At 46.8% G+C, this 281,163-nt stretch overlaps 7 protein-coding genes, 2 long non-coding RNA genes and 1 other non-coding gene across 31 annotated transcripts in view; 5 read left to right on the forward strand and 5 right to left on the reverse strand.

Moving 5' to 3' along the window:
* Positions 1-16,119: 16,119 nt before the first annotated feature.
* LOC123567726 (U6 spliceosomal RNA) lies at positions 16,120-16,223 on the reverse strand. Its single transcript, XR_006690833.1, has one exon. It is a non-coding gene; the product is annotated as a U6 spliceosomal RNA (small nuclear RNA).
* A 7,215-nt stretch (positions 16,224-23,438) lies between these two features.
* On the forward strand, positions 23,439-51,465 carry COPZ1 (COPI coat complex subunit zeta 1). Of its 2 annotated transcripts, none has more exons than XM_045365402.3 (9): positions 23,439-23,630; positions 39,611-39,679; positions 41,599-41,680; positions 42,638-42,729; positions 45,062-45,117; positions 47,398-47,475; positions 47,631-47,682; positions 49,244-49,282; positions 50,096-51,465. In XM_045365402.3, the coding sequence occupies exons 1-9, from the start codon at positions 23,457-23,459 to the stop codon at positions 50,141-50,143; spliced, it is 690 nt and encodes a 229-aa protein (XP_045221337.1). In that variant the 5' UTR covers positions 23,439-23,456; the 3' UTR covers positions 50,144-51,465. The 2 variants fall into 2 exon arrangements, with proteins under 2 accessions (XP_045221337.1, XP_045221338.1); XM_045365403.3 differs by having other exon boundaries at positions 23,485-23,535.
* Positions 51,466-62,248: 10,783 nt separating this feature from the next.
* On the reverse strand, positions 62,249-64,609 carry GPR84 (G protein-coupled receptor 84). 2 transcript variants are annotated; one of them, XM_074007054.1, is made up of 2 exons: positions 64,516-64,609; positions 62,249-63,162 (listed from the first exon to the last, which is right to left on the reverse strand). In XM_074007054.1, exon 2 carries the CDS (start codon positions 63,107-63,109, stop codon positions 62,465-62,467), a length of 645 nt encoding a protein of 214 aa, XP_073863155.1. In that variant the 5' UTR covers positions 63,110-63,162; positions 64,516-64,609; the 3' UTR covers positions 62,249-62,464. The 2 variants fall into 2 exon arrangements, with proteins under 2 accessions (XP_073863155.1, XP_005571138.2); XM_005571081.4 differs by having other exon boundaries at positions 62,249-63,663.
* A 6,113-nt stretch (positions 64,610-70,722) lies between these two features.
* ZNF385A (zinc finger protein 385A) lies at positions 70,723-94,069 on the reverse strand. Of its 9 annotated transcripts, none has more exons than XM_074007056.1 (9): positions 93,997-94,069; positions 86,901-87,037; positions 78,626-78,738; positions 77,491-77,601; positions 75,581-75,743; positions 73,057-73,299; positions 72,516-72,685; positions 72,215-72,310; positions 70,723-72,072 (listed from the first exon to the last, which is right to left on the reverse strand). In XM_074007056.1, exons 4-9 carry the CDS (start codon positions 77,599-77,601, stop codon positions 71,842-71,844), a joined length of 1,014 nt encoding a protein of 337 aa, XP_073863157.1. In that variant the 5' UTR covers positions 78,626-78,738; positions 86,901-87,037; positions 93,997-94,069; the 3' UTR covers positions 70,723-71,841. The 9 variants fall into 9 exon arrangements, with proteins under 9 accessions (XP_073863157.1, XP_073863158.1, XP_015286114.1 ...); XM_074007057.1 differs by lacking the exon at positions 93,997-94,069 and adding an exon at positions 88,438-88,544; XM_015430628.3 differs by lacking the exon at positions 78,626-78,738.
* Positions 94,070-94,218: 149 nt separating this feature from the next.
* On the forward strand, positions 94,219-102,099 carry LOC135966246 (uncharacterized). The gene is made up of 2 exons (XR_010579452.1): positions 94,219-94,306; positions 101,879-102,099. It is a non-coding gene; the product is annotated as an uncharacterized lncRNA (long non-coding RNA).
* On the reverse strand, positions 98,060-122,422 carry ITGA5 (integrin subunit alpha 5). 2 transcript variants are annotated; one of them, XR_012420324.1, is made up of 31 exons: positions 122,137-122,422; positions 114,983-115,113; positions 112,968-113,080; positions 112,716-112,836; positions 112,375-112,436; positions 112,238-112,283; positions 111,609-111,734; positions 111,331-111,375; positions 111,148-111,191; positions 108,727-108,783; positions 108,525-108,577; positions 108,028-108,236; positions 107,562-107,753; positions 107,289-107,334; positions 107,004-107,105; positions 106,769-106,824; positions 106,483-106,637; positions 106,045-106,182; positions 105,841-105,908; positions 105,037-105,187; positions 104,858-104,950; positions 104,633-104,712; positions 104,442-104,522; positions 104,230-104,335; positions 103,703-103,852; positions 102,712-102,807; positions 102,491-102,604; positions 102,196-102,413; positions 101,460-101,561; positions 100,134-100,256; positions 98,060-99,152 (listed from the first exon to the last, which is right to left on the reverse strand). XR_012420324.1 is itself a non-coding variant. In XM_005571087.4 (30 exons), the coding sequence occupies exons 1-30, from the start codon at positions 122,352-122,354 to the stop codon at positions 99,069-99,071; spliced, it is 3,162 nt and encodes a 1,053-aa protein (XP_005571144.3). In that variant the 5' UTR covers positions 122,355-122,422; the 3' UTR covers positions 98,060-99,068. The 2 variants fall into 2 exon arrangements, 1 of the variants encoding a protein (XP_005571144.3); XM_005571087.4 differs by lacking the exon at positions 102,196-102,413.
* Positions 122,423-122,687: 265 nt separating this feature from the next.
* LOC123567525 (uncharacterized) lies at positions 122,688-140,387 on the forward strand. Of its 2 annotated transcripts, XR_012420325.1 has the most exons (3): positions 122,688-122,767; positions 122,920-123,107; positions 140,107-140,387. It is a non-coding gene; the product is annotated as an uncharacterized lncRNA (long non-coding RNA). The 2 variants fall into 2 exon arrangements; XR_006690505.3 differs by lacking the exon at positions 122,688-122,767 and having other exon boundaries at positions 122,817-123,107.
* A 20,430-nt stretch (positions 140,388-160,817) lies between these two features.
* On the reverse strand, positions 160,818-178,813 carry GTSF1 (gametocyte specific factor 1). Of its 3 annotated transcripts, none has more exons than XM_015430655.3 (9): positions 178,773-178,813; positions 176,447-176,491; positions 170,015-170,115; positions 168,094-168,220; positions 167,569-167,652; positions 167,036-167,099; positions 164,941-165,035; positions 163,965-164,001; positions 160,818-161,024 (listed from the first exon to the last, which is right to left on the reverse strand). In XM_015430655.3, the coding sequence occupies exons 2-8, from the start codon at positions 176,460-176,462 to the stop codon at positions 163,985-163,987; spliced, it is 504 nt and encodes a 167-aa protein (XP_015286141.1). In that variant the 5' UTR covers positions 176,463-176,491; positions 178,773-178,813; the 3' UTR covers positions 160,818-161,024; positions 163,965-163,984. The 3 variants fall into 3 exon arrangements, with proteins under 3 accessions (XP_015286141.1, XP_045221340.1, XP_065380410.1); XM_045365405.2 differs by having other exon boundaries at positions 178,757-178,813; XM_065524338.1 differs by having other exon boundaries at positions 177,120-178,813.
* A 22,128-nt stretch (positions 178,814-200,941) lies between these two features.
* Positions 200,942-250,039, forward strand: NCKAP1L (NCK associated protein 1 like). 4 transcript variants are annotated; one of them, XM_005571091.5, is made up of 31 exons: positions 200,942-201,107; positions 202,588-202,698; positions 204,089-204,181; positions 211,865-211,921; positions 212,717-212,859; positions 213,960-214,050; positions 214,139-214,276; positions 216,083-216,131; positions 216,229-216,385; positions 221,047-221,103; positions 221,709-221,805; positions 222,349-222,458; positions 222,622-222,754; positions 223,168-223,249; positions 223,431-223,489; positions 223,703-223,848; positions 225,488-225,620; positions 225,924-226,043; positions 228,201-228,346; positions 228,631-228,762; positions 231,636-231,854; positions 233,673-233,803; positions 237,966-238,063; positions 238,193-238,286; positions 238,443-238,525; positions 238,863-238,943; positions 241,785-241,878; positions 242,789-242,905; positions 243,909-244,018; positions 245,843-245,932; positions 249,514-250,039. In XM_005571091.5, the coding sequence occupies exons 1-31, from the start codon at positions 201,006-201,008 to the stop codon at positions 249,643-249,645; spliced, it is 3,405 nt and encodes a 1,134-aa protein (XP_005571148.2). In that variant the 5' UTR covers positions 200,942-201,005; the 3' UTR covers positions 249,646-250,039. The 4 variants fall into 4 exon arrangements, with proteins under 4 accessions (XP_005571148.2, XP_045221341.1, XP_073863161.1 ...); XM_045365406.3 differs by lacking the exon at positions 221,047-221,103; XM_074007060.1 differs by lacking the exons at positions 200,942-201,107; positions 202,588-202,698; positions 204,089-204,181; ... (2 more) ...; positions 213,960-214,050; positions 214,139-214,276 and adding an exon at positions 214,650-214,767.
* Positions 250,040-256,569: 6,530 nt separating this feature from the next.
* PDE1B (phosphodiesterase 1B) overlaps positions 256,570-281,163 on the forward strand; it is a 29,653-nt gene continuing 5,059 nt past the window's right edge. The window contains exons 1-10 of one of the 5 annotated variants that reach the window (XM_045365408.3): positions 256,570-256,744; positions 256,832-256,957; positions 273,886-273,999; positions 276,144-276,326; positions 276,506-276,572; positions 277,196-277,312; positions 279,565-279,705; positions 280,113-280,213; positions 280,321-280,446; positions 280,574-280,675. In XM_045365408.3, coding sequence (XP_045221343.1) covers positions 256,845-256,957; positions 273,886-273,999; positions 276,144-276,326; positions 276,506-276,572; positions 277,196-277,312; positions 279,565-279,705; positions 280,113-280,213; positions 280,321-280,446; positions 280,574-280,675 — 1,064 coding nt within the window. In that variant the 5' untranslated portion in view covers positions 256,570-256,744; positions 256,832-256,844. Of the gene's footprint in view, positions 256,745-256,831; positions 256,958-257,021; positions 257,369-268,434; positions 268,608-273,885; positions 274,000-276,143; positions 276,327-276,505; positions 276,573-277,195; positions 277,313-279,564; positions 279,706-280,112; positions 280,214-280,320; positions 280,447-280,573; positions 280,676-281,163 lie in introns of those variants that run through there. The other 4 variants (XM_065524339.2, XM_005571095.5, XM_074007063.1 and 1 more) reach the window with 4 other exon arrangements.

Genomic DNA, 281,163 nt, shown 5'->3' on the forward strand with positions numbered 1-281,163 from the left:
ATGGGTTGGATAGTGCCTATGACTTGTTAAAGCAGGGATGTCTAAGGTTTTCCTATCAAGACTCTCCCACTTCATCAAAGGTAGCAGAGATGGAATACGATATGGAGAAAACCATGGCCACATATCTTTACTATTTTATCATTCTCCACGTATACTGCTAACTAACTCCCTAAAAGATTGACTTCTTGTCACACCTGGTCAACCCACCCCTACCCTCACCCTCATAACGTGTGTGTACACCACCAGCAGCAGCAGGTCAAGCCACAAGCAATGTTGCCAAACACCCCACTGAGTTATGCAACCAGCTTCCCGAGAAGGGCGGGGTGTGTAGAGGTGGAACCAGGGGAGGGCCATGGGTCCCAGAGGGAGCTGGCTGCCTTGCCTGCTTGCCTGCTGGTCTGACCGCAGTGGCCCCAGAGGGCGGGGGCAGGGCTGGCCCTTTATCAGTGCCCTGCAGGGTTGCACCCACCACCCCCTGGCTTCCTCTCTCAACAGACGGAAAGGGGAGGCAGCCACAGGGGGCAAGGGGAGGGCTGGGCGTTATCCTAGGCAGCAGAGCCGGGCGGTTACCCCAATGGTTGGGGGAGGTGGTGGAGGGGTCTGGGACCAAGGGAATAGTGAGGCCCCTCTTACTAAAGTAGTGGAGGGCCCTGTTATACACCGAGGCTCAGATGGTGGACTAGATTTCCTAAAGCATCTAACTCATTGTTCCTTGTGTTCCAGTTTGGGTAAGGATAGGATTTTTAAAAGTCTTTGAGGAGGTTTCTTTCCTCAGATAAGAATTTTTAGACGACTGACTCAGGAATTAAGGGGAGACTGAAGCCCATTCTCAGGACAAAAGGGTTTGGGGCTTTCAAGGGAGTTGGATGTGACTGAGGTTCCCATACCCAGGCATCTAAGAGTTATGCCCTTTAGCAGAGCCTAGTACTAACACCAAAATGGATGAAGGCTGATAGATAAGCCTAGCATAGTCCAGAAGAAATAATCCCTGGGGCTTCATTCTACTTTATTTATTATTATTATCATTATTATTATTATTTTGAGATGGAGTCTCACTCTGTCACCCAGGCTGAAGTGCAATGGCGCGATCTCGGCTCACTACAGCCTCTGTCTCCCGGTTTCAAGCGATTCTCCTGCCTCAGCTTCCCAAGTAGCTGGGATTACAGGCACCTGCCACCACGCCCAGCTAATTTTTGTATTTTTAGTAGAGACGGGGTTTCACCATGTTGGCCTGGGGCTTAATTCTAAATCTAGAAAGAGAAGTAGTTTTGTGGTACATAATAGATCTTGAGTCTTAACACATGGGCTTGAGGCTGGGCACGGTGGCTCACACCTCTAATCCCAGCAGTTTGGGAGGCTGAGGCAGGAGAATCACTTGAGCCTAGGAGTTTGAGACTAGCCTGGGCAACATAGTGGGACCTTGGTTCTACAAAAAATTTTAAAAAATTAGCCGGCCTGTAGTCCCAGCTACTCGGGAGGCTGAGGCAGGAGAATGGCATGATCCCGGGAGGTGGAGCTTGCAGTGAGCTGAGATAGTGCCACTGCACTCCAGCCAGGGGGACAGAACAAGACTCCGTCTCAAAAAAAAAAAAAAAAAAATTAGCCGGGCATGATGGCGTGCACCTGTACTCCTAGCTACTCAGGAGGCTGAGGTGAAAGGATGGCTTGAGCCCGGGAGGTTGAGGCTGCAGTGAGCTGTGATTGTGCCAGTGCACTCCAGCCTGGGTGATGGAGCAAAACCTCGTCTCAAAAAAATAAAATAGGCTGGGTGTGTTGGCTCACACCTGTAATCCCAGCACTTTGGGAGGCTGAGGTGAGCGGATCACTTGAGGTCAGGAGTTTGAGACCAGCCTGGCCAACATGGTGAAACCCCATCTCTACTAAAAATACAAAAATTAGCCGGGTGTAGTGGCACGCACCTGTAATACCAGCTACTCAGAAGGCTGAGGCAGAATAGCTTCAACCAGGAAGACAGAGGTTGCAGTGACCTGAGATCGTGCCACTGCACTCCAGCCTGGGTGACAGAGCAATAATTCATTTCATAAATAAATAAATAAATAAATAAAATGAAATAAAAAGGCCGGGCGCAGTGGCTCATGCCTGTAATCCCAGCATTTTGGGAGGCCGAGGTGGGCAGATCATGAGGTCAGGAGATCGAGACCATCCTGGCTAACATGGTGGAACCCTGTCTCTATTAAAAATACAAAAAAATAGCCGGGCATAGTGGCGGGCACCTGTAGTCCCAGCTACTGAGGAGACTGAGGCAGGAGAATGGCGTGAACCCGGAAGGGGGAGCTTGCAGTGAGCTGAGATCGTGCCACTGCACTCCAGCCTGGGAGACAGAGCGAGACTCCGCCTCAAGAAAAAAAAAAAAAAAGAAAAGAAATAAAAAGACTTGGGGGCTGGGCATGGTGGCTCATGCCTGTAATCTCAGCACTTTGGGAGGCCGAGGCAGGTGGATAACTTGAGGTCAGGAGTTTGAGACCAACCTGGCCAACATGGCAAAACCCTGTCTCTAATAAAAATACAAAAATTGGCTGGGGTCGGGCGCGGTGGCTCAAGCCTGTAATCCCAGCACTTTGGGAGGCCGAGACGGGCGGATCACGAGGTCAGGAGATCGAGACCATCCTGGTTAACACGGTGAAACCCCGTCTCTACTGAAAAATACAAAAATCTAGCCGGGCGAGGTGGCAAGCGCCTGTAGTCCCAGCTACTCAGGAGGCTGAGGCAGGAGAATGGCATAGACCTGGGAGGCGGAGCTTGCAGTGAGCTGAGATCCAGCCACTGCAGTCTAGCCTGGGCAACACAGCGAGACTCCGTCTCAAAAAAAAAAAAAAAAAAAATTGGCTGGATGTGGTGGTGGGCACCTGTGGTCCCAGCTACTTGGGAGGCTGAGGCAGGAGAATTGCTTGAACCCAAGAGATGGAGGTTGCAGTGAGCTGAGATAGTGCGACTGCACTCCAACCTGGGCAACAGAGCAAGACTCTGTCTCAAAAACAAAACAAAAAACAAAACAAAACAAAAAAAAGGCTTGGGCTTCGTGTGGAGTGTGGTGGCTTGAACCTGTAGTGCCAGGTACTCAGGAGGCTGAGCCAGGAGGATCACTTGAGCCCAGGAGTTTGAGGTTACAGTGAACTGTACTCCAACCACTGTACTCCAGCCTAGGTGACAGAGCAAGACCCTATCTCTAAACAAACAAACAAACAAACAAACAAACTTGGGCTTGGGTCCTGGCATTTACTGGCTGTATAGACTTGGGTAACCCAATCTTTCTGGGGTTTTTTTGTTTGTTTGTTTTGTTTTTTTTTAGACAGAGTTTTGCTCTTGCTGCCAGGCTGGAGTGCAATGGCACGATCTCAGCTCACTGCAACCTCCACCTCCTGGGTTCAAGCGATTCTCCTGCCTCAGCCTCCTGAGTAGCTGGGATTACAGGTGCGCACCAACATGCCCAAATAATTTTCTGTATTTTTTTTAATAGAGATGCGGTTTTATATTGATCAGGCTGGTCTCTAACACCTGACCTCAGGTGAGCCACCTGCCTCAGCCTCCCAAAGTGCAGGGATTACAGGTGTGGGCCACCAAGTCCGGCCAACCCAAAGCTTCTGAGCTTTATTTCCTCACTTGGAAAATGGAGACAATGATGAGAATGCCAACTTAGTGAAGTTGTTAGGAAGATAAAATGGGATAAATACAAAAATTAGTCTGTTACTTATTAGATGAAAGCTTAGATACCTGGAGGCCAGAGTGACCCAAGGGCTTGAGGAACTTCGAATGCCCTATCTGGAGGTCCGACTCTGGTAGAGAGATGCTTGGGACAAACTGAAGCCAGTGAAGAGCCTGATTGTGGGGGAGAGCAAGAGCTAGGCTGCACCAGTGTTGGTGGGGAGGAACGGGGGCTAGACTTCCAAGAACTAGCCTGCAGGCCATGGCTCTCCCATCCCAGCACTACTGGGCGGGGCTAGTTCCAGCCACACCATGGGCGCAGTGCCAGGCTTATGGGCTTCAGTCACCTTCCAGGAACCCCAGAACCTCCGCCCCACCTCACACTGTTGCAACCCTTTAAAGTGGGTGGAACTGCCTAGGAAGTCCCACCCTTTGCTCCTCCTTAGAGGATGGAAGGCCAGATCCCTGGCCGTTTACTAACTTCTTTTCACAGGCATCCTTCTCATTCCAGACCTCCATCTTTGCCCCTGCTGCTCCCCTCTACCTGGAATGCCTTCCTTGGCCCTTTCTACCAATCTAAGGCAGTATGGAGTAGACGAGAGATCTAGGTTTGAGTCTCAGCTCAGCACCTAGCAGCGTGGACCTGGGCAAATTATCTAACCTCCTTTGAACCTCAGTTTCCCCTTGGTAATGAGGGAGAACAGAGTTTCCATCACAGGTTGTGAAAGGGATCAGATGAAGCAATGCACATACAGTGCTTATACAGGAAATACATTAATGTTGGTTCCTTTCTTATAATCTACTCTCCAAGGAGAGTTCATTTCAAGCTCTAGGTCTACAACACTCTTTCTGGCTACTTTCGCACATACACATAGTCCTCTTTAATTTCTTTCTCTCTCTCTCTCTCTTTTTTTTTTTTTTTTTGAGACAGAGTATCACTCTTGTCGTCCAGGCTGGAGTGCAGTGGTGCAATCTCAGCTCACTGCAACCTCCGCCTCCTGGGTTCAAGCAATTCTCTGCCTCAGCCGCCTGAGTAGCTGGGATTACAGGCACCCACCACCATGCCTGGCTAATTTTTTGTATTTTTAGTAGAGACGGGGTTTCACCATCTTGGCCAGGCTGGTCTTGAACTCCTGACCTTGTGATTCACCTGCCTCGGCCTCCCAAAGTGCTGGGATTACAGGAGTGAGCCACCGTGCCCGACCAATTTTTGTAGAGATGGGGTTTCACCACGTTGGCCAGGCTGGTCTCAAACTCCTGACCTCAGGTGATCTACCTGCCTTGGCCTCCCAAAGTGCTGGGATTACAGGCGTGAGCCACCACACCTGGCCATATTCCTCTTTTCTAAGTTATTTTGCAATTATATGTACCAGAGAATTAATAGCCTCATTTAAATATTTTTCTATTTGGACCACATGATTTTGTGTTTCATTATACCATCCTATAATAGTATAACGGTAAAACGGTAAATTTTTTTTTTTTTTTACTCAAAAAAATAAAATAGGCCAGGCACGTTGGCTCACACCTGTAATCCCAGCACTTTGGGAGGCTGAGGCGAGTGGATCACTTGAGGTCAGGAGTTTGAGACCAGCCTGGCCAACATGGTGAAACCCTGTCTCTACTAAAAATACAAAAATTAGCCGGGTGTAGTGGCACGCACCTGTAATACCAGCTACTCAGGAGGCTGAGGCAGGAGAATCGCTTGAACCGGGAAGAGAGAGGTTGCAGTGAGCTGAGATCATGCCACTGGTAAAAACGATATTGAACAAAATTTGTCTCAGGCACCATAGTACAATGGCTAAGAGCATGAGTTTCAGAGTCAGAAATGCCGGCACTCAAATCTTGGCTCTGAAGATGGGAACAACGGATACTCAGGACCACTGATGGCAGGGAGGGCTGAAAAACTACCTATTGGGTACTATCCTTATTACCTGGGTGACAGGATCATTCATACCCCAAACTTCAGTGTCATGCCATATACCCATATGACAAACCTGTACCCTCTGAATTTAAATAAAAGTTGAGGCCAGGTAGGGTGGCTCATGCCTGTAATCCCAGCACTTTGAGAGGTCAAGGCAGGAGGATCTCTTGAGCTCAGTAGTTGAGACCAGCCTGTGAAATATCGTGGGACCCTTCTACAAAAGGGTTCTTCTACAAAAAAAAAAAAAAAATTCTTTTTAATTAGCTAGGTGTGGCTGCATGCAACTGTTGTCCCAGCTACTCAGAAGGCTGCAGTGGGAGGATTGTTTGAGCCTAGGAGGTCAAGGTTGTAGTAAGCTGTGATCATGCCACTGCACTCCAGACTAGGCAACAGAGAGAGACCCTGTATAAAAAAATAAATAAATTATTATTATTATTTTATTATTATTATTATTATTATTATTATTATTTGAGACAGAGTCTCACTCTGTCCCCCAGGCTGGAGTGCGGTAGTGTGATCTCGGCTTACTGAAAGGTCCGCCTCCCGGGTTCACGCCATTCTCCTGCCTCAGCCTCCAGAGTAGCTGGGACTACAGGCACCCGCCACCACGCCCAGCTAAATTTTTGTATTTTTAGTAGAGACGGTGTTTCACCGTGTTAGCCAGGATGGTCTCGATCTCCTGACCTCGTATGATCTGCCCTCCTCGGTTTCCCAAAGTGCTGGGATTACAGGTGTGAGCCACCGCGCCCAGCCTATTTTTATTATATTTTGAGATGGAGTTTCACTCTTGTTGCCCAGTCTCGAGTACAATGGCATGATCTTGGCTCACCGCAACCTCCGTCTCCTGGGTTCAAGCGATTCTCCTGCCTCAGCCTCCCGAGTAGTTGGGATTACAGGCGCCCCTCACCATGCCTGGCTAATTTTTCTCTATTTTTAGTAGAGATGGGGTTTTACCATGTTGGCCAGGCTAGTCTCAAACTCCCGACCTCAGGTGATGCTCCTGCCTCAGCCTCCCAAAGTGCTGGGATTACAGGTGTGAGCCACCGAGCTTGGCCCTAGTTTTTTTATTTTTTTTAGAGTCTGGGTTTGACTCCTAGGCTGGAATGTAGTAGTGCTATCATAGCTCACTACAACCTCAAACTCTTGGGCTCAAGTGATCTTCCCACCCCAGCCTCCCAAGTAGCTGAGACTACAAGTGCGTGCCACCACACCAGGCTTCACTATGATGCCCAGGCTGGCCTCAGACTCCCAGACTCAAGCAATCCCCCAACCCTGGCCTTCCAAAATGTTGGGATTACAGGTGTGAGTCACTGTGCCTGGCCTTTTATTTTTTAAATAATCCACTCACTCCCCTTCACATCCAGAACTATAAACTTGCAGACATTGTTAACTTCTTTGTCCCTCTTGCCCTCCATAGAACTTCTGGAAAAAAATCCAATTCTAGTTAAATCCAACAATTCAGCTTCTCCATATATATACCTAGGTAGCTGAATATTGAAGGAGAAAATCTCAGAATCTGGCTAACTAGCATCACTTTAAATTTAAAGGGTGCCGTGGCTCATGCCTGTAATCCCAGCACTTTGGGAGGCCGAGACGGGCGGATCACGAGGTCAGGAGATCGAGACCATCCTGGCTGACATGGTGAAACCCCGTCTCTACTTTAAAAATACAAAAAACTAGCCGGGCGAGGTGGCGGGCGCCTATAGTCCCAGCTACTCGGGAGGCTGAGGCAGGAGAATGGCGTGAACCCGGGAGGCGGAGCTTGCAGTGAGCTGAGATCCGGCCACTGCACTCCAGCCTGGGCGGCAGAGCGAGACTCTGTCTCAACAAAAAAAAAAAAAAAAAAGAGACCAGCCTGGACAACATGGTGAAACCCTGTCTCTACTAAAAATACAAAAATTAGCTGGGCGTGGTGGCGCATGCCCATAATCCCAGCTATTTGGGAGGCTGAGGCAGGATAATAGTGTGAACCTGGGAAGCAGAGGACGCAGTGAGCCGAGATTGTGCCACTGCACTCCAGTCTGGGCGACAGAGCAAGACTCTGTCTCGGCCGGGCGCGGTGGCTCAAGCCTGTAATCCCAGCACTTTGGGAGGCCGAGGCGGGTGGATCACGAGGTCAGGAGATCGAGACTATCCTGGCTAACATGGTGAAACCCCGTCTCTACTAAAAATACAAAAAAAAAAAAAAAAACTAGCCGGGCGTGGTGGCGGGCACCTGTAGTCTCAGCTACTTGGGAGGCTGAGGCGGGAGAATGGCGTGAACCCGGGAGGCGGAGCTTGCAGTGAGCCGAGATCACGCCACTGCACTCCAGCCTGGGAGACACAGCGAGACTCCGTCTCAAAAAAAAAAAAAAAAAAAAAAAAGACTCTGTCTCAAAAATAAATAAATAAATAAATAAATAATAAAAAATAATACCCCTAAAACTCAACACTCCCAAATAATTCTATATTTCCCTGGTAAATTCTCTTTTCTACCCTGCATAATGATTGTTTCACACCTTCTGTCTTCTAACATCTCCAATACCACCTCCACTTCACTCTCAGCAGATGATCTTGCTTCGTGTTTCATTGATAAAATAGATGCAATTAGATGAAACTGCCTCATTTTTTAGAATACCAAATCCACCAGTTTACTTGTATCTATTCCCACATGTGTGGTCTTCTACCTTATCAAGGTGAAAGAAGGCAGCCGGGCACAGTGGCTCACGTCTGTAATCCCAGCACTTTGAGAGGCCTAGGCGGGTGGATCACCTGAGGTCAAGAGTTCGACACCAGCCTGGCCAACATGGTGAAACCCTGTGTCTACTAAAAATACAAAAATTAGCCAGGCGTGGTGGTGTACGCCTGTAATCCCAGCTACTCAGGAGTCTGAAGCAGGAGAATCACTTGAACTCGGGAGGCAGATATTGCAGTGAGCTGAGATCTTGCCACCGCACTCCAGCCTGGGCGACAGAATGAGACCCTCTCTCAAAAAAAAAAAAAAAAAAAAAAGAAAGAAAGAAAGAAATATCCCTCTTCCTAAGGAAAGTCATCCTCTCACAGCTTTGTGAAGGGATGAAAAAAATTGGATTCCTCTGAGTGCATAGCTAACATTCAATTCTGCCCCCAGCAATGTTCTCTATGCAGGTTACTATGTTTGATGTAGTCCTGAGGAAGGCTGATAAAGTAATTAAGAGGTAGGGGTGGATCTTTAGGTGGCAGTCTAAATAGTTCATCCAGGTAGCACTCCAACCTACTGGATGAAGGTTGCAACTACATAACCCTAGGAATCTTCCTTTTTGTGGTCTTAATTTTCATCATAGTCATATGTTGGGGAGATACCTCCTACACCTCAGAGACAAAACCAGACCGTTGTTAAGTTAGATGCCACGACTGGGTGTGGTGGCTTACGCCTGTAATCCTAGCACTTTGGGAGGCTGAGGCAAAAGAATTGCTTGAGGCCAAGAGTTTGAGACCAACTTGGGAAACATAGTGAGACCTTGTCTCTACAAAAAAATTTAAAAATTAGCCATCTGTGGTGGCGCACACCTATAGTCCCAGCTACTTGGAGGCTGAGGTGCGAGGATCACTTGAGCCCAGGAGGTTGAGGCTGCACTCCGGCCTAGACAACAGAGGTGTTTTTGTCTTAGAAAAAAAAAAAAAAAAAAAGATGCTGGGCACGGTGGCTTACACCTGTAATCCCAGCACTTTGGGAGGCCAAGGTGGGTGATCACCTGAGATTGGGAGTTCGAGACCAGCCTGACCAACATGGAGAAACCCCGTCTCTACTAAAAATACAAAATTAGCCTGGCATGGTGGCACATGCCTGTAATCCCAGCTACTCGGGAGGTTGAGGCAGGAGAATCACTTGAACCCAGGAGGCAGTGGTTGCAGTGAGCCGAGATTGCATCATTGCACTTGAGCCTGAGCAACAAGAGCAAAACTCAGTCTCAAAAAAAAAAACAAAAAAAAACCCAGAAAACGATGTCACCCTTCTATTGTCTCCCCAAGACCTGATTTTGTGGAGAAGATTCGCCCACATCTCCAGGTCAACAGCTGTAGTTGCCCCAACTCTGCTGTGATGACCACTGTGCTATTTCCTATTACGCAGTGGCTGGAGTAGAAGCAATCTATGATTGCTATAGTAGGAGCCAAAGCAAGCCCTGGGTTGGGAGTTAGTGTCTAGAGCCTTATCTAATTGAATTGTGTGGCCCTAGGCAATTTGCATTGCTTTTCTGAGTCTGCTTCCACTGCAGAATGGAAAAACCAAAAAATTCCTCTCACTGTCTCTTCTGAGCATATGAAACAAGGTTCCTTCCACACCTGGGTTGATTACACTATCAAGGATAGAAACATTGCTAACTTTAGGCCAGGCGCGGTGGCTTATGCCTGTAATCCCAGCACTTTTGGAGGTCAAGGCGGGTGGATCATGAGGTCAGGAGATTGAGACCATCCTGGCTAACATCATGAAACCCTGTCTCTACTAAAAATATGAAAAAATTAGCCGGGCGTGGTGGCGGGCGTCTGTAGTCCCAGCTACTTAGGAGGCTGAGGCAGGAGAATGGTGCGAACCTGGGAGGCAGAGTTTGCACTGAGCCGAGATCGTGCCACTGCACTCCAGCCTGGGTGACAGAGCAAGACTCTGTCTCAAAAAAAAAAAAGAAAAAAGAAACATTGCTAAGGTTTTTTTTTTCTAAGAACATTCAGGCTGGGCACGCTGGCTTACGCCTGTAATCCCAGCACTTTGGGAGGCCGAGGTGGATGGATCACCTGAGATCAGGACTTTGAGATCAACCTGGCCAACATGGTGAAACCCCATCTCTACCAAAAAATACAAAAATTGGCCAGATGTGGTGGTGTGTGTCTATAGTCCTAGCTACTAGGGAGGCTGAGGTGGGAGAATCCCTTGAACCAAGGCGGTCGAGGTTGCAGTGAGCTGAGATCGCATCACTGCACGCCAGCCTGGGCAACAGAGTAAAACCCTGTCTCAAAAAAAAAAAAAAGAAAGAAAGAAAGAAAAGAAAACATTCAAGCTTTGGCTTGAATGCCCATGTCAATTTTGGTCAATTAATTCATCTTGGAAGAACTCACTTATGCTGACCAAACTTAGAAGAGTGTAACATATAAGCCACATGGTTAATTTACATATTTCTACATAAAACTTCCAGTGGCCTGGCTGGGCACGGTGGCTCGGGCCTGTAATAACAGCACTTTGGGAGGCCAAGGCAGGTGGATCACTTGAGGCCGGGAGTTTGAGACCAGTCCAGGCAACATGGTGAAACTCTGTCTCTACTAAAAATACAAAAATTAGCTGTGCATGGTGGTGCACACCTGTAGTCTTAGCTACTTAGGAAATATTTATCTATTTTCAAACTGAAAATCACTTGAACCTGGGAGGTTGAGGTTGCAGTGAGCCGTGATTGCACCACTGCACTCCAGTCTGGGTGACAGACAGCGAGAGACTGTCTCAAAAAGAGAGAGGGTGGGGCAGAGAGAGAGAGAAAGAAAGAGAGGAAGGAAGGAAAGAAAGAAAAAGAAAGGGAGGGAGGAAAGAAAGAAAGAAAGAAGGAAACGAAGGAAGGAAGGAAAGAAAGAAAAAGAAAGAAAGAAAGAAAGAAAAAGAAAGAAAGAAAGAAAGAAAAGAAGAGAAAGAAAGAAGAACCAAACAACCTCTCTATACCACTTTTTTTTCTTTTTTTGAGATGGAGTCTCGCTCTGTTGCCCAGGCTGGAGTGCAGTGGCGTGATCTCAGCTCACTGTTACCTCCACCTCCCGGGTTCAAGAGATTCTCCTGCCTCAGCCTCCTGAGTAGCTGGGATTACAAGCACATGCCACCACACCCAGCTAATTTTTTGTATTTTTAGTAGAGACGGGATTTCACCGTGTTAGCCAGGATGATCTCGATCTCCTGACCTCATGGTCCACTTGCCTTGGCCTCCCAAAGTGCTGGGATTACAGGCATGAGCCACCACACCCGGCCGTCTGTACCACTTTTAAATTTTGTTATTAAGAAATAGAGAAAAAAAACTTCCAGTGGCCTAGACAATCTTATTGGCTAATCAAAATGGTTGACTATTTTGGAAGCAAGTTTGATCTTAGAAGGTTGCTTAGTGAACAAGTGGAATTAGTTGGATTATTTTATTTTATTTTATTTTATTTTATTTTTATTTATTTATTTATTTATTTTTGAGAGGGAGTCTCGCGCTGTCGCCTGGGCTGGAGTGCAGTGGCCGGATCTCAGCTCACTGCAAGCTCCGCCTCCCAGGTTTACGCCATTCTCCTGCCTCAGCCTCCCGAGTAGCTGGGACTACAGGCGCCCGCCACCTCGCCCGGCTATTTTTTGTATTTTTTAGTAGAGACGGGGTTTCACTGCGTTAGCCAGGATGGTCTCGATCTCCTGACCTCGTGATCCGCCCGTCTCGGCCTCCCAAAGTGCTGGGATTACAGGCTTGAGCCACCGCGCCCGGCCTATTTTATTTTTTTGAGATGGAGTTTTGCGGTCACCCAGGCTGGAGTGCAGTGGTGCGATCTTGGTTCACTGCAACCTCCACTTCTCAGGTTCAAGCGATTCTCCTGCCTCAGCCTTCCAAGTAGCTGGGATTATAGGCACCTGCCACCACTCTTGGTTAATTTTTGTATTTTTAGTAGAGACAAGGTTTTGCCATGTTGGCCAGGCTGGTCTCGAACTCCTGACCTCAGGTAATCCACCCTCCTCGGCCTCCCAAAGTGCTAGGATTACAGGCATGAGCCACTGAGCTCACCCTAGTTGGATAATTTTAATGACTAATAAAGCATACATCTTCTTTATACAGATATAAGACATTCATTTGTGTTGGACAAATGGGTAATCTTCTTTCCTAAATGTCACTGGAGAAATAATGACAATTTTAGGGGTGGGAATTCTTTGCAGAGTACTTCCTTACTCCCCTTTCTATGAAGACAAGGTACAATTCAATTGATTGGGTTTCAGCTCTAGCCAACTTAATATAATTGATTCTGTTTATATTCCCTTCAGCCATGTTATTATAATTGATTCGGTTAGAATTTGATTGTGTTAGGCCTCCAGCCATTTTACTTTGAGTGATTAGGTTGCTAGAACTTTAGATATGTTGATAGAATTATGCTTTCCTGAAACTACACCAGATTATTTGCTACTTCTACAAATGACTGATACCATCTGTTATACTTTGAGTTTTCCTAATTTTTTTTTTTTTTTTTTTTTTTGAGATAGGGCCTCATTCTGTTGCCCAGGCTGCAGTGCAGTGTCGTGATCATGGCTCACTGAAGACTTTAACTCCCAGGCTCAAGGGGTCCTTCGACTTCAGCCTCCCAAGAAACTGGGACTGCAGGTACATACCACAATGCTCAGCTGACTTTTCCTAATTTCACTTGCGTACAATCTTTGGGGGACGTTTTCTTTTTTTTTTTTTTGAGGCGGAGTCTTCACTCTGTCGCCCAGGCTGGAGTGCAGTGGCACCATCTCGGCTCACTGCAACCTCTGCCTCCCGGGTTCGCGCCATTCTCCTGCCTCAGCCTCCAGAGTAGCTGGGACTACAGGCGCCCGCCACTGCGCCCGGCTAATTTTTTGTATTTTAGTAGAGACGGGGTTTCACCGTGTTAGCCAGGATGGTCTCGATCTCCTGACCTCGTGATCCGCCCGCCTCGGCCTCCCAAAGTGCAGGGATTACAGGCGTGAGCCACCGCGCCCGGCACGTTTTCTTACTGTTACTGTTTTGTGTCCATTGTAACCTGAAGAACTGCAATGAATTCCTAGTTGGTCTTTCTGCTTTCTGTCTCTTCAAATCCTTTCTGCACACACAGCTGTCAAATTAATCATTTAAAAATTGCTTCCATAAACCTACAGAATAGAAGAAAATAATTGCAATTTTTGTACCTGATAAGGATCCAGTATCCAGAATATACAAAGAACTCTTAAAACTACAATAATCTACTTAAAAGTGAATAAAGGACTTGAATAGACATTTCTCAAAAAAAGATATACAAGGCTGGGCGTGGTGGCTCACGCCTATAATCCCAGCACTTTGGGAGGCCAATGCGGGCAGATCACAAGGTCAAGAGATCGAGACTATCCTGGCCAACAAGGTGAAATCCCGTCTCTACTAAAATACAAAAGTTAGCTGGGCGTGGTGGCACGTGCCTGTAATCCGAGCTACTGGAGAGGCTGAGGCAGGAGAATTGCTTGAACCAGGGAGTCGGAGGTTGCAGTGAGCTGAGATTGTGCCACTGTACTCCAGCCTGGCAACAGGGTGAGAATCTGTCTCAAAAAAAAAAAAAAAAAAAAGCCCGGGCGCGGTGGCCCATGCCTGTAATCCCAGCACTTTGGGAGGCCGAGGTGGGCAGATCACCTGAGGTCAGGAGTTCGAGACCAGCCTTACCAACATGGTGAAACTTCACCTCTACTAAAAATACAAAATTAGCCAGGCATAGTGGTACATGCCTGTAATCCTAGCTACTCGGGAGGCTGAGGCAGGGGAATTGCTTGAATCTGGGAGGCGGAGGTTGCCGTGAGCCGAGATTGCACCATTGCACTCCAGCCTGGGCAACAAGAACAAAACTCTGTCGCAAAAAAAAAAAAAAAAAAAAAAGATATGCAAATAGGCAAACATATGAAAAGATGTGCAAATCATTAGTCATTAGGGAGCTGGGCGCGGTGGCTCACACCTGTAATCGCAGCACTTTGGGAGGCCGAGGTGAGTGGGTCACGAGGTCAGGAGATCAAGACCATCCTGGCTAACACGGTGAAACCCCATCTCTACTAAAAATACAAAAAATTAGCCAGGAGTGGTGGCGGGCACCTGCAGTCCCAGCTACTCGGGAGGCTGAAGCAGGAGAATGGCGTGAACCCGGGAGGCAGAGCTTGCAGTGGGCCGAGATCATGCCACTGCCCTCCAGCCTGGGGGACAGAGCGGAAAAAAAAAATCATTAGTCCTTAGGGAAATGCACATCAAAACCATGAGACACCATGGTTTACAAACACCACTAGGATGGTCGTAAAGAAAATACAAAACCAAAAAACTCAGAAAATACCATGTGTTGGTGAGGATGTGGAGAGGAGAAATCAGAATCCTCAAACATTGTTGTTGGGAATGTAAAATGGTGCAGCCACTGTGGAAAATAATTTGGTAGTTCCTCAAGAAGTTAAACACAGGGCCTGGTGCAGTGGCTCACGCCTGTGATCCCAGTGCTTGGAAGCCCAAGGCAGGAGGATCGCTTGAGATCAGGATTTCAAGATCATCCTGGGCAACAAAGCAAGAGTCCATCTCTACAAAGAAATTTTATTTTATTTTATTTTATTTTATTTTATTTTATTTTATTTTCTGAGACAGAGTCTCACTCTGTTGCCCAGGCTAGAGTGCAATGGAGTGATCTTGGCTCACTGCAACCTCTGCCTCCCAGGTTCAAGTGGTTCTCCTACCTCAGCCTCCCAAGTAGCCGGGATTATAGGCACCCACCATCATGACCCACTAATTTTTGTATTTTTATAGATATGGAGTTTCTCCATGTTGGCCAGGCTGGTCTTGAACCTCAGGTGATCTGCCTGCCTTGGCCTCCCAAAAGTGCTGGGATTACAGGCGTGAGCCATTGCGCTGGCCTACAAAAAATAATTTTATAAAAAATTAGCCAAGTGTGCTAGTGCACACCTGTGGTCCCAGGTACATGGGAGGCTGAGGCTGAAGGATTGCTTGAGACCAGGAGGTTGAGGCTGAAGGATTGCTTGAGACCAGGAGGTTGAGGCTGAAGGATTGCTTGAGACCAGGAGGTTGAGGCTGCAGTGAGCCGTCTCTTTGCCACTGCACTCCAGCCTGGAAAACAAAAACAAAAAAGCAAAAAAACAAAACAAAGCAAAAACAAAAAACAAAGTCCCAAAAAGAAGTAAAACAGGCCGGGAGTGGTGGTTCACACCTGTAATCCCAGAACTTTGGGAGGCCGAGGGGGGCGGATCACCTGAGTTCAGGAGTTCCAGACCAGCCTGGCCAACATGGTGAAACCCTGTCTCTGCTAAAAACACAAAAGTTAGCCGGGAGTGGTGGCATGCGCCTGTAATCCCAGCTATTCAGGAGGCTGAGGCAGGAGAACCCTGGAGGCAGAGGTTGCAAAGAGCCAAGATCCCACCACTGGACTCCCACCTGGGCGACAGAGTGAGACTCTATCTCAAAAAAAAAAAAGGAAAACATAGTTACCATGTGACCCAGCAATTCCACTCCTAGGTACATACCCATAATAATTGAAAATACCTGTGGCCGGGAGGAGTGGCTCATGCCTGTAATCCCAGAATTTTGGGAGGTTGAGGTGGGTGGATCACTTGAGGTCAGGAGTTCCAGACCAGCCTGACCAAAATGGTGAAATCCTGTCTCTACTACAAATTAAAAAAAAAAAAAAAAGCCTGATGTGGTGGCACACACCTGTAATCCCAGCTACTGCAGAGGCTGAGGCAGTAGAATCGCTTGAACCCAGGAGGCAGAGGTTGCAGCGAGCTGAGATCTCACCACTGCACTCCAGTATGGGTGATAGAGCAGGACTCCATCTCAAAAAAAAAAAAAAAGGAAGGATTCGTGAATTTGCATGTCATCCTTGCACAGGGACCATGCTAATCTCCGCATCATTCCAATTTTAGTGTATGTGCTGCTGAAGCCAGCACTATATATATATGTTTTTGAGGCGTAGTCTTGCTCTGTCACCCAGGCTGGAGTGCAGTGGCATGATCTTGGCTCACTGCAACTTCTGTCTCCTGGGTTCAAACCATTCTCCTGCCTCAACCTCCTTACAGGCGCACACCACCACGCCCAGCTAATTTTTGTATTTTTAGTAGAGATGGGTTTTACCATTTTGGCCACGCTGGTCTCGAACTCCTGACCTTGTGATCTGCTTATCTTGGCCTCCCAAAATGCTGGGATTACAGGTGTGAGCCATCACACCTGGCCTCTTTCTGTTACTTCTTTGGGGTGTCTCAATGAAATGTCCCCTTCTGAATAAGGTATTCCATGACCACCCTATTTAACTCTTCTTCCTTGTTTCTCTCTTCTCCCTAACATAAATGTACCATTTCAAATTGTGCAACGCATAGCCCAGCACCCATGGCATGAGCCTGTAGTCCCAGCAATTCAGGAGACTGAGGTGGGAGGATCCCTTGAGCCCAGGAATTGAAGTCCAGCCTAGACAACAGAGTAAAACCTCATCTCTAAAAAAGAATATATATCTAGGCCGGGCGCGGTGGCTCAAGCCTGTAATCCCAGCACTTTGGGAGGCCGAGGCGGGCGGATCACAAGGTCAGGAGATCGAGACCACAGTGAAACCCCGTCTCTACTAAAAATACAAAAAATTAGCCGGGCGCGGTGGCGGGCGCCTGTAGTCCTAGCTACTCAGGAGGCTGAGGCAGGAGAATGGCGTGAACCCAGGAGGCGGAGCTTGCAGTGAGCCGAGATCGCGCCACTGCACTCCAGCCTGGGCAACAGCGTGAGACTCCGTCTCAAAAAAAAAAAAAAAAAAAGAATATATATCTTAAACATATATGTAAAAGAATATATATATTCTTTTATATATATTCTTATATATATATTTTATATTCTTTTTTAGAAATATTTTCTTATATCTAAATATATATATACACATATATATAATAAATTATTCAACAAAGTGGAATTGTCCACTAACCTCTTTTTCCATTTTGTTGTTCTCCATAATACTTATCACCTAACCTACTCTATAGTTTTGTTTTTTTTTTTTTTTTGAGATGGAGTCTCGCTCTGTCGCCCAGGCTGGAGTGCAGTGGCGCGATCTCGGCTCACTGCAAGCTCCGCCTCCCGGGTTCACGCCATTCTCCTGCCTCAGCCTCCCGAGTAGCTGGGACTACAGGCGCCCACAACCGCGCCCGGCTAATTTTTTGTATTTTTAGTAGAGACGGGGTTTCACCGTGGTCTCGATCTCCTGACCTTGTGATCCGCCTGCCTCGGCCTCCCAAAGTGCTGGGATTACAGGCGTGAGCCACCGCGCCCGGCCTATAGTTTACTTTTTTTTTTTTTTAAGTGGGGTCTCACTCTGTCACCCACGCTGGAGTGCAGTGGCGAGATCATGCAGCTCACTGCAGTCTTGACCTCCTGGGCTCAATTGATCCTTCAGCCTCAGCTCCTGGAGTAGCTGGGAATACAGGCGCATGCCACCGAGCCCAGCTAATTTTTTATCTCTTTAGAGATGAAGTCTTGCTATGTTGCCCAGGCTGGTCTCAAACTCCTGGCTTCAAGCAATCCTCCTGCCTCTGCCTTCCAAAATGTTGGGATTACTGGTGTAAGCCACCCCTCACTGGCCTCAGTTTACTTATTTTTTTGGTTTATTGTCTGCTTCTGCACATTACCCCACCCCTCCAGCTAGAATGCAAGTTACATGAGGGTAAACATACTTGTCTGTTCTGTTCACTGCATTATCCCCAGTGCTTACAGTAAGTGCCTGGCCCACAATTGGCATTCAATAAATATTAATAGAATAGAATATAAACATTTACAGACATAATTATTCATAATTATAGTCTTTTGTGTGTGTTTTTGAGATGGAGTTTTTGCTCTTGTAGCCCAGGCTAGAGTGCAATGGCACGATCTCGGCTCATTGCAACCTCCTTCTTCCAGGTTCAAGTGATTCTCCTGCCTCAGCCTCCCGCGTAGCTATGATTACAGGCATGCACCAACATGCGTGGCTAATTTTTGTATTTTTAGTAAAGATAGGGTTTCACCATGTTGGCCAGGCTGGTCTGGAACTCCTGACCTCAGGTAATCCATCTGCCTCAGCCTCCCAAAGTGCTAGAATTTCAGGGGTGAGTCACCACGCCTCACCTATAGTCTTATTTTTTTTTAATAAAAAAATGAAATAATGACATATAAATTACTCTGCAACTTACTTTTGTCATTTAACATGCCATTGTTATTTCTCCAGGTGAATGTATGTAGATCTAACATTCTTTTTTTTTTTTGAGACGGAGTTTTGCTCTTGTCTCCCAGGCTGGAGTACAATGGTGTGATCTTGGCTCATGGCAACCTCCTCCTCCTGGGTTCAAGCGATTCTCCTGCCTCAGCCTCCCAAGTAACTGGGATTACAGGTGCCCACCACCATGCCCAGCTAATTTTTGTATTTTTAGTAGAGACGGCAATTCACCATGTTGGCCAGGCTGGTCTCGAACTCCTGACCTCAGGTGATCTGCCTGCTTCGGTCTCCCAAAGTACTGGGATTACAAGTGTGAGCCACTGCGCTCAGCCTAGTTGCATATTATTCCACAGTCTAGATGTACAATAATGTATTAACTCATTCCCCTATTGACAGATGTTATTTCTGGCCATTGTAAACAATTCTGTAATAAGCATTCTTAAATATGTATCATTAGGTATTGGACTGTGTTTTTATTTCTCTAGGAGAGGGTATATCCATGTTTAGTTTTACAGGATATTGCCAGAATACTTTCCAAAAGACTGTAACAATTCCAACTTCCACAACATCTAGTCCCTCTATGGCAGCTACCTAGGTTTGTTTTCAAGGTGTTTCACAACCTGGACACAAAATACCTTTCCGATTTTATCTCTATTCTCTTCCATATTTCTTTCTTTGAATTCTGTTTCATGAAATCGATCCCTCAAAGATTTCCTATGTAATCTTTAAGACATTCTGCTAAGTGAAATAAGCTAGATGCAAACAGAAAAATATTGTATGATTCCATTTTATGAGGTACTAGAATAGTCAATTCATAGAGACAGAAAGTAGAGTAGTGGGCCGGGCGCGGTGGCTCACGCCTGTAATCCCAGCGCTTTGGGAGGCCGAGGTGGGCGGATCACAAGGTCAGGAGATCGAGACCACGGTGAAACCCCGTCTCTACTAAAAATACAAAAAAAATTAGCTGGGCGCGGTTGTGGGCGCCTGTAGTCCCAGCTACTCGGGAGGCTGAGGCAGGAGAATGGCGTGAACCCGGGAGGCGGAGCTTGCAGTGAGCCGAGATCGCGCCACTGCACTCCAGCCTGGGCTACAGAGCGAGACTCCGTCTCAAAAAAAAAAAAAAAAAAAAAAAAAGAAAGTAGAGTAGTGGTTACCAGCTGCTGGGCACAGGAAATAATAGAGGTTATTGGTTTTTAAATTTATTTTAATTTAATGAATGAATGAATTAATTAATTTTTGGTCTCGAACTTCTGGCCTCAAGCCATCCACCCGTCTTGGCCTTCCAAGTCCTGTGATTATAGTCATGAGCCACAGCACCTGGTCAATCATAGAATTTTAATGTTAGGTAGGGCCCAGCCGGGCGTGGTGGCTCATGCCTGTAATTCCAGCACTTTGGGAGGCCGAGGCAGTCAGATCACCTGAGGTCGGGAGTTCGAGACCAACCTGACCAACATGGAGAAACCCTGTCTCTACTAAAAAAAATACAAAATTAGCCAGGCCTGGTGGCGCATGCCTGTAATCCCAGCTACTCGGGAGGCTGAGGCAGGAGAATCGCTTGAACCCGGGAAGCGGAGGTTGCAGTGAGCCAACAGCGTGCCATTGCACTCCAGCCTGGGCAACAAGAGCGAGACTCCATCTCAAAAAAGAAAAAAAAAAAAAAAAGGTAGGGCCCTAGAAAGCTCTGGTCTGAACCTCTCCCCTTTCCAGAAGTGACAACTATAGCCCATCCAGAGAGGGTACAGAGACTTGCAGAGTTATTTCACTGATTAAAGCAAAGTCACAACAATAACTAATGTCTCTAATTCAGTCAACTGTCTTCCCCACACAGCACAATTACCCCAACAGGCTGGAGAACTAAGAATAAAGAGATCTTCTGGAACAATATCTGACTTAACATTTGTCAGTTACTCCACAGAAAAAAGAGCCAACCATCCCCATGAACCAATCATACCACAGTTTTCCTCCCTATGGTCTTTGTAGAATATCTGGCACCGATGTAGAGTCCTTGAGGTAGGACTGGGATGCAAGAGAGGCAGTACAACAAATTAGAGGAGTGGACTTTGTATAAAAACGTGGTTTAGAGTCTCCTGTGCTCAAACATATGGCGCTAAAATAGTTCTATAGCCTTAAGCAAATTATTTGCTCTAAGCTCCACATTGCTCATCTGTAAAATGGGTTTAATAATCTACCTCGTAAGGATTTTTTTTTTTTTTTTTTTTTTTTGAGACGGAGTCTCACTGTCACCCAGGCTGGAATGCAGTGTGCAGTCTCGGCTCACTGCAACCTCTGCCCTCCGAGTTCAAGAGATTCTCCTGCCTCAGCTTCCCAAGTAGGTGGGATTATAGGTGCCTGCCACTGTGCCCAGCTAATTTTTTGTATTTTTAATAGAGACGGGGTTTCACCATCTTGGCCATGCTGGTCTTGAACTCCTGACCTCATGATTCACCCGCCTCGGCCTCCCAAAGTGCTGAGATTACAGGTGTGAGCCACCGCTCCCAGCCAGGATTTTTTTTTTCCGAGATGGAGTTTCGCTCTTGTTGCTGAGGCTGAAGTGCAATGGCAGGATCTCAGCTCATTGCAACCTCCGCCTCCTGGGTTCAAGCGATTCTCCTGCCTTAGCCTCCAGAGTAGCTGGGATTACAGGTGCCTGCCACCACACCCAGCTAATTTTTGTATTTTTAATAGAGATGGGGTTTCACCGTGTTGGCTAATCTGGTCTTGAACTTCTGACCTCAGGTGATCTGCCCGCCTCGGCCTCCCAAAGTGCTGGGATTACAGGCGTGAGCCACCACGCCCAGCTACTTCATAAGGATTTAAAAAAATGTATTAAATAATGTATTTAAAGATTTAGCGCCGTGCCTGGCACATAATAAGTGGTCAGTAAATGTTAGTATTATCATTAAACTGCCAAGCCAATGACAACCCACTGACTGTGATGCCAGGCACAGTAAATGTTTGAACAACTCTCCTTGAGGAATAAAAGGACAAGCCTTCAGCCTTCACTTCTTCCAGATATAAGGCTTAACACCTGGGATTCCACCAGAAATTCACCTTCCTTCATAGTACACTGTAGCTCTATAATTTGCATTGTATTATTTTTTATTTTATCTTATTTTTATATATAGACTGGGTCTCACTGTGTTGTCCAGGCTGGAATGCAGTGGCTATTCACAGGCACAATCACTGTGTGCTACAGCCTCAAACTCCTGGGCTCAAGCATCCTCCTGCCTCAGCCCCTGGGGTAACTGGTACTACAGGCACATGCCACTGGGCCCTTGTATTGTATTGTTTTATATGTTTCTTTGATTCTGCTCCGACTATTAGAAAAATTCCTGGGTGGCTGGGCGTGGTGGCTTATGCCTGTAATCCCAGCACTTTGGGAGGCCAAGGTGGGTGGATCATCTGAGATCCGGAGTTGGAGACCAGCCTGGCCAATATGGCAAAACTCCGTCTCTACTAAAAGTACAAAAATTAGCCAGGGGTGGTGGGCGCCTGTAATCCCAGCTACACCGGAGGCTGAGGCGGCAGGGAGAATCGCTTGAAACTGGGAGGCAGAGGTTACAGTGAGCCAAGATCACACCACTGCACTCCAGCCTGGGAGACAGAGAGAGACTCCATCTCAAAAAAAAAAAAAAAAAAAGAAAAAGAAAGAAAAAGAAAAATTCCTGGATAAGTCTGGAATCTCTTCTTGGAGAGCTCCTAAGGACATAATTTTCAGAGATGAGGGAAAAAAATCCCTGAGGGATAATTAAGGCAATAGGTATCCCTGCCCTAAGAGGAGTCAGGGATCAGGAAACCAAGAGATAGGGGAAAGCCAAGCTTCATCAAAACCATTCCCTATTGTGAAATCGTTGCATTCAGTAAACTTCTCTTTTCTCATTTTGCAACGGCTCGTTTCTTTCCTTTTCTTTTTCTTTCTTTTTTTTTTTTTTTTTTTTGAGATGGAGTTTTGCTCTTGTTGCCCAGGCTGGAGTGCAATGACGTGATCTTGGCTCACCGCAACCTCGGCCTCCTGGGTTCAAGAGAGTTTCCTGGCTCAGCCTCCCGAGTAGCTGGGATTATAGGCATGCTCTACCACGCCCGGCTAATTTTGTATTTTTTTTTTTTTAGTAGATACGGGGTTTCTCCATGTTGGTCAGGTTGGTCTCGAACTCCCGACCTCCGATGATTTGCTCACCTCGGCCTCCCAAAGTGCTGAGATTACAGGCTTGAGCCACCGCGCCCAGCCACAACGGCTTGTTTCTATTGGAAAACCCCAGACCTTACTCCCTATAACCCTCCCTTATTCTAATCCCTTTCCCCGTTTGTCCCCCCAACTCCATCTCCAAAGACGATTGAGCCAAAGTTAGCTTTTACAAACTCTGACTTCTCATGTTCCTCAGGCCCAGCAAAGCCTGGAACTCCACCTTAGGGAGATTGTTACTGCGACTATCATCTTCTGGCAGTCTTGGTTTATGTAGTTAACATGTTGGGCCTTTCTTGGCTCTACTCTATGGTTGTGCAGACTTTCTGTGAGGATGCTAAAGTGACCCGAGCGAGCCTGAGGGAAGGGCTAGCCACAGAGATCATGGACCTAGGGGGCGCTGAAAATAGGGATTATTAGGGGAGGATCCCTGTTAGGAAGCGTCAGCGTTAAAGGCTAAGGAGACACAGCGCCCCCTAAAGAGAGTGCGGTTTAAAATCGCTAAATCAGGCCGACAATATCACGTGTCCCTGGCCCTACCAATTGAAAATTAACAATCGCTTCCTCCGTTCCCCATGGAAACAACCCCGCCCCACCGACCCTCCCGCCCTAATAAGTCGTGAGGTTTTGGCGTTTTATTGAGTATTCAAACTGACAATCAAACACCTGTGCCTTCTGGTTGGATACTCTGCTTCCGGTAAGCAAGTTAGTACAATAATTGGTCAACAGAGCAAGTCTTACCCAATGATCCTTATCCTAGGCAGGGCCTAATGGGGACGTATGGCCAATCAGCGGTGGCGTTACTTTTGCGGCTCCACGTCGGCACCAGCTGCGGGGCAAGATGGAAGCGCTGATTTTGGTAGGAGCTGGAGGGGCAGCAGAGATGCTGTGCTGTCCACAGGGGCCGGGAGTCAGGGTGCAGCCCGAGTGGGAGACGGGGAAGGAGAGTTCCGGGTAATTCTTGGGGACTGACGGTTCTGCCGACCCTTGGAATAAGTGTGTGGCCTAGTGTAGGAGCTAAAGCCTTGGTTTAGAGTAGGAAGCCCTGCCGGGGAGAGGGCATAGAGTCGATGGAAAGTTAAAGGTAGCACATGGACTCCTTAGGATACACAGACCTGTAAGCGTACTGGATTAGGACTCTTCAGGTTTCCCCTTATTTTTAGCATTGTGGATGATATCCTGATTTTAATTTACCAAAACCACCAAACTAGCCCCATATTATGAGAAAAGAATACAGATGTTTTGTCGTTACAGGCTCCTCCTGGTGGTTTCCCAAGTTTGACTCTCCATTGCTGATTCCCTGCCACATTCTTTCAGGAAACTGTTTTCTCTTGGGTTTCCTATTAATCCCTATTAAATAGGTTTATCATGATAAAGAATCAGTGTTTCATCAAAGTTCTGGGATACCTGATAAAGTTAGCATGGATTGTGGAATATTTTTTCCAGACTCCTTATTCTGTTCTCCTTTTCTCTACCCATTGGACCTTAGGAATTCTTTTTTTTTTTTTTTTTGAGACCGAGCCTTGCTCTGTCGCCTACGCTGGAGTGCACACGTGGCACGATCTTGGCTCACTGCAATCTCCGCCTCCCGGGTTCGAGCTATTCTCCTGCCTCAGTCTCTTGAATAGTTGGGACTATAGGCGCGTGCCACCATGCCCGGCTAATTTTTTTTTGTATTTTTAGTAGAGACGTGGTTTTACCATGTTGGCCAGGCTGGTTTCGAACTCCTGACCTCAAGTGATCCGCCGGCCTCGGCCTTCCAAAGTGCTGGGATTACAGGCGTGAGCCATCGCGCCTGGCCAGGAATTATTTTATTTTATTTATTTATTTATTTATGAGACGGAGCCTCGCTCTGTCGCCTAGCCTGGAGTGCAGTGGCGCGATCTCGGCTCATTGCAATCGCCGCCTCCCTGGTTCACGCCATTCTCCTGCCTCAGCTTCCCGAGTAGCTGGGACTACAGGCGCCTGCCACCATGCCTGGCTAATTTTTTGTATTTTTCTTTTTTTTTTTTTTTGAGACGGAGTCTCGCTCTGTCGCCCAGGCTGGAGCGCAGTGGCCGGATCTCAGCTCACTGCAAGCTCCGCCTCCCGGGTTTACGCCATTCTCCTGCCTCAGCCTCCCGAGTAGCTGGGACTACAGGCTCCCACCACCTCGCCCGGCTAGTTTTTTGTATTTTTTTTTAGTAGAGATGGGGTTTCACCGTGTTAGCCAGGATGGTCTCGATCTCTTGACCCCGTGATCCGCCCGTCTCGGCCTCCCAAAGTGCTGGGATTACAGGCGTGAGCCACCGCGCCTGGCCAGGGATTCTCATTGTATGATCTAGGATGCTAATTTCTCCCTTTCTGGTTACATGAGAATTGTGGTCGCTACAAGGAGTGTATTAGCCCTCTTGTCCATATGATGCTTTATGCTTGTTCTAACAAATAAAATACCTGTTACCCCTTATTTAGAACTGAACCAGATAATTTCTCTCAAAAGTGCCCTATTTTGCGATTTGGAGGGGTGTGTGTGTGTGTATGTGTGTGTGTGTGTAGGTAGGTAGGTAGGTAGTTAATGTAGGAATTTAACTCCCAGCCTCCTTCGTTAATTGGCTCGAACTCCAGGCCTCTTTCCAAAGAAGCTTGTCTTTTATTTTCCTTTAGATCTCCTATGCATACATATTCAGATCCTCGTCAGATAAAAGAATAACAGTTTTTAATTCCTCTCTTTCAGCATGTTAAAGACAGATAATTCCGACCATCCTGGCTAACACGGTGAAACCCCGTCTCTACTAAAAAATACAAAAAACTAGCCGGGCGAGGTGGCGGGCGCCTGTGGTCCCAGCTACTCCGGAAGCTGAGGCAGGAGAATGGCGTAAACCCGGGAGGCGGAGCTTGCAGTGAGCTGAGATCCGGCCACTGCACTCCAGCCTGGGCCACAGAGCCAGACTCAGTCTCAAAAAAAAAAAAAAAAAAGAGACAGATAATTCCTTATGTCAGTTGGTCAAATATAGGTAAAAAGCTTAAAATCTGAGTAGTTTTAAATATTTTCTGTACCAGGCAGTTAACAAATATTCTTTTTTTTTTTTTGAGATAGAGTCTGGCTGTGTTACTCAGGCTGGAGTGCAGTGGTACTATCTTGGCTCACTGCAACCTCCGTCTCCCAGAATCAAGCAATTCTCGTGCTTCAGCCTCCCGCGTAGCTGGAATTACAGGCACGTGCCACCATGCCCAGCTAATTTTTGTATTTTCAGTAGAGACGGTTTCACCATGTTTGCCAGGCTGGTCTGGTCTTGAACTCCTGACCTCAAGTGATCTGCTGCCTTGGCCTCCCAAAGTGCTGGGATTACAGGTGTGAGCCACTGCACCTGCCCAGTTAGCAAGTATTTTTTTTTTTGTTTTTGTTTTTGTTTTGGAGACAGAGTCTCACTGTGTCATCCAGCCTGGAGTACAGTGCTGTGATCTCAGCTCACTGCAACCTCTGCCTCCCGGGTTGAAGCAATTTCTCCTGCCTGAGCCTCCCGAGTAGCTGGGACTACAGGCACACACTGCCACGCCTGGCTAATTTTTTTGTATTTTAGTAGAGACGGTTTCACTGTGTTGCCCAGGCTGGTCTTGAACTCTTGAGCTCAGGCAGTCTGCCTGCCTCAGCCCCCTAAAATGCTAGGATTACAGGAGTGAGCCACTGTGCCCAGCAGCAAGTATTCTTTTTTTTTTTTTTTTTTTTTGAGACAGAGTCTCACTCTGTCGCCCAGGCTGAAGTGCAGTGGCGTGATCTCAGCTCACTGCAAGCTTCGCCTCCCAGGTTCATGCCATTCTCCTGCCTCAGCCTCCCGAGTAGCTGGGACTACAGGCGCCCACCACCACACCCAGCTAATTTTTTGTAGTTTTAGTAGAGATGGGGTTTCACCATGCTAGCCAGGATGGTCTCGATTTCCTGACCTCGTGATCCGCCTGCCTCAGCCTCCCACAGTGCTGGGATTACAGATGTGAGCCACCGTGCCTGGCCACTGGCAGCAGATATTCTTAAGTAAGAGATTGAATTCAGTGGCTCACGCCTGTAATCCCAGCACTATGAGAGGCTGAGGCAGGAGGATCTCTTGAGCCCAGAAGTTTGAGGCTGCAGTGAGCTATGATTGTGCCACTGCACTCCAGCCTGGGTGACAAAGCCAGACCCAGTCTCTTAAAAAAATAAGAATAAAAAACTTGCCCCCAAACCCAATTAACAGACTAGGATAGATTCTAGGGAATTGGTTTCTTTGGAAGTTTTTATTTATTTATTTATTTATTTATTTATTTATTTATTTATTTTTTGAGACGGAGTCTCGCTCTGTTGCCCAGGCTGGAGTGCAGTGGCCGGATCTCAGCTCACTGCAAGCTCCGCCTCCCAGGTTCACGCCATTCTCCTGCCTCAGCCTCCCAAGTAGCTGGGACTACAGGCACCTGCCACCTTGCCCAGCTAGTTTTTTGTATTTTTTAGTAGAGACGGGGTTTCACCGTGTTAACCAGGATGGTCTTGATCTCCTGACCTCATGATCCACCCGCCTCGGCCTCCCAAAGTGCTGGGATTACAGGGTTGAGCCACTGCGCCCGGCCTCTTTGGAAATTTTTAGACTTACCTATGTATATTTAGAAGGGAGCCTGTTTAAAGGTAAAGGAATGAGGAAGATAATACTTGGGGAGCCCTTTTAACAATGGGCCTGTGTGTAATGGGTAAGTTGGGGGAGTTATATGTGAAAGTATCTCTGTCAGGCGCAGTGCAGTGGTTCACGCCTGTAATCCCAGCACTTTGGGAGGCCGAGGCAGGTGGATCACGAGGTCAAGAGATGGAGACCATCCTGGCCAACATAGTGAAACCCTGTCTCTACTAAAAATACAAAAATTAACTGGGCATGGTGGTGTGTGCCTGTAGTCCCAGCTACCTGGGAGACTGAGGCAGGAGAATCGCTTGAACCAGGGAGGCAGAGGTTGCAGTGAGCTGAGATGGTGCCACTGCACTCCAGCCCGGGCGACAGTGTGATACTCCATCTCAAAAAAAAAAAAAGACCAGGCACGGTGGCTCACGCCTGTAATCCCAGCACTTTGGGAGGCCGAGGTGGGTGGATCACGAGGTCAGGAGTTCGAGACCAGCCTGACCAACATGGTGAAACCTGGTCTCTACTAAAAATACAAAATTTAGCCGGGCGTAGTGGCAGACGCCTGTAATCCCAGCTACTCAGGAAGCTGAGGCAAGAGAATCACTTAAACCTGGGAGGCAGAGGTTGCAGTGAACCGAGATTGTGTCACTGCACTCCAGCCTGGGCGCCAGAGCAAGACTCCGTCTCAAAAAAAAAAAAAAAAAGAAGAAGAAAAAGTCTCTCTGTCACATTTCTCTTCCCTTAGTTCTCTGTCTCTGCCTCCTCAGTGAAGTCTGTTTCAGCCTGCTTCTACCTTATTCTTCTGCTTTAATCTATGCCTAATAGGCTGCATTGACAGATCGCTGCTAACTTGGTCAGGTAACCCTGGACTTTGCTTTTAAAACCACACTGATTCTTTGTTATGGCAAACCTATGTAGTGCTGTTAGGGACAATCTGATCAAAGCATATTCTTTTGTCCTTACCTCTACAAGGTACATACATAGCTGCAGGATGTTGAGAAAAAGGGACGGGTAAGATACAGGGGGTCAAGAAGAACTGTTGATCAAAGTTGCATTGATTGTGGAATTTCTAAATAACAATAGTCTCCCTTCGTTTAGGTACTTTACAATGGGTCACATTTCTTTCTTGAATTAAGTAATCCAGCTATAGCTTTCAAGCAGATTTGTCGAATCTCTCTTGGGTTTCCTTAGGCTCTAAGGAAAGAGACCCTTTCGTCTCTTTTAGTTCCCAGTACTTAATAATAGTGATCTCAGCCTACATCTTTGGACTTGGCTTCTTCTCTCTTGCTGTTTCTGCTGGGGCTCCCTTTTTGAGTTGCAAATGGAGAGGATCTCTGCAGGTCACCATTCTCCATTAATAACCTATGGAATCTTAAAGATAAGGATTTCCCCTTCCTCCTTCCCTCTTTACTTTTTTTCTTTAAAGCTGAATTACTGGGCTGGGCTTGGTGGCTCACGCCTGTAATCCCAAGGTGAGTGGATCACCTGAGGTCAGGAGTTCAAGACCAACCTGACCAACGTGGTGAAACCCCGTCTCTACTAAAAATACAAAAATTAGCTGGGCCTGGTGGCATGCGCCTGTAATCCCAGCTACACGAGAGGCTGAGGCAGGAGATTCGCTTGAACCTGGGAGGCGGAGGTTGCAGTGAGCCGAGGGGCCATTGCCTGGGCAAAAAGTGAAACTCTGTCTCAAAAAACAAACAAACAAAAAAACTGAATTCTGTATCGGTTTAGATCTTTAAATCTTTGTTCATAGGTTTTATTTTTCCTAATCCTCTCTGGATTCACTTTCAGAGTGCTTCTCCAGTGCTTTACAGACTAGACTTCTAATTCTGTAATTTCTCTTACCTTAATATTTTAAAACCATGACCAAATCCCAAATTCTAAGCCTCATGCAAAAATCAGGCCATCCAAAGTGCACAAGGATATGAGTATATATGGAGGAGGAAACTATGCGGAATACGTCAATGACTTTAAAGGTTGATATTGCTCCTTGGCCTTCGCTTCCTGAATCATCTTAATGGGGCTTTTGTTAAATTCCTTTGGCACTAACAGTAGAGGTACTTGGCCTAAATGCCCCCCTCCCCCTGCTCTGGGCAAAGGTATCAATTACATTAAGCCCCTAAAGCACTCCCATCTCGTTCCTGGCAGTCCCTTGTGCCCCTCTCCCAGCTGCGTCCTTGCTGGTGCCTGGCCCCTCCATTTCGTTAGGAGAAGCAATCTCCTCGTTCCTGCGCTGTGGAGATATATTTCTCAGCTAGGGCGCGAGCTGTGCCAGCACTGCCCCCGGTGAGGTCCCTGGCAGCAATAAAAATTTTTATTGTGATTATGTTGGTGTCGGGGTGTCCATCTGGGTTATTGCACACCTAGTTTAATTGATTGAAGTTTAATTTATTGACACTTCAAATTAAATGATCAGAATAAACTGTGCTGTTACTCTGGCCGGCTTGTTTTAATGGTTGATTGCTGGAAGCAGACCTCGGCTTGAACTAAAACCCCCAAAGAGCAATTGATGCTGCTTCTAACTCTCCCCATGTCTTGCCCTCCAAGAAGACCTTGTTATAGATTTCCGACGTATTTATATATATTTTTCCCTCTCCTTCACAGTGGTGGGAAAGAGTTGGTCCCTGGCAAGGTATAAATTATATCAAAGATCTAGGGGAGCTGTCACATGGTCAGAAGAGGAGGGGGCCTCCATGTGAAGAAAACCAGACCCTTGAGAAGCTAGGTCAGCCTTGGGAGGCAGAGGATGAATGCAATTATCCAGGTATTTGAGGGAGCCTAGTGGCAGGTTTAGGGTCTTTTTTATGTAGATACTTGCTGCTGTTTCTTACTTTACTCCATTGACATGACTTGGTTAGAGTCTGGATGTTGACAAGAAAACAGGTTGTGGAAAGGGAAACTAGAGGAGCAAATTAGATGGAGCAGGGATAAAGAATCAGTACCTATGTACCCACTTGTGCTGGAGTAATTAGGAAGAGGAAAGGCAGAGTGCCCAGGGGACAGCTGATGAAGATGGATTGGGAGAATGAGTCCATGCACTTGTAAGATGCTTGTGCTTACAAGGGCCCTCTCACATTCTGTCCTTCCTGTTTCTGGGCAGAATAGGTTTCCTTACATCAGATTATTAGGGGGATCTCTCCTGGCCTTACATTCCCTAGCCTGTGTCACCTCTTCTGGTGTTTGACCACACCCATCTCTTCAGGAAGTCCTTCCTGTTGTGTAATCTAAGTTATATATGCTGCAGATGAAGCCTGCTTTTTTATTCGGCTTTTTATTTTCTCACTCTCTTTTTTTTTTTTTTTTTTTGAGACAGAGTCTTGCTGTCATTGCCCGGGCTGGAATGTAATGGCACGATCTTGGCTCACCACAACCTCCACCTTCCAGGTTCAAGCAATTCTCCTTCCTCCGCCTCCCGAGTAGCTGGGATTACAGGCGCCCGCCACCATGCCTGGCTGATTTTTTTTTTTTTTTTTTTAGTAGAGACGGGGTTTCGCCATGTTGGCCAAGCTGGCCTCGAACTTCTGACCTTGTGATCCACCCATCTCGGCCTCCCAAAGTGCTGGGATTACAGGCGTGAGCCACTGCGCCCAGCCTATTTTCTCACTCTCAATGCAGATATCCCATCCATAGCCAATTGCGCTGGATAGCTCGGTCAACTAATTTTCTGCAACTCCTTTTCTGTTGTGTAATTTTAGAGGGGGACTAAAACCAGAGGAGAATAGGGCAGTTTTCCTTTAGGGGTTGATTTGGGGGCATAAATAGACTGAAAGATAACACAGAGGCTGTCAATTCAGTCTTTCAGAGACTAGCTTTTTGTTTTCAGGAGCAAAAGCAGGGGGCTGTGGGGGGATAAATCATGATACAAATCGTGACCGAGGACTCATCAGGAATGGATCTAGCCCCGTTTGAGTTTTTTCCTTTTCTGAGTGATATTTAAGTGAGGGCCCCTGGATTACCAAACTGAGAAGGCAAAATGTTCTAATGGTGCTCTCAGGCCTCAGGTCTGGAGTTCAGTCTGATTTCTCCTTATTCAGTTCATCTCTCTTCCCAGCAGTACTGCTTTGTCCCTCATTTCTGTGATTCTTTCACTTCCATGATAGTTGAAGAATTAGGGACTATGTGACCCCTGGGTAAAAAATTCTCCAGCAAGTCCGGGCATGGTGGTTCATGTCTGTAATCCCAGCACTTTGGGAGGCCGAGGTGGGCGGATCATGAGGTCGGGAGTTGGAGACCAGCCTGACCAACATGGTGAAACCCTGTCTCTACCAAAAATACAAAAATTGGCCGGGCGTGGTGGCGTGCGCCTGTAATCCCAGCTACTCAGGAGGTTGAGGCAGGAGAATGGCGTGAACCTGGGAGACAGGTTGCAGTGAGCCACTGCACTCCAGCTTGGGCGACAGAGTGAGACTCCATCTCAAAAAAAAAAAAGATTCTCCAACAGACAGGCTTTCTGAGTTTTGAGAAAGAACCTGAGACTTTGCATTCCTAAAAAGCTTAGGGTTTGGTTATCTTTGTCCTGCCCATTTCACAGTCACCAAATTCAGCCATTGAAAGCTGGAGGTGGCCGGGCATGGAGGCTCATGCATGTAATCCCGGCACTTTGGGAGGCTGAGGTGGGTAGATCACCTGAGGTCAGGAGTTCGAGACCAGCCTTACCAACATGGCAAAACCTTGTCTACTAAAAATACAAAATTAGCCAGGTGTGGTAGTGGGTGCCTGTAATGCCAGCTATTTGAGAGACTGAGGCAGGAGAATTGCTTGAACCTGGGAGGTGGAGGTTGCAGTGAGCCGAGATTGCGCCATTGCCCTCCTGCCTGGGCAACAAGAATGAAACTCGGTCTTAAAATAAAAAAAAAGTAGGGAAAAAAAAAAGAAAGCTGGAGGGGGTGTGGTTGCTGACCTTTATTCCCCCTGCTGGCTGTTAGTTTTCTCAATCATATTTATTAATTTATGAAGGCCACACACACATTTATTGAAGTCATTACTGGGTGCCAGGTAGAGTAGAGGGGGTGATTTACAAAAGTATTACTCATTTCCCCTCTTTTTCCTGCTCCCTCCACACCATCTTATTATATTCAGAGAGAATCTCACTTAATTCTAAACTCGACTCTATGAACTCTTTGAAATCATAAAAAAATTGTTTATATATATATGTATATATATATTTTTTGAGACAGTCTCGCTCTGTCATCCAGGCTGGAGTGCAGTGGTGCGATGATCTTGGCTCACTGCAACCTCCATCTCCGGGGTTTAAGCAATTCTCATGCCTCAGCCTCCTGAATAGCTGGGATTACAGGCATGCATCACCATGCCCAGCTAATTTTTTGTATTTTTAGTAGAGACAGAGTTTCACCATGTTGCCCAGGCTGGTCTCGAACTCCTGAGCTCAAGCGATTTGCCCCCGCATTGGCCTCCCAAAGTGCTGGGATTACAGGTGGGAACCATCATGCCTAGCCATGAAATAAAAAAAAAATTGTGAATGTATTTTGCTGGGAATAAGGGCCATAGATTTAATTGGTTTATCAAAGGGGTCTGCTGTAACTCAAAAAAGGCATTAACCTTAACTGATCTAGATCAAGCCTCTCTCTCATTCTCTGATGAAGAAGCCGAATCTCAGAGAATGGGAAAACTTGAGTTAATGACTGATTCTGATTATAACACAAGTATTGTAGCCAGACGTGGTGGTGCATGCCTGTAGTCCTAGCTATTTGGAAGGCTGAGGCGGGACACCTTGAGCCCAGGAGTTCAGGTCCAGCTTGGGCAACATAGCAAGACCCTGTCCCTATGAGATGGATTGTAGGAGTTTAGAGACATTTTCTCCTGTAATATCAAAACTCTTGTTGACTGTGCTTTACATGTTTTGGGTCTGTGTCAGATAGGAAGATTGTAGGTGTCTCTTCCTCCAGTCAGTTCTTCCTGAGTCATGTGTTGAGTTTTTTCTTTATAACCAATATTTGGTATCATGTCAGCTGGGTAATATTCTGTGGTACCAGCGGCTCCCACTCTTTCCTGAGCTGTGCTTTTTGAATCTAATCTTGTTTGTATCCAGAAATAATTAGCAGGGTGTGGTGGCATGTACCTGAGTCCCAGCTACTTGGGAGGCTGAAGGGAGAGGATTGCTTAAGCCTGGGAGGTTGAGGCTGCAGTCACCTGTGATGGCACCACTGCAGTCCAGCCTGGGCAACAAGAAATGATAATAATATTAATAAATCTGATATAGGCTGCGTGTGGTGGCTGATGCCTGTAAGCACTATGGGAGGTCGAGGCGGGCGGATCACCTGAGGTCAGGAGTTCAAGACCAGCCTGGCCAACATGGCAAAACCCCATCTCTACTAAAAATACAAAAATAAGCTAGGTGTGGTGGCAAGCACCTGTAATCCCAGCTGCCTGAGAGGCTGAGGCAGGAGAATTTCTGGAACCTGGGAGGCAGAGGCTGCAGTGAGCCGAGATCACACCACTGCACTTCAGCCTGGGCAACAGAGCAACACTCTGTCTCAAAAAAGAAAAAAAACATCTGATACCTAAAAACTGCTCTTCCCTGTCAAAGACTTTAGCTAATTCTTCTTTTCTTTTCATCTGAAGTCCATAGGATTGTGGCTGGCAAATTGGAGCCCTTAACCCCAGAGGAGCTTTTAATTTTAAAAAAGTTGGCACAGGCCCGGTGCAGTGGCTCACGCCTGTAATCCCAGCACTTTGGGAGGCCGAGGCAGGTGGATCACGAGGTCAGAAGATCTAGACCATCCTGGCTAATATGGTGAAACCTCATTTCTACTAAACAAAAATACAAAAAAATTAGCTGGTCGTAGTGGTGGGTGCCTGTAGTCCCAGCTACTGGGGAGGCTGAGGCAGGAGAATGGCGTGAACCTGGGAGGTGGAGCTTGCAGTGAGCTGAGATCGTGCCACTGCACTCCAACCCGGGCGACAAGGCGAGACTCCGTCTCAAAAAAAAAAAAAAAGTTGGCACAGAGGCCAGGTGCAGTGGATCACACCTGTAATACTAGCATGTTGGGAGGCCGAGACAGGCAGATTACCTGAGTTCAGGAGTTCGAGACTAGCCTGGGCAAGATGGTGAAACCCCATCTCTACTAAAATACAAAAAATCAGCCTGGCCTGATGGCAGTCACCTGTATCCCAGCTACTGAGGAGGCTGAGGCACAAGAATTGCTAGAACCCGGGAGACGGAGGTTGCAGTGAGCCAAAATGGTGCCACTGCACCCCAGCCTGGACAACAAAGTGAAACTCTGACAAAAAAAGGAATGTTGGCACAGAGTCAGGAAGTATACCTACTTAGCCATGTGGGGCTGGGAGTGGTATCTAGGAATTTCTCCTTCTAGTTTTTACCATCTTAGTTTTACTTTGTAAACAGGATTGAGAGGAGAGAATCTTGTTACAGTTTTTAATTCATCAAGACCCATTGCCACATCAGGGTAACCCCTTTTGGTATGGCCTTAAGGATTTTTTTTTTTGAGATGGAGTCTTGCTGTGTCGCCCAGGCTGGAGTGGAGTGGTGCGATCTCAGCTCACTGCATCCTCTGCCTCCCGGGTATAAGCGATTCTCCTGCCTCAGCCTCCTGAGTACCTGGGATTACAGGCGTCTGTTACCACGCCTGGCTAAGTTTTGTAATTTTGGTGGAGATGGGGTTTCATCATGTTGGCCAGGCTGGAAGGATTTATTTTTAAAGTAGACAATGAAGAACTTTTTGGTGATCTCAGTCAGCATCTTTTTTTTTGAGGCATTCTCACTGTTTTGTGTAGCTGGAGTGCAGTAGCACAATTGTAGCTCTCTACAACCTTGAACTCCCAGGCTCAAGCCATCCTCCTGCCTCAGCTTCCTGAGTAGCTGAGACTACAGGTGCATGCCACCATGCCTGGCTTTTTTTTTTTTTTTTTTTTTTTTAAAGTTCTCACAGAGACAGGGTCTCACTATGTTGCCCAGGTTGGTCTTGAACTCCTGGCTTTAGTGATCCTCCTTTCTAAGCTTCCGAAAGTGCTAGGATTACAGACATGAGTCACTGCGCCTGGCCTCCAGATTCTTATTTGTGCTCTTTCAGCTCTGTAGCTAGCATCCTGTAATTCCCTCCATAAAGGCTTCTTGGTTTTTTCCCCTAAATGAATCAAATAATTCATCATAGTTCCCAGGTATCCTCTATCGTCCCCAAACACTATTCCCCTAGTCTTCTGGTGGCTTACTAAGATCTTACCCCAAAGGGTTCTCTTACTATATACATTGTGAACAGACTTAATTCAGTTATTTTTCAGGGCCCATCTCTACTAGTTTGTCCTACAAGACACACAAATAGCTTTTATCCAGAGCTGCCTTTGAAAAATATTTTTGCTAATGACTATAATCCTGTGGAAGCTGCAGGTCACCAAGAAGGCCCACAGGGGGCAGCACTGGGAATGACTCTTCCCCTCTAGTCCTCTATGTGCTAGGGGAGAGGGTTCTTGGAGATGTTGATACTTTTCACCAGGCTTTAGAAGCTCCTGACTGAGGCCCAGCACGGGGGCTCATGCCTGTAATCCCAGCAGTTTGGGAGGCCAAGGCAGGCAGATCATGAGGTCAGCAGTTCGAGACCAGCCTGGCCAATTTGGTGAAACACCGTCTCTACTAAAAATACAAAAATTTGCTGGGCGTGGTGGTGTGCACCTGTAGTCCCAGCTACTCGGGAGGCTGAGGCATGAGAATCGCTTGAACCTGGGAGGCGGAGGTTGTAGTGAGCCCAGTTTGCTCCACTGCACTCCAGCCTGGGCGACAGACTGAGACTCCGTCTCAAAAAAAAAAAAAAAGAAGCCCCTGAGATCAAAGATTCATTTGCAGCAGCCTAGTTGCTTGTTCTGTGGTGTTTCACCTGTCTTGAGGACAGCATTCTTGTTTTCTTGATAATAAAAACATAAATACATGAAAATCTGCCTAAGTCACCCAACCTCCCACAAAAACAATCTGCCTATACCTCATTTCCAAGCACGATTAGCATTTGAGGTGAAGTTCTGTTATACACTCAGGCTGTGGCTCTCTGAAAGTCAGTGCATCACAGAACTTTGTCTCGAAAGCTTTCTAGCAGCTACCCATTTTGGGAGTGGGAGGGAAGAATAGACCTTTTTAAATTCTTTCAATGTGGCCCTAAGCTGATAAGGTCTTTCTCAACAGTCAGCATTTAATGTGTTACAAGGTCAAGCCTAGTCCATTGTCCTGGAAGCCCATTTCTCAGTAGCTGGGAGTTATTTATAAACTTGCCCTTTGCAAAAACTTAAAATGAAATTACATTATCAGTAATGACTTCTGGGGCCTTTAAACTGGCTAGTTTTATGGCATAGCCCTCCCCACTCCTGAGAGGTAAAAGCCCCAGGCTGAAGTGGAACCAGCTGCAGTCAGGAGGTGGCAGGAGAAGTAAAGAAGCTGCTGGCTCCAGCTGTAGCAGAATGGAGAATTGAAGCGGCATTTAAGCTCCTGCCTAAATTCTCAGCTTTATTTAGTATGCTTCCTCCTTTGGAAATTTGAAATGACCAGCCTTTTCTGTAATGCCTTCTTTCCCTTTTGAGAGCTCCAGTAAGCTCTGTGTCAAATCTAGTCTTCATCCTTGCCCTCCTTAGCCTGTCTTTTATTCTTCCCAGGAAGATCCAATGTTTCTATTTTTGGGGTTTCTTTGATAATGTCTTCTAGGAAGCCAGTGAAAAGAACCAGGAGCAGAACCCAGGGATATGTTCTCTCTTTGCCGGTGTGGCTGTCGTAGGCACTCACACCCTGTTGGCCACAAAGGACATTGACTGACTTTCCCAGTTGGCTGGTGGCCATTAGGGCTTTTCGTTTCTTTGGGTTCTAGGGATGCCAAACTCTATGGCTGCAAGAACCAGTTTCCTATGCCAGGTTAATGCCCAGCTTAAACTAATGGGCAGCTCTCTAAAGTTGCTATGAATGTGGATGGAGGAACAGGGCCAAAGAATTCCAGGAAAAGGTTGTGGGAAAAAATGATTTTGTCTAAATTTCCTTCCTTTTGGATTTCTTTTGTTCCATTAAGAAAACTCATTCCCATTGTTGTCTCCCTTTTGGAATTGAGGACCCAAGTTGTTACAGAACTGAGCCTGCTTTAAGGGAAGATCTTTCTGTGAGGAATTAGGAGTTAGGAGGGCTGCTTCTACTTGTGACCTTTTAAAACTAGACTCTAGAGGACTTCCCTCCACTAGGCAACAAAGTTCTTTAATTTGAGAGAGGAGTTACTCATGCCTTGTTTATTCCAGAGTGTTTTGTATACAGGATGGGCATCTCTAAGGAGGGTTTATCAGAGGAGGAATAAAGTTGGTAGTAATATCACCCAAAGTGGCCACATCAGAAAATCCACTTATATGTGGAAGTCTAATTATAAGTAGTCCCCTAGATGCACACTGCATCAAGATATTTTAACTTTATTCTCAAACTTCCTTTATTCTCTCAACTGTTCACCAAATATTGAGAGTTTAGTATGTGTCAGGCATTGTTCTGGACAAATGCGATAAACCAGCAAACAAAACAAAAATTGCAGTCCTCAAGAATTCAAGTAGGGAAAACTTATGTTCCTCATCAGCTTGTTGTCAAAAGACTGGGTTCCTTTTACTCCCATTCTGAACTGCCTGCCCCCCTCTGCACCCACAAACAGGGTTGATTCTTTGCATGGAACCATAAACCTCCTGAAGCCTCATGAGACAATTTATGTTTGTAGAGGCTACAGTTTCTGGGTTCTTGGCAATGATTCTTTCCTCCCCACTCTTGGATCTCTGTCAAACACATACTTTTGTGTTTGGCTCCTGTGAGGACTGTGGGTTTCTTAAATAAGGCCAGGAAAGAGGTAGCAAAGCAACAGTCTTGTCTCATAGCACAAGGGATATCAATGGTAAGTAATGTTGATTAGAAGGTCAAAGAATGTAGGCTGGGCGCAGTGGCTCACACTTGTAATCCCAGCACTTTGGGAGGCCTAGGTGGGAGGATTGTTTGAGCCTAGGAGTTCGAGACCAGCCTGAGCAATATAGTGACACCTTTTCTCTTAAAAGAAAAAAGAAAAAAGAAAGTCAAGGAATGTGAGGCTGCAAATACCTCTCATGCACACATCACTGTCTCCCCCCACTTTTGGTTTTTCTCTTCAATCAGAGATGGGGTTTCACTCTGTCACCCAACCTGGAGTGCAGTGGCACAGTCATAGCTCGGTGTGGTCTTAAACTCCTGGGCTCAAGAGATCCTCTCAAAACAAACAAACAAACAAACGAAAAAGAGATCCTCTCACCTCAGCCTCCTGAGTAGCCAGGACTGTAGATGCACACCACCACACCTGGCTAATTTTTTTATTTTTGTAGAGATGGGGATCTCCGTATGTTTCCCAGGCTGGTCTTAAACTGGCCTTAAGCAATCCTGCCTCAGCCTCCTGCGATTTTTCTTCTCCTAGTTAGCTGGCTTCCTGGAAGTTGCAGGGGTAGAGGAGAGCACCAGACCACCACAGCTTTTGCAAGTGACATACTTACAGTTGAAGAACCATGAAGATTGAGGCTGTGATTCCTTATTTGATTCTTGGTAGTGGAAAAAAAAATTACCCCTCTTGCTCACTCACTCTAGGCCCCAGAGTGTTTCTCAGATCATTTTGTCACTGCTTCTTAACTCCCCCAAAATTCAGATTGGCTTTTGTCCTTGGAAGTTAATTGGTAGTGTTAGTTAAGGTATAGTAGAAGAATTGGAAGACATAGGAGAGTTTTTGGAAGATGGCTGTCTTACTAAGCTGCATTGAGAACTGGTGTGCCTGTGTGTGTGTGTGTGTGTGTGTGTGTGTGTGTGTGTGTAAACGCTCTTTTCCCTCTGCTCAGTGTGTGGGTGGTTTAGGGAAGACTTGCTTTATGTTTCTGCATTGCCACTGCATTCGGACTGCAGAAACTTCCAAGTATACTAGGACATTCAACCCTATTTTCAAATGGCCTTGTTCAGTGCCTTTTAATTAATCTGGTCACATTCTATAACCGCCTGTACATGGGAGAGCAGGAAGGGAGAGGGTAATTTGGAAAATAACTGTACCATAATATTTGGAAATAACAGCATGACTTCTCTTGATTAAGCCCCCTGTGCGTCAGAGAAACTGTTTCTCTGATGGTACTTTGGAATCCTTTGTTTAAATGCTTTCTCAGTTTACTTACCCTCGGTCTTTCTCAATGGGAAATATCAAAATCTGACCATGTTGAGGTAAGGGACTTACAGAGGTACCTCTGTATCCCCTTGCAGCCCCAATGGGACTAGGGGAAGGTATCTGGTTTACCAGTGGTGGTGGGAGCCTCAGGACTGAAGGTGTGTTCGTATCTCTTCAGGAACCTTCCCTGTATACTGTCAAAGCCATCCTGATTCTGGACAATGATGGAGATCGACTTTTTGCCAAGGTGAGATTCCCTTTTGAATTAGTTTAGGAACAACACAAAGGTTTATTCTGAGATTTGAATCTTGGGACTGATCCCCTATTAACTCATGTTGCTCAGTAGTATAATTTTGAGAACACTTCCATCTTTTTTTTTTTTTTTTGAGACAGAGTCTCGCTCTGTAGCCCAGGCTGGAGTGCAGTGGCGCGATCTTGACCTGGGCTCACTGCAAGCTCCGCCTCCCGGATTCACGCCATTCTCCTGCCTCAGCCTCCTGTGTAGCTGGGACTACAGGCGCCCACCACCGCGCCCGGCTAATTTTTTGTATTTTTAGTAGAGACGGGATTTCACCGTGGTCTCGATCTCCTGACCTCGTGATCTGCCCGCCTCGGCCTCCCCAAGTGCTGGGATTACAAGCGTGAGCCACCGCGCCCGGCCTTTTTTTTTTTTTTTTTTGAGATGGAGTTTCGCACTTGGCGCCCAGCCTGGAGTGCAGTGGCACAACCTTGGCTCACTGCAACCTCTGCCTCCTGGGTTCAAGCAATTCTCCTGCCTCAGCCTCCTGAGTAGCTGGGATTACAGGCACACACTACCACACCCGGCTAATTTTTTGTATCTTTAGTAGAGACAGGGTTTCGCCATGTTGGCCAGACTGGTCTTGAACTCCTGACCTCATGATCCGCCCGCCTCGGCCTCCCAAAGTGTTGGGATTACAGGTGTGAGCCACCATACTCAGCCTGAATTCTTCCATCTTATCTTGCCTACTCCAGATAAAACCTGTTTTCTTTTGTCCCTTTGTTGTACTGCTGCCCTGCTTACTGTCCTCAGACTTTGACCTCCTTTGTTGTCAGCATCAGATTAGGAAAAAGCTTTGATACCTTGGTTCCTAACAAAGCAGTATGTAGATGCTAAGAGGCAGTCTGCCCATGTCCATCATTCCTGTCCCCTTCTCTTCTACCATGTCACCCTGCCTGGGTTTTTCCAGAGAATTCTCTTGCAGTTCCAAGGTTCCATTCCTAGGTCTATAGTCACCATCAAGCTTGTTACCTCCTGACTTTCCCAGAGTGATGTTTTCAACTTTGGATCTGTTGGAAGAAAGAAGAAAGGACACCCCTCTCTCCCTCCATATTCTCCCCCTCCTGTAGAAATTTCTTCTGTCCCTGGTGTATTAACTCAGGGCGAGCATAGCATAAATCAATCAGCAGGTAGAGATTAGTTTAGAATTCACCAGCTGTTCCTCCCTGTAATTGGATGTAACTATGCAGGACACCTTTTGAAACAGTTATCCAGTTACTAAATGCCAGACCTGTCATAGGTCTTCAGCTGACTGCAACGGATTAGCCCCTAAAGAGCTAGCGATTTAGCAGCCTGCATCTCCGCCCCCTTGCCAGGGAGAGCCTGGGAATGGGCTCAGTGGTATGCTGGATGCTTCTTTCAGCTTGCAGAAAAGAAAGCTAAGATAGACTATAGGGCAGGGTTTGCCTTTCTTTGGAGGAGGTTTTTGTAGCCTTTCCCCATGCCTCAGCTTCATACAGTGAGTGAGGGTCTATGGAGGTGTTCTGTGCTTCTAGTGTTTTTTGTGTTCTCTGGCACTGTTTCCTGACATGGGGTAGCTCCTAGGAAACACTTGATGAGAATGGTTTAGGAGAGGTCTAGATTGCAGACAGGCACAGAGCCTCACCGTAGGGCTGGTAGGCTTCTGCCTTCAGACAGTCTTAGAAATGTGAGGTGGGGTTGCTTATGGCAGGATCTTTTATTTATTTTTCTTAGATTACTCACTGCCCATTCTCTGCCTCTACAGTCCTTCCTTTTCCATGTCAGTATTTCTCCCTTGCCCCATGCCTTGAAGGAGAGAAATCCAAGATCCCAGGGCAAAGCATAGTCACTAATCATTCTGGCTTCCAGCTGTAGTGACCCAACCCTGTCTCCTTCCCTCTGACCAGTACTATGACGACACCTACCCCAGTGTCAAGGAGCAAAAGGCCTTTGAGAAGAACATTTTCAACAAGACCCATCGGACTGACAGTAGGTCATTTTCCTTTCACTACTCCCCGTGTTGTGGGGAACCATGGTGGAAAGGGGGTGGTAGCAGGGCTGCGGAGAAAGGATAAAATGACTCTGCCTCCTTTTTTTTTTTTTCCTTCCTCCCCTTGTATAATAAACTCTTCAGAATGTAATGGGGAGGTGAGTGTACCTCACGCGGGAATACCATGCTGGAAGGTTGGCTGTTAGCTACCTGTCTAGTCCCTGGATTTATGAGCCTCACTTGACAAATTTAACTGCAGCTCTGCTTATTGTACCGCATCCATTAGGGCAGGTAAATGGAAGTCTGTAAAGGTGACCGCTCTGCATTTTCACCTCCGAAGGATCGACTAGTATCCTGTCTCATATGCAAGGAGGGAAATAGGTATAGTGGGCAGGAACAGAGGATGGTGGTTAGAGAAGATACATTTAGACTCCCCCAAGTTTATGCTTCTCTTCTGCCACCACCCAAGAAGTGCAGATCATCTTCTGGCTTTGGAGGTCATTACAGTTGGCCTCACCTTAGCCCAAAACAGCTGGATACTAGGAATTCACGGTAATAGCTTTTTTTTTTTCCTTTTTTTTTGAAATAGAGCCTTTCTCTGTCACCTAGGCTGGAGTGCAGTGGCACGATCTTGGCTCACTGCAGCCTCCGCCTCCCAGGTTCAAGTGGTTCTCCCATCTCAGCCTCCCGAGTAGCAGGGATTACAGGTGCACACCACCACGCCCGGCTAATTTTTGTATTTTTAGTAGAGATGGGGTTTCACCATGTTGACCAGGCTGGTCTTGAACTCCTGACCTTAGGTGATCCACGCGGCTCAGCTTCCCAAGGTACTGGGATTACAGGCGTGCAAGGTGCTGGGATTACAGGCGTGAGCCACTGCACCTGGCTGATAACTCCTTCTTTCCTACTTCCTCATCTCAGGCCACCCACTCTTTCTACTTTTTTTCCCCCACCAGGTGAAATTGCCCTCTTGGAAGGCCTGACAGTGGTATACAAAAGCAGTATAGATCTCTATTTCTATGTGATTGGCAGCTCCTATGAAAATGAGGTAAGAATCCCTACTACCCCTTTGCTATTTCTGATCCTACTTTCTAAACCACAGGCAGTACATAGCCACTGGTTTGGGGCCCTGATAGAGCCGTGTTCCTCTAGCTTCTGACCAAGTTAATGAAGTTGTCAGAGATCCCACCAGCCTCACAAACATGGCCCGGCAAATGAATCGCCTAGAAAGGAAGTTTTCCTAGATTGATCTTTTATATCCATTAGGAAACATCATATATGTTTTAATACCCTTCCCTGAGTAGTATTTTTTTTTTTTTTTTTTTTTTTTTTGAGACGGAGTCTTGCTCTGTCGCCCAGGCTGGAGTGCAGTGGCCGGATCTCAGCTCACTGCAAGCTCCGCCTCCCGGTTCTACGCCATTCTCCTGCCTCAGCCTCCTGAGTAGCTGGGACTACAGGCGCCCGCCACCTCACCTGGCTAGTTTTTTGTATTTTTTTAGTAGAGATGGGGTTTCACTGTGTTAGCCAGGCTGATCTCGATCTCCTGACCTCGTGATCCGCCCGTCTCGGCCTCCCAAAGTGCTGGGATTACAGGCTTGAGCCATCGCGCCCGGCCCGAGTAGTATTTTTTAAGATGGATTTCTGAGGTATGGTCAAGATTGCAGGGAGATACTTGCTCCTTCTATGAAGGGTCCATACCTGACTGAGTTTGAGCCAATTAGCTAACAACCTGGGTCGTGTTGAAACCATACATTCTGAATGGGTCACTTGAGAAGACCTTGGGTATAGTCCTAACCTGCTTCCTATATACAGAAAAAGCTATTTGCCTCAGGTAGCAAATTCTAGGAGAATAGATAAATAAAAATAAGCCCCCAGATAATTTGAGGCAAAAGTCAAAGTTTGAGAAAGTCAACTCTTACTGAGCTCTTATTATTGGTATAAGTGCTTTGTAAAGTACATTGTTATTTAAACCTTGCAGCACTTCCATGAGTTGTAGGCATTAGTGCCTTTGTTTTACAAATGAGGAAACCAAACCATGAAGAACCATAAGAAATTACTTGTGTGTGACCCTTGTGAAAACTACAAAAGTGGCAGTTTGATGTAGTTTAACCTAATAACTTTCTCAGGGTCACACATGTAGAAAATGGCTTAGCTTGGATTCAAACCCGTATCTGTCTGACTTAAAGTCCATGCTTTTTAAGAAATTTTGAGACATAGGCCGGGCGCAGTGGCTCATGCCTGTAATCCCAGCACTTTGGGAGGCCAAGGCGGGTGGATCACTTGGGGTCATGAGATCGAGACCATCCTGGCTAACACAGTGAAACTGCATGTCTACTAAAAATACAAAAAATTAGCTGGGTGTGGTGGCAGGCATCTGTAGTCCCAGCTACTCGGGAGGCTGAGGTAGGAGAATGGCGTGAACCCGGGAGGCGGAGGTTGCAGTAAGCTGAGATCGCGCCACTGCCCTCCAGCCTGGGCAACAGAGCGAAACTCCGTCTCAACAACAACAACAAAAATTAGTTGGGTGTGGTGGTGGACGCCTGTAATCCCAGCTACTTGGGAGGCTGAGGCAGGAGAATTGCTTGAACCTGGGAGGTGGAGGTTGCAGTGAGCTGAGATTGCGCCATTGCACTCCAGCCTGGGCGACAAGAGTGAGACTCTCAAAAAAAAAAAAAAAAAAAAAATTGAGACAGGGTTCTTGTTCTGTCTCCCAGGCTGGATTGCAGTGGTGCAGTCTTGGCTCACTGCAACCTCTGGCTCCCAGGCTCAAGTGATACTCCTGCCTTAGCCTCCCAAGTAGCTGGGACTGCAGGTGCCCACCACCATGCCGGCTAATTTTTTTTGTATTTTTTGTAGAGACGGGGTTTTGCCATGTTGCCCAGGCTGGTCTCAACTCCTGAGCTCAAGCAATCTGCCTGCCTCGGCCTCCGAAAGTGCTGGGATAGAGTCAGGGTCTAGACAGGGTCTAGATGTTACAGGTGTGAGCCACTGTGCCCAGCCAATTAAAGTCCATGCTTTTTACACTAACTCTACAGCCTTCCTGTCACCTCAGCTATTGCTTGGTTAATGATTTCTCTACCTAAGACATCAGGTAACACACATACAGTTGGTAAAGACATTGTAGAAGACTGTGACAAGAAAGTTCTGTTTATAAACTTTTGGCTAAAAGAGATGTTGAATTGTGGGATCATGTAGCAGAATTTATTTCTATGAGAAACCACAGGTCCTCTTCCTGTTGTGCTCTCACTTCCACCTTATGTTTTTGGTCCTTTGTGAAAGCCTGTGTCTTTTGATGTTTAATGAATTAGGAGGTTTTGTTTTTAGGTAGCAGCTTTCAGGGCCTTGAACCTTACCCTTCTGCCTCCTCTGTTTCCCAACAGCTGATGCTTATGGCAGTTCTGAACTGCCTCTTCGACTCATTGAGCCAGATGCTGAGGTGAGCAGGACATTCTTTTTTTTTCCCCCCAAGTTACGATGGAAACAGCAGGGCATTGTTGATTTCTGTTTGGGAGATAAAGTAACCATCTTCAGGCTCTGGGATTGTAGGAGATTGGCAAACGCTCCAGGGAGTTGATTTAGTTTAAGAAGTTGGGTTTTGCCAGGCGTGGTGACTCACGCCTGTAATCCCAGTACTTTGGGAGGCCAACGTGGGTGGATCACGAGGTCAGGTGAACCATCCTGGCTAACATGGGGAAACCCCGTCTCCACTAAAAATACAAAAAATTAGCTGGGCATGGTAGTGGGCGCCTGTAGTCCCAGCTACTCAGGAGGCTGAGGCAGGAGAATGGCGTGAACCTGGGAGGTGGAGCTTGCAGTGAGCCAAGATCACACCACTGCACTCCAAACTTGGCGACAGAGTGAGACTGTGTCTCAAGAAAAAAAAAAAAAAAGAAGGTCGGTTTTATTAATTCATAGTAATTCATGCTACTGGGGAGGACTGGATGGAGAGTATGTCCCTCCTATGGAATAATGATCTTACTAAGGAAGGGGACTGGGAGGGAGCCGAATCTTTACCTCTGTGTTTACTCTTGTAATCCCCTGTGGCCCTGTCAGATCTGAGCATCCTCAAGGTGCTTTCCTGGGCTTCATTCTTGACATTAGAAGTAGGGAAAGGGCAAGCATAAGGAAGTGTCCCAGATAGTATGTCATTCAGTACTTCGGGAATGGAAGCAACACTCCCAATTTTTTTTTTTTCATTCTTTTTTTTTTTTTTTGAGATGGAGTCTCACTCCGTCATACAGGCTAGAGTGCAGTAGCATGATCTCGGCTCACTGCAACCTCTGCCTCCCAGGTTCAAGCGATTCTCTTCCTCAGCCTCCTGAGTAGAGTACCTGGGATTACAGGCATGCGCCACCATGCCTGGCTAATTTTTGTATTTTTAGTAGAGATGGGGTTTTACCATGTTGGCCAGGCTGGTCTTGAACTCCTGACCTCAAATGATCCACCTACCTTGGCCTCCCAAAGTGCTGGGATTATAGGCATGAGCCACGTAGCCCAGTTTTTTTTTTTTTTTTTTTTTTTTTTTTTCCACTTCTAGTCCTTGTTTTTTGCCTTCTATAGAACAGGAAGCACCCAGGCAGGAGGATTGCATAAGTCGAGTTCAAGACAAGCCTGGGCAACATAGTGAGACCCTGTCTCTGCAAAAAATAAAAAAATTAGCCAGGTGTGGTGGTACATACCTGTAGTCTCAGCTACTCAGGATGCTGAGGTAGGAAGATTGCTTGAGCCCAGGAGGTTGAGGCTGCAGTGAGCTGTGATCATGCTGCTGCACTTCAGACTAGGCGACATAGCAAGACCCTGTCTCAAAAAACCAAAAAAAAAAAAAAAAAAAAAACCAGGAAGCTTCTGCCATTTACCCTCTCCTCCCTTTCCACTTCCCCACTAGCCCTCTGTTAACCGTGTAGATGGGTAATAGAAGAGAGGTAAGTTACTTTTTCTGAAAACATCCAGGGCTCTGAACTTCATTCCCCCAGCAGCTCTCAAGTGAACCCAGTACAGACAGCCATCCAGACCAGAACAGCAGGCACTCTCAGCCCTGCAAACTCAGCAGGGTGAATGGCTCAGATTTCCTCAGGAAGGGGATGATTTATTTCTTATCCAGGTGAATGAATAGACTTCATTTCGGGTAATCTAGTGAAAGCCTCAAACTGACGGATGTGACAGGCCACATGCACCAACCACCGGATCTGAGGCTAGTGTATGCAGACCCTGCCCCCTCTTTGGGCTTCTTTTCAGGGCCTGAGCAGAGCTGGTAAGGGATAGGGAGAAGAGGGAACAGAGAATGTCTCAGGAGGTTTGTTAGAGCTTGAGTGCAAATAAGGTTTGCATTCAACCCCTCGCACCTCCGGCCACCTCCAGATTGAGTCTTAGCTCTGTTTATATTTTTTTCCACCCACTGATGTCAGTGTTTATGAGCAATGTTATGAGCAGCAGCATGGCAGGTAGGAAAGAAACAATAGCTGTGGATAATCAACCCCTGAATAGTCAGAAATTAACTGTATTATTTGAATCTCTTTCCATACATTCCTTATTCAGCAACCAAGAGTAGAAAGGGGTTTTGAGTGAACTAGCTAAAAAGTTCTTCACCTTATTTACTTCTTTGTGTGGTTGGTGGAGATGTTTATTGGTCTAGTTTAGGTTCCTCAATTCAGACAAGGTCCTAGGATTTCTTTCACACACAATTTGGTTTTTTTCTTCTCTTCTCTTGGGGACTCAGGAAAAATGTAGAAAAGCGAGCACTGCTGGAGAACATGGAGGGGCTGTTCTTGGCTGTGGATGAAATTGTAGATGGAGGGTAAGTTCTCTGACCTGCCTTGATCTTGGGTGAGGTAGTGGGATAACTGCCCCTGTCCTAAGTCAAGCAGGCTCAGCGGCCAGAGGTCCTGTTCCCCCACAGTGAGTTGGGCATTCGGGACAGAGTGAACAGTGATCTCTTCTTTGTTTTTGCAGGGTGATCCTCGAGAGTGATCCCCAGCAGGTGGTACACCGGGTGGCATTAAGGGTAAGCAGGAATGTGTTTCTCTGCATCCCCGCATCTATTCACAAACACCCTCCACAGCCAGACCTGCTGGATGTGTCTAGTAGTTGGGGCTCATAGGATACATAGAACCTTCTCTTTTTCTTTCAAATACATTCAGCCTTTCTCTTTCCTTCCCTTCTTATTGTCCCAAAGAAAGAAGAAGAAAGAACTTATTTCTACCCCTAATAAGGTACCTAACATCTCATACAGTCTTTGCACAAAGTGGACATTTAATACATATTTATTTAATAAGTGATAAAATAAACTAATATTTATGGTTTTGAAATTATAAAGGAACTTGAAGTTGGCTTATTCCCTTCTTGGAGATGGATCCAATCATCTGAGGCAGAAGAGTGTCTTTTTTGTCTTTTAAAGTGTTATATAGGACTGGGTGTGGTGGCTCACACCTGTAATCTCAGCACTTTGGGAAGTGGAGGCCGGTAGATCACAAGGTCAGGAGATCGAGATCAGCCTGACCAACGTGGTGAAACCCTGTCTCTACTAAAAATACAAAAATTAGCTGGGCGTGGTGGTGCGTGCCTGTAATCCCAGCTACTCGAGAGGCTGAGGCAGGAGAATTGCTTGAGCCTGGGAGGTGGAGGTTGCAGTGAGCCAAGATTGCACCACTGCACTGCAGCCTGGGTGACAGAGTGAGACTCTGTCTCAAAAATAAATAAATAAATAAATAAATAAAGTGTTACATAACTGAGGATGGTGCCTCTCCATCAGGAAGTACGTATTTGCCAGAACCTCAGTCCTCTTTGGTGCTAGTGTATCAGAAAGGGGCCTCTGAGTTAACCATAGAAGGCCCCAGGTCAGCTGAGGAGATAATGGTGGATGCAGAGAGCCCACAAGCAAATTATACGGGTGCAGAGATGTCTGAGCAAAGCAAATTCTCCCCATTCACAGAATGTCCTGGCTCTGACCTCCACAGAGTGAAGGCTGACAGTGCTTGGTAATGGGAAATCTTCTCCCTTAACTGCTGTGGGCTCCATTTGCATAGTTTAATCTTCTCCTCTAACATATGTCTCTATGTGGCAAGAGAGATGGTCCCCCCACCAACTCCCCCCTTTCTCTTCTCAGGCTGCTGTTGCAGCAGTTTATTTCTCCAAATTAACATGCTGTCGTTACCCATCAGGCTTTGCGGGATCCATTAAACCACTCCTGGCTCCCCCTCATCCTTTCCCTAGCAATACTGATACTCAGAGAAGGCCTTTTCTGACTAGAGAATCAGGTCCTCCACCCCCAAGTTAAGGGAGTTGAGGATCAGATAACCTGCTGGTTACTCGGAATGGAGTTAAATCTTTTAAGAAGTCCTCCTGCCTTAAAATGGAAGCTGGATGAAATGACCCTTTTTTGTTCATAGTCCCTCTGGCCAAGTAAAACTGTAGCTGTCCTAGTCCCCAGAAGGGACTGAGAAGTTCAGCGCATCTGCCCTTTGTTTCAGTTTAAAGGATTACTTTTTTCTTCTCTAATACCAGACTCCAATCAGGTCTTACTCCAGCTTTCTCCCACACTAAATGCTTGTATCTCTGTGCCATAGGGTGAAGATGTCCCCCTTACGGAGCAGACCGTGTCTCAGGTATGACTTTCTCCCTTCTTCCTTTCCAGATGGACTGCATCACTAAAGAGGCTAGAACAGCATTCCACCCATACCTCCCAAGTCTGAGTGAGACTGGAGACTCAAGACACATCTTTCTTGGCTCCCTCTTATTCCAGAGAACTGGGACTTATACAGCCAGCTACTCCCTACCCCTACTTCCAACTCCTTTCTTAGTTTCCTGTGAACAGTGGCTGTCAACCTTGCTCTGTACCCTTCAAACCTTCCTTGCCTGATGCCTCATTCAGTGATTTATTCCCCAGCAGAGGCTTGCCTTAAGCAGATGGTCTGTGTGCATTTGTGCATACACTCTCTCTTTCTCTTATTATTCAAATGAGGGCTAAGCTGGAAATGCATATTCTAGAATATGCAGGTTTTGCAGATCCATCTTGCTACCTTGACTGCAGATAGATTGTCTACCTGATGTAGGGGGAAGGGAGGGGTTCTGTTTTCTACCCGCTTGGCATTCTCACCAAGAAGTCCATCTGGATTTGTTACCCGTCTCCCACCCACCGCCCCTTTTAATATGTGTCCAGTAACTCCCAGTTTTTTTTTTTTTTTCTTTTGTACCTCTTCTTTCTTCATCCCCCTCAGTGGATTTGTATTTTTTTGAAATTTTCCAAACAATCTGCTAGGGCCTTAGAGAGCTTCTTCCCATCTCTTTACCTTTGGGGATTTTCTATTCTCCATTCTTGTAAGGACAGGGAAGACAAGTGAGGGGAAGGAGATCCCCAGCCCTCATGCTTACCCTGCCCTGTCAGCAAGCTTTCCTCAACGCTGCTCTTATCTCTGCAGGTGCTGCAGTCAGCCAAAGAACAGATCAAGTGGTCACTCCTTCGGTGAAGATCCCACTGTTCCTGGCTCTTCATCCTCTTCAAAAAATTCGCATGTCTGCTGTGAATTTTCATCTAGTTCCCCAATCGATGCTCTCAGGGTCATCTCGGGGATCACAGGGATCCTTAAATCTCCATTCTGTTTGTGGTTGTCCCCCCAACCTCCCCTACACCCTCCCTATTATTTTTCATTCTTCTTGCAGTTCTGGGAGTAAAGCTCCCAGCATATTCAGATAATAGGGCAGGGGAAGCACCCTCTTTCTTTCTCGACTGGATTATGCTCACATGCTCCCCTGCCCTGACATTTTTGTAAATTCTGTGCCCTTTGTTGTAGCTACACTTCAGATTAAAGTAGGAGAAAGAATGTGCTGAATGTTTTCCTGCCTTTGCCTTTACCTGGACCTCATCCCGACACCCCAGCAAGGGGAGGGAAAAAGAGAATTCTTTACTATAGAACGAGTGGGGGTGGGGATGGGTAGGGATTTATCCAATCTATGCCCTAGCCCCACTTACTGACCTCAGTGTTTTCTTCCATTCCTTCTTACTGCCCTGTCCTCTGCCTTGGAAAAGGTATTGGGAATAGTTCATAGGGAAGGGACAACATGGAAGAAACAGTGATTTAAATTGTATTGAATAGGGCACATAAAATGCATTCTCTACCCCGATCTGGCATATAGCTTCAAAACTGCCGTGGTGAGTGCCTGTCTCTTAATTAGCTGCCTTAACTCCACCCTTACTACCTGTGGGATCTTTGCCTGGTTTGTCTTCTCTGTGTCCTGAAGCAAAGCCAGTTCCTAAAACTAAAACTCCATTCTAGTCTTGGGAAGAAAACTTTCTACTCAGAACTGGGGAAGGAGTAGAACTTATGACTTGGGCGTCTAGGCTGTCTCTGTCCCCTCAACTCCCCGACATGCATTTACTCCTCTGCCTTGGGTCTACAGTCGCTGCAGCCCACCCTCTCTCTGCTTCAGCCTTACACCCAAGCAGTGCGTCTGTGCTCTCCCTGTCTCTAGGTCGCTGAGAGAGGTGCTTTTCTTCATGAAACCTTTGGGATTTGGATTTCCCCAGGAAGATGGAGAATGGAATACTCACTCTTGGGTGTAATCTTTCCCCTAGACCCAGAACTTCCTCCCCACAAAAATGTCTTTAAAAACCTTCCTGAGACTTAAGCATTCTGCCCCACTTACTAACTGCCAGTTCTCCAACACTGAAGTGGGGCAGATAACTGGGCATATTTGAGGGGGCATCTTTGTGTAAAAGATGCATGGAGTCAGGAGATAGCCACCTTCATAAACTGCTCTGTGCAAAGAGGAATAAAACATTTTTTCAAAACTGCCTTTGTGTGATGTTTCTGTTTCTCTTCCTCTCTTTTTGGCAGCTACTCCTGTTCTTCCAGGCCCCCTCATTCCCCATCTTACAATATTTCTTCCCTCGTACCTCAGAGACTCTATAGCAGTGCCCCCCCATCCCTAATTTACGGGGCTGTTTGCCTCCTTGGCATCTCTCCGTCCCCTCGCCTGGAAATTGGCGCCAGGGGTGGGGTGGGGATGGTATTTTCTCAGTGGGAGTCCCAGGGAACTGAGTTCTTCCCCCACCACCCCCAAAGCCAGCTGCCTGCTCCCGCCTCAGCCATTAGTAACCCAGAGACGCGCACCTGCGTGGGGGCTCTCCTCCAGCCCTTGCTCCCTTCCTGCACCTCCCACTCCTGCTCTGAAACGGCGCTGAGCGGGTTATTTATCGGAGCCAGCGCTGCTCCAGAAGGTCAGGACGGTGGTGTAAATAACCTCTTCTCGCCATTTCCCCGTCCCTCCAGAGCCTGCTCCCCTCCCCCTCCTCCACCTTATTCGCACAAATGAATGCGGCTGGGCTGGCGCAGCGCCTGGCCCTGCATCTTAATGGGGCGGTGAGCTCACAAGATGGATTTAGCTGGGGGTTTTATGGTTGCCGCGGCGACAGAATGCTTTGGTTTTCTTTCCCCCTTCCTCTGCAGGATTTTTAAGGAAGGGGGAGTGTGGGGAGCCTCTTCTCCACTGCAGTTTGAAGGGTTTCCTCAGTCACCTCTGCCGCTCATAAAATGGACCTGCAATTCCAGGATTAAGCAAGGGAGACCAAATTAGTATCTCAGATGGGAAAGGATGAGGGAAGGAAGGTAACAGGAATGGGGGAGTCTCTCCAGCATCAGAACATGAAACCCAGAGTTTTCCAGTCTTGCCTGCTCTTCTATGAAAACCTGACAATTAAGCTCAACAACTATGGGGCACCTGTGCATGGGATACTCCTCAGCAGGTAGAAAAGAATAAAACCTGGGTGTACCACGTCTGCCTACAGTCCTGCATTGAAAGTTGGAATGCAAGAGTTTGGATAAAGACTAGGTACTTCTTTTGTCTTTGCCTGTGTGAGCTGGGAAAAAGCAATACTCAGCCTTACCATCCTAATCTTCCTACTCACCACACAGCATTGACCTGGGGGAGGGGCAGTGTCAGTACCAGAGCTGAGTGGTGGTGATGTGTGATGGTGTGGAGCATGGAGTTCTATCCTGTTCTCAAACTTGGAATTCTCTGAGCTTCAGTTTCCCCAGCTTAGCCTGGGTTAAACTCCTGCCTTCTGTTTTCCAGCATGAATGGAACTTTGGTGCCCTGGCCTGCGCAGTTTTTTGGCCAGCAGGTTTTTTTTCAGGGCTATGAGTAAACACATCCCCAAGCACTGACTGAAGCAGAGCCTGGGAGCGGGGTCTGATTATTTCTCTTCCTTGGTTTCTTTCTGTCTGTAAGCCTCTGTCTTTCTGTTTGTGAGCCTTTCCCTCTTTCCTAGGGGATGCTGGGAGGCCCCTCCTCCCCTCTCCCCCCTTCCTCCCCTTTGGCTGGGAAAGTGACTACAGCCTGAACAGTGCCAGACACCTGCCTGCCAGATGTGGCGATTCCCCATTCTTTCCCCCACCCCTCTATGTCTATTCTTTCCCTACCCCACTGAGCTCAGGCAGAGGGAGCCCCCCCACAGGGTGATTTACTGCTGCTGCCTCTCTTCCTCAAGTGCCCCCCTCCACTCCTCTCCCTCTCCCTCCCCCTAATGCCCATGCCCCCTCTTTTCCCACAATGTTCTGCAGCTACCTTCTTGGTACAGCCTCCTCCCACTCCTACTCCAGAGTGCTAGGCTATGTAAACTCTAGCTCCTGGACTAGAGAGTGAATGCATGGGGCAAAGGTGATTAGCCTTCTGTTTCACCCATGGGAGAGTACATCAGCAACTGGGCTGAGGACGGGCAGCCAGAGCTGATGTCATTCTCACTGGGGGAGGAAGGGAGGTGACAGAGTGGAGGAGGTGAATAGGGAGGGAACCAACACTCCAAGACTGTCTGGAGAGGAGAAAAAGGTCTCTGAAAACTTCCTTGGTAGGTGACAGAGAGTCCAGAATTGTGGCTGCCTGGTGGACATCACACCTTTCTGGCTGAGCCTCCAGACCTTGTCTTTGAACCTATATCGCAATATGACTTAGGAGATGCCCCTCAGCTCCTCCCCTTCACACTGACCCAAAACACACACTTAGAGAGAACTGCAAGTTTGCACCCTTCTCTTTTTAGTGTTTGTCCTTCTGTGTCTTTTCTTTTTTCTTTTTTTTTCTTTCTTTCTTTTTTTTTTTTTTGAGACAGGGTCTCACTCTGTCACCCAGGCTGGAGTGCAGTGGCATGATCAGAGCTCACTGCAGTCTCGACCTCCCTGGGCTCAGGTGATCCCCCCATCTCAGCCTTCTGAGTAACTGGGACTACAGGTGTGTGCCACCATGCCTGACTTTTTGTATTTTTTATAGAGATGTTTTGCCATATTGCCAGGCTAGTCTTGAACTCCTGGGCTCAAGTAATCCACCTGCCTTGGCCTCCCAAAGTGGTGGGATTACAGGCATGAGCCACTGCACCCAGCCTAGTGTCTTTTTTTTTTTTTTTTTTTTTTTTTCTGGAGATGGAGTCTTGTTCTGTCACCCAGGCTGGAGTGTAGTGGTGCAATCTCAGCTCACTGCAACCTCCACCTCCCGGGTTCAAGCAATTCTCCTGCCTCAGCCTCCCAAGTAGTTGGGATCACAGGCATGCGCCACCATGCCTAGCTTTTTTTTTTTTTTTGTATTTTTAGTAGAGACAGCATTTCACCATGTTGGCCAGGCTGGTCTCCAACTTCTGACCTCTGGAGATCTGCCCGCCTCGGCCTCCCAGAGTGCTGGGATTACAGGTGTGAGCCACCGTGCCTGGCCTATGCCTTTTCTTTATTAATCTCTTCTCTCTCATTTCACCCTACCTCCCTTAGTTGTGCTTCTCTTTCTGGTCACCTTCTGCCCACCCCACCCTTCCATGCCATATCATAACCCAATATGATTCCCAGACCTCCCACTAAAGCAGGGACTCATTAAGAGCCTCTTTTCTCCTTCCCATCTATTCTTGGAATCTAACTCCCAAAGGTCCCCTCTGGGCCAGAACAGGGTTCTGATGTGGGACTGAGGTAGGAGGACTGAGGTAGGATGGCTGGGCTGAAGAGTGGCAGAAGCAGGACAGATGGAACAGCATCCAGGAATTTGGGGAGAGGGGAGAGGGAGACAAGAAGATGGAAAGAAACAATATGAGAGAGAAAAAGTGATTGAGAGACCGAGGCAGAGGCTGAGAGACGGCGAGAATAACAAACTGGGAGAATGAGAGACACAAAGAAGGAAAGCAAGACTGGGAGCAGAGAAAAAGAATAGAGTTGGAAACAGGAAAGTCATAGCAAGAGAAGGCCACTAGGGAGGGGCCAGGCAAGGGGCAGCCTGGCTCTCCAGGGCTCCCTCATGCCGTGAGTCCTGTGTGTGTGAGTGTGTGTGTGTGTGGGTGGGTGCGTGCATGGCACATTTGCATAGGGATCTGCGGTATGGATAGGAGGATTTCCACAACATTTTTCCATTTCTTTCAGCAGTCTCTTTCCTTGAGGCACTCCACACTAGCCCCCCATCTCCCAGTATTCCGGATGCTCAAGGGACCATTCTGAAGGTATTTCCACAACTCAGCAATCCTGGCTTTCTCACTTGGAATGCAGGCCTGCTGGAATGTCCAGGATCTGTAGAATGAAGAGGCCCCATCCCCTCACTGCCCACCCCCCATGCCTGCCCACCAGCTGCTCCTGTCCATCTTCTCCTCCCATTCTCCTTGTATCTCCCCTTCCTCCACACTGACCCCTCCCCCAGCTCTGACCCCCAGCCTGCCTGGGGCCTGGGTCAGAAGGGAGACAAAGACAGGATTTATCACCAGTATTGAGAAGCAGCCAGAGACCAGGGCTGAGGGCAATGACTGACCTCCCTCGGATAGGAGGGAGCACTAGGCCGGATGCTGGGAGGCTGGAAGCCTGGGTTCCAGTGGCTGCTGCTCACAACCCCCAACTTTTCCCACTCCAGCTTTCCTCTCTCCCTTGTCTCTGAAAACTTAGAAAACAGAGAGGAGGCCGGGCGCGGTGGCTCACGCCTGTAATCCCAGCACTTTGGGAGGCCGAGGCGGGCGGATCACAAGGTCAGGAGATCGAGACCACGGTGAAACCCCGTCTCTACTAAAAATGCAAAAAATTAGCCGGGCGCGGTTGTGGGCGCCTGTAGTCCCAGCTACTCGGGAGGCTGAGGCAGGAGAATGGCGTGAACCCGGGAGGCGGAGCTTGCAGTGAGCCGAGATCGCGCCACTGCACTCCAGCCTGGGTGACAGAGCGAGACTCCGTCTCAAAAAAAAAAAAAAAAAAAAAGAAAACAGAGAAGAGTATGATCCTGAGGTGATTTTAGGCCTCTGAAGGAAAACCTGGGAGAAAGGAAGAGATGAGATTGATGTCTTAGGGTTATTATCTTATGGATATGGAAGAGGATTTGGAAACTAGAGGCAATCAGGCACCAACTGTTTCCAGGGCTGGGACAGAGTTCAGGCCTAATACTGCAACAGATGAGAGGGACTGTCCTCTAATATAGAGAGGGACTTCTCAAGAACAGGCCCTGGTTGCCAGTAGGAAAGGAAATAAGGGTGATTATGGGTCCTGAAAGGTGGGAGACACAGTCTCACCTGAAAGCGAAGAAAGAAATGAAATTTACCAACGGCTAATTCTAGCTCTAGACCCTCTGAAAAAGTCTTCTTCCCTAACATCCCCGACTCCCTCCCGAGAGGTACAAGGAGCAGCTGGTCCTTTACAGTAAATAGACTATTGGCCTGAAATTGTCTCTACTCAGCAGACAGGGTGTGTGCTTGAGAGGGAACGGTATGATCCAGGAGTTTCCGAGAAACCAGACTGTATATCTTTCAGTGGACAGCTCCCGCAGCTTCCCTAGCTGCCCTTGGAAGCCCACCACCAGCCCCTCTAGAATCTCAGTGTGTCAGAAGCCTCCACAAACCCAGCTCAGAAACTTTGGTGCTCTTCCAGTCCCTGGCACCCAACTTCCTGCTTCTTGCCTTTACCCTATTGTCCCGGAAGACGGCAGCTAGAGTTACCTCCAAGTGAGAAGAGGGTGGAAGGATGAGAAACTGAGGGAACTGGGAGTTACCAATCTACCAGTTTCTCACCACAATCCCACCAAGCATTCCCACCCGGGTCTGGTGAGGGAAAACTTGTGATCTCCTCTCTTAAACTCCTCTGTAAGCTGAAACCATTCTGTCAATTTCTGATGCAAAGCCAAAAATTGGAAATTTTAGTGGGAAGGGGTCGTAGATTACAAGAGAATGGGAGAGGACAAAAGAATTGGGTGGAGGGGGGCGGTGTGGGCACACCAAGTAAGGAAGAAACAGGAAAGGGGAGAAGAGAGCATGTCTTTTTTCCTCAGTCCCCCTTCCCCCAGTTGAAGAGGCAGATTTACAGCCTCGGTTTGGAGAGGGGGGTGAGCATAAGGAAGACAGATCTGCAGTTCTGCCCTCTGAGTGTCTGGGTACTTAGCTTTAACTCCCCCATTAGCATCAATCCCCATCTTGCTGCCCATCCGTCTTCTGACATCAGCTCCTTCCCCTCTATGTAGCCCAGGCTTTCTGACCCTAAGTGGCTCTTAAAGGGCCAGTCTAGGCCTTTCCCTCCCTCCTCCCACTCCAGGCAGCAGTCTGGTGTATGTACGCATGTGCATTGTGGCCATTCTTGCTAAGGCCATAGTGGTTGGAGGGCATGGGGGATGGGGGCGATGTGTGACTCTTCCCCAGCTCTGTTTTCCTTAGGGCTCCCTTATATTATGGACCTCCATCTTTGTTCACTTCCTACCCAAACCCAGAACAAGCCCTTTCACTGGAGGGTCACAGACACATGGCTCCTAGAGCTGAGGGCTGGAGAAGGTATGTGGATCCATAGGCAGATCCCCCACCCCTTCTCAATTTCCTGGAGACCCAGGGCAAGGGATGTCAAGAACTACTGACTGTTTTTAATTCTCAGCAGCAGTGGGGGTGGGCAGGTTGGAGGCCAAGACTCCTAGGAGATGCCCTGAGCCCCACATTCCTAGCCTCCTTTCCCAGGGATCCAGGCTGTGGTCTGTGGAGGTGGGGGATTTCAAATCTTCCTTTCCTGTGAGGATGGTGACAGGCCAGAGAAATCTGCCTTTGAATTTTCTGGCTTCTCTTTCCTATTCCTCAGCAACTGAGCTTAAGAGGACAGAGGGGAAATGGGCTTCTCCCCACCTTCTGAAAAAATGTAACAGCACACTAGGGGCTATACGAATGCCAGGATGCTTGGAAAGTTCCTCCCCTATCTGCCTTCAATCCTTTCTGCTGCAAAGCTCTGCAGTCCTCTGAGGGGCTCTACAGGATAGTCAACCCCTCTTCCTGATACCTGAAACCCATTCCTCACCTCCCTCTGTGCTTCCTTCTCTGGCTCAGGAGGAGAGGGAATGTGTGGGTGGGGGCCTTGGGAAAATGGCCATGTTAAAAATAGGAGCCCCCAGCTGCACCCCCCAGTGGACCCTTATTTATCACCTTCCAAACCTCACTCTCAAAGAAGCATAAATATTCCTAATTCCTGAAGGCCACCCTGGACTCATAAATTTAACTGGGGAGGTGGGCAAGGAGAGGAGTGAGGTGCATGGGATGGGGAGCTTACTGCAGCCTTGGGGAAGCGGAATCTCCTGGGGGAGGCGTCTGACTTGTCTGTCCCCTTGCAGACGCCAATGGGTCTTCATAGGGAGGAGGAGGAGGAGCCTTTCTGTCAATATTTCCTTTGGGGAGTAGTCTTCTCTCACTGCACTTTTCCTCCCACCCCTAAAAACAAACAAAAAACCAAAAACCCTACTTTCCTTCTGGTCTTCCCCATTAGTTCTCTGTCGCTCTCCCTCCCTCTTTTCTTTGCTATTACCTTCCAGTTGTCCTTTCCTGCTTCTCCCTCTCTCTCACCTCCCTATTGCGCCTTTCTCTGTCTTTGCTTCTCTAATGCTTTCCCTTTTCAGAGCCATTGTGTGAAAAGGAAATTTCCGTCTCTTATTCAGTCTGGATAGTGAGATTTGAAAAGTCCCTCTCTCGGTGCCCGGATCTCCCTGCTTCAGCCCGTGGGGACCCTCAAATGCGTCCTTTCTCTTCATGTCTCCTTTCTTCTCGGATCTTGGACAAATTACCCAAACCCCTACTTATCTCCTTAACCCTCTCTCTCTTCCCCTGCCTTCTTTCTCTCCTCAGCCTTCCTTTCTTCCTGTCATCCTTTTGCCCCCTCAGTTTCCCCTTCGTTCCTCAACTCGGAATCCTCATTCCCTGTTCAGTCTCCTCTGCTCTCCCTGTTGGCCCCCACCCGCACCCCTCAGACTCGACTCCTCCGCCTGTGTGTACCCCTCAGACCCCATCATCCCTTCAGTTCCCATCACCACCACACCCCAGTTTTCCCTCCCAGTGGACGAAAAAGAAGGGAGGATGGGGCTGAGGAACAGGTAGAGGGAGAGCCATTCCTTGAGGGGAGGGAAAGAGGAGAAAAAACAGGGGAGAGGAAGAGGGACGCGGCGACGAGGGGAGGGGTATCCTCACTCCCCAGCAGCGGCACCCCCCTCCCCGCGGCCGCTGAGCCATAAATCAGGGCCAAGGCGGTTTGGCCAATGGTAGAGTGACTCGTAAATCGGCCTGTCAAGCTCAGCCAATGAGAGGCGGCGTTAAATCAAGTTCTGTCAGCGCTTGGCCAATGAAAGGCCCTGAGCTGACCATAAATCTGCCTGTAAGAGACAGCGAAAGAGAGAGAGCGTGCGAACGAGCAAGAACAGCCGGGGCGGGAGACTGGGGAGGGGGCGGGGGGAGCGCGGGAACGGGGAATGGGGAGACGAGCTTAAGAGGAAAAAAAGGCGATAACAGAGGTACAGGCGATGAAGACGGCCTACAGGAGAGACGGACAGATGGAAAGAGACAAAGAGAGGCCGTGAGAGATAGCGTCAGAAAGTCAGCGATAGAGCTCGGACTCGGGCGGGAGACTGACAGAGATAAAGAGACAAAGAGAGATAGACGGTGACTCACACTCGTGAGCACACAGGGCCTCCAAACACACACACTTCCGGGGACACGCATGAGCGACGCACCACGAGGGACCCAGTAGGGCTCACGCGCCAAGCACAACCGCAAGAGAGAGAACGCCTCTAGAAAGCCTGGCTTTTCTTAAGTTTCTTTCCCCTCATTCAGCCCTTATTGAAATTAGGGGCGGGGGTGGCTGTGTGGGCCTTGGAGGGTGGCTGCTTTCTTACTGAGATCTGTCCTCTATGGTCTTAGACTCCAGGATTTCCTTCTGTGTCTCCTGAGTTAGTTAGTTTGTTTGTTTTTCCCCCCCAGCGACTGATAATTGGGAAGTCCCTTCTGAGGTCTAACTTCAATCCCTATTGCTTCACCTTTCTACTTGACACTATTGTGATTTGCCTTCTAAGAACATGTAAAGTAAATCCTTTTACAACCCTTCAGAGAGTTGTCAACTTTCAGAATCTCAGAAGGTCTGAATAGGAAGCATTGTTAGGGATCATCTGGGCATTCGATCCTAGTTTTAGAAAGGCAGTTTTGAGACTGCCCTCAAATCACGGTCTTGCAACATATTAGTCATTCGGCCTTGGACAAATTACTTAACCTATTTGTGCTTCAGTTTTCACATTTGTAAGAAAGAAATTATAATTTCATGTAAATGAAATAATGTATGTACAGGGAACTGCACGGGGCACTTGTTAAGAGTGTACCCCGCACCCCGCTTTGTACAGTTGATAAAATCTGAGCCCCAGAGTTGTCCAGAGATCTGCTCAAGTTCCCAGAGCTAATTATCAGAGAGCCTTGACTGAAACCTGTGTCTCTACACCCATACACTGTTGTTCTTCATTGGTCCAACAGTTTACCTGTCTGGACCCCTGCCTTAGTAGCCCCAGCTTGATTTGGTTTAGGTTCCTGTGACTTTCGTGGAAGGAGGACACCCAAAAGTGCATGTTCCATATTAGGAGTCAGAATTCCTGGACCCTAGAAGTGTATTGCATATGAGGGTATCAATCTGTCCACCCCAACTGTGATTCTTTCTGCCCTTAATATCTTCAGATTTTACTTTGTTCTGTCAAACCATGGACTTGGGGTAGGAAGGCGACAACATGCAGCCAGAGCATTAATGTCAGCATGACTCACATTTCATCCCCAGTGCCACCCCAGTGCCCACACTGCTACTCCCCCCAGCCCCACCCCAAGTAGACAGTAATATCTCATGAATAATAAATGTCTCATTCTTCACCTTTCTTCCTCAGCTTTGGGGGAAAGGGAGGGTGCAAATCCCTGGGTCTCTATTCCCTGGTCTCTGGATTCCCAGTCCTGCCTACTGTCCTCAACCGGGAAGCCAGAAAGGAAACGCAGAGAACCAGCGTCACCTGGTGGCCACAGGTGTTTTAAGGGTGTGTGTAAGCATACACATTGTGACAGGATTTGGTCATTCTGAAGGGAAGAAATGGTATGGTTTCCTAGCCTGGCTCCTGAGCCCTTTTAACTAGAGTCTTTGTTTTCCTGCTTTCTTTCGTTTTATTTTCTTTTCCTTTTTCTTTTTCTTTTTGGTTTGAGACAAAGTCTTGCTCAGCCACCCAGGCTAGAGTGCAGTGACGTGATCTCTCGGCTCACTGCTACCACTGTCTCCAGGGTTCAAGCGATTCTCCCGTCTCAGCCTCCCGAGTAGCTGGGATTACAGGCACCCGCCATCATGCCTGGTTAATTTTTGTATTTTATTTTATTTTATTTATTTATTTATTATTATTTTGAGACAGAGTTTCACTCTTGTTGCCCAGGCTGGAGTGCAATGGCGTGATCTTGGCTCTCTGCAACCGCCTCCTGGGTTCAAGCGATTCTCCTGCCTCAGCTTTCTGAGTAGCTGGGATTACAGGTATGCACCACCATGCCCGGCTAATTTTTGTATTTTTAGTAGAGACGGGGTTTCACCATGTTGGCCAGGCTGGTCTTGAACTCCTGACCTTAGGTGATCTGCCTGCCTCAGCCTCCCAAAGTGCTAGGATTACAGGCGTGAGCCACCCCACCAGGCCTGTTCTCCTGCTTTCATAAGTCCAGATGACAAATGCAAGGGAACTGAGGGCCTGGGACTCAGGTGAATTAGCCCTGTGAACAAGACCCTGCCAGGGCACCTGGAACCTTTTTCTGCCTTTGCCTCCGCTAAGCTCAGTTCCATTTCTACAGACCAAGGAGTCCCCCTCCATGACCATTCCCTTCACACAGGGCGAGGGCTGGGGGGCTGGATATAATCCCCAGCTGGATTATAAAACTTTTTTTGAGATGAATAAACTTGTTTGTAGGGATGGTGGATCCTGGCAGCAGTGGTTAGGGGCAGAGGTGATTTCTGGGAAGTTAAACAAAAAGACAATCACCTTTTCCTCTTATTTAAATCACCTAATCCTCTTAAATCACCTCACATGTTTTATTACCTAGAAACCCCTCTTTTAAAGGCTACGTCCCATGCCAGCTGCTTCCTGCTTCTGCTTTGACCTAGGTACCCCTGAATCCTTAGGTATTAGGTTCCAGCTCCTGGTGGCCACAGGTGCTTTAGGGATATGTGTGAGCATGCACATGGTGACAGGATTTGGTCATGCAGGAAGGATGGAATAGTATGGTCTCCTCCTAGCCTGGCCCCTGAGCCTAACCGTGACCTGTTTCCTTCTTCCCCAGAGACCACACCTGAGCATTAAAAGCACAGAATTCATTTATTAATAGTTAATAATACTCCTTGGGCAGTCTAGGGCTGAAACATTGATCAAGTGATGGAGAGACTTGATTTGGGAGGCTGGGGAGAGGTTGTTGTGAAAATGCCCGCACGTGTTATTTCACCTATTCTCCTATCAGCTGGCCACTTTGGTCCTAGAGGAGACGGTTCTGAATTCTGGTGACTAGGGTCACAGTTCTAATGGAGCCTACGGAAACTCCAGGGCCCTCTTTTGAAAACGGAGGCATATGCTTGGCGGAATTGGCGGTTCATGGCTGCATACAGCACAGGGTTGATGCAACCGTTGAGCCAGGTGAGGTTGGCGGCAAGCATGTGGACCACCCGGGGAGCCTGGACTCTCGCATCCAGAATGTTGAGCAGCAAGAAGGGGACGTAGCTCAGGGCAAAGCAGAGGAACACAGCAAAACACATTTGAGTCACCTTCCCAAATTCCGATGAAGAATCCGGAGCTCTTCGGGCTCCTTTAATTGGCTGGGCTTTGGCAGATGCTTCTGGAGGGCTTTTCTCTGCCATCTGCTCAGCTCTCTTGCTGTTGATCTGGTCTCCCACTTCTGATGAGTCCCCTTCCAGGGTCTGGGTGGTGGCAGCATTGACTGACTCAGATGAAATCCCCTCACTGGGTCCTCCTGATGCTAACCTGCTGTCCAGCTCCTGGAAACGACCAGGCATGGCCTCATCAGTCCCAACCACATGGTTGGAGTGGATGCTTGCCTGTCGCAACTTGTATTGGTCCAGTGCCTGTGCTGCTCGTTTGACCTGGCGGTGGATGAGGCAATAGAAGATGCCAACACTGCTGAGTCCAAGCACAAAGTAGATGCCCATGAGGATGGTGGTATAAGGCCGGCCTCGGATGCGGTCAAAGCTGCAGGTGCAGACTACAGGTACCAGGATATAAATAGGCCAGAGGGGGGCAAAGCTGGCCACACCCACAACCCAGGTGCTCACCAGTGCCAGCACTATCCCCTTGGCACTGAAAACTTTGGGAAAAAGCTTAGGGTGGGCAATGAGGAGGTAGCGTCCCAGTGCGATGAGGCAGAGGGTCAAGATGGAGACAGAATTGGAGGCAAAAAGGAGGAGCCCAAATGCCCTACAGAAGGTGGCACCGGTGCGCCAGTGCAGGTGGAGGTAGGTGTCCACAGAGAAGGGCTGAAGGACTGTGCAGTAGAGGAGATCAGCCAGTGTGAGGTTGGCTATGAGCAGGTTGAATCGGGTACGGAGCTTGCGCTGGATGACCAAGGCCAGTAGGGTGAGCACGTTGCCCACGGTGCCTGTCACAGCCACCACCACCCCCCAGCTAACTGCAACATAACGATAGCCCAGCACAGACTCATGGTAGCAGGAGAAGTTGGCGTCAGAGGTTTTCCACATGATAGAGGCTAAAGAGGCAGAGGGTGGAAGAGGAAGAGGGAATCAGAAGCTAGCATTCAACTTATATCTCTTTTTTTTTTTTTTTTTTTTTGAGACGGAGTCTCGCTCTGTCACCCAGGCTGGAGTACAGTGGCCGGATCTCAGCTCACTGCAAGCTCTGTCTCCCAGGTTTATGCCATTCTCCTGCCTCAGCCTCCCGAGTAGCTGGGACTACAGGCGCCCGCCACCTCGCCTGGCTAGTTTTTTTTGTATTTTGTAGTAGAGACGGGGTTTCACCGTGTTAGCCAGGATGGTCTCGATCTCCTGACCTCGTGATCCGCCCGTCTCGGCCTCCCAAAGTGCTGGGATTACAGGCTTGAGCCACCGCGCCCGGCCCAACTTATATCTCTTGAACAGCTCTGGCACTCTGGACATCTGAACTGCTCCTGGACCTCACTTTAATTCACTATCCTCCTGAACCATTCCCAGGCTTCTTCATCTCAAGATCCCTAACTCTCTCCTTAGGTTCTCTAGTCCTTTCCCATTCTCAAATATTTCCCCAAGTTTTAATCTAAATATCTCTTGCCTAAATACCTTAGTCTTATTCTGCTCCAAACCACAGTCCTCTTCTATATCTATCCCATTGCTCTCAGTAAACCCAGTGCCCTCCAACTTTTCTAATTCCTTCCTCATCTCCGAAGACCCTCAGGAGTCCCCTCTCTCTATTCAGCATCCTGTATTCAGGATCCTCTCTGTATTCAGTTCCCTCTGCTCCTTTCCACTACACACACATATATAGGCTTTAGTCATTTCTGTTTGTTACCACCTGGGAGATGAGGAGACCAAGAAGGTAAAAGTAAACCCACTACAAAAGTACTTACCTGAGTTTCTCAGCCTTCAATTCTTTCTCTGATGGAAGAAGTTCAGCTCACCCAAAGAGCAGTCCTTTCTGGTGGACAGTCAGGCTTCAAGCAGGAGGCATCCTGCTCTTATGTTCCTTATTATACTCCACTGAGAGAATAAGAAACTCCCCCGTTACCCAATTCCAGCCACTTCCTTCACCACCTCCGGTCCTACTCATTTTGCTTTGGCTAGTGAAATCTAGGCTTCTCTGTTGAAATTCCCTTGCTACTTACCTCAGAGTCGTTTCACTCTTTCGTTTCTCCTTCCTGAAACCCAAACTCTGTTTTCTTGCCCTCTATGCATGGCAGAAGTCATCTGTAAGATCATTGCTGAGAATTGCTAGGGCACGGAGTCAGAGCATCAGAACATTTGGGCCATTCCTCAAAGGGCCAAAAGATAAGACCAAGTTCCAGGAGCAACTTTAGGTACCCCCAGAAGCCTTGGGTTTGTTTCGGAGGAGCACTACCTTTCTTCTCTCCAGGGCTTGGACATGGTTCAAGTCAGAGGGGCCCATATAACACCCTAGCACATCTGAGAAACCGAGTCAGATGAAGAAAAGTGGGAATGAGGCCTCCAGGATTCTGGTTTCATTCCCCTCAAGGGATCAGGGTCCTGTTCAATCATTCATTTATCCATTCACCCAGCAACTTTGTCTTGAGTGCCTACTATACACCAGACTCTGATCTAGACACTGGGGATACAAGAACGTCTGATACATGGCCTTGTGCATAGTTTACTAGGGGAGACAAATACATAAATATGCAAATGCTTAATCGGTTCTCCAGAGCAAAGGTGAGTAAACTTCGCCCTATGGGCCAAATCTAGTCTGCTATCTGTTGTTGTATAGCCTGTGACCCAAGAATGTTTTTTTTCCATTTAATAATGGTTATATTTTAGGCCAGGTGCAGTGGCTCACACCCATAATCCTAGCACTTTGGGAGGCCAAGGAGGGCAGATCACTTGAGGTCAGGAGTTTGAGACCAGCTTGGCCAACATGGTGAAGCCCCGTCTCTACTAAAAATACAAAAATTAGCCAGGTGTGGTGGGTGTGCCTGTAATCCCAGCTACCAGGGAGGCTGAGGCAAGAGAATCACTTGAACTGGGGAGGTGGAGGTTGCTTTCAGTGAGCTGAGATCAGATCGTGCCACTACACTCCAGCCTGGATGACAGAGCAAGACTCAGTCCCCAAAAAATAAAATAATAAATAAATAAATAAGTAAATAACATAAAAATGGTTATATTTTAAATTGTTATATAAGTACCTGTGTAATATCCTCAGTTTTATCTCTTGATCAACACAGTTTAAAATATTTATAATCAGGCCCTTTGAGAAAAAGTTTGCTGAGGCTTGCTTTAAAATATATAGGCCTGGCTTGGAGGCTCATGCCTGTAATCCCAACATTTTGGGAGGCTGAGCTGGGAGGATGGCTTCAGGTCAGGAGTTTAAGACCAGCCTGGGCAACATAGTGAGACCCTGTCTTTACAATAAATAAATTAAAACAAAAATAGCCAGATGTGATGATGTGCACCTGTAGTCCCAGCTACTGGGGAGGCTGAGGTGGGAGGATCATTTGAATCTGGGAGGTCAAGACTGCAATGAGCTAAGATCATGCCACTATACTCCAGCCTAGGTGACACAGCAGGATGCTGTCTCTGAAAAATTAGAAAAACAAACTAATAGGCTGGGCGCAGTGGCTCACACCTGTAATCCCAGCACTTTGGGAGGCCAAGGCAGGTGGATCACGAGGTCAGGCGTTCAAGACCAGCCTGGCCAAGATACTGAAACCCCGTCTCTACTAAAAATACAAAAAATTGGCCAGGTGCGGTGGCTCAAGCCTGTAATCCCAGCACTTTGGGAGGCCGAGATGGGCGGATCACGAGGTCAGGAGATCGAGACCATCCTGGCTAACCCGGTGAAACCCCGTCTCTACTAAAAAATACAAAAAACTAGCCGGGCGAGGTGGCGGGCGCCTGTAGTCCCAGCTACTCGGGAGGCTGAGGCAGGAGAATGGCATAAACCTGGGAGACAGAGCTTGCAGTGAGCTGAGATCCGGCCATTGCACTCCAGCCTGGGTGACAGAGCGAGACTCCACCTCAAAAAAAAAAAAAAAGAAAAAGAAAAAAAAACCACCAAAAAATTAGCTGGGTGTGGTGGCAGGTGCCTGTAATCCCAGCTACTTGGGAGGCTGAGGCAGGAGAATCGCTTGAACCTAGTAGGTGGAGGTTGCAGTAAGCCGAGATCGCGCCACTGCACTCCAGCCTGGGTGACAGTGTGAGACTCCATCTCAAAAACAAACAAACAAACAAACAAAAAACAAGCAAAAAAACAAACCAAAAATACATGGCTGGGTGCAGTGGCTCACACCTGTAATCCCAGCACTTTGGGAGGCCAAGGCAGGTGGATCACTTGAGGTCAAGAGTTTGAGACCAGCCTGGCCAGTATGATGAAACTCCGTCTTTACTAAAAGTACAAAAATTAGTGGTGTGGTGGTGCGTGCCTGTAATCCCAGCTACTCGGGAGGCTGAGACAGGAGAATCTCTTGAACCTGGGAGGCGGAGGTTGCAGTGAGCCAAGATTGCACCACTGCACTCCAGCCTGGGCAACAGAGCAAAAACTCTTTCTCAAAAAACAAAACAAAACAAAACAACCCAGAACTATATATCAGAGGCTTAGAGAAAAGGAGCATACTATTAAGGAGGAGGTGAGAAAGGGTTCAGAGAGAGGTAACTGAGCTGCATTTTGAATGATGAACAGGAGAGTTTTTTGGGAGATAAGTAGAAGAACATTCTAGACAAAGAGAACAGTATGTGTAGAGGCGCAGAGGTTCAGGTAGAAGCCAACAAAGGGCATGAGGTAGAGAGCAACAGAGAAGAGCTTGGAGAGTTGAGCAGGCAGGGTCAAGGGGGACCTTGTGTATTGTGCTATGGAGCTGGTTTCATGCTGAAGGAGTTGGTGAGATTTGCACTGAGATTGCTGTTAGGAATGAAGGCATGCAGGCTGGGAGTGAGCGAAATGGTTAAAGAGGCACTAGTTCAGACAAGAGATAGAACGGGCCTAAGTTAGGGCCAGACCACCTGTATAATTGCATAGGGTCTTGCAGTTTGAAGGGACTGGTACTTGGTTCAATGCTTGTCAATCACTGTCTTTAAATTATTATTATTATTATTTTTTTTTTGAGACAGAGTCTCGCTTTGTCGCCCAGGCTGGAGTGCAGTGGCCGTATTTCAACTCCCTGCAAGCTCCGCTTCCTGGGTTTACGCCATTCTCCTGCCTCAGCTTCCCGAGTAGCTGGGACTACAGGCGCCCGCCACCTCGCCCGGCTAGTTTTTTTTTGTATTTTTTTAGTAGAGACGGGGTTTCACCGTGTTAGCCAGGATGGTCTCGATCTCCTGATCTTGTGATCTGCCTGTCTTGGCCTCCCAAAGTGCTGGGATTACAGGTTTGAGCCACCGCGCCCGGCTAAATTCTTAATACTATACTTTTTTTTTTTTTTGAGATGGAGTCTTGCTCTGTCCCCCAGGCTGGAGTGCAGTGGCGCCATCTCGGCTCACTGCAAGCTCCACCTCTCAGGTTCACGCCATTCTCCTGCATCAGCCTACTGAGTACATGGGACTACAGGCCCCCGCCACCGCGCCTGGCTAATTTTTTGTTTTTTTGTTTTTTTTTTTTTTGAGACAGAGTCTTGCTCAGTCGCCCAGCTTGGAGTGCGGTGGCGCCATCTCGGCTCACTGCAAGCTCCGCCTCCCGGGTTCTCGCCATTCTCCTGCCTCAGCCTCCCGAGTAGCTGGGACTACAGGCGCCCGCCACTACGCCCAGCTAGTTTTTTGTATTTTTAGTAGAGACGGGGTTTCACCGTGTTAGACAGGATGGTCTCGATCTCCTGACCTCGTGATCCGCCCGTCTCGGCCTCCCAAAGTGCTGGGATTACAGGCTTGAGCCACCACGCCCGGCCAATTTTTTGTATTTTTAGTAGAGACGGGGTTTCACCATGGTCTTGATCTTCTGACCTTGCGATCCCCCCTCCTCGGCTTCCCAAAGTGCTGGGATTACAGGCGTGAGCCACAGTGCCCGGCCAATACAATACTTTTTGAATAAGGGGCCCTGCTTTTTCATTTTGCACTGGGTTCCACAAATTATGGAGCCAGTCCTGGTTAGGGCAGTGGTTGTGGGAATGAAGAAATGATAAGGATCCGTATGTTGTTAGGAGGTCAAATAGGACTTATTTAGTGATCCATTGGATGAAGTGTTAGGAAGAAGGAGGAAGTAGGATAACTTTCTGCTTTCCAGAGGGATGATGGTGCTCTTAATAAGATAGGAAATGTGGTCGGGCATGGTGGCTCACGCCTGTAATCCCAGCACTTTGGGAGGCTGAAGTAGGCGGATCAGGAGGTCAGGAGATCGAGACCATCCTGGCTAACACGGTGGAACCTCATCTCTACTAAAAATACAAAAAATTAGCCAGGCATGGTAGCGGGCACCTGTAGTCCTAGCTACTTCGGAGGCTGAGGCAGGAGAATGGCGTGAACCCAGGAGATGGAGCTTGCAGTGAGCCAAGATCGTGCCACTGCACTCCAGCTTGGGCGACAGAGCGAGACTCTGCCTCAAAAAAAAAAAAAAAAAAAAAAAAAAAGAAATGTGGGAGGAGGAGCAGGCTTAGGGAAAGGGGTAAATAATGAATTCAGTTTTTGTTTTTGTTTTTGTTTTTGTTTTTTTTTTTTGAGACGGAGTCTCGCTGTGTCTCCCAGGCTGGAGTGCAGTGGCGTGATCTCGGCTCACTGCAAGCTCCGCCTCCCGGGTTCACGCCATTCTCCCGCCTCAGCCTCCCAAGTAGCTGAGACTACAGGCGCCCGCCACCACGCCCGGCTAGTTTGAATTCAGTTTTAAACTAGCAGACTTGAGGTACTTGTGGGGTATGCTAGTATCCCAGACTCTCTAATCCCAATTTCTTCCAGTCCCTATCTCCTTCTCCACATGTGACCCAGCCACTGCTTTTCTTTACCCACTCTTCTATAGGGCCTCTCTTGTTCCTCATCCTTCTGAATCCTCCCACCCCTTTTAAAGCTAGATTTACTTGAAAACAGACATGAAAACAAATACCAAAACACTCCTTACTGGGTTCCAATTCTGAACCCACAGTGAACACCCACCTTTCAACTTCACAGTTGACAAACCCAGGAGGCCCCCATTCCCCTCTTCTTCCTGTTTAACAGACATCATCCCAACTTCCCTCCTCCTTTCTTCTGCAAGACTGGAAAGTGGGTAGAGAGGGGGAAGTGAGCAGAGATGAAAGTCAGGAGGACCTCACATAGATTCTGGGTTTTGGTTTGGGCTTTTTGTTTGAACTTCCTGCCACTCAGTAGGGATAGAGGGGGTCAGGATTACTGGCTGCTCTTGAGAGTGTATGGTTGATCCAAATTTTGAGGATAACGGAGAGACCATTTTCCTCACACACCATGTGAGAGACAGCTGAACAGTGTTTCCTTGTCTCACAGACTATTTAAGGGGCCAGTTGAGAAGGTATTCTAGTATATCTGTAAATGGCACAGTGTCAGTTCTTCAGTCTTGGATACATGAGATCTTAATGAACCTTTAAAAGACTCAAGTCTCCTCATTTTGAAGACTGCGACACTGAGGTGCAGAGAGGGCAAGGACTGACTCAAGGTCACTATTTATGTGGGGCCAGAGCCTAGAGCTCAGACCCCCAGTCTCTGCCCCTCTTTCTTCCTGTGCCTTGAGTCTCGCTGGCGTGGGTTTCCCACCAGACACACAAAAGCCTGGATTCTTTTCTTTGTCTAAGACAGACTCGAGACCCATCTGCGTGGAATCTCGAGACACATTGCAGGAGCGGCTTAGCCTCGGGCTTAGACTCCTTTTCCGGGTCGTTGGCGCCGCCTTGTGGAGTTGTGGCAAATTCTCAACAGCTGCAGCTGCAGTCCCAGACTTGGACTCGAAATGATCCCCCAGGCCAAGTTTACACGAGCTGGACGAAAGTGGGGGTGGGTGGGATGGGGAGCCTCTGCTCACTTTGCACAAGCCTCATATTTTGCCTCCCCCCACCCCCGATTTCCTTTTTCCTCCTCCTTCTCGCGCCCTTTCCTCTCTCTGTGCCGGTCCCATACAGATACATTTCCCGATAGAATTGCTCCCCAAACAGCGGGCAAATACAGAGTCTGATCCAGGGGCGGAGGGCAGAACAAATTCAGACTTTATTGTCGGGGAGAGCAAAAAGGGGAGGACCGTGGGTGGGGGGCCGGGGTTGCTACATTGTCAAGCAGAAAGAGTTGATGGGAAGGGGAAGACCAGTGTAGGCCGGACCCCTCCCGGGTCGGCGGCTGAAGGGTTGACGATACGGAAACCACGGAGTCGGGGGCGGGGGCGGGGTGTCACACCCCCGCCCGGGTTGTGCAGTGGAGGTGACTGGTGGGAGGGGACAGCCATGAGGTCTAGGAACTGGAATCGGGGAGGCTACAGACTCGGCGAATTCTGCGGAAGGGGAGGGGCGGGGGCGAGGCTTCTATTGCTTTTTGCTCACAGTTTTGCGGAAGGCGAGGCGGGGGTGGGCTTGGACTGGACACCCCTTGCCCCCCTCGGTACCCCTTGGGCGATGGGTGCTGGTGAAAAGAATGGAACCCGGACTAGGGAGGAAGAAGGCGAGGGAAAGGTCTATGGTGGCATCTCCTTGGTCCCACCCAAGTGCCGGAGATGCCCCCAAGTGCTGCCCCCTGCGATGGGCCCTGCTAGACCTGGGGCTGGGGCATGGTGCGGGGCGGGCACAGTGAGGTTGCAGGCGGTAAAACCAAAGTGCTTATGAGGGACCCAGGATCCCGCCTGCTCCCCTCCCCCTACGGAGGACGGGGGTGTTCACGGAAGCGCTTCAGTTTGGGGTAGGGGGCCGGAGTCCCAGAGTCCGCTTATTGCCAAGAAAATCCATTTCTGTCCCCCCGGACCCCCACCATGGCTTGTGAACCCCGTTTTGTGCTAGGTTTGGGGGGGAAGGGCTGGATGGACATGGCTTTTGGGAGGGGGGGTGTCTCCAAGGGGGCTCGGGGGTGAGACGGCCCCCCCTTTTCTAGGGGAGAGGGAAAGGCAGGGGGCGGGGTTCCCTGAGATCTGGGGTGTTCCCCCCCTTCTGAAGCCCCCCTCCCCCGCTACCCCTCCCCTTTCCTGGAACCCCGTATCTCGGGGTGGGGGGGGGAAGGAGAGATCATTTAGGGAGTGCCGGGAGGAGAGGCGGGCTGGGAGCCCGGAGGCCTGGGTCCCGGCTGGAGGTGGGGAGTTGAATGGGAGGGGTTCAGGGTTGAGGTCAGTAGGGGGAGAAGAGGATGGGTCCGTGCGCAGTTCGGATGGGTCCGGGGGCCGGGTGAAGCAGAGGGTGAGTGATCGGCGGTCCCTGGAGAAGAGGTGCGGCTGGAGCCGGGCGCAGGGACAGCGGCGAGCCTGCTGCCGCTGCCATCACTGCAGCCACCGCCAGGGGGCTGGGGAGAAGGCCGCCCGCCAGGGACTTGGGCAGCTCCTTGGAGAAAGTCAGCGTGCCCTGAAGCGGGCGAAAGGTGGAGGAAGAGAGAAGTCACCCAGCGGTCCTGCAAACCACGCCTCTCCCTGGGCAAAGCCCGCGTCCCTCTCTCCTCCCCACCCGCGCCCTCCCATTGCCGAATTCCCCAGCATCCAGGCCTCACCGCCAGCTCCCCGGCGCCCCTAGACTTCTTGTGACGGCTCAGTAGTGGGTTGGGCTTCCCGGCCACTCCGTCTCGGTGCCGCCGGCTGGAGATGTGCTGCAGAGACCAGTGGGTAGGGGGCTGTGAGCTCCCGGAAAGGGGCAACAGCAAGGGGGTATAATCAAGCTCCAAGCACCGGGCCCCTCCCATCTGGCCCCCTGGGGAAAACCCTGAAGAAAGGCCTTTACTCAAGCTCCTTGCTCTCCTTCCCCACTTAGAGGGTGGAGCTTCCCAGAATTTCTGGGAAGGGCCTTAGACCCACCTGTTTCAGTTGGACCTCCGAGTTGACCTTGACATTGCAGATCTCACAGTGGAAAGTTCGGTCCTGGGCAGGAGCCTCTGGTTCCCCCGGGGTGGGAGGCCCCAGCCGAGGGTAAGCTTTGATGGGCCCCAGCCCACTTCGGGCCTCCAGAATTGTCTTGTGCTTAGTACCTGGAGCCCAGAGAGGGCAGGAGGTAAGGGGTGGAAGAAAAATTATCCAGGCCTACTGGGCCTCAAATCTGCACATTCCCAGTTACAATATGAGGGGGAAGGGGTGGGCGCAGTGTGGGTTCTTTCCAAGCTCCTTGGGACCCTCCCAAACAGGTGGATCAGGAGAGAGTCATAGGTAAGGAGTAAGGTGGAAGGGGGAGCTGAGGAAGTAAAGGGCTAAGGAACGGGGGAGAGGGCTGGAGAAGGAGATAGGCAGATAGGCTGATAGGTCTTAGATGGTCTAGGGATGTTGGAAGCCAGGAGCATTAGGATGTAGAGGCAGGGGTGGCCTGAGGACAGGAGAGTCTGGGTGGGGGCAGGGGAGTCCATACCTTTGTTATGTGCCTCAAGCTGGGACAGGGAGTTCACAGCCACCTTGCACAGAGCACAGTAGAGCAGCCGCTTGGCTTTCTCCTCCTCTTCCTTGCTACCCCCAGGCAAGGAAGCTGGGGCTGGAGTCCCCCCTTCACCCTTGGTTACACCCTGACCAGTCTCCGGAATGCTGGGAGGGGATGGGGAGCCAGGCTGTTTCTCTGGGGATCCTGGGGCTGGCCCCAGTCCATTCTCCATGGAAACTGTTGTTGGGGGAGAAACATGGGGATCACCCTAGATGGCTCTTGGAGAAGACTCTTCATGTGGAAGAGTCCCCCCTCCCCCGATTTCCTGGAGGGCAAGAGACCAGGAGTCCCCACCCTGTTACAACATGCATGCTCTCATGTCCTGGTCCAGAGCCAGATGTGGTCCAGCTGCCGCAGGCTGGGTGTGAAACTCCAATGCTCGGCTCATTCTCCATTAGCTGGGAATGGCCAAGGGGTCCAGCCTCACCAGCCTACCTTCAGGGTGAAGCTGGCAGCAAGCCCAGCCAGGGGGAGAGGCATGGAACAAGGATATAGCCCTCAGTGGCCTGTCAGCCAGTCTGGGCTTCCTGCCAGGACAGCCCCTTCCCGGAGTCTTGCCCAGCCCCCGGGAAGTACACGAAAGAGCCCTAGGAAGGGGCAGAGGCAGGGTGAGGAAAGGTCTGGAGAGAGAAACACAGGCATGGCAAAAGGGAAACAGAAACAGCAGAACCGGAGAGGGAAGAAACAGGGATGCAGGCTGCTCTATAATTCATGGCTTGATTAAAGATGCACAGGCCCTAGGCCTCAGTGCTGGGTTCTGGCCTCTGTACAGGGGAAACTCTAGCGCTCCCATTCTTGCTCCAGCAGCTGATCCAGTTTCCGGGTCATGGCGAGGCTGGCAGTGGGGGTGGGGAGCTTGTGGGAGGGGAACTCCTCACCCCTCCAGGTACCCATTTGCTTGTTCATTCTATGTCCTTCCCCTTATTTCTCTTACTTTTTTCTGACATTCTTCACCTCCATCCCAATCCAGATAGCACATCCACATCTCAGTCTGGACAGGACTTCATGGTTTATAAAGCAGGGCAGGTATAGTTATCCTGCCTATATCCTCAGATACTGTAGGAACTACATGAGATAATACGTGTGAAGTGCTGTTCAAGAAATGTTAGCGATCACCATCATCACCATCATCATCATCCTCTTCCTCTCTATTTTACAGAGGTGTTAACAAACTAACCCAAGATGATCAGGCTAAGAAGCAGCCAAAGAACAATTAGAACTCAGCTTCCCATGGCCGGGACGGTGGCTCACGCCTGTGATCCCAGCACTTTGGGGGGCGGAGGTGGGTGGATCTCTTGAGGTCAGGAGTTTGAGACCAGCCTGGGCAACATGGTGAAACCCTTTCTATACTAAAAATACAAAAATTACCCGGGCGAGGTGGCGGGTGTCTGTAATCCCAGCTACTCAGGAGGCTGAGGCAGGAGAATTGCTTGAGCCCAGGAGGTGGAGATTGCAGTGAGCTGAGATTGTGTCACTGCACTCCAGCCTGGAGACAGAGTGAGACTCTGTCTCAAAAAACAAACAAAAAACAAAAAACAGAACTCAGTTTCCCCACCTGCCCACCTGCCCACTCACTCTCTCTGTGCATCCCTGAGGGGTTTTTTTTTTTTGTGTGTGTGTGTGTGTGTGTTTATTGAGAATGGGGGCCTGGTTTCCAATCTGGTAGTACAGATGTTTGTTTCTCATTCTTCTTAGGGTGGGGCAGGAAGGCCAGGCAAGGATAAGGATGGAGATGTTAGGTCTCTCTGGAATTGGCCATGATTGACATCTGATGTGGTAATCCCAGGATGGGGGTGGCTCATATCTTCCTATCTCAATATTCCTGTTCCAGTTTCTTGGCTGGAAGTATGGCTGAGGATGGTCAGCAGCCATGAGGAAAAAGGAATCTTGTAAACTTGGAAAAGACCTCAAAGATCTTAGTCTCACTCCTCTATTTCCCAGAAACAAACAAACAAACAAACAAACAAACAAACACAAACACCTCTGACTAGGGAGGTCAAAAGATCTACTACCCAAAATCATCCAGGGAGTTTCCTAGGTTTCTTGCACTCTCTGTCTTCCCTGAGGGGAGCCCCAGTGGGGCAGGAACTCAGATATTCTGATTCCCTTCCCTGCCCCTCTCCCTAAGATGAAAAGGCCTCTCTCTGGATTTGATGGTTCTCTTTTTCTTGGGGATGTTTGCCAGGTGGCCTCACCCTAGCCCCTCTCTGAGTCACTGGGCTGTGGGGAGGACAGACAGTGGGGACTCTGTTGAGAGGAGCTGTGGTGGGGGTAAGGGTGACAGGATGGAAATTTTACATCACTGTGCTTGGCTCCAGGACTCACCTTGGGTGGGGGTGGGGGTGGGGGTATAGGGACTGAGGAAGAGAGAGATGGAAGCAGAGGAGAGTTCTGGGAAAGGGGGAGAGAAGAGAGAAGACAGAGATCAGTTGAAGAATATGGGGGGATTCAGACACACCTGGACGGGGTGCTACACCATCCCCATTTGTTGGGGTGCTGCCTGGGGGGGCTGGGTCTCCAGGTTCTCGGATGCCAGGCTCCCTGCCTCTGGTCTTGGCGGCCTCAATGCCTTTGACTCGTCGGGCGTGGCGGTTACCCTTGTAGTGTGCCTCAGCCTGGCTCTTTAGGGATGGAGGAAGAAAATGGAATCTGAGATCACCTTTCATCTGACGGATCTCCCCACAGAGCTCCCTCAAGTCCTGGGTGATCTCAGCAGGCTGCAGTTAATTTTTCCGTACACCAATGAGATATAAAGCCCCATGCCAATAAGTCCTGGTTATTCCTGGGGCTCAGACTAGCTTCTCAAGCTTGAGTCCCTGGGAATCTAGGCCCCCACCTAGTTCAGACTCCACCCTACCACCACACCCAGGGCCTGGCTGCTGACTCAGACCCCTCACCTAGTCCTGGTAGAGAGAGGGGGACCACAAACCTATGGAAGAGTTATAAATTGGGAGAGGCCTAGCAATCCAGTCAGTCAGCATCCTCTTAGATCCCAAGGCTATGTGCCCAAGTCCTCTGCCCCTAGGATCCAGCCTTTGCTGCTTTCACCCTGAGGCTGGAAGTCCCAGGATCCCTGATGCCTGGGCTCCGTCCTGACTACTCCACCCTTGGTCTCATTTTCCCTGAAGTCTCTGTGGACACCCTGGAGGACCCTGGCCCCAAGCCCAGCTCTGGGGACAGAAACAGCAGTGGAGACAGCTGTCAAAACAGAACCATTTGATGGGGGAGGGTAGGGTAGGGCAAAAAGAGGGAAGGGCTATCAGCTTTTGGCTCCCTGCCCCTCTAGTCTTCCACCATCCACCAGTGAGTGGAGCCAGGGTTGATAGACAGGATGCCTGGGGTCCAAGCTAAAGGAGAGGCCTAATGCTGGGTTAGTCCTGCCTTCCCCTCCCCACCCTGCTCCACTCCCATATATACCCCCGCTAAGAATGTACAATCCTGGAGGCACAGGGTCACCCAGACAAGGGCAGAAATAAAAGGTGTGGATAGGCAGGAAAAGAAGATTGACAGCCTAGAGGTAGGGTAGCGGTGTGCAGAGCCCAGTAGTATGGAGAGAGGGAGAGAGAGAGAGAGAGAGAGAGAGAGTGTGTGTGTGTGTGTGTGTGTGTGTGTGTCTGGGTACTGGGTAGAGAAACAGAACATGCTTTTATTTTCCCGTACTCAGCAGAATGAGGCTCTCTGTTTTTCTCCAAAAGCTCTCAGGACCTGCACCCCACAAAGTCCCCTCTAGACCCGCACACACTCCACAGAGTCCCAGTGGAGCCTCAGAGGGAGGAAATCTGGGAGGCTGGACGTTTGGGTTTTGGGTTTTGGGTAGCTTCTCCCCAGGGGAAAGCCCCATGGGATAAGAGTAGGGGCCAGGCCTTGTGTGTGATTTGGAGGGAGGAGAATGGAAATGGGGTGGAGAGAGAAGGAAGCCAGAAAGTTAGAGGGAAGTGGGTGGGCCAGGGAGGAGTTTAGCAGAGGCCAAAGAGGACAGAGGCTCTGTGGGGGAGCCAATGACCAAACTCTGCCCCGTGCCCAAGAACCAGTGGGCCAGAGGCCACACTCCTGCTCAGACACTGATGGCCACCTATGTTCCAAGAAGCTCTGAACCAGGGATGCCCAAGTCTCAAGGGAGGGAGGGATCAACGTTAGAGGACTGATCTACTTCATGTCAAAATACACAGCAATGTCTTGTCCCTCTCCAGTGCCTTCCACAAGACCCTGCCTCTCCTGCGGTATCCCTATTCCCTGCTCTTTGCCTACTATCCCTTAATCCCTGTCCCTCAGCCAGAGTAAGCCTTCTTACCCAGCCTCTGCCCTCCCTCAAGGTCCCCTGCTGCCCCTGCCCCACCCATTGGGTAGATGAGCAGCTTGGCTTCTTACCTGAGAATTGAAGCGGATTTGACAGACATTACAGGAAATGACGGGGCGCTTGGTCTTGAGCAAGGGTCCCCCAAAAGTGTGGGAGAGCACAGCCTTCTGTACAGGGTCCATCTGTGGAGGCAGACTAGGGTGAGCTGGGAACCCTAGCGCAAGCTCATGTCCAGCATTCCCCCAACACAGATATCTGTGTTGAACCAAGGTCCCCAGACCATTTCTATCCCTTAATATGCCTGAGGGCTCTGAGCCTCAGTCTTCTGTTTCTCTCTTAGCCCAATCTTCATAGCACTGAAAGGGACCTGATCGATAACTGGCCCAATGCTCCCATTTTACAGAACATAGAAGTGGTTTGCCCAACGTCACACCATGAGTTAATAGCAGATCTGGTATCTGAACCTGGACTCCTGCCTTGGTCCATCATACCATGAACATCCAACTCTGTCGCCTTGACTTATCTCCTACAGTGAAGCCAATCTACCAGAGGCCTCTGACATGAAGTCCCAAAGCACCCTAGATCCTAGGGCCTTCAGCTGAAGCCTCTGAACCCTTTGGGCCTCCACTCTGGGGTAAGACGATCACCAAGCCCAGCCTCTGGTCCCAGGAGACAGATGTTCCCAGCCTCCCATCTCTGGGCCCCTGGTCACCCTAACACATTCCCTCTCTGGACCTCTTAAAGGCAGCAACTTCTAGAGGGAGTAAAAGAACTCAGGAGAGAGTAGGAGCTCCTAGTGAATCATGGGGACTAAGTGGGGGGACCTAAGCACCTGGGCTGGCCCAAGGCAACCCAGGGATCTTCTGAACCTTCTCTCCCTGATCATGAGGGTTTCTAGGGCAGAGCTGTGGGGCTGGGCGGGATTAGGAACCATCCCTGTCCCCACCCTGGGTCAGCAGATGTCTTTGCAGTCTCCTGCCAAGAGTTCACATGAGGAAGGGAGAGGATGGGAGTTTCTCTGAGGCTTTCTACTATCAGGGGATGAAACCAGGGGCTCAGAGGCATGAAAACTGCCTCCCTCAACAGTTCTCCTCCCTTTTGGCCTCTAGGAAGCTAGGGAGAGGCAAGACTGGAGTGTAGCTGAGACTGAAGATTGGGGGATGGCTGGGCTTTCTCCTAAGAATAGGACAGAATTAGGACTGAAACCTTATCTTCCAGGTGGAGGGATCAAGTGAAAAATAGTTGCTGGAGACTTGGGATTTTTATCTCCTCAGCCGAGCCCGTCTCTGTGACAGGTCTTTAGGGTTTCCAATGAGACACTGGTGAGAGAACAAGAAGTGGGGGAAAGTGGTAAGAGTCAGAAAAGCCCTGCCCTCTGGACTCTCCTTTGCCTCTCCCCAGTAGTTTCACTGGCTGGGTGGGGTTAACGTCAGGAAATGGGCTTTAGTATCCCTGTGAAATAGATGGTGGCCTCATCCATTCTGCTCCATTTGGGTAGCGCTGAAGGCAGGGACCATGACTGGGTTCAGATAACTGGTCTGACTAACAAGGTCAATCTCTTGGCCTACTCTTGGTTGGAAAGAAGCCTCTCTAAGGGCTCACTTTTTTACCTCAGCTTCTCAGAAGCCCCAGTCACATCCAAGGAAAAGCCAAACAGGAGAACGGGTGTGTCTGTGTGTGTTAGGCAGGCTGTGATCAATCTGTGCATGGGTGGAGTGTGAATAAGTGTCATGTACTGTGTGTACATCATTTATATATCAACATTCTGCGTTGGGGGCTTTGGTGACACCATGAATGGTCAGGTGGTGTGATCTTCAGCTGTGTGTTTATCGGTGTGAATGTGTGATGTGTTTGGCAGAAAGACAGACAGACCAAATTGGAGACAGGCTTTCATCAGAAAGGGGAGACAGACGGCTGCTCTCAGCTCCCAGTCTCCAGGCCTTAGTCCTTCCGATTTAGAGACCCCCAACTCTGTTCCAGAGTTCTCCTCAGCCCTGGGCTTCCTCACAGGCTGGGTGGGGAATGGGAATTCAAACAGAAACTCAGTCTGGGCCAGGAAACCCAAGTTGGATGAAAACAGTAGGGAGAGAGGAGCGGGATGGAAGCGGAGAGCAGTCTCCTGGTTCCGTCTATGCTCTGTCTCATCATCCCAGCCTGCTTTCCAGAGGGGCTGAGGACACAGGACCCCGAGGATGACTTGTGGACTGGCCATCCCAGCATCCATACCCTGAGAATGGTTTCTGTCCTACCTGGGTCCTTCCTCCAGGGTGAGAACCTTAGCTCTTGCACAACCCCCTCCCCTGGTTTAAGTCCACAAACACCAACTAGGAGTGGGAGTGGGGAGTGGGGAAGAGGGCACCAGTGGAGTCAGGTGGGTGCTTCCCACCCTCCTCCAGCAACTAAGGAGACACCAGGCTGAAGGTGAGGACTCCTGGGCCCAATCCCTGCGCAGGTGGAATGTGAGCCACTGAAGTGCTGCTCCAGGCCAAGGTCAGGAGGCCCCGGTGACCTAGATGAGGGCTCCCTGGGGAGGGGTGAAGGCCAGCACCTCCCAGAGCCCATCTCACTCCAGAACCTCTTCCCTGGGATGCTGGCTTGGACACAGCCTGGAAAGGTCTATAAAACAGTCCCCTCCCACCTGCCCTCCAACAGTAGACATGAAGGGGAACCGCTCCCTGAAGCTGGGGCAAAATGAATCAGGAAGGGCAAGGGAGAGGGAGGGGGGAAACCAGATCAGGAACACGAGGGGTGCTATGATTATATTTCCTTCCATTGCCCTTTATCTGATGGAACCCGCTGCCCCTTGTGTGAGCACCCCACTTCCCCACCCACCACAATTAAGATGAAAAGGGAAAGGTGGTAGAATCTCAGGGATGGGAAGACCTGAGGAAGGACTGAGATAGGAAAGAGAAGGAGCTAGGGGGTATGTACAGAGCAGGTGGAAGCTGGTGGGGGAGGGATGCTGGGAAGGGGCCGGGGCTGGAGAGGAGGGATCTGATCAGTGTGGTCATTGGAGGGCAGGTGTAGGACCTGACAGGAAGTCTGAAGATTTGGGGGACTCCGAGAATGTGGGAAGCAGAGGTGAGGGTATCCAGTATGGTGGCAGTAGTCTGGGGGCATGAGCTGGGATCCCGAGATTGGTTAGGGCCGCGCCGGTGTGGGGGATGGGCCGGACAACCCGAGGACCAGGCAGAGGAAGAGGTAGCCAGCCCCGCAGGGGCGGGCGGGGACGGGGTGGGGGTGCGCTGCGGCAGCCGCGGGAGTCAGGGAGAGAGGAGGGGCCGGGTGGCTTACCCTGCGAGACCCTAGGGGCCGCGGCTCCATGGCCCGGGGTAGCGGACCCGGGCTGAGGGGCCGAGCCTGGCCGGGCCGGGCAGGCCAGGGACGCGGCGCTCGTTGCCCGGGCGGCTCGGGGCTGTGCGGCCCGGCCGGCGGGGAGAAGGGGAGGCGGCGCTGGCCCGGGCCGGAGCCCGCCCCAGAGGCGGGGCCGAGGACGGGGGCGGGGACAGGGACAGGGACAGGGAGCTGAAGAGGAATGAAAGGGGGCTAGGGCGGAAAGAGGGGGATGTCCATTATCCAGACACTCCTAGGAAAGAGCTTGTTCGGAAGAGAAGAGGCCACTTGGCCCCGCGGCAGGGGCATTGACCAGATGACCTCGTTGCTTCCACTGGGGCTCCTTCTTGGGTCCGGGGTCCCCACCAACTCAGACATTTCTCCTTTCTTTCACCCCTTTTGCCCCGACCTTCCCTAGATCCCCTGCTGATAGTCTGTCTTCAGAGTCCCCAGACGACCCTTCCCCGGCTTCCTCTGCAAAGGCGGCCCGTATGCTGCTACCCTTTTACAAGCCACTTCCCTCCCTAGGGATGGGAAACTGAGCCCAGGTACCCAGGTGTCAGGCATTGCTCTCTCAGAGACTCTTCCAAATTGTGGAGCTGAGGGCACCCAGGGCAAAAGCGACCTCAGACTGGGGATGTCGTTCCTAACTTCTTCCCACCTCCTACCCGCGCCCGCCACCTGCCGGAGAACCAGGCTCTCTGAAAGCCTACGCTTCATGCACCTGCTGCCCTCTGGCGGTTCAGTGGGGCCAGCATTGGGGGACCGAGGCTGTAGGGCCCAGCAGCCCCACTCCCCCAGACACCTCGTTCTGTCTAGACAGGTCCTGGGATTTCCAGTCTTTCATCTCTAGGTCTCATCTTCTCCCATTCCACCTAGGGCAGAGAGATTAGTGAAGCAGGGGACTGGATCTAGAGAGAGGGTGGCTTTGGGAAACAGTGAGGGATGTCCAAGGGCAGAGGGAAGCAGTGGAGTTAGTGGGAGGAGAATGAGGGGAGACAGTAATTCCAGAAGAGGTCTAAGGAGTACGAACTGCCCAAGTAGGAGAGAGTGCGGGAGGTGCCAGTCCCCTGGGAAGGAGAGACTCTGTCATGAATAATACCACTACCACCGGGCCGGGCGCGGTGGCTCATGCCTGTAATCCCAGCACTTTGGGAGGCCGAGGCGGGCGGATCACAAGGTCAGGAGATCGAGACCACGGTGAAACCCCGTCTCTACTAAAAATACAAAAAATTAGCCGGGCGCGGTGGCGGGCGCCTGTAGTCCCAGCTACTCAGGAGGCTGAGGCAGGAGAATGGCGTAAACCCAGGAGGCGGAGCTTGCAGTGAGCCGAGATCGCGCCACTGCACTCCAGCCTGGGCAACAGAGCGAGACTCCGTCTCAAAAAAAAAAAAAAAAAAAAAAAAAAATACCACTACCACCATCTAATGTTGATTGAGCCCTTGGAATGTGCCAGCTTCTGTACTGAGCTCTTTGCATGGATTATCTAATTTAATCTTCACAACCACTATTTGAAGTAAGTACTATTATTATCTTCATTTTATAGATGAGGGAACTGAGGTTTTGAGAGGTTAAATAATTTGCCCAAGGTCATAAGCTAGTAAGTGGCTGAACTGGGATTTGAATTTAAACCTGGGCAGTCTGACTCCAAAGCCACATACTTAGCTGCTGCACAGTACTTCCAAAGGTCTGTCTGCAGCTTTTCTGCAGTCCTCATTCCCCTGCAGAATTTGACAGTATTGATGCAGCCCGCCACACTCTCTCCCTTGGCTTTTCCAACTCTACAGGAACATATTTCCCTCCCCACCCCCTCCAGTGGCTTTTGCATTCCTTTGCTGAAGCCTCTTCCTGTTCCCACTGCCTAATTCTGCATGTTCCCAAAGGCTAAGGCCTTGACCATCCTATGTTTCTCTCTTTACTTCTCTCTTAAATAAAAACAATAGCAATAGCATAATAATCATAGTAGCTAACACTGATCGAGCACTTAGTTTGTGATAGGCATTATGATTATGTAATATGATCTCACAACCTTGTGAGTTGGTGTTAATACTATCCCATTCTCAGCCTGGGCAACATGGCAAAACTCCATCTCTACTAAAAATACAAAAATTGGCCAGGCGCGTTGGCTTACGCCTATAATCCCAACACTTTGGGAGGCTGAGGTGGGCAGATCACAAGGTCAAGAGATCGAGACCATCCTGGCCAACATGGTGAAGCCCTGTCTCTACTAAAAATACAAAAATTAGCTGGGCATGGTGGTGTGTGCCTGTAGCCCCAGCTCCTCAGGAGGCTGAGGCAGGCGAATTACTTGAACCCAGGAGGCTTAGGTTGCAGTGAGTGGAGATTGCACCACTGCACTCCAGCCTGGGGGACAGAGTAAGTCTCTGTCTTAAAAAAAGAAAAAAAAAAAAAAAGAAAGAAAGAAAGAAAGAAAGAAAGAAAGAAAGAAAAAACTATCCCATTCTACAGTTGGTAAAACTGAGGTTCAGAATGGTTAAATAACTTGCCTAAGGTCACACAGCCAGTACTTTGGAACATCAAGTTAAATTCTGCCAATCAGATGCAGGATGCAGTTCAACACCCTGCTGAACTCTTTAAGCTTATCCATGCTCATCGCTTTAAATACCTCTGCTAGAGGCAGTGGAGCATGAACTCTGCAGGAGTCGAAACCCTGGATTATCCAATCAACTAAGTAGCTTTGTGACCTTGGACAATTCACTTAACCTCTCTGCATCTGTGTTTCCTCATCTATACAATAGGGACACTGATGGGGTTGCTAAGATCTGAGGTCAAGTGTAAGTCAGGTGTTTAGATGGGGGGAAGTATTCTCCCCATCTTATGACCTATCACATCCAATCTTGCACTTTCTCAAATGCTCCTTTCTAGCCCTTGTTCATGCTACTTACTTCAGTCTGGAATGTTCCCTAAGGCTACTTTAAAACTCTTGCCAATAATTCTTCAAAGCCCAAATTATATGTCACCTGCTCCAGGTTAAATCCCTTTTTCCTCTGCTCTCTGTTTTTCTGCCTAGCTCTGGTTGGTCCCTTAGGACCCACCATATCCAGGAAGGTCTTTCTTGACACTTGGGCTTCCGTGCAAGCAAAATGCCTCTGACACAGCTCTTCTCACACTGCATAGGGTTAACTTGTTATCCTTCCTACTAAACTAGGAGCTCCCCAAGTGTGGTAACTGAGTCCTGTGTCCCTGACACCAGGCACAGTACTCAGCATATAGTAGGTACTCAAAAAAATTTTTTTTTTGTTAAATTGAAATTTTTTTTTTTTTTTTTTTTTTTTTTTTTGAGTTGCAGTCTTGCTCTGTTGCCCAGGCTGGAGTGCAGTGGCGTGATCTTGGCTCACTGCAAGCTCTGCCTCCTGGGTTCACTCTCCTGCCTCAGCCTCCCAAGTAGCTGGGACTACAGGTACCTGCCACCATGCCAGGCTATTTTTAAAAAATATATATTTTTAGTAGAGACGGGGTTTCACCATGTTAGCCAGGATGGTCTCGATTTCCTGACCTTGTGATCCATAAACTGAGTTTTTGTTAGGGTCTCTGCCACAATATTTATAACTTTCCCCTTGTTTTGCTACGTACTTGTCTATCTTTCTCCCCTGAATATAAGTTCTTTAATTTAGGACTGTCTCATATTTACCCTCATGTCTCCGTTGTGTCTAGAACAATGCCTTGCTTATAGTTAGTACTCAATTTTCTCAACTGTAAAATGAGGACAATAACAGCTACCCCACAAGGTTTCTTTGATGGTTGAGATATGAAAAAACAGTCTGAAAACTTAAAAGTGCAATGCAAATGTGTCTGGGTTCTTTGGGAAGAGTTTGGGGGGAGCAGCTGTGGTAGAATGATAACTCTATTTGAAGCCAGATGCAATGGGTTCAAATCATACCTTAGGCACATACTGTGTCAACTTATATAAATTACTAAACCCTCTGAGCCTTAGTTTTTGCTTTTTCGTTCGTTAAATGGAATAATAATGTCTACCTTGTTGGGTTGTTGTGAAGGTGAAATGAGATTGCAGATAGAAACATCTGCTACAGTGCCTGGCGTGTAGTCGATGCTCAATACATGTTTATGGCTAAATATGATTTGATGTGGATTATTTAAGTTGAATAAGGCTGACTTTCCCCAAACCTTTAGCTCTAGCCCACCTTCCAGGCTTCAAATTCTATCTGTAGGACATTTTGGGCTCAGTGTCCTACTGGTATGCCAAATCACCATATCCTTTTTTTAAAAAAAATTTATTATTATTATTTAAAACATACAGGCCAGGCACAGTGGCTCAAGCCTGTAATCCCAGCACTTTGGGAGGCTGAGGCGGGTGGATCACAAGGTCAGGAGTTCGAGACCAGCCTGGTCAAGATGGTGAAACCCTGTCTCTACTAAAAATATAAAAATTAACTGGGCGGCTGGGCGCGGTGGCTCAAGCCTGTAATCCTAGCACTTTGGGAGGCCGAGACGGGCGGATCACGAGGTCAGGAGATCGAGACCATCCTGGCTAACCCGGTGAAACCCCGTCTCTACTAAAAAATACAAAAAACTAGCCGGGCGAGGTGGTGGGCACCTGTAGTCCCAGCTACTCCGGAGGCTGAGGCAGGAGAATGGCGTAAACCCGGGAGGCGGAGCTTGCAGTGAGCTGAGATCCCGCCACTGCACTCCAGCCTGGGCGACAGAGCGAGACTCCGTCTCAAAAAAAAAAAAACAAAAAAAAAAATTAACTGGGCATGGTGGTACGTGCCTGTAATCCTAGCTACTGGGCAGGCTGAGGCAGGAGAATGGCTTGAACCCAGGAGGCAGAGGTTGCAGTGAGCCGAGATCATCATGCCACTGCACTCTAGCCTGAGAGACAGAGTAAGACTCCGTCTCAAAAAATAAAAATAAAATAAAAAAAAAAATAGATAAAGCTTTAGCTTTAGCACCACATGCTAAAGGGAATTCATCACCCTCACCGGAGACCAACTTCCTTTTCCAACCCTCTGCCTCTGTCAATGGTGACTTCCATCCAGTCACAAAGACCTGAATGCTGGAGTCATCCTTGACTCATGCCTTCTCTTCTCCCTCACCCTCAAACACCAGCTGGTCACCATGACCTGTCAATATTTCCTTGGAATTACCTCCCCCATTCTTCCTTTCTCTCCATTCATACTGCCACTGCCACCAGCCCAGTCTGGCTTTTGAGGCTTACCTTGGGCCTGCATTGCTAGGACAGCCTCCTAACTGTTCACCTTCCTCCTGCCTCTGTTCCCTTTCATCCAGTTGCCCCACTCACTTTCCTCAAATGCTGCTCTTACCAAGTCAGTCTCCTACTCAAAAATAGACAGTGGTGGCCGGGCATGGTGGCTCATGCCTGTAATCCCAGCACTTTGGGAGGCTGAGGCAGGCGGATCACCTGAGGTCAGGAGTTTGAGACCAGCCTGGCCAACAGGGTGAAAACCCATCTCTACTAAAAATATAAAAATTAGCCAGGTGTGGTGGCACATGCCTGTAATCCCAGCTACTTAGGAGGCTGAGGCAGGAGAATCAGTGAACTCGGGAGGCGGAGGTTGCAGTGAGCCGAGGTCGTGCCGCTGCACACCAGCCTCGGCAACAGAGTAAGACTCCGTCTCATAAAAACAAACAAACACACAAATAGACAGCACCTTCCTATTTCATACTGTATTAAATCTAGACCATCTTGCCAGTCCTCCAAGCCCTATCCCATTGATCCTACCCACCCAGCTGTGGACTCCAGAGAGGTGAAACTTACAAACAGACATGCTTATTTTCTTGCTTATTCCCTCTTTCTGGATTCAGCACCTACACCCCTCCTACCTCCCTACTGTTACTACCACCAATTTAAGTCTCATTACTTCTCTAGATGGTAGGGCGATTCACTGTAGGACTAAATGGGATAATTCATATAAAACACTTAGCACAGTGTCTGGCCCGTAGCAAGATCTCAGCAAATATTAGCTATTATTATTGTTGTTAACACTACACCAGATGGCCCACAGTACTCAAAATTAACTAGAATTAAGGAAGATGGGGTCATAAGAGGAGATAAAGAATTAGAAACAGGAGAAGAGGGCAGAGGTGGGTCTGAGAGGGAAAGATCGGGTCACAAGTGGATGGAGAAGGCAGGCAGGCTGCTACTTACGGTGCTGTAGTTGCTGAAGAGGCCAAGGGTAGGGGCCGGCTCGAGTGGGAAGGGCAGGATCTGCTTGAGGTCCAGCGGGGGCTGCATGATGGGGGGCTGCCGTAGCAGAGGCAGGGGCCCTGCCCGGCTCAGGCTGCCTGAAGGGCAGAGAAAACATTTTGTGGAGTAGGAAGATTAAAGCTTGGAAACCCCACCCAAACCTGCCAGTCCCACTCCCTAACCAGGGCCCCCACACTCAGAAGTGTCACCCCAGTGCACAGTGTACACACTTCCCCTGCTGGCTCCAGAGCAATGGAGCACAGTGCCCTGTGGGTCTGGGGGAGGATGTAGACTGGTCCTTCCCTTCTGGGTGGTTTTCACTTCCCCCTTTTCCAGCCTCCCTCCCCCAAAGTCTCTAGGCACATTACCCAGTAAGAGCCCATACCTTTTCTGCAGGCTGCCTGCTGAATCAGCAGGACTCCCAGCCTCAAGCCCCTGGCCACCCTCTTTTTCTGGTTTTGCTTTCCCCCAGGGGATCCTAAAGCTTGGTATCACCCCAGGAAGAAGACAGTCAAGTGGGTGATTCATCCCACTGACCAGAGGGCGATATTGGGACTTAGATTTGGAGGGGGCTGCTGAATCTCTCAGATGCCCTAGAATTAGATTTTGCTGTAATTATAATTCTTTTTTTTTTTTTTTTGAGACACAGCCTCACTCTGTTGCCGGGCTTGAGTGCAGTGGCGCGATCTCGGCTCACTGCAACCTCTGCCTCGTGGGTTCAAGCGATTCTCCTGCCTCAGCCTCCCGAGTAGCCGGGATTACAGGCACCCGCCACCACACCTGGCTAATTTTTTTTGTATTTTTCGTAGAGACGGGGTTTCACCATGTTGGCCAGGCTGGTTTCAAACTCCTGATCTTGTAATCCTCCCGCCTCGGCCTCCCAAAGTGCTGGATTACAGGCGTGAGCCACTGTGCCCGGCTTCTAATTATAATTCTTAATTAACTATTGACACCTGTGGGGGTAGGTAGCGGGTGGTTTTTGCTCTGGGAGGTGAACTACCGAGGCCATTCTCAGAGCCCCTTCTCCCAACCTTCCTCAGTCTTCCCCAAGGCCCTTTTGTCTCACCGGGAATGCTCAGCTACAGGTCCAGTTCTGCAGGAGGAACCTCAACCTGGCCTCTGGGTGGGGAATGCCTGGGTCTGACCCCAAGGGGAAATGAAAGTCCAGGCCAGCCATTCAACTACCCTTTCCTGAAACCTTTTCCTCCTCCTCTCAGAGTCATGGGAGGAACCCACCAAAGGGGCAGCCCAAAGGTCCTCAGAGCCCCTCTGGGCTTCCACCGGCCCAGCTCCCTTCTGCGACCCTGCTGTGCACCAGTTGGGGAGTTGTGGCCACCCTTCACTGCTCCAGTAACCCCCTGACAGCAACAGGGGTTCCCAGGAACAAAGGCAAACCGAGGAGGCTGCATGCTTGGCCCGTCCTCCCTTGACCTTACTAGGGCAGAAGGTCCCCAGGATCCCTTCCTGTTCCCTCCATAGAGACCACCCCCTTTCATACCTTTAGTTTCTTGTGCCTGCTGCCCCCAGGCAGTGGCCTGGCCCTGGCCCCCCAGGGGCCTGGGCCTGACAGCGTCCCCTTCCCTTGGTTCTGCCCTCTGCCCCCTCCCTTGCCAGCCCCCTCCCCCTCAGCCCAGTCAGTAGAATCAGCCAATCAGAATCCTGGAAAAGTGGGGCAGAGGGGAGGGCAGGGGAGCAGGGATTAGGGGAATCTGAGGCGAGAGGGAGGGGGTGGGGAGGGCTCAGGCACAGCTGGGGGCAGGGAGCTGGTCCAGAAAGGTCTGGAGGGGTCTGTCTCTTTCACCCCATGCCAGGGTGGGTGGTCAGGGTGACTGAGACAGAGGGGGTGTCAAGGCTACTGGGAGCTTGGGCTTCAGAATTCTCAGGGCTGAAGGACAGGGTAAGATCCTTGGTTTTGACCCTTAAGTAGCTGGTGGTCTGTATGCTTTGTGTCTATTCCCTCCTCTGTCACCTTCAAGGTTGGGATGGGGTAGAGAGAGGACACACACACACACACACACACACACACACACACTTGGGATGGGGTGGAGAGAGGACACATGCACACACACACACAGCGAGACCGACAGATGAAAGTGAGAGGATGGGAGAGTGGTAGCAGCAGGAATAGGTGACGGAGGAATGGGACGGTGACACTGAGAGATAAAAGGATAGAGAACAATGGAGAGATGTCAGAGAGTGAAATCAGACATACAAACAGAAAGACACTGCCGAAAAGCTGGACACAGGGCTACGGACTAGGACAGACAGACTGAAAGACACAGAACAGAGACAGCAAGAAAGATAAAAGAGAAGAGAGAGGGACAGACAGACCGACGGGGCAGCTTGACCATCTCCCCTTCCTGGTCTGTCCCCTCATAGCATCTCCCCTCTGTGCTCCACCCTCCCTTACTGCCTGTTACCCAAGGCCAGGGCAGCCTTAACGAGCCCCAGGCGGCATCAGGAATGGTGAGAGAAACCTGAGTGCTCCCAGAGTCCCCTGCACCCAGCATCCACCCCCAGCAGCTGGTTTTGGGCTGGCACTTGCCCTGCCCCAGAGCACCAGAGGCTGAAGCTTGGCTTGACCCTTTCCCAGGTTCTAGATTTCTCTAGGCTCCCACTTCTTGAAGCTATCTTAAGAGGAGACAGTAGAGTTCCAGAAAAAGCCACAGAAAAAAATTTGAGGCTACTATGTGCCAGGTAATGAATTCCAAGTATTATCACATTTAACCTCTGAAGTAGCTCAATGAAGTAGCCATGATTCAATGCAGTAGCTGATAATATTTTTTCTACTTGACTTATGAGGAAATGGAGACTCAGAGAGGTTAACAAACTTGGTTGATGTCACACAGCCTGTAAATATCAGAGCTGAGATATAGATCAAGATCTGTTGGACTCTATAGCAAATTCTTTCTCTGTGCTACCCTACTCCCAAAGGGCTTGAATTTAACTGAAGCAGAGATCTGAGCACAGGCTTCTTCCATCTTGTTCAAGGAGAGGAAGAGGAGAGCAAGTTCCATGCACTTCCTCAGGTTGGAGTCCTCATTTTTCCTCCAGAGGAGGGATAGAGGAAAACAGGTAGCAGCCACTCAGTTATCTATGGCTAGCAACTCATCTTTTCCACAGACATGAGCCCTGGGTGAGCGGGGGAGGGGAGGAGAGTGGGAGAGAGGGGTCAAATGAGGGTACAGTGAGGGAAAGAAGCAGGGCGGGCAACTGGAGACAAACTGTCTCCTTCCCAGATTCCTGGGTCCACTCCATTCTGAGGTGGCGAGAGAGACAGATGGCAGCTTTTGGGTCGGGTGGGCAGAAACAGGATTCTTGGTTTCAGGTAGCCCAGGCCTCAGGCCCCTCCCCTCTTTTTCTGAGGCTAACAATAGTTGCTGCTTTTTGAGGCTTTACTATAGGCCAGGCACTTTACATACACAATCTCCCAGTAGGTGGTCCCACCACTCACTAGCTGGGTGAGCAGCTAGGTTCTCTGACTCTCAGTCTCATTTCTCATCTGTCAAATGAAAACACTACTTGCCTCACCAAGTTGTTGAGAGGATTGAACAAATTCCATGTAAAATGCTGGTATGTTACAGTGAGAACTCAATAAATATTTGCTGAATAAATGAATCCTCGTCTTATAGATGATGACAGTCGGCTCAGAAGGGGAGTTATTTGGCCAAGGTCACAGTTAGTGAGTGATGTGAACCTGTCTGTCTGGTTCCAGAGACAGGGCTTTCAAGCACTCCACTTTTCTGGCTAGATCTGGAAAGGGATGGGGGGAAAGGCAGGAATATAGGAAAGGCTGGGGAGGCAGGAAATGAGTAGGAAATGCAGGGCTTTTGACTTCTAGCTAGGTAAAATCTCTAGGCAGGTTTGGCAGAAGAGGTGGAGAGCAAACTGAAGTGTGTGTAAGTGTGTGTGTGTGCGCGTGTGTGTGTGTGTGTGTGGCACCCATGTCAGGCAAGGCAGGGAGGAGCTGAGGCCTGGCTGGGGCAGGCCACTCTTGAGGGAAGCTTATTAGAGTAATTACCTCCAGCAGATAGAGCCCCACCCAGCTTCATCAGGAATTGCTAAATGCTTTATTAAAGAAAGCTCCCAACACGATTTAGAGGGGGTGAATTCCAGACCCTTGGATGGATGTCCATCTGTCCATTTTCACACCCTACTTAGCCCTGGGCACTTTGATCCTGCTCAAGTTGCCCTGTCAGCACTAACCCTCAACCAGGCCACATCTGGCTTCCTCTATTGGTTTTTTCCTTTCCCTCTTCCCCAGAAATTCGGGCCAGGTCTGGAGCCCCAGCCCCTTGGCTATTTTAGGTGGGGACCCATGCCTCAAGCCCTGTTGGTAAAGAATGCTTAGGGAGTGGCTGCATCTGGGTAGGAATAGGAGCCAGGAAAGGTGTTAGTACAGGGCTGTGGGTTAGTGTTGGTTGGAAGACTGGGCCAGAATGAGATTAAGATCAGAGAGAGATACTGGGGTTAAAGGTGCAAGTAGTTAGGGCCCAAGGTGGTAAAAAGCATAGGGTCAGTACTGGGTTAAAATGGGAATTAGACTTGGGCCAAAGGAGAAATTGCGATCTCTTCTCTGATTAATCTCTTTTTCCCTTCGGGCCCTTTGGCCTTGTCTCCCTCCCTAGAAGTGCCTAAAATTAAGGGCGGGGTGGGAGGAAAGCTTTGAACCCCTGGGTCTTTTTTACCAAGTGCCATATATATGCCCCCTTCTGCCTCAATTCCCCCAGCTTGGCAAGAGGCAGGCTGAGGACTGGGAAGGCTTTGAAGTCAAAGATGAAAGAGACAAGGGGGATGATTATGAACAACTACTCAAAACACCATGCCTAATAACCCCAGGGTGGATGTAGGTGGGGACTGGGCCTAGAGGGAGGAGTTGACTGGGAAGGGGAGAGCAGGGAGGCCCCTGGGAAATCTTTCCCAACTTGATTGGAAAGGGCCTCCTTCAATGCGCCCCTACCCTTACTGCACCAGGGACTCAGTTGGAAAGGATGGTATTGAAAGGCTTAGAACAGGGAACCTGAGCCCAGAACTGCCATCTTAAACCTGGGGCCCAGACTCTAGATCTTGAGCAGGCTGGCTGGGTGTCACATGCTGGGCAGGGAGGTTTTAGCGTCCCTCCAGGGCTACCATGCATACGGATTCAGAGAGTGTTCAGAACTGAAACCTTTGTAGGGTCCCTGGGGGTGGGGCCTGAGCCCTGGCTGGCAGCTTCCTCCCTCTCTCCTTCCTTCCTCAAAGAGGGCTAAGGTGTGTGGGCTTTGCCAGAGTTCCTGCCCTCCGTGAGCTTGGCATGAGGAGGGAATTAATTACAGTGTCCTCCAGGGGGATGTGAGGGTCCCACTCGTGGCTGTGGTCCAGTTTCAGAGAATGTGGACCCAGGAATTATTCCTGTGGCTGGGGTCTTGGTCAGGCTCCAGCAAGCAGGTCCACGATGTCCTTTTCAGGGCCTGCTGACCAGGGAAAGCACGGCTTATGCCAGCCTGTTCTGGGCAAGCACGATGCTGCCTCTCGGGCTATGCCCGGGGTGGAGCCAGGGTTCAGGGATCACACAGGTTGGAGGAATGTGGAGCCTGTGCTCTGGGGGACTGAGTGCAATGTGTGTTGGTGGGGGTCACTCTAGCGTCTGGGTGGTATTCATAGAAGAGTGGGTAATAACTTCCCCTGCTGGAGAGGCTCTTGAGAAGGAGGCAGGCAACCAGTCATTCATGCCTTCGTTCAGTCATCCATTCAATAGATAGGTGGAGTGCCAGGTGGAGGGGGTGAGACATACAGGAGAGAGAGACTGAGGACACACAGGAGGAGAGAAAAAGAGATGGAGGAAGGGCAGAAGGACAATAGGTAGTCAACAGGGATAGGCAGTGAAATGAAAGAAGGCAAGAAAGGAAGACAAATAGCAGAGGGACTCAGGAGAGGGATGAGTGCAGGAGCCAGTCAAGCCGTCTGGGTACCAGCATGGAGCCAGGTGTCCTCAGCTGGGGGCAGGGAGACCACAGGTGTCTGTGCCTGGTTGGGGGGCTCCCACCATAAACAGATCCCAGAAACCGGCCTAGCCAGGGTAGAGGGCAGAGGTCAGAGCAGGCCTGTGGACTATTGTGGAGGAAGGGTGGAGGGCAGGAGCCTGCAGCCGGTGCTGATGCAGAGTCCAGAGCACAGCTAGGCCCTTTCCTCCCCCACCCCTGGGGCTCCCTTCCTGATGTAGGTCATGAGGATGGGGTGGCTGTGGCTGACGGGCTGTCAGAGCCCAGCGGGAGTTCCCATCCCCCATCCTTACCCTCTCCATTGTCCCTCCCTCTCCTGCTGCCCCCGGCCCAAGGCAGGGGTGGAGGGAGAAGAAGGAAGTCAGGAAAGAGGGACTCAGGCAGCTAGAGCAGGGAGAGAGAGGGGCAGGTCTCGGCGTGTTGGGGCAGGATGGCTGTGGAGACAGGCTCTGAGCCGCAGGAGCCCTGGATGGACAGTTTCCCACCCCCTATCTTCCCCACCCCCTTTTCTCCCCAGCCCCTCTGCTCCCCAGTCCCTCTGCTCCCCAGCCCTCTTATCTCCAGCCCTCAGGTTCCCACCTCCCACCACACTCACCTCGAAGCTACACCCACCATCTTCTTCTTCCACCCCCCACTTCCTCCTTTCCCCCTTATCCTGGGCCCAGAAGGATGTCGGAGTGTCTAAGCTAAGGGTGGGGGAAGACGCTGGGGCGGGAGACGGGTCAGAACCTTTCCCCCAACTCCACCAAGCCAGGACCAGCCCCCTCCCCCAGCCTCTCGTAGACTGGTATATAATATTCATGAGCCTCATGAATACGCAATGTTCTAATTATGGGGCGGGGGTCTCACTCCGCTCTGCCTCCCGCTTTACCACTCCCTAGATTACCCGGAGCAGCGGCAGCCTGGGGAAGAGGGGAAGAGGGGACCCCAGATGTGGAGCCAGATGAAGGGGGAGGGGGAACCGGTCGCTGACGGGCGGCCGCAGTCACCGCGGTGCCGGGAGATGGGGGGGGCGGTGGGTGACCCACAGAGAGGAACCCAGGAGCCGGGAGCCTGGAGTCGCAGAGACCACTCACCGAGGATCATGCTGGGGACCCAGGCGCCCGGGGTTCCGCGTCGCTCTGTCCCGGGGGCCGTTCTGGCCGGGCTGGGGGTACGGGGGGAGGAGCCGGGGAGGAGCAGAGGCCGGCCGAGGCGGAGCGGGGGCGGGGCCCTCAGCAGGTGAAGACGGGAGGAGGGGACCCGGGCACTCAGGGCTCCGCGAGGGGGCGTCCTGGCCCCTCCCGCTTCCTCCCGCCCTTCTTCTTGCTGCCTGCTGGCCTCCTGGGTTTACGGTGTCACTGCGGCCAGGGCTGGGGGAACAGGACGTGTAGAAGACGGTGTGAGGTGATGGACGAAGCTGGAAACTAGGATGCCTGGGTTCCCGGGAAGGGCTGAGTCTGAGGGCGGGAAGTCCGGTTCTGGGCTGATATGGGGTGGGAAGGGGAGTCGGGGGGAGGCGGGCGGGGGTGCCTAAGTACTTTGGGAGGCGATGGGCCTTGGGTTGGGTGGGATACCTAGGTTCCCTCCAGAGTGATGGACTGAGCAGGGGGCAGGGGAAGTGCAGCAGAAATTGTGTGGGTCCTAATTTGTTGTTCTGGCTTTGGAGCAGGATGCCTGGGGGCTGGGCCTCTGAGGTGAAATGGGATGTTGAAGATGGATCCCAGGTTGAGTTCTGGCTGGGGTCTGAATGCCTGGGTCGTTAGGGAAGGTCTCAGCGAAGAGATTGCAATCAATGGACCTGAGGAGATGGAAATAGAAGCTTGTAACCGAGATCATTAGGGCAACTGGAAGATGACAGAAAATTGAGAACTGAGGCACCTTGTAGAGATGACCTGGATTGGGGTGGGGTGGCGTCGGGGAGCATCTATTCAGGGCCTAAATCTGGGGCATTCCCCACTAAGGCCAGCTTCGATTGAAGAGGACTGGTGCGGAGGCATGAGGGTATTTGGTGAGGTGGAGGGGAAGATGGAGGGTAGGACAAAATGTCTGAGCTGGGGAGAATGTCAGGAGGGAGAGGAAGTACATGCCACTCGGAGGTATTCTTTTCTTTTCTTTTTTTTTTTTTGAGACCCGAGTCTCGCTCTGTCGCCCAGGCTGGAGTACAGTGGTGTGATCTCAGCTCACTGCAACCTCTGCCTCCTGGGTTCAAGCAATTCTCCTACCTCAGCCTCCCGAGTAGCTGGGATTACAGGCGCCCGCCACCACACCTGGCTAATTTTTGTAGTTTTAGTAGAGACAGGGTTTCACTATGTTGGCCAGGCTGGTCTTGAACTCCTGACCTCAGGTGATCTGCCTTCCTCGGCCTCTCAAAGTGCTGGGATTATTGGTGTGAGCCACCATACCCAGTCCACTCAGAGGTATTCTTAAGGGACTCCAGTACAAGGCTGGAGTCTGGGACACTACAGATGTCTGGGGAATATGGAGCCTGAACTTGTCTGTACTTGTCTCAAGAGGGAGGGTGGCAGGCAGATTTCCCAGAATGCCACACAGTTAGCTTCAGGCCAACCCCAATCAGAGGAAAAGTGGGTGGGAACTGGAACGTTTGAGGTTTAGGCAGGTAGAAGTGGAGGGGAAGAAGTCGGTGAAAGGGTGGTGGGACTGAAGTTTTGGAACAGTTTAGGAAGGGGAAAGAGACTGACATTCCTGGGTTCTGGAGGGAAATTGGGAAGGTGCAGGAAGTTGGAGTTTCTGTTTCTGGGTGCCAGCAATCTCTTGCCCTCACCCCAGTAATCTGGTTTGAAGAAAAGACCTGTTTCTGTACCTGCCAAGACACTCCAGCTCAAGGGCAAGAGAATGCTGGGAGTGCCAATGCCTTAGTCTCCTTCTGATTCAGTGGGGCAGAGATCTCAGGTGATTGGCCTTGCTGCCCAAGTCTGGTGTTGGGAGAGGATATGGGGTTTCTGGGTCCATCAGAGGAGGTCCTCCTGCTCTGGGTCTGTCCTGCCACCATGCTGGTCAACTCTAGTATGAAAAACCTTGCTTCTCCTTAGACCCTGCCCCTCCTTTCCTCTTCCCATTCTTTCTCCTCCTGGGTGGACTCAGAGAGTAAACAAAAGTCATTATCAGGCATGGTCAATTGGTTTTAGAGACCCCTTTGCCCTCAGCTGTTGTCCACCCTGCCACACTGCCCCAGGGACTCTGGGTTAGGAAGACCTCAGAAGAGGGGTTGCTTAAGCTTACCAAGGGGCGGCAGCTGGCTAGAGGACGGGTGACCTTGCAGGCAGCTGGGGTGGGGGGAAGGTGTGTGGGGTGAATTCATTATTGATGAGCCCTGCACCCCGGGCTACTAATGAGCCCAGGCCGGCTGCTCTAATTGATGTCAAGAAACTTGAGACCCCCAGATCAGCTTCCCGCCTGCCAGCTGCCTCTCTTGAGCCCCCTCCCCCTCCCTGCACCCCCAGCTGCTCTGTTCACTTCCTAAGACCTCCTTTCCTTCTCCTTTTCATCTCTACCAACACAGCCAAGGATAGGGCTCAGGCCTTCCGGCCCCCTACACTTCTGGCCCCCCTACACTTAAGTCTCAAGGTGGGAGTCACACTTCCTTCGGAGGGTTGGGAGATTTGGGAGAAGAAACTTAGACCAGGAGTCTGAGAATTACAGCTCAGGGAAAGAGAGGCTCATACTAGATTACGTCTGTGGCATTTCTGAGCTCAAGGAATTTCTTCCTTGTATTGTGCATCCCGGGTAAGAACTTGTCACTGTCTCAAAAGTACAGGCCCTACACAGTGACACACCCATGACACCAGCCCAGTTTCCACAGCCCACTTCCCTTCCTTATTTCCTCCTCACGACAGTGGAAGACATTTTAGGTCTGGCGCCTGAAGTTTGGCTGCTTCTACCCCCAGCTCTCTCCCAAGAGGGGGACTCCTCTTAATATATCCAGTATGCGATTTCCTCCCTCTAGAATTTCTGGTGCCTTGTTATGCCATGGCTGCCATTCTTAGAAATGCTAGGGGGTTCTTTGTCTCATGCTGCCTCTTCTACCCCATCAGCTCCTTTTCGTTTATGGGTTCTGTGAAGACATTCCTGACTCGGAGCATTCTAAGAAGTCACAGACTGGAGCGTGGTCCAGGCTTGGTCTCCCAGGAGGGATATTTTATGCAGGCCCTGCTAGGCAGGAGCCTGAGTTAATGAGAATAGTCCTGGTGATGGGGGAAGAGGGTGAGGTGGACCGCATACCCTACCTTCCCAAATTTCCCATAAATTTGTGGCTATGCTGCCCTCTGGTGGCTGAATTTTAGTCTATCCTGACAGGGACATCTTTGTCTCCAACAACCCCAATGGCTCTCCCTCTTGCTGCATGTTGTGACAGGCCTTGAGGAGAAAAGAGGACCCTGAGGATCCCTCACTTTGCATGATTTATCTTCAAAGATCTGAACCCTGTGGCATGTTGGTTAAGAATTCGGACTTTCCCAGTCAGATAAGGCTGAGTTTCACTCTGTTCTGCCACTCACTGTGTGACTTTGCACAAGTTATGTAACCTCTCTGGGCCTCAGTTTCCCTTTGTGTAAATGGGATTAATAGTACCAACCTCACAGAACCCTGTGAGAAATTAAATGTATGCAAACTAACACCCCCTACCAGCACACAGTAGCAATGAAAACAAAGCAATACAAAAACCTAACTGGGCTTTCTTCTAATTTAGTTCTATGGCTTTTTCCTCTCATTTCATTATTCTGATTTAGGGAAGCCTGGGAAATTTTCTGAACCATCCTTCCCCACCTCCACCTTGGACCTCCCCCTTTGCTTTCTTCTCTAATCCTGAAACCCAAAGAGAAGAGATTCCTTTCGCTTCTCCCTTGGGAGTGTTGGGGACCAGATCTGATGGGGGATGAGGGAGGGGGAGAGGAGTCAAGCCCTGCTTTCTCTCCTTCCATCACGTCTTTCACCTAAGAAGGGAATCCAGAACTAGTTTCACAGTGTCTAGGGGGTCGTACTTCTGGCCCCGAGTGGAAAGAAGCCATGAGAGAAATAGGCATCTGCTTTCCACCAAGCCGCTTGGTTCCAGGATGGGTTTGGAAAGAGTGAGGTATGAGATCACAGATTCTAGTTCTGGTCAGTGGGGGCACTGGGTCAGATCACAGATTCTAGTTCTGGTCAGTGGGGGCACTGGGTCAGATTTATTGCACTTGCAACAGAGTTTAAATAAGTCCTGGGTGTCTGGTGCCAAGGTGAGGGAAGGGTTGGGCAGAGAGAGGAGGGGCAGCATCAGTGCAGCTGGCAGGCAGAACCCAAATTCTGCAGGTCCAGGACAGTGGGCTCCCCTTTCTCTGGGGAACAGGGAGGGCCTGTGTCTGGCCAGGCTGAGGTTCCAGATCTGTTGCCATTATGGCCCCTTCGGGGTCCTGGGAAATTCCTGGCTTCTCCTAAAGCAGGGTGAACTGGGCCTCCAGGATCAGGTCTGGAGCAGGCCCAAATATAGTCCCAGATCTGCCTGGATTAGGTGCCCATGTCTGAGTCTGGGTTCCAGATCAACTCTAGACCCCAGGCTGGATGTGGCCCCATTTGAGTTCTGATTCCCCTTCGAGCTGGGCTCTGGGCAGCATCTATCCTTGTGGCATCTGTCCTGAGCTGGTCCTGGGGCACCATCCATAGTTAGTGTTCCTTCTTGGCCCACCAGGGTGGGGCTGTCCAGAGCTGCCAGGTCTTACTCCCCAAGTTCCAAGTTCTTAGCTGGGGCCTTCTTTTGGATCTCTGGCAAGGCTGTGGACAGATCTTTGCAGGTTGGAGCTGGACAGGAAGTCCTTGTGGCATGTCTGGCCCAAAGAACTGTGAATGGATTTCCTAGTTATCTTTCCAAGTTGTTTCAGGAAACTCTCCAAAATGCAAAGGCTTCAGGGAGGCTGGGGCCTCTGTCCCTGGATCTGAGTTCCCCCATCCATGAAGAGGGTATGTGTAAACAAGGGTCCTTCACAGTGCGTGGGGGGGAGGGATCCCCAGCTCCTCACCCGCCTGGCTCTGGCCCTTCAAGTATGTCTCTGGGCTGGGGAGAGGAGCTTCTCCCTGGCCCTCAGCACCTTCAGGAAGTACCCAGACCCCTCCCTTTCAGTAGAATGAGGGTGGGGAGACTGGTTCTTCAGGATTGGGAGTCTGAAATTGGGAGGACTCAGGCATCAGAGGTGGCTGGAGGCTTGAGCTGAGCTTTTTCCATGGCGGTGCCATATGGGAGGGAGCGTTTGAAGAATCCGAGCTGATAAAGGGGAAAAGAGGGAGAGTTTAGGTACTATGGTTGCCTTTTCTCCACAGCTCTTATCCCAAGAAGTAATAAGGAGGACTCTAGTACCTCCAGCCTCTACATCCTGCAAAGTGGCCTCTGAATTCAGGCTAGGACTACCCCTCCAAGTTGTGCAATGGACCCAGGAGGACTAAACTTGGGGGTGGTTTTGTATGGTGGGTATCTTTTACCAGTGTCTTTAAAATTCCCCAGTTAAGCCAGAAATGGCAGATAGGTTTGAACTCAAGCGGCCAGTCTGATTGCTTAGTAGTGGCTGCTTTTGTTTGTTGGTTTTTGAGACAGGGTCTCACTCTGTTGACTAGCCTGGAGTGCAGTGGCATGATCATGGCTCACTGTAGCCTCAAACTCCTGCGCTCAAGCGATCCTCCCACCTCAGCCTCCAGAGTAGCTGGGACCATAGGCACGCACCATCAAACCTGGCTAATCTTTGTGGTTTTTTGTAGAGACAAGGTCCTAGTGTGCTACCCAGGCTGGTCTTGAATTCCCGGGCTCAAGCTGTCTTCCCACCCTGGCCTCCCAAAATGTTGGGATTACAGGGGTGAGCCACACACTTGGCCATGGCTACCTCTTGAGAGAGATTCTGAAGCCACTTCTAGGAGATGATCAGTAGCCATTTCTAGGTTAGTGATGACTGCCATGGATTTTTGGAGAAACTGACAGCACAAATGCCATGTATTTGTAATCTGTGGGTTCCACTGATTTTGCAAGTATAGGCAAACTTACCGTCTTGAGTCAAGAGGACCCTTTCTAAGCTAGGGGCTATAGAATGTAGGGAGGGATCCTATAGGAAGGGTTAGGATGGGATGCATGTAGCCAGGACAGAGGTGGGGGCACATGGCTAGTGAACTGGTCTAGAGGTAGATACTTGGGACTGTGCCAGGTCAAGGGCAGAGCCTGATGAGAGGGTAGCCAAGTCACAAGCAGGATGTGGCTGACCTTGTAGAGGATGTAGATGAGTAGACCTAGGAGCAGGAGGCCAAAAAGGATGGCTAGGATGATGATCCACAGTGGGACGCCATAGCTGCCTTCTGCCTTGGTCCATTGCACAGCTGTGGCCACCTGGGGAGCAAGTTGGGTGAAGTCAATGAAAGCTCAGAAGTTCTTTCCACCCTATACTTGGCCTCCACTTGTCATTGGATCTAGACCCACTTCCCACCTCTTATTTTGAACTAACAGCATTCTGAGCTTAAAAATTTAAGTTCCGGCCGGGCGCGGTGGCTCAAGCCTGTAATCCCAGCACTTTGGGAGGCCGAGACGGGCAGATCACGAGGTCACAAGATCAAGACCATCCTAGCTAACATGGTGAAACCCCGTCTCTACTAAAAAAATACAAAAAACTAGCCGGGCGAGGTGGCGGGCGCCTGTAGTCCCAGCTACTCCGGAGGCTGAGGCAGGAGAATGGCGTGAACCCGGGAGGCGGAGCTTGCAGTGAGCTGAGATCCGGCCACTGCACTCCAGCCTGGGTGCCAGAGCGAGACTCCGTCTCAAAAAAAAAAAAAAAAAAAAAAAAAATTTAAGTTCCTAAAATGTGCAATATTGTCTCTTACTTTCGGGCTTTCATATCATATCCATTTCTTTCTTTGACAGAGTCTCACTCTGTCACCCAGGCTGGAGGGCAGTGGTGCGATCTCGGTTCACTACAACCTCTGCCTCCTGGTCTCAAGCGATCCTCCTGCCTCAGCCTCCCGAGTAGCTGGGACCACAGATGTGCGACACCACATCTGGCTAATTTTTGTATTTTTTTTGTAGAGATAGGGTCTCACTGTGTTGCCCAGGTTGGTCTTAAACTTCTGAGCTCAAGAAATCCGCTTGCCTTGGCCTTCCAAAGTGCTGGGATTACAGTTGTGAGCCCCTGCGCTCGGACTCATATCTGTTATTCACCTCCCCAGGATATCCCTTTCCTGAATGACTAGCCTGGTTAGTTCCTATTTATTCTTCAGGTCTCAGCTTGAACATCACTTCTTCCAGGAAGCCTTCCCTGATCCAGTTAGACTGGGTTCAGGTGTTCCTATTATGTGTTTTCATAAATATCACCACACTTGGAACACTGTGTTGTTCCACGAGACTGTGAACTCCAGGAGCAAAGATACCATGTTGGTCTTGCTTACCACGCTGTCTCTGGCATCTGCACAGTGCTTGGCGCATATTAGATTCTCAACAGTTGTTAATAATACCAAGGCCAGCCCTCACCCATGTCCCAGCCCTAGTTCCAGCACTCTGAGCCCTGTATTCCCTCGTCCAGTCCTCTGGCCCTAGACTCACCTGACGCTCCTTTTGGGGCAGCTGCCGAGGCAGGATTCGGTAGGGCATCTTCAGGGCTTTGTACACAGCCTCACACTGCAGGCTAAATGGCTGGTGCTCCCGCTGTGGGTGGGAGAAAGTTGGTCAGCACATCCTCTCTTGGGATCCAGAGGACATAGGGTTCCCCATGGTCTGGCTGGGGTTGTGATCTTTCCCTATTTTGGACTCATTCTTCCTGAGTCTCTCTCTCTCTCTCTCTTTTTTTTGAGACAAAGTCTTACACTGTCGCCCAGGCTGGAGTGCAGTGGTGTGGTCTTAGGCCATTGCAACTTCCACCTCCTGGGCTCAAGCAATCCTCCTGCCTCAGCCTCCCAAGTAGCTGGGACTACAGGCATGTGCCATCGTGCCCACCTAATTTTTGTTTTGTTTTGTTTTTGTAGAAGTGGAGTTTTGCCATGTTGCCCAGGCTGGTCTCAAACTTCTGGGCTCAAGTGATCTGCCAACCTCGGCCTCCCAAAGTGCTGGGATTACTGGTGTGAGCCACTGTACCTGGCCCCTGAGCCTCTCTTGATGTTCCTTATATGGGATGACAAATGTGTAACTGAATAATTGTAATGATAATATATAATTAGATGACTACATGTTCAATAAAAACTTTTTTTTTGAATTATTAATGTGCTTTGACACCAGGACAGTGCCTGGCCTGCAGTGTGTGCTCAAGAAGTGACTGCTCTTTACTATTCCTACATGTGCTTACCTCTCCACTATGGATTCATCTTCCATCTCACTGTTTTTCTATCATTCTTTGCACACTGGTCTCCCTCCAGCCCTCCCCCCTCTGAATGGGCCGGGAAAGGGAAGCTGCTGCTCCCACTGTGGTCACTAGGTGGCGCCAAGGACATACAGCCTGGTCTAGACAAGGGCAAGGGAGGGAGCTGGAGTGCTGGATCCCATTCACCAAAGGAGGCGTGGCTACTGTAGTGGAGAAAGGGGTGGGTCAGTCTAAGCAGGCCCAAAGGTCAGGGGTCAGGGCTGAGGTAAGGCTCCCTCACCTGCAAGAAAGTCTTGGCCCAGACTCGGAAATGCAGCTGCAGACTTTGGCTCTCTTGTTGGTGCAGGGGCCCGAGCTCACAGCGCAGCCTCAAACACTCAGCCTCCGGGCATTTCTAGGAAGAAAGAAGCTTGAACCTGGTGTTCTGCCCTTGTGATGGCTGTGAGAACCCAAACAAGTACTCAACGCTTTCCTCCACACCTCATTCCCTGTCTGACTTACCAGGATCTGAGGTCCAGAGGAAGCAGAGCTGCGGCTTGGAGCTTCCCGTGGAGCTTCCCGTTTTTGCCGGTGGTGCAGGGAACCCTCGGGATCCAACTATAAGAGAAAGAGAGTATTGGGCCCCTTTCCCATCTCATTACAGCTTCTGAGTCAGCCGGCACCTGGGTTCCAGAGCAGCTTCAACCTATTCTTTCGTCTATCTCTTTATTGATCATCCAACTCTTCGCCTCCTATGTGCAAGGCACCGAGCTCGGGGTTAAAATATGGAAATGAAGAAAACTTGGTTCTTAGAGTTCACGCTAGAGGAGATGCTTAAATAAATAATTAGGTCCATGTTCCTGTTTTTGCACTGGCTGTTCCCTCGGTTTGGAATGCTCATCCCTGAGTCTTACAGATAGGTTCAACCTTATCTTTCAGGCCTCAATTCAACTGTGACGTCTTCAAGAGGTTTTCCGGTGATTCAGTTTAAATCGTATCCCCACAGCTTATTAACACTTCACTTCATCACTTTTCAATCCCTGTTAATTTTTCTCCTTCTCTTTCTATTTTCTATGTATATCACCCTTCACTAGAATGTAAGTTCCATGAACGTGGAGACCTTGTCAGTTTTGTTTGGTACAATATTTCCTGGGCCTAACAGTGTTCAGTACAGGCACTTATTTAATTAAATGTTAACGAGTAAATGAACTATAAAACAGGCATTGGGGCCCAGAGGAAAAGGTTTGAAGAAGGCTTCCTAGAGGAGGTGGCACATAACTGGGCCCTAGGGGTATGCCAGGAAACAAAGAAGGGATAGTTCAGGCAGAAAGAAACACAGTGGATGAAAGTCCTTTTTCCTCCAGAGGCTTTTGAGGTACCTCTGGGCCTTGTGACCCTCAGCCCTAGCTATAGGCACATCCTCATTGCCTCTTGCAGGCCCCCAGCAACCTTCCCCAATCCCCAGGTCCTCTGAACCTGCTCCTCTTCCCCATGCCAGTGTTCAGGCCCTTACCTCCAGGCCTTTTGGGTTAATGGGGTGATTGGTGGTGCAGTTGAGTCCCGTAACTCTGGTCACATATAGGAGCTGCTGACCTTCCAGAGCCTGGGGACAGCTGAGCTCCAGCACGCCCTGGCTGATGGAGCTGGGGCCTTGGTTGATGAGCTGAGGAGGGAAGAGCACAATCATCATGAGAAGGAAGGGAATGCTTCTGCCCCCTTGAGACCCTGGATCACCGTGGCTCCACTATACCTTGCTGTCGGGCTCCTATCTCAGAGATGAAGCAGGGAAGCAATGGGCAGAGGTGAAATCCTCTCTAGCCAACACTTTTGGAGGGGGCTCCATCTTTCTTTCCAAGCCACTCAACTGGCCTGTTTGTCTTCTGGCTGTTTCTCACAGGACTCTGCCTCATGCCTTTACATATCACTTACCCCTCCCTCCTCTCTTTCTCTCAGTACCTCACGTGGGTCTCAGCCATCTGTCACTCATACTACCTCTCCTTGCCCTTCATTCATTCTGGCCCTGCCCCTTTCCCTCCTTACCTCATAGACATGGTGCACAGCAGGTCCCACGTCCTCCTCCTTCTGAGGCTGGTCTCGGGGATGCCAGTCGCTTACTGGGAATAGCACTGCCTCAGGCTTGGAGACACTAAGGAGGAGGGTGGTTTAGGGGAGGGTGGAAAGAACCCCATATGCATCCTTCCCTAGAAGTCTGTCTCCCCTCTCAGAAAGACCCCATTCTGCCTGGCACTGACCCGTTCAGGGTGACCTGGGCCTGAGCCTCCACGGAGAGCCGGAAGGAAACCACGTCACTTTGCGAGTTGTTGAGATTCTTGCTGTGGGATGGAGGCAAGACTGAGGTGCTAGAGTGCAGCCAGTGAGAACTGTGCCCAGCCCTCCCTTCTGTCCCCAGCTCAGCCCCAGCCTAGACACACTCACTCCCTACCTGAGGATCTGGAAGTCAAACTGGATGGTTTTCTTAGTGTCCCGGAGATGAGGGACTGTAAACCGAAGGCCACCCCACAGCTGGGGACAGAACAAGAGGAAAAGAGGGCAGTTGGACTGTGTATTTCACTCTCCCTCCCTATGTCACAGCGGTGCTCTCGGCTGGCTGGTTACCGCCCTCAGGTCTGCTCTCCCTCTGTCCCATCCTCCTTCATCCCAGACTTACACTGGCTCCTGCCTTCATGGGGTTGCCCAGGTCACACACCAGCAGGCGGCTCTGGTTCACGGCAAAGTAGTCACAGCTCAGGCTGGAGAAGTTCTGGAGGTGGGGTGGGCACTGGTCAGGTTTTGGTGTCCTCTCTGGAGAGGTATCCTCCCAACTCCCACTGGAGAATCTCATCTCACCCCTGGATGTCTGACGAGTCCTGAGTACTCAGCCTCTGGAGGGGCGGTGACCCGAAGCTCAGCCTCATAGGCGCCACCCTCACCCACATTCTGGGCATGGAAAGTGAGGTTTAGGGCATTCTTGTCACCCAGGTACACATGGTTCTGCTCCCTGGAAGGGACACAGAGGGTAAGGGAAACTGGGGAATTAATCCTCAAACTAGGACAAAGGACAATTATAAGAGTAATAATACGAGGCCGGGCATAGTGGCTCACGCCTGTAATCCCAGCACTTTGGGAGGCTGAGGCGGGTGGATCACGAGGTCAGGAGTTCAAGACAAGTTAGGCCAAGATGGTGAAACCCCGTCTCTACTAAAGATAATAATAATAAAAAAATTAGCCGGGCATGGTGGTGGGCACCTGTAATCCCAGTTACTTGGGACGCTGAGGCAGAGAATTGCTTGAACCTGGGAGGTGGAGGTTGCAGTGAGCCGAGATTGTGCCACTGCACTCCAACCTGGGTGACAAGGGCATGACTCCGTCTCAAAAAAAAAAAAAAAGAGTAATAATACAGTAATAATAGATACTGTTTACTGGGTTCTAACTCTATGGCAGGCACTAGGCTAGATTTTTTATGTAGATTATTTCATTTAATCTTTCTAAAAACTCTGAGAAAGAAATGCTACTATTCCCACTATACAGACAAAAGAGTTAAAGCTCAGAGCAGCTGAGCAACTTCCCAAGGCGACACAGCTAGTATGTCCCTAGCTGACTCTTTCAGGTGCCGGGTGCACCTGCGCTCCCTAGCTAGTCAGCCCTACTTACCCGAACACTTCCAGCTGCAGGTCAGGCACGCAGATGTTGTCTTCTCCACAGTCCAGCAAGATCTGAGCCTGGGGAGCAGGGCAGCCTTGAGAGGGGAAGTTTAGACCCATTCCTGGGCTATGGGCTCTTTTCTTTCCGGGGCCCTGCCCCCACAGTACCCAGGCCTCTGTCCTCCCAGGTCCCTTCTCCCTGCCCTGTCCTCACCTTGTCCTCTATCCGGCTCTTGCTCTGGTAATGCAGGGCTGGCCTGAGGCCGTGGCTGTCCACTGGGGCTTGGGGGTCCAAGGAGAAGTCGAGAGCGATGTGAATTGGGGAGAGTTTGTCTCGAAATTCTGACTCATTCTGGGGACAGAGGAGAGAGTTCACAGAGTCAGGGGACTCTGGAGACTTGGTGGTCCTGCTCCTCAGCCTCTCTCATATCCCTTTGTCTGCTTAGGGCCCAATTCTGACCATTCTTATTGTTTCAGAGGCGCTGGCAGCCTGCTTCCCAGCTCCTCTGACAGAAAGTCTCCCTTTCTCAGTCCCCACAAGAGTCCCAAACCCTTCACTGGAATCCCCCAATCTTTTTCCCTTCAGGAGGTGCCCTCAGTTCTATGTGGCCACCCTCCCTGGCCAGTCCACACCCCGCCCTCTGGGCTATACCCTGAGGTAGATCTTCATCTCTCTGCAATCCTCTCGAGCCCCATTCTGGATGAGCAGGGTCTGGGTCAGGGTTGCCTGCCTGGAGGCCAGGAACAGTGCCCGCCGTACCCCTCCCTTCTGCTTCTGCCAGTCCAGCTGAAGTTCCACTGTGAAGCCTGCAGCCAGGGACATATAAGGGGAAACTGCTTGTCTCTCCTCATCTTTTCAGAGAGAAGAAATGTCCCCAGGTACCCAGTCCCTTCATTCCCTGTCCTAGGGCCTGAGAGATCCAGGCAGTCTCCCTCACCAATGGAGTCAGCAACATGTTTTCCAGAAGCATTGAGGCAGAAGCTAAGGTTGATGCTGGAGAAAGACCAAGAAGAAAGCTGGTGAATCCAACTGGAACAGACATCCTATCCTCTACCTATCTCCCAGCCAGACCCAGACTAGGACACCCCCATTTTTCCCCTTCTGAAGGCAGACTTGGTGCCCCTGCCCACTCCCAGGCTCAGGTCTCTGCAATTCCCTGGGCGCCAGCTCACCAGGCCACAGGGTTCCCCTCTAAGCTGCAGCTGCGCTCCTCTGGGTTGAACATGGCAGGGAAGATGGTGAGGGAGGCACTGGCAGACACGATGGGGCGGCCCCTGCCAAGAGTGGATGTGGGGTCAATAGAATTAGGACTCCTCTGTAACCTGGACACAGGAAACTGATGCCCAAGCCCCAGAGTGTGTGTCCTCTGCATTGATTTTCCCAACCTCAGCTCTGTTGAGAAATTTCCAGTTCCAGTTCCCCTACGTTGTCCCCTCAACTCCCCTTGGAGTTCATACCTGTATACCACAGCCTTGTCCACACCAAAGGACCCCACAATCAGATCTGTAAGAAGTCAAGAAATCACGTCTTACAGCAAGCCCCAAATCAGGATCCTTTCTTCCTAACCCCTCCTGGTTTCAACGCTCAGGGAGGCTGAAGTGAGAAGACAGCGCCCTCTGTTGGAATTAGCTAGAACTGCACCCAGGAACTTTAGGAAAGGTGAAGAAGAGAGGGTAGGGGTCAGTGACCAGTGAATTTTAAGGTGAAAAGGGGCCTCAGGCACAACTCACCAGGGTATCCGTTGCCATCCAGGTCTCGGCCTCCTCGAAGGGCAGAGCCAAAGAAGTCTGGGGTGTGGCTGGCTGCCCACAGGGGTTGCAGAATCTGGGAAGGCTTAGAGCCCAGCCCTCCGGGGCCCCCAGGGAATACAAACACTACTCCCTGCTGGGTCTCCCCACCAAAGGGAGCCCCAATGGCCACATCTGGAAGACACAGAACACACACTAGTCAGCAGGCCAGGAATCCAGGGGCCCAAATCTCTACTCCCAGACCCCAGGACCTAGGATCCTAGTTTTTTCCCATCTGTCAGTCCCTATATTCTAGTCTCTTGAAATCCCAAGACCCAGACAGTGGGATTTTAACCCCTTGGGAAGTCATGGAGGTCTGGGTATCTTAGCTGACAGACGCCCTCTCCCCAAATCCCTTCTGACTTGGGCCCCTGCCTCCCCTTTCACTCTCTGAGCCCATGGTACTCACCATTGTAGCCATCCTGGTCCAGGTCCCCCAGGGGGGTCAAGGAGCTGCCAAATCGGCCAAACTCATCATGGCCAGTGAGGGTAAGGGTGGGCGTGGGCTCTATGCCGGCTGGGTGCTGCAGGTAGACGTAGACCCTGCCCACCTCCTGAGGCCGCCCGTCAGGGGTCCGATCCATGAGCAGGGGTGCCCCTACCAGCAAGTCATCCAGCCTGAGGGGAAGGGCAAACCCAGGCATCTCGATACCCTATCTTGCCACCCCACCCCAATCCTAGTGCCAGAAACCCCAGGCACTCTGGATTCCATCGAGTCAGAAGACCTGAGGTCTCTGATCATTAGCTCTCAGCTTTCCTTGTCCCTGAGCAAGGGGAATGCAGGTATAAGTGAGAGTCTAGAGAAAAAGCCCTGGAGAAATTCTCCTTGCATTTTCTGTCCCATTCCCACTCTTCCCTCCTGGAGCTGGGAGAGGTATCACAGTGAGCTCATTTCCCACTGCTCACCCGTCCCCATTGATGTCTGTGGCAGCCACTGCATAGCCGAAGTAGGAGGCCATCTGGGGAGGACAAAGGGGCAGCGCTGGGTCAGAACTAGAAGGTTCAATACACAGGATCAAGAAGGGCTGGAAGTTGGGCTGACACAGGTCAGGGCTGGGGCTTCACTGGCAGAGGGCCAAGCTGGGGTGGGATTGAGGGGTATCCTTACCTGTTCCCCTGAGAAGTTGTAGAGGGATCGGATGTCTGAGCCATTAAGGATGGTGACCTGGGGGATGAAGAGATAGGCCCATTGGTCCTGGAATCCCAGAGTATCCCATGGTTAAAGAACAGATGTGTACAGGACACTCAGGGGCAGGTATCCCTTAGAGAGGCAGACCACTGTCCCTAGCTCCCTCATCAGCTTTGCCCTCATATTCCCACCTCTATGCCAGGTAGCTCCACCCTATGTCTGCTCCACTATTTTTCTGCATATCAATCACCAACTACTGACAGATTTGTATTTATCTGTTCCTTGTCCCTCTCTACCCACTAGAATGAAAGATCAATAGGGGCAGGAACTTGATTTTGTCCTTTGCTTTCTCCTCAGAGCCTAAAGTCATGCTTGGTGAGTAGTAGGCACTCAATAATAATTATGACTGAATGTGCGCCGGTGCCTCAAACCCATCATGTTCAAAACCTAAGTCATCCTCATCCTCCAGTACCCCGAACCACAAACACCATGACTCCCCGATGTTCCCTTAGTGACTGGCCCCACCAGGCCTCTTGAATCCTGGTATGAGCCCTTTCCCAGGACTGCTAGACAGATGTCTTGACAATGTCCCTGCCTCCAGCTCTCCCAGCAGATTTAGGAGGCTACCTCTGGCTTGGAAATCCAGTGGCTCCCTGCAGTCACTGCCCAAAGTCTCAACTTCTTGGCTGGTCCTCCAAAGCTCTGGAGAATGTGGCCCTAACCTATCTGTTTTTGCTCAACCTTTCCATATTCTACTCATCCTCAATCAGCTCATGAGTCTGCTAAGCTGGGCTGAAATTGTTTCCTTTTCTTCCACCTCGTTCATGCTCCTGCACAGGATGCCCTCCTGCCTCATCTCTGCTGAACCTTCATAGAACCTTCTCTGATCAGCCGGGCGCGGTGGCTCAAGCCTGTAATCCCAGCACTTTGGGAGGCCGAGACGGGCGGATCACGAGGTCAGGAGATCGAAACCATCCTGGCTAACACGGTGAAACCCCGTCTCTATTAAGAAATACAAAAAACTAGCCGGGCGAGGTGGCGGGCGCCTGTAGTCCCAGCTACTCGGGAGGCTGAGGCCGGAGAATGGCGTGAACCCGGGAGGCGGAGCTTGCAGTGAGCTGAGATCCGGCCACTGCACTCCAGCCTGGGCGACAGAGCGAGACTCCGTCTCAAAAAAAAAAAAAAAAAAAAGAACCTTCTCTGATCTGTCCTCTTCCTTTTTAAACATTTTAAATTTTTATTTCCTGACTCCCCAAACTTGTTATCATCCTTTTCCTAGAAAGGAGATTATTCCTTCCCCTAAACTGCTATGTCACTGTATCCACTTTTCTGAAGTTTAGCAAAGTGCAGAAAGAATGCTGATATTGGATTAAGAGAGACCTGATTTTTTTTTTTTTTTTTAATTTTGAGATGGAGTCTCGCTCTGTCACCCAGGCTGGAGTGCAGTGGCGTGATCTCGGTTCATTGCAAGCTCCGCCTCCCGGATTCATGCTGTTCTCCTGCCTCAGCCTCCCCAGTAGCTGGGACTACAGGCTCCCGCCACCACGCCCGGCTAATTTTTTGTATTTTTTTTTTTTTAGTAGAGACGGGGTTTCACCGTGTTAGCCAGGATGGTCTCAATCTCCTGACCTCGTGATCCGCCCGCCTTGGCCTCCCAAAGTGCTGGGATTATAGGCATGAGGCACCGCGCCTGGCCGAGAGACCTGATTTTAAACCTACTTACTAACTGGTTGATCTTAAGGAACTTACTTGGTCTCTTAGAACCTCAGTGTTCTCACATGTAAAATACAAATGATAATATCTACCCCATAGGCTTGTTGTGAAGAATAGAAATCATGAATAGATAGTGCCTGATGCACTGAGTAGAGAATGAATAGTTGCTCCACTTTAGATCATAATTGTATGAGTGTCTTATCTATCATACTTGATTAGAAGCATCTTATAAGATGGGGTATGATACCTTATTCATCTTCTTATCTCTTACCTTGCCTTAATAAATGTTGTTAATTGAATGAACTCCGCTGGCACTCTTATCTGTATCTTTTTAAAAGCACTTGTCCTCGTCTAATAATAACATCTGCCAGTTGTACATTGCCCAACAATTCACTGACTACTTTCACATGCATTTTCTCATTTCATCCTTGCCAGAGCCTTGTGAGGTCAGAACGATTGTTATCCCAGTATACAGAGAAGAAGGAGGCTCAGAGAGGTTCAGCAGGAAGCAGAGTATGAATAAAGAGCAGAATGATTCTGCCAGAGTAAGTGCCAGAACTTGAATGCCAGTCTGCCTCCAGAGCCCATGTTCTGATCCACCTTTTTGAGCCCTTGCAAACTGCCATGCATGGTTCTTTGTGATTAGGCAGGGGAGGAGAGGAAGTGAGGGGTCAGGCTGGGTCTTACATAGCCGTAAGTGAGGTTCCCTTTGGGCACACCAGCAACAAAGTCTGCAGAGAGAAGAGAAAGTTGTGACTTAAGGTCGGGGAAAGGGAAGTAGATAATGGTAAGTGGCCGAGTTCACGGGCTGTCTGACCCTGAGCCTCTAACCACCCCCCTCCCTTGGCCCCAGCCTGGGGACACACTCACCTTCTGTGTCATCACCACTGAATTCACCTACAGCCACAGAGTATCCTGGGGGACAGAGTGGGTGGATATTAGGATTCCTGCTTTGGGGACCCCTCTGCTCTGGCCTATCCCCCAATCCCTTCCCCACCCCTGCTGGGCCTTCATAGTCAGCAGGCACATGGCAAGTATGGCAGGGGTGCTGGGGATGCCCGTGTAGGAGAGGGGAGGCAAGGGGGTGAGTGGGGACAGGAGCACTTGAGGTTCTCCCTCTGCCATCCCTTCCCCACTTGCTTGCTCACCTAGGTAGCTGTCATCATAGATGGAACTGGCCTGGCGAGTCTGCAGCTGCCCCTGAACCAGGTTGATCAGGTACTCGGGGTAGTAAGATTCTGCAATCTGCTCCTGAGTGGCAGACAGGATCTGGCCTGGAGCGAGGATGAAGAGGGAGTAGATGGTGGGGAGGTGGCAGAGGGGGCTTGGGGCTCTGGGGGCTGACTGGGTAGTATTTCAGAAGTCTGGTTCAAGAAAGGGAAGCATGGGGAGGGTGGTGGCATGTAAGTTTCAGGAAAGGAAGAGGAGAATTGGGAGTAGGGTGGGAGGCTATGTGCCAGGTGACTTAAAGAATGGCAGAAACACGCTGGGCACGGTGGCTCACGCCTACAATCCCAGCACTTTGGGAGGCCAAGGCAGGTGGATCAGGAGTCTAAGACCAGCCTGGCCAAGACGGCGAAACCCCATCTCTACTAAAATTACAAAAATTAGCCAGGTGTGGTGGCAGGCGCCTGTAATCCCAGCTACTTGGGAGGCTGAGGCAGGAGAATCGCTTGAACCTGGGCAGCAGAAGTTGTGCCACTGCACTCCAGCCTGGGTGACAGAGTGAGACTTCGTCTCAAAAAAAAAAACAAAGAATGGCAGAGAGAGGACTTACCTTGCCAGAAATAGCTTCCTGGTCCACCTAAAACCACACGGCCAGTCTGTGGGTGAAAGGAGGGGAGTCCAACATCTGGTCTCGATCCCCCCGTGTCCACCACCCACGGCCCCTTCTCTCCCAGACCACACTCTCACCTTGGTGAACTCAGCACTGAAGCCTCCTTGGCAGTAACCCTGTCCTGCTGCCCAGCTGAAATCTGTGAGGGGAGAAGGTGGTGAGAATGAGCCCTGCATAGAGGGTCATCTAGGAAAGAAGAGAGGGCATAGGGAAGGGGGTGGGAGAGCGAACCAGAGAAAGGGCCTCCCTGGACCAGTCAGTAAGCATAAAGGCTAACTAACTGGGTTAACCTTTATCTTAAGCAACTTAGAATCTCATGGGGGTATGTGGTGGGGGGCGCGAGTCAGCCCTAAGTATATGAGACACTCCAAGTATATGAGAAGGCAGACATGGGGCACAGGCCCCCTCTTTCCCCTACCTGAGCGGCAAGGTGCATACTCCAGAATTTGGGTGAAGTTATTTGTGGAGAGGTAGCAGGTACCCACGGGGTCGCTCAGTGGCTCCTTCTCTGTGCGCCAGCTGTACAGTGGAGCGCACGCCTGGGAAGGCCCAGGAGGAGGGGCCTCAGATTCAGTCCAGTAAGGCCCTTCCTCCTTCCCTCCAGGCCCGGTGTTATCCAACCACTGCCCATCCCCTGGCCACCACACCACTGAGCCTGCTGACCGCTCACCAAGATGGAGGAGCCATGGGCTCGAACTGTTGCCCCGAACCACTGCAAGGACTTGTACTCCACAGGCTCCTCTCCCTCTGAGCTGGACAGTGAGGACTCCAGGAGCCGAGAGCCTTGTGGGAGTGAAAAGAGGGAGTCTTGCTGAGCCATGGACAGCTGAGCTCTAGGGCAGCCCCTACCCTCAGCCTGGGGATACCCAACAAACACTTCCAAGCCCTGAGATGCCATGACTCACTGGGAGTGCGGAGTTGGTAAGGAGCTTAATTCTGCTTTGTGTAGCCTGTTTGTGTAGCCTGACTCACCTCTCCACTACACACATACACATACCCACACACACATACACACACAAGCACATGCACACAGAACCTGGGCTTTCTAGAGTTGCCTCCCCATAGTTCCTGCTTTCTCACCCAACTGAGATAAGGATGCCTGCTGTGGAGTAGGGGCAGGAGGGTGGTGGGGAACAGTGGCTATTTCCCAAGAGAGTAACCCTTTGGCTGAACTTCTTTGTCTGTACTTGGGCTCGGTGTCTAACAGCATCTTGTTCCACCTCCTTTTTTTTTGAGATAGGGTCTCACTGTGTTGCCCAGGCTGGAGTGCAGTGGCGTGATTGCAGCTCACTGCAACCTTGACCTCCCAGGTGCAAGTGATCCTCCCACCTCAGCCCCCCAAGTGGGTGGAAACTATGCCCAGCTAATTTTTGTGTTTTTTGTACAGATGGGGTTTTGCCATGTTGCCCAGGTTTTTAAAATTTTTTATTTTTTAAACAGGGTCTTGCTCTGTCACTCAGGCTGCAGGGCAGTGGGGCAAGTACCACTCATTGCAGCCTTGGCCTCCCCACTCAAGTGATCCTCCCACCTCAGCCTCCCAAGTAGCTGGGACTACAAGTGCTCACCACTATGCCTGGCTCATTTTTTTTTTTTTTGAGACAGAGTCTTTCTCTGTAGCCCATGCTGGAGTACAGTGACGTGATTTCAGCTTACTGCAACCTCTGCCTCCTGGGCTCAAGTAATTCTTGTGCCTCAGCTTCCCAAGTAGCTGGGATTACAGGCAAGTGCCACCATGACTGGCTAGTTTTTGTATATTTAGTAGAGATGGGGTTTTGCCATGATGGCCAGTCTGGTCTCAAACTCTTGGCCTCAAGTGATCCACCTGCGTCAGCCTCCCAAAGTGCTGGGATTACAAGCATGAGCCACTGCGCCCGGCCCCGTCCAATGTTTTTGGTAGAGACAGGGTCTCACTATGTTGGCCAGGATGGTCTTGAACTCCTGGGACCAAGTGATCCTCCTGCCTCAGCCTCCCAAAGTGCTGGGATTATAGATGTGTGCCACTGTGCCCAGCCTCTCCGGTTTTTATTTCTGGAGACAGATGGCCCTAGTTCATAACCTCACTCCAATGTTTGCTAGCTGTATAACCTTGGATAAGCTACTTAACCTCTGTCTCCTCACTTAGAAAATGGGGATAATAATACCTTATACAGTTGTTGAAAGGATTAAGTGAACTAATACATGTAAAGTGTTCACAACTGGGCCTGGCACAGAGCAACTGATAGCTATTAGTCTCTGTCTTCCTCCCATCCATCTGTGTCTACTCAGACCTTGAGCTCATGAGGGCAGTGGCTTAGTCATGTTTCAATCCCTGCAGCACCAGCACAGTGCCTGTCATGCACTGTCACTTAGTCAGTACTTCGTTAAAGCAACTGAATAGCTTGTGCAACATTTCCCTGTCTTTGTCTGTGTTATGGCCCTGGCCTCCCAGAGTTGTGGGTGATTCAGGGGAAATGAGAGCCACATGTTTCTGAATCATGCCCGTCCTCCTTGGGCTGGGCTGGACGGGAGTGTGCAGTGAGTGCCATGGGGATCCACTGTAAGCAGTTGGAGCACCAGAGCTGGTGCTGAGCAGTCACGTGGCCGGGGGTTCCAGCAGGCTCCACCCCTCACCCCAGGCCCCACCCAGGCCTTGCCCCCAGGCTGCGGTCCCACTCCACAGTCCCTCTCTGAATTTCACTGGCCTACCTTTGCTGTCAAATTCAATGGGGGTGCACTGTGTGGGGCTGGCGCCCCAAGGACAGAGGTAGACAGCACCACCCTGCAGCACTCCTGGCTGGCTGGTGTTAGCCTTGGGTGCTCCCACTAGCACACTGACCCTGTGAAGGGGAAAACAGAGGCAGTTCAGGATGGCTCCTAGCTCTTCATCGGTGTCTGGAGGCAGGAAGGACCCAGGCCTCTAGGCTGGGGCTGGCTGGGGGTGGAGTAGATGCCCCCTGGGTTGTATTTATATCTCAGAAGATGCCACAGATGCCAGAGGCACAGACTGGAGTCAGGCGGTCCCCATGTGCCGCTGTCACTAACACAACCCTCTCCTCCTCCTGCCATTCTCTGTCCTCTCCTACCTTCCCCTGTTCATAAAGAGAAGAGGAACCAGAGTCAACTCCCAGAAGGGGAAGAGGGGCCAAAGCCTGTACCCCCGGCTTCTCCCTCTCCTCTGTGTACCTTCTGAGATTAGATGTGCAGCCTCTGGAACCCCAAGGTCCTGTGGAGCCTCAGGGTCTCTCATCTAGCCTATATACTCTCCTCCCAAGCTAAATCCCCTCCCTGGGCCAAGACCCAGGCATCCGGCTGCCCAGCCACCCGGCCTTGGGGCGTGTAGGAGGAAAATGTGAGTCTTGGAAATTAGGCAGCAGGAGTGGAGAGAGGAGCTGCAGGACAGTGAAAACAGATCGTTCCACTGGGCCTGGGCCTGCCCTCACCCCGGTCCTGGTGTGGACCTCCCCTTCCTGGCTGGGTCTCTGTCTCAGCCCTTGAACCCCTTTCCCATAGACCACCCCCAGCTGACTGAATTCAGAGTCTTCTCTACCGGGGTCCTAGTTCTGGACACAGTGCCTCCGTTCCCCCTGAGACGAGAAGTTTGCCTCTGTTGGAGGTCCTATGTAATGGGGTGGTCATAGCTAAGGGGCTGGGCAGTCCTCCTGCCGTCAGCTCTGCCTCATTCATCCCTCGGTCCCTTGCCTCCAAGACCTCCACACAGCTCTTGGCTCTCTTGGCTTTCTCCTAAGGGTCTCCCGCCAGGAGTTGTATCTGGCTGCCTGGGCAACTCGACCCAGCCTCTGGACCAGTGCCCCTGCCAGCCTTGGCCTCTGCTCTGCTCCGTGTCAGCCTTTGGCACTGCTTCTCAATCTCTCTGTCCCTCTGCCCCTATGACTGCTTGCTCTCTTGGTTTTGGTGTTTGGATCCTATCTCTCTATCTTAGATTTTACATTTCTCCATCTCTATTGGTTTCTGTCTACTTTCAGCTTTCAGCCCATCCAATACCTACCCCTTCCCTGATATTTGAATACCTTCCTCAGCTTTCTCACTAGGCAAGAAGGCCCAAAGTGAGGGAATATGGTAGAGGTTACAAGAGCTGGGGGTATTTTCCAAGAAGACCAGGTATACTGAGGCAGGGAGGAGTGGCCCAGGAGGTATAGGGGATGGAAGCAGCAGAGAGGACAGTTCTGAGGGGACGGAAGTGGGGAGAGAGGAGGGGTCTGTGAGGGCCAGTGGTGAGAATGGAGGGGAGAGAAGGCAGGGTCCAGAGGAATAGGAGGTGGGTAGGCTGAAGAGGGAGAGCTCCTGAAGTTAGGGGGTGGGGAGGGGAGGTGCCAGTCTCCGTTACTCTGGGGACAGGAAATGTTTACTGCCTGTGGCTTCCTGTCTGTTTCCAACCTCTCACTTCTCCGTTTGTCTCCCACACCCCCACCTCCCTGCCAGGCCCCACCCTTCTCACTCAGGCATGACATCCAACTGGGGGGTCTGGCTGCGCCGCCCCAGGGCTGGGTGAGGTGAGAGGAGTAGACCCCTCTCTCAGCAGGGGCAGCCCCCAGAGAACTTGGTTGCTGCCTTCAGGCTCTAGAAAGCAGAAAGGGCCACCAACCTGAACTAGACCAGAACAGTAGAGGTACAGGAAGCAGTGAAAGGAGCACTGGACCAGGAGCCAAGAGTTCTGGTTCAGGCACTAACTGTGAACTTGGGCAGTGCCCTCTCCCTCTTCCTCTGGGTGAAGAAGAGGTTATCTCAAAGTTTTCCTAGATCTCCGGGCTAAGGCCAAGGGACCCTGTTCCTGTTCCCAATTTCTCCAACACCCACTGCTCTTGGAGAGGAGCTGAGCCTGACACTTCTGGGGTGGCCTGAGGAAGTAGCCTGGAGTTTAGCAGGTTGCAAGACAGAGAGTTTACAAAGCTTGTAAAGCCGACAAGTCAGGGGCATATCCATTCCGGCTGTGTGATGGTTCAAGATACCTGGCATGCAGGCAAGTGACACAGACCCAGGCCTCCTTTCCTCCTGCCACACTACCCATGGCTTATACCTGGAGAGTCAGTGGCCCTTCCATCCCAGCAACCTTAAGTCAATCCAATAAATAGTGCCTCCCCTGCCAACAGGCCAAGTGAGGTGACTGGCGCCAGGGATGGCATGCAAGCTAGTTTGTCTTTGTTTTCCCACATCTTGTTCCTGCTTCCTAAATCCTGCAGCAGTTGGGCGCTTTTAGGGGTCTAAGAAGATAACAATGAAGGGTCCGTGGGCTATTTTCAAGATTTCAGAAAGGCTAACGGAAATCATGCATTTACCAGATAAGGTGGCCTAGGCTAATTAAAAGTGTATTTGCTTTTGGCTGGAATTATATCAACTTATGTGGGAACCTGGATATCTTATGCTGGTCAGAAACTCTGATTGGCAGCTATAGATGTTTTTGGTTAATAAAAAACGAGAAAAGCGTCAGATGCGGTGGCTCACGCCTGTAATCCCAGCACTTTGGGAGGCTGAGACGGGCGGATCACAAGGTCAGGAGATCGAGACCATCCTGGTTAACATGGTGAAACTCCGTCTCTACTAAAAATACAAAAAAATTAGCCAGGCATGGTGGTGGGCACCTGTAGTCCCAGCTACGCGGGAGGCTGAGGCAGGAGAATGCGTGAACCCAGGAGGCAGAGCTTGCAGTGAGCAGAGATTGCGCCACTGCACTCCAGCCAGGGGACAGAGCAAGACTCCATCTCAAAAACAAAACAAAACAAAACAAAACAAAACAACAGCCGGGCGCAGTGACTCACGCTTGTAATCCCAGCACTTTGGGAGGCCAAGCAGACGGATCACCTGAGGTCAGGAGTTTGAGACCAGCTTGACCAACATGGCGAAACCCTGTCTCTACTAAAAATACAAAATTAGCCGGGCGTGGTGGCGCATGCCTGTAATTCCAGCTACTCAGGAGGCTGAGGCAGGAGAATCTCTTGAACCCGGGAGGTGGGGGTTGCGGTGAGCCGAGATTGCGCCATTATATCCCAGACTGGGCAACAAGAGTGAAACTCCGTCTCAAAAAAATAAAAAATAAAAATAAAAAAAATGAGAAAAGGAATTCATTATTTCTTACTAAATGCAGTCTGGCAGGTACACTCTTCTGAAATAGAGTCTGAGAGAAGAAATAATTGCCATAATTTATTCTGAAGCCTCAGAAATGGAAGGGTTGATCCTTAGAGACACAGACTACCACAGCTAGAAGGCACTGTAGAGAGCATCCACTGGTTTTAAGACTTTACTGTAGGTGCCTCAGGCCACATGGCATAAAGGCAGGCTGGCCTGGTTCTGACACTCCTTAAGAAAAAGTTCAAAGCTGCTCACCTCGTCCCATGTTCTCATTCTGTAGATGGGAAAACTATCTCAGAGGAGTTAAGTAATGTGCTTAGGTCACTCAGAATCCCTCCCAGAATATGAAGCAGAAATCAGGAATCCTGATTTCTAGGACAGCATTCTGGTCTGCCCCATGGCCAACTTATTCCCTCCTCTCATATCTGCTGTCTCCCCAGCTTTTGATTAACCAAGTCCCAGTTCAATACTGGGTTACTGTTTGACTCTGTTGGACTGACAAGGTCAGGGGTGGAGAGCAGTAAGTGGACCAGTGCCCAGCTCCTACAGGTCCTACAGCAGCATGGGCCAGGCCAGAGGAAGACACCTGGTTTGGGGTCCCCCAGTGCATTCACAAGGGATATGTATGATTGGCTGGGGAAGAACAGCTGTCTCCACTTGTGGCAGTTGCAGAAGGAAACAAGGGGCTGAGCTGAAACTGGCCTGCCTTTCAAGCTTTCAAGTGTCCTGGGCCAAGTCACTGTCTCTCTTCAAGCTTTGGATTCTCTGGCATAAAATGATGGATTTCCCTTGAACGTTTCCTAAACTAACTTCTGGTTCAAAATTTATATGACTCCTGAAGCCTCAGTTGTTTTTATTTTTTGTTAGTTTGTTTGCTGTTTTTTTGGGATGGAGTCTCGCTCTGTCTCCCAGAGTACAGTGGTGTGATCTCAGCTCACTGAAATCTCGGCCTCCCAGGTTCAAGCGATTCTCCTGCCTCAGCTTCCCGAGTAGCTGGGATTACAGGTGCAGGCCAGCACACTTGACTAATTTTTTTATTTTTAGTAGTGACGGGGTTTCACCAGTTTGGCCAGGCTGGTCTCGAACTCCTGACCTCAGGTGATCTGCCCGCTTTGGCCTCCCAAAGTGCTGGCATTACAGGCGTGAGCCACTGCGCCTGGCTAGCCTCAGTTTTTATATATCTAAAAATGGGGCAATAATGCTTCCTTGGCTTTAACACAAGGATTTTTGTTACAATCCAATGGAAAAATCGATATGAAAGTGCTAAAGGAATATAAGAGACTATTGTTACTATCACCAGTATAAGCAAATACTCAAAGCAAGTAAGAAATGGGGGAGAACTTAAAGAACTAGGCGGTAGCCAGGAAGGAGAGAACCAGAAACAGAAACAGCTACCCCATAAAAACCATGCTGCCCATCTATTGATCACCCTCTGCAGACCAGGTTCCTTTTGTATATGTTTTCTCATTTAGTCCTCAGAACTCCATTAGTTAGGTGTCTGATTTTCACGGGAAGACCAGCCTCCAAGAGCTTAAGTACCTCACCCTAGGTACCAGGGTACCACACAAAAAACTAGTAAGTAGTGGGGACTCACACCTACCTCTGTCTGACTTAAAGCTTTGCCCTTTCCTGCTATCTAACTGCTTTGGTGTTCACCCTGTCCTTTAATGCGGTTTTGGTGTTCACCAAGAGAGGTGATGCAGGAAGAACAAGAACACTGAGGCTGTCCCTCTTTGGCAATGGCCGTAGGTGAGGGGCTATGTTTGTCTTGTGTTGTGGGGAGGTGGGTGAAGGCCTAGCTGTGGTGGGAGGAGGTCACTGGGAAGGTAGAATGTTCTACTCTAAGAGGGTATTGTAAATAGGAAATGAGAGGGAAGGAGTGCAAGCTGGACACCTGGGTTCTCTTGGGAGGGGAGATGAGCAGAAGGGGAGGGGAAGGGATGAGAGCTGGGTCCTGTTTTAGAAGAGGACTTTAGGGACTATAGGATCAGGCCAGGGGTCAGACAGACACCTAGGGGACCAGGAATGTGTGAAGCCCAGATGTTTTAGAGGAGTGTTTTAAAGGGAAATTTAGGGGAGGTGGGGAGTAAAGAGAAGGTTAAATGCCAGACAACTAGATGCTCTGATCTGCGGGAGGAGACCTCATCTCCTTCCTCCCTCCCTCTTTTTTACTCCATTAGGGCTGTGATAAGAAGTTTGAGAGAACCTGGGGGAGACCAGGCCTGGCAGAGGCTCCAGGCCAGGGTGATGCAATGGGGTTTGGGCAAAAGGCCAGGGGGGTAGGGTGGGGGTTGGGTGGGGACGTTGAATAGCCCAGAACCAACTGCCCAGGCCTAATCATTTTTCTTTTCTCCCATCCCCAAGTCCTCCAGACAAAGGAGAATTTGCCTTTCTCCCCAATTGTATTAGCTAGATTAACCCCTTTGCTCCAAAAACCACAGGGACTGAGTAGAGATCAGTTAACTGTCTCATGTGTAAAAACAGGTCACTTCTGAATTCCCCTCAAACTCTGAGATCTTGGGGGTGGGGTGGGGGTGAGCAGTAGGAAGCTCCCAGCTCAGAGATGTAGAAGAAAAAGGATTACACCAGTCATTGTGGAGGACCAGGAATCTGGCATCTGTGGCCTAGCCCAGGAGCAACCACCTACCTCTTTTGCTTCCCAATCTCCCCCATCCCACATTTAAACAGACACCCTTGGTTCTAATGTTGCTTCCACTCTAACTCCTGTTTCCTAAGCCTGTCAGCACCCCATTTTCTAGGCACTCGGGGTCCGGGTCTGCTTATCACTCTGCTGAGTTGGGAATAAGGATCCTCCTTTGAGACTTCCAGGGTCCTGAGTCCTTCATTCTGACGTTCTTGGCCCCACGGAGCCGGCGTCTCCCCAGCTTCCGACCCCAGCCCCAGAAGTCCCGGTCTCAGCACAGCTCCAGCCGACCAGCTACAGGAAACCAGCTCTTCTCTTCCTCCCAAGAGCTAGAGGAAGAGGGAAACCGCCCACCCCCCTTCAGGCGCGCACACACCCCTCCCGACACATCCCAGCACCCGCCCTTGGCTGAGTTCGCCCCCAGCCCCAGCGCCCCCATTGCCAGGGTCCCCGCACTCGCCCCCAGTTCTCGGATCCCCTCGCCTGAACAGAGAATGGGGGTGGAGGGAGGAGTAGGAGACAGAGGAGAAAGGAGAGGGAACCGCCGTTCCTCTCTCGGGTCTTCCCCAGCCTGAGTTGAGGGGGGAGGGGAGGATGAGGCTGGCCCCCATTTAACCTTCCGACCCCCTCAGTCTCTGACTTTCCTCCTACTACACGTAGTTCATTCGGCTTCTACCCGTTCTCTCCCCGCACAATGGCCCCTGCGGATCCCGAGGTCTCCTGGAGCCCCTCAAAAACCCTTCCCGGCCTCTGCACCCCCTCTGCGCCCCCACCCGCCTCAGGTCCCAGCAGCCCACAGACTTCAGCCAGAGACCCTCAGCTCTCCATTCACGCGCTCTCCTCTCTCTTGGCCCGGAGACCCCTGCCCAGACTTCTCCAGCTCCGTGTCCTCTCCCCACCCGACACATGTCTCCCCACTGATCGCAAACGCCAGGGCCCCTCCTCACCCGCCACGGTGCCCTCCCTACTCCAGCGCGGGCCCCCAACTTTAGCGCGGGCCCCCAACTGCAGCTCTAGTCCTTCCAAACTCCACCCTCAAACTCAAACTCTGGTCCCCTCCAGACCCCAGCCGCGCCCCCAGTCTCCAGGCGGCTACCCCACCCCCATCCCGTCGCCAGCCCTCCTCACTCACCCGTCTGTTCCCGGCCGGTAAAACTCCACTGAGAATCCAAAGAAGGAGCCTGGGGGCCCCGAGAGCACTGCTGGGGCCTCCGCGTCAAAGTTGAAGCCCCCGACCCTGGGTGGCGGCGGCAGCAGCAGTAGCAGCAGCGGCAGCAGCGGGGATCGGCGCCGGGGGCCCCAGCGCAGCTGCACGGCGTGGAGAGGGGACTCTGGCGTCCGGCTCCCCATAGCGCCCGCTCTTCCCTGTCCTGGGGCCACCGACCCGGAGCCGCTTCCTAAACCTCCCAGAGGCGAATGACTCAACGCGGGGAGGAGTTTGCCAAACTCCCGGCTGAGCCCTCCCCCCGCCTGCCGAGGGGGCTGGCGGGGGGGCATTCCTGGGTCCCTGGAACTCCGAGCCCGCGTCCCCCACCCCTAAGGGGCGTGGGGGGAGGCGCACCTCTCCAACCCCCTTTCTTTAGCCCCAGCTGGAAGCCGGTTGTCTGGACTGGGTTAGATTGGGCGGGTTTGGGTTCTTCCCCCTCCTCTCTGCTTCCCCCTCCTTCCTCCCCACTCCTTTCCAGATGTACAACGTAAACGCTCGGAAAACGAGTCGGAAAAGGGAGCGGAGAATTTCCTAATGAGGAAAGGAATCACTTCTGGTGGGTGGAGGAAGCCTGTATATGTGTGTGGGGTCTCCCTCAGTGCTTTAGGGAGGAGACTTTGGGGTCTAAAGCGACAGGAGACTCCTCTGGCATCCGGCCAACTGGGATTCCCCCTTGCCTTCCGGGGCCACCGGGTGCCTGGGTTCTAGCCAGCTGGATTTGGGACACAAGAGTTCAGGTACAGATACAGCGTTCGCAGTCAGCTTGCTAGAGGACCTACACCGGCTCCTCAAGTTCCGCTGCCTCCTCCTCCAAGCTGCTAGTATTGAAAACCCAGGAGTCTGGGGTCGTTCACCAGGAGGATTCTGCTCCAGTTTGTCCCCTTCTTGGTCCTACGGTATGTAAACCTCTGCTGAGCCCCTTCCTTGGATCTGACAGTTAACCAAAACCCTGCGAGTGGCTGGCCCCTCAGTACCTTCTTGATTAAACTCACCTGATTCCTACAAACCTGGAGAATTGTGAGGAGTGGTGGTGGCGGTGGGAAGTCTTGCAAAGGGACCCAACCTTCAGCTCCTAACGGCTGTAAACACTGGGAGCTCTGGCCAGGCACGGTGGCTCACACCTGTAATCCCAGCACTTTGGGATGCCCAGGTGGGCAGATCACCTGAGGCCAGGAGTTCAAGACCAGCCTGGCCAAAATGGCAAAACCCATCTCCACTAAAAATACAAAAATTAGCCGGATGTGGTGGTGTGCACCTGTAATCCCAGTTACTCGGGAACCTGAAGCAGGAGAATTACTTGAACCCAGGAGGCAGAGGCTGCAGTGAGCCAAGATTGCACCACTGCACTCTAGCCTGGGTGACAGAGCAAGGCTATCTCCAAAAAAAAAAAAAAAAAAAAAAAATCCAAAAACCAAAAACCAAAAAACACCAGCAGCTGAAACCCAGGACCCCATTCTTCCCAGATCCCCTGTGGAAGTAGAGGAAGGGACTCTAGTAAGGGAAGGCAGTGACCCCTGCCCCCCACCTCTTCCCCAAGCTCTGGCTCTGTGTGATGAGATCACTTTTCAGGATTCTAGCCTTTATCTTAGTCTGGGGGAGGGGGACTACGAGGCCTTTCAGTCCCTTTCCTCCAGGACTCCTCCCTTTCCAGAATATTACTCCTGAAGTCAACCCTGTCCCTTCTGTTCCCCAGTCCTCTGCCCCACTCTGGGCTGAAAGGCTCAGAATAAGAGTGCCCAGAGTCAATGTTGTTTTTCCTGCCATGACTCTCCCCCTCACTCTGCTACTCTACTTCCTGTCCCAAATCACCCATCTGCTTTTTTAAAAGCCCCTCTCCAGAGCCAGCTGCAGCCCAAGGGAGAGGCTGGCTGGCCAGACTGTGGGGCAATGCTGGCCCGTATCCCATCCTCACATCTGCAAGTCCTGACCCTTTCTTAGGTGAGGAACCCAAGGAATCTCTGGGTCAGGATCTTTAAGCCAAGCATTGCCAAAAAGGCAACCTTTAGGTGAAAGCTACTCAAGCCATGGGCTGGGAACCCCCTTTGGGAGGAGAAGGGCTGAGGCCTGATTGCTTTTTAGCCCAGCAAAGCACATGTGTATGAACCAAACACTCTCCTTTCTCAGTCTAGGCAAACTCTTTAGATTTTCCCAGGATTTGGGAGATTGGGGGTGGGGGTGGGGAGGGGTGCAGGGAAGGAGGTGCGTGACTCAGCTCCTCCCAGGAGCCTTGGTGGGGGACAGGGGACATAGCGTCCTGCCCGAGTCCTCCTCCCCACTCCACCCCCAGCCTTGGCCAACTCAAACAGGCCCCCTCCCTGTCCATTCCCTGCTCCTGTTTACACCGGGAGCCCCTTAGTCATTCTTTGGCTGGCCTTTCTACTCTCCCCAATATCCCTCCTCTCTTGGCTTTTTCTGCCCTTATAAGTCCTCTCCCAGTGGCCCCAACACCTCCTGCCTTTCCTCTCACCATGCCTGCCTTTGCCTGGTCCTCTCTTCCTCTGCTCAGGGTTCAGCCTGAACTTGGGGTCCCCTCCTAATTAGAGCTACTTCAGCACAGACCTCCAGGCCTGGAAGCTGACCTAGAAAGGACAGTGAGGAGGGGTAGAAGCCGTCAGTCCACTCTTCTTCAGAAGAGGAAATAGGTGTAGAGAGATGAAGTGATTTGTCCAGGGTCATATGGCTAGCCAGTTAGCGGTGAGTCTAGAACCTAAGTGTTTAGATTCCAAACCCACTGCCTTCTCCTCTGAGCCCACTGTCCCTCTAAATGCTCTATCTTCTCTCAGCTTTTTCTTTTCATCTTGTATATCTCTCAGCCTTTCTCTGGCCAAGGCTGTGTGTCTGCAAGTGCCTCTGTTTTTTCTCTGAAACCTGACCTCTTTGGTACCCTCTGTCTCTTCACTGCTCAGTAGGAATGATTTGCTGTGATGACTGACTGTTATGAATCACGGTCTGCTTGATGGAGAGGAAGAAGGTGAAGGGCAAGGCCAGGACACTCACCAGGCTCCTGTTGTCGCCAGCCTGCTTGCCTTGAAGGCTGGAGTTTTAGAACCAGAAGAGTGAACTTCCACAGAGGAGTTCAGGATACAGGTGCAAGTTCTAATGCCAGGAGTCATGCTGAATTTTAGTAGCGTGGAAGAAGGGTGGGGAGTACTGATAATGGTTTATTTAGCACATGCTGTATTCCTGGCCCTGGGCTTGACCTTTAATCTGCCTCTATCCCATTTATCCCAACTTATCCAGCACTGAAGGTATCATGATCCTCATTTTACTGTTAGGAAACTGAGGCCTGAAGGAGAGAAGTGACTAAGTGAAGGCCAACAGAAAGGGGCAGAGGTGAAATCCAAACCCAATCCCAGTAGATTTCTTTTTTTTTTTTGAGACGGAGTCTCGCTCTATCGCCCAGGCTGGAGTGCAGTGGCCGGATCTCAGCTCACTGCAAGCTCCGCCTCCCGGGTTCACGCCATTCTCCTGCCTCAGCCTCCCGAGTAGCTGGGACTACAGGCGCCTGCCACCTCGCCCGGCTAAGTTTTTGTATTTTTAGTAGAGACGGGGTTTCACTGTGTTACCCAGGATGGTCTCGATCTCCTGACCTCGTGATCCTCCCGTCTCGGCCTCCCAAAGTGCTGGGATTACAGGCTTGAGCCACCGCGCCCGGCCATCCCAGTAGATTTCAAAGCCATTGCTTTTCCCACTGCAATGTCAGCCCTGTAAACCAGGCTGGGTTTCTACAGGGGTATGGGGGAAGATCCTAGAGTAGGAATTATAACCTAGATCCATTGTCTTTGGGGTGGGGTGGGGAATATTGGGTATACAATCCATTAATCCTCTGAAACTGGATGGAAGTTTTTGTCCGTACGTATGTGATTTCTCTGGGGTGAGACTCAGTGGCTTCTTTAAGATTCTCAAATGCCTGGAAATTCTGAGAACACTGAGGCTGGATGCCTTGGTTTCAAGAAACAGACTCAGGTCTTGTTGGGCTGTAAAAAGCCTGGTTGGGTAGGGGTGGTGGAGGCTGAGGTGTCCATGAAATAAAACTTCCTAGGCCGGGCGCAGTGGCTCATGCCTATAATCCCAGCACTTTGGGAGGCCAAGGTGGGTGGATCACGAGGTCAGGAGTTCGAGATCAGCCTGGCCAACATGATGAAACCCTGTCTCTAGTAAAAATACAAAAATTAGCCAAGTGCGGTGGTGGGTGCCTGTAATCCCAGCTACTTGGGAAGCTGAGGCAGGAGAATTGCTTGAACCTGGGAGGCAGAGGTTGCAGTAAGCCGAGATTGCGCCATCACACTCCAGCCTGGGTGACAGAATGAGACTCCATCTCAAAAACAAAACAAAACAAAAACAAACAAGCAAATAAAGAAGTTGGATCTCACAGAGTGAAGGAAGGTGGGATATTTAGGAAAATTATGAAGCTGAAGGCGGGGATGGGGGGATTTCCAGAAGTAGAATAGGAGCCCAGTTATACCAGGATCCATTCTGTGTGTGTGTATGTGTATGTCTAATAGAGGGAAATTGGAAAGTACAGGAGTAGACCATCTGCACCCTCAGGCTCTGTTGCTGCTCTGACTCAGGTCTCTGCCTAGAGGAACTGAGGGCTCTGTCATCTGTGAGTCACCTCCACCATCCCCAACCCCTGTCTGACCCAGGAGAAACCCCTGCTCTGCATCCTATGCCTAAAATAAACCCAGACTCCTCTCCTTTTTCTATCCCCAGTTTGCACACAGCACAGGAGGGGTGGATGAAAGATGTTGACTAGGGTGACAAAAGCAGACATTAGCGATAAGATGCTTGGGTTCTTTTGTTGCTCCAGGACTCTGAACCCAGTGATTAAGACTGTGACTAGAGCCAGATGTGGTGGTTCACGCCTGTAATCTCAGCACTTTGGGAGGCTGAGGCGGGCAGATCATCTGAGGTCAGGAGTTTGAGACCAGCCTGGCTAACATGGTGAAACCCTGTCTCTACTAAAAATACAAAAAATTAGCTGGGTGTGGTGGCAGGAGCCTGTAATCCCAGCTACTCAGAAGTTTGAGGCAGGAAAATTGCTTGAACCCAGGAGGTGGCGGTGGCAGTGAGCTGAGATAGCACCACTGCACTCCAGCCTCGGCGACAGAGAGAGACTCAGACTCTTATGACTAGATACCTCTGTGGGGAAAAAACTGGGAGTTTTTCCAGGCGAGACTAGGTTGGGGAGGCACAGGGGGACAGGGACTAGGGGTGGGCACTGACAGGAGAGTGTCAGGAATCCAGATTAAGCAGATCAGTGGGAAGGAATTTCCCCCACTCTTGCTAATGTCTTCTCTTCCAAAAGTTCTTGAGTTTTTCTCAATTTATTTTTGGCATTTTTGGAGGCACCAGAATGCTACGACAAAATGTAACAACCCCAGATAGGAAGTTAAAAGGAAAACAAGATCCTCTGGGGTGTCCTAAACATTGACCTCATTTTATCTGCTCACTCAGGCCACCCCCATGTCTTTCCTTTCTCTCCCCTTTGCTGCCTTGTACCTACCTCTCGAGAGGAAAGGGGTGCCTGAAGCTTCTCAGCTCAAGGGCCTGGAAGTTAGAGGAGAGAACCATCCGGGGTGGGAGCTGTGGGTGGGAGTGTCAGCTTCCTGGGATGGCCTTCCCAGATGTAAGCACATCTGGAGCCCATCAGGAAGGGACCTGGAGCACCAGGATTCCCAGTGCACATCCGACTGGGGCTGTGAGGGGTTGAGGATGAGCCAGGCGTTTCCTCCCACCTCTACAAGTCCGACTGCCATTTCCAGCCCTCTCTTGGGAAGGATTATCAATCCCAGACAGAAAGGGCATCGGAAGAGGCTGGGGAGGAAGGCAGGAGGCCACAGATTGCACTCCAAACCCAGACATGCTATGTTACTAGCCTCAGCTCTTTCTGGCTTTATAGAGATAACAGCATCTCTGATCAGGTAGGAATCAGGGTGTGTGTGTGTGTGTAGAGCATAGTGTGCCATTAGTCCTTAACACAATGGCACAAAGTTGGGGATGGGGCCCAGCATGTCCCTCTCCTTGGTTTTCATAAGTCTTCCTCATGAGTTCTCTGGACCTCTAGCGCTCCTCATCTCTCTACCCCCAAACAAACACATACACTCCTTCCTTGGCTGCAAATTCCTCGCTGTCCATCATCACCTCACAATGAGCACATTTGTTTTCCAGGGATCATGTACAGGACTAAGAAGAATAGGTCCATCCCCTTGCCTTTCTCTTCAGGGAGAGCTAACCTGTTAGGGTGCTGAACTAGGGGATAAGTGGGGTTTACAGCAATTCCTGCAAAGGTTCCAGGTGTCCCCAGCAGCCAGTGCATAAAAGTAAAATGGAGAGTCTTGGGCTGATATTTATGAGCCCGGTGACACAGAACACTCCTGGGAAGCAGAGCCCCCTCCGTTTCTTCCAGAGCTATAACTTGAGGAGGCACAAAGCCTTAGAAGATTCTTAACCCCTGGACTCCAAGGTTGAGGCTTACTAAATTGAGATAATAGTATAAAAGAAGGTAATGTTGTATACAGTTTATACATTCACAATTCACAAGTGGTTACTTCTGGGTCTAATGTACAAAAATGTATTGAGCTTCCTGCTTTACCTGTAGTAAGTAAGAATACCCACACCCCCCACCTCTGGCCTCAGTCCTTGATTGGATTCAAAGCCCTAAGGGAGAAGCCAAGAGGAGGAGCTTTCTGACCCTTCGGTTTCTATTCCCTTCAACAGATGTCCAGCAGTTGGGATTTTGGATGCCTTCTTCCAGTCTCTAATCTACATGTGGCTAGAGGGTTCCAGATGATAGAATTGTGGAACTGGGAGGTAGGGTTAGGGCTTCCAGGTCTCTCAGATAGAAAAGGGGTGTGTGATGAGATTGACCTGGAAAGAAGAGAAGTTTGGGGTTTGATTAAAGAGCTGCGTGCCTAGGAACAGGAACAGTGGAATGGTACTCCAAGCTTTCACCTCTAGGGAGAGCGGCCCTCCCTTCAGGCCACACTCTTCCACCCAGTCGGCCACAGCTGGCCACACCCCCACAGCTGGCTGGGAAATCTCAACCCTACCCCTCTCTAGAAGCCGATTGCTTACAGATGTTCTAGGAAGGGGGGGTTGTTGAGAGGAGGAAGGGCAGGATAGGGGTAAAGGGAAGGAAAACTCAAGGAAGGAGGGAAGACTCACTGAAGGGAGAGAGGAAGTTGTGGTCAGGTGGGGAAGCCTGTCAGATGGTGAAGAAGTCAGAGAGAAAGAAACAGTTGAAGAAAGAACGAGAGAAAATGAAAAAAAAGGGTCTCATTTTCCCCTGAAATCCACCCTACTCTTTGCGGGCAAATTAATCTTCCTAACCTAAGGCTCTGATGATGTTACTTCTCAGATCAAAACCTTTCGTGTTGGCCAGGTGCGGTCGCGCAAGCCTGTAATCTCAGCACTCTGGGAGGCCGAGACGGGCCGATCACAAGGTCAGGAGATCGAGACCATCCTGGCTAACACCGTGAAACCCCGTCTCTACTAAAAAATACAAAAACTAGCTGGGCGAGGTGGTGGGTGCCTGTAGTCCCAGCTACTCGGGAGGCTGAGGCAGGAGAATGGCGTGAACCTGGGAGGCAGAGTTTGCAGTGAGCTGAGATCCTGCCACTGCACTCCAGCCCGGGCAAGAGAGCGAGACTCCGTCTCAAAAAAAAAAAAAAAAAACAAAAAAAAACCAAAACCTTTCGTGGCTCCAACATTTTAACTAATAAAGACCTCAGTCTGCTCTAAGTTCCTAGAATTGTGTAAGGGACATTAATTAATAAATGCCATTGATCTAAGTAGTATACATTTTGAATGCTTACTATGTATAAAGCTCTGTGGGTTATGCTGGGGAGAATAAGGAGGGAGAAGGAGGGGGAAATGGGTTAGGTTGGAGACATAAATAAGAGCAAAGACGTAGACAGAGAGGGTTTAGAGAGAGGAAAAGACAGAGTGGCTAGGGATTGGTGAAGGAGAAGTGGGTGGAGGAACCAGGAAGGAGGATCCTAGAAAGATGGTAGGTGAGAGGAAAGGAGACAGGAAGGGGGAAGCACACAACAGAGAGGAGGGATAGAGGGAAAGGAACGTGAGGAGAGGGAGGGCAGGGGTGCAGAGTCACGGAGAGTGGGAAATAGACTTTGGAAGACTGGATTAAGGGACTCATCCTTTCCTCCTGCCAGGTCAGGAGTTCTTCATTGGCCGATGAGAGGTAGTGTGGAACACCGGTCTGTTCCTTCCTCTGCCACCCCCAGCTTTCCATTTAGGACACAGCTTTCTATGTCTTTTGTCATTTTGGGGTCATTGAGTTGAATCTACTCTTTCTTGAGTTCCCCACCCTCCCCCTCCCACCCCTGGGAAGATGACTTTCTGAAGTGGCTTTCTGAAGTCATCTTCCCCCACTTCTTACACTGCAAGCTAGTCTCCCTTGTCTTTTTTGGTCTATCTTTGGATTTATTTCCCTGAAGTGGGTATGCAGGAATGAAGCAGACTAGAGGTGCTTCCAGATCTGTTCTGCCCTTCATCAGTGTCCACCCTTCCCCTCTGAACCAGTCCAAGACTGCGACATTTGTGTCAGAAGTCCCTTTGGCCCCTTTCCTGCTCCTGAATCCCTGGAGTGGTATTTGGAGGTGGGAGGAGGGGTAAGGTCCGAAGTGGAAAGTCTGACGCTGAGTCCAGGCCCCCAGCCCCACTCAGACTGGCTGAGCTCATCTCTCCAAGCAACCGCAGCTGGACATTTTCCATGTGATCACCTCAGGGAGGGGGGCTGGGTTCCAGAAACGCAGACAGAGCTGACTATCACAGCTTAGGAACAGAGCACCCTCAGGTGCCGCCTCTCCACCTTCTCCTGTGTTCTGCATGGGAAAGCCCTGGGAGAGTAGCAAGGAAAGGAGAAACAGGTCTGGAGAAGGGCCAAACCTGGAATATATTTTGGGTCCACGTTGGCCCAGGTTTCTACATCTTTCTCATGTTCACCATTTGTGCCGGCCAGGCTGGGAAAAGATCCTGTGTGATGTGAATGTGCCTGTGAGGTGAAAACCTCCCTCTGTGTGTGTGTATGGTCTGAAAATCTGAACGTGTTTGTGTTGGTGTATTTGCATGGGTGTACTTTATCCTGAGCTGTCAATCGGCTAAAGTTGGGGTGCGTGTGTGTGAGGTGTGATTGCCCCTGCTCTCATACTAGTGCAGTGGGAGGTGAGATAGCAGTTTGGGGAAGAGGGCTGCCTGTTCTTAAAACTCTCCCAACCCTCCCCACCACCACGTCCCTTCCCAAACTCATGGTGTTCTCTTTCAACTGCAGATACTGGAGGGCCAGAGAAAGCAAGCTTGAAACAGAGAGGAATGGGTCACTTTGGTGGAGGAAATTGGGGTAAGGGGGCTTCTGGAACTGGCTGACACGGGAGTGATCATCTAGCTATGATACAGGAGCTGCTTTGAGAATAGCCCTGGCCTCTGCCATGAAGGCTGCTGAGCTGGAAGCTTTAGAGGGCGTTTCGTGTGGGTCTCTGCTCTCCTTTCCCCACTCCCCCTGGGCCTGAGATGTCTGGACAGGCTGGAGGAGGTTGGTGGGGAGGCAGGGAAGGGGATGGGCAGGAAGCACTTGGCTGTTTGTTCCCTCTCTTTCCTGACTCCTTTGTGGCAGCAGGCTGGCTTCCTTCCTTCTCTCAGCATCTTGGCTCCCGGCTCATTTCCGCTCTTATGCCCTTAGTCTAGCTCTCAGTCTTGCACAGGGGAGTTTTTCCAAGCCGGGTCTTCTGGGCACAGGGACTCCTAGATAAGTGGGGTAGGGGCTGAGGAATGCAAATGAGATGTCAGTGTACCGTTCCCTCAGCCCATTCAAAGTCTGTAGCCCTGGATTGAATGAACTGGAGGAGAAGCTTATTTGCCAGGGGATGGGAAGCAGAAACCCAGGTGTTTGGTTACCTGGGGCCTGCCTCTCCTTCAGCCTGAGATGTGGAGAGAGCAGGGCTGGAAAGGCTCCCTACCCCCACCTCAGCCTCGCTTCCCTCTCTTCGTCCCTACTTGGCTGTCCTTGCTTCAGTCTGCCCCTGCCCCACCTCCCACCTCCAGCTACTGCCCTACAAGTCAAGGAATGTAAGTTTTATTTCTCACCCTCTCATTGATTAGTCATGGGCACCCCGATCCCCACGGGAACCGTTACTCACCCTTGGGCCCCCCCTCATCAGCAGTCTCCCCAGAACTGGCTGAATTCCTGTAGGAGGAGTTCACAGCCAGCCGTTGGACTTGGGGGGAGGTAGTGGGGGTTGTGGGTGGTGGGCAGTGTCCTAGAGACAGCCACTTTTGGAACAGTGGTTTGACCTTATTATGGCCCGGAAGCATGAGTCTCTCTCCTCCCAGCACACACATACATACACAGGGACGTGGCACTCCTGGTTCTAGCTACTTTAATCACCATGGGTATTTTGTCAGAAGAGGTGAGGCTGGGGTAGGGAAAGTGTCCTGTGACTGTCTGGAGAAGGGCCCAAAGCAACTGAATATTTAGTCTCTTCACTGGTGCTGGCTTTGGGGGCCAGGACTAGGGCCTGGGGCCTGCTCTTTGGACTTGGCTGAGTGCCCAGGCCTGGCCTCTGTCTCCCAGAATCAGACGGGGGCCTTTCCCAATAAGGAGCTTCCCAACTCTGGGTCCACTTCCCTGTTGCCCCCACCCCTTCTCCCCTCTAACAGCTCTTCTGCCCTAAAATGGCCACGTTTTTTCTTTCTTCTTCCCTCCCCTACACCCAGGTTTGGGCCCCAGGGGTAGAGCTGGGGGTTGGCTAAGGGTAAGACTGTACAAGGGCCAGATGGGCAGGTTTGGAGAAGGGTAATGAGATCCCAGGAAGAGAGAGGAACCATGCCACATGGCTCAAGTATGTATGGGGGGTGGAGGTGGAGGCACAGCTTCCTGGAGTTATTGTCTCTCCTATAATAATAATAGCTTATGCTTTATGCTACATAGTATGCATTCTAAGAGCTTTGTATGTATTAACTTGTTTAATTGGCACTGCCCCTCTATCAGGGAGGTACTATTGACCTATTCCATAAAATGAGGAAACTGAGGCACAAACTTGCCCAAGGTAAGCAGAAGAGCTGGGATTCAAACCCAAGCAATCTGGCTTTACTTTAGGAAAGACCAGTCCACTAGGTTTATCTTTGGAATGCTGGAGACTCACTGGCAAAGGCAAAAGGAATGCCTTTATGAGGCTTATGGGGTGGTCATGCTCACAGAAGCTGCTGGTCAAGTGTACCCCACTTTGGACCTAGGTGTTAGATTCAGACTAAACACTTTCAAAGAAAGCCATTGACCCATTCTTCTTTTCCTTTTTAAACTAATTCTTTGTTTGTTTGTAGGAACAGGGTCTCACTATGTTTGCCTAGGCTGGTCTCGAACTCCTCGGCTCAAGTGATCCTCCTGCCTTGGCCTCCTAAAGTGTTGGGATTACAGGAATGAGCCACTGTGCTCAGCAACAAATTCACTTTTTAAAAACAAATCTAGGCCGGGCGCGGTGGCTCACACCTGTAATCCCAGCACTTTGGGAGGCCAAGGCGGGTGGATTGCCTGAGTTCAGGAGTTTGAGACCAGCCTGGGCAACATGGTGAAACCTCGTCTCTACTAAAATACAAAAAATTAGCTGGGCATGGTGGCGCACGCCTGTAATCCCAGCTGCTTGAGGAGGCTGAGGCATGAGAATTGCTTGAAACTGGGAGGTGGAGGTTGCAGTGAGCCAAGATCATGCCACTGCACTCCAGCCTGGGCAAAAGAGTAAGACACTGTCTCAAAAAAACAACAAGGCTGGGTGCGGTGGCTCACACCTGTAATCCCAGCACTTTCGGAGGCTGAGGCGGGTGGATCACGAGGTCAGGAGATCGAGACCATTCTGGCTAACATGGTGAAACCCTGTCTCTACTAAAAATACAAAAAATTAGCTGGGTGTGGCGGCGGGCGCTTGTAGTCCCAGCTACTCGGGAGGCTGAGGCAGGAGAATGGCGTAAACCCGGGAGGCAGAGCTTGCAGTGAGCTGAGATTGTGCCACTGCACTCCAGCCTGGGAGACAGAGTGAGACTCCGTCTCAAAAAAACAAAACAAAACAAAAAAACAAACACAAAAAACCCCCCAAATCTATTGATCTATTGTTGATGTGCAAATGACATACACGTTAGCACAGAAGCCATCTAAGTGTGACTGGAGGTGGAGGAAGGGAAGAATGCAAGAAGGGGCAGATATAAGGATTAGAGAAGACCCGGGAAAATAAGGAAGAAGCCAGTAAGCTTGTATGTGGAGGGACTTACTTGAGCCTTTCTCCAGCTTTTGCTCATGTTTTAGGTAGTTAAAAATAGTGATTTATTCTACTCACTGAGAGAGAGAAATGAAGAAGGGGATGAGAATTCTTTTTCCCTTGAAAGCACACAGGGACTCCCTGGGCTGAATCCAGGTACTTGACTTGGAAGTTCCAACTTGAGCAAGTCTGCCCTTCTTTGGCTTTCAATTTTGTCTTTCCTAAATCAAAGAAATTGGGCTAGGTGAGCCTTGAGGTTCCATCTTACCCCAACACATTCAGATTCTCATACAGGAACTCCGGGGAAAACCAGGGTTGGGGCTGGAGTCCTTGTGTGGGGGCTAGGAATAAACAAATAATTGGTAACCAGGATGAGCTCAGTGATCTAGGGGAAAGGCTCTGTAGGGGGTGATGGGAAGGAAGCCAGGGAAGGAGAGGCCAGACCCCAGAAAACTGAATGGAGCATGGATTCATTCATTCATGCAACCATGTACTTTCAGAAACTAAAACCTAGGAATCTGAGCTTCCCATCCAACAAGGTTATAATAAGCCCATGGGCTCTAGATGCCTAGGAAGGGCAAACTCCCAGTTCCCTCCCCAATTTTTGAGATATTACAGGAGAAAACAGCTAATAGTTATCCAGTACCACGTATAGATCTAAGCATTTTACATATGTGACCTCATTTAACCTCAAAATAATCCTATGAAGCAGCATTTTGTATCTTTCAAATTGATTTCCTCATTTAATCCTCCTCAACTATTCTCTAAAGTTAACAAGGGCATTTGATTGATGAGGAATCTTTAAAAGTGAGAAAAGAAGAAACTAGATTTGTAGTAGGATTTTCTAAGTGGTAAAGGTGGGAGCCCCTGGAAGGAGTTAGAGGGCTCTCACTTCCTAGCAAGGTATTTTCTGACTCTAGGCTTCCCGATTGTGGGGGGTGGGAGAGTGCTTTCCAGCTCTTGACAAATGGCAGATAAAGATATGCATCAAGTTACTGATCAGGAGCAAGAAAATGGCACTCTGATGTCTTTGAGAATGTTTATAAGAAGTCTCTAGACATAGAAACAATCACAGGATTGAGGATTACCTTAAATCTGCAAAGAGAGCTTGAGAGGCCAGAGGTAGAATTCTGAGTGAGTTAGCTCCCCTTTGTTTCTACCAGCTACTGGTCAACAGCAGGAGAGAAGGAAATTAGATATATGGAGGGATTTACCTATTGTTTGGGGCTGATAGAATCCTGCCTCCTGTGGGTAATAGTGAAGTTAATTCTTCTATCACTGTAATCAGCAGGAGCTACAGGTGTGAGTGGTAGTGTTAGTGGAGAGGGGGGATGGTAGTGAGGATGGGATTGCCTGGAAGACCTCTGACCAGCTAGAAGAGCCTGAGATTTTGAGAGGGAGGAGAGAATTTGCCAGACGGGTACTTGCGGGGAGGGTCCAAGTGTTTGGGCTCCAGCCTGGGGTGAAGTCAGAGACATAAATCACACCTCCCAACTGCCTGTTTCCGCTTTGAGCTCAGTTCCCAGCCAAAAGCCCAGCTAGCCTGCCAGAGGAGTGAGCGCGTGGATGGGGGTGGGGCCAAAGAGCTGGAAGCTGGTGATTGGGAATGGGCGTCATCAGCTGGGAATCTGGTCTCATCAGGGTCATGAAATGGACTCAAAGCCAGGGCTGGTAGAGCAGGGAGCCCAGGGATTTCAACAGAACTGCTCTGTAGATGCCTCATGCCACGCGAGACACACCCACAACCACACCCTGTTTGCTGACTTCTCTCCCACACATAAAAACCACTGGGACATGCCTAGAGGCACAGACACCTACACAGACACACCCCCGCCCCCATCCAGCTGTTGCTCACTTGTGCCAGAAAACTCTACGTCTTCTGGATAAGTAGAACTAGGAGAAATGAGTGAGGGTTGAGAGATAAGGAGGATCCTGATCTTCGTTAAGATCTGGAAACACTTTTCTCTAGTAATCTTAAAGGCCTGCTCTGTGTTATCTTTTTGCCCTTCCCCACTGGGGATGGGTCTGGGTGATTTCCCTTCTCACTTTAGGAGAACCTCAGTGGTCTGTCGTCCTCTTGGTGGGTAGTGCCTCCTAATCACAGTGATGGCAGAACAGGAGGCAAGAGATTGAGTGTGCATGTTGGGCGGGGTAGGTGTTTGAGGGCAGGAAGTCCAGAAAGCCACTCAGACAATGGCCTTTTCCGCGCGCTTGGGTCCAGGCTGCTGGATCCTGTCTGACCCTAACAGCACCTCCTATTTTTCCCTCTGGTTAGCTTCCCACTCATACTCATTTCGGGGCATATAGGAGAGGCAGGATTCCTTTGGAGGAAAGGTGTCCTGTCCATCAGTCCTTTTCCAGGCGACTGTTCTGGGTTGACCACAAGGATTTGGGGGCATAAGTAACCTTATCAAGCCTGGGACCACCCCACCCATGCCTAGTGTCCTCTTAAATGTAGCATTTGTTATGGCCCCTACATGGTACAGCTGTAAGCACTTTGACATCTTAAGGGAATCATGAGGCTTTAATTTTGGGCTAAGTTTGTCCCATTTTGTTTTCTGAATTGTCTGTATCCTATCAGACTGAAAACTTGAATAAAGCAAAGATTGTGTCTGTCAATTGGTACAGCCCTGGACCAGCATTAGGAAAATAATATATGTCTTTTGATATTCAAGGTGACAATATGATTACACTGAAGAGAGAAGATGTTGGGAATGCTGGGATATATTTTTTCCTAGAAAAGTGAGGGTAGGTCACAGCTACCATGGCCACTTAAATGGGGGTAAACTGACCCTGAGGTCTCCAATCTCTCCATTCTCCTGACCTGTACTGGGGAGAACCAGAAAGCTTCTTTCAAATACACCTTCTACTTAAGTCATTTGGGTCTCAGTGTCTCAGCACTGTCTCACTAATATGCCCATTTTGTCTTCAGCTTTGCGCCTGTGATTTCAGTGTCTGGAATGCACTGTCCTCTGTATTGGTCATCAAGGCCCATCCAAGCAAGCCCTGCATAAGCTTCCCCATCTCATTCTTTATTTTATTTTAAAATATTTATTTATTTATTTGAGATGAAGTCTTGCTCTGTTACCCAGTCTGGAGTGCAGTGGCATGATCTTGGCTCACTGCAACCTCCGCCTCCTAGTGATTCTCCTGCCTCAGCCTCCTGAATATCTGGGATTACAGGCGCCCACCACCAGGTCTGGCCAATTTTTATATTTTCAGTAGAGACGGGGTTTTACCATGTTGGCCAGGCTGGTCTTGAACTCCTGACCTCAAGTGATCTGCCTGCCTTGGCCTTCCAAAGTGCTGGGATGACAGGCGTGAGCCACTGAGCCCGGCCTTCCCCAGCTCATTCTAAATCTCGGCAATGTGCCACTCTTCTGAAGTCCTAGGCTTATAGTCTGGAGTACATGGTCTAGCACTTAATTATCCAGGGTATTAATGAAGTCCTTGGATAATTTAGAAATTGAATACATTTGGATGCACCTATGATAGAAGCAACTCTAAATATTTTATGAAAGCATATTCCATAGAATTTTTTTTTTTTTTTAGACTGAGTCTTGCTGTGTTGTCCAGGCTGGAGTGCAATGGCGTGATCTTGGCTCACTGCAACCACTGCCTGCCAGGTTCAAGCGATTCTTCTGCCTCAGTCTCCTGAGTAGCTGGGATTACAGGCATGCGCCACCACCCCCAGCTAATTTTTGTATTTTTAGTAGAGACGGGGTTCCACCATGTTGGTCAGGTTGGTCTCGAACTCCTGACCTTGTGATCTGCCTGGGTCAGCCTCCCAAAGTGCTGGGATTACAGACATGAGCCACTGCGCCTGGCCAGAATTTTTAATGATAATGTTTGCTTTTTGTTAATGTGCTTTTATTTTGCACAGGGAAGTCATCTGAAAAGACTTGAGTTTGAATGTTGCCTTCCTTACTTAATAGATATGTAACCTTGGCAAGTTACTTAACCTCCTTGGGTCTCAATATCTTAATCTGTAAAATGGTAGTAATATCTTTCTCATAGATTTGTTGGGATAATGAAACTAATATGCTATATGTATGGTTACAGTACTTGGTTGTAAATATTAAAGCCTCATTCAGTCTGTTTGATAAATCTGAAATCTATTTAAACTCTGATGTGCTCTCTGTAATACTGTTTTTTTTTTTTTGAGATGGAGTCTCACTCTGTCGCCCAGGCTGGAGTGCAGTGGTGTGATCTGGGCTCACTGCAACCTCCACCTCCTGGGGTTCAAGTGATTCTCGTGCCTCAGCCTCCTGAGTAGCTGGGATTGAATGTAATGTATTTTATAGATCAAGTCCCAGCACAAACACTAATTCCTCCAAGAAGCCTTCATTAATCCCCCACCCAGTACTCCTGATTTCACTAGTCACAGCACCTACCCCACTATATTGTATCTTCCTGTTTGTCTCTCCTTTTAGACTAAGTTCTGTGAGGTAAGGATCCTGTTTACTTCTGTTTTTCCACTGCCAAGCACATTACCTGGATAAACAAATATTTGAATAAGTTGAGCCTATTTTTAAAGCAATGGTAAACATAACACAGCAACATTACAAAACTAATTTCTGAATTGTATGACATTGTTTTTTACAAGGTGGTCTTCTAGCAAGATAGCATTTCTTACTATCATGTTTTTAATGTGCATCTAATTACTGAATTGGATCCAGAGATGTGGTCCAATTACTTGTTAACTTTTGTCACCTGACCTGTCCCCACAACTTATATTTTGTAAGTGTGGCAGAGACCACTAATTCTTATGGTCCTCTCTTCTTCCTTTTAATAGCATGACTCTGCTACCCTGCTCTCCACACAGTAAATCTTAGCAGGGTGCATGGCTGCCAGCTAGATACTACACTGTCCAGCCTCTCTTGCAATTAGAGGTGGTCCCATAACTATGTTCTGGTCAATGGAATGTGAGTGAAGCAATGTGTGTAACTTCTGGGTCATGTCTTTAAAAAGGAAAGGTAGTTGCTCTCTCACTCTTTCATCCTTCTGCTTGCTATGACATGGTGACACATTAAGCAGCCACCATGGACCCAGAGATGCAAGCCTTTTCTATCAAAGACCATCTACTCCATATATCTCTGTACTAGTACTTTATTTGAAGTAAGAGGCTCACTATATTTGTGGGTTTCTTTGTTGTAGCAGCATGGCTGATATCCTTTGAGTGAAAATTAAGATAACCATATAATTCATTAAATCCCTTAGCCTACTCTGAAGAATGTTTTCAAGGAGCGCAAAATACAAACCAAGTTTCAATGAAAATAGAGTTTACTGAAGTTACTTATTCAATGGCATTTTGTGAAAAACTATGAAATTTATTCTATCATGAGCATATTCAAAGTTCTAGGTTTATAAACATAGTAGCTCTTCTATTTAGCATTGCTTTTTAGCATAACTTTGAAATCCCAGATAGATTATGTGGTAGCCTCCAAGATGGCCTCATTGACCTTCCTCTCTTGGTATTCTTGCCCTTTCTGTTTTCCCTTCCTATGCTGAATGACGGCTGGCCCATGTAACCAACACAATACTGTGGAAGTGACATGTGTAACTTTTAACACAAAATCATAAGAGACATTGCAGTTTCCACCATGGTCTCTCTCGGATCTCTTGCCAGCCACCAAGCAGCCAGCAAGCAGCCCTATGGAGAGGCCAATGTGGAGAGAAACTGAGGCCTTCCACCAAAAGCCAGCACCAACTTGCCATCCATGTGTGTGAACCTGCTTGCAGTACAGAGTGGTCAACCCCAGTCAAGCTTTCAGATAACTACAGCCCTAGCTGACATCTTGACTACAGCTTCAAGAGCGATATCAAGGCAGAACGTCTTCGCTAAACTGCCCTTGAATTCCTGACCCACAGAAACTGAAAGAGAGAATAAATGTTTATTGTTATTTCAAGTGACTACATTCTGGGGGTAACTTCTTATGTATAGATAACATATACTATAAATTTCTTGAAAGTAAGATTTATGACTTATACTTATTTTACCTCAAGTTATTGTTATCAACTACTCTCCCACCCCTAACCTAGGTGATTAGAGCATACTACAACATCTGATACGTGAGATGTGAAATGATATTCTCTTTGAAATTCAGCATAGGTTAACTCAGTGAGAGAAAACAACATATTAATTAGTCTGACTAGCTTTTCCTCCCTGAGGGCATTTAAGATTTCTCAGGGTGGAGGTGAGGAGAAGTGGTAGAACTCAGGTCTCAGATGAGTATTGTTACTTGTCATACTGGAATCTCCCCAAATTCTCTGTTGTCAGTAGTTAAGTTGAATATTTTCTTCAGACTGAGTGTGTATGAAAGCTCTGGTAAATGGAATGTTTCCAATATCCTATGGAAACTCACCTGGGCAAAGGAAGTGAATCAATGTCTGGAAGGAAAGTAAAGGCATTCCTCTCTTCACAGGATAAATTCAGGGACAGGTCCTTTACTAGGGACCAGGTGAAAACTGCACAGGCAGGAAGAACTAACAGTCAGCCCACTGTGAATATAAAGGGGCAGGAAGAGACTAGTGAGGAAGGGCAGCAGCTGCTGCTGCTGCTGGTGGTGGGGTTGGGTGGGCAGTGGAGCAGAGATCAGAGACAGATTGGCTTTAGACCCAAAATTTATCTACATATATTTAAAGATAGGATCTTACTCTATTACTCAGGCTGAAGTGCAGTGGCCTGATCATAGCTCACTGCAACCTCAAACTCCTGGGCTCATACCATCCTCTCACTTAGGCCTCCTGAGTAGGTGGGACTACAGGCATGTACCACTGTACCTGGCTAATTTTATTTTATTTTATTTTTTTTGAGATGGAGTTTCACTCTTGTCTCCCAGGCTGGAGTGCAATGGCACGATCTTGGCTCACTGTAACCTCCACCTCCCGGGTTCAAGCCATTCTCCTGCCTCAGCCTCCAGGGTAGCTGAGATTACAGGCACCTGCCACCATGCCTGGCTAACTTGTGGATTTTTTTTTTTTTTAAAGTAGAGACGGGGTTTCACCATGTTGGTCAGGCTGGCTTTGAACTCCTGACCTCAGGTGATCCATTCGTCTTGGCCTCCCAAAGTGCTGGGATTACATGTGTGAGCCACTGCGCTCGGCCTAATTTTACTTTTTGTAGAGACAGGGCTCTTGCTATGTTGCCCAGGCTGGTCTCAAATTCCCGACCTCAAGCAATCCTCTTGTCTTGGCCTTCCAAAGTGCTGGGATTACAGTTATGAACCACTGTGCCTGGCTTTGATACATATTAATATGATGAATATTACCCAGATGAGCATCACTTTCTTCTTGAAATAGTAGTTTTAGATTGTTTTCGTTACAAGGCTGACTGGAGCCTCCAGCCTTCTCACTCTGCAAAAGATTAGGAGATCTGCATCTCTGATATTCAAATCCCTATAGTGGGTCCCCAGTGGTGGGAAACAGTGGGAAAGGGACATTGGGAGCTCAGAACTGTCATTTCCCCACTGCTTTAGTACTCAGTTCCCTTAGCTCAGACAGCTTATGTCTGGGGTCACATGGGGTTCTGTGGGTGCTAGACTGGTCACCTTTAACAAGGCAAAGTAAATTACTTCTCAGAACTGAACAGCAGATGTTGGAGGAGGACAATATTCTAGATATCATCTAGCCCAATGTCCTCATTTTAAACAAGGCCCAGAGAAAGGAAATGACTTGCCCAAGGTCATACAGCTAATGTGGGACAGAATTCAGGTGTCTTTATTCCAAGTCAGCTCTTTCCATCATGCCACATTTGCTTTCACTCATTAGGATAAAATCATATTCCATTTTTTCCTACTGACTCCCAACTTCCAGTTCTGGGTTGGGAAAGGTCAATTTCCAGACTTTTCTTTTCTAAGGATAGGACCAAGAGACTTCGCTACTATTTTTAGGCAAAATAGAGCGTTACCTCCTTTCCCTGCCTCTCTTTCCCCTGTTGTTTTCAATGAGGAACTGAGTCTATTTCTCTATGGCAGGAGGTCTCTCAAGTTCTGAGTTCCATTCAGTTTGTGGCAGGGAAGCTGATAGGCACAATGCTGTGGGATGCCCTTCACCTTGGCAGGCTGATTGTACCCAACTGGTGGTCATGGCCTAGTGCCCATTGGCAGGCAGGGTGTCCACTCATGCATTAACTTGATGTCTGTTGTCCATGGATGCCAGATGGCTGGCTGAATACCTATAGTGCATCTTGTCTGGTCTGCAGTTCCTGGTTTGTGTCACTTTTAGATTTGAACATGTGTGAGAATTTTAGGAGGGTGGTCGCTCCACGGATTTAAGATACTGGCATTTCCAGATTGGCAGAAGGGAGGACACCTTACTGCCAACCTAGAATCTGTGCTGGATAGCACAAGACCTGGACTTCAGGAAAGTTCTTAAAATGTCTCTGTGATCTCTCTCTTCCCAACACTCCCCCACTGTAGAGTTCTTGGTGTCACTCCTCCCTACATGGTATGTATCTCCGTCTCAGGCCAGTGTCTAAGAATGGGAAGGCAGAGAAGTGACGTATGTGTGCGTTAGGATGAGTGGACTGGGAAGGAGAAAAGGCACCCTGCTTACTCGTTCCCACAGACTCAGAAGACTCTGGAAGCTACCTAATGCCCTAAAATTTCCACTGCAGTCCCAGACAACCTTAGACTATATCTCCACCTACTGGACACCAAGGAGATTGACAACACTGTCTCAGTTTTTTCTTTAGAACTAGCATAGAGCCTAAAACCTCATCAATACTCTACGGTTTTTTTTTTTTTTTTTTTTTTTTTTTTTTTTTTTTTTTTTTTTTTTTTTTTTTTTTTGAGACGGAGTCTTGCTCTGTCGCCCAGGCTGGAGTGCAGTGGCCAGATCTCAGCTCACTGCAAGCTCCTCCTCTCGGGTTCACGCCATTCTCCTGCCTCAGCCTCCCGAGTAGCTGGGACTACAGGCCCCCGCCACTTCGCCCGGCTAGTTTTTTGTATTTTTTAGTAGAGACGGGGTTTCACGGTGTTAGCCAGGATGGTCTTGATCTCCTGACCTCGTGATCCGCCCGTCTCGGCCTCCCAAAGTGCTGGGATTACAGGCTTGAGCCACCGCGCCCGGCCAATACTCTACATTTATCCCAAGGTTAAATCATTCCTTCTCAGAATTTGTTGAAGCTATGGGGGCAGACTGACTGCCTTTTCAGGGAGACTGGGTACTAGGAAGACTTGGGTACAATTTCCCCCATACACTGCTTTCTCTCTTTTTTTTTTTTTCTTTTTTTTTTGAGACGGAGTCTCGCTCTGTCGCCCAGGCTGGAGTGCAGTGGCCAGATCTCCGCTCACTGCAAGCTCCGCCTCCCGGGTTCGCGCAATTCTCCTGCCTCAGCCTCCCGAGCAGCTGGGACTACAGGCGCCCGCCACCTCGCCCGGCTTATTTTTTTGTATTTTTAGTAGAGACGGGGTTTCACCGTGTTAGCCAGGATGGTCTCGATCTCCTGACCTCGTGATCCACCCGTCTCGGCCTCCCAAAGTGCTGGGATTACAGGCTTGAGCCACCGCGCCCGGCCATACACTGCTTTCTCTATCAAAAAAATCTGTCAGCCGGGCACAATGGCTCATGACTGTAATCCCAGCACTTTGGGAGGCCGAAGTGGGTGGATCTCCTGAGATTAGGAATTCAAGACCAGCCTGGCCAACGTGATGAAACTCCCTTTTCTACTAAAAATACAAAAATTAGCCAGGCATGGTGGCGGCGTGCACCTGTAATCCCAGCTACTCTGGAGGCTGAGGGAGAATTGCTTGAACCTGGGAGGCGGAGGTTGCAGTGAGCCGAGATTACACCATTGTACTCCAGCCTGGGCTACAGAGCAAGACTCTGTCTCAAAAAACAAAACTAAACAAAAAACGTCTCAGGCGCTGGATCAAGAGCCTCAATTCCTTGCTTCAGTTGCCCTGGATATAGGTTGGTTAAACTCTATTCACCTCCTATGCCCATGGACAGAAAACAGCAGGTAGGTGGGGTTAGATCATAGGGTCCCTGTTAGCCTTAGGGCAAGGGGAAAGCAATCTTAAAGAATTGCCTTTTACTCGTCTCTCTGTCTGCCACCTGACTCAAATATGGGAGAGACTAGGGGTGTCCGCTATTGTTCTTTTTTTTTTTTTTGTATTTTTAGTAGAGATGGGGTTTTACCATGTTGGTCAGGCTGGTCTCGAACTCCTGACCTTGTGATCCGCCCGCCTCGGCCTCCCAAAGTGCTAGGATTACAGGCGTGAGCCTCCGTGCCCGGCTCTATTGTTCTTTTCACATCCACCAGCAGTTCTCTTCCTATGCTCATTAGCAAAGACAATTCCATTAGAATCCATTAACGATCATTTTGTCCATGCTGAAACCATGGGCTAGCTATTCACCAAAGTCCCTGGGCTACATCTTCAGAAGTCAAGGTCGTATATAAGTAGTGACAGCTCTCAAATGAATTCTTTATTGGTGAAATGGGGACAATGTCAATACACATCCTCAAAATTGATCAGGCTGCACAATAATATCAATTCATGGAGGTTACAGCACTAGGAAAACAATTTACATCAGATCCAGAAATTTACTCTCCTTCTCCAGCTGAACATCTTACCAGGTGAAGTAAGAAGCAGTCATTTCTTTTTTATTTTTTGGATGTCTGGTTTTCACTTAAAACATGCCCTTTAAATATCTTTCAAATTTTTGTTTAAAGGGAAGGAATCATGAAGGAATTAAGACAATGTTGGGGATCATCTTATGCTACATACAGTTCATGTCATTTCTGTATTATGTATCTTCAGTTTATTCATTATAGCTAAAATGTATTGGGTGTTTACTGTTAAAACTCTTAAAAACTTTAATGCATTTTTCCCACTTATATCTTTAAATTATCTTATGACATAAATACTATACTTTTATTTTCTTTATGTTCTTAATCACTACTATGCTTTTATTTTTATTTTGAGACAAAGTCTTGCTTTGACACCCAGGCTAGAGTACAGTGGCGTGATTTCAGCTCACTGCAACTTCTGCCTCCTGTACTCAAGTGATTCTCCTGAGTCAGCCTCCTGAGTAGCTGGGATTACAGGCGCCCGCCACCACGCCCAGCTAATTTTTGTATTTTTAGTAGAAACAGGGTTTCACCATGTTGGCCAGGCTGGTCTTGAACTCCTGACCTTAAGTGATCCACCCGCCTTGGCCTTCCAAAGTGCTGGGATTACAGGAATGAGCCACTGCACCCAGTCCCCACACTATTTACTTTGTGATTTGTGTGTAGATTTTTAAAGAACTTGCGTCCTTAAAAATTCAAATAGTAGGCCGGGCGCGGTGGCTCATGCCTGTAATCCCAGCACTTTGGGAGGCCGAGGTGGGCGGATCACGAGGTCAGGAGATGGAGACCATCCTGTCTAACACGGTGAAACCCCGTCTCTACTAAAAAAAAAAAAAAAAAAAAAAAAATTAGCCGGGTGCGGTGGCCGGCGCCTGTAGCCCGAGCTACTGGGGAGGCAGAGGCAGGAGAATGGCGTGAACCCGGGAGGCGGAGCTTGCAGTGAGCCGAGATCGCACCACTGCACTCCAGCCTGGGCAACAGGGCAAGACTCCGTCTCAAAAAAAAAAGAAAAGAAAAAAAAATTCAAATAGCATACTTATCTTCCTTATATATTCCTAAAAGCCTTCATTCAATAACATGTGGTTTCAGAAACTGTTGTGCATACAAATTAATATAAGGGGTATTGCTAAAAATAGATTCCTGTATGCTGCTTCCAGATATTCTGATTCAGGAAATCTGGGCAAAAGTCTAGGAATCTGCATTTTAAAACAAGGCTCTAAAATAATTGTGATGTAGGTGACAGTTGAACTATGCTTTGGGAAACACTGCCTTTGATTATGAATGGTATCAGGGTAGGGCTGTAACTAAAACAAACCTTCATGTGTCCATCTCATTTAATTGGCTCCATGTAGCAACAGATATAACATTGGGGTTTGTATCATCCTTGGCTAAGAACTAAACCCTGCTCATTCACTTATTATATATTCTGCGGCAAGGAGAGGTAGCCCTGGGGCCTGTTTGTTAAAAGCCCTCAGAAAAGAGGCTATTATGTTAAATTTTTTTTTTCTTTCTCCTAACCTGAAACATCTCTGTGCAAAGGTTTGGTGAAGGCTGTACAATTTGACATGTTAGCCCTGGTGATTCTGCAGTTCTTCAAAGGAGAGGGCTGAGAAGCAGCTGTTATTTTTTTCCACCTTTTGAAATGCACAATGCAGGGGGCAGGGTAAGGGAGGAGAGTCAAGGGACTAAGCTGGAGTTAGTAAACAAGCTTTGAAGCACAATAAGAAAGCATATTGGCAGGGGGAGAAATCAAGGGCTATGTAATACCACAGCATCCTCTGAAGACAGCACCAGTCGCTGCTGGGTCTTCTCTATTTTTGGGGAAATAACAACAACAAAACAGTACTGGCAAACTGTCCCTCGGCTAACATCTGAAGGTTTGTCTGAAAATGTTCTGAAAAGCAGTTCGCATCGGAGAAGCAAGAGAATGAAGGGCAAGTCTTGAAGGAAAAAAAGAAATTAGGGCAAAGAACTCAGCAAGTACCTCAAATAGCCCAGAGGAGGTTGCAGGGACTTAGCAGAAAGCTCCATTTAATCTCTGGCCCAGCTAACATAGCCTAGAGGACACTTTCAATGTACTTTTTTTTTTTTTTTTTTTAAACAAGCCTAGCTTTTGAGGTTGTGATGAGCCCTTCCAGCTCCTAGAATCAGTGATGGTTCTTTGAAGAATTTTTTCCCTGCTTAACTTCTGGGGACATATTAACTAAAACACCCAACTGGGAAATTAGGGAACTCCGAAGCTGCTCCTTGTGTTTAAAAAAACTACATTTGATTCAATATAGTCAGGGAAAAAAACCTTCCTTTTCTAGGTTACTTTCTCCTCCCACTGCTTCTCTCACCTCATCTGGATGGCCTCAGAGAATATTTTAAGGTTGACAGGAAAATTTTACAGAATGATCAAAAGTAAAGCAAGCCCTAGAAATGGTTGCATAATTTTCCTTTTCATTATAAAAATACTTTTTCAATTGAATAACTAAAAAACATGAAATTTTATTGTTGGACTGAACCTTAGAGGTCATCTAGTTCAATTTGTTCACTTTATAGAAGAGAGGATTAAGGCACAGAATGTTTAACTGACATTTCCAAGGTCACAGGGCTCATCTTAGACTAAATATGTTTGACTCCTAGTTCAATGTTACCTCTCAACTGCTTTCATAATCACTTTTTTTGAGACAGGGTCTCATTCTGTTGGCCAGGCTGGAGTGCAATAGTCCAATTAGAGCTCACTGCAGCCTGAAACTCCTGGGCTCTAGGGATCCTCCCGCCTCAGTCTGTAGCTGGGACTACAGGCAAATGCCACCATGCCTGGCTAATTTTTTAATTTAATTTTATTTTTCTTGTGGAGACGGTCTCGCTATGTCACTGAGGCTGGTCTTGAATTCCTGGCCTCAAGTGATTCTCCCACCTCGGCCACCCAAAGGGTTGTGATTACAGGCTTGAACCACTGTGCCTGGGTATAACCACTTTTGTCAAGTAGGTTTGCCTGTCTACTTAGTACTCAACTACTATAGTAACAGTTTTTTTTTGGGGGGGGGTGAGGGTGGGGGGTGGTTTGGCATATGGTACATATTTCTCTGAGCTTTGAAAATAACTAATTTCCTTCAAAAAAAAAAAAAAAAAGACTTACCTCAATCTTATTATAAAAGTAAGCATTCAAAAACCCCGACACACCCTACAGCAAACGCTCAATGCTCCGGGTACTGATTATCCAGTTTCCTTTATTCTCCCTTCTGTGGACCACGCACTTGGATGTTTGCATTAGTCACTAGCTCTATAAAAAGTCTGATATTGGCCGGGCGCGGTGGCTCAAGCCTGTAATCCCAGCACTTTGGGAGGCCGAGACGGGCGGATCACGAGGTCAGGAGATCGAGACCATCCTGGCTAACACGGTGAAACCCCTCTCTACTAAAAAATACAAAAAAGTAGCCGGGTGAGGTGGCGGGCGCCTGTAGTCCCAGCTACTCGGGAGGCTGAGGCAGGAGAATGGCGTAAACCTGGGAGGCGGAGCTTGCAGTGAGCTGAGATCCGGCCACTGCACCCCAGCCTGGGCGGCAGAGCAAGACTCCGTCTCAAAAAAAAAAAAAAAAAAAAAAAAAAAAAGTCTGATATTACATATGTTGTTGGACTGTGTGGCAGTTTCCTGATTTCTAGATTGTAGCTGTGGTGCTATCTTCTCACACTTAGTGTTCCAGTGGTCATCAGAGGCTGTAGCTCCTTTGGTGAGTCAGTTCGGTAGTGTTCTGAGAGTCATTCCTAGCAGTCCCACCTAGAGCCTGCTCCTTCAGCTATTCAGATGATTTTTTTTTTTTTTTTTTTTTTTTTGAGACAGAGTCTCGCTCTGCCGCCCAGGCTGGAGTGCAGTGGCGTGATCTTGGCTCACTGCAAGCTCCGCCTCCCGGGTTCACGCCATTCTCCTGCCTCAGCCTCCCGAGTAGCTGGGACTACAGGCGCCCGCCACCTCGCCCGGCTAGTTTTTTTTTGTATTTTTTAGTAGAGACGGGGTTTCACTGTGTCAGCCAGGATGGTCTCGATCTCCTGACCTCGTGATCCGCCCGTCTTGGCCTCCCAAAGTGCTGGGATTACAGGCTTGAGCCACCGCGCCCGGCCTATTCAGATGATTTTGTAAGCACCTAATTTTCTATATTAAATTCCCTTTCTGCTTAAAATATCAAGAGTGGTTTCTGTTTCCTTCTAAACCCTGAAAGATACAAGCATTAAGAAGCTAATTACCACACAACTCAGTAAGTATATTTTAAAAAGTATGAATGGGCTGGGTGCAGTGGCTCAGGCCTGTAATCTCAGCACTTTGGGAGGCCAAGGCTCACGCCTGTAATCCCAGCACTTTGATCATGAGGTCAGGAGATTAAGACCATCCTGGCTAACACAGTGAAACCCTGTCTCTACTAAAAGTACAAAAAATTAGCCAGGCGTGGTGGCAGGTGCCTGTAGTCCCAGCTACTCGGGAGGCTGAGGCAGGAGAATGGCGTGAACTCGGGAGGTGGAGCTTGCAGTGAGCCGAGATTGCGCCACTGCACTCCAGCCTGGGCGACAGAGCAAGACTCCGTCTCAAAAAAAAAAAAAGAAAAAAAAAAAGTATGAATGGGGAAGAATAGGAGCATAGAACAGGGAACTTGGAAAAATTACCCCAGAGGTAACATTTAAGTTGGAATTGAAGGTGGAATAGGAATATGCTAAGCAGAAAGGCATTGGGAAGGGGAGGGAACAAGTGCATTTCAGGAAACAAGATGTGCTGAGGTATGGTTATTAAAGACCACAATGTATTAGAAAGATGGTGAGTTCGCCATGGCTAGACTCTGAATAGGATGGGGAGAGATGAGGCTGTAGCAATCATAAAATACAGTGGGGTTAAAAGTGCTGCCTTTAGGGGTAGCAGACATGACTCCCATTCTGGTTTCCCCATATAGTAACTAAACAACTCTGGTCAAATCTTGTAAGTTTGAGGACCTTCAGCTTCCTTATTTATCAAGGAAGGACTTGTATCTCTACTTGTAAGCACAGTATCCACTTTATTAAGATTATGTGGAATTAAATGTGACATGCATATAAAGTACATTGTATAGTACTTGGTGCATACCAAGTGCTCATAAGCCTTTGCTATTACTCTTTTTTTCTTTTTTTTTTTTTTTGCCAGGGCCTCACTCTGTTCCCATGCTGGAGTGCAATAGTGTGAACATAGCTCATTGTAGCTTCTAACTACTGAAGGTCAAGCCATCCTCCCGCCTCAGTCTTCCAAGTAGCTGGGACTACAGGTACTTGCCACTATGCTTGGCTAATTTTTTTAATTTTTAGTAGAGACAAGGTCTCTTTATGTTGCCCAGGTTGGTCGTGAACTCCTGGGCTCAAGTGATCCTCCTGCTTCAGCCTCCCAAAGTGTTGGGATTACCAACAAGAGCCACCATGCCTGGCCTGCTATTTACTATTACTGGGTACATTAAGAACAATTAAATATTATGAAAGTTGTGCTATGGCAGGTGGAAGATAAACTGAGTGAGGAAAACCTAGTAGCTGAAAGATTAGTTGCTGCAATAGTTCAGGCAAAGGTGATGATCTGAAATAGAGTAGTGGTGATGGAGAGGCAAAGAACTGGCTGGTTTCTGAAGTCATCTCTGGTATTTAAATGCCAGGATTTGGTGGCTAATTGAATGTGAGGGAATTCTGAAAAGACTGAGTGAACAGTAACATCATTAATCTGGATTAGTCATGTACAAGGAAAGGCAAGTCTAGGTGACAGCTGAAGCTCTAAGTGCCTTCAAGTCCAAGGCCCCTTTGAGGAAAATGGCTCTAAGTAGTTCTTTTTTTTTGAGACTGATCTCCTCACTCTGTCGCCCAGGCTGGAGTGCAGTTGCGTGATCTCAGCTCATCGCAACTTTCGCCTCCTGGGTTCAAGTGATTTTCCTTTCTCAGCCTCTCGAGTAGCTGGGATTATAGGCAGGCACCATCATGCCTGGCTAATTTTTGCACTTTTTAGTAGAGACGGGGTTTCACCATGTTGGCCAGGCAGGTCTCGAACTCCTGACCTCAAGTGCTCCACCCGCCTCGGCCTCCCAAAGTGCTGGGATTACAGGCGTGAGCCACTGCGCCCAGTGCCGCAACTAATTCTTTCATGAACAACATTGATATGACTACTATCACAAGCATCACAAGAAACAACCTGCTACTGCTTGAATGCTTCAGGGAGCAGGACTAAAATGGACCACTGGTCCTGCAAATAGGGGATCGAGTGGTGATGATGGTAACAGGGTGGCCAGATTGCAGTGGATCAAGGAGTAAGTGGGAATTTAAGACCAGGTATAGAAAACTCTCAAAAAACTTGGCACTGAAGTCATAATTGCTTCAGTGGGAGTGTGAAGGATTTTATGTATGTGGTCAGCATGCACACTCTTCTAGTGTGCAGAAGCTGGAAAGCTAAAGACTAAATTTCCCACATTCTCTTCTAGCTAGCTATGTTAAATCACTTCTGAATTAAGTTCTGCTAATCAGATGCACTAGTATTTCACTTGGATTCTGAAGCCAGCAGGAGTTAAGACAGGGTGCAGGGCATCCATTTAGGGATGCTGACAGTGGCAGAGGTGGTATACTTCTTGGACTAGCAGCAGCAATAGCAGCTTCCTAACTACTGTAGAAGCTTCTTGAATGTAGTAGAAGCTTCCTAAATATAGTAGAAGTGGTAGCAGCTCCTTTAGCAGTCTTTTTTTTTTTTTTTGAGACGGAGTTTCACTCTGTCATCCAGGCTGGAGTGCAGCTCACTGCAACCTCCACCTCTTGGGTTCAAGCGATTCTCGTGTCTCAGCCTCCTGAGTAGCTGGGATTACAGGCACCCACCACCACACCTGGATAATTTTTGTGTATCTTTAGTAGAGATGGGGCTTCACTGTGTTGGTCAGGTTGGTCTTGAACTCCTGACCTCAGGTGATTCACCTGCCTCAGCCTCCCAAAGTGCTGGGATTACAGGCGTGAGACACTGTGCCCGGCCTGATTAGCAGTTTCTTTTTTGAGGCAGGGTCTCACTCTCTCGCCCAGGCTGGAGTGCAGTAGTAAGATCTCGGCTTACTGCAACCTGTCTCCTGAGCTCAAGCAATCCTCCCATTTCAGCCTCTTGAGTAGCTGGGACTGCGGGTGCATGCCACCATACCCCAGCTAATTTTTGTATTTTTAGTGGAGACAGGGTTTCACCATGTTGTCCAGGCTAGTCTCCAACTCCTGGGCTCAAGCAAGCCCACCTTGGCCTCCCAAAGTGCTGGCATTACAGGTGTGAGCCACCATGACTGGCCTCCCTTAGCAGTCTTTAGGAATCATTTCTGGAAGTCCAGTCTAGAGTTTGTTTCTTCAGCCTGCCTCAGAATTCTGTGATCCATCCATTTAATGCCCTAGTAATAAGTCCTTTACTGCTTAATCTAGCTAGAATGGATTCTGTTCTCTGCAACCAAATGCTGATTAATATGGAGAACAAGGTATACATTTAAAAAAAATAAACATAAACATTTTCACACCTGAAAGAGTTAAGGAAAGAGTAGAGTTAATTTAAAGAGAAGAGGGCTAGATATGGTGGCTCACCGCCTGTAATCCCAACACTCTGGGAGGCTGAGATGGGAGGATCACGTGAGGCCAGGAGTTTGAGACCAGCCTGGGCAACATAGTGAGATCCCATCTCTACCAAAAAAAAAAAAAAAAAAAAAAAAAGAAAGAGCACTCGTGGAAGGTAAGGTGGGAAGACTACTTGAGTCCAGGAGTTCGAGGTTGCAGGGATGTATGATAGCACTCTTGCATTCCAGCCTGGGTGACAGAGTGTGGCCCTATCTCAAAGAAAAATAAAAGATAATGAGCAGAGAGGAATTGACTTATGGAAGACATTGGAGGATAGGAGCAGCTCAGTGTAGCAGACTGCCTTCAAGACAGCCCCCCATTGATTCTTGCCTCCTGGTATTCATGTTCCTGTAAAGTCCCCTTCCACACTGAAAAGGGCTCACCAGTGTAACCAAAAGCATATTGTGGAAATGATGTAGTATGACTTCTGAAGTTAGGTCATAAAAGAATTTACGGCTTCCACCTTGCTCTTAGATTGCTCACCATGGGGGAAGTCAGTTGACATGTTGTAAGGATACTCGCAGGCTTTGTAGAGTCCCACGTGGGGGGCAACTGAGGCCCTGACTTTTCAGGTATGTAAGTGAGTCACTCAAGAAACAAATCATCCCACCTCAGTCAAGTCTTCAGAAATGGCAGCCTTGGCTGACTCTGTTTTTTTAGACAGTCTTGCTCTGTTGCCCAGGCTGGAGTGCAGTGGTATGATTTCAGCTCACTGCAACTTCCACCTCCGGGATTCAAGCAATTCTTCTGCCTCAGCCTCCCAAGTGGCTGGGATTACAGGTGCATGCCACTATGCCTGGCCAGTTTTTATATTTTTAGGAGAAACGGGGTCTCACCATTTGGCTAGGCTACTCTCAAACTCCTGACCTCAAGTGATCTGCCCGCCTTGGCCTCCCAAAGTGCTGGGATGTGCGATTACAGGAGTGAGCCACTGTGCCCAGTCCTGGCTGACTCTTGACTGCATCTACATGAAAGACCCCAAACCAGGATTACTCAGCTAAGTAACTCCCAAATTCCTTATCCAAAGACATTATGAGAGTAATGTTTATTATTGTTTTAATACACTATGTTTTGGGGAAATTTGTTATGTAGCAATAGATAATACAATGTGATATAGTACAAGGTACGCAGATAAAGTTAGCCTTGTAGAGGAAGTATACTTTTTTTTGAGACAGAGCCTTGCTCTGTTGCCCAGGCTGGAGTGCAGTGGCACCATCTCGGCTCACTGCAACCTCGGCCTCCTGGGTTCAAGCAATTCTCCTGCCTCACCCTCCCGAATAGCTGGGATTACAGGCGTACACCACCATGCCTGGCTAATTTTTTGTATTTTTAGAAGAGATGGGGTCTCACCATGTTGGCCAGGCTGGTCTCGAACTCCTGACCTCAAGTGATCCGCCTGCCTTGGCCTCCCAAAGTGCTAGGATTACAGGCGTGAGCAACCATGCCCAGTCAGAAGTATACTTATGAGATAAAGGAAAAAGAAGTGCTGTAAGAGTTAAAGAGTAAGTTAAGTTTAATGACCAGTACCTTCTCAAGGAAGTCAAGACCAGGTGTGGTGGCTCATGCCTGTAATCCCAGTGCTTTGGGAGGTTAACGTTGAGGATCATTTGAGGCCAGGAGTTTGAGACCAGCCTGGGCAATATAGTAAGACCACATCTCTAAAATTTTTTTTTTTTTTAAATTAGCTGAGCGTGTGGCACACACCTGTAGCTCTAGCTACCTGAGAGGACGGCTTGAGCCCAGGAGTTCAAAAAAGTTGGAGGCAAAGTCAATGTCATCTGCTGATAGTGGAGGATGGAAGTAGGGACTACTAAGTTCAGAATAGTAAAAGGGCTGCAACAGTCACCAGGTAAATCTGAAAGTCAAACAGGAATGAGTGCCTGAGTTTAGAAATCTGTATCTGCAGTGGAGTTACATGGCACAGTTACATGATTTTCTGTAACTACGCTTGATAACCTAGAAGGAATAGAGTAAAAGATTGTGGGCTTCACTCACTTGGGAATTGGTAAAGCAGAGGCAGCAGGGGTTAAGGATGCTGGTTTAGGCTACTGAAGTAATGGATCATGCAGTCTAAACTGGCAGACATGGAAATGAGTTCAAGAGGAAAGTCATAGCCTGAGAGAATGAGAGGTTGAGTGTAGAATCGACATTTAGGGAAGAATGGTATAAAAGCAGTAAATTAGAAATCATAAGTCCCAGGTTATGGTCACAGGTCACTACTAACAAGCTGTGCATCCTCAGCAAGGATCAGATTTTCAGGGCCTGTTTTTTTTTTCCCCTCCTGGGCTAAAATACATAAAATGCTAAGTAAGAACAGTAACTTGCCTACAGTAAGAACTTTGCAACTCTTTTAACAATTATTAAGTGTTTAAAAATTATATAGTATTTAATACACACTTGTGAAGCATAATAAACACCAAGAAACTCACCATCCAACTTACCCTGTGTTTCTTCCTGCTCCCCTCATCCTGGCCTCTTCCCTAGGGATTACCACTATCTTGAACTTTGTGTTTATTGTTCTCTTTTAAAAAACCGTCGTGTTTCACACTTGTATAGGGCCTATTTCTTCATATGTAAGATGAAGCTTTGGATCAGGTACTCTCTAAGCTCCCTTTCAGTTTTTTGGTTTTTTTTTTTCTTTTTTTTTTTGAGACAGAGTCTGGCTCTGTCTCCCAGGCTGGGGTGCAGTGACTCACGGCAAGCTCCACCTCCCGGGTTCACGCCATTCTCCTGCCTCAGCCTCCCGAGTAGCTCGGACTACGAGTAGCTAGGACTACAGGCGCCTGACACCACGCCCTGCTAGTTTTTTGTATTTTTAGTGGAGATGGGATTTCACCATGTTAGCCAGGATGGTCTCCATCTCCTGACCTCGTGATCCGCCCGCCGCGGTCTCCCAAAGGGCTGGGATTACAGGTGTGAGCCACCGTGCCCGGCCTTTTTTTTTTTTTTTTTTTTTTTTGAGACAGAGTCTTGCCCTGTTGCCCAGGCTGGAGTGCAGTGGTGCGATCTCAGCTCACTGTAATCTTCATCTCCTGGGTTCCAGCAATTTTCCTGCCTCAGTCTCCCGAGTAGCTGGGATCACAGGCGTGCACCACCATGGCTAATTTTTGTATTTTTAGTAGAGACAGGGTTTCGCCATGTTGGCCAGGCTGGTCTGGAACTCCTGACCTCAAGTGATCCACCCGCCTCAGCCTCCCAAAGTGCTGGGATTACAGGCATGAGCCACCACGCCCAGCCCCTTTCAGCTCTATATGGGATACAATAGGTGGATATCAAATTTACATACCTGGTGGGAACCATGTGAATGCTTATTTTTGCAGGGTTTTATAAAGCTAAAACAGACTCCTTTGTTGAAATCTGCAGTTCAACAAAAGGATATCTCAACGGAGCTTCTAATTTCAAGAAGACTTTCAATTCCTTTCAACTTGCATCTCTACTATAAAGATCTACTCTAGAGAAAACCAACAGAAGGAGCTAAATCTAAGCCCCGGACCCTGTCCAGTGAAAACATATGATTTTCTGTAACCATATTTGGTAACCTAGAAGGAATAGAGTAAAATGTGGTGGGCTTCACTTAACTTGGGAATTGGTGAAGCAGAGACAGTAGAATAGCGGGGGTCAAGGGGATTCAGGATGCTGGTCTGAGGCAACAGAACTGAAACAGACAAACTTGAAAAAACTTTATTTCAGAGACAAGTATTTTAATAAAAATTAAGAGGCATGGTCGGGTTCATAAGCAGTGGTTTTCAATAAACCTGATTTCCTCCTTACATATATAAAACAACTAAACTTGTCTTTTACAGGTTTCCTCCAAGTCTCTTACACTATTTTAGTTTCATATAAAACAGTCTTTAAGGTAAATACAAATGCAAATCTGTTGACCAAATAGCTGTTCTTTGGGTTACTGTTTAGGATGCTGTTCTTCCTAGCTACAAACAATCTTATATTTCATTTTTGTCTGAACTGTTAACAAGTTTATGAGTTAAATGAGTTGGATCAGGCAGTGAATTGCTGTGTAAAAGGCAAATGCCCTGTTCATACCCAGGTTTGCATTTATCAGACCTTAGTGTGACTGGAATGGAAAGTCAGCTGAGGGGTAGTATGAGGTAACAGGTTAGTGTGTTTTCAGTGATCTCTGAAGAGGCCAACACTGTAGAGTAGGATGTAAATATGTCCTGAACCTTAACAGTATCAGGAAGACAGTGGTCAAAAGAATGAGCAGTTGTTATAGTATTTTTGCATGAAATTTAGGTAGTTTTTCCTTATTCTACCCACTGAACTGTCACATGAAAATGCGTATTTTCTTAGATGTCTCTTCTTTCTAAGGCCAATCCAATCATTTAAAATACAGTATATGGGCCGGGCGCGGTGGCTCAAGCCTGTAATCCCAGCACTTTGGGAGGCCGTAGACGGGCGGATCACGAGGTCAGGAGATCGAGACCATCCTGGCTAACACGGTGAAACCCCGTCTCTACTAAAAAATACAAAAAAAACTAGCCGGGCGAGGTGGCAGGCGCCTGTAGTCCCAGCTACTCGGGAGGCTGAGGCAGGAGAATGGCGTGAACCCGGGAGGCGGAGCTTGCAGTGAGCTGAGATCCGGCCACTGCACTCCAGCCTGGGCGACAGAGCGAGACTCCGTCTCAAAAAAAAAAAAAAAAAAAAATAAAAAAAATAAAATACAGTATATGAATTGCTTTTTTACAACCTGCCTCTTTAAAAACGGTAAAAATAAGTATAATGTTATCTTCTCAGTTTTTGCCTATTTTGGAGTTTAATATGAATTGTGAAAAGTACAACTAAAGGAATACAAGAATGCCAGTATAGTATATACTGTACATTTTGTCTGAGAGACAAACACAAGCAGCTACTGCCTCACCAATGAAAGGGCATTATTTGAAATTAAGTTCAAATACTCTCCTTATTTAGCTCAGGTACAACTACCAGGAGAGTTAAGCATCACTTATCACCTACATTTGTTTTTTCCTGGTGAGAGCATTTGCAAATCACAATGGCACTTGTAGAACCCCTACGGAGAAAGGCAATCTTCCAAAAAGCAAATCCTCTCCTTGGGTAGAGTATGGAAACCCTGGAGGAGGCTAAAATGCAGGACTCAAAGCTTAGATCTCTGGCTAAGCTTTTGAAATGCCTCTGCATTTAACCTTTAACCATAACACTTGACTTTAGCTGAAACTGAGGCAGAATATTCAACTGTTTGCCTTCCATTGTTCACATCCCAAAGAAGGGTATCCTCTGAAAAAGAAGGTCCCAAAGATAAGCAAGCTTTCCCTCTTTCCCTCCCAAGAACCATTTCTTTTTTGATTCTTCTTCTTCTTTTTTTTTTTTTTTTAAGACAGGAGTCTTGCTCTGTTGCCCAGGCTGGAGTGCAGTGGCGCCATCTAGGCTCATTGCAATCTCTGCCTCCTGGGTTCAAGTGATTCTCCTTCTTCAGCCTCCCAAGTAGCTGGGATTACAGGCACCCGCCACCACACTTGGCTAATTTTTTTGTATTTTTAGTAGACACAGGGTTTTGCCATGTTGGTCAGGCTGGTCTCGAACTCCTGACCTCAAGTGATCCACTGGCGCCTTGGCCTCCCAAAGTGCTGGGATTACAGGTGTGTGCCACTGCATCCGGCCTAAGAACCATTCCTTTTTACTAGTTTTTGGGAATCTCCAAAAATTTCCAGCCAACTAAATCCAGACTAGTGAATCCTAGGCCTTAAAAGCTTGTGACCAATTTGGTGGCTTTAATCATTAGTTTACTAAAGAAAGAGAACTGGCCGGGCACGGTGGCTCAAGCCTGTAATCCCAGCACTTTGGGAGGCCGAGGTGGGTGGATCATGAGGTCGGGAGATCGAGACCATCCTGGCCAACATGGTGAAACCCTGTTTCTACTAAAAATATAACAATTAGCTGGGCGTGGTGGCGTGTGCCTGTAATCCCAGCTACTCAGGAGGCTGAGGCAGGAGAATCGCTTGAACCAGGGAGTTGGAGGTTGCAGTGAGCCGAGACTGCGCCACTGCACTCTAGCCTGGAGACAGAGCAAGACTACATCTCAAAAAGAAAAAGAAAAAAAAAAAAAAAAAAGAAACAGAACTATTTGGTGAGCTAACAAACAAAATTAACACAGGCAGGCATTCTCCTGTAGTGAGTGCTCCTCACACTCCAAAAGATCAGATGTTTTGTGACTATGTCCTAGTAGTCATGAGCAAAGAGATGTCCTCCTAAAATAACAACATGTTTTTCATGAATGACAGATGCTAGCTTACCTTGACCCTTTAAATATTTAAGAAGCACAAAGTAACTATTTTCTTTTTTTTCTTTTTTTGAGACAGAGTCTCACTCTGTTGCCCAAGCTGAAGTGCAGCGGTGCGATCTTGGCTCACTGCAACCTCCAGCTCCTGGGTTCAAGCAATGCTCATGCCTCAGCCTCCTGAGTAGCTGGGACCACAGGCACACATCCTCATGGCTGGCTTTTTGTCATTTTTAGTAGAGATCAGGTTTCGTTAGGTCTCAAACTCCTGGCCTCAAGTGATCTGCCCACCTTGGCCTCCCAAAGTGCTGGGATTACAGGCATGAGCCACTGTGCCTCATGAATAAATTAATTTCTATTTAATTGAGTTGTATTCGAGTAGCTCTTTGCAATGAAACCCACATTACTTGTTTTTCCTAAACTAGGTAGGAGTTCTAGGTTCTAAGTGTAGTATAGACAGTTTTGTTTTGTCATCACCAAAATAAATAAAATCAAAAAGTGTTTTGTATTTTTCAGTAATATGACTTCTTTAAAATAACGTTGTTGTGAGGTACTGATATACAAACATAAATGACTGGAATTAGGGGACATATAGGTGTATTTTTTCCTCAATATACTACCTTTTCCAGGAGAAACAGCCTACTTATTAAGATCACATAGCTGGAAGTAGAAATACTATTGTGCTGGGTCTTATCTTGAACCTGTTTTTAAAGATTGAAACTAAATAAACAGCTCTGCTTCATTAGGGGGAGAATCCTGTTCCATGGAAAACTCCTGGAAGGAGGTATTCCACAGGAGTCCACTCCCCCTTTTTATCTGTCATTTTCAAACCATGCTAGAGAGAGCTTTTTTGGAAATGTTTGTCAGTATTCTTCATCCAAGTCCCTATCTATACCAGATCCCAAATGCCTCCCCACCATGCTAGACACTTTTAAAACCAAACCCAACCTGATAAAAACCAAACAAGCCGGGCGCAGTGGCTCACGCCTGTAATCCCAGCACTTTGGGAGGCCAAGGCGGGCAGATCACCTGAGGTCGGGAGTTCGAGACCAGCCTGACCAACATGGAGAAACCCCGCCTCTACTAAAAATACAAAATTAGTCGGGCGTGGTGGCGCATGTCTACAATCCCAGCTGCTCACGAGGCTGAGGCAGGAGAACCGCTTGAACCTGGGAGGCAGAGGTTGCAATGGGCCAAGATTGCGCCACCACACTCCAGCCTGAGGAACAAGAGTGAAACTCCATCTCAAAAACAAAAAACAAAACCCCAAAATAATCCAAATAAACAAAAAACTGGTCTGGGGAGATTGTAAAGTCTCCTTATAAGGATCCACAGGATGCTAGGATAGCCAGAGCTTTGGGTATTTCAGAAATCTAAGTTGTTACACACGTATCCCAGGGCAGTCAGCAGGGCCTTTACACATTTAAACTCTGAAGTTTAATCAAATTTCACACACAGGTGGAAAGCCCATCTCTTCTCCACAGGTACACTTCCTCCCCTCCATTCCAATCTTAATTCCTACATAATCCACACTTAGATTGACCGCTAGTACAATTTCTAGCTGGAATATGGGGAGATAAATAAAACTACCCTAGGTTGGAAATAGGCGGTAAGATGTCCTAAAGACTATAAATAAGAATGGAGTATTTTGCTATATAAATGTTATCAATATCTCAGAGAATGGATAAACAGATGAACTGATCAGAAAAAGTCCATTGCTATAAACACTAAAAGGAATTTGGTCCATGTGTATCAGAGAACACAAATATACAGTTTCTTTTTCTAACCCAAGTTTCCTGTCTATTTCAGTTAGTTCTTTTAAGAAAACTTTTAATCACTATGGTTCATTAATGTGGAATTAGATGTGATCTCCGATCTTGGGGCTGCAGGTACTTGACCAAACTATTAAGCAATCTGTATCAAAGGTTTATTTAGAAGCTTCTGAGTATGAGGGTACTTGCATCAAACAAGGATTCAAGTGGGGTGGGGGGAGGAAAAAGATGTGCTTGTCAGTTTGGAAAGTCACAGAGAGTTTGTCATTCTACAATTAGATTAGGAGGAAAATGAAGAACCCACTGGTAGCAAGAAGCAGCAAGAGTCTTTTAGGGTCTGGCATCTGCAAGTAAATGGAGAATAAAAGTTCTTAGTTTTTTCAATGAAAAAAGCACCAACTACATCTGACAATGGGCCACACAACTACAACCCAATTAAATTATCTTGTTCCAACGGAGGAATCTGCTGTTGTTAATGGCAGAACGCCAAGTACCTCCTGACCCTTAACTCTTTAGTACCACTGAGCACAGAGAAACTTGTTAATTGAATTAAAAACATTCTATACAGAAATCAATGTACACTCCTGTGTCAAGAGTTTTACAAGTGAGGAGAATATCAGGAAATTGATTCAGATAATTCTGGATTAACTCCAATTAACTTATCTTGATCTTTTTCTCACATACTGTATTTACTCATTAGTTCAAAAATAGTTTTTGAGCTTTTACAGTGTACATCAGGGGACAAGAATTAGTATGATCCTACTTGCTTCTGAGGTACTTGTCTAGTAAAAAGTGGAATTGTTGATAAAAACATAAATAGGATAAAACACATTAAGTGCTAAGTGAACAAACCCCTGTCATGTGTGTACATTCAAAAACATTTCACCCACACTTAAGTTCCTTAAGGGCACAGTCATATCTTTTATTTCTTTTGTATCCTTCCAAATAAACCAGAGAATTCTGCAACAACAGGCATTGAAAATAATACTTAATGGCCAGGTGTGGTGGCTCCTGCCTGTAATCCTAGCTATTTGGAGGCCAAGGCGGGTGGATCACCTGAGGTCAGGAGTTTGAGACCGGCCTGGCCAACATGGTGTAACACTATCTCTACTAAAAATACAAAAATTAACCGGGCATGGTGGTGCATGCCTGTAATCCCAGCTATTTGGGAGGCTGAGGAAGGAGAATTGCTTGAACCCAGGAGGTGGAGGTTGCAGTGAGCCACGATTGTGCCACTGCACTCCAGCCTGTGTGATGGGAGCGAGATTCCATCTCAAAAACAAAAAACCAACAAACAAAAAACCCAAACTTCATTTTTATTAAGAGGATAAGGTCTGTGGCTGCTTAAGGATTCTTATCTAACCTAATTATTTTTCTGATTCCTCAGAAGTTACACAGAAAAATAAATTTTTAGTATGTAAGGAGTTTAACCACAAAGAGTTAAGTCCCAAAGGAGAGAAGGGTCTGGTCTTAAGTTATAGACACAGAACTTTCTCCTAGATTTTCATCTTGGAGTAGCCATTTTTACTAGACAGCTATTCATATTGTTTGATTGCAGACACCTTGTATAGCATATCAGAGAGGAACTCAAAATTCACCATTTATCCAGGTCTGTTCAATGTATGCTTCTCTTCCAATACCCCCTTTTTTTTTTAAGAGTCAGGGTCTCGCTATGTTGCCTAGGCTGGTCTTAAACTCCTGGGCTCCAGCCATCCTCCTGCCTTGTCTCCCAAAGTGTTGGGATTACAGGTGTGAGCCACTGTGCCCAGCCCTCCCCACTTTTGTTTTTTAAGAGACAAGGTCTCACTGTGTTGCTGAGGCTAGAGTACAGTGGCAATTCACAGGCACAGTCATGGTACACTATATCCTTGATCTCCTGGGCTCAAGTGATCCTCCTGTCTCAGTCTCTCAAGTAGCTGGGATGACAGGTGTATACCACCATACTCAATGTATGCTTTCCTGATGTACCCCAGTGCTGTTGTATCTCTCGTCCTTCTGGGACCAAATCCCATTTTCTGGCTTTCAAACGTATTTAACAATTTGATGTCAGAATCTACTAGGAAAAATGGCTGGTACCTAGAAGCAACTGATAAGTATTATTGTCTATAGCTAAGGGATGTTAACTTTTAGCATCTCTTTTCTGCTTCTTACCAGAAGAAACATCAGTTTTACTACAAAATGAAACTAACTCACAGATTTATCTGCTTCACTGTTCAGAGAGCGTGAACAGACTGGAATGCAAGAGGCCAATTATTCATTAATTCAATAAATATTCACTGAGGGCCTACTAACTCCAAAACAGTTGGGATATAATCCCATTTCAGGCTTTATAACATTTCCTTTGCCAGAAGCGATGTATGTGGGCAACCTCAGCCAAGACGACATTTGAAGAATCAAACTTGGCTCTGCCACAGGCATGTAGGGTAACCTAAAGGAAAGGCTTCATCTGTGAAAAGTGAGAGAGATTTTGGTCTCTACACATAGATTTTGTGAGGTTCTGCTAAATCAAATACTCAGATAAGATCGACAGTGTAAGACTCTTAGAAACCCAAAACTTTTATTTTTTAAATTTTATTTTATTTTTGAGACATAGTCTTACCCTGTGGCCCAGACTGGAGTGCAGTGGTGTGATCTTGGCTCACTGCAACCTCTGCCTCCCAGTTCAAGCGATTCTCCTGCCTCAGCCTCCCGAGTAGCTGGGATTATAGGCGTGCACCACCATGCCCGGCTGATTTTTGTATTTTTAGTAGAGACAGGGTTTCGCCATGTTGGCCAGGCTGGTCTCCAACTCCTGACCTCAACTGGTCTGCACGCCTCAGTCTCCCAAAGTGCTAGGATTACAGGCATGAGCCACCGTGCCCAGCCAGAAACCCAAAACTTTTAAGTGCTCATTAAAAAGAGAATGAATTTTTTGATGAGTATTAAACTGTACTGCACAGGGAATGAATTGCAGAGCAGTGAAGCACAGCTGTCTGATTAATCTCAGTCCATTAAAAGAGGCATGATAGATCTAGAATGCAACTTTGACTAAAAAAAAAAAGGCAATGTGTACTAATGTTAGAGAAAACAACTTGGCATGTGAACAGAATTCTAATTTAACCAGTAAATGCCTATTCATTAGAGTGTAAAGCCATAACAGAGGCTATATACTTAAAAAACACATGCACACACAAAGCTTTAATTTGATACCATAATCTGAAAGAAAATTGGACCCAAATTGCTTTATGTCCAGTTAAATCTTGCTACCATCTGAAGAGATAGTGAAATAAAACTGAAACACTTACTTGATGAGATAGGTATTCAGTTACTGTGCATTTCCATCTACAAGTAGAAATATTTCAAAATAAATACACCATGCCAATTGAAATTCACTCCATCCCCTATTCTTACTAAATACAAATGACTTATTCCTGGGTATACTGAATTATAATATAAAAGTAGAAGAATTTAATATTAGTAATCAGATTTCATTCAAGGGCATGGGAAGAGAAAATAGACCTTTACCTATCAAGCCTTTTGACATATAATTTGGTGACTTCATGTTTTGGGAAATGCAAGTATCCAGGGAAAAATGTTTTAAAGTGAATCCTCTAGCCACCTAAAAATTAGCTCAAACAGTAGCACAGACTGAAATCAAGAGAATCTGAATCTAGGGGCAAATTGGAAAAGAAAGTTTGTATTAAGTAAAAATGACAGTATCTTGGGTGTTCCCTATGTGGAAATTTCATTATGAGGGTAATGTGATACAAATTTAGTACTTGTTTACCCAGCATGACCTCTGAAGTCTGGGGAGGACATCTGAATACCATTCTTTATGCTGGTTCTTATGACTTATGACTTTCATTTTCTCTCTACTCATACCCATTTAGGCCCTCACAATCCAATTTCTGATCCCAATTCTCTACTGATATTATGCCTTGAAAAAAATCAGGGATAACTTCCTCTTAGCCCAAATCATCAACCTTTTTATTGGTTCCCAAATTTTCTCATGGTATTTGATGTCAGTGGTCACCCCATTTTGAAAATATTCTTTTGGCTTCTGTGATCTTACACTTTCTTGTTCATAATTTCTTGCTCCTAACCAGGGTCAGTAGGGTGAACTGAGTAAGGTGCTTAGGGCATAAAATTTAAGGAGGCACTCACTTTAAGGGTCATGGAAGACCTTGCAAGGTGTTCAGACTGAACACATCTGAATAATCAAGATCAACTGTATTTAGCACAATGAAAAGAGTAAAACTATTTTGCCTCTGTTTCACTTACTGTTTTTCCATGGCAAAACATACGGCAGAGATTTGGGAACTCGCATGCCTGAAGCCAGGTTATTCTTATGTTCCGTAACTATGTTGCTTGCAGGGCTGCAAAAAGATGAATTTGGCTATGTCAGCAGATCAGTATCATTCAAGCAGGCACACATAAGATAATCAAAATGTGTTTTTTGTAATTTGGGGAAAAACAACAACCTACATTCATCTGAAATGTAAACACATTTCCATCAAAACATTCCGGCAATTAGAATGATTACCACTTACTTCTCTGGAAAGCTCCCTGTTCTGTACAGGCATTAAGATGGGTCTAACCATTTTCATTTTCTAGAAATTGAGATAAACAGCAATGCCATCTACTGTTCAGCTGTATGACAGGCTCATCAACTCACTCAATAAACATAAGAGATAAAACAAAGTGCTAAGGCAACCAAACCAAAAGCAGCAAATCTTCAACTGAGGTAAAATTAAAAGTTGTAGCCAATGGAATTCATTTTAAGTTTTTCTATCTTAATGCACATAATAGTATACACTTAAAATTATTTACTGATCTCAGTAGTTAAAAAGTAAAAATTTGGTAAGCATTCTGTTTGGGGAAAAAAGTGACGTATAGCATCTTATTCCTTCATTTCCTAAACCAGAAGTATTCTCATTTGGGTTTGAAACTTGATCTTCCAAGGTTTGAGTACTGGTGTTAATGAGAAATAGTTTCATTCATTTTTATTTTATTTAGGACAAAGACTCTTTCTGTCACCCAGGCTGGAGTGCAGTGGCATGATCATGGCTCACTGCAGCCTCGATCTCCTGGGCTTAAGTGATCCTCTGGTCTCAGCCTCCCAAGTAGGTGAGACTACAGACATCCACCACCATGCCCAGCTTATTTTGTTTTTAAAAAATTTTTGGCCAGGCGCGGTGGCTCAAGCCTGTAATCCCAGCACTTTGGGAGGCCGAGGCGGGTGGATCATGAGGTCAGGAGATCGAGACTATCCTGGCTAACATGGTGAAACCCCGTCTCTACTAAAAATACAAAAAAAAACTAGCCGGGCGTGGTGGCGGGCGCCTGTAGTCTCAGCTACTTGGGAGGCTGAGGCGGGAGAATGGCGTGAACCCGGGAGGCGGAGCTTGCAGTGAGCCGAGATCACGCCACTGCACGCCAGCCTGGGAGACACAGCGAGACTCCGTCTCAAAAAAAAAAAAAAAAAAAAAAAAAAAAAAAAATTTTTTTTGTAGAGACAGGATCTCACTGTGTTGCTCATGTTGATCTTGAACTCCTGGCCTCAGTGATCCTCCCACCTTGGCCTCCAGTCATGAGCTACTCTGTGCCTGGCCAGAAATCTTCTAGTTTTCAGTTAGAGCTGGGCATGATGGCTCAGGCTTGTAATCCCAACACTTTGGGAGGCAGAGTGGGGAGGATCACTTGAGGCCAGGAGTTTGAGACCAGCCTGGGCAACATAGTGAGACCTTGTCTCTGCTAAAAATAAAGAATTAGCTAGGTGTGGTGGTGGGTCCCTGTAGTCCTTGCTATTTGAGAGGCCCAGGGGGATTGCTTGAGCCCAGGAGGTAGAGCCTGCAGTGAGCCATGGTCATGCCATTACACTCCAGCCTGGTCAACAGAGTCCCTGTCTCTAAAAAAATAAATTAGATACAAAATCAGTGGGAAGAAGAGATGCATATTCTTTCCTAATAGGTACTCTGGATTTTCCAGTCTCAAATAAAGAATTTTTAAGACTACTTTTTCCTTATACACTGGTTACCTAAAGTAAAAATGATCCAAGCGGTATAATGGGAGAATTTTTTCAAAGCATTAAAATAATGTAAACCTAGCAAAAAACATAACTAAGACACATGAAAGTCTGGGGCCACTGTTACCCTTGCTAAACGATAATGTATTTTTGTATCCCTAATGATTGGCACAAAGCACATGACCTTTTTATGAATCAAGGAATAAATATGAAAAACGACAAAACAATATCTAAACTACCATCAAGGAACATCGTTAAAGAAAGTGATCAATTGATGTTCTGGTGGCTTCTCTCGGTAACAGAACACCCTGATTTTGGGAGGCCATGCTGGGTTGAGACCATTTCATTTACCTGTTATTGTCAGAGTAGTGAGTTGTGCCCCAGACAAATGGGGTGCTGGTCTGTTCCCACAAATCTGTCAAAGGAAGCAAAACATAGTTTGTGGTGCTACTAGATAAGACACCAGCAGTTCATGTTGGTTGAATTTATAAGATGGGAAATAATACACCTACGTTTTGCAGAAGCAAGTAAAAATTGATCAAGTACCCTGCCTAAGTGACACAGTAGCAAGAATTTAATTGAAGGATATAAACACAAGCAACATAAATAATAATAAACGTGCCTAGTAACAATCAAACACAGATGGTACAACACAATTTATGGAAAAAAACAGATGTAAAGAAGTGCTTTTTCCAATCAAGAGCGATCGGCTGTTCCACGTGTCTGCACAGCGATACAAATGTGCTCGTTTTGGGGCCCAATAAAAATAATAAGGCATTCTGAACAACATGGTATGTTCATAAAAAAGGAAAATCTTCCTTCTGTCTTAAGCAAATGACTTGAGATTTAGACATTGTGAAGAAAAAGATGTAGAGGCAGCTCACCTTTATCCCAGTCTTCATCACAAGGAGGGCACTGCCAAGTGCTCTCAGCCAGAGTCTCTTGTCTAAGGCTCCTGGTTTGGTTGACTGCAAGACAATAAAGATTGGACATAAGAGGGGGATATTGCCAAGTTATTGTGTTCAAAGGGGCTAGGAGCTTAAAAGGTTGCAGGGTAGCCTGTTGGGTCTTTATTTCTGAAAAATGGATAGTATAAAAGCTAAACAGAGGGATCTTATCTCTTTGCTGACAGAAGAAAGAAAAGCAGGAACAAAAATGTTTACCATATTTATGGCAATGAAAGATTTTTAGATGAATTATTAGTAAAATGAACTAGGCTGTTCAGGAGAGAAAACAGTATGACATATACAATCTGAAAACCTATTGCTGCCATGATACAAATCTCAAAGGTGGAAAAGTATTGTTCTTCTGAAACAATGAAAGCCAAAAATCAAGCCGACAACGTAGCATAATACAAATCTGAAGGAGCTACCCTCCAGTACTGAAACATTTGAGATACTGAGTCTTACCAACATCTTGCTCAATACAACTTCTGTCATCACAGCTTGAGATATGATGACTAATTTCAGCTCGAGGAACCTGGTGGCGAGCATTGAAGGGACAAGTAGCCAATTTGCTTGCAACATCAGGATGATTCTATGGAACCAAAATTAAGGGATCTGTTAGTTATTTGAATCTCTTAAAGTCAACGGGGAGTAGCTAAGCCTTATTCTACAAATGCCTCTCCTAAATTTCCTCAGTAAATTTCTGGCTTAACTATAACAAACTCATAGTAAAAAACTAAGAGGGAATTATTTATTGTTCTTATAGACAATTACTTCAAAATCATTGAAACATAAGTCTTTTCGTTATGATTGTAGAGACTGACAACACAGATATTGGGGTTTAAGTGCTTTATGTAGAGCTAAACAATGAATTTAGGATTGGGTATTTGAACGACATCTTTCCCCGCTGTTTGTTTCTCAGAGTCACATGATTCAGGCAGCACAGCCCGTAATGAGAGAGCTCTCTGGATGTCTTTGAAAGCTGATATTCAGGATGAATAGTAACACTAAAATACACTCTGAGTCTGCATTGCAGTTGTGTCCCTTCCATTGCAATACAATAGTGCTGGAAAATAGCTGTTGGAAGGGAGCCGCAGAAGAGGCAAACCAATGATTTTTCAGATTAACACAGTGACGCTTACTTAAAGTAATGATGCCTGAAATAAATCTCTGAACAATTTGACCTTTATTTCAGCTATTTCACTAAGGAAAAATCCAAATGATAGAGTCTACTTTGCTGACCAAGTTCCTTATTTTAAAACAAAACAAAGGGTTTAGTATCACCTATATCCTATGGCAAATATACCAGCAATTAAGAAATTAATTAGGAAAATAAAAGATACGTCATAAATGAAACTTGAAAAAGTAAAAAATAATATGAAGCAGGGAGAAGGCTGGAAAAATATATAGGTGTGAGAAACTTGCAGGCATCTCCATCATTTTCATAAGTGGTATCAGGCATTCAATACAAAGGTTTTGTGGCCAAAGAGTAAGAACATTAGAAGAGGGGAGTTATGATAGTGTCTTTTTTTTACCACTTGGCTCCATTTGGGAAATGTTTGAGAGCCTAGAAGGGACAATGTGGTAGTGGTATCTGCTGATCCATACTCTCTAGGTTTAATGTTAAGGGATACTTGCTCTCGAGATTAAAAGGAGCTGGAGAAATAACAAAGATAAATTATGTTTCCAGGATTACAAGCACTTTTTAAAGGATGTTAAAGCTGAATTGTATGCAGTTTGGATTAAATACCTCAATTGCTTTCCAAGCATAAATTCTAGCAGAATTTTGGCTTCCGTATCAGCATTCTAATAACATTGTCAAAATGTCTCAATTAATGTAGCATGAAAATAGTTTATATCAGCTAAGTCTATACAAGAGTGGCCAGAAAGAAAATCCTTATTTATTATTTTTTAAAAGATGTTTATTGTTGAAACTTGGAGATACAGTTATTTTTAGGAATAATTTTTCTTGGGCTAACTTCTAGCTGTTCAAGCTCTAAAATTTCTAAACAAAATAATCAGAAAAAGTGAATTATAGCACTCAATCATTGTTAGGCCGATGGATACATCACATTTACAAGATGGGCAGGATTTCTCATTGTTAGCAAAAATTAGTCTGCTTTACAAAGGGTGAGAAGACTCTAGAGATGCTATTTATAAAAGGTTCTTTGTCACTAGTTAATGGGAAGAAAACCAAAACAAGAAAAAATTTCTCTTAAGGAATGAATAAATGCCTTTCTATAAATGTTGGTATTTAAGAGAGGTAGATTCCCAAAACAATTCTGGCAATCAATTAAAACATTTATGATAAAATTATTTGATGTTTATAAAACACGGCCTTTTAAAAGAACTCAGGAGGGCGTTAGAGGGCAAATTATGACCCTACCTTTCTGCACTTGATAAGATGATAAGGAAACCTGCAAGCCCTGATTTGATGGTTTTTGTCATAGGGGCATTGCAATAGCTTCTCAGGGTCCAGGGAGTCAGCTGAAAGAGAGAAGTATTTCAGTAGGTAAAACGATAACAGGCTCTTGTAAAACTACAGCATTCCAGGCACACTGGATTTTTTCAAGAGACTGTAATAATAGAACAATATAGTCTAAAGAAAACTTGGATTAAAAAAAGGGTGACTACACATTTAAAATATTTCTGAATCTTAGTAAGTTCAGCAGAATCAGAAATCTCAGGATGAAGTCTCAGTTTCATATTGAATTGAACATAGTGCTTTCATTGCTGGTTACTCTTATTACAGAACAAAAAGTTAAATAAAATGTCATCCTCTTTTTCTTTTCTAAAAGTGCTAATTCAGGGTTATTCCTATTCTCTAGCTATTCTATCCAGAGCCTCCCGACTAGTATGCTGAAGTTGAAATGGATTGCTGGTGTGCTAATACACTGATTTGGGGGCCCACTACTAGTTCAAGCCATCCCTCACCCATTTCCACAGGCAAGTTGGGGGTAGTTAGTTCCCTTCACTAGCATTTTCATCTATCACTAGTATCCCCTGACACAAAAAAGTTGGTAAGCACTGCCCTGTATCAGTTATGTTTTGTGGAAGCTTGAAAAATATTAGTGGATAGAAGGTTTCTTTTTCATCTGTTTGCTTTAACTTACTCCTATAAGTAATTCCCAATCTTAGTTACTCTAATTACCTCTCAAACGAAACCAATACTGTTATCAGACAGGTAGTTTTTACTTTTCATATTTTGGAACACAGGTGAGAACAAAATAGAGAATTCTTTAATCTAGTGACTACTACATTAGCCAGCTAAAAAAAATAGAACAATGTGCAAAAACAGAACCTCCTGAGGTTAAGACAACTGCAGACATATGGAACTGCTCGTGAAAGAAAGCCCCTAAACTATAAAATGCTATTTAAAACAACCCTTAGGCTATATAAGATGCCTAGGCTGAGCCCCAAATTTTAACAAGCCTGGTTAAGGAAGGGAAATTAAATGGTTAAGCACATTCTGGTATATTATAAAGACAAGAGGCAACCTAATAAATTGCTCTCGCCACCCTTGAAGGCAACGATAAAAGTGAAGTAAGATAAACAATTCACATTTGATAAGAAGCTTATAAACCAGGAGACTGCTATGAAAATCAGAAGCCAGTGGGGAATTGAAGCAGACAGTTTCACTGGAAGAGTGGTAAACATGGAATAAATTGCTAACCATGATCGTGATGCAAATGAGCCAGAAAGGTGACTTGAAGGACAGAATGAATAGGAAGGAAAAGTCTTAAAGGACAGGCAGGCTTATTATGCCAACCAGGCTCTTCTTGACCACCAATGTTTTCATATTTCTGAAGCATCAGGACAACCAGGGAGAATTTACAGATGAAATTCTTGTTAGTTTCCCCTCATTTAATCCATTCCCATCACTAGCAAATGTTAGGCCATGTCAGCAGCTGATAGACTGGATGGTACCTTATGATTCATGTATATTATACTGCCCATATAGTAGCATATGTCAGAGTTGATAATGAGAGCTTCTCATTGTAATGCTTTACTTCCTGGTTTCCAGCAATTTAGGTCAACTTTAATCTGGCTTTCTAAATTAAAAATTTTTTTTTTTGATTTAAAAATCTGTTTTTTTTTGTTTGTTTGTTTTGAGACAGAGTCTTGTTCTGTTGCCCAGGCTGGAGTGAAGTGGTGTGATCTTGGCTCACTGTAACCTTCACCTCCCGGGTTTGAGCAATTCTTGTGCCTCAGCCCCTGGAGTAGCTGGGACAAAAATCTTTAATTGTGATTAAAAACACATAGAAAATTTACCATGTTAACGATTTTTAAATATACAGTTCAATAGTGTTAAGTATTAACATATTCCCATTGTTGTGCAACTAGTCTCCAAAAGTTTTTCGTTTTACTAAACTGATACTCTATACCCATTAAATATCAGCTCTCCATTCCCCACTCCCCCTAGCTCCTGGCAACCACCATTCTACTTTTTTGTTTTGGTGAGTTTGACTAGATACATCATATATGTGAAATCATAGTCTTTTTTTTTGTGACTAGCCTATTTCACTTAGCCTAAGGTCCTCAAGGTTTATCCATGTTATAGCATGTGACAGAATTTCCTGTATTTTTTCTTTTTTTGAGACAGAGTCACCCAGGCTGGAGTGCAGTGGCATGATCTTGGCCCTCTGCAATCTCCACTGCCTGGGTTCATGCGGTTCTCCTGCCTCAGCCTCTTGAGTAGCTGGGATTATAGGCATCTGCCACCACGCCCAGCTAATTTTTGTATTTTTAGTAGAGATGGGGTTTCATCATGTTGGTTAGGTTGGTCTTGAACTCCTGACCTCAGGTGATCTGCCCGCCTCAGCCTCCCCAAGTGCTGGGATTACAAGTATAAGCCACCACGCCCGGCCATTTCCTGTATCTTCTATCTTGCAATTTGCTTTTTTTGCTTTTCACTTAATGTATCTTGGAGTTCCTTCCAATTCAGTACACACAAGAAATATTTCGGGGCCGGGCGCGGTGTCTCAAGCCTGTAATCCCAGCGCTTTGGGAGGCCGAGACGGGCGGATCACGAGGTCAGGAGATCGAGACCATCCTGGCTAAACCGGTGAAACCCCGTCTCTACTAAAAAATACAAAAAACTAGCCGGGCGAGGTGGCGGGCGCCTGTAGTCCCAGCTACTCGGGAGGCTGAGGCAGGAGAATGGCGTAAACCGGGGAGGCGGAGCTTGCAGTGAGCTGAGATCCGGCCACTGCACTCCAGCCTGGGTGACAGAACGAGACTTCATCTTAAAAAAAAAAAAAAAAAATTTCATTGCTGCATATGGATGTACCACATTTTAAACTGATTTTCTTATGAATGGACATTTAGGTTGTTTCCAGATTTTACTTTTTTTTGAGACGGAGTTTCATTCTTGTTGCCCAGGCTGGGGTGCAATGGCGCAATCTTGGCTCACTGCAACCTCCGCCTCCTGAGTTCAAGTGATTCTCCTGCCTCAGCCTCTCAAGTAGCTGGGATTACAGGTGCCTGTCACCATGCCTGGCTAATTTTTTTGTATTTTTAGTAGAGACTGGCCAGGTGGGTCTCGAACTCCTGACCTCAGGTGATCCACCTGCCTCAGCCTCCCAAAGTGCTAGGATTACAATCTCCCACAGTGAGCCACCGCGCCTGGCCCAGTTTTTACTATTATATACAATGCTGTGACTAACAATCTGGTTTATTCTTCTGTGTGCATGTATGAGTATTTTTTTTTTTGAGACAGGGTCTCACTCTGTTGCCCAGGCTGGACAGTGCAGTGGTGTGTTCTTGGCTCACTGCAACCTCTGCTTCCCGGGTACAAGTCATTCTTGTGCCTCCAACCCCCAAGCAGCTGGGATTACAGGCACACCTGTCTAATTTTTTGTGTTTTTAGTAGAGACAGGGTTTTGCCATGTTGGTCAGGCTGGTCTTGAACTCCTAGCCTCCTGTGATCTGCCCACCTCAGCCTCCCAAAGTGCTGGGATTACAGGCATGAGCCATCATGCCCAGCCAATGTATGAGTATTTCTCTTTGATATACACCTAAGAATATTGCATTGAAGTGTCTGTGCACTAAAAGTTGTAATAAATACTATCAAACTGCTCTACAAATTTTTGTCTGGCTTCTTGGGAATATAATTTACTTTGGTAAACAAAGTAGGTCTATTTGACAAGCTTCCTCTAAAAGCACAGACTCAGCTGTTACTCATATTTGGGTAGGGACCAGAATCCATGGTGAGAAATGGAGGAAACTTCATGGAAATAAGGAACTATGCCTGACAAAAGTATCATCAGCTAAGAGGTACAGTCCAAAGAGAGAAGACAGAGATGTTCAGGAATCTATAAGATTAAGCTGGAAGTCCAGGTCAATTTGGGAAAATATAGTCTAAGGCAGTGTTTCTCAAACTTTAACTTACTCTCCAGGTGTTACATCACTTAGGGACTGTGTTAAAGTGCTCATTCTGATTCAGCAGGTCTGGGATGAGGCCTGAGATTGTCCATTTCCAACAAACTCCCAGGTGATATTTAAGAAAAAAAAATGTGGCTGAAAAAAAGTAACGAAGAACTAAGAGACAGAAAGGGGAGACATTGTTTTCTAATTTAATAGAGAGTAGTATGCTTCCAAGAATAAGTATATACATATACCACACAGGGACTTCACATTCTTTTTTCTTTTAATTTTTTTGAGACGGAGTTTCAGTCTGTCGCCAGGCTGAAGTGCAGTGGCGTGATCTTGGCTCACTGCAACCTCCACCTCCTGGGTTCAAGCAATTCTCCTGCCTCAGCCTTCCGAGTAGCTGAGACTACAGGTGCGTGCCACCAGGCCCAGCTAATTTTTGTATTTTTAGTAGAGACGGGGTTTCACTATATTGGGAAGGATGGTCTCGATCTCTTGACCTTGTGATCCACCTGCCTTGGCCTCCCAAAGTGCTGGGATTACAGGCATGAGCCACCATGCCCAGCCTTCTTTTTTCTTTTTAAGAGACAGGGTTGGCAGGACGTAGTGGCTCATGCCTGTAATCCCAGCATTTTGGGAGGCTGAGGTGGGTGGATCACTTGAGGCCAGGAATTCCAGACCAGCCTGGCCAACATGGCGAAACTCCATCTTTACTAAAAATATAAAAATTAGACAGGCATTGTGGCATGCACCTGTAGTCCCAGCTATTTGGGAGGCTGAGGCAGGAGAATCACTTGAATCCAGGAGGCAGAGGTTGCAGCGAGCTGAGATCACATCATTGCACTCCAGCCTGGGTGACAGAGTCAGACTCCTTTTCAAAAAAAAAAAAAAAGAGAGAGAGAGAGAGAGACAGGGTCTTGCTCTGTCACCCAGTCTGGGGTGCAGTGGTGTGATCATAGCTCTCTGTAACCTCTAACTCCTAGGCTCAAGTGATTCTCCTGCCTCAGCTGCCTGAGTAGCTGGGATTACACACATGAGCCACCGCACCTGGCTCAGGAATTTCACATCTTAAATAAAAACACCTTAAGAAAGCTGTGTGCGGTGGCTCACGCCTGTAATCCCAGCACTCTGGGAGGCCGAGGCAGGCAGATCACGAGGTCAGGAGTTTGAGACCACCATAGCCAACATGGTGAAATCTCGTCTCTACTAAAAATACAAAAATTAGCTGGGCATGGTGGCAGGCACCTGGAACCCCAGCTACTCAGGAGGCTGAGGCAGAAGAATTGTTTGAACCCAGGAGGTGGAGGTTGCAGTGAGCCGAGATCACGCCACTGCACTCTAGGCTGGGTGGCAGAGCAAGACTCTGTCTCAAAACAAAACAAAACAAAACAAAAAACAAACAAAAAAAAACTTTGAGAAAAATTAAGGGGCAGGGGATCCCTTTTCTCAAAAGTGTGGTCCTCAGATCAGCATCACCTGGTAACTTGTTAGAAATGCAAATTCTCAGATACCAGACTTTCTGAATTAGAAATTCTGCAGGTGGGACCCAGCAATCTGTTTCAACAAGCTTTCCAGGTGATTCTGCTGCATGTTAAAGTTTGAGAACCACTGTGTTCTAGATATTTAATAAAGATTATTTCTATGTAGTTTCTGTATTTTGGAGATACAGCTCTCCACCGGACTCTTCCTAGAGGGTAGAATGGGACTGAAATATCCTTTAGTTGGGACTTTTAATTATAATGAGATTCTGAACAAGACAGCAAAGTAGGAAGAAAAAGTAGGTACTGTTGACAAGTTTTATCCACGGGCATAAACTCAGATATTTCTCAAATTTAGTCAGAACCTAGATATCAGAGCCTGTGGTATCATGTAGGGTACTAGGTGTAAACAATATAGAAGACTCTGGTTCTGACTCTGTCCCTAACTATGTAAACTTGGGCAAATTAATCTAGGTTCTATTTTCTCTGTTGTAATAAATGATTTTTCAAGTCCCTTTTGGTTCTATGCTGTATGATTCCAGGTGCTGACTCCTCTTTGATTTCTTGGGCCATCTAAGGTTCCTGGATCACTTGAGAAATAGAATCCTTCCCAGATTTCTTATCCTAAAAACTAATGTACATCAACATTATTATATAAGTATATTACTCCTCAAAATAGAAAGAAGTTACTATCCCTGTGTCATACACACAAGAAGGTGAAGTCCTGCCTCATTTAATAGTTTAATAAAGGTGTCTTAACTGTGGCCTTTTCAAAGCTTTATGACTTCTCATACCTCTTTTCTTAATTTTCATGTACCTTATTTCAAATTTGGGTAATACTATACAGACTTTTCCTCCTCAGCAGTTGAGAAGTCTGACTTTTTCCCAGCACACTAAAAGTCTTGTCAGATATAAAACTATATGTAAATGATTTAACTTATTTTCTAAAAGCAACAAGGAGTACATACTGTAAGTTTCTTCCATGTTGGAAATGAAGGAGCTGAATCCAAGTGCTGGAAAAAACAAAAGTGTGGTTCAGGAAATCAGAATCAATGTATCAAAAGGTAACCCTAAGAAGTGGAGTCACTTCTGGATTTGAAACTACCCAAGTTCAATTTAAGAAACCCTTACTCTCCCCACTTCCCCCAATATTTTCTTCTCTTTAAAGCATACTTCTTGGAATCATTTTAACATCATGGCCTAATTCACATTCTTGGAATAAATTCTAGGGCCTACCAAATAGTTAAGAAAAACCAAATATGACTCCTATAGTTCAAATTTAAGCTGTATTTGGGTGACAAGATGTCTACCTTAAGTGCTATTACTTAAGTGCCTGTCACTGTTTAGCATCTATTAGGGTTTGACACTATTAATATAATATTGGTTATAATATAAATATTAATATAATATTTAACATTAGAGGGGGCAAGTCAAGACCACAAGAATATTGTCATTTAAACTTATGCATAAGGGCCGGGTGTGGTCGCTCACACCTGTAATCCCAGCACTTTGGGAGGCTGAGGCAGGAGGATCACTTGAAGCCAGGAGTTTGAGACTAGCCTGGCAACAAAGCAAGACTACGTCTCTACAAAAAACAAAACAATCCCCCCACCCCAAAAACAAACAAACAAAAAAACAGACTTAGCCAGGCATGGGGGCATGTGCATGCAGTCCCAGCTACTCAGGAGGCAAAGGCAGGAAGATCGCTTGAGCCCAGAAGCTATGAGGTTTGTGCCATTGCACTCTGGCCTGGACAATGGAGTGAGATCCTGTCTTTAAAAAAAAACAAAACAAACCCCTTATACATAAACACAGAAATAGTGTCCTATTATAAAGCTTTCCTCTTGGGTTCTTAAAAATACAGATAGGCAGGTTATCAGTCTTGTTCCTCTCTAGGACCTGGAAATACTGGCAGTCTTTGATAGACAGTATACACTTAACCCTTCCAATGTGATTGGAAACACTAGTTCACCATTTTCATGACTTTTCTTAAACATGATCAGGAAGGGCCACACTGACATTGCCCCTTTTTCTAGTGAGGTTTCACCTCCTCTCGTCCCAATCTTCAGTGCTAAAGTGGCAATACTTTAAGGTTCTCCAATTAATACTCATTCCCTCTATGCACTGAGGGAAAATCTCTGAATGTTAGGACTCAAGAACTGTCCATATTATGGATAACAGAGTCACAAGAGAACAAATCTGTAACAAGAATATGAAAGATTAAAAGAGAAATGGTTTCATAGTTTGAATCCTCTTCTATTAGAAATCTCTTCTATTGAGCACCGAGACTAAATAAATTTATTATTGTGGGAAAAACCTAAATGTATATAAAACCATCCCCATAGGAAACTTCTGAAAATTGTCTGTCTCTAGAGCATGCTCTCCTTTGGCCCCTCACACAATTCTACACTCCTCACAACTCCCCCCACCCCCATTCTATGACATAAGCAGCTTTGGAACCTATGATAGGAAATACAAGTAATCAGCTAGAACTCTAGTTTTTTTTGCTGCAGAGCCCATTTGTTAATGACAATCATTAGTGAATTTGTCTTAAAAATATTTTCCATGTTTATGTTTGGATCAAGAAATCCCCACCGTCTTTTTGGACATGTTTCACTTATACATAGCTACTTCATACTTTTTCATTAAAAATAAGAGTTTTGGAAGGAAGAACCAATATGTTTCTTGATTTTAAGTTATGAGCACCAGATTCAGCAGCTTGTAGGAAGCCAACCTATTCTTCTCGGACAAAAGGACGAATTGCAGTACACTGGGGCACTGGAATTCACAGTACCATCACTTAGCCGTGTCCTTTAAGTATCTTCCGCATCAAACTGTTAACAGGGGATTCTTTACCTTTTCCCTACTACTAGATCACGGAGAAATAGACAAGCTACATGGAAGCAATCAAGTTTAGGGGATGGATGTAGTCGGCGGCTATTGGTTAAACGCTTAACAGAATTCCGGGCCTTAGTAAAAGAATCATTTTTCTTCCTTTAAACAACAAAAACAACAACAAAATCACAGATTTAATCAATGAGACTAAATAAGAGAAAGTGATGGAGGTGGTTAACTTAAAAAGAACGTAGAAAAGGCGCCAAGAAGGCCCTCGAGTGGGCGATGCAGCGAAACCGGCTGGTAGCCAAAATAGCTGCACTGAGAGCCCACAAGGCTGAAGACTACTGGCAGAAAAGCGAAAAGAGAATATTAGAAGGTGAAGGTATCCCTGTACGCAAAAGAGGAATTGCTTAGGGGCGCCCAGGGATGCCTTTCCTTACCTCGGTGGACACACACCTTCCTCACAGTCACCTTCCTCCCACGCACTCCCCAGCAACGGTCACTTCCGGCGCGTAACGTTGGGAGGTGGGGCGGGGGGCCGGCACTTCCTGTGATTGGCAGCCTCGGCGCTGGCCGAGTATGGGGCCGGGGACTCAGCTGTGGAGCTCACCTGTGAGCCCCTAGGGTCAGCTCCCAGATGACCCTTTCCCACGAGGATCTCCTCCTTGGGCACCCCGTCCTTGGGCGTATCCTCCCCTAGCCCCCAGAACAACAGTGGCCTTGAGAGGGTGGAGCTTGCATTTCTTTCCTTGGGTTTTGTGGTGGCCATCTTAGAAAAGGCAGATGAGCACTTAGAAATGGGCACCTGGGATTACCTTAGGAGTTCAAGACCAGCCTGGCCAACATGGTGAAACCTCATCTCTACTGAAAATACAAAAATTAGCTGGGCGTGGTGTCGGCCGCCCGTAATCTCAGCTACTCGGGAGGCTGAGGCAGGAGAATTGCTTGAACCCGGGAGGCGGAGGTTCCAGTGAACCAAGATCGCGCCATTGCACCATTGCACTCCAGCCTGGGCGACAGACTGAGACTCCGTCTCAAAAAAAAAAAAGAAAAAAAGAAAAAAAAAGAAAAAGAAATGGGCACCTGAGGGAATGGGACTGATAGAACTGGTTAGAGGTGGGGAGCTGCCTAGAAAGAAGCCTTGTTTGTGGAAGTTGTCTAGATAGAAAGGTAATTTAGATTTTGAGGGAAGAGAAGAGGAATTATAAAGGAGATAGGCAGTACCGCCACAAAACAATCACTAAGGACAGGAATTTTGTGTCTGGCTGTTCTTGTTTAGAATGTGTTGTAAAATCCCAAAATTCAAAAGGCACTATCTGAGAATGCTTGATAGGATGATGGTTGTTGCTGTCTGATGAAAGCGAGTTTTAGAGTTGGGGAGAGAGCTCAATGAAGAGTTGGAGAGGACAAGAAGGCTGGAAGGTTACAACTTGATAATGGAAAACCAAACATAATGTGAGGCTTTGTTCTGGGGAAAAAAAGTGTAAGCTGCAGTTCTTGTCCCCAAAGTGCTTAGAAAAACGAGTCTCAAAGTGGATGAAAGGTTTAATAGCACAAAAGATGCAAAAAAAAAAAAGTGGTAGAGACTGTAAATTCCTGTAAGGAAAAAAATTGATGGAGCCTGAAATGACCTGGGAAGGCATTATAGAGAAAAGGGACTTGGGGCCTTTGAAGGTTACACAAAAAAAGGAAGGCACTGACACTACAAGTAGATCTGGTGGTAATATTTTTCAAAACCAAGAAGTAAAAGATGTGACAAAACATTCTGTGCTGTTCAAGGTGTAGGAGGCAGTCTGAGAGATTAGTCTGGGTGCTGAAATACTGGGAGTTCTACAGCATTTTAGTGGTGTAGAGCCCAAATAGGACTTGAGAGGACTATCCTGACAAAAACTGAATGTAGCTTTAGTAAAAACGATCAGTGGGGCATTTTCTTTTTCTTCTTCTTCTTTTTTTTTTTTGAGATGGAGTCTTGCTCTGTTGCCCGTGCTAGAGTGCAGTGGCATGATCTCAGCTCACTGCAACCTCCGCCTCCTGCGTTCAAGTGATTCTCCTGCCTCAGCCTCCTGAGAAGCTGGAACTACAGGCAGGCACTACCACGCCCGGCTTTTTTTTTTTTTTTTTTTTTAGTAGAGACGGGGGTTTCACCATGTTGGCCAGGCTGGTCTTAAACTCCTGACCTCAGGTAATCTGCCTGCCTTGGACTCCCAAAGTGCTGGGATTACAGGTGTGATCCACTGCGCCAGGCAAGGGACATTTTCGTTTTACGTGATTAATTTGTGAGCGTCTATTGTTTTTACTCCCTCTGCCTCCCACCTCCTTTTTTACCTACTACAATAGTTTGCTCCACAGCCATCAGTTCAGATTAAGAGACTAAAAAGAACCAAGTGTTGATAAAAGCCAGGCTCAAGCCATTCTTGTAGGCTAGTGGTTCTTAATCTTGTCTGCACCTTAGAATCATCTGGGGAGCTTTTAAGACATATGCCAACTTCCCATCCCAGACCAATTAATGTGAAAGAGCCAGACATTTATTTTTAAAAACCTACCCAGATGATTTTAATGTGTAGCCAGGGCTGAGAACAACTGACCTAGGCATTGTTTTGAAATTTAAAAAGCCGTTCTTTCACCGGATGGCCTGGATGATTCATACGAAGGAAGAGCAAACAAAGAGCTTTGCCAAAGAGAATTGCTAAGAAGGAAAGCTTCATTGCAAGCTTAGCACTAAGCATTTTAGAAAAAGTTGTTTTGGCAAATCAGTTTTAGATTGTTAGGAAATATTTTAAAACAATTTTCATGAAATCCTAAACCTCTGAATTTATCACAATATCATTAATGCAGATTGGTGGGGCCAGTGTGATTTGAAATGAAATATTTTTTCAGGCCTTACATTGCAGTAATCTGGTGAAATTGTTGACACTGCTACTGTGATTCATAAATACTTTTTATTCAGATACCTGCAGATGGAAATTTCTGAGGAAGAAAGAGCTAAGGGCTTGGGAGGATAAGGGAATGGGTACCAAACCAGAATCCAAAGTCAGGCTTCACTGCATTCAGTAGTAATGTCTTGTCAGGATGACGGGATCCTCAACTGATAATGCACCTGTGAGTAAGCCCACCAACTTTCAGACAAGCAAAAATCAAACCTGATTTTCAATGGTGATTTTGAAATAAAAATGCACCAAACATCTATTCTTTCTATTCTTAAGTGCTTTGTTAATTCGTTTCTAACCCATAAATTTTCTGCTTTTTGTGAGGTCCCTGCTAAGCTTTCTTTTAGACTGGTTTTCCAGCCAGGTTGATCATATTTGAAAAGGAAAAAAAAAAAAAAAAACCAATGAGACAAGGCATTTTACACAAGGGTCATTCTAGGAGCGATTGGGAATTAATACCCTAAACTGAATCTGATCTGTGCTGGTTCTATCTGTGTATATACCAGAATTTACCTCTAAATGGTGTGTGTGTGTGTGTGTGTGTATACATTTTTTGTAGAGATCGGGGGTGGGGATCTCGCTATATTGTCCAGGCTGGTATCGAACTGCTGGCCTCAAGTGATTCTCCCACCTCAGCCTCCAGAGTTGCTGAGATTACAGGTGTGAGCCACCACCCCCAACCACCTATAGATTATATTCTTAGAATTAATAATAGTTGGCTGGGTGTGATGGCACACGCCTGTAATCTCAGCACTTTGGGAGGCTGAGGTGGGTGGATCGATTGAACTCAGGAATTTGAGACCAGCCTGGGCAAGATGATGAGACTCTGTCTCTGTAAATACAAAAATTAGCTAGGCCTGGTAGTGGGTGCCTATAGTCACAGCTACTCGGGAAGCTGAGGTGGGAGGATTCCTTGAGCCCAGGAGGTCAAGACTGCAGTGAGCTGAGTTTGCAGTTCATTGTGGAGTGCAGCACTGTACTCCAGACTGGGCGACAGAGTAAGACTCTGTCTCAAAGAAGAAAAATGTAAAACAAAATAATTAATATAGTAAAAATAAAATATCTGAACTAATGAGTAAATAGATCTATTCTCTTAATTATTGGAAAAAATCCTTTGTTAGGAAAATAGTTTTCTCGGATTTTAGGATTGAAGGAATTCCAGTAGTCCTTGAAGTTCTTTAGAAACTTTCAGTTTTCAGACAACCTTAATAAAATTTAAACTTTCGCCCATCAAAAGACCAAAATACATTTTTTTGTTTCTGGCTTCGGTTTTATTAATCAAGTCCTGGTTCTCTCATCTAATTATTAATTAATTAATTATTTTTTCTCTCATCTAATTATGATTTCTGTTTGGCAGTTGAGAGTATAATTAAAATGGAAAAATTATTCAATAAATTCAGTTGCAAATTATTTCAAAATGAGGGTTCAGCTGGGCGTGGTGGCTCACACCTGTAATCCTAACACTTTAGGAGGCCAAGACGGGCAGATCACCTGAGGTTGGGAGTTTGAGACCAGTCTGGTCAACATAGTGAAACCCCATCTCTACTAAAAATACAAAAAAAAAAAAAAAAAATTAGCTGGGTATGGCGGTGTCTGTCTATAGTCCCAGCTTCTCAGGAGGCTGAAACAGGAGAATCACTTGAACCTGGGAGGCAGAGGTTGCAGTGAGCTGGTATCGTGCCACTGCACTCCAGCCTGGGTGACAAAGCAAGACTCTGTCTCAAAAAAAAAAAAAAAAAAGAGGGGCTCAATGGGGTAACATAATAGATATTCTTCTTGGTGAGATAGATTAGGAAATACTGCTTTAGGGGAGGGTAAAAATATGGGGTTGGTTACGATTGTTCAGGAAAAGTATCAGGGAGAGGTAGTGAGAGCCAATGAAAATAAATTTATGTTTAAAAAAGAGTTGCTAATGAGGACTTGCCAGGAAGAGCCAACATTCAGTTCTAGAAAGCTAAAGCAAAATACAGAATGAGTGAAAAAAAGAGAACAAACTGGTAGTGATGTTTTGTTTGTCCTAGAGTCATTCTGTGTTCTAACACGTAAATGTTACATATTTCTGTAATCCACATTGCCTGTAATAAGTTACCAGTACACCTGAGAAATGTATTCTTTATGTTTTTCCTTTACATATATAGTTATTTCCCCGGGACTCAGCAACAAATATCTCCTTATACTTTTTCTAGTGCTGGCACCTAAGATGTAAATTGTAAGCCAAAGTTCATAAGCATCACTTCGGTAACTTCTTAAAAGACTGTTGAAAAGATGGTAGGAGGTGTGAACCTATGGATTATATTGAAAGAAAAAAAAAAGATGGTAGAAGGGCAGAATTACCCTGAAAAAACCTTACTAAAAGTTCTGTAAAGGACTGGTCTTCCGTAGAACAATTCTAAAATTCCAACACTGCTGTTTTTTTGATCTATTATTTTAAGGCATATAAAATGTTTAAATCCAAGGTTTATTTTCTCTGAAGACTTCTCTTAACCTTTACTGGGGATTAAGTCAATTCTTCCTTCCTTTCTTTTTTCTGTTCTTTTCTTTTTTCCTTCCCCTCCCTCCCTCTGTCCCTCCCTCCCTCCCTCCCTCCCTCCCTCCCTCCCTCCCTCCCTTCCTTCCTTCCTTCCTTCCTTCCTTCCTTCCTTCCTTCCTTCCTTCCTTCCTTCCTCCCTTCCTCCCTCCCTCCCTCCCCTTTCCCTTCCCTTTCCGTTTCTTTTTTTCTTCTTTCCACAGGGTTTTGCCATGTTGCCCCGGCTGCTCCTGAACTCCTGAGCTCAAGGCATTCCCCTGCCTTGGCCTCCGGAAGTGCTGACATTAAAGGCAGAAGTCACCATGCCCAGCCCCAAGTCCTTGTATTTTCTTGTAATCTTCCTCCACCCTCCTATCCTCCCAGCACTGAAACTGTCCCTGATACCAGTGGCTCTCAAAGTGTGGTGCATAGACCAGCAGCATCAGCATCACCTGGGATTTGAGGAAATGCACATTTTTGGGCTCTATTACAGATCTACTGCATCAGAACCTCTGGGGGCTGAGGTGCCCTACAGTCTGTGTTTTAATAAGCCCTCCAAATAATTTTAATATCCAATAAAGTTTGAGAATCATTGCCCCATACTGTAGTTGTCAACATTATTCCCCCATAATGGACCATGACCACTACAGTTTTTTTTTTTTTTTTTTTTTAATTGAGGTGATTGGCAAATAAATTGTATATATTTAAGGTGTACAACATGGTGTTTTGATCCAAGTATACCTTGTGTAATGATTTCCACAATTGAACTAATTAACAGATCTATTATCTGATGCAGTTATCTTTTTTTTGTGTGTGGCGAGAATACTTAAGATCTATTCCCTTAGCAAATTTAGGTATGTAATACATTATTATTAACTATAGTTACCATGCAGTATGTTAAGTCTGTAGAACTTATTCATCTTAAACTGAATATTTGTACCTTTTAACCAACATCTATATCCCTATTACCCCAATACATTACAGTTTTTAAGTAGTAACATAGTAGATACTTGATTATTTGACTTGAGAACAGGTATATTTTTTCAGGTACTGCAGCAACTATATGACATCATCTATCTTGTGAAGAGCATGGGGGAGGAAAGAGACTAAAATATTTAGGTTTTTTTGAACTTCTTTTATACTGCAGCTACTTGGAAAGGCAGAGCAAAAAGGCCTATAAAGTACGGACCAACCACAGGATAGATAAAGATGTGGAACCAATGGGATATGTTTTGATGCATATCTAGGACATGAGTAATGGGTCTTAGCAATTTTTTCCCTTGTAGTTCATACTATGAATGTAAGGGTTTAAACCTTAAAATCTGATTTTAGGGGAGAAACTTTATAGCCAGAAATTCTTTACTATTTCATAAATATAACTTAAATTGCCATTTTTTTTTTTGAGACAGGGTCGCACTGCATTGCCCAGCAGTGGCACAGTCTCATCTCACTGCAGCCTCAACTTTCTGAGCTCCATCGATCCTCCCGCTTCAGCCTCTTGAGTAGCTGGGACCACAGGCACTCGCCACCATACCTGGTTAATTTTACATTTTTTTGTAGAGATGGGGTCTTGCCATGTTGCCCAGGCTGGTCTTAAACTCCTGGGCTCAAGCAATACTCGTGCCTTGGTCTCCCAAAGTGCTGTGATTACGGGCATGAGCCACTGTGCCTGGCCTTAAATTACCTCAATAGAATTTTTTATTTTATTTTATTTTGAGACAGGGTCTTGCTCTGTCCTCGAGGCTGCTGGAGTGCAGTGGCATTAACACAGTTCACTGTAGCCTAGCCTTGACCTCCTGGGTTCAAGTGATCCTCCTTCCTCAGCCTCCTGAGTAGGTGGGACCATAGGTACATGCTACCATGCTCAGCTAATAGAACTTTTTAGAGAAGAGAACCTGGTTAGCAAAGTTTTTGAAAGGTTGATTTATTCTGATAGAAATATTTAGCCCAGGTGGGGTGGCAGTGGCTCACACCTGTAATCCCAACACTTAGGGAAGCAGAGGTGGGAGGATAGCTTGTGCCCAGGAGTTTGAAACCTACCTGGACAACATAGCGAGGCCTTGTGGTATTCTCCACAAGAAGTAAAGAAAGAAAGAAAGAAAGAAAAAAAGAGAAATATTTAGCCCAGACTACTGAGTCTTTCTTTTATCCCATCGATAAAATATAGATTCTCCACATTCAGCAACCTTGCTTGTAGGTACAGGACGACTGCATAGTCAAGATCATACCTATCTTAAAGTGTCTTATAGCAAAACAATAATAAAGTGGAATGAAAGGTTATTTGGAGACATGAGCCTCCTGTTATGGGAAATTGGGGAATAGTTTAGGCTTTGGGAATTCTAGGAAGGCTTTGAGGTAATTACTTTTAAACACTACTAAAAAAAATGCATGTGCTTTTTTTCCCCCCATAAGTTTATTTGATCTTTCTTGAAGCTTTGACCAAATGTTATGTTAGAAGCCACAAAGTGATGTTTTAACTTCTATTGTGCTTTCTTGTGAAGACCTCAGAATTTCTTAAAGATTTGAGTAGCTCTGGCACCCATATTTTGAATGACACAGTTGCCTAAGAAGTGATGTGTTTTTCTCTTAAGAGTAGGGTGGCGAACCTGATTAGTCTGGTTGTCCCAGGATCATTATTATTATTTTTTTAAATTTTTTTAATTTTTTATTTTTTGAGACGGAGTCTTGCTCTGTCCTCCTGGCTGGAGTGCAGTGGCGCCATCTCGGCTCACTACAAGCTCCGCCTCACAGGATCACGCCATTCTCCCGCCTCAGCCTCCTGAGTAGCTGGGACTACAGGTGCCCGCCACCGCGCCCGGCTAATTTTTTGTATTTTTAGTAGAGACGGGGTTTCACCGTGGTCTCGATCTCCTGACCTTGTGATCCGCCCGCCTCGGCCTCCCAAAGTGCTGGGATTACAGGCCTGAGCCACCGCGCCCGGCTAGGATCATTATTTTTATTTTTATTTTTTTTTTTGAGATGGAGTCTTGCTTTGTCACCCAGGCTGGAGTGCAGTAGTGTGATCTTGGCTCACTGCAACCTCTGCCTCCCGGGTTCAAGGAGTTCTTCTGCCTCAGCCTCCTGAATAGCTGGGATTATAGGCACAGGCCACCACACCTGGCTAATTTCTTTTTCTTTTCTTTTCTTTTTTTTTTTTTTTGAGATGGAGTCTCGCTCTGTTGCCTAGGCTGGAGTGCAGTGGCGGGATCTCAGCCCACTGCAAGCTCCGCCTCCCAGGTTCACACCATTCTCCCGAGTAGCTGGGACTACAGACGCCCGCCACCACGCCCGGCTAATTTTTTTTTTGTATTTTTAGTAGAGTTGGGGTTTTACCATGTTAGCCAGGATGGTCTCAATCCCCTGACCTCGTGATCCGCCCGCCTCGGCCTCCCAAAGTGCTGGGATTACAGGCGTGAGCCACCACGCCTGGCCACTAATTTCTTAATTTTTTGTAGAGACAGGGTTTTGCTGTGTTGGCCAGGCTGGTCTCGAACTCCTGACCTTAGGTGATCCACCCTCCTTGGCCTCCCAAAGTACTGGGATTACAGCCAGGATAATTATTGAAAGTGAGCCCTTTCATGCTCAAAAGTATCCTTGTTTGGAAAAACAAAATCATGTGGTCACGTCAATTAAGACTGTATGGCCTTTTAAGGGAAGATTCTCTGTACCTAAAATATGATAAAGACACTTGATGGGTTGGGCGCAGTGGCTCATGCCTGTAATCCCAGCCATTTGGGAGGCCGAGGTGGGCAGATCACGAGGTCAAGGGTTCGAGATCAGCCTGACTAACATGGTGAAACCCCATCTCTACTAAAAATACAAAAATTAGCCGGGCGTGGTGATGTGCGCTTGTGATCCCAGCTACTTGGGAGGCTGAGGCATGAGAATCGCTTCAACCCGGGAGGTGAAGGTTGAGCCGAGATTGCGTGCACCATTGCACGCCAGCCTGGGTGACAGAGTGACACTCCATCTCAAAAAAAAGAAGAAAGACATTTGATGATGTTGGGTCATTTTCCTTAGGGAACTTTTTTTTTTTAATAATGTGGTATAGATATACCAAAGGATAATTTTAAAAATTGAAAATATGTGTAAGGCTAATTAGTCAAGAGATGAAAGTAGGCCGGGTACAGTGGCTTGTGCCTGTAATCCCAGCACTTTTGGAGACCTAAGAGGGTAGATTGCTTTAGCCTACCAGCCTGTGCAACATAGTGAAATCCTCTCTGTACAAAAAATTAAAAAATTTGCCAGGTGTGGTGAGGTGTGCCAGTAGTCCCAGCTACTTAGGAGGCTGAAGTGGAAGGATTACGTGAGCCCAGGAGGTAGAGGTTGAAGTGAGCAGAGATTGCCTCATTGCACTCTAGCCTAGGTGACAGGTAAAGCCCTGTCTCAAAAAAAGAAAAAAAAAAAAAAAGATAAAGAAGATTATTCTGGAAAATAAGTAAGGATTAGCCTCCTAGGGGCAGAAAATATTCAGTTGGCTATAACTTCTTTTAATTGTAAATCTAAATACAACTGAAGCAATCACTAAACTAAGCAAGAAAAACCATATCATTATTTTAAAAGGCTTAGTTAGCTGCAATAAAAAACAATTATGGCTTCAGAGATTTTGGCCTGTCATAAATCGGATCTTGGTTCAGTTTAAGCACCAAGTATTTCAATATCTACTAGATGCACAGCAGCAGACTAGTGGTGTAACAAGTACAAAGCAACGCATGATTCCGACTTCCCTTGTGAGGGTTTGTGGCATGGTTGAGGTTGGAGAAAATTGTCTATACTTAACTGCCATGATAGAAATCACTAAAGAAGATAGGGAAGGTTTAAATGAGGTGAGGAATAGGAGTTGGATTAAAAAAAAAAAAAAGCTAGAACAGGAATTTAAACGATTGAAGGGCAAGGGGTGACATTTAAAAATGAACAGAGTGAAAAAGAATAAGGGACATTTAAGCTGGGAGTAAGTTGCCTGTTACAGAGTTAGGAAGGTACATTTAGAGCCGTGTTCCAGATTCAGCTTTCCATAAAACACTATCCTTTAAGCATGGGAAGTTTTGTGTACAGAACTGATTGAAGAATAATCTGATGGTCATATAGTAAGTGACTCGGAGAAAAAGCACCACCTTGCCTGGCTAATTTTTAAATTATTTTTATTTTTGTAGAGACAGGGTCTTGCTCTGTTGGCCGGGCTGGTCTTGAACTCCTGCCCTCAAGTGATCCTCCCACTTTGGCCTCCCAAAGTGTTGGGATTATAGGCATGAGCCATGGAACCTGGCCAGAAAAAATATTCTTTATTTAAATAAATAAAATCGTGTTAAGATGCCAACAGTACCAAGAGTTGTTACCTAAAACTTGCTAGTTAAGATTTCTCCGAAGTTTAAAAAAAGACTTAAAAATAAATATTTTGTCTGCTGGCTATTTAATCTACAACTTCTCCATCACTTTTTATGATTTGTGGGGGGAAAGAGAAGACTGAGGTAGTGTCATTTTGATGGCAAGTTTTTTTGTGTGTGTTTTTTTCTGAAATGAGGTTTCACTCTGTCACCCAGGTCTGGGACAACCAGACTAATCAGGTTGGCCACCCTAGTCTTAAGAGTAAAACACATCACTTATTAGGCAACTGTGTACAGTGGCATGAACACAGTTCACTGCAGCCTCAACCTCCTGGGCTCAAGTGATCCTCCCGCCTCAGCCTCTTGTGGGACCACAGGCCTGGCTATTACCCTGTCTGGCTAATTTTTTGATTTTTTTGTGGAGACAGGTCTCACATTGTTGCCCAGGCTGATTTTGAACTCTTGGGCTCAAGCAACCCTCCTGCCTCAGCGTGAGCCACTGTGCCCAGCTGCAAGTGCTTTTGTGGAAGATCTAAGCTTGATGTGTGTGTGTTAGTAGCATTTCAAATAGATCCCTAGACAGCCCTTTCTCCTAAGACTAATTTAAAGCCATCAGGACTTTCCCTGCATTCTGTTGTGGGTGAAATAGGAACGTGAAATAGAAAATATGGCTTAATTTTTTTAAGAAGAAAAGTTTGTCTAAGAATCTTTAAAGGCTTAGGATATATTAGTGATATTAGTTAAAACTATGACATCAGTTTTTCAAAAAAAGTTATTTTATCTTTTCTCCAGGACTTGTTTTTAGGATGTTTATCATCCATAGCCTCTTTCTTTCCTTATGTGTGTTGAGTCACTGTAGGTGATGACTATAAGAGGAAAGTTAGTTGAAATCCAGTACTGCAGAATTAATCTAGATAATCAATTATAGGACATTACAGTTACTTTATCAAATGTAATTGATATTACTAAATGTCAGAAGAGAAATCATTGATTTTGTTTTTGCTTATTTCTGTTTTGTATAATTATTTTGCACTTTCCCATCTTCCTGTGTGAGTGGCAGGTAACTCCATGAAATGACTCCTATAACTCTTGGATGTGCCCTTCAAGCTTGTTTAGTTGGCAATCCTGACCTCCTTCATGTACAATATGCTTATTCTTTTCCCTTCACAGTTTTGGAAATTGGTCTTTTATTCTTTGAAAACCTTACACAGAATCAAGAATGTTGTGTATGCAAGTCCTTGATGGAATACAGTCTGAAGCAGAGCCCTTGAGAAGGAATGGAAGTACTCAGGGCCCACCAATACGGATCTTTTACATTTGTAATTGAAGCTTAGGCATCTGCCTGGGACCTGAAGGCTGTCTCACTTTAAGAATCCAGGTTTAGGCCAGGTGCAGTAGCTCACGCCTGTAATCCTAACACTTTGGGAGGCCGAGTCGGGTGGATAACCTAAGGTCAGGAGTTCAAGACCAGCCTGGTCAACATGGTGAAACCCTGTCTCTACTAAAAATACAAAAATTAACTAGGCGTGGCGATGGGCACCTGTAATCCCAGCTACTTGGGAGGCTGAGGCAGGAGAATCACTTAAACCCAGGAAGTGGAGGTTGCAGTGAGCCAAGATCGCACCATTGCACTCTACCCTGGGCAACAAGAGTGAAACTCTGTCTCAAAAAAAAAAAAAAAAAAAAAAAAAAAAAATCCAGGTTTAAAGGTATTCTGCTCTCTCTTCCAATAATGAAAAGATGGTTTATCTTACCTTTCACGAACCAGCATTTTTGGAGCAAAAGTCTTAAGAAAAAAATAGAGTATGATGCATATGATCTAGGAAGAAGTAACACAAATACTTAGTATTTTTATATGTTTGTAGAGAAGGCTATCTGGTAGCAGAGATGTGAGTCTTCCTTCCACAGTTGTTGCCAAGGAGTGAGTGCTTTGCCACCTCCCTTACATTTAGGTATGGTCACATGACTAGTTTTGCCAGTGGAATATGAATCAAAGTATTCTTTTCCAGGCCGAGGTGGTTGAAAGGCAGTTGTTCCTTCTCCATTCTCTTTGTGGTAGCTTTGGAAGCCAAGTGTGGAAGGTGACAGTCACAAGGTGGAAAGAGCCTGTGTCCTCAAATCACTACCACGCACTGAATACTTGTGTTGGGATTTATACAAGAAAGTTGTGTTAAGCCATGATATTAACACAATTTGGAATTCATATATAGAAGCTAGCATTGCTCTAACACGCACATACATCATATTTAATATTAGTCACCCTCGTGAGGGTGATTGTGAGGCAGGCTTGCACGGATGAAGAGGATGTGTTTAACAAGTAACTTCCCTACTATGCAGCCATAAAAAGAACGAAATTACGTCCTTTGCAGCAACATGTATGCAGCTGGAGGCCATCATTCGAAGAGAATTAACACAGGAACAGAAAACCAAATACCACATGTTCTCATGTTTAAGTGGGAGCTAAACATTGAGTACACATTGTCACAAAGATGAGAACAATAGACACTGGGAACTAATACAGGGGGTAGGTTGGAAGGGAGGTGAGGGTTAGAAAACTATTGGGTACTGTGCTCATTTCCTGAGTGAGGGGATCATTTGTACACCAAACACCAGTGACACAAAATTCACCCATGTAACAAACCTGCACACTGAACCTAAACCTAAACACTGAACCTAAAATAAAAATCAAAAGAAAAAAAAAAGGAAGTAACTTCCATTAAGGTCAGAGCAGATAGTCAAACCTACATCTGACTGAAGGCTAATGAGGTCTCCCTTATAACATGCTGCATTTTAGAGAAAGAGATAACTGGAGATAAGACGAATCCCACCCTTTCAGATTACAAGTTTCAGTTTATACCAGTAATTTTTTTTATGGATAGGAAAGTGACCAGATATTGGTATGATAAGAAGAATCTTTTAAGTGTTCTAAGTGATTTTAGATTTTAGTTAGATTCCTTTTTACTGGGTTGCCTCTCCAGAGACAGGTGATATTCTTAGATTTACTATTTTGATTGTTCTTGTGAAGGATTTTGTGGGAAGAGTATTAAGACTTAAGTCTTCAGGGCTTTAGTACTTATTACTATGAAGGGCTTAGGGTCCAGGCCTTAATTCATGAGTATATTCACTGTTTCACCTTTGTTCACCTACATTCCAGACATCAGGGTCAGGAATCTGTCAGCATTAGAAAGCTTTTTCATTTAGTCCTAAACTTGGAGAAATAACCTTTGGAAGATTAAATGGCTCTGAAATAAAGCAGACCACAAGTTATAGAAGTAGAGTAGGAACTTATTTTTGTTTTTTCTTCCTCTTGTTTGTAAGGCTTCCATAGCTATGCGACATTGGAGTGGGAAAAGAAGCGATAGAATTTTATGCCACTTATCTGCTCCCGAAATGAAAAACTTACCATCATCTACAGCAGTTCTGTTGACACAGCCTCATGTTCCTTGAGCTTTTTATTTTTGGAGACGGAGTCTTGCTCTGTCTCCCAGGCTGGAGTGCATGCAGTGGTGCCATCTTGGCTCAATGCAAGCTCTGCCTCCCGGGTCATGCCATTCTCCTGCCTCAGCCTCCCGAGTAGCTGGGACTACAGGCGACTGCCACCATGCCTGGCTAATTTTTTGTATTTTTTAGTAGAGACGGGGTTTCACTGTGATAGCCAGGATGGTCTCGATCTCCTGACCTCGTGATCCACCCGCCTTGGCCTCCCAAAGTGCTGAGATTACAGGCGTGAGCCACCATGCCTGGCTTCCTTGAGCCTTTTTATTGGGACCACATGACTAGCATTATTTTTGCAGTTAGCCATCATTTTAACTATCTTTGGATTTTTCTAGAAGGAAAAAGTTCTAGGTGTTCCCTGTATTCCATCCTCCACCCCTTTCTGGAAATGCTGAAGAGATACCATGTTCCAACATTAAGAACTGCCGGGTGCTACATATGGTCAGAAGCTTGTTTATTTTTATTTGTTTATTTATTTATTTATTTAAGACAGAGTCTCACTCTGTCACCCAGGCTGGAGTGCAGTGGTGCGATCTTGGTTCACTGCAAGCTCTGCCTCCTGGGTTCACGCCATTCTCCTGCCTCAGCCTCTCGAGTAGCTGGGACTACAGGTGCCCGCCGACACGCCCGGCTAATTTTTTGTATTTTTTTTTTTTAATAGGGACGGGGTTTCGCCGTGTTAACCAGGCTGGTCTCAATCTCCTGACCTTGTGATCTGCCCGCCTCGGCCTCCCACACAGTGCACACAGTGCGGTGTGAGCCACCGCACCCGGCCTATTTTTATTTTTTATTTTTAGAGATGCGGTCTTGCCATTTTGCCCAGGCTGGTCTTAAACTCCTGGCCTCAAGCAGTTCTCCCACCTCGGCCTTCCAAGGTGCTAGGATTACAGGTGTGACCCACTGCATGTAGCCTGATTTTTTTTTTTTTAAACATTAACTTTTTATTTCTGAGGTTTTTTTCTCCCTCTAGTGGCTTACAGTTCTTATCAGGAGAGCTTACTCTTCTGCATAACAGGTGGCACTGTAGCCCGCTGTCTGGCCTTCTGTGGTTTGGGTCATAAGGATATATTGCTAAGGCTTCTGGCTCCATGAGGACTAAATGGCAGGAACCACAGGTTGTCAAAGAAAAAGACTGACATTTAAGATCAGGTAGTCTTGGCATAGACCTATTTTCTGTTGTCAAAACAAAAGTAATATGAAAGATATGAGTATCTCAAGTCTTACCCATGAAAGTTTTGTGTAACCAAAGCAATAGCCTAGCCAGTTATTCACTGCTTCCATGCTTTGGGAGGCAAAAAATTAACATTTGTATATATTTTTAGTCTTATAAGTTGTGTTAAATAGAGTGCTTATCTCTCAAAGTATTAAACAGGCAAACATCCTTGGAAAACTCATAGTCTGAAGTAATATGAATTTTTTTTTTGTAGACAGAGTTTCGTTTTTGTTGCCCAGGCTGGAGTGCAATGGCGTGATCTCGGCTCACCACAACCTCTGCCTCCTGGGTTGAAGTGATTCTCCTGCCTCAGCCTCCGAGTAGCTGGGATTACAGGCCTGCGCCACGCCCGGCTAATTTTGTATTTTTAGTAGAGACAGAGTTTCTCCATATTAGTCAGGCTGGTCTTGAACTGCCGACCTCAGGTGATCTGCCTGCCTTGGCCTCCCAAAGTGCTGGGATTATAGGCATGAGCCACTGTACCCAGCTGATGAAATTTAATCCTATAAACTTGAGTGCTGGAGAAAGAAAGGCTGGGGCAGCTGGTTCCTTTATTATTCAGCATTGGTCCCTCCATCCCTTCTCCAGCTTACCTAAATTAAACTCTTTGCCAGGGAAAGATGCTAATCGTCAGGTCAGCATAGCCACTTTTAGAGAAAAGGAATCTGAAGTATGAACAGTACAATGTTTAAGTTCAGGCTACTTTATAATTATAATAATTATTTTTTACAGATGGGGCCTTGATGTTGCCCGGGCTGGAGTGCAGTGGCTATTCACAGGCGTGATCATAGCACATGACAGCCTCACACTCCTGGGCTCAAGCAATCCTCCTACCTCAGCCTCCTGAGTGGCTGGGACTATAGGCACATGCCAACATGCCCATCTTGGGCTACTTTATAATTACCTGAGAATGCCAGTCTCAAATTTCTAAAGTTGTAGGTGTTAACGTATGAAGACTCCTATAAATGATCCAAGAATATACCATCTCAAATCTGCTGCATTTTACTGCCAATATAAGGCCTACTTTCTTCCATGGCTAGCTGTCTTTAGCTATCCTAGCAGACGTTCATATTAAGGACTCTCAAGTTTCCAGGCAACAGCTACACCAAGATTTCTGAAAAGCATGGACAGTGTAGTTTTATAGGGGGAAAAATAAGATCAAGGCAGACTGGAATAAGCAGTAGGGATAGAAAAGTGCCTTAGAATAGTCCATTTCAATTCTGCTTTGCATCATGCCTAGGGCATAGATAAAGGGCACAGAGCTAGACTATTAAATGTCAGATTTTCCTGAGGGCATTTTGGTGACTAAATCCAGGGATTTAGACTCAGGTACCTTTCAGGAACACAAACCAGGGTAGTTGTTTAAAGCTTTCACTGCATATTAATGATTATGTTAGAGCCATGAACCCTTATTATAAAGTGAATTGGCTCTCTGGAAAATAAAGGCTGCAGTATAATTCAATATTGCATAAAGTTATCTTTAGATTTTTAAAGATAATGGAAAAAGAGCTTCAATAACTCAAATGTAGTCTTCAGACAACCCCAAACCCTCATTTTGGCCAGCAGCCTAGAAAAGTATGAAGTTTGACCAGTCTGATAAGGCTGTCTTAATAAATGAAGACTGCTTTAGAATAGGTGCTGAGAATTGGTGACGCTGGTTTATTCACTTGATTATGGATAGCTGAATGGAGGCTAAGACCATTTGGTTTGATATATGTTAGACATAGCCAAAGTATTCCCAACCTTGGTGCCACCTTGACATTTAAACCTAGCCTAAAGGATCTTGAGACTTACCTTATTCTTGAAGCAGTGTCTGGCAAGAATCTGAAGGCAAGTGTGAGTCAAAGGGGAAGACAATCCTTTGGTAAGACAAAATAAGACAAATAGCTGGAGTTTGAGGAGAGGGAGAGCACGGTACCTTTTAGCCCAGTGATGTGAATCAACTTTCCATTCAAGTTACTCAATTCCTGTCTTCCCACCATATGTTCTATGACTTCTCAGAGGTTCGGAAATTTTTGATGTCATAGTTAAGTCATAGAGAAATGGCTCTCATTCCTGATTGTTCATGAGAATCACTGAGTAGTTTTAAAGTGACAGGTCCTTTGGTCCCACTCCAAAACTACTGGATCAGAATCTTCAAGGATGGGCTCTGGCTAACTGTGGCTTTAAAAGAGTTCCACAGGTCTGGCACAGTGGCTCACACCTATAATTCTAGCACTTTGGGAGGCCAAGGTAGACAGATTGCTTGAGGCAAGAATTTTGAGACCAGCTTGGGTAACATAGTGAGATCTCCATCTCTACAAAAAAATTTAAAAAATTATCCTGGTGTGGTGGTGTGTGCCTGTAGTCCCAGCTACATGGGAGGCTGAGGCAGGAGAATCACTTGAGCCCAGGAGTTCAAAGCTGCAGTGAGCTATCATGACACAATTGCACTCCATCCTGAGCATCAGAGCAAGACCCTGTCTCTATTAAAAAAAAAAAAAAAAAAAAAAAGAGTTCTACAAGGGATTCTATTTTGCAGCTAGGGCTACCAGGCCGTACTTTGGGAGTAATTAAATACCTTTAGAAGGGTTCCTCCAGCTTATGGGAGAAACTGCTGAATAATCTCTCCAATAAGTTTCTCTAAAGACTACCAGTTGGCATAGTTAGTTCCATTAATTTTTTTTTTTTTTTTTTTTTTGAGACGGAGTTTTGTTCTTGTTGCCCAAGCTGGGGTGCAATGGCATGATCTCAGCTCACTGCAACCTCTGCCTCCCGGATTCAAGTGATTCTCCTGCCTCAGCCTCCCGAGTAGCTGGGATTACAGGTGTGTTCAACCACACCCGGCTATTTTTTTGTATTTTTAGTAGAAATGGGGTTTCTCCATGCTAGCCAGCTGGTCTTGAACTCCTGACCTCAGGTAATCCGCCCACCTTGGTCTCCCAAAGTGCTGGGATTACAGGCGTGAGCCACCGTACCTGGCAGAAAAAATTTTTTTGAGACAGGGTTTTGCTTTGTCTCTCAGGCTGGAGTGCAATGGTACAATCACAACTCACTGTAGCCTCAACCTCCTGGGCTCAAGCAATCCTCCTGCCACAGCCTCCTGAGTAGCTGGGACTACAGGTGTGTGCCACCACGCCCGGCTAATTTTTGTATTTTTTGTAGGGATGGAGATTCACCATGTCGCCCAGGTTGGTCTTGAACTCCTGGGCTCAAGCCATCTGCCTGCCTCAGCCTTCCAAAGTGCTGGGGTTATAGGTGTGAGCCACTGTGCCTAGTTCCATTTTTAAACCTAGAGTTTCTGTTTATGAGTGTCAAATAGAATCCACAGAAAGTGACATAACAAGCTCACTACACACTCAAAGATCAAAATTTTACTTTACTGTTGACATTCCTAATCCAATGTAGCAGGTCTTGAACCAAATGTTTGCATATGCCATATTATTTCATCAGTTCCACAATTGTGTGAGGGATTACCACCATTTTATAGATTAGGAAACAACTTAGTGGTGATAGATAGCTAAAGTTACAAAGCTAGTAAGTGTTTAGCATTGTTAATATTAATCGAGGTAATACATGTCAGCTTGAGTGCTTATAGTACTTCAAATGCTTTACATGTACAGAGTAAGTAACTAGTTTATAACTTTTAAAATATGCACAATATTTCCGTGAAATAGGAAGTATTATCGATATCATCTTTATTTTACAGACAGAATAAATAGGATGTGAACTCAAGATATCTGGTTCCAGAACCTGGGCTCTTGGTCACTGAATCATAAGGCTCAGCCCACTGTACTCAACTACACTTGAGCCATATTCTGTCTGATAACAAAGTGTAGGCTTTTCTCATATACTAAGTACAGGGAAATAAGTGTTTCCAGGTTTCAGCAATCTTTTGGTTCAGCTGGCTAGGCAGTATTATATGAAATGGGCAGTTAAGGACAGCCTGATTTAGATATAAAGTATGTGGTATAGACCAAGTGTTGTGGGAGTTCGGCAAAACCTAGGCTTGGGGCTATTGAGCTAGATCCTGAAGATTGACTAGGATTTGGGTAAGCAAGAAAGAAAGCATGCGTAAGTGAAGTCAGAGAGGCAGACATGAACATAGCACATTCACAGCAGGCTGAGAAGATGGTTCCCATCAAGTTGGGGAGTATCTATTAAGGAGCAGAAAACAAGATTGGCTTGGAATGGAGAGTCTTCAACCACATTTTCACGATCCAGACAAGAAATTCAAGTGAGGTGACTCTCAAAAAATACAAAAATTAGCCAGACGTGGTGGCCTGTACCTGAAGTCCCAGCTACTCAGGAGGCTGAAGTGAGAGGATCTCTTGAGCCTGGGAGGTCAAGGCTACAGTGAGCCATGATAATGCCACTGCACTCCGGCCTGGGCAACAGAGTGAGAGCTTGTCTCAGGAAAAAAAAAAAAAGGAATGCAAGTGAGAAAGAGCTGATAGAGATAGAATTATATTAACCTCACGAAGACTGGTGCCATGCTGCTGCTAAGCTTCCTAGATGTTGGCCTCTTATTGCTTGCTCCATATTCTCCTTGGTAAAGGTAAAAGACCAGTAGAAATCCTACAAATTGCTTTAGTAAAACCTGGGTTTCTTTGATAAAAGCAGGTGATTCAAATCTTCATGACCAATATCACATTACCTCGAGCCCACAGCTTTCTAGGGACCCAATCTAGTAAATAAAATGGAAGGCAGATTCTGTATTCCTAAAATGCAAATTCTACCTTAGAGGTATTTGAAATTTCATGCGTTAAGTGTTGCCATCTTGCTGCTTCTTTTAAAAATACATTCTCTTTGGAGCATGGATGTTAAGTTTCTTTTTAAAATTAAAAAAACATTTAGATTCAGGGGATACACGTGTAGGTTTGTTACATGGGTATATTGTGTGATGCTGAGGTTTGGGCTTCTAATGAACCCATCACCCATGCCCAAGTAGTGAACATAGTACTCAAGTATCTTTTTCTTTCTTGCCTTTTAAAATTTATTTATTTAGAGACAGAGTCTTACTCTATCGACCAGGCTGGAGTGCAGTGTTGAACTCTTGGGCTCAAGCGACCCTCCCACCTCAGCCTCCTGAGGAGCTGGGACTACAGGCATGTTCCACCAACCCAGGCTATTTTATTTTATTTTATCTGCAGAGGGGTGGGGGAAGGTCTCACAACGTTGCCCGGACTGGTCTTGAACTCCTGGCTTCAAGCAATCCTTCCTCCTTTGCTTCCCAAAGTGCTGGGATTATAAGAATGAGCCACTTCACCTGGCCCCAACTTCTTAAGTAATAGTGCTGATCAGCCTTGTCTCTCTTCTCCCACTCCCTAGAATTTATTGGGACAGTGGGAACACTGGATATGGAAAATGGGAATGATTGAAAACCCGAGAAAAGGAATTGGCAAGGTGGTGGAAATGAAGAGAACGCTTTTTGATTTATAATTTTTCCTAGGACCTTTTGCTTTGTGTCTTGAAAGAAAGTTGAAATGAGTTGAAAATTTCCTTGAGTTATGGAGTTAAGGACTCATTGGAATGGCAAGAATATTTTAATGCTAAAATTCATTCAAGTCTCTAAGATTTAAGGGTGATTACTAATTTTCTCTTTTTAATCTTGATTAATTTGGTTCTTCATGGGGCATATTTCCTAATTTAGTCTTAATAATGCAACAAATAAACCAGAATAATTATTGAGTGACTACTGTGTCCAAGAGGTGTTGTTCTAGATCAGCGTTTTTCAGCATGGAATATTTGTAACAAAACCTCCTACAACAGTGCTTATAAAGGCACAGACTTCTAGGCCCCACAACAGACTCACCTACCTATCAATGCTAATCTCAGAGGACAGGGATTAGTCTGTTTCTCAAGCACCCATAAATACCAAGGCACTAGAGCACTGGTTCTCAAACTTGAGAGTGCATTGGAATCACCTGGAGGGTTTATTAAACCACAGAGTGCCTGGACCCACCCCAGAATTTTGGATTCAGTGGTCTGGGGCAGGTCCTAAGAATTTGCATCTCTAACAAGTTTCCAGGTGATGCTGATGCTGCTGGATCACATTTTGAGAATTGCCATGTACTTCTTGAGAATTACTATGTACTGTAGAAGTACAATGCACTGAAGTAGAGCATTGTGGGGAATATAAAAAAGTATTAGAGGCTGGGTGTGGTGGCTCATGCCTATAATCCCAGCATTTGGGGAGGCTGTGGCGGGCGAATCATCTGAGGTCAGGGGTTCGAGAGCAGCCTGGCCAACACGGTGAAACCCCGTGTCTACTAAAAATACAGAAATTAGCGAGGCGTGGTGGTGGGCGCCTGTAACCCCAGCAACTCAAGAGACTGAGACTGGAGAATTTCTTGAATCCGGGAGGTGGGGGTTGTAGTGAGCAGAGATTGCGCCATTGTACTCTAGCCTGGGCAATAAGAGCAGAACTCCGTCTCAAAAAAAAAAAAAAGACAAAAAAAGGATTAGATATAATTCCTGTCGTTAAGGAGCTTATGCTATAGTTGGGGGAGATACAACATACACTATAAAAATATAACAAGGAATATATGTATTTGACAATATAAAATTTAATACAATATTTGACATTGATGGGGTCTTTAGGAGAAGATGGGATTTGATCTGGGTACTAAAAGATGATGAGGCTGAAGGTTCATAGGCATTCTTGGATACAAAAGAGCGAAAATATAGAGGTGTACAGGGGTAGGGTGGTAGATACTTGCTTGTCTAGCATAAAGCTTTTTATTTTTATTTTTTTTATAGAAATGGGGTCTTGCTATGTTGCCCAGGCTGGTCTGGAACTTCTGAGCTCAAGGGATCCTCCCACCTTGTCCTCCCAAAGTGCTGGGATTACAGGTATAAGCCACCACGCCCAGCCTGATGTAGAGCTTTGTCTAGGACACCTATGGGGGCATAAGACCAAAAAGGTTGGTGCCAGTCTGTGAAGAGTCTTGAAAGCCTGTCCTTCTCCTCAGCTCCACCCACTTCATAGCCTTACCAAAAGTGCTGCACAGCCAGAAAGAGGAAGTCTCCCCTGCTGAGTGTGCAAGAGGAAGCACAAGAAGGCTCTGAGGGCCTGTGAGCCATAATGACTGATTTCACCCATGAGCCAATTGCAGAGGAAACAGAAGACCAGCGCACCAACCACGCTGGGTCCCTCTGCCCAGAGGGTGTCACCACCTAAGCTGAAAGTGTTTGGGGAGATCAGACGTTGCTGTCTGGTGCTCCTCTCTCTTAGTGGCCATCATGTCTTTGACATCTGCTTACCAGCATAAATTAGCAGAGAAGCTCACTATCTTGAATGATCGCGGTCAGGGGGTTCTCATCCGTATGTATAACATCAAGAAGGTAAGCATGAACAATGGGACCAGTCCTGATTATTCCAACAATAATAGGGCGGGGAACTGTGAGGAGGCAGGTGCAGCGGTTAGACTCCCCCCTTCTTCCACTGCTTTTCCACTGACTATAATCTACATAATCACTCAGATTATATAGGCCCGCCAGTTCAGGAAGGCAGAAGTGGAGGCTTCTTTTCAAGGCTTCCCCTTTCTAGGTATGATTCTCACCCCAGTGACGGCATCTGCTTTCCTCTGGGGATGGGGGTGAGGGTGGGGATGGGGAAACAACAGTTGTGTTCTGAGGGACTTGGATAAAGGTCTGGGGTCCAGCCTTCTGGGTTTTATTATTTATTGCTGATCCTTTACACTCTGAAGAGATCTGAAGCTGGGTCTCTGGCAAAAACTTTTCTGTGGAAGTACTTCCCTAAAAGGAAAAAAAAATAGATAATTAGATATTTAGATTAAAAAGGATAGGTGTCTTCTGAGATGCTCCTGGGGTAGTTTATGCTGCGGTGGTTTTGTGTGTGTGTGTGTGTGTGTGTGTGTGTGTGTGTGTGTGTGTGTGTGTGTTTTAGAATAGGAACTGAGGAATTGAAAGAAGCTGGTGACGAGAGGTGGGCCAGGGGCTGGGCAAACCATAGAAAGTAAAGAGATAAAGACAGGGGTGTTTATGGGGAGTTCCTGGCATAGAAAATAGGGGACTTTGGGGGAGGGAGCTTTTGTGTCTTTTGTAATAAAACACATCACCAGGAACATGGTTTCTCGTTGTCACGAATCCTGTAAATGCCCTTTGGGATAAGATACTTACTCAGTGAACAAAACTGTGACACTGAATCTTGTACAAAGTCTAACTCCTGAGCAGCTGCTTTTCTCGTTCCTTCCGGTTTCAGTTGAGGGGCGGGGAAACAGCTTCCTCTTTGTACTGGGGCCAAGCAGACATTAAACTCTACCCATCAAGACAAAATGCCCAGGTTGTTATTAAGTTCTTACATACTTGGCTTAATGTCTTGGACTTTTTTCTTGACCTACTCTCATACTTTTTATATTTATTTATTTATTTGTTTATTTATTTATTTATTTATCGGAGTCTCGCTCTGTCGCCCAGACTGGAGTACAGTGGCACGATCTTGGTTCATGGCAACCTCCGCCTCCCGGGTTCAAGCGATTCTCCTGCCTCAGCCTCCCGAGTACGTGGGACTACAGGCGTGTGCCACCACGCCCAGCTAATTTTTGTATTTTTAGTAGAGACAGGGTTTCACCATGTTGGCCAGGCTGGTCTCGAACTCCTGACCTTATGATCCGCCCGCCTCGGCCTCCCAAAGTGCTGGGATTACAGGTGTGAGCCACTGTGCCCGGCCTCTTATGCTTTTTAAATTGATTCCCAGGTTGCCTTTTCCTAAGACAGATTATGAGAATGAATGTTGCAAGAAGAGGTATGTTTCTGAGGAGGAGGAGAAAGGGTTGAAATATAGTATGGTTTCTCTCTGCAGACTTGCTCAGACCCCAAATCCAAGCCACCTTTCCTACTGGAAAAGTCCATGGAACCATCTCTCAAGTATATCAACAAGAAATTTCCTAACATAGATGTCCGAAACAGCACGGTGAGAATTTGGTCCTTCTCTCCTTTCTCTGAAGTAACTCTCTACTTGAATGGCTGTAATTCTCCTCTTTTGATGCCTCTCTTCAAACTTGGCAGGGGATGGAGTAGTCTTTTTTTTTTTTTTTTTTGAAACGGAGTCTCGCTCTGTTGCCCAGGCTGGAGTGCGGTGGTGCGATCTCGGCTCACTGCAAGCTCCGCCTGCCGGGTTCACGCCATTCTCCTGCCTCAGCCTCCCGAGTAGCTGGGACTATAGGTGCCTGCCACCCCGTCCGGCTAACTTTTTGTGTTTTTTTAAATTAGAGACGGGATTTCACCGTGTCAGCCAGGATGGTCTCGATCTCCTGACCTCGTGATCCTCCCGTCTCGGCCTCCCAAAGTGCTGGGATTACAGGTGTGAGCCACCGCACCCGGCCAGAGTAATCTTTTTTTATTAATGGTTTTCCAAGGCTCAACCACAGGGCTTCAGGTTGTTGTAGAGCTTTAAGTCTCGAGAATTTTGAGATAAGATGGGATTCTTCCAGGGTAAGCTGGAGCAAACCATCACCCCTTTCCTTTGCAAGATTCACGAGAAAACATTGTTTTTGCAGAAGACAGCTCTATCAGCCCAGTAGGGTACATGTATTTTATTCTTTCTGTTTCCCACTCGTTGTTTCCTTGCTGTTTGTCTTAGATTTATGCATCTAACGGGATAGCTCTACTTTTCCCTTATTAAATGTTAACCCTAGATTTCTCACCCATCTTTGTAGCATCTTTGCATTCTGTTTCTTTTGACTTTGATATAAATAGTATATCTGTTCATCTGAAAGGGTCCTTAAAATTTCCTCTCATTTAGCCCTCCATATCTAGTCAGGATCACATGCAACCATTCTACCTAGATAGACAATCTCCTTTGTTTAAAGACTTTCAGAGCATTGAAGAGTTTCTAACTTCCTCTGTCAGTATATTTCAACCCTCTTTCTTTTTCTTTTCTTTTCTTTTCTTTCTTTCTTTTTTTTTGATATGGAGTCTCGCTCTGTCACCCAGGCTGGAATGCAGTAGTGCAATCTCGGCTCACTGCAACCTCTGCTTCCTAGGTTCAAGCGATTCTTCTGCCTCAGCCTCTCTAGTAGCTGGGATTACAGGTGCCCGCCACCACGGCCAGCTAACTTTTGTATTTTTAGTAGAGATGGGGTTTCACCATGTTAGTCAGGCTGGTCTTGAACTCCTGATCTCAGGTAATCTGCCTGCCTCAGCCTCCCAAAGTGCTGGGATTACAGGCGTGAGCCACTGTGCCCGGCCTCAACCCTCTTTAAGAATGTTTTAGGTATAACTACTGTTCTTTTTGAGTTACTTGGATCAATTGTCTTCTTATTTTGCATTTTTTATATTGTTTTGTTTTGTGTTTCTCTCAGCAACATTTAGGACCAGTACATCGTGAAAAAGCTGAGATAATTAGATTCCTCACCAACTACTACCAGTCATTTGTGGATGTTATGGAATTTCGGGTGAGCGCTCTTGAGCCCTTTCCAACATAGGCAAGGTCTTTCAGAGGCTATTCTTTCTTTAGATGTTCATGTATTTGCTTAAAACAAGTTCTTGAAAAAATGAGAGAGATGTACTGATATGGAAAGATATCTAAGTTGTATTGTTAAATGAAAGCAAATTTAGTATATGATAAAATAGTATATGATACATCACATTTCTATTTTAAAATAGTATGTATATATGTATTTAGTAAATACCTAGGAAAGATCTGGAATATTTTACATTAAATTGTTAAAAATAACTACCTTTGGGGATTATGACTGGCTTCAATTTACTAAGCTATGCATGTTTTTTTCTATTTTAAAAATTGTGGGCCGGGCGCGGTAGCTCAAGTCTGTAATCCCAGCACTTTGGGAGGCCGAGACGGGTGGATCACGAGGTCAGGAGATCAAGACCATCCTGGCTAACACGGTGAAACCCCGTCTCTACTAAAAAAAATACAAAAAAACTAGCCGGGTGTGGTGGCGGGCGCCTGTAGTCCCAGCTACTCGGGAGGCTGAGTCAGGAGAATGGCGTAAACCCGGGAGGCGGAGCTTGCAGTGAGCTGAGATCCAGCCACTGCACTCCAGCCTGGGCGACAGAGTGAGACTCCGTCTCAAAACAAACAAACAAAATTGTGGTAAAATACATATAATATAAAATTTATCATCTTAACCATTTTTAAGTATATAGTTCAGTGGTATTAAGTATATTAATAATGTTGTGCAACCATCTTTTCACCTTGTAAACCTGAAACTCTCTACCTTTTTTTTTTTTTTTTTTTTTTTGAGACGGAGTCTTGCTCTGTCGCCCAAGCTGGAGTGCAGTGGCGCGATCCTGGCTCACTGCAAGCTCCGCCTCCTGGGTTCACGCCATTCTCCTGCCCCAGCCTCCGGAGTAGCTGGGACTACAGGCGCCCGCCACTGCGCCCGGCTCATTTTTTGTATTTTTTTTTTTAGTAGAGACGGGGTTTCACCGTGGTCTCGATCTCCTGACCTTGTGATCCGCCCGCCTCGGCCTCCCAAAGTGCTGGGATTACAGGCGTGAGCCACCGCGCCCGGCCACTCTCTACCTTTTATGCAATAATTCCCCATTTCCCTTTCTCTCCCGCCCCTTGCCATCACAATTCTACTTTGTTTCTGTGATTTTGACTATTCTAAGTACCTTATGTAAGTAGAATCATAAAGCATTTGTCTTTTTGTGACTGGCTTATTTCATTAGCATAATGTCCTTCAGGTTCATCCCTGTTGTAGCATATTGTAGAATTTCCTTTTTAAGCTAAATAATATTCCATTGTATGATTATACTACATTTTGCTTATCTGATCATATGTTGATGAACACTTAGGTTGCTTTCAAGTTTTAGCTATTGTAAATGATGCTGCTATGAACATGGGTGTGCAAATATATCTTCAAAATCCTGCTTTCAATACTTTCAGTTATACACACAGAAGTGGAAATGCTGGGTCATATAATAATTCTATTATTAACTTTTTTTTTTTTTGCGATAGGGTCTCACTCTGTTGCCCAGGCTGGAGTATAGTGGTGCAATCACGGCTCACTGCTGCCTCGACCTCCTGGGCTCATGTGATCCTCCCACCTCAGCCTCTTGAGTAGCTAGGGCTAAAGGCACATGCCACCACACCTGGCTAATTTTTTGTATTTTTTTGTAGAGATGGGGTATCCCCATGTTGGCCAGGGCAGTCTCAAACTCCTGGGCTCAAGCTATCCACCCACCTTAGCCTCCAAAGGCTGGACAGTGCTGGCCTATTTTTAACTTTTTGAGGAACTGCTATACTGTTTTCCATAGTGGCTGTACTGTTTTACATTCTCACCAACAGTGCATAAGGGCTATACTTCCTCCACATCCTCACCAACAACTGTTATTTCATTTTTTTGAGAGTAGCCATCCCAATGGGTGTGAGGTATTATCTCATCTAAGTTTTTATTTGAATTTTTGCTAATAATTAGTGATAATGAGCATTTTTCATGGGCTTATTGGCCATTTATATATCTTCTTTGAAGAAATGTCTGTTTCATTCTTTGACCATTTTTGAATTGGATTTTGTGTGTGTGTTGAGATTTAGGAGTTCTCTATACAGGTTGTGTATTCCTTATGGAAAATTCTTGAGAACAGAAGTGTTTTGGATTTCGTATGTTTTCAGATTTCAGAATATTTGCATTAAGCAGTTCAGCATCCCTAATCTCAAAGTCTGAAACTTGAAATGTTTCAATGAGCATTTCCTTTGAGTGTCATGTTGATGCTTAACAGGTTTCAGATTTTGAAGCATTTTGGATTTTCAGGTTAGGGAAGCTCAATCTGTATAAGCTATATATCTTTGCATTATTTGAGCTTTAAAAATTTCAAGTATTTTTCCACAATATTTTATTACAAACCTACTGTAAAATTTCTAGAATAGTACAATGAGTATTGTTATACTCTTCTCCTGGATCTCCTAATTGTTAGTATTTTGCCACATTTTCTTATCCTTCTCTATTTTTTAATGAGCTATTTGAGTTAGCTGCATACATCATGACATTTCCTTTCCCAAATACTTAAGCATACATCTGCTAAGAGCAAGAATATTTTCTTACCCAACCCTAATATAATTATCATATTCAGGAAATATAACATTATGGCTGGGTGCTGTGGCTCACGCCTGTAATCCCAACATGTTGGGAGGCTGACGGGGATGAATCGCTTGAGCCCAGGAGTTTGAGACCAGCCTGGGCAACATGGTGAAACTCCATCTACACCAAAAAAAAAAAATTAGCTGGGCATGGTAGTGAGTGCCTATAGTCCCAGCTGCTTAGGAAGCTGAGGCAGGAGAATTGCTTGAACCTGGGAGGTCAAGGTTGTAGTGAGCCATGATTGTGCCATCGGCCATTGTACTCCAGCCTGGGTGACAGAGTGAGACTTTGTCTCAAAAAAAAAAAAAAAAAAAGAAAGAAACAAAACCCCACCCAAACTAATATACAGCCTATATTCACATTTCTCCAGTTGTCTCAAGGATAATACATTGGATTTAGTTATGTCTCCTTCATTTGTAATCTAAAATGATTTCCGGCCTTTGTCTCATATGACACTGACCCTTTTGAAGAGTCTGGGCTAGTTATTTTTTGAGAATATCCTTCAATTTGAATTTGTCTTATTGTTAACAGTTTTTGGTAGCAATACTACATGAATGATATTTTATTTGAATTTTAAACAATGAGCATGTATTATTTTTATAAACAAAAATATTATTTAATATGATGTTTTTGAAAGAAAAATTGATAAGGTATTTAAAAAATTTTAAAAATTAATATAGCAATTTTACCTTCAGAAATTTGTCATAAGGAAACAATTTTTTCTTGGGGAAATAAAAAAGACATATGTATGAGAATATACTCCATTGCATTATTTATGATAATTACAATGTGATAATTGATATATCCAATAAATAAAGGTTTGGTTAAAAGTTTAGAGTATGTACCCACAAATGAATATTCTGTAGCTGTTGAAGTATACATATATATACACACACACATATACATATATATACACACACACATACACATATATATACACACACACACATATACATATATATTTTTTCTTTTCTTTTTTTTTTTTCGAGGCAGAGTCTCATTCTGTTGCCCAGGCTGGAGTACAGTGGCACAATCTCGGCTCACTGTTGCCTCTGCCTTCTGAGTCTCCTGCCTCAGCCTCCTGAGTAGCTGGGATTACAAGCACATGCCACCACGCCCGGTTAATTTTTGTATTTTTAGTAGAGATGGGGGGGGGGTCTCACCATGTTGGCCAAGCTGGCCTCGAACTCCTGACCTCAAATGATCCACCTGCCTCGGCCTCCCAAAGTGCTGGGATTATAGGCATGAGCCACCGCACCCAGCTGATAATATATTTTTTATATGAATTTGTATAGAAAATGTTCATCTTACATTGTTTAATGTAAAAGCAAATTGCAGTACAGTTTAAGACAGATGTAAGATGTCCCTAAAATGTATATTTACATAGGTAAATATGCACATAAAGAAGATCGGAATTCCTGATCAGTGGGATTATAGTTTAAAAAAACAAATTAAAATTAAACTTGTCGGTATTTTTTAGTGGTTCTACAATAAACATATATTATTTATGTATTCAAGAAATAATGCAAATTTTAGCCCTCTGAGCAGCCCAAGCTTGTGGTGACGTTATAGTGTTTTTTCAGATGATACAAGAATAATGTGTTCTGTGCCTACCCTAGGAAGCAAATCCAGGATATTCAGTAGATCACATAGTGAAGAGAAGTGAGGACAAGAAAGACTGTAATGTATGTATGAAGGAGGGTCAGGTCTGAGAGTATTCACTGCGGAATTGAGAGTAGTGGTTAGGAAGAGGGTAGGCGCTGGTGAAGGCAGTGGGAAGAATGTTGGAAGCACATAAAAAAGTCTCTTAATGGGAAAAGTTGAAGGGCAAAGGAGATTTTAGAACACCTGGTTGCTGCAGTTGTAAATAAAGTTCTAAGCCCAAGGTGTTTGGTATGGCTTGTTTAGGAAAGGTGGGGAAATAGGGACATTGAAGTATGATGCACTGTTAAGTAGGCACTGAATTAGACAGACTTGGTTTCAGATCTCAGCTTTACCACTTACAAACTGTATGACTTTAGATAAGAAACTCTTTAAATTCCAGTTTCCTTATCTATAAAATGGGAAAATAAGATTTACTATGGGAGGCGTCTGTGAGAATTAAATGAGATAATGCATGGACAACATCTAGCTTGGTGTTTAGCATATAGTAAGGCAATAGACCAACACATGTTATTTCTGTTCCCTTCTGATTCTTGTCTTTAGAGAATAAGACCTGCTTAGTGACATTGGTCACGTGAGTGGCTGAAAGTGAATTTCAGCTATATTCCACTGGAATTCGATTGTAGGCTGGAGTTGTAGAAAGGCATTCCTAGCAAATGAGGAAGTATAGACCTAAACAGAGGTCATGTAGCATACAGGGAAAATCAAAAGCTCTGCGTTCAAGTTCTAGTACCATTCCTTACTAGCTCTGTGGTCTCAGGCAAGTTTCTTAACTGCTTTTGTCCTTGGTTTCCTTATCTGTTAATTTAGACACAGTCTTTTTTGGGAAGATAAGAAACACTTTTCCTACAGATTTTAATACATTTTGACAAATGTATATGCCTGTGTAACCACCACTACAAAGTATTTAATATTTCTATCACTCCAAAGGTTCCTTGTGCCTTTTTTTTTTTTTTTCAGCCAATCCCTACCCTTCACTCCTGGCCCCAGGCAACCACTGATCTACTTTCTAGAATAGACTTTTCTTTTCTAGCAGTTCAAATAAATGGAATCTATACAGCATATATTCTTTTGTGTCTGGCTCCTTTCACTCAGCATAATGTTTCTGAGATTGATCTATGTTGTTGCACGTATCACTGATTCAGTCCTCCTGCCCTCACTTTTTTTTTTTTTTTTGAGACAGAGTTTCGCTCTTGTTGCCCAGGCTGGAGTGCAATGGCATGATCTTGGCTCACTGCAACCTCTGCCTCCCGGGTTGAAGGGAGTCTCCTGCCTCAGCCTCCCAAGTAGCTGGGATTACAGGAATGTACCACCACACCCAGCTAATTTTGTATTTTTAGTAGAGATGGGGTTTCTCCATGTTGGTCAGGCTGGTCTCGAACTCCTGATCTCAGGTGATCCACCCACCTTGGCCTCCCAGAGTGCTGGGATTACAGGCATGAGCCACGGTGCCCGGCCTCAGTCCCACTTTTTGCTGAGAACTATTCCATTGTATGGGTGCGATTTATCCATTTACCTGTTGATAGACATTTGGGTTGTTTCTAGTTTTTGGCCACTACGCGTAAGTTGCTACAAACTTTCAAGTACAAATCTTTGTGGGGACATATTTTTCATTTCACTTGGGCAAATCTAGAAGTTGAATTGCTGAATCATATGATAAGAGTATATTTAATTTTATAAGAAATCGCCAAACTTTTTTTCAGAGTTGTTCCATTTTCTCCTCCCACCAGTAATATATGAGAGCTTCAGTTTCTCTATATTCTCATCAGCACTTGCTATTATTAGACTTAAATTTTAGCTATTCCAGTGGTGTGTCATGGTATCTTATTGTGATTTAAATTTGTATTTCCCCAATGGCTAATATCATTGAGCATCTTTTCATGTGCTTATTTTATATATATATATATATATATTTTTTTTTTAGACAGAGTCTCGCTCTGTCACCCAGGCTGGAGTGCAGTGGCGTGATCTCAGTTCACTGCAACCTCTACCTCTCAGCTTACTGCAACCTCTGCCTTCCAGGCTCAAACAATTCTCATGCCTCAGCCTTTTGAGTGGCTGTGATTACAGGCGTGTGCCACCACACCCAGCTAATTTTTTTTTTTTTTTTTTTGTAGTAGAGATGGGGTTTTGTCCTGTTGACCAGGCTCTCTTGAACTCCTGGTCTCAAGTGATCCTCCCGCCTCAGCCTTCCAAAATGCTGGTATTACAGGTGTGAACCACCATACTTGGCTTCATTTTTTTTTATGGTGTTAAGTGCCTGTTCAAATCTTTTGGCAACATATTAAAAAATGTGTGTGTGTGTGTATATATATATATATATATATATATATTCCTTAATCTATCAATTTTACTTTTTTAGAAATGAAAGTACCAATATTCAGTGGATAAGGCTAGGAACTGGGAACAAAACGAATCAGTGGGAGAAAGGCTGAATGAATTGTTGTATACCATGGGCTATTATGCAGCTATGAAAAAGAATGTATTCATGTTCTAGGAGATGACTCTGAGGACTTTTGGCAAGTAGGAGTGAATGAGCAAAGCAAAAATGACAAGCAGGGCATAATATTATCTCAATTTTGTAACACAAATAATGACCAAAAAACCTGTCTCTCTCTCACTCTTTTTCCTTTTTTAATCTAATAGTATTATATAAATAGGGAGAATAATAAGAAAATATTATAAGAAAAATAATATATTTTTTTGTTGTTAAAGTGGTTTGCTTGGGCGTTCTGTAGGATGGAGGGTGGGTGCTGATGTTGGGGGAAAGATATGTCTGCAATAAAAGTGCATATTAATTTAGGTAAAATTATGTGTGAAAAGGAAAAGAATCCCTATCATACTAGAATGAGAGTTAAATGAAGTATATAGTATATGCAAATTACCTAGTAAGTACCTCACACATGTGAACTGTCAGTAAATAGAAACTCATGGAAAATTGGATAGTATTCGCATCTGTTAATGATTAACTCCTGAGAACAGGAGATAGAATCCAGAAACAGATTCACTTTGTGGTTTGTCAATACAAATGGTTTGATTTTTGGCATTTTTGAAGCTACCTATTACATAATCTACATTTTGCAACCTTTTTTAATTTGGAGGAATGGGGCACAGGGATGATAAGCTCAGGAAGAGCGTGTGTAATAAAACAGTTATGCCTGTGGAAATGTAGGCATTTGGCAGTGTAGCTGATAGGGGCCCGCTGGTGGCTTACTAAGGAGGAACTTCCTCTCTCTTTTTGACAGTGACTTTCCTCTGTTACTTGGTGGCTTTCTAGGACCTCTAAGGGAGAGGTCCCTTTCCCTCAAGTTCTGGTAGTACGTCACCTTCTCTTTGATTTTTATTAATTCTTGTCTTCATTTCCACCCCCAGGATCATGTATATGAACTTCTCAATACCATTGATGCCTGCCAATGCCATTTTGACATCGTAAGATCCTTTGCAATCTCTTCTATAGTAGAGTCAAAGAAAAGTCCAGGTCTAGGTTGGGAGGTCTAGGTCTAGTCGCAGGATGGGGTGGGAAGGGACTGGAAGGATGGCTGTGTCGTTTATTCCTTCTCAGGACTGTAATAGTTTTGTAAAAGAAGTACTGAAGTGAAAATGTATTTACATGTTAAGCAGATCAGCAATGTGATTTAATTAATTAAAAAATTACATAAGAACCTTCTTCGGCCGGGCGCGGTGGCTCAAGCCTGTAATCCCAGCACTTTGGGAGGCCGAGATGGGCGGATCACGAGGTCAGGAGATCGAGAGACGATCCCGGCTAACACGGTGAAACCCCGTCTCTACTAAAAAATACAAAAAAATAGCCGGGCGAGGTGGCGGGCGCCTGTAGTCCCAGCTACTTGGGAGGCTGAGGCCGGAGAATGGCGTAAACCCGGGAGGCGGAGCTTGCAGTGAGCTGAGATCCGGCTACTGCACTCCAGCCTGGGTGACAGAGCAAGACTCCGTCTCAAAAAAAAAAAAAAAAAAAAAAAAAAACCTTCTTCACCTTTTCTTTCTCCTAAAAGCTACGTTATTTCCTGGCCTCCTTGTATCTTTAGCTCACTTTTAGCACCTGATTTTGTTCCAATTTTCTTATTCTTCTTTTCAATCCTGTCAGTTCCTACTTCTAAATAGATTCACTCAGAATCTGTTGAGCATGGTCCAGAGTGGTTGGGGAAAGAAGGAGCTCCAGGTTGATTGGCCATGCAGTCCTTGGGTTCCTATGTATTTTCCTTGTAGAATCTCAACTTTGATTTCACTCGGAGTTACCTGGACTTGATTGTGACTTACACCTCAGTCATTTTACTTCTGTCACGGATTGAAGATCGACGGATACTCATTGGCATGTACAATTGTGCCCATGAGATGCTGCATGGGCATGGGTGAGTAAAGGGGATAATATTGTATGAAGAGTCTCACACATGGTGCTATGATATAGAGAGTCCCTCATGCAAAGAAAATCGATGCCATGATTTCTTATATGAGAACCTATACTCTACATTGACCCAGGCAAAATAAGATATGCTTTTACATATTCAGTTGACTCTGAAACAACGTGGGTTTGAACTACACGGGTCCACTTTATACATGGATTTTTTTCAACCAAACATGGATTGAAAATGTAGTGTTCGTGGGATGTGAAATCCACCTATACAGAGGGCTGATTTTTCAAATGGTGTGGGTCCGCAGGACTGACTGCGGGACATCAGTATGCACGCGATATTGGCATACGTGGGAGTCTTGGAACCAATCTCCCTGCCTATACTGAGAGACAACTTGGTTAATTCTTGAATATCTGCTAGTGGATTATCCAATTTGCATCATCTCTGAACAATTTTTAATCCTGAACTGGCTTCTACTCTGATTTTCAGGTTATTACAAAAGGCAAAGAAAATTATTTTTAGTGTTGGTAGGAATAATACTAGTGAGGTAAATCCATTAGAAGTAACTAATGCATGATAATACATTTGAAGCCACATATAAATGGATTGTGAATTGTCTGCAGTTCTGTCCCCCTCCATTAGTGCAAATATAAGTATTTAAGGGCTGAAAACATGAAGACTAGAGGGATCAGAGTGGGTCGCAGCACATCGTTCTATGATGATGTGTGTTCCTATGTGCCTACGTGGATACCTAGACACATGTCTTACCCGTTAGCTTTGGATATTTATATATCCTTTTGGATTGTATAACGATTTGGATCTAGGCATATTACTTGATTTTGAACTAATTAACAGATTTATAGAGTACCTATCATGTGTCCAACCCTATTTTTGGTGCTTATAAGGAAGAAAATTTCATGGACCTGCCCAAAATGAAATGGTTCTATTTAGCCATAGCTTAGTACACCTGAGCCTGGAGGGGGGTATCTTTATATGTAATTTACAGTTTAGTATGTATATCTTTGGAGGTGGTGGGGAGTGCCAGCCTATGCACATATCTTTATCCTACATGCAAACATAAGAGTTGTGCTTTCTTCTAGTGACCCCAGTTTTGCACGTCTGGGTCAGATGGTCTTGGAGTATGACCACCCTCTGAAGAAGCTGACAGAAGAGTTTGGGCCTCACACAAAGGCAAGTTCCCTGAGAGTGCAGAATTCCTCAGGCGGAAATACATTGTCCTCATCATTGCCGCTAAGGTTTCATTTGCTTTTCCCCACAGGCTGTGAGTGGAGCCCTCCTCTCTTTGCATTTCCTCTTTGTCCGAAGGAACCAGGGGGCTGAGCAGTGGCGCAGTGCCCAACTTCTCAGCCTCATCAGCAATCCCCCAGCCATGATTAACCCTGCCAATTCAGATACAGTGAGTGCCCTTTTCCTTTTGTTAGTGGAAGCATTCTCTTTGCCAAGGCCATCATCTCTGTAGAGGATACTTCTTTCCGGAAACATCAGGACTAAAAAATGCTTTAGTCTTCTTCTAGGATATGTCTCTAAGTTGAGCACTTCTTGTAGCTAAAAAAATCATGGTTGGTTTGGGGCTTTTGTTTGGATCAGGGTTAGTGGTTTAACAAAAGTGATCTATAAGCAGTTAGCCTGCCCATAGAAGGAATTTAGTAAATATTCATAGAATGAATGAATGGATGAAACAGAGTTTGGATGAATGGATGAAACCTATTAAGCCTGGCAGCAACTTGATTTTAGGAATCAATTAACTTATTTTTATTTTTTTGAGACAGTGTCTTACTCTGTCACCCAGGCTGGAGTACACTGGCATGATCACTGCTTACTGCAGCCTCCACCTCCTGGGCTCAAGTGATCCTCCCACTTCAGCCTCCTGAGTAGCTGGGACTACAGGTGTGTGCCACCGTGGTTGGCTAATTTTGTTTATTTTATTTAATTTTTATTTTTGAGACAGAGTCTCACTGTGTCACCCAGGCTGGAGTGAGGTAGCACGATCTTGGCTCACTGCAACCTCCCCATCCTGGTTCAAACGATTCTCCTGTCTCTGCCTCCAAAGTAGCTCGGACTACAGGCACACCCCCCCACACCTGGCTAATTTTTTTTGGTGTGTGTGTCTTTAGTAGAGACAGGGTTTCACCATGTTGGCCAGGCTGGTCTTGAACTCCTGACCTCAAGTGATACGTGTGCCTTGGCCTCCCAAAGTGCTGGGATTACAGGTATGAGCCACCGTGCCTAGCCTATTTATTTTTTTGTGGAGACGAGGTATCACTATATTGCACAGGCTGGTCTCGAACTCCTGGGCTCAAGTGATCCTCCTGCCTCAGCCTGCCAAAGTGCTGGGATTATGTGTGTGAGCCACTGTGCCTGGCCAGGAATCAATTAATTAATAGATGTTTTTGTCTGATGACTGTGGGCTCAAAGTCTTTCCCTCAAAGTCTGGTAGGGAATATATGCCATGTAGTCATAAAAATACAACTGATGGTACATAATTAGTGATAAGTGCCAAAAGAGTGATTTACACTTTAAGTGGTAAAAGAATCCAAAGGATTAACCATCACAGGAAGAAATCATGAGAACGTTTTTGAGTCTTGCTCTCCTCATTTTATTGTTATTAAAAATATCTGAACTGTTGAAGATAAGTTATGTTAAACCTTTTGCTTGTTCTGACTTCCAGCCCAAGTTCCTCTTTCTTTTCTCAACTGTATTGTTTTTCCCTCACTCCACTTCCAGTGCCTCATCACCTCCATTATTGGCAGGCTTCCCTGCTGTTGGTTTATCAATGTGCCCTAAACTAGTCTAGTAAAATCAAAGTTAGTTAAAAAAAATTTTAGAGACAGAGTTTTGCTCTGTTTTCTAGGCTGGAGTGCAGTGGTACAATCACAGCTCACTGCAGCCTTGACCTCCTGGGTTCAAGATATCCTCCTATCTCTGCCTCCTGCGTACCTAGGACTACAGGTGCACACCACCATGTCTGGCTAATTTTTCAATTTTTTGTAGAGACAAGGTCACACTGTGTTGCCTAGGCTGGTCTTGAACTCCTGGCCTCAAGCTATCCTCCTGCCCCTGCCTCCCAAAGTGTTGAGATTAAAGGCGTTAGCCACCACCCCTGGCCAAAAGTTAGTTTTGATACTCAGATTCTAGCTTGTCCTTTCTCTTTTAGAGGAAGGCCAGGTTAAATAACTGATCAAGTTTGCTTCTCTTCTCACAGATGGCCTGTGAGTATCTGTCTGTGGAAGTCATGGAGCGCTGGATCATCAGTAAGTTTAGTGGGATTAGGTGGGAGTGGATGAAGCAGCAAGTTACATGAAGAACGGGTTCTAAAAGTCTTCCTCTGCACTGTTTTCCCACCTACAGTTGGGTTTCTTCTTTGTCATGGGTGCCTCAACTCCAACAGCCAGTGCCAGAAGCTGTGGAAGCTGTGTCTGCAGGGCTCCTTGTACATCACCCTCATCCGTGAGGATGTGCTGCAGGTGCACAAAGTCACCGAGGACCTGTTTAGCAGTTTGAAAGGGTGAGAAACACGAGAGCCAAACTGATCTTCCTTGAATAGTTTTTAGTCCCCCCAACATCCTTTTTCAGTCTCCACATGTGTTCCCAGATACTGGTGGTAACAATTAATTCTAACTATTGAAGAAACATAGATTAAACACCTACTATTAGCTAAGTGCTTCACTGGGTTTTAGAGATACAATAATGAATAAGATAACATGGAGGTTAAGAGCATAGACTCTGAAACCAGATTGCTTGGGTTTGAATTCAGGCTCTATCACTAGTTGTGTGGCCTTGGGCAAGTTGCTCAAATTTCCCATGCCATTACCTCAATTTCCTCATCTATAAAATGTGGATAACAGTAGTACCTCCCTATGGCCTACCTCATAGGGTTGTTATGAAGAATAAAAGGGTTATTATTTGTAAAGCAGGTAGAAAAGTTCCTGGTACATTGTAAGTGCTATGAGCTTGTTAAAGAAAAAAAAAAAAAAGGCAGTTTCTGCTCTCGAGGAATCTATAAATTGGTAGAAAATAAACAAATTGTTTGATAGAGTAAGAGATTATAATGTGTAAACCAAAGTACTGTGGAAGCATTTAGAAGGACACTTAAACTGGCCTTTCAGGATCTGGAAAAACCTGGAGACAGGTAGATCTGAAGGGCTAAACAGTTGAAGAGTGTGTGTGTGTGTGTGTGTGTGTGTATGTGTGAGTAATTGTGTGTGTGCGCCTGCGTATTGGGTAGAAAGGTAGGGGAGCTGCTTGAGGCAAAGAAAGATATTGTAGGCAGAGAAACTATCAAGATTTTTGAGGCAACAAAGAGCATGGCAAGTTTTGAGAAGTTCATGTAGTTCAGTGCATGGGCAGCTGGGTTATAAAAATGAAGATGTTGAGAGATGAATTTGGAGAGGTAAATTAGGATGTTGTATGCTTTGCTATGGAGTTCGAATCCATCCCAAAGAGGATGGGGAGCTATTGAGTGATTTCAGACAGGGGAGTGACATGATCATATCTGCATTTTAGAAAAGATCATTCTGGCTGCATGGAAGAAAAGAAATTACATGGGCAAAACTAGAGGCAGAGATTAATTAAGTAAATTAGGAGGAATTGAGGATGATGTCAAGGTTTCTGGCATGGATATCTGGCATTCCTTAAGATAAGAGAGCATGTGATAAAAGCAAGTTTGTGGGGGAAAGATTGTGTGGTTAGTTTTAAACAGGTTGACTTTGAAGTGTCTGTGGGACACTGAAGATAGATGTGTGATTCTGGAACTTGGGAGTGAGGTCTGGATTCAGATAAAGATTGGTGAGTTGGTAATCAAAGCAGGAGAGTAGTTGAGATTACTCAGGAGCACATGTGGAACGAGAACAGAATGGGATAAACCTCTGTGTACGGTGATATTTAAGGGCCAGAGGAATCAGTGGGAGATATTGAAAAGAAGAGGGAAAAGAGAAGCCAACAAAGAAAATGTTCATTGGATTTGGCTATAAAGATGGTTTTAGTGCCCATCTTGTGAACAACTTGAGTGGTGAAGTTGAAAGCTGGGCTGCAGTGAGTTTAGGAGCAAGTGAGAGATATGGAATTTAATAAACAACTCTTTCAAAGTTTGACTGTAAAGGGAAGAATAGAGAGAGGTAAAACAAGAAGGAGTGGGATTAAGGAAAGGGTCAAAATACCAATATTTTTTTCTGGTTGCAAATAAAACATCCAGAAATGTAAAAAGTGCAAAGTGGAAGTTGGCTACACTATCACCTTCCAGAATAGTTTGATGTGCATCCTCCAGATGTGTGTGTGTGTGTGTGTGTGTGTGTGTATAAACACATAAAGGTGGCATGTATTTTCAACCTTATGAAAGTAATTTTTAAAAAGCAGTGGATCCACACTCTACATTATGTTCTATGGTTTGCTTAAAAAAACTTACTATGTTTTGGATATCTTTGAATATCAGTCTGTAGAGACTTATTATTTTTTAACAGTTGAATAATATTACGTTATGTGGTTTTAACATAATTTATTTACCCAATCCTCTATTGATGGATATTTAAACTGTTTCCATTTTAAAAAATCATTATAAACAATGCTATAATGAACATTCTTAGACATATATCTTTGTGAATCTGTGAATATTTTTTCTTTTCTTTTCTCTTTTTTTTTTTTGAAACTTGAGTTTTGCCCTTGTTGCCCAGGCTGGAATGCAATGGTGCCATCTCGGTTCACTGTAACCTCCACCTCCCGGGTTCAAGCATTTCTCCTGTTTCAGCCTCCCGAGTAGCAGGGATTACAAGCATGTGCCACCACTGGCTAATTTTTTGTATTTTTAGTAGAGATGGGGTTTTACCATGTTGGCCAGGCTGGTCTCGAACTCCTGATCTCAGGTGATCACCCACCTCGGCCTCCCAAAGTGCTGGGATTACAGGCATGAGCCACCATGCCTGGACTTGAATCTGTGAATATTTCTATAGGGTAAATTCTTAGAAGTGGAATTGCTGAAGTAAAGGGTATGTACATTTCAATTTTTTTTTTTTTTTTTTTTTTTTTGAGGCAGAGTCCCGCTCTGTCGCCCAGGCTGGAGTGCAGTGGCCAGATCTCGGCTCACTGCAAGCTCGCCTCCCGGGTTCACGCCATTCCCCTGCCTCAGCCTCCCGAGTAGCCAGGACTACAGGCGCCCGCCACCTCGCCCGGCTAGTTTTTTTGTATTTTTTGGTAGAGGTGGGGTTTCACCGTGTTAGCCAGGATAGTCTCGATCTCCCGACCTCGTGATCCACCCGCCTCAGCCTCCCAAAGTGCTGGGATTACAGGTGTGAGCCACCAAGCCCGGCCCATTTCAAATTTTAATAGCTCTTACCAAATTGCCCTCTAACCAGTTATTATTAAGAGCCTATGAGAATACTGATTTCTCACTCTCAACAACTAAGTATTATCATTAAAAACCATTGCCAGAGTTAAGAAAGAGTAAATCTGAGGTTAATAATTAGAAGTTAGAGGAGGTAGATTTGGGCATCTGCATGAAAAAACTTTCTAATGATTACTGCTTCCAAGGAATGGAAGGGATGTTTGAAGGGTGTTCAGTTCTCCATCACTAAGAGCAGCAACTAACTTGTATTATTTATAGTTTAGGGAGTTATTTGACATAAATGATCTAATTTATCTTCATGAAAATTCAAGAATAAGTATTAATATCTTTTTTTTATAAATGAGAAAATGGAGGCTCAGTCTCAGTGTCACTCAATAAAAGGTGAAATTAGGACACAATTCCAGGTTTTTGGACTCTGAATCTTTTCTCTTTCCACTTTGCTATGCAGAGATTGAAATAATTATCCAACAGGATTGCTGTGAATTTGAATGTTGATTCAATTAAGATACTTTCCAACTCCAAACTTCTTTGATTTTATGCTAGTTCAATAAAGTAGTGGTTTGGAGAAAGGAAATGAGAGGTGATGAAGTCCCATTAATGTGGTGGCAATAATGATACAGGACCAGAGAAAACGAATATGAGGAACATAGAGAGGAAAGAGTCTAAGGTCATGCTGGTATTGTGAGCATGGGTCACTAGTAGAAAAAAAGAGGCCGGGCGCGGTGGCTCAAGCCTGTAATCCCAGCACTTTGGGAGGCCGAGACGGGCGGATCACGAGGTCAGGAGATCGAGACCATCCTGGCTAACACGGTGAAACCCTGTCTCTACTAAAAAATACAAAAAAACTAGCCGGGCGAGGTGGTGGGCGCCTATAGTCCCAGCTACTAGGGAGGCTGAGGCAGGAGAATGGCGTAAACCCAGGAGGCGGAGCTTGCAGTGAGCTGAGATCCGGCCACTGCACTCCAGCCTGGGCGGCAGAGCGAGACTCCGTCTCAAAAAAAAAAAAAAAAAAAAAAAGAAAAAAAGAGATGTGGTTAGGAGAATCAAATATTGCAGAAAATTAAAAACAATGAAAAGGCCTTCTAATTTGGTGATTCAAAAGTTCACATTGACCTTACAGAGAGCAGTTGCTTAGTGCTGAAGGCTTTGTGGGATTCAAGGGTCAGTGAGAGGTGAGGAAGTAAAGAGAGTACAGGTGTCTCTTTGGAGAAGTTTGGTGGTGTGGAAAAATAAGCAGAGTTCAGTGGATTGTCAGGGTCAAGCAAAGGTCTTCTTAGAATAAGGGAGGCTTTGAACTTATTTGTTGGGAGAAGAGAATAAGCCAGTGGAGAAGGAGAGTTTAAAGTATCAAAAAGATAACTGATAAAGAGAAATTCTAAAAGGAAGTTGGTGGGAATGGGACCCAAGGTAGAGATTGAGTAACTACTTTTACTTGAGAGCAGGGCCTGTGTTATATTTCTACACTGTTCCCTTTATTTCCCTTAAACCTGGAAGAGTGCCTTGATTTGAAGGAGTCAAGGCAGGAGCACAGGAAGAGAAGTCTAGCCCCAGCTTTGCCATTAAAGCCCTATGTGACCTTGACAAGTCATTTCCCTTCCCTAGGTATTATTTTCTGTATCTGTAAAATTATGAGATAGAGTTGAATTATCTCTAAGCTGTGAGTCTTTTATTAATAGGCTAGGGTGAGAAGTAGGATTTGGAAAGATCACGCCTGTGAGGGCTGCACATGCTCCCACCAGGGTGTAGGCTGGACTCTCTGAGGGCTGGGAAGGTGAGGCAAGGGCCCTAATGGGCAGTATCGTCAACCCCACTGTGCCTGTGTCAATCCTCAGGTATGGCAAGCGAGTGGCAGACGTAAAGGAGAGCAAGGAGCATGTAATTGCAAACAGGTAAAGGGTGGTGAATGCACTCTCTGAGAGGGGATGGAATAGAATTCTCTTCTCACTTTTGTTCTCACCTAAGCCATCCTTAGTTTCTGTACAGCTTTATTGCCTCAACCCAAGAACTTGCTGCCCCATACATTATTTTTTCTTTTCTTTCTTTCTTTCTTTCTTTTTTTTTTTGAGATGGAGTCTCACTCTGTTGCCCACGCTGGAGTACAATGGCATGATCTCAGCTCACTGTAACTTCCACTTCCTAGGTTCAAGCGATTCTCCTGCCTCAGCCTTCCGAGTAGCTGGGATTACAGGCACCCACCACCACGCCTGGCTAATTTTTGTATTTTTAGTAGAGACAGGGTTTCGCCATGTTGGCCAGGCTGGTCTTGAACACCTGACCTCAGGTGATCTGCCCACCTCGGCCTCCCAAAGTGCTGGAATTACAGGCAAGAGCCACTGCTCCTGGCCCTTTTTTCTTTTTAAACCAAGTCTAACTTGAGCATTGAAACTTCCTTCTGCCTGATATCCCTTCCTAAATATAGCTTTCTTCTGTGCTGCCCGTGGAGGGTTTTTAAGGGTGGGAGAGGTGATAGTCATGTTCCCCTTTTCTTCCCTAGTGGCCAGTTTCATTGTCAACGGCGGCAATTTCTGCGGATAGCAGTGAAGGAGCTGGAGACTGTGTTGGCTGATGAACCGGGACTACTGGGTCCCAAGGCAAGAGGAAGAAATGTTGGGAGGGGGATGATGGCCAGTGATAAGAGACTGTGTAGCTACATGGCATTCATGAGATTTTGCCTTTCTGAGTCTTTTGTGATTCATTTGTATGTATATATGCTGATTCCCTTGAACCCTCTTGGAGTACCCCAAAACTTTGTGTATCTCTTTTTTTTGGCACTATACATAGTATGTCATGTAGTATAGCTACTTTTATACTTGTCTTATCCTCTATTTGAGTGTGAACTAAGCGGAGACAGAGCTTGTTTTTTTGTTTCAAACCACATAAATGCCCAGTAAATATTTCTGAAGCTTAATTTGATAGGGAGAGAAGAGTACTAATTGTGAGCTAGTGTCAACATGTGTTCCTGTCTGATTGTGTGTTATATAGTTCAGGTTTTTTGATGAGTCTGAATGTTTATTATTGGACACTGTTGTGGCTACACAATTACATCCACACGTATATTATCGTGGTAGTTTTCTCTGTGCTTTGAAATCCATTTTTAAAGTTGAAAATTCTAATAGTCTCTACCATCTCCATAGGCTCTTTTTGCTTTCATGGCCCTGTCCTTCATTCGTGATGAGGTCACCTGGCTGGTTCGCCACACAGAGAATGTCACCAAGACAAAGACACCTGAGGACTATGCTGACTCGTTAGTACTTGACATGGCTAAGAACCTTGTCCTTAGATGGACTGGGGACAGGGAGGCATCAGATAACCTCAGGAGATCTCAATTTCTGCCCTGTTATCCCTGTGTTTGTCTCTGTTCATATTTCTAGTCTTTTTCATCTCTGTTCTCATCCTCAACTTCATAGGAGCATTGCAGAGCTACTTTTCTTGTTGGAGGAGATTAGGTCTCTGGTCCGAAGACACATCAAAGTGATACAGCAATACCACCTTCAGTACTTGGCAAGATTTGATGCTCTTGTGCTCAGTGACATCATTCAGGTATTATGTTTAATTGATTATACTTTGGAAATTTCAGGATGATCCCTAGTGATTTTCCTATTGAAACCACTCTGGCTGAATCTCATGCTCTGTAAGTTGGGTGTCAAAAAGTCCAATCTGCCCCTTTATATTTGTTAAAAGAAAAAGAAAGGACTAATAATCTCAGCAGTCTTTTTTTTTTTTTTCCCACTAAGTGAAACTACATAGAAATAGGAGAGAAAAATAAAAAGAAACTGGGTGTTAGAGTGTCAGGGAACCCAGGAAGTTTCCTCCATCTCTTGCTTGGCTTTTTCTCTCTGTTTTTGGCACTTAGCAATTCTTTCTACCTTCGTACACTGATTGAGCCTCATGGTCCTAGTTTCTGTCCTAGGGAACCTATGCCCACTTGACAATAACTGCAGCTCCTCTTTTAGAACTTGTCTGTGTGTCCAGAGGAGGAGTCCGTCATCATGTCCTCATTCGTCAGTACCCTCTCCTCTCTGAATCTCAAACAAGGTAACTGGAGGGAGGTGGGGGAGGCAGGACATATGTGAGGATGAACATCTTTTATCTGGAAATATTGATCTTTGAGCCAGGAAGTAGGACAAGATATCTTTGAAGAGGATCTGCCATTCTGTGCAGTTGGATATTGGTGTGCTGTTTACTGTTTCCTTTTATACTTCTGTTTTTCTTGCAGTTGATAATGGAGAGAAATTTGAATTCTCAGGATTGAGGCTGGACTGGTTCCGCCTACAGGTAATGATCTGTTCCTGTGAAAGATTCCCATCCTCAGATTCTTCCTCCCCCACAATCTCTTCTCTTTTTGTCTCCTAAATTTGCTTTATGGAGTGAGTCAACTTTGAAAACTGCTAATTGGACAAGACATACTCAGGCCAAACTGTAATTCCAAGGCTGGGGCCCTTTTCATTCATCTTATTTTTCTCCACCCTTTCCCAACTCCAACTGCAGGCATACACTAGCGTGGCTAAGGCCCCACTGCACCTGCATGAGAACCCTGACTTAGCCAAGGTGATGAACCTCATTGTCTTCCACTCCCGAATGCTGGACTCAGTAGAAAAACTACTGGTGGAAACTTCTGATCTGTCTACTTTCTGGTATGTCTTGGTTCAGAGCTCTCTTTAAAAAGTTTTATTGTTTCCTTTCTTCATTTTTTTCTCCATTATGCCACTTACTTCAAGGAAATTTTTTTAAGGTTATTTTATTTTATTTTATTTATTTATTTATTTTTTTTTGAGACGGAGTCTCGCTCTGTCACCCAGGCTGGAGTGCAGTGGCCGGATCTCAGCTCACTGCAAGCTCCGCCTCCCGGGTTCACGCCATTCTCCTGCCTCAGCCTCCCGAGTAGCTGGGACTACAGGCGCCTGCCACCTCGCCCGGCTAAGTTTTTGTATTTTTAGTAGAGACGGGGTTTCACTGTGTTACCCAGGATGGTCTCGATCTCCTGACCTCGTGATCCGCCTGTCTCGGCCTCCCAAAGTGCTGGGATTACAGGCTTGAGCCACCGCGCCCGGCCAAGGTTATTTTATTTTATTTTATTTTTTTTGAGACAGGTCTCACTATGTTGCCCAGGCTGGTCTTGAACTCCTGGCCTCAAGCAATCCTCTTCCCTTAACCTCCTGAGTAGCTGTGATTACAGGCAAGACCCACCAAGCTTGAACTAGAGCTCTTTATCAATTCATTTGCTCTCTTGCCTGGCCTCTGTGGAGGACTGTAATTCCCCTAGACAATTGAAAAGTGTCACTTTTTTTGAGATCTCCTTAAGATGCTCAAACTCCACAGCTCACTTGTGTCAGCTTTTTAGGAATTTGAAGTTGATTCCCTTTTGTTTTGTATTCCCTTTTGTTCTTTTGTAGAAAGCCATTCGGATTTTACATAGTCTTCCCTTCTCTGGGGTAGTTAGCCCACATGTCTAGTTTCAGTCTCCTCTCTTTGGAAACTTCTTCAGTTTTGTTTTTTTTACTAGGAACATTGTGATTTAAAAGTGACAGGAAAAACTTTGAGTTTTAGTGGACAGGAGTGAAAATAATTGAGAGGCCTAGAGAATAGGGCCTTTGGAGAATGAGCTGAATGAGTTTGTCTTCCTTAGATAGCACTTGACGTTTTTAGGCGATCACCGTTGTATACAATTCCACACTTTGAAGGATCAAACAAACAAGTGGAAACACCATGTGTTGCCTCTGCCTTCTGTAAGCAATGAGGTCGGGGAAGATATAATACCTGTATGTGAAAAGGACATCAACATAATACTTGCAAATGTAAGAAAGTGTAAAAGAGTACATGAAGTTGAGAGGACATGGGTTGAGGAAAGATCAGTCTCATGGGATTAATTTGAGAAGATTTTCTGGAGCCTGAGTGTTAAATTTTGGGAGAAATGTGAATTAACACTACTGAAGGACTTCCAAATTAGGGGGAATGGCCCAAATCATGCCAAGGTTCTAAGGGAGGAATAGCAAATTTTGTGCAAAGAAAGGGAAGAAGATTATCGTTAAACTTGCCTGGGGTCCTTTATAAAAGTCTGGAAGGATTAAGTTTCTTGGGTTCCCTTCTATCTTAAGGGTAGGGAAATTAAGCAGGGAGTGGTAGATATCGGTAAATGTTTTTCGAAAGAATGAACATTCTCTCCGCCTCAAAGGGACTAGCTCTTAAACTCTATTTTTCTTTTCCTTTACTTTTTACTCACCACTTTAATAACAGGACTAAACCCTGATTTAAAGTCTTCCCGTTTCTCTGCAGCTTTCATCTCCGTATCTTTGAGAAGATGTTTGCCATGACCTTGGAGGAACCTACCATGTTGCGTTATGCCATTGCTTTCCCCCTGATTTGTGCTCACTTTGTCCACTGCACTCATGAGATGTGCCCAGAGGAGGTAGGTATCCTGAACTCCAGACCCTGTCCTCTTTCTAGTCACATCTCATCCTTATCACTGAAAACACAGTTCCAAGGATTGATTTTGGTCCCAGAAACGGTATAAACATAGATGTATGATATAAGTCCCTAAATATCTCAGCTTGATGTAGAATGTATCCTGTCTCTGGGCCTCAGTTTCTTCTTCTGTAGGAATGGGTAAGAATCTTCTGTAAGATTCAGGCAAGGGATGAGAGCAGTATTGTGAGGAAGAAGTGGCCATCCTGGTGATGACAGTCTCTTCTTTGGTCCCTCTTTCCCATAGTACCCCCACCTGAAGAACCATGGTCTTCACCACTGCAACTGCTTCCTGGAAGAGTTGGCCAAGCAGACCAGCAATTGCGTCCTGGAGATCTGTGCGGAGCAGCGAAACCTGAGCGAGCAGGTAGGCTCAGCCTTCTCTGTTGCACTCTCCCCTCTGCCGGCCCTCAGCGCCTTCTCCTCTATCTAACTTTGTTTCCCTCTCAGATGCCAAGCTCAGTAACTCTTTCTCTCAAGTACGGCTAGGGCCTTTCTGTACTTGAGTTTATGGCAGAATTCTTTTCTTAGTGTAGTCCCTTCATTCTTTCCTCCCTTAGGACTGGATAGAGGTGTCTAAAAATACTCTTATTTGAACAGCTGTACTCTAACGAAATCTGTGCTCTCACTTGAAGAGTTCTGAGAGATGAGTTAACTTTCTAATTTACTTCCCCTCCTCTCTTTGCCCTGAGTACACATACTAAGGACAGTGGCCCCCAGGTCACCTGTCTTGTCTCATCTTTCTGTCTATCTGCATCCTAATCTGTGGCTATCTGGACATTTTGAGGCACCTCTTCTGTGTTTATCTTCAAGGCTGCTTTCTTGCCTTTTTCTTCTTATTTTTCACCTCTCCTCCCTTGACTGACTCTTAGCACCTCATCATAATTAGTTCAACCTAAATTTCAGAAAATTTGAAAATGAGAAACTTGTTTTGCTGTTACCCTGGAGTCTTTTGGGTTTTCCAGACTACCCACCTTTCCTGGGTTTGAGTCAGGCTTGGTATAGGGGAGTGTGTATGTGTGTGTGTGTGTGTGTGTGTGTGTGTATACAGATGCACAGTTACATTATTACTTAACCTTTTTATTTTTCATATGAAAATTACATACAATGGGGATAAAAATACTTTCTTCATGGAAGTGTCATAAGGATTAAATAGAATACATTTAATATTTGATATACAGCACTCAATAAATGTTACCTGTTATATTAGTTGGAACTTACTGAGCACAAAGCCCTGTGCTGGGTTTTTGGGTGGGGACCCAGAAGGAAGGTACACAATTCCTGCCCTTGAGAAATGTCCCAGTTTAAGAGAAAAGGGAGTATAAATACATGCTCGAAAGAAATTTAAATAATTAATGCAAGAAGATATGCAAATGAGTACAATTGCAGGTATATTCATCACTCAATATGCTTAATCTCAGCCAGAAGGCTGAGAAAGCCAAGAAGAGATCATCAGTCAATATGAATAACTGCTACATGCAAGAACACTGGTAAAAAGATTTGCTCAGTGCTGTCTCAGGGATGACTAAAACATGACATGAGTAATGTTCACACATACCAGAACTTTTGCAACTAAATGAGTATAGGCTTTCTAAAGTTAACATTCTGAGTAAATAATTAGTGGCATTGCCATTACTAGTGGAATTACATATTTTGGAACTGCTTTCAGAATCTACTACAGACAGATAATCTTTTGCATAATCTCAGGGTTGACACATCTTTTTCCATCAAGGTGGACTTGATTTTTTTGAAACAGCCAAGAGTTTGGATTTAAAAAAAGAAGGCGTGACTATAAAGTAACAAAACTGGTTTCCTCGTGTGACTCTTATGCTGCTCTCAGAGTGATTTCAGCTGAGGAGCTTCCAGATATGACCTGCTCATGCTCAGCAGCTCTAGAGTAAATGGAGAGAATTCCAGTCACTTTGAAGGAGATGTCTGAGTGGGATGTCTGAGTGAAGACAAGAGATGCCGGGTTGATGTTTAAGCTAATTAGCAAGAAATATGATATTAAAAAAAAGTGGAAAGACAATGCTGGCCACATTGTGAACTCCAAATCTTTGGAGAGCTGTGGTGGTGTGGGTAATTGTCTCATGAGATAGAATAGGAAGGGATGTAGCACGTGAGATGATTGTTCCATCTAGTAAAAAATAACTGTTTTCCTATGTTGGAAGACCCTGCAAAGCACAATTGAGTGGGACTTTTAGATCTTGTTCTTTATACTTGAGTTTTTCCATTAAGAAAGGCTCTCTCAGGATGTGGGTATGGGACTGAGGCTCTGATCCCTGAAAGACACTGCCATCTTGAGACTTAGAGCCTGTACACGCAGAAATATTTATGAAAACTGAAAGGGGTAAGCCCATTCTGAATAGGCCCCCATTAAAGAAAGAGATGCGTGGAAGGAAAGAGAGAGGAAGGCAGAAAAATAAAATAACAGACAACAATGGACAACAACTTTTTTATAACTGTCAGACGCCGTTTTAGCAACAAATCTCCTTTCTCCATGTACCTGTGTTTGTTTCTGAAGCTCCTACCTAAGCACTGTGCCACTACAATCAGCAAAGCCAAGAACAAGAAAACCGTGAAGCAGAGGCAGACTCCCAGGAAAGGAGAGCCTGAGAGGGACAAGCCAGGAGCTGAGAGTCACCGAAAGAACCGCAGCATTGTTACCAAGTGAGGACCTGGGCCCTAGACGGCCAGCTGGGTACTGCATCAAAGAAGGCAGGAAAGGAAAGAGGGAAGGTGACACAGAAAAAAAGAGCGCAAGTCGTGGTGGGGAATGAGGGGCACAGAAAAGCACTTCAATGTGAATTTCCTCCTTTGCCTTTGAGGTCTACATCAATGTGTACTCTTCTAGGCTGAGTATCCCTAGAAACTGGGTCATGAGCCCAACACATCCTTCCTAGACATTAGCAGACAGTGCCAGACCTGTAATCCAGGCTTATTTTACTTTCTAGCATGGACAAGCTACACCTAAACTTGACAGAACTGGCACTGACAATGAATCATGTATACAGTTTCTCTGTGTTTGAACATACTCTCTTCCCTTCTGAGTACCTCAGCAGCCACCTGGAGGCCAGACTCAACAGGTATCACTCTTTCCTTGCCCTCTGTTTGGACGGTAGTCCTCATACTGTACCATCTACCTCTATGTGTAGTGTGGGGGTGCTCAAAGTTGGGTCCCGTTACATTCATCCTGGTGGTCATGCTACACGGTGGAGATGCTGATGCAGTCAGTCTAGCATAGGTTCCAAGCATCTCTATTAAAAGCAAACAAAAGGAACCCCAAACCTCTATAGGTGGTTTTGATGAACACCCAGAATCGAAACCACTGGTTTAGTAGAATGAGCAAGGCCTTTGCAGTGAGCAGACCTGCGTTGACAACCTGGTCATTAGCTAAGACATTGGAGCAGATCATCCAACTTATTTGACCAGTTTCCTTCCTTGTAAAGCAAGGATAGTGGTATTTACCTTACTTATGGATAATTGAGAATTACCCGTAATTGAGATTTGCAAAGTTCCTGACATATGTTAGGCTTTAATAAAATACATCCCTTGCCTCCACTTTGACCCTCACTCCATTGCCCCGGAAAGTAAGAGGCACACCCCTTACACTGGAATTGGGCACTACAGTCCGCAAGTAGGCGAATGGGAGGAAGAATTATTATGAATAAGCCTCAACCCTTCTGTGTTTTGTTTTGGAGTGTGTAGCTTATTCATTCATTCAACAAATATTTATTGAACACCTGCTGTGTGTCAGCAGTATTCTAAAAGCTGTTTATACAGCAATATATGAAACAAATCAAAACCTCTGCCTCCATGCTTACTTCTAGTGGGGAAGATAGATAAACAAAATAAGAAAGCAGAATACATAGTAGATTAGGTAGTGATAAGGGCCAAGCAGAAAAATAAAGCGGGAGGCCGGGCGCGGTGGCTCAAGCCTGTAATCCAGCACTTTGGGAGGCCGAGACGGGCGGATCACGAGGTCAGGAGATCAAGACCATCCTGGTTAACACGGTGAAACCCCGTCTCTACTAAAAAAAATACAAAAAACTAGCCGGGCGAGGTGGCGGGCATCTGTAGTCCCAGCTACTCGGGAGGCTGAGGCAGGAGAATGGCGTAAACCTGGGAGGCGGAGCTTGCAGTGAGCTGAGATCCGGCCACTGCCCTCCAGCCTGGGCGACAGAGCGAGACTCCCTCTCAAAAGAAAAATAAATAAATAAATAAAAATAAAGTGGGAAAGGGAGATAGGAAGTATGTGTGCTGGTGGTGGTGGTGGTGGTGGTGGCAGAAGTGGGTGTTGCAGTTTTAGATGGAGTGGCCAGGAAAGGCCTCCTTGAGAAAGTAACATTTGAGTAAACCTGTGAGGACACTGAGAAAGCCAGGCATGTGACTACTGGGGAAAGAGCATTCTAGGTAGAGGAAACAGCAAGTGCGAAGGCTCTGAGGTTTGAACATGTCTTCTAGGTTCAGTGGACATGGAGGAAGAGAGTGTGTCTGCAGTACTATGAGCCTGGGAGAGACTGGTAGGATGTGACGTGAGGGAGGTCAGAAAAGTCACAGATTGTATATGCGCTTACATGTCATTGTAAGGACTTCGGCTTTTATTCTGAGTGAGATGGGAGATGGGGAGCCTTGGCAGGTTTTGTGCAAAGCTGTAATAATTAGACTTGACTAGTATTTTACTCTGGCTGCATTAGTGGGGGCAAGGACAGAAGCAGGGAAACCAGTTATGAGTCTATGTTTTGATTGTCAGAGAAGCAAATTTGTTTTTCAGTTAGGTTTTTGCTTGGGTGAAGTTAAATTAGTTTGTTTTCATTACATACACATTAACTATAAGGAAGAAAGTGTCTCAGTTGCATACACAGTGTCAGGAAGATGACAGTTTGATAATGGCCCATGTGCAAGCCTTCAGATGCTGGTGGTGGTTTCCATGCCCTAGAGCAGCATGAGTGTGATATTCAAGTTTTACCCGATAATCTCTGATACTTGCTTCACTGACATCATTGTTCCCAATGCCCTACCGTTGGCCTAGAGGTTTGGCCTCAGTGTTAACTCTAAATTAGATTAGCCTTTCCCTTAGTCTGTCCCTTCTGTATTATTTTTCCCTCAAGTGGTACTTGAGAGTCTTTTCCCTTTCATTTGTGGAACAGACCAGCCCCCCCTTTCCCATCATCTCCCCTGCCATAAGCATTTTGCCAAAAAACACGAAACAAACAAAAAACTACCTCTTTCCTCTGTGGTTCACATTTTAACAAGGAAAAAGTCCTTAGTCAGAGGACTGACTCTAATTGTGAAATCTCAGATACCTGGGGAAGGTATTTTGAAAGGAGTTGGGGGTCCAGTGGTGAGGGGTCTTGCTGGTGTGCCCCTACAATAATATAGTGTGGATGGTTATTCTTCCCTCTCTAATGTTGCCTATAGCTGCATGCCAGCCACGCATGATCTCTATTCAGCCCTGGCATGCCATGGCTACTTGGGATTATAATATACTTCCAAGGATTTCTAAGCATGTTTTTCTATTTCTGACAGTGATTAGAACTAATTCTTTTCAAGGAGAAAAGATAAATACTGGCACTGAGAATGCAGAGGGTGTGAACTCTCAGGTAGAGTCAGATGGAATTAGAGAGCCCAGGTCTTTTACTACCTGAACTATTTCTCCAGAGGAGGAAGAAAAGCATAGTAATTACAGATCAAATGTTACTGGAATCAAGTCCCAGCTCGGCCACTGCCAGCTGTGTGGTCTTCAGCAATGATTTATTATCTCTGTGTCTCAGTTTCCTCATCTATAAAAATGAGGATAATAACTGTCCCTAGCTCATTAGGTTGCTATGAGGTTTAAATGAGATAATATGTGTAGTAAAATCCTAGCACAGCACCTGAAAGACAATATACACTCAACAATTGTTACTGTATTTATCATTATGATTGTAATTCTAATTTTTTTTTTTTAATCATCTAGAGCCATTGTGTGGCTGGCTGGCTACAACGCCACGACCCAGGAGATCGTACGGCCTTCTGAGCTGTTGGCAGGAGTCAAAGCATACATTGGTTTCATACAGTCACTGGCCCAGTTTTTGGGTGCAGATGCTTCCAGAGTCATCCGCAACGCCCTCCTGCAGCAGACACAACCACTGGATTCCTGCGGGGAGCAGACAATCACCACTCTCTACACAAACTGGTCAATATTGCTTAGGCTTTCCCCCTGCCTTACTTTGTGTTGACACTTTTTCCTTTACACAGTAGGACCTCAGGGCCTGAGCATTTTAGCTCCCAGGGTCATAGACCCCTAAATGGAGGGTTGCTTCTCCTTGAGGAATGGAGCAATAGCTTGAGACAACTTGAGACAAGCCCAGATCCCCTTCTGTCCACCACTAAGTTTCCTTCTCACCTTCACTGGAACATCCTTCGGCTTACCCTGAAGTTATTTGACCTTTTTCCTCTAATATCCAGTTCTTAACCTTTCTTTTTTGGATTCTTACTGTTTCAGTTTCAAGTGATCTCTCTTCCTCTTTCCAAAGTTCTCTTATTTCTCTTTTTGCCCTCACTTCTCCTTCTGAAAATCATCTGCCTACTACCATCTCTCTGGAACGTCTCCTCGTCCCCAGATGTGACTGCTGTTCTCACTAGAGAAGGGGGCCTCCTCCCGGCAACTGGAGAACGTAGAAATCAGCATGTTTCCTTTGACATGTTAAGGAAAGGAGCTGGATTCCTACCTCCCCAAGCCACTGGGTGGCGCTCTTAACCCAAAATCAGCTCAGTAGGCGACGGGCTGCAAAGAAGAACCCCCTAGAACAAGGGGACACAAGTTTGCAAATGCGCATGCCAACTGGGGCCAGGCAGGAAAGGTAAACGGATGTGCCACGTGGGCCAGGCAGTGATTTTGAGGAGTTGGAGAGGGAATAACCCCTCTAAAGGGGACGGCCACCACTTAGCTCCACCTGATTGCTGCCCTGCTAAATCCCTATTTTTTACATAAAAATCTGTTTCAAAATTTTGACAAAGAATTTTCCGGCCGGGCGCAGTGGCTCAAGCCTGTAATCCCAGCACTTTGGGAGGCCGAGGCGGGCGGATCACAAGGTCAGGAGATCGAGACCACAGTGAAACCCCGTCTCTACTAAAAATACAAAAAATTAGCCGGGCGCGGTGGCGGGCGCCTGTAGTCCCAGCTACTCAGGAGGCTGAGGCAGGAGAATGGCGGGAACCCGGGAGGCGGAGCTTGCAGTGAGCCGAGATCGCGCCACTGCACTCCAGCCTGGGCAACAGCATGAGACTCCGTCTCAAAAAAAAAAAAAAAAAAAAAAAAAAAAAAAGAATTTTCCATAGATACCAGAGAAGGTGATTCAACCCCTCTTCCCCTGTCAACTGTTTTCAGCATAAATTCAAAGGAAAAAAAAAAAAGTTCGACTGGGTTTGACCCACTGGCGGTTAGCTTGTGATGTCTGTTAGATACAGACCCACAGCAAGTGCCTGGAAGAGGTGTGTTGGTGAAGCCCTCCTGTACCCACATTGGCTGTAGCCCAGCTCCTTTAAGTTTGCCTAGAGGTCAGGAGGAACTATTTGAAGACTGATGACCTGTGCTCACAGGGTACCTCTTTGCCCAGGAGGTTTGAGAGTATATTTCAAAGGAGTATAATTAAGTAGTGACTTTTTTTCTTGCCAGGTTGAGCCTGTCTTACCTGACAGAGGGTAAGGGTGAGGGGAATACGGCTGTTGGAAAGAGCAGTGGTTGAGGGAGGGGAGTGCATGCTATTGTGTTTGACAGTATAGCAAAATACCCTCTAGGTTAGAGGTGAAGTGGAATTCCAGTACTGCCAGTTGTTTTCGATCCAACAGCTTGGGGTGTTAATTAGAACACTGTACCGTCATCTTTGAGTTTCTTCTCCCTACCCCAGTCTTTTGCAGAGTTTTTCTTTCTGAGCTCAGTGGTAGTAGTAGGGAGTGGTGGTAGGGAGAGGGGATTGGACCCTAATCTGTGCTTTCTTGGCCAACCCTGTAGGTACCTGGAAAGTCTGCTTAGACAGGCAAGCAGTGGGACCATCATCTTCTCCCCAGCCATGCAAGCCTTCGTCAGCCTGCCCAGAGAAGGGGAGCAGAACTTCAGTGCAGAGGAGTTCTCTGACATCTCTGGTGAGCCCAGGGCTTGGTCTTCTTTTCAAGGAGCTGAGCCCTTCCCTCAATGCACAGAGAATAAAAGACTAGGACATGTATTTAGGTTGATGCAAAAGTAACTGTGGTTTTTGCAGTGAAAAGTAATTGCAAAAATTACTTTTGCACCAACCTAATAGTAAAGGGTAAGGGATAAAGTGTAAGAAGGACATTCTCCTGTTTGGAATTATTAAACAGTGGTCTGCTGTCATGACATGTTCTTCTTCTTCTTCTTTTTTTTTTTTTTTTGAGATGGAGTCTTGCTCTGTCGCCCAGGGTGGAGTGCAGTGGCATGATCTTGGCTCACTGCAACCTCTGCCTCCCAGGTTCAAGCGATTCTCCTGCCTCAGCCTCCCGAATAGCTGGGACTACAGGCACCTGCCACCATACCCAGCTAATTTTTTACATATATATTTTTTCAGTAGAGATGGGTTTTCACCATGTTAGCCAGGATGGTCTTGATTTCCTGACCTCATGATCTGCCCGCCTCAGCCTCCCAAAGTTCTGGGATTACAGGCATGAGCCACTGCGCCCAGCCGACATCTTATTCTTTAGGGATATATTTTAGAGTTTTAGTCAGTGTTTGAATTGCTGATGTTTAATAATAACGATGATGAGATGATACATGGCATTTATTGTGGGCTAAGTTCTAAGTGTTTATGCATATTAACTCAATTAATCCTCATAACGGCCTTGAGGTATAATAGATACACTTATTCCCATTTTTCAGATGAGGACACTGGGACACAGAGAGTTTAAGGAACTTGCCTAAGTCCACACATTCATAAATAGTAGGACTGGGAGTTCAACTCCAGGCAGTCAAACTCCAGGACCTGGGGGCTTAAGCGCTGTACAGTGCTGCCTTCCAGTGTCTAGAAGTGCTTTTGTGTCTCAGGGGGAGGCAGGTAAGGAGTGTGTAGTGAATGAGATGGGAAGCCGTTCCCTTTCTCAAGAGGGTTTGAAACCATACAGATCCTTTTTAATAGATTTGTTTCTACCAAGTAATTCATGAACTATCCTACTTCTTTCTCCTTCCTCTCACCTCCATATAAATCAGGGATGCTGTGTAGTATCTGGGACAGGGAGAAGATGTTCCAGTGATGCTGTCCTCTCTGGTCTTCTTCTTTGGGGGGTGCTAAGAAAGCCAAAGTACACAGTTCTGTTTTCCAGTTCTGCCTCCTTCCCATCATCCCGCCTCCATCAGTAAGCTGACCCTACGCTTTACCTGCTGCAGGTTTCAGATGTCCCCTTCTCATCAACTCTACCCACAAACTGTAGGCAGCCTCTAAAATCAGCTTTAGGTCTTGCTGACAAATGACAAGCAGCAGGAGGTAATGCTGATTCCCCCTTCTACCACCCCCACCCCAATTTCCCTGGGTTGCCATAGTGATGGGGCAATGCTACTGCAAAAATAGATAGATGGAAAGAGAAGGATGCCCTAGGGTTGCTAGCTGAGGGTAGAGAAGACTGGAGTAAGGAGCTTTGGCAGATCCAAACTGGTAGATCAGTGTGTCTCCTCTCCATCAGCTCCAGAGGGCGATTCAGCTCTTATTGCTCTCTGTCAGCCATTGTGGCATTATCCAAGTTGATTGGCCAGGAAATCCCTTCATAGTTCTCAGCTCAGTTCTTCCTATTAAAACAGGTTGACTCTAAAAATGTCTAATATCTATGGTGGACAAGGCTCTGTGTCAGTGGCTGTGACCAGTTCCGTTTCCTCTGTCATTGATGGAGGTGGAGATCACCGGTCCTGCCTTGAAAGACTTGAGTGTGGAGCCTTGACTTCGATTTCTCTCTGAACTCTTATGAGCAATATTAAACTTGCCTTTCTTCTACTGATCTCTTGTTGTTGTTACTTCTGGTCTTTCATGGTTTTCCCTGCTGGGATGGCCCATAGCCAGAGATCATAGCTAGAGCTCCTGCCTATCTGGATTTGTCACTAGTGTTTCTACCATGGGATTTCCCCAGGCAGGTTTTATTTAATTCACAAAGGGCCAGAGCAGGCTGGGTGGCAAGGGATAAAGCACTGGGACTGACTAGAGAAAAGAAGGATTTAAAGGAATAAAGAACTGAGACTCTGGGGGATGTGTGTTGATTATGAAAAGAGAAAAGGTAGCTCAAGGAGAGGAAAATTTGGACAGTGCGACACTAAGTAAGGGAAGTAAAGGGGAAAACATACAAAAAACATCAGATCTTAGATGAGGAAATAGTTGTATCTGCTGGGATGCAGTAAGGGGCAGTAAGACATTGCACTAGGCTTCCAGTACCAGCCCCTGATGTGGTTAAGTGGCCTTGGACAAGCACTTAACACCCTTGTCTGTAAAACCATGATGATCCTTCCTATGCCACATGCTTCAGAGGACTCATAACATCATCATAATAATCCCTTATCCATATATTTTCCAAAGCTTTTATAATGTATCTTATTTACTCTCACATCAATTCTGTTAGTTGTTCATGGCAGATATTCATATCCTCATTTTACAGAGAAGTAAACCAGGCTCAGAGAGGTTCAATGACTTAAGGTCTTACATCTAATAAAACTAGTATAGCTAGTACAGCAAGAGTAAAACCCAAGTGTCATGTAAAGGGACGTGGGAAAGTGTAGATTCTCATAGGAAAGTGAAGTAATTAGTTATCATTTGTGGTAAGCCTTGGTGTGAGTACCGGTGGAGAGAGGGTAAATGTCCCATGGACTTGCCAGACTTGGCAGTTGAATGTAGGATTTTAGGCCATTTTTGCTCCTTGACTCCTCATTTTCTTTTCTTGCTGGAAAACATTTTATTTATTTATTTATTAATTAATTATTATTATTATTATACTTTAAGTTTTAGGGTACATGTGCATAACGTACAGGTTTGTTACATATGTATACTTGTGCCATGTTGGTGTGCTGCACCCATCAACTCGTCAGCACCCATCAACTCGTCATTTACATCAGGTATAACTCCCAATGCAATCCCTCCCCCCTCCCCATGATAGGCCCCGGTGTGTGATGTTCCCCTTCCCGAGTCCAAGTGATCTCATTGCTCAGTTCCCACCTATGAGTGAGAACATGCGGTGTTTGGTTTTCTGTTCTTGTGATAGTTTGCTGAGAATGATGGTTTCCAGCTGCATCCATGTCCCTACAAAGGACACAAACTCATCCTTTTTGATGGCTGCATAGTATTCCATGGTGTATATGTGCCACATTTTCTTAATCCAGTCTGTCACTGATGGACATTTGGGTTGATTCCAAGTCTTTGCTATTGTGAATAGTGCCGCAATAAACATACGTGTGTATGTGTCTTTATAGCAGCATGATTTATAATCCTTTGGGTATATACCCAGTAATGGGATGGCTGGGTCATATGGTACTTCTAGTTCTAGATCCTTGAGGAATTGCCATACTGTTTTCCATAATGGTTGAACTAGTTTACAATCCCACCAACAGTGTAAAAGTGTTCCTATTTCTCCACATCCTCTCCAGCACCTGTTGTTTCCTGACTTTTTAATGATTGCCATTCTAACTGGTTTGAGATGGTATCTCATTGTGGTTTTGATTTGCATTTCTCTGATGGCCAGTGATGATGAGCATTTTTTCATGTGTCTTGGCTGTATGAATGTCTTCTTTTGAGAAATGTCTGTTCATATCCTTTGCCCACTTTTTGATGGGGTTGTTTGTTTTTTCTTGTAAATTTGTTTGAGTTCTTTGTAGGTTCTGGATATTAGCCCTTTGTCAGATGAGTAGATTGCAAAAATTTTCTCCCATTCTGTAGGTTGCCTGTTCACTCTGATGGTAGTTTCTTTTGCTGTGCAGAAGCTCTTTAGTTTAATTAGATCCCATTTGTCAATTTTGGCTTTTGTTGCCGTTGCTTTTGGTGTTTTAGACATGAAGTCCTTGCCCATGCCTATGTCCTGAATGGTATTACCTAGGTTTTCTTCTAGGGTTTTTATGGTATTAGGTCTAACATTTAAGTCTCTAATCCATCTTGAATTAATTTTTGTATAAGGAGTAAGGAAAGGATCCAGTTTCAGCTTTCTACTTATGGCTAGCCAATTTTCCCAGCTGGAAAACATTTTAAATGTTCAAATTACCCTATAGCTGTTGTACAAATACTCCAGTGCCTTCTGAGTCCCATCTGGGGCCTCTCTAACTCTGTTCCAGAGATGCGGGCCTTGGCTGAACTCCTGGGCCCCTATGGCATGAAGTTCCTGAGTGAAAACCTGATGTGGCATGTGACCTCTCAGATTGTGGAGCTGAAGGTACTATGGAAACAAGCCCCTGGGAAAAAGGTCCTACAAGAGGGTGGGTATAGGAGACTGGGCGTGGGGGGAGATGTAACATTGGTCTCTTATTTTCCTGCTTAATGTCTCTGTGTTCCTGGGCTGCAGAAGCTGGTGGTGGAAAACATGGACATACTTGTTCAGATCAGATCCAACTTTAGCAAGCCGGACTTGATGGCTTCTCTGCTGCCCCAGCTGACAGGTAAGCGTCCTCTTCCCCTACAGTGAGAAGAAGCTGTGGAATCACATTGCAGATGGCAGGGGTTTTCAGGAATCTGGAGGCTAGGCTGGGTCTGTAGAATCAAAACCATCACCAATGTCCTAAATTCTCTTTTCTAACACCCTTCTTTCTCCTCAGGGGCTGAAAATGTGCTAAAGCGCATGACCATCATTGGGGTTATCCTCAGTTTCAGGGCCATGGCCCAAGAGGGACTTCGGGAGGTGAGTTGGTGGGGAGGGGTCTGTCACAGAGTAACAGATACTTCTGCGGGTAGGATTTGTGTGAGAAATTGTGGAAGTATTGCAGGAATCAGTTTTAACTTCTGCTTCAGAAGGGGTTGGTGAGCATTGAGAAGAGGGAGCGTAATTTGGCAGAGATCCTAGAAGATCCCTGGGAATAAATGAGCTTAGGAAACCTAGAGGCATAAGGAGAGGGATGGCTTGGAAAGCTGGCTAGGTTCTTATGTAAGTTGAGTGCCCCTCCTTTTTTTAATTTCTACCTATTTTTGAAGGCACTGGTCATGGTCTTGTGGACTCATTTATCTTCTCTTTCCTTCAGGTTTTCTCCTCCCACTGCCCATTTCTTATGGGTCCCATTGAGTGCTTGAAGGAGTTTGTCACTCCAGACACAGACATCAAGGTATGGGGGAGTGCAAAGTAGAATCTAATTAGGAGACTTTTGTTGTTGAAGAGGAGGTAGCTAGGATCTTGTAAGGGAGAGCGCGTTCTGAAGAATACCACAGGGATAAGGGCGAGGGTTCGAGTAGGAAAACTGGTCAGATGAATATTCTTGGAGAGAAAGAGCAGAGCTGGTAAGACGTAGGGGGATGGAGAGAAGTGGGAGGCTGGGAGACACCGTGAGGGTTGGGGAGACATTACTGGAGGGGAAGGGGTAAGACCTGGGGTAGTATCTGTAGGTTTTCCCCTGACATGAGCACTGTGCAAATTAGGTAAACTACGTGCAAACAAGTCCGCTCTTTAGTCTTGAGGTTAGGTACTGTTTGTAGGAAGATTTGTTCCTTTCATTCCTACCCACCCTGCCTGCCCTCAGTCTTTTCTTTTCCTCCCATTGTTAAGCTTTCTGGTTCCTCTATGTCTGTATCACCTGTCTCAGACCCCCATTTACTACAGGAGATGGTGAGAGGAAGAAGGGCTTCCGCAGGCAATATAAGTTAAGCATCCATTTCCCACCCATCTCCCACTTTTGAGTCATCTTGTCTTTTGAATCATCTGGAACTAAGAAGTATGCTATGGCAGGAAATACAGCTAAAGCCTAGGAATAGAATCCTTCAAATGCATAGGGCAGGCTCCTTCTCTTATAATTGATTCCTTTAACGGAGAGTGGTCTGTGAAAAGAGGAAACTGGTTAGCAGGAAGAATTAAAGTTATGTGTTAAGAAAATCTTCCTTACTTTGAGATCGAAAGAATTGTGAAATTTCCCCCTATATCGTCCCAAAATCATGAGGGGCAAGTGACTATGGGGGCAGTGTTTCACTGGGAGAGCTGCCCCTCTTGAAAGATCTTTGATTTTAAGCTGAGCCTGGATTTCTGGCAGCTGCTGATGTTGGTCCAAATGCTCTAGGCTGTCAGGAGCTTGTCTAGCTGATATCTCCTGGGTAGTTCCAATCTTTAGGCTCTGCCTGCCTGTGAAAATAAGCAGGTAGGGGCAGAGAGGGAGGATGGCCTGTCCATCAGAGATGCTGTTACTGCCTCAGAGGAGCAAGAAGATTAGAAGAAGAAAAAATAAAATCCCTTCAACCATCCCTTTCTTCCCCCAGAAAACCTCATGAACCAGGTTCCTTATCTCAGAGGCCATGGTTCCACAAATGGTCATTTAGGCAGTAGGGGATTTAAATAAGGGCAGAACAGAAGGTGGCAAAGATTTGGCTTCTGTGTCAGTACCACAGGCAAAGTGTGTGTATGTTGTTATGTCTGTGGGATTCTTTTTTTTTTCTTGAGACAGAGTCTTGCTGTGTTGCCCAGGCTGGAGTGCAGTGGTGGGATCTCAGCTCACTGCAACCTCTACCTCCTGGTTCAGGCAATTCTCATGCATCAGCCTCCCAAGTTCCTCCTGGAACTACAGGTTCATGCCACCACACCTGGCGAATTTTTGTATTTTTAGTAAAGACAGGGTTTCACCAGGTTGGCCAGGCTTTTCTCCAACTCCTGGACTCAAGTGATCCGCCCACCTTCATGAGCCATCCCTCTGGCCAGTCTGTGGATTTACTTGCATGAGGTAGTTAGTTGTCCAGTATTAAAACAATTATCCTTGTTCTTTCAGAAAACATTTTTTTTTACATCTAAAAAGAGGTCTAGAGACTTAGTATGGGAGTAGGGGCTTGGGGCTGTGTCCTGGGAACCTGACTGTAAGTACAATGAGAGATTCGGGTATCAATCAATCAATCTTTATTGAATGCCTTCTATGTGCTCAGCATTATGTTAAACACTAGAGAAGATAAAGAGAAATGCAAAACTCCTGGCTTTAAGATAAAGGAAGAGGATGGAAAGGCATCACATTTCTTCTGTTAGTCACTTGGGTCGATGCTTTACACGTGTGGTCTAATTTAATCTTCACAACAACTATGTAAGGTAAATGTTACGCCAGTTTTATAGATGGGAAAACGAGGGATCAAAGAGGTTAAGTAACTTTTAGTCAAGGTCACACACTTAATAAGTGGTGTTGCTAGGACTTGAACCCAGATCTCTCTCACTCCAAAGCTTTTTTCTTCCTTCACTATGCCATGAGGTTTTAAAAAACTATCTATTTGGGGAGATAAGGAGATGAGTCTTGCATTCTATCTAAAAAGATAACTAACACCAGATGCTGTGTGTGATCAATGCTAAGTCAGTGGTACCGACGTTAAGGAGGGAAGAGCTGGGTTTGGGCTGAAGTAATCAGGTAGGGCTTGACAGAGAAGATGAGATCTAAGGGATGGATGTAACATATATATATATATATATATATAAATAGAGGAGAGAAAAGGACCCTCGAAAGAGGGAAGCACCTGAATCAGAGTATGGGAGAGGAAGTTGTAGTTTGGGGACAGTGAATAAATTATCCTGACGGCACCGAATGAAGGAAGTATTTAGGAAAATGAAGTTGAAAAAGTAAATTTGTACTATGGGGTGTCCTAAAGGTTTTTTTTTTTTCGCCCCTGTAGGATAGGGAGAGCTATGAAGGGAATATATAGAAAAGATTATAATAAACCAGAAAGTTTAAAATCTGTGATTAGCTAGGCATTGTGGCTCATGCCTGTAATCCTAGCACTTTGGGAGGCTCAGGCAGGAGGATTTCTTGAGCCCAGGAGTTTGAGACCAGCCTGGACAACATAGTGAGACTCTCTCTCTCTTTCTCTACGTATATATAAAAGTATCTTTTAAAAAAATCAAACCTGTGATTAAGAAGTCCTGGCTACGCATTCCTCTGTCAAGCTGTTATGTCCTGCGAATCCTCTTTAGAATGCTGTTTTCTTCTCTCCAGGTGACCCTGAGTATCTTTGAGCTGGCATCTGCTGCAGGTGTGGGCTGTGACATTGACCCAGCCTTGGTGGCTGCCATTGCTAATCTGAAAGCTGGTAAGATTGGGGAAAGGGGGCATGATTTGGGAAAGGAGGGCTTGGGCCTTATTTTGGTTGGAAAAATGTCAATGTCAAAGAAGGCTTTATTTGAGATTATATATTCAGAGGATATAAGCTGACAGCGAAGGAAGGACCCTAACCTTCAGAAAATACTTACATAGTCAATTTAGATTTATCCTCAGGTTTCAACTAGTTGATCTACCAATCAGCTAAAAAGCACTAAGTGAGAGTCTGCTTGGTGCTCAGCAAGTGCTCAAAGGCATTTACTATCTGGTTGGGAAAATAAGATTAATGCAAATGAAACAATGAGAGAACAATACAAAATAGTGAGTTGTGTGGTATAGCACCCAAGTTCCCCATAGTGATTTTGTGCTTTCTCCCTCCACATAATCAACTTGACGCTGTTAATTTCTTCCCATGTCACACTTGACACTTATATTTTCCATTACACATTTCCTCTGATTGCATTCATACCTATACACACTCAGAACAGGATGAACCAAGGGGCTAGGATTAAGGCCTTTCAAAATGGCCAGACTTACCCTTCTTCTTCTCTCAAGGTGGGCGAGAATCTTTCCTCTTCTTCCTGCCTCTCCACTCCATCAGGCAGTGGACAGGCATCCTAGGGTTGCATTGTACATCAGCAGAGCCCTTGGCTGAAAGTTCTGCCCTGTCACCAGGGAGGCCTCCAGGACTGGACTCAGGCCGCTCACTGTAGGTGGATGCTAGTCCTGTTTCTTCAGGAAAATTAAGTAATAACTTGCCCATAGGGCTTTATAAAGTGCTTTCATAGATATTTTCTCGTGTGATCCTCACAGCAATTCTGTGAAGTAGGACCCCTGTAACAGATAACTCCTGTTTACTGACCTTATTCATTTTTCCTCTTTTCCTTTTTCCCTCTCACCAGATACTTCATCTCCTGAGGAGGAATATAAGGTGGCCTGCCTGCTCTTGATCTTTCTGGCAGTTTCCCTCCCATTCCTTGCCACTGACCCTTCTTCCTTTTATAGCATTGAGAAGGATGGTAAGTAAGGGGTAGGTTTGAGAGACCAGTGCTATTCAAGTTAGTGTCCTGGGATAGAGAGAGGAGACAGAGACACTGGAAAATATAGGTTTCTGACTTGGGTGTAAAGTTCTATTTCAAAAAGCACTTGAAGGCTGGGCACGGTGGCTCACGCCTATAATCCTAGCACTTTGGGAGGCCAAGGTGAGGTGGGTAGATCACTTGAGCCCATGAGTTCAAGACCAGCCTAGGCAATGTGATGAAACCCTGTCTCTACAAAAATAAATAAACTAGCCAGGCATGGTGGCCTGTAGTCCCAGCTACCTGGGAGGCTGAGGTAAGAGGATGGCTTGAACCCAAGAGGTCAAGGATGCAGTGACCCATGATTGCACCACTGCACTCCAGCATGATGACAGAGCAAGACCCTTTTTTTTTCCACCCGAGACGGAGTTTTTGCTCTTGTTGCCCAGGCTGGAGTGCAATGGTGCGATCTCGGCTCACTGCAATCTCTGCCTCCCAGGTTCCAGCAATTCTCTTGCCTCAGCTTCCCAAGCAGCTGGGATTACAGACATGCGACACTATGCCAGGCTAATTTTGTATTTTTAGTAGAGACGGGGTTTCTCCGTGTTGGTCAGGCTGGTCTCGAACTCCCGACCTCAGGAGATCCACCCGCCTCGGCGTCCCAAAGTGCCGGGATTACAGGTGTGAGCCACTGCGCCTGGCCAAGATCCTGTCTTTAAAAAAAAGGAAAAAAACACACCCCCTACCCTTAAAAACAAAACGAAACAAAACAAAACAGAACACCACACTTGAGAATGAGAGAATGAACTATGCATAATTAGATTTCAATAAGATTTCATAGGAATATCATGCCTCTAATCCCAAAATGCCTTCTCATCCTTTTGGTGTCAAATACTGGTGGCTTAGCCTGATAACATGAGAAATTACCAGTTTGGGTCATCCTGGAGTGACTTACTTTGTCATTTCCTTTTGTTTCTCTCCATCTGTATAAATAATAACCTAGGTTACAACAACAATATTCATTGCTTGACCAAAGCCATCATCCAGGTGTCTGCTGCCCTCTTCACGCTGTACAACAAGAACATTGAAACTCACCTCAAGGAATTTCTGGTGGTGAGTGGGTCTAGGTTATAAAGAAGGGAAGACTGCAAAGGGCTGGAACTGGTTTGACTTAAATCTGTAGACAATTATCGTTGAACGGGCTTTTGAGTCTAACTTCCCATCTAATTCATTCAGTAAAGAATGAGAATCTACTATATGAAAGGCAAGGGTTTCTTCTAAATTTCCTAACAGCTGGTGTTTCAGCCTCTGCTTGAATATTTGGAAAGATCATTGGACAAAGAGTCAGGAAATCTGAGTTCTAGTTTTGGATCTGCCATTAAGTAGTTGTGTGACCTCTGAAGTGCCAAGCTTTTGGGGCCTCGGTTTTTTCATAAATAAAACAGGAAGATTAAACTGAACCCCTGAATTCAGATTAAACTGAATGCATGCACCTTGGTGTGCATCAGAATATCCTGGGGAGCTTGTTAAAATACAGATTCCTGATCTTTACACCAGACCTACTGAGTTAGAATATTGTAGGGTGAGTCTAGGCCTCTGTGTTTTTAATAAGGCCTCTGGGAGATCAAATGCGTATTAAAGTTGTAGAGTCACTGAGTCTTATAATCTCTAAGGCCCTTTCTAAGTCTGTACGGACAAATGGTCAATGACTACTTTTCAAACTTTAATGTATATCAGAATCACCTGGAGAGTTTCTAATTTAGTAGATTAGGGTGGGGTTGAATAATATGCATTTCTGTTCCCAGGTAATCTTGATGGTGCTTGTCTGGGGATCTCACTAGAACCAATGGTCTAGATTTCTAGGGCCTGGAACTTAAAATTAGGCAGCAGATTCCACTGTAGGTCATATCCAGTTTCTTTGAAAAAAATGTTAAAAATTTTAGCCAAAATTTGACTCCCTGTAACTCTCACCATGGATCTTAGTTTTACCTCTGGGAAAACTCAGAATAGAATAGGCCCTAGAATTTTCCATTCTGCATCCTCCATGGAGGAATTTTGTTCATATACTTCTGATACATGGTCCATTCCCCTCTGCCTGCTTGAGCATTCTCAGTAACAGAGAGCTTATTTCTTGCAAAGTATGGCCCCATTGTAAGAACCAGGGCCTCTGTCTGGTTCTTACAATGGCCACAGCAGATCATATTGTTCTCTCAGGAATTATACCCTCATCCTGAGAAGTGCATGTCAGGGATCATAAGCTTGGTTAGAGTGTCTCTATTTAAGCTGAGGCACCCAACCAGATAGACCTGGCTCTGAGCATCTTAAATGCAAAGAGGATTCACACCAGATCTCTGAGAAGGGGTGAGAAGGGAATCCCCCTGCCCTTGCCTTCCCTTTTATCCTCTTTGTTTGCTAAATGCAGGTCACCTGGGCCTGTGATACAATGAATCATGTTTCTTCTTTGACCCGCTGGGGGTTTGGGGATGATGGAGATGACAGCCATTTGGGAGTTGACTGGAGAGTACCATGAGCGCTGTGTCTAAATCAGAGGCTCAACACTGCCTCTAGTCAGATGGGGAGTCAGTTGTAAACAGCCTGATGACAGTGGTGTCTGGAGGCTGCCTAGGAAGAGATAGGTTAATCTCCTGACATACATCACCTGCCTTTGCTCTACGTTGTTTCCTTACCCCTTGCAATCTCTCCCCCTAGCACTCCTGGCAACCTGTTGTCTGTACTGGGAGGTCCATGAGATCCAGGCTGGCTTACAGGCAGCATGTATCTCTGAAACCTAGGAGATTTGCCACTTTTTCACCCTGAGTCTTCAGGAATATTCTAGCACTTCTTAACTCTCCTCCTTGATCTTTTCTTAACTTCCTGCAGCCTGAGGCTGTTTGATACTGACCTCTATAAAAATCTGCTTTACAAATTCCCTTACAGGTGGCCTCTGTCAGCCTCTTGCAGCTGGGCCAGGAGACTGACAAGCTTAAAACCAGAAATCGCGAATCCATTTCTCTGCTCATGCGCTTGGTATGTATCTTATTTCAGCTGGTCTGAGAACAGGGAGTGGAAGGGCCAGAGGGAGACTCCTCTTCAGGGTCTTTGCATCCTTGCCCTTGTCGTCACCCAAAAGCATTAACGAAGGACTTAATTCTGCATAACCCTCTGAGTCTAGTTCTCACATTCTGGTTAACATTCTAAACTTGTCCTATAATGCCAGAGTAGAGTCTTCAAGGACTTCTGCAAGACAGGGCCTTCCTGGCCCCTAAGCTGGCTGGGCCCGTGTCCTGCAATGTTCCTGAGTCTGACCCGGTACGGCGGCTATGCCCCTTTTTGGTAATTACCTGTCCAGTACAAGTTTGGTTTCACTGGACAATTTTCTACCACTGCCTTTCTTGTCTTTAAGAGTACTATGAAAAGAGTGCTGGATAACACAGAGCTGAACTCAGAGGTTGAGGGGTGGGAGCTCAGAGCAGGGAAAGGATTTTAGCTAAAAAGCTGTAAGGCAGGGAGCCTGGTGGGCCGTGAATCAGGCAGTTCCTGCTGTCTCTTCTTGCTTCCCAAGCTGTGGGCTTCTCTCTACTCTGGGAGAAAGTTTTGGGAACTCTGACTCAGTTAACTTTGAAAGTTTTTTTCCTCGTGACCCTGTTTCCCTTTTCAACACTCTTACTCACTCTTTTGCTCTGATTCTCCATGTTAGTAATGCACTTAGATATGGACAGGAAGGGCTCTTGCCCTGGGCCCAGTGTTTGAAAGGCCCTCCTTGGGCCCTCCTCTAGTAGAGTATTCTGGGGCCCTCCTCTGGCCAAAGGGAAGGGGTAGAGCCTGTACGCCACCTTGAGGCCCATACGAGAGGTATCTGGGGCCCCAGAATACTTTGCTAAGCAGCTTCAGCCCACTTGTAGGGCCTGTGTTAAACTTCTTCCTACTGAGGCGGACCGTCCTACTGGTGGATGTATCTCTAGTGCCCAAGGGACATATGGCTGGAGTTTAGATATGCAGATAAGGAAGTCTACAAGTACACACAAAATCCCTCTAACTGAGGGTGGGAGGAGAAGAGGGACTGGGCTGGAAGCTTGTTTTTTCCCTTCACCCTGTTCTGGTGCAGAACTTGGAGGAGTCCAAAAATTCTTAATTCAAACCTGGGCTTCCATAAGCCTACAAAGGAGCATTGTGAAGGTTGAAAGCTAGAATATACTAGTTAATTAGCTTGATTTAATTAGTCATATGATATGTGGACCTCCATCTGTATTCTTGTCCCAGGCCCAGAAATGCTAGGGGCCAGGGATTCCTGGGACTCCTCCAGGTCTCCTTGAAATACACAGGCACTGAGTGGTATTTATGCCTTAGTTTCTCCAGCTAGAAAAAGGCCTAGGCTGGGCTGGTTAAGGATTATGATAGAGAGGAGAATGGACATGGGGGGGGATGTGTTTGTGTGGGATGTGTGTGGTGAGGCAGGAGGGCAGAGGAGGTAGATGAGGGCAGAGTGAGGGCAGTGCCCGTGGTGGTGGGCTCTGTGGGGCACAATACATAGAGCAGCAGCTTGGCCTTGGCAAGGCAATGAGTCCTTCTGAGACTTCAGCTCTCTGTCCATAAAAGTGGGTAATAATCCTTGTGGTAGAGTGGTTAGAATTCATAAGATATGTGTGAAAGTCCCTAGTACGTAGTAGATGCTGAGCAAATGTTAGTTCCCACTGTCTGCTGCTCATTTTAGGTTCTGGATGATTTTGGCATGACTCTTCACTTCCTCAGGTAGTTTTCACCCCTGTCAGGCTGGAGGTGATTCTGTATTACCCCCCTGTATTCTTACCTCCTTCTGCTTAGACCCCTTCCAACACCCCAAAATGTGGGAAGTGTTTGCCCCTGTGGCCTTCCAATGAGGCCAACAGAGTGACAGGAACAGAGCTAGGATCCGGCACTTTTTGTTGGAGGGGGAAACTAGAGGGACTAGTTGCTGCAAAGCAATTTAAATGCAAATGTTTCCATTGAGAAACTAGAAATGACTGAAGGTGAAGGAGCTGTATTCTGAGTTGAGAGGCTACTCATGTAGCCTCAAATTCTGGCCAGCACTTCTGTCCCCAGGGTCTGTTTTGGCTGTCAAGCCTGGGCCATGCCTCAGTGTTGCCAGTCTGTTCCTGGTACAGGTTTCCTGGGGAAAGACACGGCTCTTACAGAATCATGGAATCCTAGATGCCAGAACCAGGCCAGATCCTGGCAATTAGTCCAGTACTTATAAGTCATAGATGAGCAAACTGAGGAATAGGGAGGGAAAGATGACAGTCAAGGTCTCCCCTAAAATAGATGGCAGATTTGGGACTAGAACCCAAGTTTCTTGGTCATCACTCTAGGGCTGTTTCCACTCCCGTAAACTTCTGTTACTTGGGAGCCCTGTTATTTTCTTGTGCTTCATGGAGAATAGAAAGTCTTGGGCCAGTGGATTCACTTGAAGTCATTATTCATTTCCCTGTACCTGAGGGTAGCACCTTGGAGAAGACAGCTCATCTCTTTCCCGGCTGAGTGTCTGAAAGTCTTGCCTAGCAAGAAATTCTTTGATATTTAACCTGTCATCAGGGCTACAGTTTTACCAGCAGATTTCCCTTCCTTCAGCCTGCAGTTTCTGCTCTTTTGCAGCTGTTGTGTGTGCATGTGTTTGAGAACAGGAAAATCTTACACATTTTAAAACTTGAAAGGACTTCAGAGAGAGAAACACGTTAGAGTAGATATGGTAGATTCTCTTTCCTTAGTGAATTTTCAGGACTTGGAGTACCAGATATATTGTGGAGAACCCATCTGTGTGAATTGCCAGAGGATATGGGACACCTCTCCAGAGTGTGTTTTTAGTCTCATTACCTCTTGGATAAGGAAGGCACTGAAGGAAATACACCCTGTCCCTTCCTCAGGGATGGGGACCCTCCAGTCCAACACTAGGCTATGCTGCTCTTCATGAACATGCCCTGTCCACCCACCTCCCCTCTTCACCCTCACCCCCACTGTCATTCTTACCCAGGCATCTTGATCTATCTTCCTGCTTGGCTGTGGGGGCTGCTGGGATTACCACAGCATGCGGGCTTCTAATTAAACTAATTAATCATGCCTGCTCCTTTATGCAGCATCCTTACTGTTCCCCAAGCACCGTACTGAGAGAGGGAGGAGACTGAGGCCCAACACAAGAGGACCCGTGTGAATTCCAGGCCCCTCTTCCGTGGCCTGCAGTGGTGTTTGTTCCTCTCGCTGCAAAGCTTTGTAATTAGCACTTTTATACATCTTTACCTGCATCTGTGTGCTGCCCATCCACATGTGATTTAGCATCCAGACTTGGAGAGAATGAGTTTTGCTGCCACTAGGAAAGTGGTTCTTTCCTGCCTTCTGCTTCTGTGCCCTTCACATAGTCCTGATGAGGGGGTCAGGGTCAATGATAATGGAGCTGAATATGCCACATTGCCTTCCTGGAGCCAAACGAAGTGAGGGAGGAAGAGGGGGGTGTGATTTGGAACCCTGTTCATTTGTAACCTCAGGGCCTCAGAGGGCCTGGGAACTATGCAAAGAGGAACAGGGTATCACAGACAAATGCCCTACCTGAGGTTCTCATCTCTTGGCCCCATCTCTTCCAGGTGGTGGAGGAGTCATCCTTCCTGACCCTGGACATGCTGGAGTCCTGTTTCCCTTATGTCCTGCTTCGAAATGCCTATCGGGAGGTGTCCCGGGCCTTCCACCTAAACCGAGTGCCTGCCAATACCCACTGAAGAGCCCTTCGGACCTTCCTAAACCCTTGCCATAGTGGAAGCTGTGGTCACTTTCTCAAGGGGTGGGAATGGGGTGGGGTCACTAAGAAGAGGGTCAGAAGCCAGAGTTGATGAACAGATCTGTGGAAGAACAATCCAGGGCTGAGAAATTGTAGAGCAGTGAGGCAGGCTGGGGGCATGGAGGACAGTTTATGGAAAAAGTTAGGGTGTGGGGCCACTTGTGTGAATTTTACAATGAAAAAAGGAGTAATGTACAAGTATATTTTCTATCTTCTGGTGACTTGAGCTTGAGCTCTGACAGGCATGGGCCTCTCCGACCTTCATCACTATTCTTAGGATAATGCTGGCAGGCAGAGATGATCAATCATCATATTAAACCATAATGAGCTTATAATCCTCCCACTGGAGTTGCTATTGTCTCCTGCACATTCATTAGGACCATTATCTTCTCTCTTCGTTTTTCAAATGTGTTCAGCAAACATTCAGCCTGCCCCGACTGCAGAGTAGCAGCAAAGGAGCCCCTCTTTTCCTTTGTGGGGCTCTTCGAGGAGTCACTGGGTCTCTTCCTTTGCCCCCAGCTTGACTGCATTTCCTACTGGGGCAAGGAGGAAGTGCCCTTCAGAGATGTTCACTGCCCACCTGCTCTACTACATTGTTACAAGTTCTTTCTTGCTTTAACCCCTCCTGCTTTGATATCTCCACAACCCAGAGCAGAGGGTCAGGTAGTCTTCGTCAATTCTAGGTCACATGACAACTGATTGGACCAGACTCAGGTGGGGTTTCCGTCCTGTACCCTTTGCGGGTACTCTGCCTTTTATTGGGAGGGACTAATTTAACCCCCAAATCCTTTTGTCAGCCTGGGTACAGCTGTTGCTCCAGACAGGGATTTCTCTTCTGGATCTTGAATTTCACAGACCTCATTAGGCTGTATGGCCCTGAGAGTGGGTATCCTTGAGGGAGTACAAGCTGTTTTAACTTAGCCCTTTTCTGCGCTAATTAGAATTTCAAGTGTCACAGAGCCTGGGGCATTCAAGATAGCACTAAACTAGGTTTACTTAACTCCTTGGCAGGAAATAGTGGCCCCCATGCATCACTTCTGTGCACCCACTGCCAGGAAGAAGTGGAGAAACAGATCATGTATGTCACAGGTCTAGAGTGGTTGGAATTGATAAATATAATTAGCTAGTTGATTAATTAGGGTCATGTCCATACTTTCATGATGAAAGGGAAGCAATTGTTGGTTTTCAGCAAAAACCATTCAGACTTCATTAAGCCTATTTGATAGCTATTTTGGGGTTTTGTACATGTGTTTGCTTTTTATTTCTTGAGACCCATGCTTAGTCAATACTTTCTTAACTTGGCACCCATAATCAGCACACAAATTTTTCTTAGCAACAATTGTCTGCTCTTTAGGATGGAAGCGATAGAGAATCCTGCTTCGTGGATCAGCTAATCCTCCTTCCTTGCTATGGGAAGGACCTTATGTTTTAAAGGGTGATTCAGTGTCAGTCTTGTGAGACTGAGAGTAAAGTTGATGAGGAAGAGAAGGCTCAGAAGTATCTGAACAACTACTCTATATGCTTATATTTTTCTGCTTCAGGGGATAGAGATCCTTCCTCCATCTGCATGTAGAACTGCTTAAGAGGAGCCTCCCAGAGGACAGCAAGACAAGTTGCTGCAGGGGGATGTAGGGCAGACAGAACTCCTTTTTTTAAAACTGAAAATTTTATTGAGATAGTTAATCCACCTGCGCTTGTAAGAAATAATACAGAGAAATTCTGTTTTCCTTTACGCAGTTTCCCTGAATGGTAACATCTAGCAAAACTATAGTACACTGCCACAACCAGGATCACTGACATTGATATAATCTACTGATCTTGTTCAGATTTCTTTCCCCAGTTTTGCTTATGTTCATTTCTGTGTGTGTGTGCACATGTGTGTGTTATCTATTTCTATACAGCTTTATCACGTGCAGGTTTGTGTGTCTGCCACTACAGTCAAGATACAGAACAGGCCAGGTGCAGTGGCTCATGCCTATAATCCCATCTCTTTGGGAGGCCAAGGCAGGTGCATCACCTGAGGTCAGGGGTTTGAGAGCAGCCTGGCCAACATAGTGAAACACTGTCTCTACTAAAAATATAAAAACTAGCCGGGTGTGGTGGCGCGTGCCTGTAGTCCCACTACTCAGGAGGCTGAGGCAGGAGAATCACTTGATCCCGGGAGGTGGAGGTTGCAGTAAGCCGAGATCCTGCCACAGCACTCCAGGCTGGGTGACAGAGCGAGACTCTGTCTCAAAAAATAAATAATAATTTTAAAAAAGATACAGAACAGTTCCATTACCACAAGGATCCCTCGTATTGCTCTTTTATAGCCATGCCTGCTTCCCCTCCTACAACCCCCTTCCCCATCTCTAGCCCCTGGTAACACAGATATATTCTCTATTTCTAAAATTTTGTAATTTGATATATCTTTTTGTAAACATATAATTATACACACATATTTCCCTACCACTTATACTTTTTCAAAGTGCTTTGACATCCTTATAGCAATTCTGCAAGGTAGCCAGGGAAGGCTTTCCTATTTCAGGTCAGAAAACAGATTTAGAAATATTAAATGACTGAATGAAGGTCACATGTTTAGCAGTAGAGCTAGAACTGGGACCCAAGTCTGATGTTCAGTCCTAGACCTTTTCCACCTGCCCGGTCTGCCTCTTCACAAGGGAAGACTTGGTTTTTAGAATCCAGAGACCTTAGAAGGAGCAAATTGGAGAAGGTGAGGACATGATGGCCTTTACCACCGGAAGCAAAAAGTGAATGTCTAGAGGTGAAGGGACAGAGAAGTAACAGGACCCATCAGTATTTCAGGCAATTTGCTTCCTTTACCAGGAGCATCTCTGTCCTCTTACAACCTGGGACACAATAAGTTGTTTCCCACACAATAAGTTGTATCTCAGTTGTAAGTTTGCTTTACTTAGGCCCAAAGGAAGTAAAGAATGGATATCAGAAATCTCACCCCATTTGTTTTGTCTTACAGGCACAGAGTAGGTTCTAGCCTCAGCATTTTCATTAATGCAGTGTTTTCATTAAAATCTCCATTAACTTGTTTGCAGCAATAAGATGGAATTATCCCTCCCACAAGGCCTGGGGCAAGATACTTGCAGAGGTGCTCCCTTTTGTTTGGACAGTAGAAACACTGCCTCCCCTGCCACGGTGTTCAATCCAGTTGGCAGGTGGGCCAACTTCAAAGTGCAGAAGAGCTGAGTGTGGTGGCTCACCCCTGTAATCCCAGCACTTTGGGAGGCAGGCGGATTGCTTGAACTCAGGAGTTTGAGACCACTCTGGGCAACATAGTGAAACCCTGTCTCTACAAAAATACAAAAAATTAGCTGGGCATGGTGGCTGTTGCCTGTAATCCCAACACTCTGAGAGGCCGAGGTCAGTGGATCCCTTGAGCTCAGGAGGTTGAGACCAGCCTGGCCAACATGGCGAACTCCGTCTCTATAAAATAATGCAAAAACTAGCTGGGCCTAGTGGCTCTCGCCTGTAGTCCCAGCTACTTGGAAGGCTGAGTTGGGGAGGATCGCTTGAGTCCAGGAGGCAGAGGTTGCAGTGAGCCAAGATGATGCCATTGCACTCCAGTCTGGGCAACAGAGCGAGAGCCTGTCTCAAAACAAACAAACAAACAAACAAAAAACCCAAGGTGCAGAAGGTCCAGGGCCTGGCCAAAGGGATGATGCCCTGAAGCACTTTGCTTTGCAGGAAGGGAACAACTGTGCTGTGAACACCAGGGTCCAGGAGGGAGGAGGTCTCAGCTACAGACAAGGCTTCCTTCACCTTAGGTCCTCATACTTACATCAGTTCTTCTCCAACAAAGTTTGACTTTGAGAAGAAGCTGGCACATGGCTGAAATGCACTCACGCGGTTGGGGGAAGAGTGTTCTTCCAGTCCTCCTCCCCACAGGGCCTCTTGCTTCTCCTAAGTACCTGTCATCAAAGGAGATGAAGATGAATCCCCCTTCAGCCCCCACACCTCAATGAGTTGTCAAGTACTCTCCCTCCCACTTGAATAGGAAGCAGGAGCAGCAGGCCAGGTTGCAGGTTGAGGAAGTCAGAAGTTAACTTGAGCTGAGTTTGCAGCTCTGGAGAGATTGAGGAGCAGACTTTTCTCTTGTCACTTTGGAAGGAGAGGATTGTGAGGCTGCCCCTTTAAATAGCACTCCCGTAGGAGGCAGATCACATCCATCCGTCACCTGCTGCCAAAGCATCATTTTTGGTCTCTATCAAACTCAAAGCTTGTTGGAAAGGATTGTGGGGTTAGGGGAGTGAGGAGGCAGAGCCTCCTAGGGGTAGGGGGCAGTTTAGAAGCTGAAAAGGAGAGGAATGAGAAGGAGCCTGGGAATGGTGGGGGTTGGGGACAAAAGGAAAAGACAGGGAGAGAATAGTTGTCTTTTGAACCTCGGAGTGGAACAAGTATACCCTATTCTTATCTCTTTAGGGATGCAGCAAGGCAGAAATGGGATTGTATTGCAACAAGAGGAATGAGGTTGAGACTAAACACTAGGACTGGTGACTAAAGAAAGTGAAAGAGAGCCACAGAGTGAAAAAGGCTCGTAGACTTGGCTCTGGTTTTATCACTTACTCTCTGTGGGACTGTATAATTTTTCTGGGTTAGTTTAGTTAGTTCTCATTTATTTTTATTTTTGCTTTTTCCATCAAACCGTATTGTCTATGAAGTTTTCCCATTTATTAAATGAAGGGGATTAGAGTAGATGAACTCTAATGTCTCTTTCATGAATAACTTTGTGTGTGTGTGTGTGTGTGTGTGTGTGTGTGTGTGTGTGTGTGAGAATTAGCCTTAAAATAAGTCAGGAGCAGGGGGTCTTGGGAAAGCAGGATGTGCCACTGTGTTAACAAGAAATGTTGAGAGATGCCTGTGGATGTACATCTTGCCTCTTTCCCACCTGTTCTAGTTTAAAGACCTGCCTAAATTTGGAGACTCCTTAGTTCTAATCCTAATTTACTAATTAGAACTCTTTAGCACCATCCTAATTTGCAATTCTTTTGTAGTTTCCAGCCCATTTCATTTTCAGTTGATAAGGAGGAGATTACTCCCAAATTTTCAGAAATGGGCTGTGTAGTAGGAGTGTGACTAGGGTCTCAGATGCAGCCAGTTTTGGCTGGGTCTGTTCTTCCAGCAAGAAGGGAAAAGAGGGATGGGTGCTAAAGGTAGATGGACAGAGGGTGGGAAGTCCTATTATTCTTTCCACTTTTTTCTCCATCTCTGACTCTGCCATCTTTTTCTGCCTCTGTACTTTCTGGGAGCTGGTTCTGCTGATACTTCTGCTGAATCTAAATGCTGACCTAACTTGGCAATTCTTTTATGTTAGGAGTCTTAGCTGTGACAGTCCATCTGCTTCTTCGCCCTTCCATTTCACTTCTTTTCTCCTTCTTTGACTGGGAGAGGGGGAGCCTCCACTCAGCATTTAGAACAGAGTAAATACCTTCTCCTGATCACTCCTCCTTCCAACCTCCAGAATTTTTTTGAAATTAAATTTCACATTCTGGGATCCTGGATTAGTGGCCTGTTTTGGATTCAGCAGTTACTGAATATATCTCCACTTTCTGTTGACATAGGAGTTTCCCCAGTGCCAAAGCCAGTGGTCATTAAGGGGGAGAACAATATTGAGCAAGAGAGGTGGTTCCTGCAAGAGTCCTAGGTAGGACTCGGTTGGATGGAGGAGGCTTTGCCCTTTTACAAGGTCTTGAGTTCAAACTCCAGTTCACTCCTTCCACAAATGGTTATTAATCAGCTAGGTTGTTTTGTGCTGGGCCTTTAGCTCCTAGATTTCTTTCTCTGAAGACGGAACAGAAGAAATGAGCTGGAAGTGCTTCAGGAGGGGTTTTGATATCAGGAATGCTTTCCTGGCTGTGTAGAGTTATTACCTAGTCAAAGCAGATGTTAGGCCGGGCGCAGTGGCTCACACCTGTAATCCCACCACTTTGGGAGGCCGAGGCTGGCAGATCACGAGGTTAGGAGTTCAAGACCAGCCTGGCCAATATGGTGAAACCCCATCTCTACTAAAAAATACAAAAGTTAGCCAGCGTGGTGGCCTGCACCTGTAGTCCCAGCTACTGGGGAGGCTGAGGCAGGAGAATTGCAGGAACTGGGGAGGCGGAGGTTGCAGTGAGCTGAGATTGCGCCACTGCACTCCAGCCTGGGTTACAGAGACGCCTTCTAAAAAAAAAAAAAAAAAAAAAGGAAGATGTGGTGCTGCTTGCTCTGGAGAGCTTTGAACTTCGAAGAAATTCCTATATACTAGGCAGGCAGGTAGAAGCACCATTGGGAAGGCCACAGTCTTGGAGAAAGGTGGGGAAGATCAAGCTGAGGGACCTGAGGCCGAGCGTGGGATGCCATCACAGCTCACGGCACACCCTGAACTTTTCCAAGACAGGAGCACAGGTGGGGTCTGCTCTGACTGGGTTCCGAGTCCAGGTCTAGCCGGGAAAGATGTGTGCTCATCCCCTACCCCGCCCTCACACATGGGACACGCAGGCAGCTAGGCACACGTGGATACATGGAACCACACGCACATACACACAGAAACTCAAAACACACGGAGAGAACCCACACAACCACCCACACCGAAGTCCTGCCCGCCGCCTCCGCTGCACTCTGTAAACACGCACTCACATCCGCCAGTACAGGGCACACGCAGCCACTCGTCCCCGGCGCCTGTGTGCGTGCGCTCGCCCTTGGGTGCTTCTGTCTGTGTGTGCCCCCGGCTTCCAATCGTTCCTTTGGGAGGGGGAGGAGTGGCTGCGAGGAGTGAGAGACTGGCGGGCAGGCTGAGGAGAAGGGAGGGAGAGCAGAGGGAGGGGGGAACCCGGCCGGGGGAGGAGGAGAGAGGCAAGGAGGCGGCTCTGGCAGCGCGCGGCGGCGGCGGCGGTAGCGGCAGCAGCAGCAGCGGCGGTGCGGAGAGCTTGGACTGGGAGCCCAAAGCTCGGCTGGGCAGCGGGAGAGGAGGAGCCGCAGGAGCTGCAGCTCTGCCAGCTCGGGCCGAGCCTAGAGACACCGGCCTGGCTGGTCCACGCCAGCCGCAGGTGGGAAGGGCCTGGGATGGGGGGTGAGGGTCTCTTGGCTGGGGCTGAAGCTGAGCTGAGATGCTGTCTCCTCTCTCTGTTCCGTAGACCGTGGCTGAGCATGGAGCTGTCCCCCCGCAGTCCTCCAGAGATGCTGGAGGAGTCGGATTGCCCGTCACCCCTGGAGCTGAAGTCAGCTCCCAGCAAGAAGATGTGGATTAAGCTTCGGTCTCTGTAAGTCACCGGCCCGGGAATGGGGGGAAGGGACCTTAGGGAGCCTGAGCGGGAGGAGGAGGGGGGATAACTGGAGCGGGGCTGTGGGCTGGTAGATTCTCTTTGGCACACATGTTGGCAGGTGCGAGGAAGCACGGCCCTGACACGCATGGCCAGGCCACATGTGCAAGGCATGTGCCGAGCAAGCCGGCCGGTTGGAGCGGGTTTAGGAGTTGCAAAGCTAACGATGTGCCTGTGCCTGTGGACCCCAGGCTGACACGCAGCGCTTAGAGGCAGCACAGTATATGCAGTGTGGCAGGGCTGCAGGAGGGCAGCAGAGGTGCCAGGCTGACTCACACGTATCCATGTGCAGAGTTGTGCAGATGTGAGCCACATGACATGTGTGTGCATGAGTGACCGTGGGTCACAGAGGTATGTGGAGTGATTGCACACAGCTGTAAATCCACTGCATGGGAATACTTGTGCCAACCTGTGGGTCATATGTGTCTCAGTTGGGATTGGCAGTTTCTGCCTCCTGCACAGGGAGTGGGGTGGGGGGCACCCCATGTCTGAGCTGCTCATCTCTTGGGACCTGGAAACTTGTCCCAATGATGAGGGGACCCACCTGGAATCTGGAGGGGGCTTGGAGCCCCTACCTGGAAGCTGAAGGAGGTGATGATGGTGAAGAAATATTGATTGACAAAGGCAAGGTAACTGGCTTAATCAAAGCCTTTTTGTTTATATAGGGTCTTCTGGGATCTCCAAGCACATTTGGGCATCTTTTCCTATTGTTGCAGTACGAGGGCATGTGGGGAGGAATAAATGGGAGAAGGAAGAACTCAGGTATCTCATACTCCAGTCCCAGGGGAGGAAAGGAACTTTTCCCCTGCTCCTTAGAAAAAAAAGAGGATTGGGTCAAAGACAAGCCATGCACCATGTTTATCTCCCAGTCAGCTGCTGTCATTGGGAAATCTCCGCAGTCTGTTGATTCTTAATCAGGGAACAAGAGAAGATGTCCCTCTCTCTCAGATGAATACATGGCCCCAGGAAAGAGGAAACAGATAGGAGACTATGGATGTTTAGAGAGGAAACACAGTAAACATAGCCCTGAACCCAGTTCCTCCCCAATATTCTCCATAGTGAGCACCGAAGCTTTCTATTTCTGGGTTCTGGGAGAGGGAGAGATGCGGGTAGGGGATGGATAGATGCTTATGTTGTATTGTCCCTTAAATACTTCACCTATGGTGATAAGATGACACCTTTCTGTGGCAGGTGGGTCTGATTTATACACTAGCTACTTGGAGAGGCCTTAGGGAGAACTGAGGCATAGTGGGCAACAAGGCTTGGAATCCAAATGTACTTCTCAGTCCCCCTCCTTGGCTGCCTCTGGCCAATCCAATTTGCTGGGCTCTATGAAGCGCAGCCTTGGAATGAGTTCTGGGATGAAGAAATGGAAAACCAGATTGAATTGATTTTTGTTGGGAGGAGCACTGTGTGATGCTTTTGTTCGGAGGAGCACTGTGTGATTCTTGATAGAAAAATGACGCTCTGTTAACGGCAAATGAGCTGGGGAAAGGGAAAGTAAGGAAGTAGTTGGAAGGTGAAGAAGGGCCCCAGGTCCATAAATGGGAGAATTCAGGATGGTTCCCCTAACATTAGTGGCTCATCATACTAACCTTGCCTCTATTCCAGGTAACAGGGCCCTGCAAAAGAGTGGGTGTTACTAGATTCACTATCTCCCACACATTTCTAACTAAAAGCCTTTCCTGAAGATGAATTGTTGTTTCTTCCTTTAGTGTGAGAAGTGCTCAGTGGTGAGAGAAGAGGATTCCCAGAAGGAGGCATGAAACCTGGGAAGAGAAGGGAGTAGAGGCAGCTGTCCCTCCCATCTCATGCCTTAGCTGAGATGTCCTTACATGAGATTAGGGTGGACAAGGATCCCTATTGTTATTGATTAGATCATTCTGGTCTTCACTCACTTTAGCAGTCTGGTCCTTAGGAATGCTAGCTTTGTACAATAATCTATTTTTACAGGTAAAAAATAAAGCTAGTTACATGGAATATAACTTACCCAAAAAAGTACAATCTCCTGATTATTAATTGGCAGGGATAGATTCCCAGTCTCACGTCCTTAAAGCAGAGAAAGACCTTGATATCAAGGTAGATCCCAACTTGATCTACGTTCATGGACTACTGGATTTTGCCTTTTTGAATACTGGGGAGGCTTTGACTATCAGATGAAGGGAAATAAAAGGATTTAGGGCTTTGCTGGGTAAGAGGTGGGAGTTTCCCAACTCTCTCAATGGGATGTTTTCTGAAGAGGTGAGAAAGGAGGTGTTCCCCCTTTTAAGTGGAAATAAAGATCCCCCTGCCCCTTTGGTTAAGGTGGAAAGGGGTTGCTAAGTCTGGAAATAGGAAATAGACATGATTTATGTCTTAGGACTGGGTGCTGCTTGGAAATGGAAACATGGCATATATACTTGTATGTATTTATCTAACTATCTATCTAGATTCTTCTACTCAACACATCCTATTTTTGCCCCTTTACCCTTTTCATTTCTAATTAGGACATCCAAACTTTCTTCAGAGAGACTAGGCCTGGTGTTTTTGACTCTGGATGAAAAGCCCACACTAATATAATCGTGCAGGGCAATTTTTTGTTGCGAAGAGCATTCAAGAATTATGTTTCCCACACTAATACCCTGTCAAAAATAAATTCAGAATCTAATCTAGATCATATGAACTGAAGAGAGTCTCTTAACTGTGTGATTTTACCTCTATCTTCAGGACAATTTCCCTAATTAAGCAGACTCATAAACTGAGGCATAAGAGAGGGTGAAAGAGGCCATCTGGAGACGATGAGTTGGCCAGGATGATTTTCAGCATTTTTAACCCTAAGAGGAAATTTTTGACTTGCCTGCCCACCCTTCTCTGAGATCAGAGGGCTTTAGGGAACGGGAAGAAGACCAGAAGAGGTAGAAATAATTTTCTATGTCTTTTGTGAATCAAGAAAAATGATGAGCAGACATTGGTTTGCCATCCTCAGCTCATTTATTCATCCAACAACTATTTCTTGAGTACCTTCTATGGACCAGGTGGCATGATGGATGCCGAGGATACAGTCAGTGGTGGATGAAACAGACATAGTCCCTGTTCCTACAGAGCTTGTAATCTGCTTCAACTCCGTCAAGTGGTGTGGAGAGTTGGGAGGCTCTGTATTCCCTGTTTTGCTACACCCACCCAACTGATGAAATTCTACCACTCTGGGTTTCTGCCTCATTTTTTTCTTTAGGGGGTTATATACATAGGAAAAGCATAAATATGCATTCTCTTTTTCTCAGGATAGTACAAACATCACTCTCTTTTCTCTGCTCCGGTTTCTCTTGGAATTTTACATTTTACAGATAGAACTTCCCCCTTCCTTTGGGACAGTATAGACATAGTCCCTTTCTCTTCTTCTTTCCCCACATGGTGCACACTTAGGACCCTCAAAGTCTAGGCTCAATGTTCTATGCTGTGGTTCAAGGTCATTATAGATGAGCTGGAGCAGGGACCCCACTGGGGATTATTTTTGCTTATCTTTGTTTCATCAGAGTCTAATGTGATACCTTGAACATAACAGGCACTCAATAAATGCTGTTAAATAAAGGAATGAACAAATGAAATAGTGAATATATGTACATATGTCACGAGGTCCAGTTCTGTCTCTGATTCTGTGGTGCGTGTATACCTCCGTGTTTGTTGAGTGGCGGGGGGAGGAGTAGGAAATGGAGGTGGAGGAAAGGGAGATGATGATGATGTTGTTTTTTTGAGAGTGATGCTTAAAAGATATGGGGTTTAGAGACCTCAGGACAGAGCCTGGAACTGAAGGAGTTACAGAGAGGATCCAGAAACTGTGGCGTTTGGATTGTGTGAGATATGTTAGGATGAAATTGTGAATGCCTGCCTGACACGTATACATATGTGTTTGGGTAAAGGTTGATAGGTATGCTGGGGACAGAGCTCCATGAAGATGTGTCTGTTTTTATAAGTGGCGTGTGTAACAATAAATGTGTTGGGAAGGTGTGCACTTACCTGAATACCTGAAATTGTCCTAGTTATGAGATGATGTATGTGTGTATGTAGGTAATGGGATAATACCTACGTGTGATCTTGTGTATGTATTTGTGACACTCAGATTTTTTGACATTCCTGGGGAGATCCAGTGGATGGGAGGAAGAAGCTGAGGCTGGATGCCTCATTGATTTAACCCTGCCTTTTGCCCTCTTTTTGTATATGCCCCATGGAGTGATCTTCTATGGCTCTTACCAGTTTTGAATATCATGCTGCCATTTTCCTTTTTCTGTCTATGGATGTGGAGCTGCTGTGAAGATTGCAGTATAAACTATGGTTCCCTGGACCTCTGGAGAAAAAGGAGTGTCATTTTTCTCATGCCTTGGTAGGGATAGTTTTTAGTGCTGTCCTCACTGGATTAGTCCTTCCTTCTCTGCTTCCAGCCATGGCAAAGGGAATCTCTCCTTCCTCTGTTTCATACTGCACTTTTCCATCAAATGTCTTCTGTCTCTATTTCCTCCATCAACTTTCTCTTGAATGAGGACTGTGTGGTATCTCTGGGAAGGTAGAGGGTAGAAAATTCCTGCCTTAAGTTGAAGGGAAGGTACAGAGGTAGGGGATCAAATTCAGCCCCAAGGAAGAACTTGATAAATCTCTGGTCAGGATAGGTGGCTGGAGGGAGGGAAACAGGGAGGAAGAGTGGTGGTAGTAGAAGGGCATGGGGAATAATGGGAGACTTGAGTTCGAGTTCACATTCTGTTCTAACAATTACAACTATGTACTCTTTAAGTCACATAGTCTCTCTGAGTCTCAGTTCTTCATTTAATATCATCATGTAAAAGTAACTTTTAAATGATAAAGACTGAAGGTCTTTTTCAGCATGGAAGAGCTTGTTTTGTGAAGAGGCAGGGGAATGGGAATGGATGGGCAACTATTGGCTGGGATGAGGGAGACAAAGATTCAAGAGGTAGGAATATGAATTACCTAATAGGTTTGAGCTGTGATTGAAGGAGTTTTGTTGATGGTTATCTGGAAGGAGAGAAGGCACGTGTCTGAGCTTAGAGACCAGAAGGATAGGTGGGGCTAGAGGAGGGCAATATTATGAAGGATGTGGGCCACTGAGGTCAAAAGAAAGGAGAGGAACTTCCTCCTTATCATCTTTTCCCGATGGTGAAACTGGAAGTGGATGGAGCAATTGCAGTTCTGAGACATGGCGAGCATGGGAAGCCTAGGGGCTGCCATAGGTGGGTTCTATGAACATTGGGGAATTCCCTTCTGACATTTATCCCAAGTCCCTAGGCTTGAGGGTATTATCAGGTATACCACATCCTATTTTAGAAAATTACTGAAGTCTCTTAGAATCCAAACATCACTCTGCTTGTCCAGGAGCCTCAGGAAGTGATTTGAAAAAAGACAGAGGATTCCGCATTTGAGGTTGCATCTACCACTTTTGCCCAGAGGAAGGTGAAGGAGGTTGGGGATGCATGGGACTAGAAGGCCAGGTGAGATGCTCAGCAGGAAAGAAGCGTGCACATCTATAACTACACCCTGCCAGGGAGTTCCTGAAATCAAAGCAATGGTAGCCTCCCTATCTTCCAGATTCCACCGACCTTTAAAAAAAATCTTTCTGCCACCTTCAGACTGGGATGGAGGAGCAGAAAACCTTGAAAACAGGTCTTCCCTCTCTTTTTGTCTTTAAAGGAATTCTTGAGGATTTGTGTCCAACTCCTCTGCTCTCTCTTATTTTCTCTTCTCTGATTCTTCTATCTTCTCCTTTGCCTAATCTTTCTCTGGGTTCTCTTTTGCTGTGAGGCTCCCTTTTGCTCTTCTCCCTTGTCCCACTTCCTCTCTCTGTCCCATTCCCTTTGACTTACCTTTTCACTCTTGCCATCAGTACTTCTCCCTCATCTTGGCTAGGGGTCAGAAAATCCCTGTGGCTCCCTCATCTCACTGAGGGGTTGCTGTGGTAATGGTACAGGATAAGCTTGCTATAGGTGCCCTCTGGGGCCTTATGAGTCCAGTCCCGATTCCTGTCTTCTGCAAGGTGTGTCTTTTGCCTTCTTAGTGACCTCATCCTCCTAGTCCCTCTGGGGAGGAAGCCAAGTAATTGCCTTTGAATCTCAAGGGGCTGATTTTTCTCAGGTATGGAAGTTGAGTAGCTATTTTCCAACTCTCTTCAGGATAGCAGCAGAGAAAGAGGGACAAAACCAGGGCAGCAGGTGGGGTGGAGGTGAGACAACTGGGGAGACTGGAAGTTGTTAGATAATAACACTGTCCCCTAAGGGAGCAAGACTACATGGTCTAAGAGAACTGTGGGACCATTCCTCCCTTCTTTTGGGAAGGGGCATAGATGGGAATTGAGCAGGGAAAAAAAGGGTGACTGAGAAGGGAAAAGGATAAAATCAACTTGTTATCCATTCAATGCAGGGAGGTCCCTAGTGCCCCTGCTCTTGCCCCTCTGCCCCAGCATCCCCCAGTCCTGCAACTGCTCCTCTCCCCTCAGCTGGGGTTGCCTGTATGGAGCTTATTGCTGTCTGAGAAGAAAACACCAGGTTCAGATTCCACTTCAGCACTCAGACCTGGCAAAAGTGCACTGAGGGAGCTGTGTTGGGGTTTTGGTAGAGAGGAAGGCTTTGTGGGAGAAGCGTCAGGTTGTTTTTGGGGTAAGGCCTGGGGGCATAGGGCATGGAGAAGAGCTAGAAAGGGGGTGCTTCAGGTGGTGCTGTTGGATAGAGCCAGACTTCCAGGTCAGTTGATTCCACAACTGCAGTGAGAAGTCAGATTTGCAAATAATTATGGTGGCTGCAGTGGCAGCCTAAGCTGCCAGCTGGTGTTGGCACCATTTAGGTTGGGAAGGGAGCTTGGCTGGCTGGGGGTTGAGGGCTGGGGGCTGGGTGCTGGTCATAGGGAGAGGCTGAGTGATTCTCTGGCAGGCAGGACCTGGGGGCTAGGGAAGTTTTTCCTTTCATTCCTATTCCTTGGCTTCCCTGCTCCCCTGTTGATCAGCTCTTGCATATCTGCTTGGCACTGTGTCCCTTGTTCTCTCCTCTGTGCCCACCTTGTTTGGAAACTTCTTGCGGCCTGAACTGAGTGAACACACATGCCAACAGTATTGCCAAACTTCCTAAACCGTGAGCATCTCTCTACCAAGCAACTGCTTTAGAAATTCCAATCTGCAAGATACATAATAAACCAAATTGCACTAGATACCTCAAAGACTTCTTGGTCCCTCCTGTTCTCTCCCCTTCTGCTCTTCTTTGAAATGCCAAGAAAATTTGCTGTTGTTTTTAATTGCAGTGAAATAAATTAAAGACAGATATGCCGGAGAACTTCCTGGAAAGTTCATGAAGGTTAGAATGTGGCCTTTCTCTGATAAAGAAAAAAGCTACCCTTCTCCTTTAAGCACTGGGCTAGAGCTGATTTGGGGAAGCAGTGAGCCAGTCAGAAAGGATGAACTCAGGAACTGGGAAATTAAGGCCCAAGCATCCTACTTCCCCAGTGTCTCCAACCCAGTCCCTGAATCTGAGAACCATAAAGGCTACAGAGAAGGAACAATCCCCAGAGATAGTTAGTAAAATTGGGGCAGTGCTGGGACCAGACTCAAATCCTGCTGATCCATAATCTGATGCTGCCCTCATCACACTTGCAGTCAGACTCTTGCCAAGTTTTTAATTTACTTTCCCATCCCAGACTACCTTCAACATCTGTTAGGCCCCATGGAAGCAGGGCATCTGCTGGGAACAGCTGTTGAGATGTGGTTTGGAGGGCTGGTGGGGTGGTCCATGTGGAGGTGGTTAATGAGCAAAATCAAATGGTGTAGGGAGGGAAAAGAGGGGTGGACAAATGAACCAGAGAAAGAGTTCTGGACTGGGTACTGGGAGCCTCCTCTTCAGTTTGCCTTCCTCTGACCTTCTCACCCACCCCTCCCAATTCCTCCCTCTCTCAAGGGCTGAAGTCTGACGGAAAGGTGACTCATTTGTGTTCTTGGCTGGGAGCTGGGACACCTGGGTTCTTATTGGTCTGGGCTGAGGCTCAAGCTGCTTAGATTATTCCCTTCCTCATGTGATATGAGTTGTGCTGGGCTGTTGCTAGGAACACCTGTTAGAAACGGCTTCTGGTCAGAAGGCACAGGCACAGGAGGAGTCTGAAAGCAGTCTCTCCCACTTCTTCAGTGTGTTTCCAGCCTCTCTAATGCAGCACCTTTCAAATCTCCTTTCCTTTCCTCCCTGCCCCCTTAATACCTCCTACCTCTTTTCCTTTCTCCACCCTCCTGGTTTCTGTCCTTCCCCCACTGTCTTCCAATCTTCCCCAGGCCCTGCCCCATTCCCTTCCCTCATCCCACCCCCACCCATAGCTCCTCTGTCCAGTGCTGAGGGCTCTCTCACCACTGCTGCCATGTCAACAGTGCCTCCCAGGATGGCAACCCAGCTTTGCCACCAGGGGGGCTATTTTTATCTGTGGAGCCACCCCCGCCACAATGCCCAGCCAGCTGCCAGAACTGGGGCTGTCTGCATAGCAATGGAAGCCAGAAGCCAGGGGAGTGGGGGAGTGGGAATGCTCGGGTGAGGTGGAGAGCTAGTTGTTCTTGGTTTCTGGAGCTTCGTGCTCTACATGCTCTGCAGCCTCTGCCTCCACTGCCTCACTGGGGCCTCTGGAATAAGAAGCCAGAGAGAAGCCCTAAACCTCCGGAGTGGTGGCATCAGGGAGACTAGAGCTTTCCCACAAACATCCAGGTGCCATTTGAAGCCTGGATGGAAAGTCAGGGGTCCTGGCTGTAAGAGTGGGCATATGGGACTTTGTTTATGAATGACTCAATGAATATTTGCTGAACTAACTAAAGATTTGGACTAAATAATTATCCTTCACATTCATATCCTTCACATTCATTCATATCCTAAACCTTCATTTAGGGTTCCCAAGGTGTTCTCATACCATATCTCATTAGGTCCTTGTGAAAATTCTGTGAAGCATGTATTATTTACCCATTTTACAGACCAGGAAACTGAAGCTCAGTGTGACTTTCCCAAGGTCACACATAGTAATAAAATCTAGGCAAAAGTTTGTGATTTCTTTTTAAATTTAGTTTTTTCTTTTCAACTGAGCTAGCCAGACAAGTCTCCTGATTTTAAACTCATGCCCTCTTTCTATTGGAATTAGATGATTTCCTTGGTTCTTTCAGTTTCTGAGATTTTGGAGCTTTGAAGTCAGCCAGTGAATCCCTTCCCAAGCACCACCCCATTATCCCCACCCACCCCCACCCCTTTTTTCTTACCAGAGACAGAGTCTCCCATCCTTTGTTTCCTACCTCAACCTTATTCTTCACTGCAGGCTGGGCAGGCATTAGAGTTGGGTTCCTTTCTATTTTTAAACTACATTTAAGGGCTAAAGGAAAATCCATACTGGACCCTTTGTTGAGGTCATCACATTTATGTCCTGCCTGCCAGCCAGGTGACAGTCTCCTTAGAGGTAGAGTGTGGGGTATGTGTATATGTGTGGGTAAGTGTTTATGTGTGAAATTTTTGATGGTTGATCACTATCCCTCCTTATTAGGAACAATAAATAATAATAACAGGTTAGGACAAAGTATGCAGCATGCATTCGTGGGCTGAAGTGTTGAGCAGCCATTCGTCCAACCAGCTTTGGTTCTCGTGGGTAAGACAGCAGAGGAATGGACAAGATATGCTCTTCGAGGCTTTTCTGGTCTAAGAAATCTTTACTTTTCATTAGGAGAGTTGAGTTTAGCACTTACTTGGCTAGAGTGGCAGGGTCTGGAGTGAGGGTACAAGATGAGGCAGGGAAGCTGGCCTGGGTTGGAGGTTGTTAGTGTTCCAGGCTGTGCACTGCCATCTGCCCCCACTCCCAGTCCCATCCTGCAACGCAAGCATGTCCACAGAACATGCCAAATGACCTGTCCTCATCTCCCGGGTGGCATTCAGGGGCTCTGACACTGGGTCTAGTCCTTTCTCTCTAAAAACACTCATCAGCTTGTGGCCATTGTGGGGAGGGTGGCGGTGGGACACAGAGAGAAAGAGAGGGATACAGAGAGAGTGAGTTTCTTTCTCCCAAGATCTGCAGCAGCCCTGCTTCACGGCGACCAGGTGTTCACTAGAGAACAGCCTTAAGATATTTGACTTCCACTCCTCTTGTTGAGATCGAAGCCCACTTCCACTTGTCCCAGTACTCGGTGGAGCTGAGAAACAGCGGGTTCCCCAACTTCATTTATTTCTAATTCTTCAAGGCTTTGGCATAATGACAAAGTATTTTAATTTCTTCCTGCTTTTGATGGGTAGGGGTAAAGGGAAAACTTCCTGTCATAAAATCCTAGCTGTTGGCCTGTGTCTTCTCTTTTCCCTTTCTGCTGACATACTCAACTCCATTAGTTCCTTTTCCTCTCTACCACATCACCCCCAGCCAGAGACCTAGATCTAAGAGACTGCAGATCCCCGAACTCTTTTCCCCAACGCGTTGGGCTTCACCCGCCGGCTCTCCCCCTTAGCCCCGCCCAACTCCTCAGCTGACCAATCACGGCCCCAGTGTACATGTATTGGTGATGTCATCTCCTAGCCAATCAGGAGGCGGGCTGGGACTGTGTGCGCACGTCCACTTGGAGCTGCAGCGACTGGGTTCTTCCCTCCCCAACCTTGGCGAAAGCAAAGTCTGAAGGCAGGAGAGGGGGTCCTGGTCCTCAGACCCCTTCTGGGTGCCTCTTTTGGCCCCTCCTGGGCCATCTCGTCGCTTCTCCTTACCTCTGAGCAGGATTGACCTCTCTCTGGTTAATTCATGGGTATTCCCCAATTTCCATTTTACAAATGAGAAAACTGGGGCTGGGGGTGTTAATTTGCCCAACCCCTTGGTTTCTATGAGCGAGTTCTCTTGACTTTCATTCTCTGCTTGTGGGTGGAGGGCCCTTCCCTCCCTGTTGAGCCGGCCTGTGGATAAGGATCCCCTGACACACAGCTTCAGGAAGCCCCTCCCTACAGTTTCTTATCCTCTGTGGGAAGTTCATCCCCCTGTCTTACTTCCATTCTGTGAGGTGGGTTAAAGCTCATTTTGAAGAATGGCCCCAGAAAAAGACCCTGAGAGGGAGCTGAGTCTGCTAAGCTCCTTTTGGGGGTTCTTACAGGACCCCTCCCCCTCACACTACAGACTTCCTCTCTGTGACAGATTCAGGATGGTTCCCTGTTCCTGCACCCTTAAACCTCTTGCTAACCCCCTTTTTCCCAAAGAGGAGCCCCACCTCCTCAGACCAAGAGGCTGGCCTGTGCTATTTCTGTCCTTTCTGGGCTTCTTCTGAGAACAGATTCTTGTTTCCCATCTGATTCAGATGTGAAACTTTTCCCGCAGCCTCCCCTCTCACCCAGTTCCGGTAGGCTGGGTCTCTGCCTCCCCACTCTCTTCTTCCTGCAGCCAGGCCCCTCCCCAAAGTTCTCTCTGGTCAGTCGCTCAGTTCTACTGGGATCTGGAGGAGGAAGGCAGGGGCCAAAGAGGAAGTTATCCCCGCTTAGGGGCCCTGGGGCTCCCGGGGTCAAGATTTTGATGCTGTGAAGCAGGAAACTTTGATTCCCATGGCAAACCCTGTTCCTGTTCAGAGGAGCCACCTTCAGGGCCCCATCCTCAGGTAGGTGTCAGGGATGAGGAGAGGAAGGGGGAGGAGGAAGAGGACAGGTTGCTCATGGATCCACCAGTTGTAGTTTAGTGAAGTGGAGAGATCAAGACCTGACAGTCCCCCATATGTTTTGTGTGTGTGTGTGCGTGCCAACTTCACCTTTTACTCTGTCCATCTTGCCCTTTACCTTATTCTCCTCCCATTTCCATTCCCCCCTCCCTTTTTAAAATTGCTTCTTCTTGACTGTGGCAAGTAACTTATCAGTGTTTCTTCCTTTTCTCTCCTTCCTGACTCCCAACATCCTTAGGACCTCACATCCCTTTGAAATTTAATCTTGTCTTAAGAACCCAAACTGGAAATACAATTCTTCTCCTGACTACCATCCCCTATCTTATTCTAAAGTCCTTCAGAGTTAGGATCTCCCCAGACCCACTCAAAGTCCTCACCTCACTGTTCTTCTGCAGGAAGTCCTTCTCTGGCTTCCCTGTCCTAAGCCCCCTACTTATGGTGATCTTTTTGGGAATGTGGGTGCTGGAAGAAGAGGCAGGGGACTTTGGAAATCCCCAGAACACCAGCTATGGTGATACAAATAAATGAACTGTAGAAGCTGGAGAAGCTGAGCTCTCCTGAGGTGTTGGGGTTATAACTACCAGAGTCTTTTCCTCCCAATGGCTGCCTGGAGCTAGGAGGGACTGTGGACTTCCAGGAGTCACGATCTGAGGCTTTTCCAATCATGCAGGGACTGAAGGTAAAGCAGAAAGAAGTGGTGGTAGTGAAACGGGCAGGGATGGAGGTCGAAGGAAAGTTGGGGGAAGCTGCCAGTTTTCCTTGGGGCCAGATGAGGACTGGACAGGGTTGAGCATCCTGTTCTACAGGGAAAGACACCTTTCCTGTGCCAGATTCCATGATGGCTGAAACAGAGGGCTTGGATTAAAACTGATGTTGGTGGGATAGAAGGACTTCCTGCAGAAGAAGAGTGAGGTGAGGACTTTGAGTGGTCTGGGGAGATCCTAACTCTAAAGGACTTTAGATTAAGAGAGGACCCTGGCAGGCCAGAAAGTATGGGGTGTGTGTGTGGGGGGAGGGGTTATTTGACTTCAAGAGGGTGCAGTTCAGCAGCTGGATCCTTTCAGCCACTTGAGTCCAGGTCCTCTTCTTAGACTTCTCATTTGTCAAATTTATTCTTTGATCTTTTTTTCCCTCCCTCCCCACCTCCTTCTGGTGTCTGGATCATGTTTGGTTCAGATTTCAACAGAAGCTATCCAAGAGCTCCTGGACAAGATCTGTAAGTGAGGGAAGGAGAAACTCCGAGGGAAGTGTGTGCTTGAAATCAGCCTACAACCTTACTCTTCTCAGGCTCACCGTTATTTTTAGAAACCCTGGCTCAGAAATCTCCATTGTGAGCTCTGGGAGATAGCCTCACACCTGATTAATTTTCCCCTTTCCATTTTATTTATTTAATGAACTTTTACTGAGCACGTTCTGTGTACTCTAAGGATGGAGGCCAAGATAAACAAGTCACTGTCAGCGTCATCAAGACACTCAGTCTCCTATGGGCCAACTGACAGAATTAATTAAGGTTGGACGGACTGAGACTGTAGAAGCTATGGTGGAATGGGTTCCAGCCTTTCTCTAAGCTAATTGCATGATTAGGCTTGTTCTGCCTTAACAGTTTCATTGTTTGGGGACACGGTTAGGTTCCAATGTAGGTCTTGTAGACCTTGATAACCTGACTGAGATGGATGAGTTGTGTGACCTTAGACAAGTCACTTAACCTCCCTTATAAGGAGCTTGTGAAGATCAAATGAAGTTTGTAATTGTAAAGGAAAGATCATGGCTACTATCTTTCTCCCATTTCCTCTGTTAGGGGGCTTCCTAATTACCAGCCTCAATCCAGACCAACTCAGTCTTCTCCATCTGGACTTGGGAGAGAGAAGGTACTTGTTGGATTTGAAGGGAGTGTGGTGTGAGCTGGGTATGACCACCATGATTTGATGCTGATCAGTCAATTCCTATTCAAATTACATTTATGGAAACTTTTTGTATGTGCCAGGCCTTTTAATGTATTATATCACTCAGTCCTCTTATTAATAGCCCTGTGAAATGTTTATTATCATCCTTACCATTTTATAGATGAACAAGTTGAGGCTCTAAGATAAACATTCTCAAAGTTTGGTGTATGTTAGAATAATCTGGGGTGTTTTTTAAAAATGCAGATTGGGCTGGGAACTATGGTTCATACCTGTAATCCTAACACTTTGGGAGGCCTCAAGCTGAGGATTGCTTAAGCCCAGGAGCTTGAGGTTACAGTGAGCTATGATCATACCACTCTAGATCTTGTCCAGGAGCTCTTGCATAGCTTCTGTTGAAATCTGTTGAACCAAACATGATCCAGACATCAGAAGGAGGTGGGGAGGGAGGGAAAGGAAGATTAAATAATACATATGACAAGTGAGAAGTCTAAGAAGAGGATCTGGACTAAAGTGGCTGATAGGATTCAGGTGCTGAACTGTACCCTCCTGAAGTCAAATAACACCCCCAACACCTGTACTTGCTGGCCTGGCAGGACCTTCTCTTATTGTAAAGTGTTTTGGAGTTTAGACCTCCCCAGACCCACTCAAAGTCCTCACCTCACTGTTCTTCTGCAGGAAGTCCAGAGTTATGATCTGGGTGACAGAGCGAGACAGTGTCTCTTAAAAAAAAAAAAAAAAAGCAGGCTGGGTGCAGTGGCTCGTGTCTGTAATCTCAGCACTTTGGGAGGATGAGGTGGGAGGATCACTTGAGGCCAGAAGTTTGAGAACAACCTGGGCAACATAGCAGGACCTCATCTCTACAAAAAATTAAAAAACATTAGCTGGGCATGGTAGTACATGCCTGTAGTCCTAGGTACTCAGGAGGCTGAGGCAGGAGGATCGATTAAGCCCAGCAGGTGGAGGCTGCAATGAGCTGCAATTGTGCCATTGTACTCTAGCCTGGTTGACAAAGTGAGATCTTGTCTCAAAGTAAAAAAAAAAAAAAAAAAAAAAGCAGATCCCTGGACTGTACCCTCAGAAATGCTGTGGAATTAGACTTAGAATCTATATTTTTTACATGGATGCAAGGTGATTCTGATGCTGGTGGTCTACAGACCATATTTTAATAAGTACTGATTAAGAGTTAGTGACCTGCTTAAAGGCTCACAGCAGGAAGTACTAGCTTTGAATCCAGGATTTCTGCCTCCCAGACTCGTGCTGCTGCTGGATACATCTCACCAAAGCTGCCTCCTAAGCCTTGGTTTCTCATTGTAAATGGGAATGGCAATTCCTTCCCCGCCTCCCTCCTTCATAGGCCCATTGTGAGGATAAAATGAGGTAATGTAGGAGAAAGCACTTTTAAAAATGTAGAGCTGGCAGCATTGTTAGCGATTATGCAAATACATGCAAATGAGTACCGTGGGCGTGGCTGCTCACTTTGGGAGCCAGTGCTGGGATGTGGGTTTCAAAAGGTGGGTCGAGAAGGGAACTGGAAGAACTTTGGTGATGGGCATTGACCCCTGGGGAAAGTTTTTGTAAAAAGGGCCAAATGAAGCAGAAGGCTGGGGTGGGAATCTGGGGGAGAGAGAGAACTATAGGGAGAAGAAGAGACCTTCCTTCCTTTTTGGGTTTTATGTCCCCAGATTTGAGGGCCCCTGGCAATGGGGACTGATTGGCAGAGGGAAGCCCCAGCTTGTGCCTGGGCACCAAAGGCAAAGCATACCTCTTTGTTCTGTGATCTCTGGGCTGGGTACTCTGGGAGATACTGGCTCATAGCCCCTTTCCAGCTCATTTAGCTGGGAAAGCCTTTTATGATATCTCGCCTCTGTTCCTCCTCCCTAATGAAGCTGGAGCTGGGGCTGAGCTTTACTAAAATCATCCTCTTTCTTGTTAAACAACCTGCTGTTTCCACTTGGAGATGGTGCAGCAGGAAGGCTGGAAGTGAGATTTGAGGATAGCCCTCCAACTTCTTTGCCACTTTCCCTTCTGTCCCATTTGCTCTCAGATGTGTTGTCCAGGACTGCTAGGCCCTGAGGTGAGAACTGGCCTGTGATGCTTCCTGGGGCTGGCTATTTTGGGCACCCCGATTCCAAAGCTGCTGAGACCCTGGGATTCTAGAGCTACTTCTGTTCAGGAACGCCATTGTTCTCCCTCCCCCGGCATCCCTGGGAATTGATGCTAATTTCAGCCTCTGGTCCCTGACTCATTCTCTTCTCCTCCCTGACTCATAGGGTGACCTTGGGTTTTTGAAGCCCCTCTCAGTGGGGAATTAGGATGGCCATCATTTCAGCCCCGGGTTGGTTTTAGGTGGGTGGGGCAGGGTGAAGGAAAGGAGAGAAAGGAATGTTTAACTGCTTTCATTAAAATCACCATCTGAAGAGCTTTGTTTGCTTTGTGACTGCCTGGGCTGAACTCACCAGACTTCTAAGAAGTCTCCCAGTTAATCATCAAACCCCAGAATTTGTAAGTGTAAAACATGAGGTGATTGTTCCTTCAGGCAAAGCATCCAGTGAGTGAGATCCCTGGGCCCACCCCACCACTTTTATCCTGGAGGAAGCTTCGGTGGGGACAGAGGCCGGGGGTGGGTATGGTAACTCTGTCAGAGGTTCTCTCTGGTGTAAGACTGGAAAGGCAGGGGTTAACCTGGCTTTGTCCTGGTTGATGGATTCTGGAATCATAATCCATTAGCTTTGCCTGCATGGAGAGAGGCCAGGCGAAAGCATTCAGATTTGTCTTTGTTCTGTGCTTTTGCCATCCCTGCCAGGCACAGAGGGGCTGTGGACATTTAACCCCCACCCCCCACACCATGACCAAGAGACAATGAAATACTCTTGGGGGCTATCTTGATTGCTATTGACCCCAAAGCCCTCTCCCATGGGGGAAATAAGCAGTTTCAACTCTTGATTATTCAGGCTATGGAACAGATCATCCTAAAAACATAACTCCAGGGGCTTGTACCTGCCTAATTCTGCTGGGCCCTGGCATTTTAAACAAGACTAAGCACTGACTAAAGGGCGGGTTTTGAGAGGTTAGCTGGTAGTGGGGATGACGGAGTCAGAAAAACCTGGCATTAAACTTTGGGTGTAGATAATACAGGCAGTGGCAATAGCCTGAGATTTAAAAAGGAACATTAGCTGCTATTATTATTAATGTTGAAATTATTAACTGTTTACGAAAGACTGAGGATGTTTCTGTAAAATGTACCTTATTAGGGGGTATCCTGTTCTCATGATAAGGTAGCCGTGCCTAAGCAGCCTCTCTGTATCTGCTCCCTGCAGGCTGCGCTACATGGTGAAGCAGTTGGAGAATGGGGAGGTAAACATCGAGGAGCTGAAGAAAAATCTGGAGTACACAGCTTCTCTGCTGGAAGCCGTCTACATAGATGAGACACGGTGAGAGAGACCGACAGACAGAGAAGGAGAAAGATGTCAGACATAGTGTTCCAGAGAGAGGGGTTAAGACAAAGATAGACACGTGTGGCATGGACAGAGACAGGAAGAAAGAGACAGGGTGGACCAGATATAAAGAGCTCTAGGTAGTGGCTGGGCACAGTGGCTCACACCTGTAATCCTAGCACTTTGGAGGCCAAGATGGGTGGATTCTTTGAGCCCAGGAGTTTGAGACCAGCCTGGGCAACATGGCGAGACCCTGTCTCAAAAAAAAAAAAAAAAAAAATTAGCCAGGCATGGCGGCATGCTCCTGTAGTTTTAGCTACTTGGGAGGCTGAGGTGGAAGGATGGCTTGAGCCTGGGAGGCAGAGGTTGCCGTGAGCTGAGATTGCACTGCTGCACTCCAGCCTGGGTGACACAGCAAGACCCTGTCTCAAAAAAAAAAAAAAAAAAAAAAAAAAGAGCTCCAGGTATCCAGGGAGAAATAGTGGTAGTAGAGATAAAGAAGCAGAGGCAAACAGAGAGATGCAGAGATAGAGACAAGCACAGATATCAAGAAGGACAGAAGACTGTTTCAGAGTTGGAAGGCGCCTTAAAGCTCATCTATTCTAGTGTGGAATGCCTCCAGACGTTGCTGCCCAACATGGGAGCCACCATCCTGGGTGGCTATCCAGCACCTGAAATGTGGCAAGTAGGAACTGAGATGTGTATGTAAAATATGTGATGGATTTCAAAGACTTAGAAAAAAGAATGTAAGATATATTATTCATATATATATTTGTTTTTTGTTTTATTTTTGTTTTTGTTTTGAGATGGAGTTTGCTCTTGTTGCCCAGGCTGGAGTGCCGTGGCGCGATCTTGGCTCACTGCAACCTCCGCCTCCAGGGTTCAAGCAATTCTCCTGCCTCAGTCTCCAGAGTAGCTGGGATTACAGGCGTGCGCCACTATGCCCTGCTAATTTTTCTATTTTTAGTAGAGGTGGGGTTTCTCCATGTTGGTCAGGCTGGTCTCGAACTCCCGACCTCAGGTGATCTGCCCGCTTTGGCCTCCCAAAGTGCTGGGATTACAGGCGTGAGCCACCACACCCAGCTGGTGTCTCATTAATTTATTTTATAAGGCTGGGTGTGGTGGCTCATGCCTGTAATCCCAGCACTTTGGGAGGCTGAGGCAGACTGATTGCTTGAGCCCAGGAGTTCGAGACCAGCCTGGGCAACATGATGAAACCCTGTCTCTACAAAAAATTAAAGAATTAGCTGGGCATGGTGGTGTGCACCTGAGTCCCAGCTCCTTGGGAGGCCGAGGGGGGAGGATCACCTGAATCTGGGAAGGTTGAGATTGCAGTGAGCTGTGATCACACCACTGCACTCCAGCCTGGGCGATAAAGTGAGACCCTGTCTAAAAATACACACACACACACACACACACACACACACACACACTATTGGTTTCATGTTGAAATGATATTTTGGAGGTACTAGGTAAAATAAAATTTATTGCTGGGCACGGTGGCTCACGCCTATAATCCCAGCACTTTGGGAGGCCGAGGCGGGTGGATCAACTGAGGTCAGGAGTTCAAGACCAGCTTGGTGTGGTGGTAGGCACCTGTAATCCCAGCTACTCAGGAGGCTGAGGCAGGAGAATCACGTGAACCTGGGAGGCGGACGTTGCAGTGAGCCGAGATCGTGCCACTGCACTCTGGCCTGGGCAACAGAGTGAGACTATGTCTCAAAAATAAATAAATAAATAAATAAAATAAATAAAATTTATCATTAAAGTAAATTTCATCTGTTTCTCTTTCCCTTTTTAATGTGGCCTACTAGACAATTTAAAATTTCATATATGCGGCATTTTATTTCTATTGCATTTTATTTCTATTGGATGGTGCTGCTCTATAGCATCCCTGAAAGATGCATTCCATTTCCTGCTTAAATGCTTTCATAGTTGGGATGCTCACTGCCTCACACAGAGACCATTATCGGAGATGTTAGAGAAATAAAAAGATATAGAAAAAGAAAGGAAACAGGGTTGCAGACAGAGAGAGAGCTGGCATGAGAGTTACTAAATGTGGGGTATGACTGGGTATAGGGTCTCTGGGCTGTGGAAGCACCTGCTGTCTTTCCTCTGTGACTCCCCTTCTGGGGTCTCAGGCAAATCTTGGACACGGAGGACGAGCTGCAGGAGCTGCGGTCAGATGCCGTGCCTTCGGAGGTGCGGGACTGGCTGGCCTCCACCTTCACCCAGCAGGCCCGGGCCAAAGGCCGCCGAGCAGAGGAGAAGCCCAAGTTCCGAAGCATTGTGCACGCTGTGCAGGCTGGGATCTTCGTGGAACGGTGAGGCTCGCCCACACTCAGCCTCCCTCTGCCTTTAGCTGTGTCCCTCTTTCCCAGCCACCCTGGTCTTCCATGACCACCAGCCATATGATCCCATGGCTCATCTCCATATCCCCAGCTGGCCAGACCTCCACTCCCAGACCTTCATATGTGGGCTTCTTCTCATTGTTCTCTCTTAGGATGTTCCGGAGAACATACACCTCTGTGGGCCCCACTTATTCTACTGCGGTCCTCAACTGTTTCAAGGTGATCTCTGGGTTTTTGGGAAAGAGGAGAAGGTTGGGGGATGGAATAGCCATTGGGACTTCTAGACCCTGTTTATGGCATGATTTTTGCCTGCCTTTTTTTTTGTTTGAGATGGAGTCTCACTCTTGTCACCCAGGCTGGAGTGCGGTGGTGTGATCTTGGCTCACTGCAACCTCCGCCTCCCTGCAAGCGATTCTCCTGCCTCAGCCTCCTGAGTAGCTGGGATTACAGGTGCCCACCACCACGCCCAGCTAATTTTTATAGTTTTAGTAGAGATGGGGTTTCACCATGTTGGCCAGCCTGGTCTCTTGACCTCAAGTGATCTGCCCACCTTGGCCTCCCAAAGTGCTGGGATTACAGGCATGAGCCACCGCGCCCGGCCTGCCTTCCCTTTTAACTGTTGTTCTCACATTCGTCAAAACAGCTTTTGCCCACTCTAGGAGCAAACTCCTGACTTCCTGTCTCTCCCATACTGAGGGATATATGGGAAGAAAGAGGCATACTTCACCATCTCTTTGCTTTCCTATTTGTCAAGACTTTGTACTCATGGGAAGTCCTTCCTGAAGTCTAACTTCAACCCTTGCTGCTGCTGGAAAGCAACATAATCTATGGTTTCTCCACAGAACCTGGATCTCTGGTGCTTTGATGTCTTTTCCTTGAACCGGGCAGCAGATGACCATGCCCTGAGGACCATTGTTTTTGAATTGCTGACTCGGCATAACCTCATCAGCCGCTTCAAGGTTGGGCAGCATCCTACCTCTGCCTGCAGGCAGGATTCTCCACTCCCCTCATGCCTGTTCTAAAAGCCTCCCAACAGACAGATTCCATAGATCCCCTCACTCAGTCTCAACAGCAGGGAAGTCTCCCCACGCCCACGCCCAGTCTACCTTTTCTGTCACTTGCCGCAGTCTTAGTTCCAGACTTCATTAATTGCTTTCTAGGGGGAGATTCTAGGTCTGCAACCATCTAGCCTGGGATTCTGCTCCCTCTCGCTTTGCTTTCTCCCCCCAGCTTGTCCTCTCTAGGCTGACTTGCAGTGTGGACACTGGAGGCCTGGAGTTCAGATGCTGTCAGCCAGTGCCCTTTGGGACTGGAATCCATGTGTTTCCTGGATAAAACTGACCACTCCCTCCCCTGTCCCCCAGTTCTGGTCTCTGTGCAAGGAATTTTATGGAGAAGGTCAGCTCTTGACAGGCTGGGGTGGGGTTGTATGACGGGGGGACGATGTTAGAACTTCATTTGCTCTTCAGCTTGTCTGGATGGGAAGAATTATATGAGAGTAAAGTCCTTCCTAGATCCTGTACCAGGAGGGAGCATCTTTTGGGAGGGAAAAAGTGCCAGGAGAAAAAAGAAAACACTTGCACTGGAAAAACCACATTTGGAAGTAGAGGGTGAGGGAGGTTGAGGAGCCATAATGGGGATATTGGGTCAGCACTTTGGGGAGCAGCAGGTGTTTACGGTGAAGGGAAACATGGATGATCTGAAGGGCCATAGAGGGGTGGTCAAAGGAGTCCAGGTGGAGAGTCCCCTCCCAGGCCATCTTTGGGAGGTCATTCCATCCGTCCTCTGCCTCCACTTCACTAGAACAAATTATTTGTGCATGTGAGCCCTTCCTCCACCCTTGACTCCGCCTTTTACAACTCCCTAGGGAGTTTCCAAAACTTTCCTGAGATGCTCAGTTGAAATTTTCTTAAGTGCCTTCTGGAAGCCTGTTCTGCAATTTTACTCTCTTCTTTCCACTCCTGCCCTCTCCAGGACAGAGAATAGCAGGGCTGTCTTTTTCCTAAGACTTTTCCCAGCTCATGTTTCTCCAAACTGGCTCTCAGACTTCAGTCACTAGCTTCTCCTAAAGTCTGCCTCCTTACCTGAAAGTACTGGGTTTGGGGGACCTCAAGAGTAGCTGTTTTGGGTTGGGTTTGCCCAGTCCCAGTCTGCTTTGCTCCAAGGCAGTTAGAGGAAGGAGGCGGTGCTTATTGTTTTAGTTTTCTTTGATGGTAGGGCCAGTAGCAGCTGCCCTTCTCAAACTCCACATTCTCTTCCTGGGCACCTAGCCCCTCCCCTACTCCTCCCTTTTTCTTCCCTTCCCTCCAGGGACGCCATGGCAACGCAAAAGCAAGGGCAGTCGTCATGGAAACAGTCCTTTAAAATTTCCTGAATTTGGGGCACAGCCCTCCAGGGGTGCGGGTGGGGGATGTTAGGGTCTGACTGACTAGTGGTGCTTCTTCTGTGTCTCTGTCACTGTGTTGCTCATCTCTACAGAAACCTCCCGAGTCCTGAACCTTTGTCCCTTCCTAGCCTCCAGAGATTCAGGGACAGATCACTAGTCCTGTCCTCTGGGAGCCTTGAGCCTTCTGAAGGAGGCAGACATACCCCAAGGGTGTATACAGAGACAGGGACCGAATTCAGAGTAGCTGGACAGAGCTCTGGCTCATGGTGCTTTTGTGTGCGTTTGTGGGACTGAGGGTGGGGGTACTGGTGCATGTAGACGGTAGGTGGTCAGAGAGTTTCTCAAAGGAGAGGGTAACCCACATCTGGCTGGAAGAGTCCTCTCTAGGTCATCTTCTTCATTCCCTTGCTTCCAAGCCCTTCTTCATGGTTTTAGATTTGGGGATGGAGTGGGGTGGTTGGAAGGTAGGAGGGAAGTTTTCCTTTTCTTTGAAATCTCCAGGGAAATAATAATAATTATGGCTATTCTTTAGAGAGCATTTACTAAATGCCTTGTACTTATCTCATTAATTTCCAGGTCGGTGGTATTATCTTCATTCTGCAATTAAGTATCTGAGGCACAGAGAGGCATGTGACTTTCCCAAGTTGCACAGCCAGCAGGTGGTAGAGGCAGGATATGAGCCAGGTTTACCTGACTAGGTCCTGTGCTCTCTCCCTATGCCACACTGCCTTCTACAGAAAGCTGAGGTTGTTGATCTTGGTCTGTAGTCACCACCATTCCTGCAGATCCTTGATATACCTCCATTTCCCCCACCCCCCCCCGCAGATTCCCACTGTGTTTTTGATGAGTTTCCTGGATGCCTTGGAGACAGGCTATGGGAAGTACAAGAATCCTTACCACAACCAGATCCATGCAGCTGATGTTACCCAGACAGTCCATTGCTTCTTGCTCCGCACAGGGATGGTGGTAAGTGCCCTGGAGATGATTCTTCTGTGATTCAGGGCCTATGGCTACAGAACTGGGAGGTATAGGGTGTACTCCCATTTCCATTTCTCCTCTTTGGTTCTTCTTGGGCACTCCAAAGCCTTTGCAGAGTCGAACTGGATTAAACTCATTCTAGAGAATTCCCAGGTAGACTAAAACTTCTTGGACAGTGCTAGGGACATGTGCTGGGATGCAATGGGAATGTTGCAGGTTCGGATGGAGGAAGGTCCTTGGCCATTCCAGGAGCTGAGAAACCTGGCTGCATTAACCAAGAGCTGGCCTGGAAGCATGGAAGGGATGGGATGAGTGGTCTAGCCTGTGTGTGGAGGTTCTTGGGCAGTGACCAGCAGGCATCAGCCCTCTCTTATTCTTTCTCTTTCCTCCTGTAGCACTGCTTGTCAGAGATTGAGGTCCTGGCCATCGTCTTTGCTGCAGCTATCCATGATTATGAGCACACGGGCACTACCAACAGCTTCCACATCCAGACCAAGTGAGGGGTGGGGATGTGGCAGGGGCAGGAGAGGCCAAGCGGAGGTGGGGGAGGTTGCCAGAGTCCCTTTTTACAGGGGGTGGTCATGATGACCTGTGGCTTTGTAGGTCAGAATGTGCCATCCTGTACAATGATCGTTCAGTGCTGGAGAATCACCACATCAGCTCTGTCTTCCGACTGATGCAGGATGATGAGCTGAACATTTTCATCAACCTCACCAAGGATGAGTTTGTGTGAGCAGAAGCCAGTACTTGGCATCCCTAAGAGCCTCCCTTACCACAAACCCCATTTTCCACTTCCTGGACCTCCTGCCCAGCAGCACTGAGGGGGCCGATCGCTTCTCTTTTTATGTCCACTCAGAGAGCTCCGAGCCCTGGTCATCGAGATGGTGTTGGCCACAGACATGTCCTGCCATTTCCAGCAAGTGAAGACCATGAAGACAGCCTTGCAACAGCTGGAGAGGTGGCATCTGGTGGGGTGTGGCTGGGGCCAGGCCAGAGGGAGGGCTGTGTGGACTGGGGGTATACACAAGGGTAGTTGGTGTGCCAGGTCTTTACCTGGATGTAGAGACTCCACTGGCTCCAGGTATCCGACTGCATCTCTGTGTAAATGTGGTGTGTGTGGGGGGTGTGTGTGTGTGTGTGGCCTTACATTTACATACACCCTAGGCAGCTGATCCACTGGAGAGTGCTTTGGGCTGGGAATCTAAGATGGGGGTTCTCATTGCAGCTCCAGGACAGGCTTACTCTGGAATGTTGGAAAATTCACTCGACCCTTCTGGACCCCAGTTTTATTACCTCTGAAATGGTGGAAATGACATGCCTCCCCCAACAACAGCTTGCCCCTATTTCCTAGTCTCCTAGGGCTATTGGGAGAGTCATATGAGGTTTAAACAAATGCACAGAACAAATGCCATAATTGCATCTAATGCTGCTTAAAAGTGGGTGGGA

The sequence above is a fragment of the Macaca fascicularis genome, chromosome 11, assembly GCF_037993035.2.
Source record: "Macaca fascicularis isolate 582-1 chromosome 11, T2T-MFA8v1.1".
Lineage (NCBI taxonomy): Eukaryota > Metazoa > Chordata > Mammalia > Primates > Cercopithecidae > Macaca > Macaca fascicularis.

Coding starts and splice junctions, on each gene's coding strand:
- COPZ1 (XM_045365402.3), top strand. CDS start 23,457: ATGGCCAATCAGCGGTGGCGTTACTTTTGCGGCTCCACGTCGGCACCA. Junction 41,681..42,637: donor CAAGACCCATCGGACTGACA/GTAGGTCATTTT, acceptor TTCCCCCACCAG/GTGAAATTGCCCTCTTGGAA. Junction 45,118..47,397: donor TCATTGAGCCAGATGCTGAG/GTGAGCAGGACA, acceptor TTGGGGACTCAG/GAAAAATGTAGAAAAGCGAG.
- GPR84 (XM_005571081.4), bottom strand. CDS start 63,655: ATGTGGAAAACCTCTGACGCCAACTTCTCCTGCTACCATGAGTCTGTG.
- ZNF385A (XM_015430628.3), bottom strand. Junction 77,602..86,900: donor TCTTCAGCAACTACAGCACC/GTAAGTAGCAGC, acceptor CTGCCTCCACAG/ATGGACCCTGTACAGAAGGC. Junction 72,073..72,214: donor GGGGCGCCGGGGAGCTGGCG/GTGAGGCCTGGA, acceptor CGCCCGCTTCAG/GGCACGCTGACTTTCTCCAA.
- ITGA5 (XM_005571087.4), bottom strand. CDS start 122,354: ATGGGGAGCCGGACGCCAGAGTCCCCTCTCCACGCCGTGCAGCTGCGC. Junction 112,837..112,967: donor CCCATGGCTCCTCCATCTTG/GTGAGCGGTCAG, acceptor GGGCCTTCCCAG/GCGTGCGCTCCACTGTACAG. Junction 107,335..107,561: donor GGATGGCAACGGATACCCTG/GTGAGTTGTGCC, acceptor GACTTCTTACAG/ATCTGATTGTGGGGTCCTTT.
- GTSF1 (XM_015430655.3), bottom strand. Junction 168,221..170,014: donor ATCTTATCAAGTGCAGAAAG/GTAGGGTCATAA, acceptor TTGGTTCCATAG/AATCATCCTGATGTTGCAAG. Junction 167,100..167,568: donor TGATGAAGACTGGGATAAAG/GTGAGCTGCCTC, acceptor TTCCTTTGACAG/ATTTGTGGGAACAGACCAGC.
- NCKAP1L (XM_005571091.5), top strand. CDS start 201,006: ATGTCTTTGACATCTGCTTACCAGCATAAATTAGCAGAGAAGCTCACT. Junction 212,860..213,959: donor GAGATGCTGCATGGGCATGG/GTGAGTAAAGGG, acceptor GCTTTCTTCTAG/TGACCCCAGTTTTGCACGTC. Junction 228,347..228,630: donor AACCGCAGCATTGTTACCAA/GTGAGGACCTGG, acceptor TTTACTTTCTAG/CATGGACAAGCTACACCTAA.